General features: G+C 39.4%; 3 protein-coding genes across 9 annotated transcripts; 1 reads left to right on the forward strand and 2 right to left on the reverse strand.

Moving 5' to 3' along the window:
* Positions 1-8718: 8718 nt before the first annotated feature.
* On the reverse strand, positions 8719-110684 carry PRCP (prolylcarboxypeptidase). 2 transcript variants are annotated; one of them, XM_003418537.4, is made up of 9 exons: positions 110437-110683; positions 45437-45577; positions 42120-42221; positions 38786-38967; positions 38332-38489; positions 37031-37203; positions 24545-24709; positions 23177-23364; positions 8719-9465 (listed from the first exon to the last, which is right to left on the reverse strand). In XM_003418537.4, the coding sequence occupies exons 1-9, from the start codon at positions 110608-110610 to the stop codon at positions 9237-9239; spliced, it is 1512 nt and encodes a 503-aa protein (XP_003418585.1). In that variant the 5' UTR covers positions 110611-110683; the 3' UTR covers positions 8719-9236. The 2 variants fall into 2 exon arrangements, with proteins under 2 accessions (XP_003418585.1, XP_064144838.1); XM_064288768.1 differs by lacking the exon at positions 42120-42221 and having other exon boundaries at positions 110437-110684.
* A 56-nt stretch (positions 110685-110740) lies between these two features.
* DDIAS (DNA damage induced apoptosis suppressor) lies at positions 110741-138155 on the forward strand. Of its 6 annotated transcripts, none has more exons than XM_064288765.1 (7): positions 110741-112161; positions 115563-115723; positions 117513-117583; positions 121841-121962; positions 131680-131841; positions 132773-132890; positions 135305-138155. In XM_064288765.1, the coding sequence occupies exons 4-7, from the start codon at positions 121850-121852 to the stop codon at positions 137843-137845; spliced, it is 2934 nt and encodes a 977-aa protein (XP_064144835.1). In that variant the 5' UTR covers positions 110741-112161; positions 115563-115723; positions 117513-117583; positions 121841-121849; the 3' UTR covers positions 137846-138155. The 6 variants fall into 6 exon arrangements, with proteins under 6 accessions (XP_064144835.1, XP_010596479.1, XP_064144836.1 ...); XM_010598177.3 differs by having other exon boundaries at positions 121834-121962; positions 135305-138154; XM_064288766.1 differs by lacking the exon at positions 131680-131841 and having other exon boundaries at positions 121834-121962.
* A 1583-nt stretch (positions 138156-139738) lies between these two features.
* RAB30 (RAB30, member RAS oncogene family) lies at positions 139739-240260 on the reverse strand. The gene is made up of 5 exons (XM_010598180.3): positions 239848-240260; positions 168901-169001; positions 165719-165802; positions 159633-159816; positions 139739-156624 (listed from the first exon to the last, which is right to left on the reverse strand). Exons 2-5 carry the CDS (start codon positions 168991-168993, stop codon positions 156374-156376), a joined length of 612 nt encoding a protein of 203 aa, XP_010596482.1. The 5' UTR covers positions 168994-169001; positions 239848-240260; the 3' UTR covers positions 139739-156373.
* Positions 240261-288358: the final 48098 nt, after the last annotated feature.

Raw genomic sequence — 288358 nt, forward strand, 5'->3', positions numbered from 1 at the left:
CGGCTGGTGGATTCAAATGTAGAGCTGCCCCACAGGGTTTCCAAGGAGCAGCTGGTAGATTCGAACTGCCGACCTTTTTTTGGTTAGCAGCCAAGCTCCTAACAACTGTGCTCACCCCACCACTAATCACAAACGGCTTCTAGTTCCTCTCTGCACAAAATGCTTTTTTAGCCAATGTGCTTTTACCTGTGCTGTTCCCTCTGCCTGGAAAGCCCTTCTTCCTCTGTATAGCTGGCAAACTTCCTAGTGTGTTTTGAAACTCGGCTGTTATCACCTTTTCTGGGAAGTCTTCCTTGGCTTGGGATACAGCACAGCAAAATGGGTAAGATACACTGTAAAGACAGACCTGGGATTCTAATGTGACCTAACACTTAAGCTGTGATACTTTGAAGTTACTTAATTGATCTGTCTGAGCCTCAGCTTCTTCATCTGTGAAATGGGATGATCATTGCTCCTACCTCACAGGGCTGTGGGATTGAATGAGGAATGAATTTAAAGCAATTGGCTCCACTCCTGGCAAATAGTAAGCACCACATAAGGCTTAAGGAGCCCTGGTGGTACAACGGTTAAGCGCTCAGCTGCAACCTAAGAAAGGTTGATGGTCCAAACCCACCCAGCAGCTCCACGGGAGAAAGATATGGCAATCTGCTCCTGTAAAGGTTACAGCCTAGAAAACCCTACGCGACAGTTCTACTCTGTCACTTGGGGTTGGCTATGAGTCAGAATCAACTCAGTGGCATGCAACAACAAATGTAAGGTGTAGCTATTATTATAAAGGACCCCAACTTAGAATTAATAGCTTCGCATGTACATTTTTCAAACTGTATTTTATGTGTCTGCCTTCCCTACTAATTGTGACCACCTTAAGGGCCAAAGACTTACTCATATCTGTATCCTCAGAAAAGTGCATAATGCCCAGCATATGGTAAGTAGTCAATATTTTGTTAAGTTGAATTACATGTCTACAGAAGAAAAGTGGAACATTCTTGAAAGAACATGAATCAAAAACACTTTAAATAAAGTAAAATAAAAGTGTATAACATGTTATGTGATGATGTTCTGATTGGCTGTGGCACTTTCTCATTTATATTCATTTTCACTTTGATTCTGATAATGAATTTATGTGGCAGGCATTATTAGCTTTAAGTTTATGAATGAGACAACAGAGGCTCGGAGGGATATGGTTTTGGCCCAAAGCCACAGAGCAAGTTTCAGGACTCAAACCTAAATCACTTTTCTTCCTTCTTACACGTTCTCTGCCCAAGAAAACAAAAGAAGGAGTAGCTAAGCCACTCTTCACACTCAGCTTTAAAATTTTTATTTAAAGTTTTAAACTTCCACAAAGTCATGTGCCATCCAGCACCCAATGAAAGCAGGTGCCAGAACTGAGCCTTCTGCTGAGATGCATTCCTTCTGGCGGCCTCTGAAGCCCTCGTTTCTCCGGATGCCCCCGAGAAAGCAAGCCATGTGCTATACATTTTACCTTCAACATTTGGAGGAAATACTTGTTTTCTCTCAGTGCTTTAGGCTCCTCCAGACTTTTCCTGTGCTTTTGTGCAGCTGAGAAGGTGAAGCGTAAGGGTATCAAAAGCTGCAAACAGTCCCTAACTCTGGAGACGAGGCATTTACTAGAAGAAAGAACGGACCAATGGCTTCCCAGAGCATTGTTCAGCCACATTAGAGAAAGGATTAAGCAGATACATTCAGCTATTCTAACAGATTTTCTTTAAGCCTTGAATACGCCTCTCACACTCACTCAGATAATCACATTAGTTTTGTCATTAAAGGATCCCTTTTATAGAAAGTACCTAAACCGCTTAAACCACCCAGAGAGGTTGCATACATTATCAAACACCAAGACAAACAAAAGGGATTTTCTGTTCCACATCTCAGTTTTCCCTATTCCTCACAAACTTCGGGAAATAGAGGTGGAAACGATTTTGCAAATGGTCAGTGGCAGGACAGTAACTCTCAATCCTGCCTTCCCTCAGTACTCCCTCTGCAAGTGGAACTGGGAAGACTGGAAAACTCCTTCAGCACTGGGGCTGGCAGAAAACAGAAGCGAAGATCGAGCTGAAGACAGGAAGCAAAGAGGGAGTAGAAAGTGATAATGTGTGCCCCTTTGCTAAATTGCATTTGGAACCAGGAAGAGGAGAAAAAACACAGAATTTGCAATCAGACAGCAGCCACTTACTAGATCTGTGGTCATAGTTGGGGGTAGGAGAGAGTCACTGAATTTTTTTTTGCCAAAAGTTTCCCTCTATAAAATGGAAATAATACCTACCTTACCTCCTGCCCAGTGTTACTGAGAAGTTCAAATGTGACAAGGCAGAGAGAAGAGTTCTGAGGTCTATAAAACACAGTACAAGCAATAGAAGGGAGGCTTCCTTTGCTCTTTTTATAACCTCCGTAATGACAGGAGCTATCTATGTCTGTTTCGCTCACATGATTGGTGCCTGACTCCTGGCAAAGAGTTACTGCTCCTTAAAGTCTTCCTCAAACCTTCAGGATGAATTCATCACTTCTGCTTTCATGCTCTCACAACATCCTGCACACAACACAAATAGCCCAATGTATTTAATCATCTGATTTTGTGACCATCTTTCTTCATTAACCTTGAGAACAACAACTGGATTTCGCTTTAAATTCTTACTACCTAACAGGCCTGACATTCAACAAATGTTTGCATGAGCACATAATAAATGAACAAACAATGCAAAGAACTGAGGTTATTTAGCCCAGGGGAGGGTATTCAAGGAGTAAATTTAGAATCACTCTCCAAAATAAAGGTTATTAAATTTTAGAGAAGAAAGTGTCTGCACTAAACATTGTGCTATTGTACAGTTTAGAGGAGGAAGGGTAAGGCTAATGAATGAAAGGAATTAACATTCAGGTTTTCATCTCCTTTGCAGGGTAAAACTTGAGGAAAGGGCCTTAAATTACGATAGAGGAGATTTAGGTTAGACCAGGGTTTCTCAGTGTTGACACTAATGACATTTGGGGCCAGATAATTCTTTGTCATGGGGGGACGGGGGACTGTCCTGTGCATTGTAGGATGCTTAGCATCATCCTTGGTCTCCACCCATTAGGTGGCGGTAGCACCCCTCCCCACCCTGAACCAGCAGTGAAAAGCAAAATTGTCTTCAAACCAAAAAACCAAACCCATTGCCATGGAGTCAATTCTGACTCATAGCGACCCTGTAGGACAGAGCAGAACTGCTCCATAGGATTTCCACGGAGCAGCTGGTGGATTCAAACTTGCCGACCTTTGGGTTAGCAGCCGAGCTAAACTGTCGTCAGGTACCACCAAATGTTCCCTGGGGGAGGAAATTATCCCAAGTTGAAAGCCACCGGTTTGGACGTAAAGAGTAAATTCCTGAGGGTGAGGGTTTCACAGCATGAGAAACGGAAACAAAAGAAACGGTAGAACTCTAACCATAAGTTTCTTAAAGATAAAGCAGGTGGCTATTTTACCAGTTTACTTTATATCTTCTGTCCTGAAGGCAGATGGATAGATCAAATGAACCGATATCACGGTAACATATGAAATGCCTTCTGTCAACCACAACAGAGGCTTCCGAAACACATATTTGTTGTTGAGAGGAACAAGTCATTTATCATATCATCTGGTTTCTTCCACTTACTGCACTTATTTAAGGGGCATTTGTTGTATAACCTCAGTGTCACAGCACTTTAAATTTCACCTGAGCAAAAAGTTTTATTTAGAGTTTAATATCTTAGATATATTGATTGAAGATTTTCTGTAAACCTTTCTTTGGCTATGTACCTTCAGGAGTTAAGAAACAAAGAAAAACCATGAAAAATCACTCTTCCAAAGCCACACAGGAAGTTTGGTTAACAGAGGCAAACATATCTGTGGTGGAAAGAAGACCTAGTTCCTAGTCTTGGCTCTGCTTTCACACAGCTGGGTGAACTACAGTTGGTCCCATAGCAGGGTCATGGTATATTCAGGTGTCCGAGCTTGTTTTGTTTTGTTTTTTTTTCTTTAAACTACTTAATTTGTGCCACAAAGCTTCATTCCTTCTCCCTGTTCAATTATCCGAGCTTGTTTTGTTTTGTTTTTTTTCTTTAAACTACTTAATTTGTGCCACAAAGCTTCATTCCTTCTCCCTGTTCAATTATCTACTAAGGCATTTTAACTAGCCAAGGAATGTTTCTCTGGCAAAATTCTGGCTGAGAGTACCCCTCCATATACTGTAAAATCTATTTCTAGATTAAGCCAGATCAGCAAGGAACTATGTATCTGTAGTATATTTTATTGGTTTGTTATAGAATTATTTTTATACTTTGGTATGATGACTTTCACCTATACTGAAGGATCATGTAAGATGAAACACAATGAAACTCAGCAATATATGTAGAGAATTTGAAGATCTCCTTCATTACATTTTTGCCTTTTGTGAAGTTCATTCAGGAAGTTCCTGCCTGGGTTTCCCTCGATTGATTGGTCTGTTTTTATCCATGCACAGTGTGAAGTGTTTAACCTACTTTGTTTTTCCTTTTTGCAGATGCCTCTAGAAAGCTAAAGCTTCAGAAAATACATAGAATTTCCCAGCACGCGTTTGGCAGAACACTAATTCCTCAAACATTCCATGAAAAAAAGGATTCTGGGATCAAGTAAGTTTGGGAAATGTCACATTCTTGGTGTTTCACAATGCACATGGTATACTAATGGTGTGGGAGATTCCGCAGGGAAGATAATCTGTTTAACTTTGTTTTAACCATGTCAGACTTTTTGGACCCTGGTACCTCTTTTTTATGTAACAGCTATTAACTTCTGGCATTACTAGCATTATATGAAACCTGCCTGATAAAAGCTGCTTTATGGTTTGCATGCTTAGATCCATTTTATATCACTACCCCTTTTAAATCTCTCTGTGCAACTTATGCTGTTTCTAAGTACATCTTTAAGGCACCTGAAACCCTTTCAGGACCAGGTGAGATAAAAATAAATAAATGAGTAATAAACATGTTGATCTTGGGCAAATAATTTTCACACTCCAGGCCTGAGTTTCTTACATATTAAACACACACACACAAACATACACAGCCAAATAGCCCTAAGATTGCTTTCCAGCTCTGCTATTGCAAACTTCTATCCTCCCATCCCCATTATTAAAGGTAGCAAATCTACTGGAACCAGCACCTGCCTCAACCCTTTGCACTGAAAAGTAGCTCCAGTGAAATCCATCCACTTGAATGGCTTGGTTTCTGGTCAGTGTTCTGTTCTCACCTAACATCAAGGCAGAGTTACATTCAGCCCCTTGACAACACATGCCAGGCTGATGGACTGGCAGAGAAAAGCAGGGGCACATGCAGTTGAAGTGAGGGCAAATTGGAAAGTCCAAGTTCTAGAGGTACTCACTACTAGGAAATCCCCTTTCCAAGATCAAGGGAAGACATGGGCAGGAGGTCTCATGAGTACATCAGTGAGCTGTGAAAGGCTCTTGATTATAGAGAAGAGATGAATAGAAGTCCTGCCCTTTCCACCCTGAACTGTATCCATTCAACACAAATTTATGGAAAGCCTCTTCAGAACTAGCTGCCAGGCCCTGTGCTAGATGCTGTATTACTAGGAGGACTAAGACACAGTCCCTGTCCTTGGAGAGCTTCATCTTCCTAAAAAGAGGATGAGAGACATTTAGCAAAGTATTACAATTTAGCTATGTGTACTAAATTGGAGGAGCCCTGGTGCAGTGGTTAAAGTGCTTGGCTGCTAACCAAAAAGTCAGCTGTTCAAACTCACTAGCTGCTCCATGAGAGAAAGACATGGCAGTCTGCTTCCATAAAGATTTACAGCCTTGGAAACCCTATGTGGCAGTTCTACTCTGTCCGATAGGGTTGCTATGAATCAGAATTGACATGACAGCAGTAGTTTGGTTTGGGTGGGCACTAAACTGGAGGTGGTCAGGCACTTTTTAAGAGAAGAACAAGACAGACAAGTCCCACTGTTATGGATTTAATCGTGTCCCCCCAAAATATGTACTGAAGTCGTGACCCCCGTACCAGTGGATGTGATCCTGTTTGGAAATAGTTTATGTTAATGAGGTCATAGCAGTGTAGGGTGGGTCCTAAACCTAATCACTTCTGAGTTATAAAAAAGAACAGACTAAATAGAGAGAGAGAGACAGGGTGAAGACAGTTAACAAGAAACACCAAGGAATGCCACAGAAATCCTGGGGCTACTGATACGGAAGTAGCTCCAGGAGCCAATGTCCTGATTTGGATTTGACTTCTAGCCTCCCCAACTCTGAGACAATAAATTCCTGTTCTTTAAAGGTACCTACTTATCAGGTATGAGGTAAACTAAAGGAACATGTCCTTTCTGAAGCAATTCAAATTCAGAATTTCACAGAGTGTGATTCCCCTAGTACCAACTGGGAAGTTGTTAGAAATGCAACTTTCCTGGCTACACCCCAAGACTGTTAGAAACTCTGGGGTGGAGCTCAACAATCTGCGTTGCAACAAGCCTTTCAGGTAATTCCGATGCACATTTCAAACATTGCTGGCCAAACATAAATACCTAAGAACCAAAACTAACCCACAGGCTAGGCTAACAACTGGTGACCTCTATTCAAAGTAGCAATCTTGACTTTTAATAACTTTCCAGATCCTAGGTCTGATCTCTGATGATTTCTAATTACCCAAGTCCTGGAGCCATTCCTGCGTGCTTTCATTAAATTCCTTCTTTTGTTTAAGCAGAGCCCTGGTGGTGCAGTGGTTAAAGAGCTCAGCTGCTAACCAAAAGGTCAGCAGTTGAAATCTACCAGCCAGTCTTTGGAAACTCTGCCAGGCAGTTCCACTCTGTCCTATAGGGTCGCTATGAGTCAAAATTGACTTGACGGCAACAGGTTTTGGTTTTGCTTAAGCTGGTTTGATGGAGTTTTGTTGCTTAAATCCAGACAGTACTTAACATACACCAATAAAGTAAAGAGAAACCTAGATGGAAAGATCAAGATCCAAGCCCTGGTTCTGCCAAAAATGAACTGTGACTGTGAGGCATTGGACAAGTCCCTCCTCTCTGGGCAACAATTCCATCATCTACAAAATGATGGGGTTGGACTGTGAGGGGTCGTCATACTCTAATATGCTAGCCTGGACATTGATTCTTTTGAATCTCTTGGCTCTACAGATTCCCCTAAAGAAAAAAAAAGAAAAATTTTTTTTCTTTTTTTTTTTTTTTTAAGATCCCTAAATTTCTTTAGTTCTGACTTCAGGCAGTTAAGTAACAAAAAAGGGGGGTGGGGGTGGAAAGACAACTCTCTATGCCTCTCTTTCCTTGTATTTTAAAAGCACCATGGAGGGCTGCTTTAAATAATAAGGCTCATTTGATGTTCCAATTCTTTTTCAACTTAAAATTAGATTTTAGCATATTATAATTAGGCTAACTTTAGTTAGAGCTGCTGTCGGCAATGAAATGTACACAGAAACATGTGCATGAGGACCAAATTATGTCTGCAAGAAAATATAAGTATTTTGCCATTTTTTCCTTCACAAATATGCAACTCATCCGAACAATCAATATTAAATGAAATGACAAAGCATTTTCAAGATTTTAAGCAAATAAAAGGTTTAAGGAAAATACCCTAAATTAAACAGGAAGAATATCCTCTATGAAGCCCATAAACACTGCATTATATAACTTCTTAGTTGACAAAGAATAAAACTAGTTTTGTTTTGACTCTTAAGTTCTCACCCCAGCAAACTGTCCTGTGATGCTAAAATGAAAATACTAACCAAAGGCTTTGGTGGACAACTCATTACAGTGAGAACTGAAGGCTTCCAAAACAAGACAAAAGATTTTCCTGTCTCTCCCAGAACCTATGAAAAATAAGGAAAATATTGCAGTCTCCCACCCAAGAATAAACACAGTATCTGCATTTAAAAAAAAAAAAAAGGAAGATTGAGCTCAAGGTACAGTTTTTTTAAAAAAACAGAAAATGTTCCCAAGGCAGAGGAAGAAAAAAACTTACTGAGAGAAAATAAAAAGAAGCAAGGGGGAAGAAATCTTTCAACAGAGTAGAAACTGTTAGTCTCTGTGTCCTTGAAAGGTTTTGATCCAACCCTATTTGTTATCCTAGAAAGGCTCTTCTGAAGAAAGGTTTCAGTGTAAGAGCTGCCTGAAAGAAGCCAAACCCTTGGAAATAGGAATGGCTCAGCCATTTATTAATGTCAAATATGCTGCCTGCATGAATTACTCAGCTTGTCTCTTTGGAAGTCATACAGAAAAGCGCTTGTGCACCTGCGTCTTAGTGTCCTGACGTTTCTGGCTTTAATGACAGCAGCAACAACTACCAAAAAAAAAAATTAAATAAATAAAACAAAATGCTCAACATAACTACATTCTACCTCCTAAATAGTTGATTTGACCATTTTTAAAAGCTTCTAACTGAAGTATCATTGGTGACCACAGCATGTAAAAGCTTGCTTAGACGTAAAGTGAAAGGCAAAACTGAGTCATTTTCCTAAACTGGCACAATTTAACCAAATTATCACAAAACTGAACCTAGAAACAAAGAGAATTGGAGCAGAAAAAGGCCAGATCTCTCCCTGGCAGCACCACAGTGGCAAATATCCCAGAACCAAGAAAAGCTGCCAAGTGGAAGAGAAGAAATTAAAGGGCTTTCCAAAAACAGCCAAGCAGTGTACACAGCATTCCCAATAGCTGGAGTAAGCTTTAAAAACAACACACAGGTATAAGGTCCAGCCTTATTCTTTATTTACGGCACAAAGTCAATAAATCAAGTACAAAAGGAATGGCTCCCATTTCCTGGATTGGCATCAGACATCCTACCAGCTGCAATTACATCATTTTTATCTATCTTCTTTTTTTTCTCTTTTGGGGGTAGGGGGTGGGGAGTGACAAATGGACCCAAAGAGACTTCAGCCTCCAAACCAAGCAATCACTGCTTGCAGAGAAACAAAGGAATTGACTCTCCTTCTTGTCAAAGGCAGTCAGGATTCTGCTCCAGTTATTAAGGTTCCTTATGTGTGTGAGCTGTCACAAAGAGATTCTTCCTGAGGTGGTGCAAAGATGGCGAGGACCTGGGAAATCAGACTAATGGGAAGGCTGCTCTCACCACCATCACCCTCTCTTCTATCTCAATCTTCCCTTCATCAAATCTAATGATAAAAGAGGGGGAAAATTACATGTAGAAAATCAAAGGGAACAGGAATGTGGGTGGAGTAAACATAAAAGAAGAAACTGAAAAAGATCAAAAGTTGTTCAGTACTGCTTTTCCTTGACGGGTATAGAAATCACTGATCCACTGCTTCATGTATCTAACTTCCAAGGAGCGGGCTAACAGTACAGTTTTGGGATCTAAGGCATTGCTGGCTCGGAGATCTAAATGATGGGCACCATCTGGGATGTTGATCGCAACCAAAGTGTCTGTGATGTTCTTGGTTACTCCACCTCCTGACCATGGGTCTAGTTCACCATTGCTGCAAGAGAGGGGAGAAAAGGTTGTTACTTTTTCATATGCACAGTCAGATAAGATAGGAGAAACCTACTATATGTACAACACCTACAATTATAAGCTTATAACCTGAGGGATTTGATTTGAGGATCTAATCTGTGGTATACAAAGGTGCTTCCCACTGGAGTTGGACAATATTTCTGCAGCCAGGTGTAAGAAATAGAATCAGAGAAGATTAAAGGTGGTGCTCCATGAATCAACCTTGATTGTACTGGGACTTGGAATTTAGAAGCCTGAATTCCAGTGCCAGCTTCATCACTTAATAGCTATGTGGCTTTAGGCAAATTACCTAACTTAGTTTCCTCATCTGTAAAACTGAGATAATAAGGCCTAGTTCATAAGGCTATTGTAAGGACTAAACCAATTGGTACATGTGGAAGTATTTAATAAGCACAAGTGCCAGCTACAATTAATGCTGGTTTCCTTCTTTCTTAGGACCCAATCACCAAAGTGATTTAAGAACAACAACAACACACAAACAAAAACCCACATCTGAAAGTGCTAATCATCTCTTAGCTCTTAAAAAAACAAAAACAAAAAAAACCTGAAGTCACCTTTAAACGAAGTAACAGTAAAGCCCAGAGAGTAAAGATTGTCACCCTTGTGTACTGAGTTAAAAAAAATTTTAAGACCAAAGGGTCAACAGCTATTTTAAAACATAGACGAGAAGGTGTGGGGGTGGGGTGGGGGGGGGAGATTAAGTAAATGGAAGTGAAACAACTAGAACAAAAATAACGAGAATGTTGACAAACGTGAAGAATGTAACCAAAATAACTGATCTTTTCGTCTAGAAACTGTGAAATGGGAGTGGTTTTGCTGTGTATATTTTCACCAAATATAAAAGTAAATAAAAAAATCAATGAGATCTACACTGTTCAGAATGTAGTAATTAAAAAAAGGCAGTGTTTTTGTGTGTGTATGTGTGTATGTATATATACACATACATACATAATATATACACACATATATATATAATACTTCCCTCTCAGTACAGCTCTTTAGGAAATAGGGTGGTAGAACTGGGGGAAAAAAAAACAACCATGGATCTGGACTCACAAAATTTGGGCCTTACTCAAAGATCTTCATTTTGCATTAGCTTTACAGTTAAGGAAATGCTACTAGGTTATGAGTCTTAGCTGGTTCACACAATACATTTCAGAATGAAACAGGCTGTTTAGTTTAGCTGAGTAAAAAAATGATACAACCACAGACAGCATCCCCCATATTATTTCTTAACAGTTTTATTGATATATAATTCACCTACCACAAATTTTCCCATTTAAAGTATGCAATTCAATGGTTTTTAGTATATTTAGAGTTGTCCAACCACCACTACAATCAATTTTAGAACATTTCATCACCCCAAAAAGAAATCTCATACAATTAGCAGTCACTCCCCATTCCATCCCACTCATCCCTGCCCCCTACTCAGCCCCAACCACTAACCTGTCTTTACAGACATTTCATATAAATTAAATTATATAATATATGGTCTTCCGCAACTAGCTTTTTTCACTTAGCGTAATGTTTTCAAGGTTCATCCATATTATAGTATGTATCAGTAGTCATTCCCTTTTATTGTCAAATAATACTCGATCGCATGAGCATGAGTTTTAGGATTAGACAGAGGTAAACAAATCATAAAAATAGCTGTGAAAGCATTTCTCATAAAAATTTAGTCTGAAAACTCATGCAGTCAACTTTGTCTAGGCAAATGTACAAATTACATGAGAAAACACTACGCACATTAAGTATATGTGTGTTTAAAATACAACTTTAAATTCCGTTTCATTGTTACTGCTCTTCTGTTAAAAAAAAAAAAGAAAAAAATCAATTCAATTGCAACTTAATAACATCATCCTTGAAAAAAAAATTCGCTCCAAAAAGTGTTTTTGTTTTTGTTTTGTTTTGTTAAGAAAAGGGAAAACTCCCATGCAAAACAGTAGTCTCAGTTTTCAACTGCAAGTAAATTTTTAAAGTAAACTATACACAGGGTTGGATTCTTTAAGTGAACAAAACGCTTTTATCATTATTCCAATTTAACAGGCCCAGCCCAGATAGGAAACTCTCCATTATTTGCAAAACAAAAAAGCAATCCCAACAGCCACATAATAAGCAAACTGCATTTGATTTAAAAGGTCATCTGAATCAGCCTAGTGGCTTAGCAACAGTGTTTGGAGTTGCTGAGAGACCCAAGATGCACATGGACTTGAATTTCTTGGTCCTAGACATTTGAAAGCTAACCCAGTCATTGGGAAGTTTACAAAAAAAAAAAAAAAAAAATCACTTGCTTTCATGAGAGAATTTAGATGCCTGGGTAAAATTCCCGATAGCGAGTCTCACATAATTGCTGGCAACAATTAACTGGCCTGAGAAATTACGTTAAACTAACCAGCTCCTCAGTGATTCCTTTTTGTACTTACGTTTACATAACTGAAAATGACCATTGATAAGGTAATTTCTTACCATTGTGGTCAAAAAAAAAAAAAAAAATTATTTGCTGAAATGGAACTATTACCAGTTACTATTTTTTTCAGCCCTCGTTCATTCAACAAATGTTTACAAGGTGCCTACTGTGTGCCAGGCACCATTTGGGCACAAGGGATTCAGCAGCAAACAAAGCAAACAAAATCCCTGCCCTCCTGGTGTACACTTTCATGATAATCTATTCACTCCTTGAAATAATTCTGTTAAGTAGTCATTATTATTTCCAATTTACACAAATTGGCAACTTGCCCAAAGCCATGCAGCTAAATCGGTAAAGAATCAGAAGTGTACCCAAGACTCCAAAGCAGCAAATCACTAATCCAACAATTACAGACTGCACTTCCCAGTCAGAAAGCCAGCCACACTTGGATCTGTATGAGCCGAACTAAGGAGAGAAGCCTACACATACTTTTCACATGGTTCCCTGGACATTTTCTTATTCATCAACCAGAGACGTTTTTTTAGCTGGTAGCCATGAAGTGTACCCAACACCCAGGGCTGCTCCTATACTCTGGGAATGTGTTTTCTTCAGAAAAGCAGGAAAACTTAGAATTTTTAAATAACAATATTTTTTACATTGGATTTTTCACACCTAGCATCCTGTAGAAAAATATTTGTTTTCGAAAGTAGACTTGCCACTGCAGAAAGATAAATCAGCATCTTCACATAGTCTTACACTTTGGATTTCATCCCCATCCTTATCAACACATACATTTATTGAACATCTATTATGTGACAGTCATTGTGGCAGGTGCTAAAGGCACTGAGGTGATTAAGACAAACTTCCTGCCATTGAGAAGTTCACAATCTCATGGGGAAGACAGAAACACAACAAGATAATTTCCACAGTGTGATAAGTGGTATTTACGGGCACGGCACGAGGGGAGCACAGATGGGGATGGGGGTAGGTGGGAAGGGTGGCCTAACCTCCCAGTAGGGGTCAGGGAAGGCTTCCTGGAGAGGGCCTGACTCTTAAAAGATGAGCTAATTAAGAGGAAAAGGGCGAAAGAGAGAGGGAAAGGGCATTCAGGGACAAATACACAGTTCCTTGTGGCTGTACAAGGCAGAGAGTATACCTCCATTTATTCATTCAACAAATATTTATTAAGTATATAAGTACGTGCCAGGTCTGGGCTAAGTGCTTTACTGGGTTAACTCTTTCATACCTCACAACAACTCTATGGAATGAGGGTTGGTATTATGTTCATTTTACAGAAGATAAAACTGGGCATCAAAGAGATTAAGTAAATTCATTGAAGACAGCTCATTCCACCTTTGCACAGTTGTTAGGAAGCCCTTTCTTATCTGAGGTAAAGGCCCACTTCCTGTAGTTTCCACCTACTGCCTCCAGTTCTATCCCCCCAACTTTTCCTACAAAATCTGTCCTCTCCTACAATGATGATACCGATGATGACAATGACAACAACGATTGTTATTTGACAGCCTGAGGAAAATACTACAGAGGGCAAATGGACAACAAAAATACTTATCTGTAATAGCTAAATCCAATTAAGAAAAAAAAAAAGGCAACATATGTGACCAAAATTCATATAGTAACTCTTCATATGAGGATTTAAAGACTCCATTTAACAATTCAACCTGAACTTCAGCTTCATAGAGTTAAAGTAAGGAAAAAATGAGCTTAAACTGTCAGAATGTAGAAAATCTGTATCAATCCTACATGGAGATAAGCTTCTGAAGAAAAACAAGAAATTGACAAAGCGCTTCCTCCTGTGCAGGAACAAAGATGAGCCTGGAGACCCAAAGGCTGGAACTTAAGCCTTTCTCAGCCTTCTCAATGCTTTCATGTTTTCTGGATTCCAAACACCCTAATTTGGCACCATTTCTTTAAATACCCTAATTAGTGCTTTATCAATTTCTTGTTTTTTTCTTATTGGTGCCACATCTTTCTCCCACAAAACAGCTGGTGTGTGCAAGTCCCAGCCTTTTGGTTGGCAGCTGGACACTTGGCAGCTGCACCACCAGGGTGCCCATTCAGGAAATTTTCTCACAAAAACCAGAATACAAAATTTAAAGTAAAAAGAGATAACAAAATGGCCCAAGTCCAATGAAAAATAGTAATAGAAATAAAATCACAAGAGAAGAAAGACCAATCAAAAGCAAACATGAAAAGGAGGCAATTTCTCTGATGGAAACCAGACTTACATAAAAAATTGATAGTTTTCAGGATATGGTGCTAAATATGTTTAAAGAAAGCAAAAAGCACACCAAAAACAAACTAGTAAAGATCAACAAACAAATGGAAGAACAAATAAGAGACTAAACAAGGAAATCGAAAACATAAAAACAAAAACAAAGAGAACTACTGTAACTAAAGAATAAAGTAACTGAAATTTAAAAAGCAAGAGAAACATTCAACAATAGAGCCAAACAGACATAAGACAGGATAAATGAACTAGAAGACAATATAACTGAACTTATCAAGTCTCACGAGAAAAGAACAAAGAAAATCTTACAAACTCAAAAGGAAATATGGGATTCGATTAAGAAATATAACATTAGAATTACTGGAATCCCAGAGTACCATGACAACAATAAAAGCATAGAAACAATTTTCCAAGATGTAATCAGAGAGAATTTCCCAGACCTGAACAGAAAGCAAAGCCTTCAAATACGGGAAGCGACATGAACCCCAATCAGAACAGACATAAAAAGATCAACTCCATGCCGTACACTAATAAAATTCTTGAAAACCAAAGACAAGGACAGAATTCTGAAAGCAGCAAGAGAAAAACACAATATACCAAGGGTCTTTCTTAAGAAATCACTGTGAATTTCTCCCTAGAAACTCTAGAGGCCAGAAGACAACGGAGTGATATATATAAAATACTAAATGAAAACAACTGTCAAACAAGAATTTTTTTACCCAGCAAAAGTGTCATTCAAAAATGAGAGGAAAATAAAAAGCTAGAAATAGAACTACCATATGACCCAGCAATCCCACTCCTAGAGAAATAAGAGCCTTTACACGAACAGATATATGCACACCCATGTTTATTGCAGCACTGTTTACAACAGCAAAAGGATGGAATCAACCTAGATGCCCATAGATGGATGAATGGATCAATAAATTATGGTACATTTACACAATGGAATACTATACATCGATAAAGAACAATGATGAATATGTGAAACATTTCATAACATGGAGGAACCAGGAAGGCATTATGCTGAGTGAAATTAGCTGCAAAAGGACAAATATTGTATAAGACCACTATTATAAGATCTTGAGAAATAGTTTAAACTGAGAAGAGCACTCTCTTTTGTGGTTACGAGAGGGGGGAGGGAGGGAGGGTGGGAGAGGGGTATTTACTAAATAGATAGTAGACAAGAACTACTTTGGGTGAAGGGAAGGATAACACTCAACACTGTGGAGGTCAGCACAACTGGACTAAACCAAAGCAAAGCAGTCTCCTGAATAAACTGAATGCTTCGAAGGTCAGTGAAGCAGGGGCAGGGGTTTGGGGACTATGGTTTCAGGGGACATCTAAGTCAATTGGCATAATAAAATCTACTAAGAAAACATTCTGCATCCCACTTTGAAGAGTGGTGTCTGGGGCCTTAAATGCTAGCAAGCGGCTATCTAAGATGCATCAATGAGTCTCAACCTGCCAGGATCAAAGGAGAATGAAGAACACCAAGAATACAAGATAATAACAAGCCCAAGAGACAGAAAGGGCTACATGAACCAGAGACTACATCATCCTGAGAACAGAAGAACTAGATGGCATCCGGCCACAGCCGAGGACTGCCCTGACAGGGAACACAACAGAGAGCCCCTGAGGGAGCAGGAGAACAGTGGGATGCAGACACCAAATTCTCATAAAAAGATCAGACTTAATGGTCTGGCTGAGACTGGAAGGACCCTGGTGATCAAGGCCCCCAGACCTTCTGTTGGCCCACTACAGAAACCATTCCCAAAGCCAGCTCGTCAGACATGGATGGGACTGGACAGCGGGTTGGAGAGGGATTCTGGTGAGGTGTGAGCTACTTGGTTCGGGTGGACACATGAGACAATGTTGGCATGTCCTGCCTGGAGGGGAGATGCGAGGGTAGAGGGACTTAGAAGCTGGCAAAATGGTCACGAAAAGAGAGAGTGGAAGGAGGGAGCAGGCTGTCTCATGGGGGGGGAAGTAATTGGGAGTATGTAGCAAGTTGTGTATGGGTTTTTGTGTGACATACTACTGACTTGATTTGTAAACTTTCACTTAAAGCACAATAAAAACTATTTTTAAAAAAATGAGAGGAAAGTCAAGACATTCTCAAAGAAACAGAAACTCTAGAAATTTGCCAGATTTGCAATTATCACTCAAGGGAGTACTCCAAATGGAAAAGCAAGAGCATTAAATAAATACTTCCATCTATATACAGGAAAAATAAATAGATATAAATAGCAAATAACAGAGAGAGAGAGAGAACTTCAAAAAGCACAACAACATGGGCAATCATAAGGACTAAGTATACGACATTTTCAGGGAATAAACTCAATAATTAAATTCTGCAAACAATATATCAAGTTTACAAAAAATAAGCACAAAGTAAACATGGAATATAGGTTGTATATTGATGTTAATGGAGACATACCAACAGAAATGGGGGAGAGAGGAGCACATCAGTAATAGATTTATTATGTTAAGGCTGTACATTAACTGCTGTTCATATGTTAAAAACTGTTGCAATTGTAAGTTGTGTAATGCAATATATGTGGTGACCATTAAGAAATCACCAAGAAAACGATCAGAAGAAAACAAAAAGGTGCATCACAAGGAAGCAGCCAAATACAAAAACAGAAAATTCAGAATAAAAAAAAAGATACAAAACATCAAAAAGCAAATGGCAAAATAAGTGAGGTAGACACTTTGTTTTCGGTAATAACCTAAATGTGAATGGTCTAAATGCCCCATAAAAACCACAATCCATTCTTATGCTGCCTATAAGAAACACTCCTTAGACGTAAGTCCACAAACAGACTGAAAATAAAGGAATGAAGAAATATATTCCATGTAACCAGTTAACAAAAAAGAGCAGGGAAGGCCATGCTGATGTCAGATAAAATAGACTTTAAATCAAAATCTCTTACAAGAGATAAGAAAGGACATTACATAATAAGCAAAGGGTCAATCCAGCAAGAAGACGTAACAATTTAAAGATATATGCATCTAACAGATGTGCACCAAAACAGAGGAAACAAATACTGGCTAATATAAAAGAAGAAACAGACAACTCCACAGTAATAGTAGGAGACTTTTAACACACCACTTTCAATTATAAGCAGAACATCTAAAAAGAAGATCACTAATGGCACTGAGAACTTAAATAAAACCATAAGCTGTTTGGGCTTAATGGGCATACATAGATCACTCCACCTAGCATCAGTAAAACACACATTCTCCTCCAACACACATGCATCATTTTCCAGAACAGATCATGTGCTAGGACACAAAACAAGTCTCAACAAATTTAAAAAGAATGAAATCAAACAAAGCATCTTCTCTGACTATAATGGTATGAAGCTAGAAATCAAAAACAGAAAAATAAGGAAAAAACACATACCTATATGGAAACTAAATAATACACTATTTTAAAAAAGTAGGTCACAGAAGAAACCAAAAGTGAAAATAAAAAATTCCTAGAATCAAATGAAAATGAAAACCTAACATATCAAAACCTTTGGGACACTCAGAGAGAAATTCACACCAATAAATGTCTACATTTAAAAAAAAGAAAGATCTGAAATCATTAACTTAAACCAACAACTTGAACAAACTGAAAAGGAAGAACAAAAGACACCAAACGCTACCAGAAAAAAAGGACATAATAAAGATCAGGGCAGAAATAAAAGAAATAGAAAACAGAAATAGTAATACTCAACAAAACCAGAAGCTGATTCTTTGAAAACACTGATAAAACAAACCAACCACTGGCTAGAATGAGAAAAGAAAAAAAAACAGAAGAAGCAAATAACCAAATTAAGAAATGAAATTGGTGACATTATAACCGATCTAACAGAGATAAAGATCATAACTGATTACTATGAAAAAATGTACTCCAACAAATTTGAAAACCTAAATTAAAAAGACAAATTCTTTGAAACACATTATCTACTCAACCTAATGCAAACAAATAAAAAAAAAAAAAACAGAGGTAGAAAATTTAAGCATATCCATTACAAAAGAAGAGATTGAAGATGTCATCAAAAAAACTGCCAAAAACAACAACAAAAGATAGCCAGGACCAAACGACAACACTGGAGCATTCTATCAAACATTCAGAGAAGAGTTGATGCCAATCCTACCCAATCTCTTCAAAAACACACAAGAGGTGGGAACACTACTGAACACTTCTATGAAGCCAGCATAACCCTGATACCTAAACCAGGCAAAGACACACACACACACAAATTACAAATCAATATCTCTTAAGAACATAGAGACAAAAGTTTTCAACAAAATTCTAGTCAACAGACTTCACTAACATATCAAAAAAACATATACCATGATCAAGTGGAATGCATACCAGGATTACAAAGTAGTTCAACATTAGAAAATTAATCAATGCAATCTACCACATAAATAAAACAAAGGAAAAGAACCATATGATCATATCAATTGATGCAGAAAAGGCATTCAATAAAATTCAATACCCTTCTTGATGAACACTCTCAGCAAAATAGGGATAGAAAGGAATTGTCTCAATATAATTACGGTCGTATATGCAAAACAACAGCCAACATCATACTCAACAGAGAAAGGCTGAGAGCCTTTCCTTTGAGAATGGTTACGACACCAGAATGCCTACTATCACTACTCTTACTCAACATTGTACTGGAAGTCCTAGTCAAAGCAATAAGAAGAGAAAGAGAAATAAAGGTATCCAAATTGGAAAGGAAGAAATAAAACTATCTCTATTTGCACATGACATGATCCTATGCATAGAAGGTCCTAAAGATTCCAAAAGAAACTTCTTGAACTAACAGAAGAATTTAGCAATGTTGCTGGGTATAAGATCAACACAAAAATCAGTTGAGTTCCTCTACACTAACAAAGACTACTGTGAAAAAGAAATCAAGAAACCCATACCATTTGCAATAGCCCCAAATCAATAAAATACCTAGAAATTAACCTAACCAGGGACATAAACAAAAATGGAAAGAACCTGTGCTCATAGATTAGAAGATTTAATATAGTTAAAATGTCAATTCTACCTAAAGCAATCTACAGATATAATGCAATCCTGATACAAATCCCAACAACATTCTTTACTGAAATGGAAAAACTAATGACTAACTTCATATGGAAAGGAAAGAAACCCTGAACAGCCAAAGCAATATTGAAGAAAAAGAACAAAGCAGAAGGCCTTACACTCCCCCATATAAAAATACACTATACAGCCACTGTAATCAAAACAGCCTGGTCTTGGTTCAACGATAGACACATAGACTAGTGGAAAAGAACTGAGAACGCAGAATTAAACCCAGACAACTAATTTTTGACAAGGGGTCAAAGTTCATTCAGTGGGGCAGAAACAGTCTCTTCAATAAACGGTGCTGTCAAAACTGGATATCCACCTGCAGACAAATGAAACAGGACCCACACCTCACACCACACACAAAAATTAAAACAGATCAAAGACCTACATGTTAAAACTAAAATTCCTGGAAGAAAACATAAAGAGAAAATCATGGGACATAATCTTTTGAAAAAATAGGATAACTAACAACAAATGCATGAATAAAAGAAGACAAAATAGAGAAACAGAACCTCATAAAAATTAAAAACTTATGCTCAACCCAAAACTTTATTACAGGGCTTCAAACTCATTCTTTTCAGTTCGACCCCCTGATTCAGCATATCTGGGGTGGAAATGCAATTTTTCAGCAGGCTGTCGAACTGAAAAGAACCAGTTTTAAGCCCTGCTTTTTAACGAGTACATAGACAACCTACAGACTGGGAAAAAAAATCTTTGAAAAGTAGTCATCTGATAAGGGTCTAATCTCTAAAGTCTATAGAAAACTACAACAATTCAACAACAAAAAAAATAAACAACTAAGTCACAAACTAGACAAAGGACATGAACAGAGCCTTCCCCAAGGAGGACATCCAAGCAGCCAACAAACATACGAAAAGATGTTCATGATCATTAGCCATTACAGAGATGCAAATCAAAACTACAATGAGATACCATCTTATCCCTGGCTGCAATGGCACTGATTTAAAAAAAAAAAAAAAAGCACCAGATAACAACAAATGTTGGTGAGGATGTGGGAAGACTGGGACCCTTATCCGTTGCTGGTGGGACAGTAAAGTGGTACAACCACTATGGAAAACAATATGGTGCTTTCTCAAAAAACTAGAAATAGAACTATCCTATGATCCAGCAATCAATCCCACTCCTAGGTATATACCCCAGAGGACTAAAAATAATGACACAAATGGACATATGCACAGCTATGTTCATTGCTGCTTTATTTGCAATAGCAAATAAATGGAAACAATGAAGTACCCATCAACGGAGGACTGGATAAGTGAATTGTGGTACATACATACAATGGAAAACTGTGCAACTGTAAAAAAAAATGATGGGTCCATGAAACATATTATTACATGGATGGACCTAGAGGACATAATGCTAAGTAAAATAAATCAAGTATGTAAGGACAAATATTGTATGAGCCTTCTTTTATAAGAAGACAAGAATAGATATACAGACAGAGACCAAAGTTCATTGGTGGTTAATGGGGGGAGGGAGGGAGGGGAAAGTATGCTTTAGATCTTAATAGACTTTTTTTTTTTTTTGGTGATGGGAAAAGTGGCCTCAAATGTGAATGCAGTAAGCACAGCACAACCAAAGTAAAAAAGAGTGAGCACAAATGGATGGGTATATGCATACTGGTATATGCGACAGCACTGGGTTTTTTTTTTTTTACATGGGTAGGTACAGGTGTGTACATAGGTGAAAACACACAGGAGTACCTATAGGTATGAGTAAACCAAATATGTGGTACAGACAAATATATTCATTGAAGACACCAATATGGATACTCCACAGATATAACCAAACACCTTTCCAGATTAGTTTTCTGGGTTTGAAAGCTTAGGACCATAGTATCATGGAACAACTTAATCAACTGGCATAACCAAAAAACCAAAAACCAAACCTGTTAACTGTCAGGTCAATTCCGACTCATAGTGACCCTACAGACATAACATGGTTCACAAAATTCATGATCTACATCCTATCAAATTGAGTGGCATCTGAGGTCTTAAAAGCTGGTGAGCAGCCACCATCTAAGACACAACTACAGGTCTCTACTCACCAGGAGCAAAACAATAAGAAGGTAACCAAAAGCTCAGAGAAGAAACAAGTCTACAGAGCTACAGCCTCAGCTACCCTGAGACCAGAAGGACTGGATGATTTGGTAACTGGCTACCCCGACTGACTGTGCTGACCAGGATCACAAAAGATGGTCTCAGGTAAAATGGGAGAAAAAAGTGGAGTGGAACTCAAATTCTTACACACAAAAAAAGGCCAGACAAACTAGAACAGTAGAGAACTGAATCGCCCTGAGACACTCTTTAAACCTAGAACTGAGCCTATCCTCAAAGATCACCTTTTAGGGAAATAACAGAGTGGCATACAAAATAAAGAATATTACCCATAAGGTTAGTACTCTACTTAAAAACCATCAGTGTGAGACCAAAAGGTCAAAAATTACTCGAAAGCAAAGATGAGAAGATAAGGGAGCAGGGAAACTAGAGTACTGGAAATGGAACAAACAGAACACATTAAAAAGAATGTTGGCACATTGTGATAAATGTAACTAATGTCTCTGAACAATTCCTGTGAAAATTGTCAAATGGGAACCTACCTTGCTGTGTAAACTTTCACCAAAAACTCAATAAATTATTTAAAAAAAAAAAAAAGGAAGGAAAATACATGAGCCCAATAAAACAGGCTCTTTTGCAAAGTAGGCCAGTGCCAGCCCCTAAACCCAGAGAGTGTTCCTCAAGCCTAAAAGCTACTAGCCATGTCCCAAAAGCTAAATCTGACTTTTGTTTAAAAGGACTTGAAAAAGAATGACATTTCCAACTTAAAACAGGTAGTCCCCAACTCACAACATATTCGAGTTACGACAAACTGTGCTTAAGACCATTCGTTTCTTTGTTTTTTAACATCTTATGGTTAGTAATATATACTACATACAGTGTTAATATACATCTGTAAGTTTATACATAATGTTTCCAACTCCCAAAGACAAATAAAGATTGAATTTATGAAGATATTGACAATAGAAGGTAACAATAATTAAAACAAAAAATGAGGTATTCAACTTAACATCAGAACCGGCTTATGATGGAGTCACTGGAACATGACTCTGTTGTAGGTCGGGGACTATGTATAATAGCTCTGGGTTAAGGGATATGTATGAGTATCTCTGCTATTTCCATCTAGATCTGGGGAGATTTTTTTTTACTGACTGATTGCTATCTTAATAGCTGATGACTTAACGTTAAACTAAAACACGGAAATTTTGAAGCCATAATCGAACATACCTAGAGTCTACTCAGTTAATTTGAACCAATATCAAATGTTTCACTTCTTAAGAAGTAGTGTAACATACAAGAACAAACCTGGGTTTTGGAGTCAGGCGGGCCAAGACTGAAATCTGGCTTTATCGCTTAGTGACTCAAACAAAGCTGGATGAGCTTTGGCAAGTTAACCTTCAGTTTCCTCCCCACTAAAAAAGGGACACAACATCTACTTCACAGGGTTGTTGTGAGGATTCAGTTAGGTAATTTATGTAAAGCACCTCTTACAGTACTTGGAACAGAACCAATCAGGCACGTCAAAAGTGTTTCTTGAATATAGTTTTATTATCATTAACAATAATAGTAGCAATAATAAGACAAATTGTGAAAACAGACAATGCTTCATTTTGTGCCACAGAGGTTTCTATTTTGTTTCGTCTTATGTTTGTTTTTAAGCCTTTAAGCACCTTGGTAAGAGAGTATAAAATCTCTTGTAAGCACCCTCTCTCTTTCAAGGAGCAGGAAAATGTGATAGGTTCTGCTGTTGTATTGTCCAGAATTTTTCTGGTTCTATTATCTCAGCTATTCTACAAATGTCCCCATCAACCAAGGTTCCTCTTTGGACCAACAAAAACTCACCTGAAAATAATGTTCCTATGGGAACTGATGTTTTTGCCTCCATACAGAGTAGTGATCCAAAAGGGCCTTGGTCTCACACCCCACTCTTTAAAACAGTCATCAGACAATTCCTCCAAGTCCCATGAGCGAGGCTCAAACATGTCATCGACACCATTAGTACAAAAGGGCATGATTATTTCCGTGCATGCCTGAAAAAGCAAACCAGGAGAGGATCAAAAAATAAAATGAGACACACACACAAAAAAAACAAAACCAAACCCGTTGCCATCAAGTCGATTCCGACTCATAGTGACCCTATAGGATAGAGTAGAACTGCCCCATAGGGTTTCCAAGGAGCGACTGGTGGATTCGAACTGCTAGCCTTTTTGGTTAGTAGTCAAACGCATAACCACTGGTGCCACCTGGGATCCAAAATGAGGCACCCAAAAAAACCAAACCAAACCCACTGCTGCTGAGTCAATTCTGACTCATAGCAACCCTATAGGACAGAGTAGAACTGCCCCATAGAGTTTCCAAGGGGCGCCTGGCAGATTCAAACTGCTGACTTCTTGGTTAGTAGCCATAGCACTTAACCACTATGCCACCAGGGCTTCTGAATGAGACAAAATAAGGCACAGGGAGGTTAAATATTGTCTAAATCCATACAGCTATTTAGTAGCACCAAGTTTTGAACTCAGGCAGTCTGGCTTCAAAACCCCTGCCTATGCCAAGCAACCTCTCCTTATTCACAGAAAAGTTTGGCTAAAAAGTCATAGAAGTTAGGACTATACATTCATTCTTTGTAAACTGTTTTCTTTCACACCTACTATCACACCTAACTCTCCAAACAAATCTGGAAGGGAATTATTATTACATTTTTTTGCAAATAACTTATGCTGCTTTGATATAGCGGCATCTACGAAAATACCTCGTGTGCGGAGGGAGCGGTTGGCAAACAAATGTAGAAGGCGCATTATTTGCATAAAATTATGGTATTAGTTACATTATAGTAAGGATCAGAGGCTCAGAAAGAGTAAAGTTTGACTTCTTTTATGTGTCCATAAAATGCTTCCTTTATAGCACTTACCAAGATCTATAATATTAGTTTAGTTATCTATTTTTCTCACCAGGCTGTATTTGATGGTGAGACCATGTCTTTTTTATCTTTGGAGCCCAACACATAGTAAGCACTCAATATACATCTGGTGATGATTACTAAATACATAAATTAATGAACGAATGAGGAAACTTTTCCATGGTCTCACAGTGTAAGATGATGAAGCCCAGATTTGGACACAGGTTAGGTGACAAAATTTTGTGTACTTTCTGTTACAGCACAACTGTATTAGTGAAAAGGAAGTTCCACTTGGGAAAACTATACACACTTACCTGATAGCTCCAACCCAAGGATCCCAGACTGCTAGTGGCTGTCTCTGAGATATTCAAGCATTTCACCTGGCCTGAATAATTGTAATATACGTTCAGAGCTTGGAAAAGATTCTGTACCAGCAGTTGATCAGATACCTTGGGATCTTTGAAATACTGGCATACTACCTGCCAGAGACGTAAAAGGGAGAACAGTCAGAATATTAATACAAAAATACAGTTTAATACAACAAACAAACAAAAATCTGATCTTGATTTGATGACAAAACATTTCTTTTCCTTAAGCATTTAACTATATTGCTTGACAATTTCTATCTCTTGAGAATGACTCCCTTCATAAACTAATAGAACTCCTAAATGACTCCCAGGCTACAGAAATAAATCAGTCTTTTTTGCACGGTATGCAGGTATGCAAAGTCCTCCCTGTCTTCCACTCTAGCTTCATCTCCTGCAGCATTTGTGCCAGTCTAGCAAAACCACCCCCCAGCACACCAAGCTCTTTACCTCCTCTTTGCCTTTGCTCACCCTGACATGCCCCCTTCCCACCCTCCAACTCTACTAATATCTGGGAAATACCAACTTATTTTTCACAACACTCAGCTCAAGTATCACCTCCTCTCCGAGGCCTTCCTTACCAATGTCCCCAAGATGGGAAGAACAAATCACTACCTTCTTTGTGCCTCCACTCTACCCTCCCTGTGCCTAGTTCTGTGAGAGTTCCTGTGTAGTAAAGAATTTGGCTGGCCTCTGTCCCAGTGCTGCACTGCACTCATTTGATTCCAGAATGTCTCCCTCAGCACTTAGCAAGGTATCTGACAACTACATGTTTGCTGAATGAACGACTAAATTTTTATGAAAATACAAAATTTACCAAATTTCTTATGGCAAAACTACACCAAGTTCCAACATCTGTGGTGTCATAAGAAATATATCAGGCAACTTCCCAGTTCCCAAATATTCTAATCCCAGCTTATAGTAAATGCCTGAAATTCTAGAACTGAAAATCACAGGCAATAGAATCATAGCTGAAAAATAAAACAGCAACAACAATGCCTACTCAGCCACTGCTGTCAAGTCGATTCCGACTCATAGCGACCCTACAGGACAGAGTAGAACTGCCCCATAGAGTTTCCATTAACAGATATTAATTATTGAGCCCTGGGTTTACAACCATTATGTGACTTGATTCTCCAACAACCCTATAAGATCTGTTATCACCTGCTATTTTATCTAGAAACTGAGACTTAGGTTAAATCACTTTATTCAAGGTCATCCAATTAGTTAAGTGGTAGGACTCCGATTTAAACCCAGGTCTCTCTGGTTATAAAACATACATCTTATCCTTTATGTTACACAGCTAAGGAAGTATCCCCTTGAAAAACTGCAAATAGTCCTATGGGAAGAATAACACTATTAAGCCATCTTGTATTAACATCTTAACATGAATTCAGTAACCCAGTCCTTTCCCATTTCAAATGGAAAAGACATATACCATGGGCAAGTTCTGAGAAAAAAAGAGACTAGTCCAGGGAAGAAGGAGGTCCAGATACCCCACCTCAGGGCAGAGACTCCAGGCAGCAGAAAGTATCGACAGGCCTGGGCTAAGGACGTGCTCCCAGTCAGGAAAGGACACCACTAAGAAAGGAAAAGAGCAGCTAGGAGCAAACCCGGCCCCTCATCACAGCTCTGCCTAGGACCAGCTTCCAGCAACACCTTCCTGAGAAAAACGAAACTTGAAAACAGAGAAAAAATGGATCATAGGGAAAATTCAAGGTCTTTCCCCAAACATATTCTGCACAATAACACTTCTAAAAAAAAATAGGGAATGTTAATTAGTACTTTGTGGGGGGGGAGAAAAAAGGTTTCATAGTCAAAATAATCTTAGGAGATGTTGAGTTGGCAAATGTGAATAGTTTTCTTGACTGCAGGTTGTCTCTGAGCCTTTAACATCTTAACTGCAATGTGACTTTCCAAAAGGAAGATATAAGTTTTTGGAAATGCTGAGTGTGAGAAAGTCAGAAATTAAGATGTTCAGGTGGCTGGGTATACCTTTAAAAAGTAACTGTGAAGTCACAAGAACGAAGTATACCAGAGTTTGTTGTCATTGTGTTAGGTGCCATCAAATCGATTTTCGACCACGGTGTCCTCACATAACAGGTAACAGAGTAGGACTGCCCCATAGGATTTTTTAGGTTGTAATCTTTATGAGAACAGATCGCCAAGCCTTTCTCTTGCAGAGCTACTGGGTAGGTTTGAACAGCCAACCTTTCAGTTAGTAGCCGAGTGCCTAACCTTTGAACCACCTGGGCTCCTAAACAAGGGCTTAGGATGTACATGAAGAAAGAGAACTGAGTTCAACTGAGAGCTTCACAAACTTAGCAAGCCTGAAGCAACAAAGGCATGCAAATTGAAGAAAAAAGGAAAACAGTGTTTCACTATTCTGAAAACGCTCAATTATTCACTGCAAGTCAAAAAATTCCTAATTGTTGTAGAGCACTTTTAACAGAAAATATTCCTAAGAAATATGTCAATCAAAAATACTCAAGAAAATACAAAAATCAAGACTCAACCATAGACTTCATTACATTAGTGCAACAGTTGATCAGCATTCTTCCCGGAATCTGGCCACCGATAGTGGGCTCAGCTCTTTCAAAATGCAGCACAGATGACAGAGCAGACACACAGAATGCAGAGAGGAGCACCCTGTTCAAGCACAGCACGGTAGATGCGGCGGGATGACAAACTGAGCCAGGCAGGGGGGACGGGGGCACCCACAGACAACACCAAAGGGTCTAAAACTTTGGAAAAGAACAGTGGCAAGTGAGTGTGACTCACATGCTGGCACCGGATCCCCCTCTCAGAGCTAGAACACTGGGCCTCTGTCAGGCAAAGAAAAGGAGTCCGCGTGAATAGCCATCTCTGCAAACAGCAGTTACTGTCACTGCCTAAAAGATACAAGCATGGCTGGGGACTGGCACCGGCTGATAATACTTGGGTTTCAGCAGCTCCAGTTACACGGGGAGGACATCACGGTCCGAAACTTCAGCTCTGCTGACAGAAATACCAGGCCCCAGTTAAGGGCAATGCTGGGCCCACTGTCCTCTGTGGGATCAGATCACCCTTGGAGCCCCGAGTCTAGTTTCATATCCTTTAAAAAGGACACTGACCAGCCTGAGAAAACCCAGAGGAGAGCAATCTGGATGGAAGTTGAGAAATACCGGAAGCAACCCTACAGCTGGTCATTTGGATCATTTCCAAACTTTCACCATTACAAATAAGGCTACAATAAACAGGGCTCTATTGTTTTCTTGAGATAAAGTCATAAACTACTGATTCAAAGCAAATAAACATTTCTAAGACTTTTGCTACATCCTGTCAAACTGCCTTATAGAAAGTACCAATTTATAATTCCATCAGTGCATTAGATTAGAAAGCCTGAAAACTATCACTTAAAAAATTTTTTTGCAAACTATTTGCAAATTTACTATTGGAATTTTGTTATTTTAGGTGGATCTAAACTTCCATTCTAACTCAAAGATTCTGTAATTCAAAGCATCATCCTCTAGCACAAAAAACACAATTTCTACATATCTCTATGCATGTCCTTAGCAATTTGGGTAACAGAGTGAGCACAGTTAAAAAAAATATACACTGAATTCAGACTAGCAAGACCTCAGCATTATTCCCATGCTTATTCAAAGACTATCGTAATTCAAAAGAAAATTCTAACATACTTTTATTAAAGATCTGTAAGACGTATAAAATTTATATAAATATTGAGTTGAACCATATAATATTGCCATCTTTATAGGTCAAATCCCCACACGTCTGTCAGTTTGTCGTACTGGGGTGGCTTGCGTGTTGCTGTGATGCTGGAAGCTATGCCACCGGTATTTCAAATACCAGCAGGATTACCCATGGTGGACAGGTTTCAGCAGAGCTTCCACACTAAGACAGACTAGGAAGAAGGGTCTGGTGGTCTACTTCTGAAAATATTAGCCACTGAAAACCTTATGAATAGCAGCAAAACTTTGTCTGACATAGTGCCGGAGGATAAGCCCCTCAGCTTAGAAGGCACTCGAAATACCACTGAGGAAAAGCTGCCTCTTCAAAGTAGAGCTGACCTTAATGACATGGATGGAGTCAAGCTTTCATGACCTTCATTTGCTGATGTGGCATGGTTCAAAATAATCAGAACGTGGGATGTATGATGCATGAATCTAGGAAAATTAGAAGTCGTCAAAATGAAATGAAACTCATAAATATCGATATCCTAGGCATTAGTGAGCTGAAATGGATTGGTATTGGCCATTTTGAATCAGACAATCATATGGTCTACTATGCCGGGAATGACAAACTGAACAGGAATGGCATTGCATTAATCATCAAAAAGAACATTTCAAGATCTATCCTGACGTACAACATTGTCAGTGATAGGATAATACCCATATGCCTACAAGAAAGGCCAGTATACCACTATTATTCAAATTTACACAACAACCACTAATACAAAAGATGAGAAAATTGAAGATTTTTACCATCTTCTGCACTCTGGAGTTGATTAAACATGCAATCAAGATGCACTGATAATTACTGGTGATTGGCATGTAAAAGTTGGAAACAAAGAAGAAGGAACATAAGTTGGAAAATGTGGCCTTGGTGATAGAAATGACACCAGAGATGGCATGAGACAAAATCAAAATCAACAACTTCTTCATTGTAAATACATTTTTCACCAATATAAATGGCAACTATAAATGTGGACCTCGCCAGGTGGAATACACAGGAATCAAACTGACTATATTTGTGGAAGGAGACGATGGAAAAGCTCGGTATCATCAGTCAAACAAGGCTAGGGGCCAACTGTGGACCAGACCATCTATTGCTCATATGCAAGTTCAAGTTGATGCTGAAGGAAATTAAAACAAGTCCACAAGAGCCAAAGTATGACCTTGAACATATTCCACTTCAATTTAGAGACCATCTCAGAAATAGGTCTGACTCATTAAACAATAATGACTGAAGAAGACCAGACAAGTTGTGGAATGACATCAAAGATACCAGACACAAAGAAAGCAAAATATCATTAAAAAGACAGGAAAGAAAGAAAGATCAAAATGGATGTCAGAAGAGACCCTAAGGCACACCAGCCCTGGGACAAGGACTAGAGGCAGGAGGGGACAAGAAAGCCGGTAATAGGGAACCTAAGGTTGAGAAGGGAGAGTGTTGACATGTCGTGGGGTGGAAATCGATGTCATAAAACAATATGTATACTGTTTAACAAGAAACTAGTTTGTTTTGTAAACCTTCATCTAAAGTACAATAAAAATAAACAAATGAAGAGTTCTTATAAAGGAAAAAAAAAAAGAAGAATAGACCCTAAAACTTACTCTTGAACACAGAGCAACTAAAGCAAATGGAAGAAATGATGAAGTAAAAGCTGAACAGAAGGTTTCGAAGGGTAGTTCAAAAAGACAAAGTAGAGCATTATAATGAGATGTGCACAAACCTGGTGTTAGAAAACCAAAAGGGAAGAATGTGCTTGGCATTTCTCAAGCTGAAAGAACTGAAGAAAAAATTCAAGCCTCGAGTTACAATACTGAAGAATTCTACAGGGAAAATACTAAATGACGTAGGAAGCATCAAAAGAAGATGGAAGGAATACAAAGAGTCACTGTACCAAGAAGAATTGGTCAACATTCAACCACTTCAGGAGGTTGCATATAATCAAGAACCCATGGTACTGAAGGGAAAAAGTCCAAGCTGCACTGAAGGCATTGGCAAAAAACAAGGCTCCAGGAACTAACGGAATAAAAATTGAGATGTTTCAACAAATGGATACAGCACTGGAAGCACTCGTTCATCTATGCCAAGAAATCTGGAAGACAGTTACCTGCCCAGCTGACTGGAAGAGGTCTCTATTTGTACCCATTCCAGAGAAAGGTGATCCAACAGAATGTAGAAATTCTCAAACAATATCATTAGTATCATATGCAAGTAAAATTTTGTTGAAGAACATTCAAAAGTTGTTGCAGTAGTATACTGACAGGGATCTGCCAGAAATTCAAGCTGGATTCAGAAGACACGGAACCAGGGATACCACTGCTGATGTTAGATGGATCCTGGCTGAAAGCAGAGAATACCAGAAAAAAGTTTACCTGTGTCTTATGACCATGCAAGGCATTCGACTGTGTGGATCATAACAAATTCTGGATAACATTGTGAAAAATGGAAACTCCAGAACACTTTATTGTGCTCATGTGGAATCTGTACGTAGATCAAGAGGCAGTCCTTCGAACAGAGCAAGGGGTTACTGCCTGGTTTAAAATCAGAAAAAGTGTATGTCAGGGTTGTATCCTTTCACCATACTTATTCAATCTGTATTCTGAGCAAATAATCAGAGAACTGGACTATATGAAGAAGAATGCGGCATCAGGATTAGAGGAAGACTAATTAGCAACCTGCATTATGCAGATGACACAATATGGCTTGCTGAAAGTGAAGGGAACTTGAAGCACTTATTGAGGAAGATCAAAGACTAGAGCCTTCAGTATGGATTACACCTTAACATAAACAAAAATCCTCACAACTGGACCAAAAAAACAACATCATGGTAAATGGAGAAAAGACTGAAGCTGTCAAGGATTTCATTTTACTTGGATCCACAATCAATGCCCATGGAAGCAGGAGTCAAGAAATCAAATGACACATTGCATTGGGCAAATCTGCTGCAAAAGACCTCTTCAAAGTGTTAAAAAGCAAAGATGTCACTTTAAGGACTAAGGTGCACCTGACCCAAGCCATGGTGTTTTTAATTGCCTCATATGCATGTGAAAGCTGGACAATGAACAGGGAAGACTGAAGAATTGATGCCTTTGAATTATGGTACTGGTGAAGAATACTTAATATACCATGGACTGCCAGAAGAATGAACAAATCTGTCTTGGAAGAACTACTGCCAGAAGCAAGGATGGCAAGGCTTCCTCTCACATACTTTGGGCATGCTATCAGGAGGGACCAGTTCCTGGAGAAGGACATCATGCTTGGTAAAGTAGAGGGTCAATGAAAAAGAGGAAGGCCTTCAACGAGATGGACTAACACAGTGACTGCAACAATGGGCTCACACATAACAATTGCAAGGATGGTGCAGGACCAGGCAGTGTTTTGTTCTGTTACACCCAGGGTTACTATGAGTTGGAACCAACTCAAAGGCACCTAACAACAACAACACAAGTCAAATAGAGTAAAAGATCAGCAATTTTAGTTCAACCTTATGCTCACTTCAGGCTAACCCTTTCAACTTGCAGATGTTATCTACTTGATGAGGTCAAGCCTGTGGCCTGTAGATTGCTGACTTAGGGGCTGTGATCTAATCAGAGAACAAGGAAAGAGTCTGACAACTACCTTCTTCCAAAATACTCAACAGTCAGGTAGCCCCTGCTCTGTACTTTCTATTTATTTTGCTGGCACCAGAAATAGGCATACCATTCCTACTTATGCCATAAATGCACTGATATGGGGGCAGCTGGAGCTGCTGAGGCTCCTAGTACAACTACTGAATGCTCCTTGAAGCCAGGTACTTTCTCGACAACAACTTAGGAAGTGACATATAATGAGCATTCCCCTTTCACAGAGGAGAAAACAAGCTCAGGGAGGTTTGGCTACAGATACTCAATTAAAAAATTGTGAATATAAGTTCTGAACCCAGACTTTGACCACGGAGCCCTGATTTAAAAATCTGCCTCCTTGATATTATAATAACAACAATAATGATCATTAGCGACCCTACAGGACAGTGTAGAACTGCCCCATAGTTTCCAAGAAGCACCTGGCGGATTCGAACTGCCAACCCTTTGGTTAGCAGCCGTAGCACTTAACCACTACGCCACCAGGGTTTCTGCAATAATGATTATATAACAATTAGCATTAATACAGCACTTACTGTACAACAACCAAACCAAACCTGTTGCTGTCATAAGTTGATTCCCACTCAGAACAACACTATTAGGACAGAGTAGAACTACTCCATAGGGTTTCCAAGGAGCAGCTGGTGAATTGGAACTGCTGACCTTTTGGTTAGCAGCCTTAGGTCTTAAGCACTGTGCGACCAGGGCTCCTACTGTACACCAAAAAAAAAATGAAACCCATTGCTGTCCTGTGGATTCTGACTCATAGCAAACAAGTCCTATTAAATCCTCTTAGCAACTCCTAACAACCATTACAATTAGTACTATCTCCAATTTTGCAGATGAGAAAACTAAGGCACAGAGAGGTTAAGGAACTTGTCCAAAGCCCCAGATGGGAAAAGTGGCAGAGCTGGGATTCAAATGCAGTCTGATTCTGGAGCTTGCATTCATAACCTCTAGACTACACAAACCCAACTTTGCAAGTTATACTATAAGAGAAATGCAACACAATGAGTACTTAAATATACCTACAGTTTCATGCTAAATTTTTTAAACAAATGCTTTTTGATTCTTAGATTGCCTTTATAATTTCTAAGTTTATTTGTTTTAGGTAAAAACTTGGAAGGGATTCTGCAGCAATATAAAATTACAAAAACTTTTTAATTAACAACAGGAGAAAAAACTGTAAGACAGTAGAGTAATATAAGGCTCAAGAATGAACATTAAAAATGTACAGACTTCATTCACCTTCCACTTCCCAGAACTAAGGTGAAGATTCAGGAAAAATTTAAAAAGAGCATTATAAGTTCACTTTAATAATTCTGGTTTTAAAATGTGTACACATAGTGGAGCAAAGAGAATATTTCAGCCTTAGTACCAAGCTAATCAGCTCTGTACCCAAATATTTAGATTCTGCCCTTTGACCCCAAGTACACCAGAGAAAGTAAAGATAATGATTTGTTTAAAAGCTTTAAGTGTCTCTGTCTCTGCCAATAAGCATTTGAATAAGAGAATGAAAAAGAACGGGGCAAAAAATGTTTTAAAAGAGGAAGAAAAGAAAATAAGTTTAAAAAAAAAAAGACCAATCTCCTCTCAGTGAGTATGGTCCATCCACATTAGAGAAAGGATTAAGCAGATACATTCAGCTTTTCTAACAGATTTTCTTTCTCTAAGGCTTCAATACCCCTCTCACACTCACTCAGATAATCACATTAGTTTTGTCATTAAAAGCTCCCTTTTCACAGAATGCACCTAACCCGCTTAAACCACCCAGAGAGGTCGAATACATTATCAAACACCAAGACAAACGGAAGAGATTTTCCATTTTATGTCTTATTATTTCACTGTATCTATCTGCATGCTCAGAAGGCTAAGCTAAAAGATTTGGTGAGTTATCAGCTAAAAAATTATTCCAAAATAAACAAACTACAGTATCCTTTAAAGCTGCTCTTTCAGCTGAGAAATCCAGATTTGAAAGAGTTTTTATGCTGACAGAACAGTCAGATGACAGAGGGGTTTTCTATTTTCCTTTTCTCTTCTTCCTTGTATTCTATCAGCCAAGTCCATGATTATTTCTGCATGAATGTTGCAGCTTCTGTTAACAGTAAACAAAAGCAAATGGAGTCTCAGTGTGCAAAGTCCAAAGGCAAATTAAAAAGAACGATACTTGAGTTGACATGGAAAATGGCATTTAGTCGCTGCCTATGTATCCTCAGAATTGTACATGGTCCAGTCAGAATTGGAATTCACCTGCTTTTTTTCATAACCCAACTGCAACATATTATCTCACCATCCTAAAGCCTGAGTCACAGGCTCAGAAAAGGACGGCTGTTTGTCAGCCCTTTAAAAAGGAGGAAGTGTATCAGAGGGAGGAGGAGTCCTGGTTAAATGGAACTATCCAAGTGAAAGAGCGGTCCCCAACTGGGTAGTGTTCCAGGGATTAGTGGGTTGGGAGAACAGAGAGGGGGTCAAGAAAGGAGAAACAGAATGAACAGTGAAAGAAAGTGATCCAAAGCTAAAAGTTTGCAAGGAAGACATTAGTGGAAAAATTCTGAAAATCAGACGGTTAACTAAAGGATAAAATTGGAACTAGACAGAGGCAATAGAAGTTTCTCAAGCAAGAGGCAAAGAGTGGAGATTACTTCTGGTGAGGTGGAGGCAGGAATAGAATCATGAGTGTATCACAAGTGGTGAAGAATTCCTTAATATGTTAAGAGAAAGGATAAAGTCTACAAGAAATAACTGAAGAAAGCGAAAAGAACCAGTTCTGGATAAAAGAAATAAGAGGTGACTGTGGGACAAAAGAGTTCAGCTGCTAACCAAAAAGGTCAGCAGTTCGAATCTACCAGCTGCTCCTTTGAAACCCTATGGGGCAGTTCTGCTCTGTCCTATAGGGTTGCTATCAGTTGGAATCAACTCATCAGCAATGAGTTTTTGGTTTGGTGGGACAAAGACACTATGTTATCTTGCCTTGAAGATAAGCTTTTGAAATGAATATATGTAAAAGATAAAAGAAGGATTGTGCTAAATCAAAAACAGATGACAAAATATTTGAGGTATACCCCACTGGCTTGGAGTGATTATTCAGGACGGAAATTTTATTTATTTAGAGAGAGTATTTATTTACACTTAAGACTCAACAGCAAAATATCTCAAGAGGAACTTGAAGAACTGGGGAGGAAACTATAGATTGCTCACTGTTCCAAATCACGATAAACCAATTAACCCTAAAAAGCTGTATACCTCTGAATCTTTTTCTAGATCAGGGAGTGGCAAACTACAGCCCCAGGCCAAATCCAGGCCACTGCCTGTTTTTATAAAGACAGCATTATTGAAACGCTGCCCCAATCATGTGTTTATGTGGTGTCCATGGCTGCTTTCACATTACAGCTGCAGAGCGACAGAGACTACTGGCCCACAAAGCCTAAAATATTTATTACCTAGCCCTTTACAGAAAAAGTTTGCCAATGCCTGTTCTAAATAATAAGGGAATTCACCATCTGACAACTCATTTGCTCCCTAAATGGGAATAAAGATGCAAATATAATTCTCACTTTGTACACAGCTAGCCCCAGTAAAACCCAGTGCCGACACAGCTAGAGCACAGACTTAAATCTGATAGGTGTCACATTGTGAGAGATGACCTACCCAAATCATCTGTCAAGTCTCCTCCTAATCCAGTGGAAGATCATAGGCTCTGGGAAATGGCAGACCCAAGTACAAATCCCATTTCCACCATGTCTTAGTTGAGCTTAATTTCCCTTCTGTAAAATTGAGATTATACCTTTCTTCCCCCACAGTATTTTTATTAGGAATAAATGAGGTCACATATATGAAAGTGCTTTGTGAATAATAAAATAGAAGGATAAGGCATTATTAGCACATAGACATTTAAGGAGACTAATTGGTTTAGATTTAGGGTCTCTCCATTATTTTGACTCAGATTTTCTTAACATGAGAGAAGTCTGCTCTTTTTAAGAATTTTCTTTGGATCAATTTAATTCAATATACACTTTTTCCAGTCTGCTATGTACAAGACACTCACAGGTCATTCTCCTTTTTAGATGAAGAAAAATTACTCTAATGACAAATAGACTTGTTCCATTTGGTTACAAAGTTTCTAACAAGGTGTGCATTTAATAGTTCAAAAAAAAAAAAGGGACAGTTAAATTAAAAGTGCTCTTGTAACCTAGCTCTTGTATTACTAATTCTATTTTCATTTCTAGCACCCATGCAGTGCCAGTTACATTCTCTAAACTTATTAACCATCACTTGATCAGACTTTTGTGTTTTAAAGCTAAAAGGAACGTTCTCTCCAAAGGAGCACTTCTAAAAAGCATATACAATAAGGCATTTTCACATGAAAACAACCTTAAAATGTATAGTTCTTTGTACTTTCCAGAGTACTTTCATATCTAAAATTATGTTTGATCCTCACCACAACCCTATCAGGTATGTAAGTATTGTTAAACTATTCCACAGAGGAAGACTCTGAGGCTCATGGAAGAAGAGCACCTTGTCCAAAATCATACAGCTAGCTGGTAAGTGGCAGTTGTGGACCCCCACCTTCAGAATGCAAGTTGGTACTCTTTCCACTCCACCGTCCTATGTGGGGATCACTCTTCCACATTGTGCGTAGCACTTCGGATGCTTTAGCAGTTGACTAAATCACATGACTACGATAACTGCTGCCGTTTACTAAGCACTGGCATGTACTGGCATAACTCTGGGTGTTTTACATATACCTCCAAGAGTAAATAAATTACGCATGCATAGGACATGGCACATAAACATAGTATTATATGTCATTAATAGCAACTATAATTCTTATTTCTAATCTATAAAAAACAACTCTGTAATTTAAGCATTTTATCTCAAGTTTTCAAATGAGGAAACTGAGAAAAGTTAGGTAAATACCCAAAGATGCAAAATTAGAAAATGGCAAAGCCCAGGGTCCCAGCCCAAGTTTGACTAACTCCAAAGCCCCCATGCCCGGGCCTTTCTCTGATGCTAAAAGCAGAGAATGCACATGAAAAAAATGAGAAGTGTGTTATAAAAAAAGATGAAAAGGGCTTCATGTTACCTTAATAGGCCAAGCAGGCAAAGGCTGTAAAAAGTTACACTCGTAAGGGTAGTCCACCATTGCCAGGTTCACCCAGGTTTCAGAGATCCAGTCTTTCAACATTCGGAAGTCCTGAAAATCTGTCAGTGGGCTGCATAAGTGAAGGGCCTCAGAAAGCCACTGCAAACCACTGCCTGAGAACAGAATCACATTGTTGGAATATACTTCTTCTAAAAAGTCCTAGTCAACAGAGGGCATTATAGACCATTTATTCTTCACTTGGCATTTCAGAAAAGTCAGTCTTCCATTTGTCCAAGATGCTTCTTCAATATTTGGTAAAATATTATTCGAGCAACTGGATAATCTCACAATAGACGAGTCAGGGATCTTACCAGAGTTAGTATTCTGAATTATTCCTCGTTTTGTTGAGATACTATTTTCAATTATAATTAAAAAAAAATACATATGGGTACCCAGAATATATAAAGAATTGATACAATCAATAAGCTAGAGGCAAACAACACTATTTTTTAAAATGGGCCAAATTAATATATGAAAAAGTATTCAACTTCATTAGTAATCAGGCAAATGCAAATTTAAAGCATAATATCATACCACTACATACCTGCCCAGGTGAAAGATGTGGTAGTTTGCTTCTACAAAGATTACAGCCTTGGAACTCTATGGGACAGTTCTGTTCTGTCCTACAGAGTCGTTATGAGTCGGAATTGACTCAATGGCAAAGGGTTAGACATGTATGAACACATTTATAGTAGCACTATGAATAGTGGCCAAAACCTGACACAGCTGCAATGCTACAGAATGGACAGTAGAAATAAACTCAGTATGTTCATTTCATGGAACACTATAGCAGTGACAATGCATAAACTAAAACTAAATAAAACAAATGGATGAATCTTAACAAATATAGTATTGACCAAAAGATGGCAGACACAAAATATATATACAACATGATTTTAATTACCAAAAAATTCAACAACAGGCAAAATTAATCTATGTTTCTAGAAGTGAGGACAGTGATGAGTCTGGCAGATGTGGAGGGAGTGACTGGAAAGGGCGCGAGAGGATCTCTGAGATGCCGGTATGCTTGCTCTCTCTTGACCTGGATACTAGTTACACTACGTATTCGCTTTGTAAAAATTCATCAAGCTGTACCTTCTGATATTTGTACTTTTCTGTATGCATGTTATACTTGAATAAAAGCTTACTTAAAATGTAAGAAGTGTTGAATTTAAGAAGTGAAAAGTAAGAAACCAGGAAAAAAAAAAAAACACAATTCTGCCCTCCTAACTAAAACTTACTTGTAGTTGCAAGTCGATTAATGACATTCCAGGATCTCCGGATGCTCTCTGAACAATTTGGGCCACTTTTCTTAAAATCTCTAGTTACGATCTCCATAAATATACCACAAGGTACCAAATCTTCAAACTGCCAGATAGGAGCAGAGGCTGCAAGAGCGCTAAATGGTAAGGAAAACAAGGAAGGAGAAAAGCAAAAAAAATTGTAACTCACCTAATTCAAGTTTTAAAATTGAAACTGAGATTGAAAAAACTGGTGATAAAAATCACATACCTACTGTCCTATAGGGTCACTATGAGTCGGAATCGACTCAGTGGCACTGGGTTTTTTTTATTGATGAGATAGAAACTAGAAATTTCAGTACAATATAACGGAAAATGTTTTACCTGAAATGAATATCTAAGTTTGTTTTGACAATCATTAAGAAGTGCTCATGTCCAACATAAACACACTTACCCAACCACTAAATGAGGATATTTCATCCTGAACCACGCTGCAAGCATGCCACCGTAAGAGCCCCCTACTGCAATGACAGGTTGATTTTCAGCTCCTGGGATTGTTTGTTTCAAGTGTTTGATTAACTTGGCAAAATCAGCCAGAGCTTGTTCTGATGTCAGAAAATTCAAGTGTCTGGAATCCTAAAGAAAAATAACAAAGAACATGGGTATAAGCGTGCACATAATAGCAGCTTAGCATAGCATGGATCCAGGAAAGAGCCAGAGTCAGATAAGCTTTTCTCCAAATAGAATTTCCAGGCAATGGAGCTGATACGTCCAGTCAAAGCAGTAGCAGTGTCGATTTAAACAGCTCATGAAAAGATGGTTTTAAGTTTAAGAACATAATGTATCTTGCATTCAAATATAATTTCTACTAAATGGTATTTACTAAAGACCTTGTTGAGGCTATAGAAACAAATAACATGTAACAGCAATGTGATATAGTGAAAAAAATCCAAACTAAATAGAACAACTGTTATATCATGCTCTTATTTCAGATCTTGATACATTTAAAATGGCTAATAGATATGCAGAGGTAAACTAAATCCTGCGGAAAACTGAGGTAAGGATTCAGTAAAAATAACTCATCCTATATTATCCAAAAGATTACGTATTACATCTGCCATACCAACAATGTGAAACAAACTAGCCTGCTTGACAAAATCAGCTATGAGATTGGGGGGAAAAAACCACACAGAGCAACTATTTTCAGGCATAGGCTGTCAGGTAGCTTAAAACATTGATTCCTGAGGGAAGGGAAACTCCCAAAATAAGTTCCATGACCATCTAGCTCTCTGCCTAGGGCAATTACCAAGTAGAACTCAAACACTGACCTCCTGAGCAGAAAAAGGCTAACGAGCTGTTTTTAAAATAAGTCCACAAACTCTTGACACTCCTCCCATCAAAGGGTGAAACCTAATTCTCTTCCCTTTGAACTTAGGCTGGACTTAGTGCCTTGGTTCTAACAAACAAAACATGGCAGAAGTGCTAGTGTGTGACTTCCAAAATTAGGTCATAAAAAAGCATTGTAGCTTCCATCTTGTTCTCCTGGTCTGCCAACTTTGAGGAAGCTAGTCATGGGAACACTCAAGTAGGTCTTTAGAGAAGCCCAGGAGGAGAGGAACTGAGGCCTGTTGCCAACATCAGGTATTAATTAGTCACTCACATGAGTGAGCCACCTTCAAAGTGGATCCTCCAACCCCAATCAAGCCTTCAGATGACTGCAGTGCCGGCCAACATTTTAACCTCATGAGACCCTCTGAGACAGAACCATTCAGTTATCCTACTCCTAATACCTGATCCACAGAAGCTATGAGGTAGTAAACGGTTTTTGCTGTTTTAAGCCACTAAATTTTGAGATAATTTGCTATGCTGCAGTAGATAAGTAATAGTAATACAGCTATCCGCCAATATTAGGCTATCCTCTGTTTGACCTTTATGCTTTAGTCTCACCACTGTTTGACTCCTTTCATCATTTGGCATATTCCTAATCACAGTTCCATCTTACCTCTTTTCTATGTATGTCACCTACTCACTTAGCCTACCCCTTATCAAAAATACGTGCTTTCTGACTTCTTACCCCCTTTCTCACTGTCTGTCACTATTCTTTACTCCCAGTTTTCATGGCACTACATACAGTTGAAGGAGCCCTGGTGATACAATGGTTAAGCTCTTGGCTGATAACCTAAAGGTCAGTGGTTGAAAACCACCAGCCACTCCGTGACAGAAAAGACCTGGTGATCTGTTCGCATAAAGATTTCAGCCTAGGAAACCTTATAGGGCAGTTCTACTCTGTCCTATAGGGTTGTTTGGAGTAGGAATCCACTTGATAGCATACAGCAACATGTACAGTTGAGAGCAATTTTTTTTTCCAATCCTCACATAATATTTGTAATATCTCTCATGCTACTGACAAATTCTGTGAGCATAAGAAGGGAAAGAAGCATATCAAAGAGACTCCTTAGCTCCATTTTGCTAATAGAATATGAATTCCAAGGACCTAGGAAGGGAGTTGGAAACCCTGGTGGTGTAGTGGTTTAAGTGCTACGGCTGCTAACCAAAAGGTCAGCAGTTCGAATCCACCAGGCGCTCATTGGAAACTCTATGGGGCAGTTCTATCCTGTCCTATAGGGTTGCTATGAGTCGGAATCGACTCGATGGCACTGGGTTTTGGTAGGAGGGGAGTTATGTTCCTATCTGCAAGAAGCTCCTTCTCAATGGCTTCAGGACCTATCAACTCCCTAATCAGATATTCATGCAAGATAATAAACTAAAGGATAGAATTTCCTATGAAGCCTACCAAAATATCAGCAAATTGTTCTGCTTTCTATTTGTAACACAAGGACACGTTTTATTTATTTTAGTTATAAGCCTATGAGAACAAAAATAAAAGCTGCTTTGAAAATAGGCAGCCTAGAAAATGATTGGCCCAAGTTCTTCCAGCTTAGAATTTCCCAAAAGCATGGCATGTGTATGCCGGTGGTATGCAAGATGATATCAGGTAAGACAACAGCATTTTCAATTTAATACTTATCATTTTACTTTCATGTAAATTAGAAAAAATAACTAGCACATAAAGCCCTTGATTTTAACCAATTTCATTGCTTAAAATAATGCTAAGCTTGAAAAGTGAGTTGTTTAAAGAAAAACATTAATAACAATACAGGTGGCAAACTGATATAGCCAGAATCACAAGGGAAGCACGTGAGTGACTCAGTGAAGGAAGAAGTTTCCTAGTTCATTAGGTGCAGAGTCTGCAGCCGAGGCCAGAGCTCCTTGTGAGAAAGTAAAGGCCAGAGGGAATGCAAGTGACCAGCTGGCCTCAAAGAATCATAGAGATTTTCTGTCCTTATTTTATTGATTATATTTTCTTGAAAATATCTTGTGAAACAAATATTTGAGTACTCATTATATATTTCCAGTGGTAGACACAATAATTTAAGTGTATAATTTATGAAACAGAATCTTTTACTGACATTTTCAAAACAATAAAAAGTTCCCTGCACTGTTTCTACAGCCATGGATTAAGACTTACCTGGCTAAGTCTAGCCTTATCACACTGAGTTAAGAAGTGATTTATATTAGAAATGATAATAATAGAGCCAAAAAAAAAAAAAAAAACCCTCAATCTGTTCAAATTCCATATAAGGGTAAAAGATTAAGCACAACTTACTAAGAGTTCAAGCAGAACAAGTTAAAGCTATCATTTCTTTCTCATAGTGGGGAATGTAATTAGAAAATGTCCTATATCTAAAAAAAAGCTTGTAAACTTAAAAAAATAAAAGTATACTTACCTTGAATGAGTTAGCACCAAAGGGGAGGGACTCTCCATAGTATCGGTGTTCAGCAAACACCAACATAGCTTTCAGTTCCTCAGCCACATCCCACATGAACCCCTAGCAAGATTTCACAAATTCACAGGATAAAATCAAGATGTGAACAAGGTCACTGAACCCTTTTTTTTGCAAACCATATGAAATGGATGTTAAACCAGACCAAAAAGGGGTCTCTAGGAAATTGTGCAATTTATGTTTGTTCTACAGATAAATGATATAATACCTATTTCATTGTTGCACATCCAATTGCATAATGTATTAGAGTGAAACAATTAAAAATAAGCCTAGGCTGCTCATCTATCAGTTACTCCATTTCTCCTTATCCTAACATGAAAGCCCTAGAATCAACATTTTGTCTAAAAAGTCCTCAAATTTTCATCAAGTTGTACTCTGTGCCAAATATTATAGGCAATAGCTGAGGATATCCAGGTTATCCTTCTACTCATAGGCATTTACAACATAAAAGAGAAAACAGCACAAATAAACACACTAGACTCTCTTATGCGGACTTATACTTTTTTTGCTAAATAGCAGCTAACAATAAATAGCTAATATTAATTGAGTGTTTACACTGTGTCAGGCCCTGTTCTAAGCACTTTACATGTATTCTTTTAATTATTACAACAATCTTAGAGATAGGCACTTTGATTATGCCTCTGTATTGTGTACCTACAGCTTGTCATTAATCAATCACTGCATTTTTTCACTTACTTCAGCTGTGGCCTCAGAATTCTCCACAAGCATTCTAGGCAGTCAACATCGATTAGACTTAAATTTAGCACAAGGAGCCCTGGTTGCTCAGTGGCGCACTGGTTAAGTGCTCAACTGTTAACCAAAAGTTCAGCAGTTCACCCTCCCTACCCTCCTTGCTTCACAGGAGAAGAACGTGGCAGTCTGCTTCCATAAAGATTTACAGCCTTGGAAACCCTATGGGGCAGTTCTACTCTGTCCTACGGGGTCACTAGAAGTCTGAAACGACTCAATGGTAGCAGGTTGTTTTTTTTGTTGTTTTTTTTTTTTAATTTAGCACAGGACATTAAACCTATTTGCCATTCCTAGTACCGTTGTTGTTTCTTGTCCTCATAAACAAACGAACAGTTAGGAGATCCGTATGCATGTGAGGATGGAGAATTTAACCTGATGTCTATAATGGTTTCGATAACCACACTTTCTCTCTTAAGGACCTACTCACTCACTGCCATTTGTCTACAGACCCTCTAACACCAGCTCAAGCAACCCCTCCTCTGCCTGGCTCACCTGATCACTCCCTGCATCTATTTCAGGAATATCTTTATTTAAAAAAAAAAAAAAATCCATGTAATATATTAACATTTAACATTATGTGCCAGCACTGTACCAAGTTCTTCTTTTATTTATTTAGTCTTCATAACTCTATGAACTAAATGTTATTATACCCATTTAACAAATGAAAAAACTGAGACACAGAAAACAAGCAAATAGCTACATTATTTTTTACGCTCACAAACACAGTCATTCGGGCAACATCCCCAGTTCCCTAAGATTAGAATTCAGAAACCCCGATGGCAGAACGGGATGTAGCAGGCATAGCCAGATGTAGGTAAAGCACCAGCTTCCTGCACGCAGCACATGTGTCTCATATCTCCTGTATACAAAGCAATGGTGCTGCCAGGCTGCGCTGCCAGGCTGTGCTAAGTGTATAACATGGTGTTTGCACAATGTCCAAATCACATAATGTCCTATTTCACAGAATACATCATGGATATTAAGCAACACATGACTGTGTAGGAAAGCTGGTAGAACAGGAAAGATAAATTAAAACATAGCTACAACTTTACCTTTGCCCACTCCTATGTGATTTGTCAAACTTGTATTTTTTTTCTTCTTATTTTGCATTTTCATTTTATTCATTCATCTACCTAATAAATATTTATTGAGTATCTACTATATGCCTAGTGTAGTCCTGGACTCTGAATACAACACTAAACAAACACACACAAATCCATGCCCTTATGTAGTTTTATAGGCCAGAAACAAAATAATTAAGTAAATAAATGGAATGTTAGGTGATATGTGCTATGGAGAAAAATAAAGCATAAGAAGAAGACAGGGAATATAAGGGCTCAATTTTGAATATGGCATTCAGGGAAGAAATTAAAAATATATACTTTTCATAGAAAATTTAGAAAACACAAATGAGCAAAAATAACCTAATAAAATAATCCATAACATTTTGGTATGTCTTGTTCCAGTCTTTTCTTATACAGATAGAAAGAAGACTTGTTTGATGGTGATGTTTTATGTTTTGTTCTGTTTTTACAAAATTGGGATCCTACCATGCCACTATCAACATCAATTGGGACGGTAGGATCCCAATTTTGTAAAAACAAAACAAAAATGCATTTGTAGTGTATTTTTTTTTAATCTTACTATATATCGTGACCATCTTTCCATGCCACTAAGCCCTGGTGGTGCAGTGGTTAAGAATTCAGCTGCTAACCGAAAGGTCACCAGTTCAAATCCACCAGCCACTCCTTGGAAACCCTGTGGGGCAGCTCTACTCTGTCCTATAAAACCCAACAGGGTCCCTATAAATCGGAATTGACTCGATGGCAATGGACTCTTTTTTTGTTTGTTTGTTTATTAATATGTCCTTCTATAGCAATGTTTTCTAGGTAGGAGGAATAAAGAGGCTCTATCGAGTCCCATGGAAAACATTCCTGAGCCCACCCGACCCCTAATGAAGTGAGAATCTTAGTGCAGAATGCAAGTAGCCAAAAGTAGTGTGTAAAACGTGCTGCTGATAATTCTAATTTGTACAAGCTTCTCCCTCCTTTAAATAGCTCCTCATTCAACTTTGTGAACCCTTATTGTAAATTAATGGAAGTATTTCATTGTATGACTGGACCTTAATATATTTAACCACTCCCAAGTCATGAGGAATTTATAAATAGCTTTGTCATACCCCTTCTATTTCCCCACAGCCTCATTCACTCCAGAAATTAGCTAGGGTTTTCTTAAATCTTTTAAAATTTGATTGTCTAAAAATGCTATTTCATTATTTTAATTTATAACGCTTTAAGGTTACATATGCAGGTTCATTGGACATCTGTATTTTTTTATGAATGGCTTATTATTTTTTTTCTGTTACTAGTGTGTTTATCTTTTTTATATGAAGAATTTTACAATTAAGTACAGTAATGCTTGGCCATATACACTATAAACCTTTCTTTTTCAGTTTATCATACTAAAAGGCAAATTTTTTCAGCAGAGGAATTTCACAAATTTGCACATACCGTATTATTGCAAAACCAGATAATGTCCCCTTCATTACCAGTGTAGAAAAGTATTGATCCACCATCTTTCTTCCAGTATTTATCGGCTATTAGGTACCGCTGTTTAAAAGTTTTATTAATGTCAAATCCAAAATGATCAACCTATGATAAAAACGAAACAAAAAGACATTAAGAAAAGTAATTAAATGAAATCAACATAAAGTAATTAAATCAATTCTTCCATCAAAATTAATCTATCCTACAAAAATAATCTCAAAAAATTTTAAAATTTCATTTGGTTTTGTTGTTAGGGGTAGTAGTGATATTGTTATTTTGAAATTATTTTATTTATATTTTAAGATAAAGTAAACAAGTAATCATGTTTTTATTATTGGTGATCAAGATTTTCACTGTGAGAGAAAAGGTACAATGATAATATCAAAGTAGCTATTTTAAAATACAATAATGTTAAAATTGGAAACCCTAGTGGCACAGTGGTTAAGAGCTACACTGCTGGCCAAAAGGTCAGCAGTTTGAATCCACCAGGCATTCCCTGGAAACCCTATGGGGCAGTTCTACTCTGTCCTTTTGGGTCACTGTGAGTCAGAATCAACTAGATGGCAACAGGTGTTTTTTTTTTTTTTTGTCTTTTTTTTAATGTTAAAATTAAATTGGAAATAACAAAGATATCCTTTGTATTTGAATTTTTATCATCCAGATGTCCAACATCAAAATTCAAGAACTAAAAAGAACACTGAAAATACTGTCACCTCAGCCAGTAACAACAGAAATTCCAAGTGCCAGCATTTTGGTGTCTAATACCCACTAAAAGGAACCAGGGCTTGTAAGTGAAGTGGCTGACTGACATGTGGGATAAAGAAGCTACAAGATGCTGTGCTAGGAAGCAAGGAATTGCTCAATCATTAATGGAATTACATCTAACAGACTTAGGAGCCAACTTCAAGGGACTATCACTGGCTAGTTTTTAACAATTTTGAACATAAAAAAGAATAATGATTGCAGTTGATTGAAACACTCAATTCATGAAAATCCATTACCTAATTATATCAAAGAAAAGCAAGAAAAAAATTAATTTGCCAACATTTAAGGTAGTTATTTTATTAAGCCAAGTCCTTACTTTGAAAGTCAGGAATAAAAAGGCGAAGACCTCCCAACTTGGGTTTCCAATGAAACTATTTCAGGGTACTAGGTCTCAGTTGATTAGGAAGAGCTCTGTTTAATAGAATGTGAGCTAATGAATGCAGAAAAAATGACAGAGCTAGAAAAATGACAGCTTGGCAATGCCTAATGAAGTTACTGATTTGGGCAAGAATTATTAACTGGTGTTAAAAGTATTAGGAGAATGGATAATAGGGAAACGGATACTCATATGGTAGCTAAGTAATACAGATATTCTATAAAATACATAATACTCTCTTGTCACAAAGGGAAAATATAACTTTACAGTGGAAGGCTCAGGGTGTCATCACATCATCTAGTGACCACTAATGGTGGAGCAGGCAGGGATTAGGTACCTATCTCCTCGTGTGGTACACGAAGCATACATCATGTGCAACTATTCTTGCCAAAAGTGTTCAACTTGTATCTAATTCAATCTGTAGATCTAATGTCTTGTTTCTAGGAAATACAGAAGGTAGAAGCATAAGTTAAAGACACTTACTCTAAAGAAGCCATCAGACAAATCCAAAGGCAGCCTATTACACAAGACGATGGCATGGTGATGTCATGAAAAAGGGTTATTTTAGATTAAATCAATCTTAAGGAACATAGTAACCAGATGAAATGCACGATCCTGGATTGGATCCTGGTTTGAACAAATAAGCCTTAAGTGACAATTGGGTTATTTAGGGACAACTGGGCTAATTTGAATACGGATTGGGTATTAGATGATACTAAACACTTATTGTTAATTTTGTTAGGTGTGATCATGTTATTTTGGCTACATAAGAAAACATTTTTTAATTTTACGGCTGTACACTGAGCAATTTTGAGATAGAATGTCATCCTGTCTGTAATTTACTTGGAAACAGTTCAGCATGAAAAAGTAAAGCTAAGGGTAATGGAAATTTTTGGAAACAGTCGTGATGACTGCATATCATGATGAACATAATTAATGTCACTGAACTGCACATGTAAAAAAATGTTGAAATGGCTAATGTTTTGTTACATATACACTTACCACAATAAAAAGATAAAGTAGAGTGAATTTAAAAGAAGAAACATTTAATCTATATGAAAAGAGACAAAACACAGAAGATAGTGAGACTTTGCAAGGCAAGCTAATAAACATGTCAAAAAAATAAAAATCACGCAATAATTTTAAGCCTAAATTGAACTTTAAACATACATATATATATTTTAGATTTTTACCCTCTCCTTAATAAACTCGCTATTTAAAACATAATTATCAAATCTGGCGACACAGTAAGATTCATGTACAACTATCTGAACTTATAGAGTTACCCTCACAGCTCTGGCCCCACTGAGCCTTTAGGGTCTTGGGGGCTGAATTCCCCAGCGCTTTGGAGGGACAGGAGTGAGAATGCAGTGTCTGGTCTGGAGCCAACACAGGCTGACCCAGTGCTGCGCCAGGCTCTCAGGGCAGGTGTTGGTTCTGCCAACAGTGGTTCTCCTTGTGAAGGCTGCAGACCAGCAGCATTAGTATCACCTGAGAACTTGTCAGAAATGCAAATTCTCTGACTTCTTCCAAGACCTACCGAATCAGAAACTGGGGGGGTGGGGGGGTGGAGCCCCGTAATCTGCGTTTTAACAAGCCCTCCAGATGATTCTGATGAATGACTAAAGCTGGAGAACCACTGAGTTAGTATATGCCCTCAAATGAGACATAAACCTGCTGTTCTTTCCCTTTAATGGTGTGAGCATCTCACCATGCTGAGTAAGGCTCTGATGTTTAAAGATTTAAATTACCACCAAATGTGGTACCCAAATAAAATCAAACTGTATCATTTGAAGCTCAATAGAAGAAACCACTGTTTCAACTAAGGGGAAAGACTGGCTGCGTGGTACTTAGTGAAAGGAGGTACAAGGGTCTTTAACAAGGTGTTGTCCTGTGGGATTCTACCAGCGATTTTCACCTTACCTACTGACATTAAAGCCTAGCCTCCCTGTAAAATGAAATATTGCTGTAACCTTTAAAAGCAGCCCACACGTCTGGGGTCTTAAACGCTAGCAAGCGGCCATCTAAGATGCATCAATGAGTTTCAACCCACCTGGATCAAAGGAGAATGAAGAACAACAAGGTCACAAGGTAATTATGAGCCCAAGAGACAGAAAGGGCCACATAAACCAGAGACTACATCATCCTGAGACCAGAAGAACTAGATGGTGCCCGGCCACAACCGATGACTGCCCTGACAGGGAGCACAACAGAGAACCCCTGAGGGAGCAGGAGAACAGTGAGATGCAGACCCCAAATTCTCATAAAAAGACCAGACTTAATGGTCTGAGACTGGAAGGACCCCAGTGGTCGTGGCCCCTAGACCTTCTGTTGCCCCAGGACAGGAACCATTCCAGAAGCCAACTCTTCAGACATGGATTGGACTGGACAATGGGTTGGAGAGAGATGCTGATGAGGAGTGAGCTACTTGTATCAGGTGGACACTTGAGACTATGTTGGCATCTCCTGTCTGGAGGGAAGATGGGAGGGCAGAGGGGGTTAGAAACTGGCAAAATGGTCACGAAAGGAGAGACTGGAAGGAGGGAGCAGGCTGACTCTTTAGGGGGAGAGTAAATGGGAGTATGTAGTAAGGTGTATATAAGTTTATATGTTAGAGACTGACTTGATTTGTAAACTTTCACTTAAAGCACAATAAAAATTATTTTAAAAAAAAGCAGCCCACAGAGAAAAACTTCCAATAATTCTGTCTAAAGGTTTCAAATTTGAAAATATGGGTATGTATATGTAAGGGCCAGCAGTGGTTCAGTGGTAGAATTCTTGCCTTCCAAGCGGGAGACCCAGTTTCAATTACCAGCCGATGAACCTTAAGAGAAGCCAGCACTCGTCTGTCAGTGGAGGCTTGGGTGTTGCTATCATGCTGAACAGGTTTCAGTGGAGCTTCCAGACTAATACAGGGTAGGAAAAATGGGCCTGGTGATCTACTTCCAACAAATAAGCCATTGAAAATCCTATGGATCACAACAGTCCAATTACATTGTATATGAGATCACCAAGAGTAAGAGGCCAACTTGACAGCTGCTAACAACAATAATTTGTACATGTAGGACTCCCTGGATGGTGCAAATGATTAAAGTGCTCAGTTACTAACCAAAAGGCTGGAGGTTTGAGCCTATCCTAAGGCACTTAGAAGAAAGGCCTAGAGATCTACTTCTGAAAAAGTGGACATTGAAAACCCTGTGAAGCACTTGCTCTACTTTGACATGCATAAGGTAGCCATGAGTGAAAGTCAACTCAATGGCATTTTTTTTTTTTTTTTTTTTGGTGGTGGTGTTTAAGCAAAAACAAAACCCATTGCCAACAAGTCAGTTCCAACTCACAGTGACCCTATAAGAAAGAGTAGAACTGCCTCACAGGGTTTCCAAGGAGCAGTTGGTGGATTCAAACTGCTGGCCTTTTGGTTAGCAGCTGAGCTCTTAAGCACTGTACCACCAGGATTCCACTGAGTACTTAAAATACCACCAGGGTTCCATGGAGTACTTAGAGGGAATAAATGAGGTAGAGGGAGATGATGAAGCTCTTTACAGAATTACAGGAAGAATCCTTAGCATGTCAAAATATCCTGTCTTCTGAGTGCTTCACATAAATATCGAACAGCTGGAAACATACAGTGAGCTATCCTTTCTGAAACAGTAATTTCTAAATTTACGTGGCTCCTTCTCATCATCAAGGATGTCAACTTTTGGCTATATAACTAGACCGCTTCCAAAGCTAATGGCCAGGTTAGTTCACTGGGAGCAGGGTGCCCTCTGCTGTTGAAAACTGGGTTCGACAGACCACTTCCGTATCTGTGCTCCTGAATAGAGATTTTATAAATCACAAAATGAAAAGGCAACAGGGGCCTCAGAAACCATTTGATCTGTGTTGTAGAAATGAAGAAAAAGGGGTCAGAGAGGTCAAGTGACTTGGCCAAGGTCACAAGTCAGGCAGAGCTGGGACTTTTAATTATTTTTGAAGTTTGGTTTATCGAAACAACGAAAATAAATAATAGTATTGTAAAAGCAACACAAGCGTGTCCTCAAAAAGGAAACACACCTCTGGTGACACACAGCAGTTCCTTCCAGAATGTCCGGGAAATTTCAAGAGATGCTCCATCCCTCCACCTTGTGGAGGAGAAATGGATTCATGAGAACCAGTAGGTGAGTAAGAACAAAGAACAACCTTTAAACAAAGTTTATTGTGACAAAAATAATTAAACTTTAAAACTGCTCAAGAATAAAGTTCATACTCAGAAAAGCTTATTATATTGTATCTGTTGGATACAGTTTTTGTGTGTCGTCGTTGGTGGGAGGGGGGCAGATAACACAGAGTACCTACTATGTGCTTGGCAGGGGGCTGGTGCTTTACACAGATCACCTCATCATCCTGCCAGTCACCCTCTGGGGTCACTTTCCTTATACCAGTCTTATAGGAAGGGATACTCTGATGCTCAGAGGTCAGGTAACTTGCCCAAAGTAAGATAGCTAATAAGTAGAAAGCAACTTAACCCCTACTCAGTCCTGTCTCTCTTCACTACATCACACTACATTCGACAGATAGGACTGACCCCAAACTTCAACCTTTGGTAGGGGATACTAGAGTATCTTTCTACAAAATCTGCAAAATGAAGTCAGCGGAGGCTTGCATGTTGCTATGATGTTGAATAGGTTTCAGCAGAGCTTCCAGGCTAACGCAGAGTAAGAAGAAAGGCCTGGCAATCTACTTCCAAAAAATTAGTCAGTGAAAACCTGTGGATCACAATGGTCCAGTCCCGTTGTACATGGGGTCACCGTGAGTCAGCAGCTGACTCGACAGCAGCTACCAACGACAATTTACTAATAGTTACACTGCTGGATACAGGACACCTAAAACATTTCAGCAAATCAAGAAATAACATGAACTGTCAAACGGCAGGTCAGTGTTTCTTCAGAGGAAGACTCTGACACCATCTGTAGGCTAAACAGCTCTGGGACAGCACCACCATGTGATCGATAACCTGCGATGGCTTCTGCAAGCTCTGTACCACTAGAATTACCTGACCACAGCTTAAGCTCCCAAATTAGGAGATAAGGTGCCACAGATTATTAAATATGGACATAAATTTTAGGGGATGTTACACCATCAGAGGGCGCTGTTGTATAAGTAGTAAAGTGGAAGAGCCCCCGTAAGTTTTAAGTAATAGATTCATAAAATTTTAGGGCAAGAAAGGAACTTATATACTAAGGCCAATCTCTTAAATGACGAAAAATGAAGAAATTGAGATTCAGAGAAGTCAATTATGTAAAACTTTTCTTTTTAAAATAATTTAAACATGGTAACCATTACCTTTTTTTTTTTTTTTCTTTTTCTTTTTTAGTCACCCTTCTTTTTAAAATAAAGGTTACAAATTTATGCTGTTAGAAGCCAAGATACTGGTTACACTCACAGGGTAGAAACAATTCTAAATGACATTGAAGGGTTTCTGGAGTTGGGATAGTGCATTTTTCTATACATACCATCGTGAGATAATAATAGATTTTTTAACATTTTTTAAAATTTCGTATGTTTTATTTTATAGTATACATGTGATGCTTACATTTTGATTTCACTATACAGTCATATGTAAATTATATTGTGCTAAATCATATCTGTTAAATTTTTTATTCATTAAGAAATATTTATGGAGTCCTTATTAAGTGGCAGGCAATGAGGAAAGAGAACTGACAAGGAGACAATTCCATCTCAAGAAGTTCTATATCTAATAGAAATGATAGACATGCTACTAAACAATCACACTACCGTGTGGCTAAGTTCTACATACAACGTGCCATGGAAGCTCAAAAAGTAAGTTACTATCCCTGACTAAGGGAACCATGGAAGACTTCACAGAGGAGTGAAATCGGAGTTGACTCTAGAAGCCTACCTACAACTTTCTGAGGTACAGAAGAGCATTTCAAGCAAAGGGAAAAAAAAAAAAAACATGTGCAAAGCTATGATGAACTGCGCAGAGCAAGGTACACTCAGGAACTGTTGTTTTTGTGGCAGAAGATACAGAGCTTTTGAGGGGAAAAGATAGATGAAATTAGATACATCGGCTGGTCCCAGATTTAGACATGGAAATCTTCCTAATAAAGAGAAATCCAGCTGAAATCCAAGATTGCTGCTCTAAACCAACAGTGAATGAAATAGGTCCACTAAAAATAGGCTTCACAAAGGCAGGGGCTTTTGTCTGTTTTATTCACTGCTAAATTCCCAGTAACTAATACAGTACCTGGCACATAGTAGAAACCCAATACGTATATAATGAACGAATGAATAAATGCACACATGCATCCTGGCTCTGCCATTGATAAGAAGCCACATCCAACATAGCTGCATAGAGCAGTGTGACCTGAAGCACTGAGAATGGACAGCAAAGTTCCCAAGAAGATAGAAGCTTCTGCAAGTTTGTTTATCGCATGGGTCTGTTACTGGCTTTGGAAATCTTGGTGGCGTAGTAAAGAGGTATGGCTGCTAACCAAAAGGCTGGCAGCTCAAATCCACCAGGCGCTCCTTGGAAACCCTATGGGGCAGTTCAACTTGGTCCTATAGGGTCGCTTTGAATCGGAATCGACGCGACCGCAATGGGTTTAGTTTTGGTTTGGTTACTGGCTTTGGAAAGAGAGCACCGTAGTTGGGTGTGCCTTTTGCCCAGTGATGCATCGTGCACCTAAGGGAGAATTCAAGCCTGAAATTTAAGATCAAATTACAACAGTTCAGTCTTACACAGGTTGCCAAGGAAGTAGGAGCTACATATCCTCTGCAATGGGAGAAACAGAGATAAATAACTACAAATAATACAGATAGAAGACCTAACATATATTTAGGTAACATATTTTACCTAAAAGATAATCTGACCTTGTCATAGTATTGTAGTGAAGATTTTACAACTAGAAATGACTTCAAAGCTGTGGCTCTCAACCAGCACACAATTATTTAACCTGAATAACATCTTCCTATAAAATGGATATAATGCTCATTCGGCAGCATGCTGGTGTATGGTGAACCTAAATATGCTGCAAAATGTTGACTTGATCAATGTATGAACTGCAACTTTCCAATAACAGAGTTTTATATAAGAAGGAAGAAATTTGGGAGGTAATATGCTGAGGGAAAGAAGTAACTAGATGGGATATTTGAGGCTATGGGGGTGGGTGGTGTGTGTGATAAAGACAGGTCCTGAGAAGAAACGAGAGAATGGGGTCAACAGCACAGATGGAAGAATTTGACTTGCACAAAAAGAAGAAACCCTCGTCCAATGGGAGATGGCTGCAGGCAGAAGGAGTTGAATTTCTAAATGGAAAGGAAGAAAACTGATGGGGCTCTAGCTAAAGTGCCTTAATTTTTTAATCAATGAAGGGGGGGTAAACTTGTCTGTTAAAGAGAGAACAAAAAGAACACGAAAGGCAACGATTTGGAGATAGAGGTAAAAGTCTATCACAGAAGAAGGATCTGGTGCCTAGACCTCCACACAGTCCCTGAGATTGGAAACTGTGAATTTGCAGGCTGACAACCTACCCTGTTGTGAATTTTCTTTAGCCACAGCCCAGGGTAGGAACAGAGAAGTTTAACGGGTGGATGAAACTAGGATGGGAATTTCATAAAGGCTGGGACAGAAAGACAGTAAGAGTCGAGGTCATCCCTGATCTCCATGCAACCATGAATACCCAGAGCCTAACAGGTTCTTCTCCACCACACACAAATAATGCCATAATCTGCTCGCTGACTTGTGAGACAATTTAAACTGTATTATATTTATTGTATTTTTTTAAAATAATGTTTATTGTGCTTTAAGTGAAAGTTTACAAATCAAGTCAGTCTCTCACACACAAACTTATATACACCTTACTACATACTCCCATTTACTCTCCCCCTGATGAGTCAGCCCGCTCCCTCCTTCCAGTCTCTCCTTTACTCACTGTTTTCCAGTTCTAACCTTCTCTACCCTCCCATCTCCCCTCCAGAGAGGAGATGCCAACACAGTCTCAAGTGTACACCTGATACAAGTAGCTCACTCCTCATCAGCATCTCTCTCCAACCCATTGTCCAGTCCCTTCCATGTCTGATGAGTTGTCTTCGGGAATGGTTCCTATCCTGGGCCAACAGAAGGGTTGGGGACCATGACCGCCGGGATTCCTCTAGTCTCAGTCCGACCATTAAGTCCGGTCTTTTTATGAGAATTTGGGGTCTGCATCCCACTGATCTCCTCCTCCCTCAGGGGTTCTCTGTTGTGCTCCCTGTCAGGGCAGTCATCGGTTGTGGCGGGGCACCATCTAGTTCTTCTGGTCTCAGGATGATGTAAGTCTCTAGTTCATGTTGCGCTTTCTGTCTCTTGGGCTCATAATTATCTTGTGACCTTGTTGTTCTTCATTCTCCTTTGATCCAGGTGGGTTGATACCAATTGATGCATCTTAGATGGCCACTTGTTAGCATTTAAGACCCCAGACGCCACACTTCAAAGTGGGATGCAGAATGTTTTTTAGTAGAATTTATTTTGCCAATTGACTTAGATATCCCCTGAAGCCATAGCCCCCAAACCCCCGCCCTTGCTCCACTGGCCTTCGAAGCATTCAGTTTATCCCGGAAACTTCTTTGCTTTTGGTCCACTCCAGCTGAGCTGACCTTCCCTGTATTGAGTATTGTCCTTCCCTTCACCTAAAGTAGCTCTTATCTACTATCTAATCAGTAAATAACCCTCTCCCACCCTCCCTCCCTCCCCCTTCTTGTAACCACAAAAGAATGTGTTCTTCTCAGTTTATACTATTTCTCAAGATCTTATAATAGTGGTCTTATACAATATTTGTCCTTTTATATCTGACTAATTTCACTCAGCATAATGCCTTCCAAGTTCCTCCATGTTATGAAATGTTTCTTAGATTCATCACTGTTCTTTATCGATGCGTAGTATTCCATTGTGTGAATATACCACAATTTATTTATCCATTCATTCGTTGATGGACTCCTTGGTTGCTTCCAGCTTTTTGCTACTGTAAGCAGTGCTGCAATAAACATGGGTGTGCATATATCTGTTCATGTAAAGGCTCTTATTTCTCTAGGATATATTCCAAGGAGTGGGATTTCTGGGTTGTATGGTAGTTCTATTTCTAACTTCTTAAGAAAACGCCAGATAGATTTCCAAAGTGGTTGTACCATTTGACATTCCCACTAGCAGTGTATAAGAGTTCCAATCTCTCCACAGTCTCTCCAACATTCATTATTTTGTGTTTTTTGGATTAATGCCAGCCTTGTTGGAGTGAGATGGAATCTCATCGTAGTTTTAATTTGAATTTCTCTAATGGCTGATGATCAAGAGCATTTTCTCATGTATCTGTTAGCCTCCTGAATATCTTTTTTAGTGAATTGCGTGTTCATATCCTTTGGCCAATTTCTAATTGGGTTGTTTGTCTTTTTCTGGTTCAGTTTTAACAGCATCATATAGATTTTAGAGATCAGGCTCTGGTCGGAGATGTCATAGCTGAAAACTTTTTCCCAGTCTGTAGGTGGTCTTATTACTCTTTTGATGAAGTCTTTAGATGAGCATAGGTGTTTGATTTTTAGGAGCTCCCAGTTATCTGGTTTTTCTTCGTCATTTTTGGTAATGTTTTGTATTCTGTTTATGCCTTGTATTAGGGCTCCTAACATTGTCCCTATTTTTTCTTCCATGATCTTTATCGTTTTAATCTTTATGTTTAGGTCTTTGATCCACTTGGAGTTAGTTTTTGTGCATGGTGTGAGGTATGGGTCCTGTTTCATTTTTTTGCAAATGGATATCCAGTTATGCCAGCACCATTTGTTAAAAAGACTATCTTTTCCCCAATTAACTGACACTGGGCCTTTGTCAAATATCAGCTGCTCATATGTGGATGGATTTATATCTGGGTTCTCAATTCTGTTCCATTGGTCTATATGCCTGCTGTTGTACCAGTACCAGGCTGTTTTGACTACTGTGGCTGTATAATATGTTCTAAAATCAGGTAGAGTGAGGCCTCCCACTTTCTTCTTCTGTTTCAGTAATGCTTTACTTATCCAGGGCTTCTTTCCCTTCCATATGAAGTTGGTGATTTGTTTCTCCAACACATTAAAAAATGTCATTGGAATTTGGCTCGGAAGAGCATTGTATGTATAGACGGCTTTTGGTAGAATAGACATTTTTACTATGTTGAGTCTTCCTATCCATGAGCAAGGTATGTTTTTCCACTTATGTAGGTCCCTTTTAGTTTCTTGCGCTAGTACTTTGTAGTTTTCTTTCTATAGGTGTTTTACATCTTTGGTAAGATTTATTCCTAAGTATTTTATCTTCTTGGGGGCTACTGTGCATGGTATTGATTTGGTGATTTCCTTTTTGATGTTCTTTTTGTTGATGTAGAGGAATCCAAGTGATTTTTGTATGCTTATCTTGTAACCTGAAACTCTGCCGAACTCTTCTATTAGTTTCAGTAGTTTTCTGGAGGATTCCTTAGGGTTTTCTCTGTATATGATCATGTCATCTGCAAATAGAGATAATTTTACTTCTTCCTTGCCAATCCGGATACCCTTTATTTCTTTGTCTAGACAATTGCTCTGGCTAGAACCTCCAGCACAATGTTGAATAAGAGCAGTGATAAAGGGCATCCTTGTCTGGTTCCCGTTCTCAAGGGAAATGCTTTCAAGCTCTCTCCATTTAGAATGATGTTGGCTGTTGGTTTGTATAGATGCCCTTTATTATGTTGAGGAATTTTCCTTCAATTCCTATTTTGCTAAGAGTTTTTATCATGAATCGGTGTTGGACTTTGTCAAATGCCTTTTCTGCATCAATTAACAAGATCATGTGGTTTTTGTCTTTTGTTTTATTTATATGGCGGATAACATTAATGGTTTTTCTAATATTGAACCAACCTTGCATACCTGGTATAAATCCCTCTTGGTCATGGTGGATTATTTTTTTGATGTGTTGTTGAATTCTATTGGCTAGAATTTTGTTGAGGATTTTTGCATCTATGTTCATGAGGGATATAGGTCTGTAATTTTCTTTTTTTGTGGTGTCTTTACCTGGTTTTGGTATCAGGGATATGGCGGCTTCATAGAATGAGTTAGGTAGTATTCCATCATTTTCTATGCTTTGAAATACCTTTAGTAAAAAAAAAAAATTTTTTTTTGGTAGGAGTGGTGTTAACTCTTCTCTGAAAGTTTGGTAGAACTCTGCAGTGAAGCCGTCCGGGCCAGGGCTTTTTTTTGTTGGGAGTTTTTTGATTACCTTTTCAATCTCTTTTTTTGTTATGGGTCTATTTAGTTGTTCTACTTCTGATTGTGTTAGTTTAGGTAGGTAGTGTTCTTCTAAGAATTCATCCATTTCTTCTAGGTTTGCAAATTTGTTAGACTACAATTTTCCATAATAATCTGGTATGATTCTTTTAATTTCAGTTGGGTCTGTTGTGACATGGCCCATCTCATTTCTTATTCGGGTTATTTGTTTCCTTTCCTGTATTTCTTTAGTCACTCTGGCCAATGGTTTATCAATTTTGTTAATTTTTTCAAAGAACCAGCTTTTGGCTTTGTTAATTCTTTCAATTGTTTTTCTGTTCTCTAATTCATTTAGTTCAGCTCTAATTTTTCTTATTTCTTTTTTTCTGGTGCCTGATGGATTATTTTGTTGCTCGCTTTCTATTTGTTCAAGTCGTAGGGACAGTTCTCTGATTTTGCTCTTTCTTCTTTATGTGTGCATTTATTGATATAAATTGACCTCTGAGCACTGCTTTTGCTGTGTCCCACAGGTTTTGATAGGAAGTGTTTTCATTCTCGTTACATTCTATGAATTTCTTTATTCCCTCCTTAATGTCTTCTATAACCCAGTCTTTTTTGAGCAGGATATTGTTCAGTTTCCAAGTATTTGATTTCTTTTCCCTGATTTTTCTGTTATTGATTTCCACTTTTTGTGGTGTGAGAAGATGCTTTGTAATATTTCGATGTTTTGGATTCTGCAAAGGTTTGTTTTATGACCTAATATGTGATCTATTCTAGAGAATGTTCCATGTGCACTAGAAAAAAAAGTATACATTGCAGCTGTTGGGTGGAGTGTTCTATATAGGCCTATGAGGTCAAGTTGGTTGATTGTAGCAATTAGATCTTCTGTGTCTCTATTGAGCTTCTACTGGAAGTCCTATCCTTCTCCCAAAGTGGTGTGTTGAAGTCTCCTACTATAATTGTGGAGGTGTCTATCTCACTTTTCAGTTCTGTTAAAGTTTGTTTTATGTATCTTGCAGCCCTGTCACTGGGTGCATAAATATTTAATATGGTTATACCATCCTGGTAAATTGTCCCTTTAATCATTACGTACTGTCCTTCTTTATCCTTTGTTGTGGATTTAACTTTAAAGTCTATTTTGTCAGAAATTAATATTGCCACTCCTGCTCTTTTTTGATTGTTTGCTTGATATATTTTTTCCATTCTTTGAGTTTTAGTTTGTTTGTGTCTCTAAGTCTAAGGTGTGTCTCTTGTAGGCAGCATAGAGACGGGTCATGTTTCTTTATCCAGTTTGAGACTCTCTGTCTCTTTATTTGTGCATTTAGTCCATTTACATTCAGTGAAATTATAGATGACTTTAGTGCTGTCATTTCGATGCCTTTTTCTGTGTGTTGTTGACAATTTCATTTTTCCACTTACTTTTTTGAGACCTTTTTCTTGTAAATTGTGTGTTCCTCATTTTCATAGTAGTTGAATTTATGTTTGCTGAGTCGTTATGTTTTTCTTTGTTTTCACTTTGAATTATGCACTTGTTAAACCTCTTTGTGGTTACCTTAATATTTACCCTTATTTTTCTAAGTAAAAACCTAACTTGTACCATCCTATATCACCTTGTTTTCCCCTCCATATGGAAGATCTATGCCTCCTGTATTTAGTCTCTCTTTTTGAGTATTGTGATCTTTTACATAATGACTTCAATGATTCCCTGTTTTGAGCACTTTTTTCTTTTTAAAATTAATCTTAATTTGTTTTTGTGATTTCCGTATTTGAGTTGATATCAGGATGTTCTCTTCTGTGACCTTGTGTTGTGTTGGTATCTGATATTATTGATTTTCTGACCAAACAATTTCCTTTAGTATTTCTTGTAGCTTTGGTTTGGTTTTTGCAAATTCTCTAAGCTTGTGTTTATCTGTAAATGTTTTAATTTCACTTTCATATTTGAGAGAGAGTTTTGCTGGATATATGATCCTTGGCTGGCAGTTTTTCTCCTTCAGTGCTCTATATATGTCATCCCATTGCCTTCTTGACTGCATGGTTTCTGCTGACTAGTCTGAACTTATTGATTCTCCTTTGTAGGAGACTTTTCTTTTATCCCTGGCTGCTTTTAAAATTTTCTCTTTATCTTTGGTTTTAGCAAGTTTGATGATAATATATCTTGGTGATTTTCTTTTTGGATCAATCTTATATGGGGTTCGATGAGCATCTTGGATAGATATCCTTTCGTCTTTCATGATGCCAGGGAAGTTTTCTGTGAACAGATCTCGAACTATTCTCTCTGTATTTTCTGTTATCCCTCCCTGTTCTGGGACTCCAATCACATGCAAGTTATTCTTCTTGATAGAGTCCCACATGATTCTTAGGGTTTCTTCATTTTTTTAATTCTTTTATCTGATTTTTCTTCAACTATATTGGTGTCAATTGCCTTATCCTCCAACTCCCCCACTCTGCATTCCAATTGCTTGATTCTGCTCCTCTGGCTTCCTATTGAGTTGTCTAATTCTGTAATTTTACTGTTAATCTTTTGGATTTCTGAATGCTCTCTCTCTATGGATTCTTGCAGCTTATTAATTTTTCCACTAGGTTTTTGAATAATCTTTTTGATTTCTTCAACTGCTTTATCAGTGTGTTCCTTGGCTTTTTCTGTAGATTGCCTTATTTCACTTCTGAGGTCATCCCTGATGTCCTGAAGCATTCTGTAAATTAGTTTTTTATATCCTGCATCTGGCAATTCCAGGATTGTATCTTCATTTGGGAAAGATTTTGATTCTTTAATTTGGGGAGTTGTAGAAGCAATCATGGTCTGCTTTTTTATGTGGTTTGATATCAACTGCTGTCTCCAAGCCATCTATAAGATATTGTAATGATTTAGTTTCTATTTGCTCACTGAGTCTTATCTTGTTTTGTGTTCTTTCAATATACGCAGATGGGCTACCAGATTGTGCTGTCTTGATTGCTGTAGCCTTTGAATCACTTATGTCCTATTACCAGCTGGTTTGGGCTGTTACCAGATATATAAGCCTAAGAGTCCATTCACTATTCTTGAATAGAATCACCTTAGGTGTTCTGATTTGGGTCATCAAGTGTGTGGTGTAGACTGTCACCTATTCACTTAGAGGAGTAGTCGTGATAGTTGTGTGCACCAGATTCTAGTAGCTGCAGGGGTCACACTCCACGGGGGACAGGATGCTGACAGCCTTCCCCCAAGTGCCAGTGAGGTAGGTGTGTCTCTATTCCTAAAGCACTTTGGTGGGTGGGTACTGCAGCTGTACCTTAGGCACCCAATGCATGTGCCTCTAAAGATTGGTAGGTATCAGTATCCTCAGACCCCTTTGGCAGGTGGCTAGGTGGTTTGGGTGAAGCTTCAGCCCTCAGTTCCCCGTTGTGGGTCAGTAAGGGCTCTGTTTAATAGGTAGAGATATCAGACCTGGAAAACTTGTCTTTCCAGTGATCCTCTAAAACACTTACAGTCAGTTCTCTATCAGAATTGCCTTTGCATTATAATAGCCACCTTCTTCCCTGTAGGGATGAAAGGCAGACACTGTGGATCTCATATGCTTGGCTGGAGCTGGTTCTGTATTTTTATTCCAATTTAGGGAAGTCAGGGAAGGATTTTTCCTGGGTTTTTAGCAGCTGCTTCTCTCAGGCCAGGAGAATGGGTTAGGAAAAGAAAAAAAAAAAAAAATGGCAGAGCACTTCACTCCCTGGCCCAGGAAATTCCAATGTTAATGAAGCCACCTGGGGCAGGTAGGTGAGGGACCAGTTAGATAGGAGAGAGTAGCACCCAGCAATATAGACAAAGTTACTTATCTTGCTTAGTGAGGGCTGTTTATCTGAGATTCCCGGGGGGAGGGGCATGTAGCCTGTGTGTGCTAGCTGGGTCGAGATTGCCCCTAAGGGTCAGGCCCGCATCCCATGCTTGTGCTGTCTCAGAAGCCCGGGTCAGCTCCTCTGCTCCCAGTCCAAAGCCCAGCGCCAAGGTTCCCCTGTTGGGACGCCGCACTCCAGGCTCCAAAACCAGTTGCTGCCTCCCGGTGACTTCTCCTCCTGTCGGCCGCGTTGTTGCGCTACCTGTATGCACTGGCTGGGCTTCCCCCGAGGCCACTTCAGGGGGCTAGGGCTGCGTCTCATGTTTGCACCGTCTCAGGAAGCCATTCTCAGCTCCCCTGTGCCCAGTCCAAAGCCCGGCGCCAAGGTTTTCTGACTGGGACGCTGGCTCCAGGCTCCAAAACCAGTCGCTCCTTCCCCATGGTTGCTCATTCTCTCATTAGCTGCATCAATGTGCAGCCTTCTTGCGCTGGCTGATTCTCTACCAAGGTTACCCCAGGGGGCTAGGGGTTAGGGCTGTGTCCTGTGCCTGTCCCGCCTCTGCAAGCCACAATCAGCCCCACCACTGGGCACCAGGGAACCTTGAGGGCTCAAGACTGTGGAGAGGGATGCCAGTTCCAGAGGCGGTCGCTGCTTCAGGGCGCAGCTTTTCGCTCCCCTGTCACTCAAGTCAACTCTTTAGATCTGTGTTTGATGGTCAGGGTTCGTAGACTGTCATGTATGTGATCGATTCACTTGTTTTTCTGAGTCTTTGTTGCAAGAGGGATCCGAGGTAGCTTCTACCTAGTCAGCCATCTTGGCCCCCGATTTATTGCATTTTAAGGAATGAAAAATCTTGCCAGAACTCACATACACAATATGTAAGCATTTCATGGTTATCTTACTAAAAAATTATACAACTCTGCATACTATGAACAAAGCTTTCCAAGATTACATTCTCCAGTTTTGTTAAACATAAGATGATACATAGCTAATGTTTTCTTCCTTTGTGCTATATTGCTCTGAATGCTTCTGCACATGCAAAATAGTCTCCTGATACCACTGTTACAATCATATACTATGCCAGAACTTCTGGGAGGTGGAGGCTGGTAGCTGTATAATATAAAAGGATAAAGACACCCCCGTCACACACGCACCCCATTCCTCAAGAGTCAAAACTATGGTTCTCGCACATAGGAGTACAGACCTGTGATGTCTTCAGCTTTCAGTCTTATCTTTCATACATACAATCCCTCCTCTGAAGGGACAGTTTCCCCAAAGAGGGCTGTATGACTTCTCAAATCTCTCCTCCAACTGAACAACTCCAGTTCTTACTGTTTTCCATATGACAATATTTCCAAAATCTTCATAACCTTGCTCACATCATAGTTCAATTAACGTTCCCTCTTGTGGATGGTATGCCCAGAATTGAGTACAATGGATGAAGTGTGGTCTCATGAAGTATCTCACTCACCACTGCCCCAGAATAAGTAACTGGTGAGTACAATTATAGATGCAGTTCCACCAATGCAGCCTACTTTAAAATGAGAGTCAGGAAGCCCTCTCCAGGGAAGGATCTGACATTGGAGCTGAGACCTGAAGGATGTCAAAAAGCAGATAAGGACAATAATCAAAACAGCCTGGTACTGGAATAATGATAGACATATAGACTAATGTAATGGAAATGAAAGTCCAGAAATATACCCACACATCTATGTTCAACTGATTTTTGAAAGGGTGCAAAGTCTATTCAATGGAGAGTCTCTTCAACAAATGGTGCTGGGAAAATTAGATCTCCACATGCAGAAAAATGAAACAGGATCCATACCTCACACCATACACAAAAACAAATTCAAAATGGATTAAGGACCTAAATATGCAAACTAAAACCACAAAATTCTTAGAGCAAGCAGGGACAATGCTGTCAGGCCTAGCTTTCAACAATGGATTATCTGATATAATAACAAAAGCACAAACAACAAACGACAAAATAAATAAACAGGACCTCATAAAAATTAAAAGCTTTTGTTCACCAAAAGATTTTACCAAAAAAGTGAAAAGACAAGCTAACAACTGGGAGAATATTTTCGGAAACCATATATCCAACAAGAATCTAATAATCAAAATATACATAAAAACTTTGACAACTTAACAGCAAAAAGACAAATAACCCAATAATAAAATGGACAAAGGACTTGAATAGGTATTTCACCAAAAAGGACATTCAAAATGGCCACCAAACACACGAAAAGATGCTCGAGAGAGGCAAATCAAAACCACAATAAGATCCCATTTCATTCCTATTAGGATGGTTAAGATTAAAAAAAAAAACAGAACAGAAAATAACAAATGTTGGTGAGCATATGGGGAAATTGGAACCCTTATCCATTGTGGTAGGAATGCAAAATGGTACAGTTGTTGTGGAAAACAGTTTGGCGGTTCCTTAAAAAACTAAAAATAGAACTACCATAAAAATAGAACTACCATATGACCCAGCAATTCCACTCCTAGGTATATACCCAAAAGACTTGAAAGTAGAGACTCAAAAAGAGACTTGTACGCCAATGTTCATTGCAGCACTATTCACAACAGCCAAAAGGTGGACACAACCTAAATGCTCATCAATAGATGAATGGATAAACAAAATGTGGTACATATATACAATGCCAATAGGAGAAATGAAGTCTTGATACACGCTACAGTATGGATAAAGCTTGAAGACATTATGACTCACTTATACAAAAAGACAAAAAAAGGCAAATACGTAGAGACCAAAATTTATTAGTGGTTACCAGGGCCAGGAGGGAGGGGAATAAGAGGAGTTAACAGTTATGGAAAAAATGCATTGATTAAGGGTAGAGTTGCACAGTTGATTATTGTAATTGCTGTAAGTGTACACCTGTAAAAAGTTGAATTGGCAAAAGTTGTGTGATAGATATATTTACAACGACAAAAAAAAGAGAGACAGAGTAGGTGCTGCGGCTGCTTACGTATAACCAAACACCTCATGAGATTTGGCTCCTTCGTTTGGATATTTAGGGTCATGACTTCATGGGACATCCCAGTTAATTGGCCTAATAACATGTTTAGTGCTTCTATTCTAACTCCTTGTTTGATGTGTAGTGCCTGTGGTCTTAAAAGCTTGCCAAGTGGCCATCCAAGACAGAACAATTGATCTCTATTCACCTGGAGCAACAGAGGAAGAACAAGAGTCAGGAACAGGAGGATATGGAATGTGTGGCTAAAAGCCTCCATGAACAACTATCTCCTTTGCCATGAGACCAGAAGAACTGAATGGTACCTGGCTACCATTACCGAACATTTTGATCAAAAATTCCATAGAAGAATCCTGATCAAAAAGGGGTAAAATACAGAATAGAATTTCAAATTCTCATGGACTCCAGACTTTTCAGAGGCATGGATGGTGGACGAACCCCTGAAAATACTGCCCTGAGATAATCTTTAAACTTTAAACCAAAAATATCCTCTGAAGTCGTCTTAAAATCAGACAAAAGTTTAGCTTAACTAGTAAAAAGAAAAAAGGTATGCCTTGAGCATTATTGCTGTTTTAAGAACTATCAATATGGGATCAAATCAACAATAACAGCTCAAAGATTAGATAGGAGCCTTAGAGTGCAGTAAGTTTATGTTAATGAGAAGAACAGCTCAGAAAAGGAGGGCGAGAATGGTTGCACAACTCAAAGAATGTAATCAATATCACTAAATTGTAGAAACTGTTGAATTGGTGTATTTTTTCTGTGTATATTCTCAACAACAATAAAATTTAGGGGGAAAAAAAAAAGAGCAGACAGGAAGAACTCTAGGAAGAAAGAACAGAAAATACAAAGGCCCAGATGCCAGAAAAGGCTTGGGACGTGTTGTAGAAATAGAAAGGAGAACAGAATGTCTGGAGCATGGTGAATAAAGAAGGTGGTATGGGATGAGGCTGAGAGGGAGGTAAGTGCCAGTTAGGCCATGCTAAGGAGTTGGAATTTAATTTTAAGGGAAATAGGAAGCCTTCGAACATTTTAAGACTTGTTCTGATTTATGTTTTAAAGAGATCATTCTGGCTGTTTTGTGGAGGACGACCCAAAGGAGAAAAAAAAAAAGAAGGGGGATAAGGTAAATAGAAAACTATCAAATGGTCCAGGGGAGAGATGATGGAAAGAAGAATAAGCCAGTCTGTTTTCAATTGCTACCTATATACTCAGGCCTAATAACATTCACTTTCTAAAATGCATGACATCAGTAGTAGTCATAAAACAGAAATCAATAACAAGCAGTCTTTTGAACAGTCGTAACCATCACTATCGCCCTTTAATAAATGCTTCTGTACTGACCTTGATCGTGGACATTCTAAACAGTAAGCTGTTGTTAGTTATCATGGAATTGCCTTCGACCCATGGCATCCTGCATCATCCTCACAACTGTTGGTGTGTTTGACCCCCGTGTTGCAGCTATTGTGTTAATCCATCTCACAGAGGGTTTTCCTTGTTTTGTTAACCCTCTACTTTACCAAGTATGGTGTCTGTCTTGATTACCTAGTGCTGCTATAACAGAAATACCATGAATGGATGACTTTAACAAAGAGAAATTTATTCTCTCACAGTCTAGGAGGTTAGAAGTCCAAATTCAGTTGCCACCTCCAGGGGAAGGCTTTCTCTCTGTCGGCTCTGGGGGAAGTTTCTTGTCATCAGTTTTCCCTGGTGGAGGAGCTTCTGAGCACATGGACTCTGGGTTCAAAGGGTGTGCTTTGTGGTGTATGAGGTCCTTCTGTCTCTCTGCTTGCTCCTCTCTTTCATATCTCAAAAGAGATTGATTAAGACACAACCTAATCTTATAGATTGAGCCCTTCCTCATTAACATAACTGCCTCTAACCCTGCCTCATTAACATCATAGAGGTAGGATTTATAATACAGAGGAAAATCACATCAGATCACAAAATGGTGGACAACCACACACTACTGGGAATCATGGCCTAGCCAAGTGGACACACATTTTTGGGAGACACAATTCAATCCATAAGTGTCCTTTTCCAGTGACTGGTCTTTCCTCATTATGTGTCCAAAGTAAGCAGGACAAAGTCTCGCCATCCTTGCTTTTAAGAAACATTCTGGCTGTACTTCCTCCAAAGCTGATTTGTCCATTCTTCTGGCAGTCCATGGTATATTCAAAATTCTTTGCCAACACTACAATTCGAATGCGTCCATTCTTCTTTGATCTTCCTTTTTCACTGTCCAGCTTTCAGATGCATATAAGGCAATTGAAAACATCACGGCTGGGGTCAGGTACACTTTAGTAGTCGAAGTGACATCTTTGCTTTTTAACACCTTTAAGAGTTCTTTTGCAGATTCTTCTCAATGCAATATGTCATTTTATTTCTTGACTGCTGCTTCCATGGACATTAATTGTTGGTTCAAGTAGAATGAAATTCTTGACAACTTCAATTTCTTCACCATTTGTCATGATATTGTTTATAGGTTCAGTTGTGAGGATTTTTATTTTATGTTCAGGTGTAATCCATAGGGAAGGCTGTTAAGTTTGACTTTCATCAGTAAGTGCTTCAAGTAGACTGCATTTTCAACAAGCAAGGTAGTGTTATCTACATATCGCAGGTTGTTTGAGTCTTCCCCATGTCCTGATGTCTCATTCTTCATATAGTCCAGCTTCTTGAATTATTTGTTCAGCATACAGATTGAATAAGGTGAAAGGATACAACCCTATCGCACTTTTTTTCAGATTTTAAACTTGATAGTCCAATGGTTAGAGCACTGGTCTTGCAAGTTTGACACTCGCTGGGGCCTCTCTGTACTTCCTGTTTCTTTGAGCCCCGATGGCACAGTGGTTAAGAGCTTGGCTGCTAACCAAAAGGTTGGCAGTTCGAATCTACCAGCTGCACCGCGGAAACCCTACGGGGCAGTTCTACTCTGTCCTATAAGGTCGCTATGAGTCAGAATCAGCTCAATGGCAATAGGTTTGGTTTTTTTGGTTTAGCATTTCCTTGTTCTGTTCAAACGATTGCCTCTTGATCTATATACAAATTCCACATGAGCACAATTAATCATTCTGGAATTCCCATTTTTCATAAGTACCCATAATTAGTAATGATCCACACAGCTGAATGCCTTTGCATAGTCAATAAAACACAAGTAAACATCTTTCTGGTATTGTCTGATTTCAGACAAGATCCATGTGACATCAGCAATGATATCCTTTGTTCCACATCCTCTTCTGAATCCAGCTTGAACATTTGGCAGTTCCCCTCTCAATGTACAGCTGCAGCCATTTTTGAATTATCTTCAGCAAAAGCTTGCTAACAGGCGAGATTAGTGACATTGTTCAATGATTTCCACTTTTTGTTTTATCATCTTTCTTTGGAAAGGGCATGAATACAGTTCTCTTCATTTGTTTGGCCAGGTAGCTGCTGTCCAAATTTCTTGCCATAGATGAGTAAGCCCTTCTGGTGTTGCATCCATTTGTTGAAGCATCTCAATCGATATTCCATCAATTCATGAGTTTTGTTTCTCCCGAATGTCTTCAATGCAGCTTGAATTTCTTCCTTCAGTATCATAGGTTCTTGATCATACGTTACCTCCTGAAATGGCTGGACACAGGGACAAGTACCCAATAAGCAAGGCGCACATATGCTTATTTGTGCTTACTTACTAATCTGTAGTGCACAATTTAACCTGTTTTTCACCACCTCAAAGCCAGTGCATACCTTGCTTACTGGTTAATCTGCCCTTACTTGACCGTCAACCAATTCTTTTTGGTATAGTGACTCTGTGTATTCCTTTCATCTTCTTTTGATGCTTCCTGTGTCATTCAATTTTTTTGCCCATAGAATCCTTCGTATTGTAACTCGAGGCTTGAATTTTCTCTTCAGCTCTCTCAGCTTGAGAAACACCAATCATGGTCTTTTTTGGTTTTCCAACTCCAGGTCTTTGCACATTTCATTATAATACTAGTAAGAGCCCTACTAAATTAGTGAGATAATTTCAAAGTCATCAGCTCCCCCCTAGCACTTAACAGAAGTTAACAAAGTAGATTCTATTTTACCTTTTTCCTCCAAAACTATTTAAAGAAAGTTATATTCTAATGACCCTCAAATTTGAGATTTTTCCCTGTTCCAACCTGAGACAAAAGACAACAGGGGCCACACTTCTGATTGCTACTGAAACCAGGAGCAGATTATCCAATAGGCAAGGTAAGCATGGTGCTTACCTTGCTTACCAGGTCATCTGTAGTGAACAATTTCACATTTTTTCACCATATCAAAGATTCTGCTTCTAGGTGTGGCTGGCATCTGTCTCTCTCCCAACCCCATTGCACCTTCCTACAGAATCAAAGCCTCTTTTCAAATTTACAATCCCTGACAGGGACAGATTACTTTCACCACACTGAAACCCATGTGGAATTGGTCACTGTAGATTAGTAAATAACTACAAGTAAGCCTGTGCTTACCTTGCTTACTGAGTCATCTGCCCCTGACTAAAACAATAACAAAATATCCTCCCCAGACTTCGTGGGAAAATTTTTCTGACTCTGATGAATTAATAAAAACTATACTTCTTAATAAAAAAAGTAGTACATATGAGCATGACACTACAACACAATGCCAACAAAATACCTCCTCTTCTATGGGGTATCTTCTGAGAATCACAATGTGAGAACCACTGAAACCGAAAACCCACAATATTTTCTTTTTAGAGATTGCTTTAAAATGAATTGTTTTTATTACAATGAATCATACACTTTTTAAAGGCTCTTAAAACTCTGAAAAATAAACTTTATGAAATCCCCACATGATTAAAAAAAGGAAGCAACTGAAGTAACTGCCTAAGCTTTTTCCTCCCGAGGAATTCCAAAATCAAGTTTTCAGTCCTGATTTCACTGTAAAATGACCTCTACAGACTTTTTATCATCATCTTAAAAATACACTCCACAGGCCATTCAATGTTTCACACATTCATCCGGTCTGAATGATAATGGCACTGTAAAAAAGATAAAGGAAGGGAAGAGGATATCCTCAGCTTAAACCAAAGAGCTCAGAACAATGACGGCAAGTTCAAACGCGACCAAGTCGCTTCCTTTGATTACTTTCAGGTGGTTTTGCCACAGCGTCACCACTTTATATAACTGCCCAGAGCTAATAGGGTGTACAGAGACATGATAGTTGGTGGTTATATTCATTCCTTCATTCATTTAACAAGTATTTCTTGAGTGCCTACCACGGCGTAAGTGCTAGACATTTAACAGTGAATATGGTCACTGCCCTCACAGTGCTTATAGTCTAGTGATAGAACCAGACAACAAACAAGGAAACATACAAATAAATGCTTAAAAACTATCACGGTGCAGGTTTTATTCTGATAGGAACAGAACAGTCCTAATTTCAGTAGGCTGGTCAGAGAAGGAATCTCGGAGCAGGTGAGAGTTAATTAAGCCTTTAACCACCACAGTCTTCTAGTTAAGTATGTCAACTGTGTAAGAAAATTTCATGGTTCTATTAAATGCTACTTGCCACACGAAGCATTTCTTGTCCTCCCTGCCTTCTTTGTGCTTCTGTGATCATTTTAACTCTATTATAGTGTTTTTCAAATATACTCTTGCACTGTAGTTATATATATATATATGATTTAGTATAGCAGATGCTATACCAATATAAACTCCAAGGCTTGAAGGAATCCTGTATGTCATGGATTGAATTGTATCCCCCCCAAAATATGTGTCAACTTCGTTAGGCCATGATTACCAGTATTGTGTGGTTGTGCTCCATTTTGTGATTATAATTTTATTTTAAAAGGATTCGGGTGAGATTGTAACACCACCCTTACCCAGGTCACATCTCTGATCCAATGTAAAGGGAGTTTTCCTGGGGTGGGGCCTGTACCACCTTTTATCTCTAAAGAGATAAACAGGAAAAGGAAGCAAGAGAGAGTTGGGGACCTCATGCCACCAAGAAACCCACACCAGGAGCAGAGCAAGTGCTTTGGGCCCAGGGTCCCTACACCTGAGAAGCTCCTCCACCAGGGGAAGATCGAGGACAAGGACCTTCCTCCAGAGCCGACAGAAAGAAAGCATTCCCCTGGAGTTTGGACTTGTAAACTACTAGACTGAGAGAAAATAAATTTCTTTGTTAAAGCCATCCACTTGTGGTATTTCTGTTATGGTAGCACTAGATGACTAAGACATTATATAATAAAAATTAGAATTTATTGATCAGCAATGTGTATCAGTCCCACCTGCCCCTATGAATAACATAAAACCCCACTGCCATCGAGTCGATTCCAACTCACAGCGACCCTATAGGGCAGAGTAGAACTGCCCCCATAGGGCTTCCAAGGAGTGCCTGGTGGATTCGAACCACCGACCTTTTGGTTAGCAGCCAACCTCTCAACCACTACACCACCAGGGTTTCCATGAACAATGTAAGGGCTGCAGAAGAGCTATATGTATATTATGTCATTTGTTCTTCACAAGACCCCTATGAAGTGAACAGCCTGCATTTTTCCCCACCACACCATGGTAACTGTTGTTAGGTGCCATCAAGTCGGTTCCAACTCATAGCAACCCTATGTATCACAGAACGAAACACTGCCCAGTCCTGAGCCATCCTTACAATCATTATGCTTGAGCCCATTGTTGCAGTCACCGTGTCAATCCATCTCATTGAGGGTCTTCCTCTTTTCCACTGACCCTGTATTTTACCCAGCATGATGTCCTACTCCAGGGACTGATCACTTCTGACAACATGTCCAAAGTAGGTAAGGTGCAGTCTCACCATCCTTGCTTCTAAGGAGCATTCTGGTTGTACTTCTTCCAAGATGGATTTGTTCATTCTTTTGGCAGCCCACAGTATATTCAATATTCTTCGCCAACACCACAATTCAAAGGTGTCAATTTTTCTTTGGTTTTCTTTATTTGTTGCCCAGCTTTCACATGCATATGATGCGACTGAAAATACCATGGCTTGGGTCAGGTGCACCTTAGTCTTCAATGTGACATCTTTGCTTTTTAACACTTTACAGAGATCTTTTGCCTAGTGGAATGTATCTTTTGATTTCTTGACTGCTGCTTCCACGGGTGTTGATTATGGAATCAAGTAAAATGAAATCCTTGAAAACTTCCATCTTTTCTCCATTTATCATGATGTGGCTTATTGGTTCAGTTGTGAGGACTTTTGTTTTCTTTACGTTGAGGTGTAATCCATCCTGAAGGCTGTGGTCTTTGATCTTCATACCATACTGCCTACCCATTTCTTGTTCATGTCTATACCCCCATAGCACAAAGCACATTGCTCACAGGGCTTGCTCCGTCAATGACGAGCTGAATTGAGTACAAGAAGTGGGAAGTGGGATGTGACACCAGAAGACTAAATGTCCTAACTGGACTGAGGGTCTGCTCGTTAACTCTGCTCTGGGCCCTTGGGGCCAGAGCTAGACTCTGTTATCATTCTGTCAGAAATGTGTTAGCCTGAACATATGTGAACAGATCCTCAAGTTATCAAGTTAAAATCCACCTCAACCTTGAAAGGCTAGAAGAGTGGTAAACACACAGACAATTATGATTAATATTGATCTTCCTTAGCAAGGACAAGACCCTTTCATTCCCCCCACCATTCCCTCAATGCCTATTATGTGTCCCTGGCTGCACTACATACAAGGATAAAAAGTGCAATCTTTGTCCTCAAGGAGGCCACAGTCTAGTGGAAGGGACAAATAAGCAAAGAAGCCACTTCTATGCAAGAAATACATGTTATGAATGTGGGTAAGTGAGGGGTATCTGTTGTGGCAGTGAAGAGGAGATGCACCCAGTGATACACGGGACTACCAAACCTGAAAAACCAAACCTGTTGCCGTTGAGTTGATTCTGATTCATAGCGATCCCACAGGACAAAGTAGAACTGCCCCATAGGGTTTCCAAGGAGCGACTGGTGGATTCAAACTGCCAGCCTTTTGGTTAGCAGCTGACCTCTTAGCCACTGCACTACCAGGGCTCCACAGTGAAGGCAAACTCAGAGCTGCTGATAATGCCCATCTTGGGGCCCTGCCCAAATCTTTTCCAATCTTATCTCCTACCAATTGTCCCTCTCCTGATTGGTATTTCAGAAATCCTATGGACATAATATGCTTTCTCAAGTCTCCAAGTTTTCGAACATGAATGTCTTGGTTATCCAATGTGCTGCCATAACAGAAATACCACAAGTGAATGGCTTTAACAAAGAGAAATTTATTTTCTCACAGTCTAGTAGGTTACAAGTCCAAATTCAGGGCACTGACTCCGGGGGAAGGATTTCCCTCTCTGTAGGCTCTGGAGGAAGGTCCTTGTCCTCAACCTTTCCCTGGTCGAGGAGCTTCTCAGGCGCAGGGACCCCATGTCCTTTACACGGTCTGCTCCTGGCACTACTTTTTTGGTGGTATGAGGTCCTCAACTCTCTGCTTGCTTCCCTTTCCTTTTCTCTCAAGAGATAAAAGGTGGTACAGGCCACACCCCAGGGAAACTCCTTTTACTTTGGTTCAGGGAGGTGACCTGAGTAAGGGTGGTGTTACAATCCTACCTTAATCCTCTCAACATAAAAATATCACAAAATGCAGGACAGCCACAGAATACTGGGAATTGATGCACACATTTGGGGGGAACATAATTCAATCCATGACATTCCACCTTTGGCCCCCCAAAAAATCACTTTCTCGCAACATGCAAAACATATTTATCCTATCATATCACCCAAAAACAAACAAAAAACCCATTGCTGTCAAGCCGATTCTGACTCATAGCAACCGTATACGACAAAGCAGAACTGCCCCACACAGTTTCCAAGGAGCACCTGGTGGATTCGAACTGCTGACATTTTGATTAGCAGCCGAACTCTTAACCACTACACCACCAGGGTTTCCCCATCATATCACAGGAAGTCTTAATTCCAAGTCCAAAATCCAAAAACTCTTCATCTGTGAAATCCAGAATACAAGTATCCGCTTCCAAAGGTACAATGGCAGAACAAGTACACGCTAGACATTTCCATTACAAATGGGAGAAACTGAAGGGGAAGAAGGCATTAACAGGCACCAAGCAAGTCAGCAGAACACATTACATTAGCCCTTGTTGTTATTGTTGTTAGGGGCCGTCGAGTCGGTTTCAACTCATAGCAACCCTATGCACAAGAGAACGAAACACTGCCTGGTCCTGCGCCATCTTTACAATTGTTGTTATGCTTGAGCTCATTGTTGCAGCCACTCTGTCAATCCACCTCGTTGAGGGGCTTCCTCTTTTCCGCTGACCCTGTAGTCTGCCAAGCATGATGTCCTTCTCCAGGGACTGATCCCTCTTGACGACATGTCCAAAGTATGTAAGATGCAGTCTCGCCATCCTTGCTTCTAACAAGCATTCTGGTTGTACTTCTTCTAAGACAGATTTGTTAGTTCTTTTGGCAGTCCATGGTATACACAATATTCTTCGCCAACACCACAATTCAAAGGAGTCAACTCTTCTTCGGTCTGCCATTTTCATTGTACAGCTTTCACATGCATATGATGCGATTGAAAATACCATGGCTTGGGTCAGGCGCACCTTAGTCTTCAGGTGAAATCTTTGCTCTTCAACACCTTGAAGAGGTCCTTTGCAGCAGATTTACCCAATGCAATACGTCTTTTGATTTCTTGACTGCTGCTTCCATGGCTGTTGATTGTGGATCCAAGTAAAATGAAATCCTTGACAACTTCAATCTTTTCTCCATTTATCATGATGTTGCTCCCTGGTCCAGTTGTGAGGATTTTTGTTTTCTTTATGTTGAGGTGCAATCCATACTGAAGGCTGTGGTCGTTGATCTTCACTAGTGCTTCAAGTCCTCTTCACTTTCAGCAAGCAAGGTTGTGTCATCTGCATAATGCAGGTTGTTAATGAGTCTTCTCCAATCCTGATGCCCCGTTCTTCTTCATATACTCCAGCTTCTGGGATTATTTGTTCAGCATACAGATTAAATAGGTATGGTGAAAGAATACAACCCTGAAGCACACCTTTCCTGACTTTAAACCAATCAGTACCCCCTTGTTCTGTCCGAACAACTGCCTCTTGATCTATGTAAAGGTTCCTCATGAGCACAATTAAGTGTTCTGGAATTCCCATTCTTCGCAATGTTATCCATAGTTTGTTATGATCCACACAGTCAAATGTTTTTGCATAATCAATAAAACACAGGTAAACACCCTTCTGGTATTCTTTGCTTTCAGCCAGGATCCATCTGACATCAGCAATGATATCCCTGGTTCCACGTCCTCTTCTGAAACAGGCCTGGATATCTGGCAGTTCCCTGTCGATATAGTGCTGCAGCCATTTTTGAATGATCTTCAGCAGAATTTTGCTTCCATGTGATATTAATGATATTGTTCTATCATTTCCACATTCGGTTGGATCACCTTTCTTGGGAATAGGCATAAATATGGATCTCTTCCAATCAGTTGGCCAGGAAGCTGTCTTCCATATTTCTTGGCATAGATGAGTGAGCACCTCAGCACTGCATCTGTTTGCCGAAACATCTCAACTGATATTCCATCAATTCCTGAAGCCTTGTTTTTCAACAATGCCTTCAGAGCAGCTTGGACTTCTTCCTTCAGTACCATCAGTTCCTGTTCATATGCCACCTCTTGAAATGGTTGAATATCGACTAATTCTTTTTGGTATAATGACTCTGTGTATTCCTTCCATCTTCTTTTGATGCTTCCTGAATCATTTAATATTTTCCCCATGGAATCCTTCACTATTGCAACTCGAGGCTTGAATTTTTTCTGCAGTTCTTTCAGCTTGAGTAACGCCGAGTGTGTTCTTCCCTTTTGGTTTTCCATCTCCAACTCTTTGTACATGTCATTATAATACTTTACTTTGTCTTCTTGAGAGGCCCTTTGAAATCTTCTGTTCAGTTCTTTTACTTCATCAATTCTTCCTTTTGCTTTAGCAGCTCGACGCTCAAGAGCAAGTTTCAGAGTCTCCTCTGATACCCACCTTGGTCTTTTCTTTCTTTCCTGTCTTTTCAGTGACCTCTTGCTTTCTTCATGGATGATGTCCTTGATATCATTCCACAACTCGTCTGGTCTTCGGTCACTAGTGTTCAATGCATCAGGATGGTCTCTAAATTCAGGTGGGATATACTCAAGGTCATATTTTGGCTCTCGTGGACTTGCTCTGATTTTCTTCAGTTTCAGCCTGAACTTGCATATGAGCAATTGACAGTCTGTTCCACAGTCGGCCCCTCACCTTGTTCAGACTGATGATATTGAGTTTTCCATCGTCTCTTTCCACAGGTGTAGTCAGTTTGATTTCTGTGTGTTCCATCTGGTGAGGTCCATGTGTATAGTCGCTGTTTATGTTGGTGAAAGAAGATATTTGCAATGAAGAAGTTGTTGGTCTTGCAAAATTCTATCATTCGATCTCCAGCTTCGTTTCTATCACCAAGGTCATATTTTCCAACTACTGATCCTTCTTCTTTGTTCCCAACTTTCACATTCCAATCACCAGTAATTATCAATGCATCTTGATTGAATGTACGATCAATTTCAGACTGCAGTAGCTGATAAAAATCTTCTGTTTCTTCATCTTTGGCCCTAGCGGTTGGTGTGTAAATTTGAATAATTGTTGTATTAACTGGTCTTCCTTGTAGGCGTACGGATATTATCCTATCGCTGACAGCATTGTGCTTCAGGATAGGTCTTGAAACATTCTTTTTGACGATGAATGCAACAACATTCCTCTTCTAGTTCTCATTCCCAGCATAGAAGACTATATGATTGTCAGATTCAAAATGGCCAATCCCAGTCCATTTCAATTCACTAATGCCTAGGAAATCAATGTTTATGCATTCCATTTCATTTTTGACGATTTCCAATTTTCCTAGATTCATACTTAGTACGTTCCAGGTTCCGATTATTAATGGATGTTTGCAGCTGTTTCTTCTCATGTTGAGTCGTGCCACATCAGCAAATGAAGGTCCCGAAAGCTTTACTCCATCCACATGGAGTTACTCCAACTCTACTTTTTTTGTAAAACTAATATATAATCATATTAGAGAATTTCGGAAATACAGGAAAGTATGAAAGAGAATTACAATTAAACGTAATTTTCCAGTCTCTGGTCTTCCCTGTGTGCCTGTCTTTATTGAGTGCCTTCAAAGGTAGAATCACGTAGGGCAGAGGTGGCCAAACTACACTCCACTGGCCAAAGCCAGCCCACCACTTTTGTTTTTTTGTTTTTAATAATTTTTATTGCGCTTTAAGTGAAAGCTTACAAATCAAGTCAGTCTCTCACATATAAGCTTATATACACCTTACTACATACTCCCATTTACTCTCCCCCTAATGAGTCAACCCGCTCTCTCCTTCCACTCTCTCCTTTCCTGACTGTTTTGCCAGTTTCTAACCCTCTCTACCCTCCCATATCCCCTCCAGACAAGAGATGCCAATACAGTCTCAAGTGTCCATGTGATACAAGTAGCCCACTCTTCATCAGCATCTCTCTCCAACCCATTGTCCAGTCCCTTCCATGTCTGATGAGCTGTCTTCGGGATTGGTTCCTATCCTGGGCCAACAGAAGGTTTGGGGACCATGACCACCAGGATTCTTCTAGTCTAAGTGAGACCATTAAGTCTGGTCTTTTTATGAGAATTTCAGGTCTGCATCTCACTGTTCTCCTGCTCCCTCAGGGGTTCTCTGTTGTGCTCCCTGTCAGGGCAGTCATCAGTTGTGGCCGGGCACCACCTACTTCTTCTGGTCTAAAGATGATGTAAGTCTCTACTTCCATGTGGCCCTTTCTGTCTCTTGGGCTCATAGTTATCGTGTGACCTTGTTGTTCTTCATTCTCCTTTGATCCAGGTGGGTTGACACCAATTGATGCATCTTAGATGGCCACTTGTTAGCATTTAAGGCCCCAGATGCCACACTTCAAAGTGGGAGGCAGAATGTTTTCATAATAGAATTTAATTTCCCAATTGACTTAGAAGTCCCCTTAAGCCACAGTCCCCAAACCCCTGCCCTTGCTCCGCTGACCTTCGAAGCATTCATTTCATCCCGGAAACTTCCTTCCTTTTGGTCGAGTCCAGTTGAGCTGACCTTCCCTGTATTGAGTATTGTCCTTCCCTTCACCTAAAGTAGCTCTTATCTACTATCTAATCAGTAAATAACCCCCTCCGACCCCCCTCCTTCCCCCCTCTCATAACCACAAAAGATTGTGTTCTTCTCAGTTTATACTATTTCTCAAAATCTTATAATAGTTGCCTTATACAATATTTGTCCTTTTGCATCTGAATAATTTCACTCAGCATAATGCTTTCCAGGTTCCTCCATGTTATGAAATGTTTCACAGATTCTCGTCACTGTTCTTTATTGATGCATTGTATTCCATTCTGTGAATATACCATAATTTATTTAATCATTCATCCATTGAGGGACACTTTGGTTGCTTCCAGCTTTTTGCTATTGTAAACAGTGCTGCAATAAACATGGATGTACATATATATGTTCATGTAAAGGCTCTTATTTCTCTAGGGTATATTCCGAGGAGTGGGATTTCTAGGTTGTATGGTAGTTCTATTTCTAACTTTTTAAGAAAACGCCAGATAGATTTCCAAAGTGGTTGTACCATTTTACATTCCCACCAGCAGTGTATAAGAGTTCCAATCTCTCCGCAGCCTCTCCAACATTTCTTATTTTGTGTTTTTTAGATTAATGCCAGCCTTGTTGGCGTGAGATGGAATCTCATCGTAGTTTTAATTTGCATTTCTCTAATGGCTAATGATTGAGAGCATTTTCCCTTGTATCTGTTAGCTGCCTGAATATCTTCCTTAGTGAAGGGTGTGTTCATATCCTTTGCCCACTTTTTGATTGGGTTGTTTGTCTTTTTGTGGTTGAGTTTTGACAGAATCATATACATTTTAGAGATCAGGCGCTGGTTGGAGATGTCATAGCTGAAAAGTTTTTCCCAATCTGTAGGTGGTCTTTTTACTCTTTTGGTGAAGTCTTTAGATGAGCATAGGTGTTTGATTTTTTAGGAGCTCCCAGTTATTTGGTTTCTCTTTGTCATTTTTAGTAATGTTTTCTATTCTGTTTATGCCTTGTATTAGGACTCCTAACATTGTCCCTATTTTTTCTTCCATGATCTTTATCGTTTTAATCTTTATGTTTAGGTCTTTGATCCATTTGGAGCTAGTTTTTCTGCATGGTGTGAGGTATGGGTCCTGTTTCATTTTTTTGCAAATGGATATCCAGTTATGCCAGCACCATTTGTTAAAAAGACTATCTTTTCCCCCACTTAACTGACACTGGGCCTTTGTCAAATATCAGCTGCTCATACGTGGATGGATTTATATCTGGGTTCTCAATTCTATTTCATTGGTCTATGTGCCTGCTGTTGTACCAGTACCAGACTGTTTTGACTACTGTGGCTGTATAATATGTTCTAAAATCAGGTAGAGTGAGGCCTCCCACTTTCTTCTTCTGTTTCAGTAATGCTTTACTTATCCAGGGCTTCTTTCCCTTCCATATGAAGTTGGTGATTTGTTTCTCCAACACATATAAAAATGTCATTGGAATTTGGATCAGAAATGCATTGTATGTATAGATGGCTTTTGGTAGAATTGACATTTTTACTATGTTAAGTTTTCCTATCCATGAGCAAGGTATGTTTTTCCACTTATGCAGGTCCCTTTTAGTTTCTTGCACTAGTACTTTGTAGTTTTCTTTCTATAGGTGTTTTACATCTTTGGTAAGATTTATTCCTAAGTATTTTATCTTCTTGGGGGCTACTGTGAATGGTACTGATTTGGTGATTTCCTCTCCAATGTTCTTTTTGTTGATGTAGAGGAATCCAAGAGATTTTTGTATGTTTATCTTATAACCTGAAACTCTGCCGAACTCTTCCATTAGTTTCAGTAGTTTTCTGGAGGATTCCTTAGGGTTTTCTGTGTATAAGATCATGTCATCTGCAAATAGAAATAATTTTACTTGTTCCTTGCTAATCCAAATGCCCTTTATTTCTTTGTCTGGCCTAATTGCTCTGGCTAGGACCTCTAGCACAATGTTGAATAACGGCGGTGATAAACGGCATCCTTGTCTGGTTCCCATTCTCAAGGGAAATGCTTTCAGGCTCTCTCCATTTAGAATGATGTTGGCTGTTGGCTTTGTATAGATGCCCTTTATTATGTTGAGGAATTTTCCTTCAGTTCCTATTTTGCTGAGAGTTTTTATCATGAATGGGTGTTGGACTTTGTCAAATGCCTTTTCTGCATCAATTGATAAGATCATGTGGCTTTTGTCTTTTGTTTTATTTATATGGTGGATTACATTAATGGTTTTTCTAATATTGAACCAACCTTGCATACCTGGTATAAATCCCTCTTGGTCATGGTGGATTATTTTTTGATGTGTTGTTGAATTCGATTGGCTAGAATTTTGTTGAGGATTTTTGCATCTATGTTCATGAGGGATATAGGTCTGTAATTTTCTTTTTTTGTGGTATCTTTACCTGGTTTTGGTATCAGGGATATGGTGGCTTCACAGAATGAGTTAGGTAGTATTCCATCATTTTCTATGCTTTGAAATGCCTTTAGTAGTAGTGGTGTTAACTCCTCTCTGAAAGTTTGGTAGAACTCTGCAGTGAAGCCGTCCAGGTCAGGGCTTTTTTTTTGTTGGGAGTTTTTTGATTACCTTTTCAATCTCTTTTTTTGTTATGGGTCTATTTAGTTGTTCTACTTCTGATTGTGTTAGTTTAGGTTGGTAGTGTTCTTCTAGGAATTCATCCATTTCTTCTAGGTTTGCAAATTTGTTAGACTACAATTTTCCATAATAATCTGATATGATTCTTTTAATTTCAGTTGGGTCTGCTGTGATATGGCCCATCTCATTTCTTATTCGGGGTATTTGTTCCTTTCCTGTATTTCTTTAGTCACTCTGGCCAATGGTTTATCAATTTTGTTAATTTTTTCAAAGGACCAACTTTTGGCTTTGTTAATTCTTTCAATTGTTTTTCTGTTCTCTAATTCATTTAGTTCAGCTCTAATTTTTCTTATTTCTTTTCTTCTGGTGCCTGATGGATTTTTTTGTTGCTCGCTTTCTATTCCTTCAAGTTGTAGGGACAGTTCTCTGATTTTGGCTCTTTCTTCTTTGTGTGTGTGTGCATTTATTGATATAAATTGACCTCTGAGCACTGCTTTTGCTGTGTCCCACAGGTTTTGATAGGAAATGTTTTCATTCTCGTTGCATTCTATGAATTTCTTTATTCCCTCCTTAATATCTTCTATAACCCAGTCTTTCTGAGCAGGGTATTTTTCAGTTTCCATGTCTTTGATTTCTTTTCCCTGATTTTTCTGTTATTGATTTCCACTTTTATGGCCTTGTGGTGTGAGAAGATGCTTTGTAATATTTTGATGTTTTGGATTCTGCAAAGGTTTGTTTTATGACCTAATATTCTAGAGAATGTTCCATGTGCACTAGAAAAAAAAGTATACATTGCAGCTGTTGGGTGGAGTGTTCTATATAGGCCTATGAGGTCAAGTTGGTTGATTGTAGCAATTAGGTCTTCTGTGTCTCTATTGAGCTTCTTACTGGAAGTCCTATCCTTCTCCCAAAGTGGTGTGTTGAAGTCTCCTACTATAATTGTGGAGGTGTCTATCTCACTTTTCAGTTCTGTTAAAGTTTGTTTTATGTATCTTGCAGCCCTGTCATTGGGTGCATAAATATTTAATATGGTTATACTGTCCTGGTAAATTGTCCCTTTAATCATTATGTAGTGTCCTTCTTTATCCTTTGTGGTGGATTTAACTTTAAAGTCTATTTTGACAGAAATTAATATTGCTACTCTTGGTCTTTTTTGATTGTTGTTTGCTTGATATATTTTTTTCCATCCTTTGAATTTTAGTTTGTGTCTCTAAGTCTAAGGTGTGTCTCTTGTAGGCAGCATATAGACAGATCGTGTTTCTTTATCCAGTCTGAGACTCTCTGTCTCTTTATTTGTGCATTTAGTCTATTTACATTCAGCGTAATTATAGATTAGTATGTGTTTAGTGTTGTCATTTTGATGCCTTTTTATGTGTGTTGTTGTCAATTTCATTTTTCCACTTACTTTTTTGTGCTGAGATGTTTTTCTTTGTAAATTGTGTGCTCCTCATTTTCATAGTAGTTGAATTTATGTTTGCTGAGTCACTATGTTTTTCTTGGTTTTTATTTTGAGTTATGGAATTGTTAGACCTTTTTGTGGTTACCTTAATATTTACCCTATTTTTCTAAGTAAAAACCTAACTTGTATTGTCCTATATCACCTTGTTTCCCTCTCCATACGGCAGTTCTATGCCTACTGCACTTAGTCCCTCTATTTGAGTATTGTGATCTTTTACATAATGACTTCAATGATTCCCTGTTTTGAGTACTTTTTTCTTTTTAAAATTAATCTTAATTTGTTTTTGTGATTTCCCTATTTGAGTTGATATCAGGATGTTCTCTTCTGTGACCTAGTGTTGTGTTGGTATCTGATATTATTGATTTTCTGACCAAACAATTTCCTTTAGTATTTCTTGTAGCTTTGGTTTGGTTTTTGCAAATTCTCTAAGCTTGTGTTTATCTGTAAATGTTTTAATTTCACCTTCATATTTGAAAGAGAGTTTTGCTGGATATATGATCCTTGGCTGGCAGTTTTTCTTCTTCAGTGCTCTATATATGTCATCCCATTGCCTTCTTGACTGCATGGTTTCTGCTGACTAGTCTGAACTTATTCTTACTGATTCTCCTTTGTAAGAGACCTTTCTTTTATCCTTATCCCTGGCTCCTTTTAAGATTTTCTCTTTATCTTTGGTTTTAGCAAGTTTGATGATAATATATCTTGGTGATTTTCTTTTTGGATCAATCTTATATGGGGTTCGATGAGCATCTTGGATAGATATTCTTTCGTCTTTCATGATGCCAGGGAAGTTTTCTGTGAACAGATCTTCAACTATTCTCTCTGTATTTTCTGTTATCCCTCCCTGTTCTGGGACTCCAATCACATGCAAGTTATTCTTCTTGATAGAGTCCCACATGATTCTTAGGGTTTCTTCATTTTTTTAATTCTTTTATCTGATTTTTCTTCAACTATATTGGTGTCAATTGCCTTATCCTCCAACTCCCCCACTCTGCATTCCAATTGCTTGATTCTACTCCTCTGGCTTCCTATTGAGTTGTCTAATTCTGTAATTTTACTGTTAATCTTTTGGATTTCTGAATGCTCTCTCTCTATGGATTCTTGCAGCTTATTAATTTTTCCACTAGGTTTTTGAATAATCTTTTTGATTTCTTCAACTGCTTTATCAGTGTGTTCCTTGGCTTTTTCTGTAGATTGCCTTATTTCACTTCTGAGGTCATCCCTGATATCTTGAAGCATTCTGTAAATTACTTTTATATATCCTGCATCTGGCAATTCCAGGATTGTATCTTCATTTGGGAAAGATTTTGATTCTTTAATTTGGGGAGTTGTAGAAGCAATCATGGTCTGCTTTTTTATGTGGTTTGATATCAACTGCTGTCTCCAAGCCATCTATAAGATATTGTAATGATTTAATTTCTATTTGCTCACTGAGTCTTATCTTGTTTTGTGTTCTTTCAGTATATGCAGATGGGCTACCAGATTGCGCTGTCTTGATTATTGTAGCCTTTGAATCACTTATGTCCTATTACCAGCTGGTTTGGGCTGTTACCAGATATATAAGCCTAAGAGTCCATTCACTATTCTTGAATAGAATCACCTTAGGTGTTTTGATTTTGGGTCACCAAGTGTGTGGTGTAGACTGTCACCTATTCACTTAGAGGAGTAGTCGTGATAGTTGTGTGCACCAGATTCTAGTAGCTGCAGGGGTACACTCCGGGGGGGCAGGATGCTGACAGCCTTCCCCCAAGTGCCAGTGAGGTAGGTGTGTCTCTATTCCTAAAGCACTTTGGTGGGTGGGTACTGCAGCTGTACCTTAGGCAGCCAGTGCATGTACCTCTACAGACTGGTAGGTGTCACTATCCTCAGACCCCTATGGCAGGAGACTAGGTGGTTTGGGTGGAGCTTCAGCCCTCAGTTCCCCGTTGTGGGTCAGTGAGGGCTCTGTTTAATAGGTAGAGATATCAGACCTGGGAAACTTGTCTTTCCAGTGATCCCCTAAAACACTTACAGTCAGATCTCTATCAGAATTGCCTTTGCAATATAATAGCCACCTTGTTCCATGTAGGGATGAAAGCCCAAGACTGTGGATCTCATATGCTTGGCTGGAGCTGGTTCTGTATTTTTAGTCCATTTTCAGGAAGTCAGGTAAGGATTTTTAGGCCTGGATTTTTTGTAGCTGCTTCTCTCAGGCCAGGAGAATGGGTTAGGAAAAGACAAAAACAAAAAAACAAAAAACTGCAGAGCACTTCACTCCCTGGCCCAGGAAATTCCAATGTTAATGAAGCCACCTGGGAAGGGGAGGGGAGGGATCAGATAGATAGGAGAGAGTAGCACCCAGGAATATAGGCAAAGTTACTTATCTTGCTTGGTGATGACTGTTTTATCTGAGATTCCCAAGGGGTGTGTAGCCTGTGTGCATTGGCCGGGTAGAGATTGCCCCCCGAAGGTCAGGCCTGCATCCCGTGCTTGTGCTGTCTCAGAAGCCATGGTCAGTTCCTCTGCTCCCAATCCAAAGCCCAGCGCCAAGGTTCCCCGGCTGGGACGCCGCACTCCAGGCTTCAAAACCAGTCGCTGCCTCCTGGTGACTTCTCCTCCTGTCAGCCGTGTTGCTGCACTGCCTGTGTGCACTAGCTGGGCTTCCCCCGAGGTCACTTCTGGGGGTTAGGGCTGCATCCCATCTTTGCGCTGTCTCAAGATGCCGTGCTCAACTTCCCTGTGCCTAGTCCAAAGCCCAGCGCCAAGGTTTTCTGACTGGAATGCTGGCTCCAGGCTCCGAAAACAGTCACTGCTTCCCCGTGTTTGCTCGTTCTCTCATTAGCCGCATCAGTGTGCAGCCTGCTCGCGCTGGCTGAGTCTCTGTCACTCAGGTCAACTCTTTAGATCTGTGTTTGATGGTCAGGGTTCGTAGATTGTCATGTATGTGATCGATTCACTTGTTTTTCCGAGTCTTTGTTGCAAGAGAGATCCGAGGTAGCTTCTACCTAGTCAGCCATCTTGGCCCTGCCTCCCCTCGACTCTACTTTGAGGCGGCAGCTCTTTCCCAGCCATCTTTTGAGTGTCTTCCAACCTGGGGGGCTCATCTTCTGGCACTATATCAGACAATGTTCCGCTGCTATTCATAAGGTTTTCACTGGCTAATGCTTTTCAGAAGTAGGCTGCCAGGTCCTTCTTCCTAGTCTCTAAGCTCAGCTGAAACCTGTCCTCCATGGGTAACCCTGCTGGTATCTGAATACTACTGGCATAGCTTCCAGCATCACAGCAACACACAAGCCCCCACAGTACAACAAACTGACAGACACGTGGGGGACATTAGCCCTTAAAGCTTTGAAAATAATCCCCTTTTCTCTGAGACAATTTACACAATGGCCCTGCCCTCCAGACTCTAGGTATTGGCCACATTGTCTGGACTCTAAGTGGAGGCCCCTGGCCCTGGGCTTCAGCTCCGCCTTCCAGGCCCATCCACACCATTCTCCTAGTCCATCTGAGTGGAAACTCCTTAGAAACACCAGAGGCCATGGCTCCACCCTCTGAAACCCCTGAGGTCATAGCCATACTTTTTGAGACTGAGGCAGCTCAGCTTCCTGTGTTCCTTGTCTCTTCGGCTTCTGTTTCCTGGTTTCTTGGCCTCTCGGCTCCTCGGGCCTCATATCGGTATCTGCCCTGCTGGGGCAAGTGTTCCAAAGTTCTGTAGCTCCACAGATAAGTGCCCAGAGGCACCCCATTCTGCCAGGAAGCCTCCTGCGCACAGCCACTCAGCTCTCTGGCTCTGTGGGTGGGCTCCAGCACCATCTAGCACTGGCTGGTTCTGCTGCTGTTGGTTCTCTGCTGTTGCGGCTTCTTTGCTGCTGCAGGTTCTCTTCTGCGCTGGTCCTTTGCCACTATCACAAGTCTATCCATTCACAGTTTCAAAACCGCTTCTACATTTTAGGTATCTGTCAGGAACCCCAATGATGTAGTGGTTAAGTACTACAGCTGCTAACCAAGAGGTCGGCAGTTCGAATCCTCCAGGCACTCCTTGGAAACTGTATGGGGGCAGTTCTACTCTGTCCCATAGGGTCACTATAAATCAGAACTGACTCAACGGCAGTGGGTTTGGTTTTTTTTTGGTTTTGGTTAGAGCAGTACCCCACTCTCTCGGTACCAAATTCAGTCTTAGTCATCTAGTGCTGCCATAACAGATATACCACAAGTGGATGGCTTTAACAAAGAGAAATTTATTCTCTCACAGTCTAGTAGGTTACAAGTTCAAATTCAGGATGTTGGCTCCAGGGGAAGGATTTCTCTTTCTCTGTAGGCTCTGGAGAAAGGTCCTTGTCTTCAATCTCCTCCTGGTCAAGGAGCTTCTCAGGCACAGGGACCCCATGTCTAAAGGGCGCATTCTGTTCCTGGTGCTGCTTTTTTGGTGGTATGAGGTCCTCAACTCTCTGCTTGCTTCCCTTTCCTTCTATCTCTTGAGAGATGAAAGGTGGTACAGGCCATACCCCAGGGAAACTCCTTTTACCTTGGATCAGGGAGAAGACCTGAGTAAGGGTGGTGTTACAATCCCACTCTAATCCTCTCAACCTAAAATTGCAATCACAAAATGGAGGACAACCACAGAATACTGGGAACCATAGCCCAGACAAATTGATACACACATTTTTAGGGGGACATAATTCAATCCATGATAATGATTTTCCTTCTGCCTAGAATAAATACCCTCTTTCCTCACATCGATCACTCAAGCAGTATCTCCTCTGTAAAGCTTTCTAGGAAAATCCTAGGCCCCAAGGATAGTGCCCCTTCCCCTGATTCTACAGCAGCCTCCAGCACAGCTGTCACCACACTATGCCGTCATTGTTTTAGAGGGTGACTCAGTGCCATGGAAAGAGCCCAGCTTTGTAGCCTGACAGTCCTGAGCTGAGATGTTAATTGTGCCAATTACCAGCCAGATGACTTCTAGCAAATTTTTTCACTTTTCTGAACCTCAGTAACCTCATCTGTAAAAGGAGTTAATAATGTCTTCCTTACAAGGTTGTACAATTTCAAGGTAGTGTGTGTACAAGTTCCTGCTCACAGTATAGGCTCAAAATTTGTTGAAGTAATTATTGCAAATACTTCCCCTGAGGAAAGAATTGCCATCAATAATTTCATCTGTGGTATTAAAAATAAAAAACAAAAAAAAAGCATGGAATTATATTACAACCATATGGATATTTTCACAGCATTTGGCATGTGACCTTGGAGAACCTAAACGGCAGTTGGGGGAGTTTTAAACTCCAGCACAATTCTGTCCTTATTAAGGCAGTAAAAATAACGTAAGGTCGCCTTTAAATAAAGAATCTTCGATAAGGGAAAAGAACTGTCACATAGAATACAACCAAGAAAAGTTTTACCTCAAAGGCTCATTTCATTACCATAAAAAAAAAATGGAAAACAAACAGCATATTCTGAGGGAAATTATTCAAGGGTCAAAATTATAGTTTGCTACCACCACTACTTACAACAGAATGTCCCTTCCCTTTATGATTCTAATCCTTGCAGCCTACAATTAGAGGATAATGACAACTATTTGTAAATGACAGTGTTTTCATTCCATAGCCTAGGACCTCTTAGCACTTCCCATTTTTAAAATAGTCTTTTTTGGTCATTCCCAAGATGAATAAGTGCTTAAGAGGTGAATCTTCCTCCTTCTGATATCCAGCTGTTTTGCTCTGTTTAAAAACACAATCCAAGTCAGAAAACCTCAAAAACAGCCCTGCTGTTATGCAAGCACATAAACAAGGAGAAGGAAAACAAGATAGTGAACAAATAAAAGCTAAGGAAAACAAGAGGAGGAAATAAACGTGTATTCCTTCCACCTCCCCGTGCAAAAAAAATCACTCTGAAAGAAATGATTTGAAAGAAATATACAGGAAAGTAGGCTCAAACTGGGGAGAATCTGTAAGGCTCTGCTAAGAGACACCCAAGTCCCTTCTCCCCAAAACAGAATCATCATTCTTCCTACAACAGCATATAGTTTTCACCATGCAACTGTCCCTCCTCTGAACTCTCATGGGATATACCTCTTTGGCAATATATTACACGTGTCCTTCCATGCCTTACCTCTCCACGATGGGAGAAACACTCATCTATGTAAGGCCCAGAGACTCTCGATAAGAAAAAAAAAAAAAAGTGTATTTCAAAATGGAGGTTGTGATCCATGAGTGGGTTATGAAATCAATTTTGTGGGTCATGGTCAGCATTTTTCTTTAAAAAACTGCATGCTATCCAGCCACTAAGCTACACAATTGCATATTATTCAGCAACAAAGCTACAGAATTTGAAGTTCTTTTTATAAAGAAATTTTAAAAATCTAAGTGGCCTGAACCATTATGCCCCCGTGGGTGAATTAATTCTAGGGCATGCGTGCTCTCTACTTGAGGGACAACTACCTGTTATATTACATTCTAAGACGTAATTACAGTTCGGACAACAAAAGCAATCTCATAAAGTAGAGCAGAGTTAAAAACCAAATGAATGCTACAGACAGTAAGTACTATGGGAGCCCGGGGAAAGGACAGCTATGCTGGGCTGGGTCTGTCGAAGGTGGCTTCCCTTTAGAGGTGAGGTTTAAGCAGGGCCCAGTAAGAAGTCTATTAGAAGAGAGAAGAGGAGAAAAAAATATTGTGTAGGCTGCTTGGACTGAATCTGAAGGAGCAGAGGAACTGAACAGACTATTGTCATAGTTTAACCAGGAATTACATAGGCCTGTTTCAAGGTGGTTATCTTGGGGATGTACAGGAAAGAGCAGAAACTTGGAAGGAATCATGGAAAGGTCTTGGTGATTGATTGGATTTTGGTGTGGAGGTGAAGGTGAGAGAATTGGATGACTCCTAAGTTTTCCATCCTAGGTGGACAGGAAGAGAGTGTTATTATTAACAGAAATGTGAAAAAAATCAGAGGAATTTTAGAGTCTTAAGTAACAACATTAATGTTGTTGTTAGGTGCTTTCAAGTCAATTCCACTCATAGCGACTCTATGTGACAAAACAGAACTGCCGCATAGGGTTTTCTTGGCTGTAATCTTTACGGAAGCAGGTCACCAGGTCTTTCTACTACAGAGCTGCTGGGTGAGTTCAAACCACCAACCTTTCGGTTAGCAGCCGAGCTCCTAACCATTTGCACCACCAAGGCTCCTTTAACAACATTAATATATGCTATAAAAGTTTAACTTCTTTTAGACACCTATACCTCTGAACCGCAGAGAGATATCCTTCACACGAAAGATGCTAAACAGTATAAGCAGCGTCCTATTCTTGTTTACTACCTGGGAGAACGAGGGTTGATACTCAACAAGTTTTTAAACTATTGGAATGCTTCCACTCACCAGCTGGCAAATAACTGTCTAAGCACCTTGAGAGACGGCACAATGGAGATAGTAGTCAATTACCCAGCCCGAGGAAGAGAAGCAAAGCAGTCCCATAAAGCTTCACAGGGAAGGTGATGTAAGACCTGAGCAGTGAAAGAAGAACAGGAGTTTACCAGGCAGAGAAGAAAGACAACCCATTCCGAGCAAAGAGATACCCACACTGTGTAAGCCACATACCAACATGCTGTGTACAAAACAAGGAGCCAACCAATCTGTAGCACCTGGCACATAACGTCAATAAAAAAATTAGAGGTTTTTTTCTAGCAGATTTAATTCTTTGATTATGCCTTAAAAAGCAGTCAAGATATCCTGAGAGGCAAAGGTCAGTCAGTTTGGAATTTAAAAAAAGAAGCACATGGAATCCATAATATCAACTAGAGTTACCTGCACTTGTCTGATGTGTAAGCAGAGAAGTGGGAAGCATGGTAAATGAATTGGAAAAGTGAAACAGGAGCAATAGAACACAGAAATCTCCCACTACTTTTCCAACTAACAGAGAAGAGTTTCCTGAAGGATGACATCTTTGAACAACAGAAGGGAAAAAATAACAACTATCCCAGAAGGGTCTTGCAATGGTTTAAGTTGGAAAATATATGTGCAAGTACCTGGCAATGGCCTACAGAAAGTGAAGGCTTGATATGGCCATGTACTCTGAAGGTCAAAGAAGGATCTACAGAATAAATATCTGCAGAAGGAACAAGAGGAAAGAGTAAACGTATGTGTGTATTTGGCTGGGGTGGAGAGTGGGACGGAGAAAAAGTCTACAAATAAATGACTATCAATTCAAATTAATAAGAGAATTTACCAATGTTATAGAACCCTGGGAAGTCCTTCCAAAAATTTTTAAAGACCATGACCTGTATTTTTTGGAAAGTAGCCCCCGTGGCATCACAGCCAACATCTGTTTCACCATGTGATACTCACATTCGTCAGAGACAGACCAAAACACTAGCTGTACACTAGTAACAGCAACTGGCTCTTCTGTAACTTGCCTAATATAGGATATTTGCATTTAATATTTGTGATACCACAGAACAGGACACACACACAGAGTCATTCCTTCAGCTCAGTGCCACATTTACAGAGTTTGGTGCTCTGGCAGGCATCCCAGATCCACTGATGAGTGAGACATAAAGTTGCTGTCCTTGAAGAGCTTAAAGAGCAGTGCTCAGTAAATATGAATTTCCTTCTCTTTCAAAGGGTAGTTTGTTTTTTTTAGAAATTAAACTACATAAAACGGCAAACAATGAATCTGTTTTAGTCTGCACTGGCAGCATTGATCATTGTCATTTAAAATCAATTGTTCAAGAGAAAGGAAGCATCCCACGCCAAGGAGGAGGGAGTCATCATCACTGCTTTTTGAAATTGTTGTGTAAGCTGCTCCCTCAAAGGAAGAGGCCATCAATGCTCAGGAAGTGACAGGGGTTTCCGACAGGGTTTTCCGACAGTGTCTGCAGCATGACCCATGGTTCAAAATGCATAAAAATAAAAATTCACTGACAAATGATAACAAGTACTTCCTCACTTTCCTATCTGCTGAATCAGAGCCATTGTTTGGGTTGTAGTTTCTTGTTTAAATTAGGTTATTAAATCACAGTGATGCTGGCCAAGCATGCTAGTCATAACCCATCAGGAAAACCTGTCAAAAACATCAATCCTGTAGTCAAGGCTTAAATACACACACACACACACAAACACACATACTTTTGCACTAACAAAACCTAATCAGTACTAAAGGGATTTTTTTTTTAACTTGGGGTTGTTTTTTTTTTTTCCTTCCTTCTGAAAATTATAAATATCCTGTGATGTAGTAGAAAGAGGAGGGAATTTGAAGTCTGATTTGAGTTTGAGTGCCAACTCTGCCAACTATTAGCTATTTGAACTTCAACAAGTTACCTCATATCTCTGGGCCTGTTTTCTCATATGTACAATAAAATAAATAAATAACACCTATCCCTGAGAGGTCTCAATTTAAACTGAATGATACATACACAAGTGCCCAGCAAGGGCCTGCAGAAAGTGAGGGCTTTATATATATTATTATGTATTAGCACGCATCTTGCAAGTCCAAAGCCACTGTCAAACATACACACACATATACAACAATGTATGTTATCAATGTTTGATGCTGCCACTTTAGAGGAGGAAATTATAATAAAAAACTTTAGCAATTTGTTCTGAGTGTTCATTAACAAAACCATGGGCTTGCCAAGTGAAACTTAAGAAAATAAAAAACTTTTGCTGCCACCATGGAACCAATGAAAGCAACAGGGCAGTGACTTGGTCAGTGATAGCCACTTACACACCAAATATGATGTGGCCTAGTAAAGCTTCTGCTTAATATGCTTTTGATTTTGACTTTCTGTCCAGTTATCAATCACCAGTGCTGTGATATAGGTAATATACCTGTAGTACACAATTATCGCTGTATAAATTGAGAAGCGCACAAATATATATACCGCACAAATAAAACATGACAGCTTTGGATACTTCCCTTAGAAAGAATACTTCTAAGTAATCTATGATACTATTTTTATCACTTCATATGTTTAAGATTCTAAATCCAGCCCTCAAGGGACTCTTTAATTCCTCTTAGGTGGCAGAATAATATAATTACAAACAAAGTCCAGGATTCTCATATAAGCGGTGACAGGAGACTAGCTTAAATTTTCAGTCTAACATTCTTTAAAATTATTACACATTATTAAACAGAAGAATGAACAATTATTCTAAACATCATGTCTAAAGATGAGAGCTGTAACCAGCCTTTGAAAGAAAACAAAATACCTAGGTAAGGGTATTCACTAATCCAGAGGCTGGTAGGTTTTCAAAAGCAGAGTGCCAAACAGGTAACACCTGTCTCTTTTCGTTACTGAGCAGGAGGGGGCATAAAAGGACCTTTCCACGTAGAGTGGAAGACGAATGTATGGCAGTGACAAGCCCATGTAGCATAGATAGGGGACATTTACATTAACTCTTTATTAACTTACTGCAAACCAAATTTTATACACAGACTGTTGGGAAAGCTTAAAATGGAGAATTGTCTAACGGAATTAGGGTAAACTGTACTAAGCATCAAGCTTAAGGGGGCAATATTCTGTAGTAGGGATCTCACTCCTGCCTCACCAATTTAGTCTCATCCTTTATTCTCTTGGATTGTACCTTTTTGCGATGGTCAATGGAGTTCCCTTAACATTCTCCGTTCTATGACTATCTCATAGTCCATTTTATTATGTCATAGTCTAAAATACATGATAGCTCATTTTAGCTTAGTCCCTTTCTCTGATAGGGGTTAAGTCCCCTTCTCTGGTAGGGGTCAAGTTGGAAGAATCCCTATATTTGTTTTTGGATGATGTCATTATGGTATAAGTCTATCTTTGCTATAATAGATTCCAACGGACATTGGAGAGGTCTATATTATACTGAGCAGGTCTCGTGGGAGTTGCTGAGTCAAGGATTTAGATGGGTACTTTTCAAGTGGCTGGTACGAAATATTACAGCATGTCAAGAGCTCATGAGAGCACCAGATAAGGCCCCCAAAGATAGACTCAACAGTTTATCCTTTCAACCTTGAAAATAGCCCAACCTGCTAATTATGAGATGTAAGTTGATAGTGTGATGGAGTTTAAGGGTGGAGGAGGAAAGAATGAAAAAGGAGATTGGGAATGGCCATGAAATGTGGTGAGGGATTTGGGGAAGCTTAGTTCTGAGATTTGAGCATTGCCTATTCCATGATACCAACAACATCATGTCAACGAAGATTCCCAGGATGAAAGCCAGATGGGTCTCTGCCTTGACTGTGTTACCTCAAGAGGCTACTGCTGCTGAGAGGATATCTTGGTAACATTAGTGCAGGCCTTGCTTAGAACAGCCTCTTTAATTCACCCCACTTCTCATACTTTGGAATCAAACATTCCAAGAGGACAAAATGTTACAATCACTTCCGAAAAATATCTGGCAATTTCTCATAAAACTAAACAAATTTCTACCTTGTGACCCAGCAATCCTACTCCTAGGTATTTATTCAAGTGAAACAAAGTATATGTCCACAAAAAGACTTGTAAAAAATGTTCATAGTTGCCAAAAACATGAAACAGCCCAGGTGTTCATCAACAGGAAAATGGAGAATTGTGGTATATTTACAGAATGAGTTACCGCGCAGAAAAGAGTTCACATAGGAGGTTTGAACTACTATCGTTGGAAAGGGCTGCTTACAACGCTGGTCCTTGGCTGACGTCTGGGAACTTGGATTTTGGGAGAGTTCCCACTACTCTAACTGATGAGAGAGGCTCACTATGCCTAAACTATTTATAAAAACCATGTGGCTTATGCTGAACACTGATTTTCCTTCTGGCAGTCTGGAATTCTGGTGCACGCTAGGCAGAGGATGCCTACATAACCAGCCTCCACTAAAACCCTGGGCACTGAGTCTCTAATGGGCTTCCCTGGTAGATAACATTTCTTACATGTTGTCATAACTCGTTGCTGAGGGAATTAAGTGTGTCCTGTATGACTCCACTGAGAGAGGGCCCTTGGAAGCTTGTGCTTAGCTTCCCCCGGGCTTTGCCCCATGTGCTTTTTCCCTTTGCTGACTATGCTTCTGTCATGGATTGAATTGTGTCCCCCCAAAATATCTGTGAACTTGGCTAGGTCATGATACTCAGTATTCCATTGTCATCCGATGTGATTTCCCTATGTGTTGTAAATCCTATCACTACGATATAATGAGATGGATTACTGGCAGTTATACTGATGAGATCTACAAGATTAGATAGTGTCTTAAGCTAATCTCCTTTGAGGCATGGGGGGCCTCATACCACCAAGAACGCAGTGCCGGGAACAGAGCACATCCTTTAAACCGGAGGTTCCTACACTAAGATGCTCCCAGACCAAGGGAAGACTGATGGCAAGGACCTTCTTCCAGGGATGACAGAGAGAGAAAGCTTTTCCCTGGAGCTGGCGCCTTGAATTTGGGCTTGTAACCTACTAGAATGTGAGATAATAAATTTCTCTTTGTTAAAGCCATCCACTTGTGGTATTTCTGTTGTGGCAGCACTAGATGACCAAGACAGCTTTGTATCCTTTCACCGTAATAAATCATGGTCGTGTGCACAACCATATGATGAGGCCTGTGAGTCTTCCTAGTGAATCATTAAACCTGGGGGTAATCTTGGGAACCCCTAACACAATTACTATTGAGGAATAAAAAGGAACAACACTCACATAAGCTACAAAGTAGATGGCTCTTGCAAACATTATACTAAGTGAAAGAAACTTTATATGACAGCACGTACAGGTAGTCCCCAACTTACGATGGGTTTCTTTTCCGATGACTCCCTTATAAATCAGTTCCGACGTAAGTCAAATACCTCTCTTTTTTTTTCGGTTTTCACTATCATTGCCTTTTATTATCAGTACCTTTATAAATCTGATCTTTGAACATCTGAGAATAATAACATCAGCAAATTATGCACTGCAACGCTGTATGTAGTACATACTACTAATGATAAAATGTATAACAACAACAAAAAATCCAGAGAGTCATCATGTTCGGTTCGTTGTGACTTGAATACCTTATAAACTGGGGGCTACCCGTAGTAAATTCCACTTATCTGAGGCATTTAGAAGAGGCAAAACTAATCTATGGGGAAAATAATCAAAATACTGATTGCCAGGGGAGGTGGGGACTGAATGGAAAGGAGCATGGTAATCACACAATACTGGGAATCATTGACACACATTTTTGGAGGGAACACAAAATTGCAGGAACTTTCTAGGAATATTCTTTATATCCTGAGAGGGGTATGGATTACATACCAAAAAAACCCATTGCCGTTGAGTCAGTTCTGACTCTCAGGGACCCTATAGGACACAGTAGAACTGCCCCATAGGGCTTCCAAGGAGCACCTGGTGGATTCGAACTGCCAACCTTTTGGTTAACAGCTGTAGCTCTTAACCGCTATGCCACCAGGGTTTCCATGGATTACATAGGTATATATGCATTTGTCGAAAATCATGAAATGACACACTTAAGATTTGTGCACTTCACTGTATGTAAATTTTACTTCAAAAAAAAAAAGAAAGAAACCTTAAACAAATATTGAACTCCAGTTAATACCACACATTTAGGGCGAAGTGACTGATCTCCAAAATTTAGTTTGAAATGCTTCCAGAAAAATAAGATGGATGGGTGGATGGATAGAGGGATGGATAAACAGAAAGTTATATGAAAGGCAAATACAGCAAAGTGTTCATTGTAGAATCCAGGTGATAGTATATGGATATTCACTGTACACTTCTTTCAACTTTTCTGTATGTTGGAACAGTTTCAAAATACAATAAAGCTCAGGGTGGGGATACACGGGGTGAGGGATGGGGAGAGTGCCCATCCCAGGGCATGGACCATGCTCCAAGCTTCAGATTAGCTGCGTCAAAAGTTTTTATAACTCCTTACAAAGCAACTATAAGTACCTAAGCTTAGTTATCATTCCTATGAACAACAAATAAATACAACAGAAAGCATACAGACCTGAGAGCTAGAAGAACTGGTTCTAGTCTCCACTTTACCACTATTTATGTGACCTCTGGTTCTTTAACCTCTCTGGCTCTCACTTTTCCAACTGTAAAGATAGAGTTAGACTAAATGTTCTACAATATCCCTTCTAGTTTTCAAATTTGTGATTCAAACTATCAAGTTTCACAGTCTGCTGCTAATATAGGTCATATTTAAAGTTCTTCTTTCCATAACACATAGCCAAAGTCAGAAGAAACAAAGTTCTGTATCATTGAAACCCCCATTGGTTTTTCTGCTCTCAAAATTACCCAACCTGGTATTAGGAGAATTGAATTTCCTCCTAATTCCCCAATTTTATTACTTTCTAATCTAGATCCCCTTAATAAATAAATGTAACTTCTACAACTATATATCAGGCCATGAATTATAAAACCTTCAGTCTATTCCGGAAATACAGCCAGTAGTGAGGCAACATAGTGTAAGGGCTCTAATGTCAACAGAGCTGGGTTTAAATCTTGGCTGTATTGTTTATCAGCTATAAGATCATGGCTAAATTACTTCACCTTCGAGCGCTTTATTCCTCTAAAAACAAGAATAGTACCTCTCTGCAGAGTGAAAGATAATCACAGTGGTCACTTATGCAGAGCCTGTAACGTGACACATGCAGAACCACAATGCCCTGGTCAACAAAGCAGTGCTCTGACCCACACCAGTCAACACCAAGTTATGTTCTTAAAGTCAGTGAAAGCTGCAAAGAAGGAATACCTACACGATGCACGTGTAAATCGAAGTAGGGACAATACCAGCTTCACAGTGCTGAGAACCCACCTCTAGCCACATTTTTCCTTACCCACCAAGTTCCAGTCTTTCTGGCCTTTTAGGTCCTCCAACATGGCCTGCTTTTTCCCAACTTAGGATCTTGTACATGATATACACTCTCCCTAAAGAGAAATCTCTATTAGTTTCTTAGGGCTGCCATAACAAAGTACCACAAACTGGGTACCTCATAATTATGGAGGCTAGAAGCCTGAAATCAAGGTGTCAGCAGGGCCATGTTCCCTTCAAAGGCTCTAGGGAAGAATTTATTCTTGTCTCTACTAGCTTTCCAGTGCTTAGCGGCAATCCTTCGGGTTCCTTGGCTTGAGGACTCATAATTCCAATCTCTTCCTCTGTCATCAGGTGGCGTTTTCCCCTATGTATCTGTGTCTCCAAATTTCTCTCTTCATATAAGGACACTCATCATTGGATTAGGCCCCACCCTAATCTACCGTGACCTCATCCTAACTTGATTACATTTGCAAAGATCCTATTCCAATGGTTCCAGGTGACCATAAATTTTAGGGGGATGCTATTCAACTCAGTATATTTTTCACTACCTTCTCTTGGCTAACTCTTATTCATCCTTCTGGTCTCTACTTTAATACCACTGCCACCTAAAGCTCCAGACTTAGGATACCATTGCAGATCCCATAACATCTTGCATTTCTTTGAAACACACAACGTACCTGTAAATACTTGTCACTGTCTTCTTTCCCACTGAACTGTAAGCTTTGCTTACAACTTATCCCCAGCCAGGGACAGATTACTCAATAAGCAAGGTACGCACAGGCTTCATTGTGCTTACTTACTAATCTGTAGTGAACAATTTCACCTGGTTTTCACCATATCAACCCAGGAGAAATTGTTCACTACAGATTAGTAAGTAAGCACAATGAAGCCTGTGCATACCTTACTGTAAGCCAGTGCATACCGTGCTTCCTGGTTAGTCCGCCCCTGTCCCCAGCTATTCAAACAGGTTATGGCACATACGATGAGTTCAATAAACGTTTGTTGAATGAACATAGGATTGTACTGCTTCAATATGTGAATGTTAGATAACACGATCGTATCTACCACAACAGAAGTGATGCTTCATCCTACCATATTGCAGGCCTGGCTGCTCAGAGAAGGTAGCTAAGAAAATCTGACTTTAACAAGGCTGCCGTTTCCTAACCCATGTGGGCAATCTTCACAACATAACAGCAAGAGAGATAACGTCATGGGCTTGAAACCTTGTGGGCCTGGCAGTCACAGCCGCTTTTTCTCTTCAGTCTCAGCATCACAGGACAGCTTGGAACTGACGTGTACATAATAAAAAGAAAGGGTTTACAAATATACATAGTTGACTCGTGTTTGCAAATAAATGCCAAAATTATAAAAAGTTACTGCCTGCATTTTAGCTCTCTACTAAGTATGAGTGGCACACAGCTATCCCAGAAGCAGGCTTTCCCCTTAAACGAAACAAAGAAAACAAAACAGGACCTGTTGCATTCCCTGCCATGACCCTATCTCTGTAGATGTGCTGGAGAAAGATGTATATTGACCAGTACAGATGATCAGCTGCAGCTGCCTGACCACCAAAAGGAGAGAACAAGAACAATTAGGCCTGTTTTTATTTGTCTGATATTGAACCTTGCTCCCCAAAAGGATATGACAGCGTTAGGAACTAAGTTTCCACATTCCTCACCCCAACACACACGTGTATTTTCCACAATATAGCCTTCCTTACCTCAATGTGTAGGGAGGTGGGAAAAGGGGGAGGGAAAAAATACAGATTACAATTCAATAAACATTTATGAAGACAGTACTCTACATTAAACAATGTGTGTGTGCGATGGAGGACTATGGACATTTACAAGACAGAGTTCCTCCTTTAAAAGGGTAATAAAACAAAGGTATGACAAATTATAACACAGGACTAGAGTCAGACACATGCCATGAGAGGAAGTACAAAGCAAGCTCTGACCTACTGCATACTCTCTGGGGAAGTAAAAAATGGTTCATGGAGGAGGTACAGTTTGGGATGTGCCTTTAAGATGGACGGGATTGATAAAGGAAGGAGGGGCTTTGGGAGGGAGACATTCCAGGCAAAGGGAACAATGTGGGCTAAGGCACAGAGACAGGAAAGGAATGGGCATGTGTGGAGAATAGATTAGCAAGCTGAAAAGATGAGATGGGGCCAGAGAATGGAAGGCCTTGAATACTCCAGAACTTTGTTCTTAATAAAGCACACAATAAGGAGTCAATACAGGATTCAAGCAGGAGAGTGATATAACTGGGTAAGAGGGTATTTCGTGTGACAACCTATGGGGCTGCAGCAGGGGGGGAACTACAGGAAGCAAGAAGGACCAGTAAAGAGACTTATCTAGTAGTCCTGCCAGGCTGTGATAGGAACTGCAACATGGGCATGGGTCATACAAGTAAAAATGACAGATACATTCCGAGATAGAATCAACTCAACTTGGTAATTACAAGGAGTAGGGAAGAAAGAGGATGGCACAAGACTGGCAGTGTTTCCTTCTGTTGTGCATAGGGTTGCTATGAGTCGGAACCTACTTGACGGCAGCTAACAACTGGGAAGAAAGAAGAGTCAAGAATAACTGTGACACTTCAAGTTTTAGGGACTTTGTACTTTCTGCTCCTATTCGAGTCAAATGTCCCTTCCTCAAAGAGACCTTCCCGACATAAAGCCTCTCCCATCCACTGTACCCCATATTTACACACATATCACACTGGTTACTTCCTTCATAGCAACGATTACAATCTCTAATTATCTTATTTAAAGTTGGTTTATTACCTATTTCTTTCCAAACCAGAAAATAAGCTCCACATGAGCAGTTCATCTGTTCTTTCCAGAACCACACCTGGCACATACACAGACCCTCCACAAATATTTTTATTAATGATAATAATGCCACCAGGATAAAAATGGATGCAAATCATCATCTGAGCAGGTGACTCTGGTTTCAGAACTACAGAGCTTCCAAGCAGAAACATCGGGAGACAGACTGGAGTAGTGATTAAAACACACCATCAGTTCAAAAAAATGATTATACAACAAACAAACAACCCAGTTAAAAAATGGGCAAAAAATTTGAATAGACATTTCTCCAAAGAAGATAGACAAATGGCTAATAAGCACATGAAAGAACATTCAATATCACTAGTCATTAGGGAAATGCAAATCAGAGCCACAATGAGGTATCACTTCATACCCACTATGATAGCCATCACCCAAAAAAAGAAAAATAACAAGTTTTGCTGAAGACGTGAAAAAATTGGAACCCTTGCCTGTTGCTAGTGCAAATGTAAAATGGTTCAACTGCTGTAGAACGCAGCTTGGTGGTTCCTCAAAAAGTTAACCATAGAATTACCATAAAACCCAAAAAGTCCACTCCTAGGTATATGCCCTAAAGAACTGAAAACAGGTACTCAAAAAAAGTCCACCAACAGATGAACGAATAAGCAAATTGTGATACAGCCATACAGTGAAATATTATTCAGTCATAAAAGGAATGAAAGACTGATATATGCTACAACATGGATAAACCTTGAAAACATTATGCTAAGTGAAAGAGGCCAGACACAAAAGGTAACACATTGTATAATCCATTTATATGAAATGTCTACAATAGGCAAATCTGTAGTGATTAAAAGCTACAGCTGCTAACGAAAAGGTTGGCAGTTCACATCCACCAGGCGCTCCTTGGAAACCATATGGGGCAGTTCTATTCTGTCCCACAGGGTCCCTACGAGTCAGAATCGACTCTATGGCAACAGGTTTAGGTTTGGTTTGGGGGCTAGGAGAAGGGGAGAGTGAGAAGAAACTGTCTAATGGGTACATGGTTTTATTTTGGAATGATGGAAATGTTTTGGAACAAGACAGAGGTGGTGGTCTCACAACATTGTAAATGTACTAGATGCCGCTGAATTGTTCAATTTAATACGGTTAATTTTATGTTATGTGAATTTCACCACAATAAAAAATTTTAATTGATTGCAAATTTTTTTAAGTATGTAAAAAAGCCTAGCATAATGACTAGGCCAGAGTATATAATCAACGTATTCACTCATTTGCTGTTCATAAACAATAATTAGGGCTTTTCTTAAATTATGAACCAAAAAGAAAACATTTTTATAAATCCTGCTGTCACATACATAGTCTCTAAATAGGTAATAAAAAATATCAGTGCAGAATGGTCCTTTTTGATGAACAATTATCCAGCAACTTACCAAACCAGACTTTAAATGTTTTTTCTTTATATAAATCTCTATACCAATGTTGTTTCTATTTATTGAAACAAAAGCTATGAAAAACAATTATTTTAATCACTAAATGACAGTATGAATAAATAAATTCTTTTATCATATGTTTCAATGTTTATATTCATCAGGTCAGTAAACTATTTATGATAATGGCAAATTGAGGAAGAGACTATTAAATAGACCAGCTTCATTTCAAGAATATGTTTTGACACAATCTATCAGTTGCAGCCATATGAATGCCAAGCCACTACAAATTTGTTTCATCAGTGCTTTTCCATGTCTTTCAGATATAAATTTGAGTAGGTACAATTGGAATGGTCAACAAACACAATGTGAAGTCCTCCAAGATGTAATCATCTCTGACTCCCAGGACCTCACCCAGTGTCTGATATATAAAAGGTATTGGACTAACACTGAATAGGTGGGTGGATAAGGAGCCCTGGTGGTGCAGTGGTTAGAACCCACCAGCCACTCCACAGGAGAAAGATGTGGCAGTCTGCTTCCGTAAAGATTTAAAGCCTTCAAAACCCTATGGGGCAGCTCTACTCTGTCCTATAAGACCACTATGAGTTGCAATCAACTTCACAGCTGTGGGTTTCATTTTGGTTTGGTAGGTGGGTGGATGGGTGGATAAGTAACTAAGTATGGTAGTCATCAGCGCTGTTTCTCCTTCTAGGCACTACAGAGTTCCCCTACTCCCTTGTGGTTGGGTACAGCCATGTAACCAGTTCTGACAATGAATAATGAGAGGAAGTGATATAACTTATTTCCAGGCTGGAAGCATTTAAACACTGGTACAAAAACCCTCCTTGTCCATTTTCCACTGCTACAGTGTTTGTAAAAGCATATGTTGAGAGGATACCTCCACTGGGCCTTTCATCTTTGAATAAATGTGATGACCAGAGCTCCCTGCTCCTCTCATTGGACATTAAAGTATGAGTCAAATTTTTGTGGGGTTAAATCATTGAAACTTTGGAGTTTTGCTACAGCAGCATAACCTAGCCTATCCTGACTAGTACAACAAACAAGGTAATGACATTCATTGTAGCAGTAAAAATTTATCAGAGTTTATTTTCAGTAGAACAAAAACAGATAAGCAGCATACCTTGAACATGTAACTTAACCTCTCTGTATGACAGTTCTCTCACTTACAAAGTGGGATAATAACAGTATCTACCTCATAGGGCAGTTGTAGGAATTAAGCAACAGAATATTAAGTGCTTAGCATAGAACCTAAGGCATATGAAATTTTCACTAAATGGTAGCAATTATTATCATGATGATGATGATCATTATTATTGATGCATTTAGACACCTATGCCTGCATATTTCATTTTCTTTTCCACCTCTTATTCCTAGTTCATTTTAACTCACGGTCAATTTTTTTCAATTCAAACCATCTTTATTGAGAGCTCATGTAGGAGGCACCATGCAAGGCACTGGGAATGAAGACAAATAAGATAAGACTTACATATTCAAGATCTTTTCCTTACCTATGGTTCTTCTTTCTTGTCCAACCCACTGAAAACAAAGCAAACTTTAAAATCATAAACATAAATACAATGCTTTATGCTATAAATACTGTGTCAATGGTAAAGCTAATTCTTAATTTCAAAAACACTTCACATGTTTCTGTGTCTTATTCAAAGTCAAGATGGAAAAATTGGCTAGATCCAATTCACTGAAGGCAGTTAACAGTAGACATAATACAGAGCCTATGCCCTTGTGCCTACTACCCCTAATGCAATGCAATGTAGACAGAGCACTCAGGAAACAGAATTACAGATGCATCAGAGATCAACAGATCCAATCTTTTTATCTTACAAATTAGTAGACTGAAATCTGGAGAGTCAGGCAACTTACCCCAGGTCGTGAACTGAGTTAGAGGCAGAGCTGATCCTAGAACCCAAAGCTTCAAAATGTGTTAAGTACTTAAACCCCCTAAAGCACAAAGTCCCCACAATCTGCTGACAGAAGGATATAAACAAGACAGTGCAAAACGTAAAATTAATTTTTACTGAAATTGTATTTTAGCATTAACCATGGTAACAGAGGCTGGTAAAATACTGAAAACTCAGCAATCAGAAAGTGTTAGATTTATAACACTATTATCAAGAAGAGAAGGTACTTGCAAAAATCTAAAAGGATACAATTCTTATATTTTTCCCCTCCACATTTTACCAAAACTCAAAGTATCATAGAAAAAAAAAAAAGAAATAGCTTCAAAGGCCTCTCTTTATGTATCAGAATCCTGTGCAAAAGAAAATGACTTCAAGTAAGGAAAAAAAAAAGTAAACGCCTCTGCCACAGCCTGCAAAATTATATCCCACTGACAGAAAAAAACACGTATGTATTATTTACGTAACAGAAAAAAGTCCACACAGATTTTTATGTTTTCCAGAGTAATATACCATGGACTACCAGAAGAACAAACAAATCTGCCTTAGAAGAAGTACAACCAGAATGCTCCTCAGAAGTGAGGATGGCAAAACTTTGTCTCATGTACTTTGGACTTGTTATCAGTAGGGACCCGTCCCTGGAGAAGGACATCATGCCTATAAAGTAGAGGGTCAGTGACAAGGAGGAAGACGCTCAATGAGATGGATTGTCACAGTGGCTACAACAATGGGCTCAAGCACAGCAATGACTGTGAGGATGGCGCAGGACCAGGCAGCGTTTCATTCTGTTGTACATACATGGTCACTATGAGTCGGAACCAACTCAATGGCACCTAACAACAGTAACAACAGATTATTTTAGGTATGGTTAGAAATGACTTAAATATTTTTTCTGAGTTAAAAGGGGGTAAATTAAAGTCATATACATTAAGAAACTGTAAGATAAAATAAAATTAATATTTATCATTTATTGTTTATTAAGTAATACACATTATGCTAAGTAAGCACTTTATACATACCACATTTCACAACAAATCTGTGAGATGATAATCATCCCCATTTTACTGATGATGAAATGGAGGCTCAGAAAGGTTAAGTAACTTGTCTGAAGTTACACAGGTAGTAGCAAAAACAGGATTCTGTCCCAAACCTGTTTGTCTCTAAAGGCTGTGCTCTTCACTACTATCGTATTCAAGCTCTAAGACCAAATCAAGTTCCTGATCCTCCAGAATCCAGATCGAGGTCAATTCGTCATATCTAAGCAGTGAACTACATGGTCTCTAAGACCCCTTCCAACAATGATTCTACGTTGCTGGAAATAGAACTCAGTTCAGAATTCACATATTTGTGAGAGCATACCCGAGGCCTCAGAGGAAAGCCATCAATAAGTAAACCGCTAATAAATGGAGAAGTTGAAAAAGAATAAAAACATGAGGAGGTGGAACAGCCGTAGGTCCTTCCAAGAGGCCCAACCACAACTACTTTCATCAGGGCAACTGTGACAAAAGTGGAAAAGGAAATAAAAGCTAAGAAATTTCCTGAATACAACCAAACACTTTGAGGGCCAGAGTAGCAGGGGTGGGGGCCTGGGGACCATGGTTTCAGGGGACATCTAGGTCAACTGGCATAACAAAGTATATTAAGAAAATGTTCTGCATCCCACTTTGGTGAGTGGTGTCTGGCATCCTAAAAGCTAGCAAGTGGCAATCTAAGATGCATCAGTTGGTCTCAACCCACCTGGAGCAAAGAAGAATGAAGAACACCAAAGACACAAGGAAAATATGAGCCCAAGAGAAAGAAAGGGCCACATAAACCAGAGACTCCATTAACCTGAGACCGGAAGATCTAGATGGTGCCTGTCTACCACCAATGACTGCCCTGAACAATGGTACAGGAGAAAAGTGGGATGCAGACCTCAAATTCTAGTAAAAAGACCAGCCTTAATGGTCTGACTCAGACTGGATGGGCTCCAGAGATCATGGTCCCCAGGCTCTCTGTTAGCCCAAGACTAAAACATTCCTGAAGCCAACTCTTCAGACAAAGATTAGACTGGACTGTAAGACATAAAATGATATTGGTGAGGCGTGTGCTTCTTAGCTCAAGTAGACATGTGAGATTCTGTGGGTTGCTACTGTCTGGAGGTGAGATGAGAAGGCAGACAGAGACAGGAGCAGGTTGAACGGACACGGGAAATACAGGGTAGAGAGAAGGAGTGTGCTGTCACATTGTAGGGAGAGCAACTAGGGTCATATAACAATGTGTGCCTAAGTGTGTGTATGAGAGACTGACTTGAATTGTAAACTTTCACTTAAACCACAATAAAAAAGTTCCTTTTCAGCTGTCTGAATTTGTTTCATTTGTTATTTTAAGGATGGAGTGGGGAAAAAAAAAGTGGAAAAGGGGAAACTAGAATAGGAATTGAAAGCAGAACTGAAAATCTCACAGCAGACAAGGAAGTAGCTGTGGGAAGCCTCTTGCAGGAGTCAGAGGCCACAAGCTGAGTTAACAAAACAGGGCCAAGGTGCAGAGTTCTAACATAAGCATTAATCAGTAATTGAAAGGAATAGTTGGGAACAGATGACTGACCACTAGCTTCTAGAAGAGGCATTATCACAACTGCCATGTGTTTGGATTAATCTGAAATGTGTAACCACTGTGTAGAGAACATGGTTTTACAGTAGAGAGAGGAAGAAACTACCAGCATTTACTCTATTAATTTCCTTAAGTTCCTACCATATTCCAGGCACTGTGAATGTGCTTTCATTTGTTACCATATTTAACCTTCAAAACAACCTTGGTAGATACTGCTCCCTACTTTACCACTGAGAAAAATGGTGGTCTGGAAAGAACCATGTTTCTTCCCCACTACATCACACAGTAAAATACCCTCGGGACTTACCTTCTCACCTGAAAAGGGAGACAAGGGACAGGGAACGAAATGTAGTGAAACACTGTAACTACGTTCCATGCATCCCAGGGAGCCCTTTACAACAATGGCATCACACATGTACCCACAGCCTCAATGTATCCAAGTGATATGCTATCTTTTCTCTCGTCTCCTGATTCTGTTAGCCCCAACTAAAAAATCTATGGACCAGAAAATGGCAACTAATATAACTATTATTAGGCAATAAATATATACATGGAAATTTTTCTCAAAAAAAAAGAAAACTCAATTGGAAAGAAAAAAAAATATCCCTACCAAATCAACATTTGAGGAAGAAGGAAGAAAAATAACTTGTGAAGAATGGAAAGAAAAGAAACAAAAAATTAGGATAGTGAATGGACTCACAGGTTCATATACCTGGTAACAGCTCAAACCAGCTGGTAATAGGATATAAGTGATTCAAAGTCTCCAACAATCAAGTTAGTGCACTCTAGTAGCCCATCTGGGCGTACTGAAACAAAACAAGAAGAAAAGACTGAGTGAGCAAATATAAAATAAATCATTACAATAACTTATAGATGGCTCGGAGACAGCAGTCGATATCAAATCACATAAAGAAGTAGACCATGATTGCTTCTACAAACCCCCAGATCAAAGAATCAAGACCTTTCCCAGATGAAGACATATTCCTGGAATTGCCAGATGTAGAATATAAAAAACTAATATACAGAATGCTTCAAGACATCAGGGATGAACTTAGGAATGAAATAAGGCAATGTACAGAAAAAGCCAAGGAACACACAGATAAAGCAGTTGAAGAAATCAAAAAGATTATTCGAGAACATAGTGAAAAATTTGATAAGCTGCAAGAATCCATAGAGAGACAGCATTCAGAAATTCAAAAGATTAACAATAAAATTATAGAATTTGACAACTCAATAGGAAGTCAGAGAAGCAGAACTGAGGAACTGTAATGCAGAATTGGGGAGATGGAGGATGAGACAGTTGGCACCAATATATTTCAAGAAAAATCAGATAAAAGAATTTAAAAAAATGAAGAAACCCTAAGACTCATGTGGGACTCTATCAGAAAGAATAAATTGCGTGTGATTGGAATTCCAGAACAGGGAGGGATAACACAAAATACAGAAAGAGTGGAGAACAGTTGTTGGCAGAAAACTTCCCTGGCATTATGAAAGATAAAAGGATATCTATCCAAGATGCTCATCGAACCCCATACAAGATAGATCCCAAAAGAAAATCACCAAGACACATTATCATCAAACTTGCCAAAACCAAAAATAAAGAGAAAATTTTAAGAGCAGCCAGGGATATGTGAAAAGTCACCTACAAAGGAAAATCACTAAGAATAAGTTCAGACTACTCGGCAGAAACCATGCAGGCAAGAAGGCAATTGGATGACATATATAGAGCTCTGAAGGAGAAAAATTGCCAGCCAAGAATCATACATCCAGCAAAACTCCCTCTCGAATATGAAGGTGAAATATGAAGTCATTTACAGATAAACGCAAGCGCAGAGAATTTGCTAAAACCAAACCAAAGCTACAAGAATTACTAAAGGAAATTCTTTGGTCAGAACTTCAATGATATCAGACATCAACACAACACGAGGATGCAGAACAGAACATCCTGATATCAACTCAGATAGGGAAATCACAAAAACAAAATAAGATTAATTTTTAAAAAAAGCCCAAAATAGGGAATCATTGATGTCATTATGTAAAAGATTACAATAATCAATAAAGAGGGACTAAATACAGGAGGCATAGATCTTCCACATGGAGAGGAAATCAAGGCGATATAGAGAGATACAAGTTAGGTTTTTACTTAGAAAAATAGGGGTAAATATTAAGGTAACCACAAAGAGAACTAACAATTCCATACTTCAAAATAAAAACCAAGATAAACATAACGACTCAGCAAAAATAAATTCAACTCCAGTGAAAATGAAGAACACACAATTTACAAAGAAACAAAAAATGACTTGTGTCAATCAAATAATAGTAGCCTTTGCTTTGTTTAGGTTTCCTTTGGATAGTTATTCACTCACTCTCTCAACACTTTACATATTCACTGACTCTCTCAACAAACTTTACAATTTTTATGGTCTCAGGTAGGTATTGGAGACTACTATCTAGCTGGACGGACAAAAAACAAAATAGTAAGTGTGCAGGTAAAAAAAGACCAACTAAATTGTCCTAAAGAAGTCCAGAAGGCTTCACAGAAGAGGTGACATTTGAGCTGGGAATAGAAGTATGAGTTTAACAAGTAGAGAAGAGGAATAGCATTCCAGGCAGAATTTCTGCTACAGTAAAATTCACTTGGGTCTGTGTTCTATGTTGCTAAAAATGTATGTGTATGGAGGTGGAGAGGGGGATTTGTGGGAGGATATGAAGCTGGAAAGGTTAGCTAGGGTCATGTGGTAAGGAACAATGGATTCCATGCCAAGAGGTTTGGCCTTATCCTACAAGCAATCAGTTAAGAAAGAGTTGTAAGCAGGGAAAGGAAACGGCCATGGGCCAAGGCTTTTTACCAAGACCACTCAGGGAGACCGTGGGCATATGATCACAGCTAGGATTAGCTCAGTCAGTCAAACATAACTACAGATAAAGATCATCATAAAACTTGACAAAAACTAAACTTCAAACAAAAACCAAGTCTTACCAAGTTTACGTTAAAATCACGTGCTCTAACTAAAAAAAAAATTAAAGTTGAATTTACACAGCCCCAACTAAAAATCTATGGTCCAGAAAATGGCAACTAATATAACTATTATTAGACAATAAATACATGTGTGGAAATTTTTCTCTAAAAAAAAAAAAAAGAAAGAAAACTCCCTTGGAACTGATGTAACGAAAATTATTATTACAGTAGTAAATACATACGTGGAATCTGTATCCTAAAATATAAGGATGTTTGTCCTAAATATAAACCACAGGACCAAAGATAGCTGAAAAAAGACAAATAGATTTTGCAAATTACCAAAACAGAGAAAGAACTGGCCTTAACATATATTTCTAAAGAGTGAAGTGGCTAAGAAAAGAACTTACAACGAACGGATATAAGTTAGGAACTAACAGATCGTTCAACCCCTTCTACAGTTCTATTCCTCGTTTTCTTGCTGATAGTTCTTTCTCATCATTCCCAAAGGGATTTTACAAATTCTTTAGTCAAATAGTTTTCCAATTTTCCTTTAGCAATGAAACCCTGAAGATATACAGATAAAACAGATAAAGCAGAGTGCTCTGGTTGAAAAGGGTCAGGGAAGGTGGGAGTGCTCGAGCACCCTAACCTGGCCTCCACTTTGGCCTTCACCCACTATCCCTCTACCACAGCTCCCCAAAAAGCCCTTAATTTTCTCCAGTAAAGTATGAAACACGCTGGTCCTAGTCCAAATGTTTCAATTTATAAATACAGAAATTGCAGCCAGGAGAGTTAAGTGAGTTAACTGAGGAAAGGACCTCCATTTCCTGGTGCCTCTACTAAAGTTAAAACACTTTCTCTTGCTCATAAACTCTAATTCAAACAGCTGTGTTAAAAATGGTTCCTTATAAGCTATTCAGGAAGTACATGCCATCCCTCTACCCCAAATTTCCAATCGAAATTCACATAGGGCAGTAACCATGCATTTAATAAGTGCCTACTCAAGGCCAGTACTTTGCTACCCAACCCAGTGCCATCAGTACTTTGCTAGGAATGTGTTATTTGCTCTTATTTTAACCATCGCCACAATCCAGATCAAGAAACTGGGCTCAGAGAGATATTATAACCTGCACAAGGTCACACAGCTAGCAGGGTGGAGTTCCGGTCTGTCTGACTCCTAAATATAAGCTTTAGACACTCTCACTATTTCTAATCCCAACCTTTTCCAGATCTCTGCCTATGTCTACACAGGCTCCCAGAAATGCAGAGCTGTAAGGAACTGTCATTTACACAGTACCTACTTTCACATCCAGGCTTGGTGGGAAATACCCAATCTTGCTAACCACCTCAGCATCAAGCCTACCTTAAACCTCTAAACTCAATGTTCAGAGCCAAAGAGACACTAACCCCCCCTACCCTCACTACCACCACCAAATCTTTACATATACCTACCACATCCTTTACAAGCATGGGTTTCATATTTTCAGTCATTCAGAGAATGGGAAAGGTCAAATACTCTTAATAAAAGGGCTACAGAACCAACTTTGAGGCGAGCATGAGATGGAAGGCTGACATTTTAGGTTGGATAAAAAAAAAGGCTGGCATTTTAGATTGGATAGATATTAGATATTATCTAACAGGTAAAGTTTATTAGAACTTGTATTTGGGGATGCCTAGGGACAAAAGATGACTGTCACCGTGGAGTTGGGGCCATTGTTGGCATTATGTAATTTGAATGGGGCGAAGGGGTCAAGAGGGTTTGGACTGGGGCGTCTTTGGGGAGCAAGGAGAGTTGAAGTGACAGTCACGGCCAATTACAGAAGAGCCTGAATCAAGAGTGTGGAGTCAGGGACTGTATTAAATTACTGGTAATGGGAGGAGAGATTTTAAACAGAACTGGGACTAGGAGCCACCCTCTGGAAAGTGTGTGCCAATGGCCTGACAGGTCCCAGGCATTCCAAAAAAAAAAAAAAAACCAAACCCTCCCAGGCGTTAGGGGGTCTGAATTTCGGCGTGCAGGCTAGGGCGGGGGTTAGGAGGCAGAATTTGGGAAGTCCGGAGATGTGTTGGTGCCAGGGCTGTACCTGGCTCGGGTCCGGGCGGTTGGACCCAGGGCAGCGAAGCTCCAACTACCACCCGCCCACACACACACACCCCCGCACCCCTCGCCCTTCCCGACCGCTCACCTTCTGTTTGAAGTAGAGAATCGAGTAGTTCCTGGCTACAGAGGGGCGGGATGTGGGTCTGGTTGGCAAGTGCAGGCGGCCGAGGTACCTTAGGGCCGGCGATCGGGAAATGGCGGCCCCGGGCGCCAGGAGTGGCAAGAGCAGAAACAGAAGCAGGAGGGAGAAGACCCCCATGGCTCAGGCTGGCGGCTGCTGTGCGGGTGGAAGAGCCGGAGGGAGGCGAGCAGACTCGCGCCGCCTGAGCCCAGCCCTGCCCGAAGCTCCGCCCGCTGCGGCCCGGCTCCTCCCCCAGGAAACCCAAAGCCACTCTGCCCCACAGTGCCGCCGACTTAACCCAGGTCACCCCACTCACGCAGCCCCAGGCCCCGAAGGCACCGCCTCCACTCTACACTTCTCCGGTGTCATCCTCTTTTCAGAGCTCACCTTCATTGCTGCCAGCCAGCAAGTCTGCTTCTACCACCCTAGGGGTACCTCCTACTTCCCTGCCACATCCTACCATCTTTACCTACATCTCGCACCAAACCCACGTCTCGGCCAGGTCAGCCCATATATCCGCCTCACCGCCAAAGCCTGCCCTAGTCGCCTCAGTTCTATTGCCACACTCCTACCCTCCGCAAACCTCACGTAATGGTAATAGCTGCCGTGACAACTCTCGATCGTTCACTACATGTAGCCATTGTATCACTAGGCAGGATGGCACACACATATCTCATCTAATTCAGTCACCACAGCAATCTTGTGCGCCCTGTACGATTGTTATTCCCATTTACGCTGTTGTTAAGTGCCCTTGAGTTGGTTCCGACTCATAGGGACCTATGTAGAACAGAAGGAGACACTGCAGGTCGTGTGCCATCCTCACAATCCTTGCTACGTTTGAGTCCGCTGTTACAGCCACTGTGTCAATCCATCTCCTTAACGGTCTTCCTCTTTTTCTTTGATCCTCTAGTTTACCACGCAATTCCGATTTATAAAGAAAGGAAATTAAAGTTAGGAGAAGTGCGGTGACTCGCACTGGGTCACTCCGGTAACGAGAAGTAGAGCCTGACTTTGCAGGCCGCTTGGTCTGGCTCCCAAAACTGGGCTGCTTCCACCCCACCTCCATGCCATTCCCTATGGTATGCGGTTCTTGAATCACCCCCGGCCCAAGTCGCCCCGGAATCCTGCTGGCTCTTAGTCCCTTCATACAGGTTACGCCCCTTTTCTTCTCCAGGCTCCGCGTAGCTGGCTCCAGTCCCCGCATCCTTCCCTCTCTCCCCCCGAACCGAGCTATTCCTCTCAGACAGCGCCCCCTTTCGCCTTCACGATTCCGCCAGCTCTCCACTCAGCTTCCACTCCCCATTCCAAGCACGCCGCCGCCCCAGTCTGCTCCCACCCCTCCTTGGGCTCCCCTACGCCCAGCTGGCGCAGCGCTACCCTAACATCAACCTTACAGACTGCACCATTGCTCCACCCGTCAGGGAAACACACTCCCCCAGCCACTCTCCCTTCCCCCAGCTTAACAAAAATGGTCTCTCCCAAGTCCTCGCAGGATATCGTCGCTAACTCAAAACGCCCGCAGCGCCTACTTCTGATTGGTTCTGAAGTGCCACGCCAAAGGCCACTTCCGGCGGAAGAGGAGGCGGGAGATTCGATTGGAAGGCGTCTAGCGAGCAGCTGAGAGCCGGTTGCTTCTGTTTGGGGCGGACCTGAGGGTCGCTTTGGCTGGGTCCCATTCCAGTGCCCCAGGTGAGGAGCTGGGAGAAGAGGTTTTGGGGGACCTCAAGGGTTGGAAACCCCTAACGAGGTCTTTAACGTCGGTGTGAATGAGACTCAGGGCCCTGCCCTTTATGTTACTGTATTTTTGAGGACTGTCTCCTTCTTAAAAGGGCACCCGTGCGGGTTGAAGAAATAAAAAGATTAACCATTTTATTTTAGGCACTGTTGTTGCCATCGCTCACCGAACGTTTACTCAACACTTATTGGAGCCCTGGCGGCATGGTGGTTAAGAGATCGGCTATTAAACAAAAGGCTAGCAGTTCGAATCCACCAGGCGCTCCTTAAAAACTCTGTGGGGCAGTTCTACTTTGTCCTATGAGTCAGAATCGACTGGACGGCAGTCGGTTTGGGTGTTGGTTTTTTTTTTTTTTTTACTGTGCCATCGTAGTAGACACGGAACGAGCGTCCAGAACCGTAAATGAGATGCGCAGACACGTTTCCAGCTGGCTACTGTGCGGAGTACTATCTGCTGAAAAGGGGTCTTTTACAAACTGCTTTGGTGGCCCAGAGGGAAAAGTGGTTAAGTGAGCAGTGGGCTCAAACCAGAAACTTTAAAGCTTTCTAGATTTTTTTCCTCCTCATCGCCTACATTCAGCCAGTCGTATCAGCCTCTTGAGTATTTAAAATCCATATACTTGTCGCCACTTTTACTGTCGTTACTTTAGTTCAACATCGTGACTGCTGCATAGCTGGGACAGTAATCTCCCACTGGTTCTCATTTCTTAGGTCTTGTTCTTTCCAATCCAGTCTTCACATGGCTAGGCTGATAAAAGTGTAAATCTGACTAGGACACTCCCTACGTAAAACCTTTTAGTCCCTCCTGTTTGCTGTCAGGTTTAAGTCAAAACGCCTTAACAAGGTGAACAGGCCCTTTCTTGTCTGTCCTTTGCCTGTCTCATCAGCTTTGTTTTCCATCAGTCTAGCCGTGGCCTCCAGCCATACACAATGTCTTTTGAGTCCCTCAGATAAACCATCCTTCCTCTCACCTCCAGACCCATCCCCACTCCCAGCCTAACCAATTCTTACTCATTCCTTAGGTCTGCTTACAAAGTCTTTCAGGTTAAGAAGCCTTTCTTTACCCTGCAAGATTGGGTCACACAGCACCCAGTACCTATTTATTCATTTAGTTTTTAAGTACCTGTCGCCTCTGTGCCAGGAACTAGGTACTAGGAATACATTGGTGAACAAGATAGGCAGATTTCTGTCCTAACGGAACTTACCTTTTATGGATGGACTTAAGAAGAAGAATAACGGGGGATTTACTTGAGTTAGGTTGGTGTGGGAAGGCCTCTTTGAGGAGTTGATGTTAAAATTGAGACCTAAAATATGAGAATGATCCAGCCATTCAGGAGAGGAATGTACATTCCAAACAGAGTGAAAAGAATGTGCAAAGGCCCTGAGTCAGGAAAGAGCTAGGCATCTTAGTGTTCGAGAATCTAAGAAAAGACCAGAGACTCTGGGACATACTTAAAGAAGACAATTGTATAACATGAGTCTGGAGAGATACCCCAGGTGGTGCAGTTGGGAGGCTAATGGAGCAGCATAAACAGGAGATGACGGTGATCTGAATTAAGGTGGTGGTAGAATATATGAGGGGTGGGGAGTAAATGAGTTGCCAGATATGGAAATAGACTCAGGACTTACTGTTGGGTGTGATGTGGGATGAGAGGGGAAGGAAGAAATTAAGGATGACTCCTAAGTATTTGGCCTGAGTTACTGGTTAGACATTAGTGTTATTTACTGAGATAGAGAAAATTGAAGGGAAAGAGTTTTGGGAGGAAATTAAGAACCTTTATTTAATAGGTTTTTCACCTATTAAAACTGCAGATGTCTATGAGACAGGCAGTTGGGATATTCAAATCTGGAGCTGAGGATAGAGGTCAGGCAGGGCCCAAGAGATAAATTTAGAAATCACCAGTCTAAAAGGATATTTAAAGTCATGGTAATTAATGATTGAGATCTCTTAGGGAGATAATGTGAAAAAGAAGTGGCTTAGGGGAGGAAAAAACAATAAAGGAGCCTGAGAAAGACCAGCCAGTGAGGTAGGAGAAGAGTGTCTCTTCATAGCAGTTTATTGCTATTGCCTGTTTAGTAGTCTGTCTTTCTCATAAAGCTGTAAGCCCCTTGAAGGTAGTAGAATCAGTGTTTTATTCCCTATTCTATCCCCAGTGCCTGACATAGTATGTACTCCAATATTTCTTTCTGAATTGTTGAGATGTTAAACTGTGGAGGAGTCTGGGTGAGAGCTGATACGGGTCTGACCAGCTGCAAAGACTATGGGAAAGAAAAGAACACATCTCAAAGACACTTCTGGAGGTAGAATCAAGATTTAAGATAGGTTAAAGCGCTAGGCTGCTAACTGAAAGGTGGATGGATAGTTTGAACCCACCAGCCGCTCTACAGGAGAAAGATACGCCAGTCTACTTCCGTAAGGATTTAGAGCCTTGGAAACCCTATTGGAAAGTTCTGCTCTGTCCTGTGGGATTGCACAACAGCAGTGGTTTTGTGGTAAGACCTGCTTTCAGGGCAGAACATACAAAAATGCCTGAACCCTTAGTACCTCTCCTATTACACAATGTTAATAGCTTTGTATCACGTCATTGATAGTTGTACATTGTCTATCTTAGCCAGTAAATTATAAACTTCTTGAACACAAGAGCCAGTTTTTTTCTTTCTCTGTCATTGTGTTTACTTCCCCATCCCTAGCACAGTAATTTACATGTCATAAATGCTGGTAGATGATAGAGTAAATGAACAAACTGTGTGTTGTACTCACTAAGATTTTCCTGGGTACTGTTTTCAAAGTGTTTTTCATCAGTATTTCTCCTCTCATTTTAGGTTTTTTCTCTTCGCTTTTTATTTAACTCCCTGTTTATAGGATTTTTATATTAATGTCAGTAAATTATTTCTTAAATACCTGTTATGACTGCCTTTAGAAAAATTAGAGTATGCACCCTTACAGGAGACCATTAGATAGTGTTAAGAAGACAATTCAAACAGCCACTCTTTCCGTAGCTGAGACCTCTTGGCCTATATAATATGAAATAGGAAATCTGAGAGCAACAAGTGACAAAGAGTTTCTTGTAAGGTAAGGCAAGAACAGTTTTGGGATACATGAAGAAAGAGAAAAAAGTTAGTTTTACCTACTTTTCCTTATGTCATTAGAACTGGAGACTAGTTTTTTAAAGGAGGAATTTCATCTTTTGGCTACAGATTTGGGAGAAAAAAAAAAAATGCAAACAGTTTCTTAAGCCAGAATCTTGAATGTACAGTTACAAAGACTGGTGTACTACTAATGAGAAGCCATGAGTTCCAGACCTGACTCCACCTGCCTTGTGACCCTTAGCATTTAATGTCTCTGACTGTCTCAGGTAATGACGTAAAGCATTTGGAGAACTGTAAACCAGTGAAGAAATTAAGACCTACCTAGACTTGATTTGAGTAAATCAGACTAATAATGGAAAAGTACTTTGAGAACTGTAAAGCATTAAAAAGAAATTATGAACCCAGCTGGATTACAAGCTTCTTTAAGGTAGGACTCACATCTTACACGTCTCTATCGTCTCTTTATCCTCTAGCCACTGCTATCCCTAAATGTCAATTCACACAAATACTTAACTGAATTTTTTTCTCCATGATCCAGCATTTAATAAGAATTATTCCAGAGTTTCGAATCTAACCCAAAAGAAAAATAAAAGCCCCTTTTGGTGTCTGTGCATGCATGGGCATGCTTTTTGTACTTGGAGTCTATTAACGTACCTTATAAGAACTTGCTAATGAGGGAATCAAACTGAAAGGTCATCAGATAATGAATTAGAACAAAGAACTGCAAAGTCATTTGTAAGAGACGGAAGTGCTCTTGGGCTTTAGGATTTAACTATAATGAGATTACTCACAAATGTTTTTCACCATCAAATTTCAAATTATTTCCAGTCCCAAATGCTAGGCCAGTGGTTTTCAAATATGGGCAACATAAGCATTACCTGGGAACTTGTTAGAAATGCAAATCCTTGAGCCCTCATCCCAGACCTACTGAGTTAAATTCTGGAGTTGGAGCCCAGCAATCTGTGTTTTATCAAGCTCTCTGGGTCATTTTGATGCACACTAAAGTTTGAGAAACACTTGGCTGCTATGAAAATGGGATGCAAGGGGTTGTAATCAATGAGCATTGACAAAACCATCTCTAGAATGAGAAAAGGTGCATCAGACTATATTAGCCTGGTTTCACTAAATATTTGCCCCTTCTTAAAGGAACTTTCTGTTTATAATTTGGCTTAACATATAGTTATACACCGCCCCCCCCCCCCAAAAAAAAAGAATGTAGGCGTCTGATATGTCCGTTTCCTGTGACAGGTAATTTTTCATGGTAAATTAGTAAGTAGAGCATCTTTGGATTATGGTTCGCTCCCTTGTAGCTTGATTAGAAAGTATTCCAAAGTATTTCATGATGAATTAAAAATCTGCACGACAGTGTGCCCTCCTGGACCCAACATACTTTAATAAATATAAGTCTTTGAGCACCTTCATTCCTGGATATCACCTCAGCAGACTCTGGGCCTTCAAAACAAAGGCCACCTGAAGCCATAAATAGTCCCCATCAACCTACCTAACACACTTTTCTCCATCTCTCTCCATCCTTAACCTCTTTATTTCTGCTTCTACGTGTGAGAGATTGAGAGGAACCTAGATTTTCTTTGTTATTACCAAGTTCCCTACCAAGTATTTTCATCACATTTATTGATTTTTATAATTATTAAGGTAATACATTTAAAAAATACTTAAGATACGTAAAGGAAATAAAAATCACTTTTAATCCCACCATTCTGAGAGAAAATGTATTTTTAAAAAAAGATTATATATTTTTCTAACTAGCCTCCTCTTCCTCTCCACCCTCTGCCCCAAGGTAAAACTAGATCATTGCTTGTTATCTTTTCTCTTGGTATTATGTACCTTTCCTTGATAGAATTTAACACAATTGCAGTTAAATTTTTTGTGTGGTTATCTGTTTATTATCTGTCTCAGAAAAAAATCTAGTGACTAGATTGGAACCTTGTTTGTTTTGCCCATCACTTATATCGCCAACACCTGACATTTAGCAGCTGCACAATAAATAACTGAGGAATAAGTAAATGTATTGAGCTTTTTAAGTTGCAATGTTGTCTTCTGACTGTGATGGAGCTGAAAGAAATTTAATATCACCATCCTTCCCAATAAAATTGAGAAGAAGAAAGATTCCAAAAGTGCTACATATGAAATTGTTCCCAAGTCTATTATCATGTTTCCTAACATTGATATTTACTCATTTCTGATTCTTTTTTCAGTTATTCATCAAACATGAACTCACCATACTATGAGTCAAGCAACAGAGAAAAAGAAAGACAAAACAAACTAGGTGAGAAGTATCATGAAGGAAATGCTCTAAAAACAATAAAGGGAATAACTAACAGTGACTGGCTGGAAAGATCTTACTGCATTTTTTTCCACGAAAACACAAATAGTAAAAATAGTTTATGGATCTTTTTCATTTCAGTTCTCAAATTTCCTAGTAAGTTATATAGTTTTTTAGGCATGCTTATTTGATCCACTAGAGGGCAATAAAACCTTAAAGACGATTTAACCAACCTTCCTTTAAAACTAGCAATTAATACTTGCACAGTAAATTTAGAAATTAATCAAAGTTTTTCTGCTTAGTTTTTCATATATTGATGAGTTGTCTGCCCAATTAGAAAGTTTATTTTATTTTATTTTTTTAATTTTTATTGTGCTATAAGTGACAGTTTACAAATGAAGCCAGTCTCTCATACAAAAATTGATATACACCTTGCTATATACTCCTAATTGCTCTCCCTCTAATGAGACAGCACACTCCTTCCCTCCACTCTCTCTTTTCATGTCCATTCCACCAGCTTCTGACCCCCTCTGCCCTCTCATCTCCCCTCCAGACAGGAGATGCCAACATAGTCTCAAGTGTCTACTTGATCCAAGAAGCTCACTCTTCACCAGCATCTTTTTCTATTCCATTGCCCAGTCCAATCCCTGTCTGAAGAGTTGGCTTTGGGAATGGTTCCTATCTTGGGCCAACAAAAGGTCTGGGGGCCATGACCACCGGAGTCCTTCTAGTCTTAGTCAGACCATTAAGTCTGGTCTTTTTACAAGAACTTGGGGTCTGCATCCCACTGCTCTCCTGCTCCCTCAGGGGCTCTCTGTTTTGTTCCCTATCAGGGCAGTCATCGGTGCCTAGCTGGGCACCATTTATTTTATTTTTAATTGTTTTCCCCCACAATACTAGCACAGCATCCTAGTCTTGGTACCTATTTAATCCATGTCCTAACATTTAAGTTTGATAACAATTGTGTAAAGAATATGCTTTGATGAGTGTCTGTATAGTGGAGGTAGTATGTAAATTTCTACCTAAGAGCTTTAAGAAAGATAGTTTCTTCTGACAGTATGACCACAGTTAAGGAAAAAATTGGCAGTGAGGATAAAACATAGATAATGATTAAAATAAGAAACTATAAATGAAAATACTCTGCACTCTAATGTATATACAAACATAAGATTATTTTAGTATTTGGTAAAATTGTGTTTTATATTTAATACTGTGTGATAGAACTATGGCTTAGGAAACGGAAAGCTGAAAATCAGGAAGGAAGTTAAGAGCCGAAGTTCAGATTGACAGTAATTGAACTTGGTACTAGGGATATAAAGAGATGATCCTTCTGAGCTGTTACTCTGGTTCTGGAAAAATGCATGTTAAACATAAATTTGATGTAGTGAGTGATAAGTAAAAAAATAGGATCACTTAACCTGGGAAAGCTTCCTGGAGAAGAAGACCCCTGAGAATAATGTAAAGAAGAGTATGCATTATCCAGGAGAATGAAAGAGCATTTTAGACAAAGGGAAGAGTGAAAGAAGCAAACACACAGAAATGTGAAATGTATTGTTGGGGGGTAGGAGGTGGACAGGGAGCCCAGTTCAGATTGCTTTTTATGTACTATTTAACATAAATTTAAAAACAAAAGAGAACTTGTTTCTGTAGAGTTGATTCAGATTCTTAAAGAACTAGAGGACAGAGTAGAACTGCCCTGTAGGGTTTCCAAGGAGTGGCTGTGGATCTGAACTGCCAACTTTGGGCTGGCAGCTGAGCTCTTAACCACTGCTGCCACCAGGGCTCTACCATGGATTACTAGAGCCTAAAGAGCAAGCAAGAGTCAAGAGAAAGGGCAATTGGAAGAATGGAACCAAATAGAAAATAAACAAAGAAATAATAAGACTGTAAAATAAGATTCAGTTGTAGAAGATATAGAAACAAGCATCAAAATTGAAATGCGAGCCATGTAAAGCAAAATTGGCGAAAGTCAATTTTTCATTGTGGGAGAATTTTACATTGATTATTGAAACAAAGTTCACTGACTCATTTTCTTTGTTGTAGAATATGTACAAAATTCTTTTGTAGAAAATGTGGTATATAGGCCCCCGCATCCACTAAAAATTTTATAATCCTGTTCATCTCATTCCATTAAAATGGTATATGCCCCTTTTGCATTCAATTGTTAATATTACAGTCGCATTTAAAAAGAAGTTACATCATGGATAGCTGAGACACACAGACGCACACACATATGTATTTATATAACTCACATATCCCATTCAAACGTATGAGTAAGCAGAGGAGAGGGCAGCACAGATCATCAGTGTTTAGGTCCCGCACGTGCCTTAACCTGGCCCTGTATTTAAGTAGCAGAAAAGCGGCCAACATGGCTGCAGTGTAGTGATTAAGGGAGAGGGTGATACAAGGTGAGATCAGGGAGGTTGGCAAGGGCTAGAACACATAAGGCCTCATAGTCCTTTGTAAGGAGTTGAGGCTTCATTTTAAATAGCGGGATTTTAAGCGGATAAAACACAACATTTTCAAGAGGGAGCTTTGCTCTGTTTTATCTCCCCTAGCTCACAGGTATGTATTCTCCCATGTTTTACCCCACCCCAAAGTGGATTTTAGAGGGAACATGCCTTTGCTGACATACATTCCATCATTTGTTGCATTTGCAAGGAAGTTGAGGTTAGTAGTGCTAATAATGGCAGTCTTCTGTGACCCTTCTTCCTGCCTTCCCCTTGTATCCTATATTACCTACTCCACCTTCTCCTTAGAGATCACTCTGGCCTAGGGTGACAACCATGTATACCTAAGCCTCCACAAAACAAGAATAGCAAGAAAAATTAGGCAGGATTAGCCTTTTCTATGCATATAGATCAGTAGCTTATGTAGATTATTTTATCTTTCATCTTTGCAAGTTTCTGTCTTATTGCCTTAGGTAGCAGGATTTTATTTTTACAGAAATGTTATTTTGATTGAGGGGCAGGTTAGTATCACTTTAAGATCTGTCTTCAGTAGTCACCATATTTCTATAACTGATCATCCTTATAAAGAGCTGTACCTAAAAGATTCTGTTATCATTTTTAAACTGGTGACTTTCACTTTGTCAGAATTTAATGATCCTGGTTTCAGAAGCAGTTCGATCTACTTCCAGAAATTGAGAGATTTTGCCATGTGTTTGCAAATGAATGTCTATTAGTATATTTTTTTCTTGAGTGTACCAAAACCAAAACCAAACCTGTTGCTGTCAAGTTGATCCTGACTCATAGCAACCCTGTAGACCCTATGGGACAGAGTAGAACTGCCCCATAGGGTTTCCAAGAAGTAGCTGATGGATTTGAACTGCAGACCTTTTGGTTAAACAGCTGAACTCTCAACCACTGTGCCACCAGGGCTCCTGAACATGTACCCATTACCATTGAGTCGATTCCGACTCATAACGACCCTAAAGGACAAAGTAGAACTGCCCCATAGAGTTTCCAAGGAGCACCTGGTGGATTTGAACTGCTGACCTTTTGGTTAGCAGCCATAGCCCTTAACTACTTTGCCACCAGGGTTTCCCTGAACATGTATGGAGACCTTTATTTCAGAACGTTTATTTTATACTATACAAAAGCCAATCGATAATTTTTTTCTGGTAAACAAAGCAACATTTGAGTTTTTAAAGGGAAAGTGTAAAAGAAAAGATTATTGCTATTTTATTGATTTACTTCTCTGATGTGTTTTATACAAGGATCTTAAAACACTTTAAGCTCTCCTTTGACCTTTTAACATTTTACCTTTTCTGTTTACAAAGCTTGAATTGCCTTTTTTTTCTCTTCAAGTTATGTAAAAATCTGCACACTAAAAACTAACAAAGTGATTTTCAGCTAAAAACTTTTTTCCACCAATTTAGGCTCTTTCAAAGATTAAGCTCATGTAATTTCCTTCCTATTAATGGTAAAAACAAGTTCTGGACAGCTCTTGTAAAGGTGTGGAGAAGCTAAGTGACATCTTTCCTGAATTACTGGAATGGAGCATTTAATCAGAAACAGAATATTTGCTTGAGCCTCTCTGTTAAATCTTATTTTCATTCTATTAATACTTTTAATTAAGCAGAAAAAGAAAATTAATCTTCTAATATATTGACACGTCTACCTTCACTTTGAAAGTAAAGCAAAAGAAATCTGTTGGCTTTGTAGTGGAGGTTAATTGATTTTCCTAAGAAATGAACATGTACTTACAATTAAAGATTTGTTATTCACCCTAACGGGTATTTTGTTTTCTAGGCCACAGTGTGAACATATGAATAGGAGAAGAAAATTTCTTCTTGCCTCTGTACTTGCCCTCCAGAATTCGAGTTTTATATATCCATCGTGTCAAAAGTGCTTCTCTCGGATAATCCTAGGCTCCAAAAGGTAAAAGTAAAACCTATAAGCATGGGAGAGGAAATATAAGTGTACGTTGTAGATTTCCTATGGCTCAAAGGCAAGTAAGGATTAAACTCACTATACCAGGACACAAGATTCTCGCAGGGTTGGGTTCTTCTGTTGTACCAGAATTCATTTGGCTGATAATCCTCTATTACAGAGGGAAGTTTCAAGTTATCTCTTTGCTAACTACCTGCCTCAGTGAATAAAAAATAGCTTCTCAGAGAATAAGTTCCGTTTGTGTGCAAAACTTTAGCTCATTTCTGGAATATCCCTGGGAATATTGTAGGGGTGGGTGGCTGTGCATGATTCTCAGATTCTTAAAAGGGACTGTTTTTAGTGATCTCTCTATCACGCAGTTCTTGGCATGTATTACTTTTCTGTGGTGCCCAAATGCAGGGCAAGTATACCTGGGGAGCCTAAGATCCTTCTCTGATCTTCACGGAGTAGAACAAGACCCGTTGTCGTTGAGTCGACTCTGACTAATAGCGACCTTATTGGATAGAGTAGAACTGCTTCATAGGGTTTCCAAGGAATGCCTGGTGGATTCGAACTGCCGACTTTTTGGTTAGTAGCCGTAGCTCTTAACCACTACGCCACCAGGGTTTCCTCATAGAGTAGAAGTCAGAGGTTAAGATTAGAGTCCCTCAAGAATACTTTCTCTCCGCCTGAAGGGAAGTCAAGTCTTAGGTTCTCGTACCTACATATGGATACCTAGTAAGTACCTTAGAATAGTGTGCCAGCAAATATTCTTAACTAGTCCTTTTGTCTAGTTAGCATTGAATGGCGAGAGATTGTCATTTCTAAACTGCTAGACTATAAGTCATCCCTTCAGTAGTTACCACTCTTCCTTTATTAAGCCATCTTCTCAAGTAAGCTCTCAGGGTAATACCCTGTTTGTGTTCATCAATAAATCCTCACCATTTAGCCTACAGCGTAATTCATAGAAAATACTCAACAAAGGTTTGTTGACTGAGTGAATAAATGACAGTATGATAGTGTCTAGGTTGTCTTAGGTCTGGAATTAGTTTCACTCATTTTTGAGTTCCTACTGATTGGAAAACACTAAAACCTGTTAACTTTTGAGCAGGATTCATTTCTTATGGTATAGTGGAAAGATTTCAAGCTTCAGAGAACATAACATGGTTGGATATAGGCATTGGCACTTATTGTATGACCTCAGGCAAGATATTTAACTTCTGTGCATCCAATTACCAATTGCTGTTGAGTTGATTCTGACTCATGATGACCCCATGTGTGTCAGAATAGAGCTGTGCTCCATGGGGTTCTCAGTCGCTGATTTTTCAGAAGTAGATTTCCAGGCCTTTCTTCTGAGTTACTTCTAAGTAGATTCAACCTGCAGCCTTTCAGTTAGCAGCCAAATGCATTAACTGTTTGCACTACCCAGGAACTCTATCAGTTAAATTACTCATGTGTATTCTGGGATAATAATGTAAATAATGTGAGGTAATTGTAAAATTAGAGATAATTCACAGAAATCACCTAATATGTGACATATAATAGAATTCCCAAAGTGATAGCTGTGATTATTGGAATCCTTAGGTGGCGGAGGTGGTTTTAAACCTTTGACTGCTAGCAGAAAGGTTGGTGGTTCACACACCCAAAAATGGCTTGGAAGGCAGGTCTAGCAGTCTGCTTCCAAAAGGTCACAGCTTTGAAAACTCTATGGAGCAGAGCAGTTCTACCCTGAGCACATGGGGTCACCATGAGTCAGAGACAACTCAACAGAAACTAACAACAACAACAAGAAGATATTATTACTACAAATCTATTGTAGGTATCGGGTATCTACTGCAATATATCATGGTGATTGAAAGCATAATTCTCTGGAGCCAGACTACCTAGGTTCAAATCTCAACCCTGTCACCTATAGCTGTGTGACCTAAGACAAGTCACTAAAATTATCTGAGCCTCAGTAGAAAGGGGAAAGTAATAATACCTGCCTCATAGAAATGTAAGGATTAAATGAGTTAATATATGTGATGTACTTAGAACATAGTGTGATACATAATCAGTAATATAAGTATTAAATATTATTCTTAAAACTGATTTTTTCCACAAGTTATTTCTTTTCAAGATAATCTGCAACAAAAATTTAGTTTGAACAGTAATGTGTCTGGTCTGATAATAATAGGTAGCACGAAGGAGTGTTTATTATGTGCTTTATATCTTTTAATATAATCACCCCCATGAGGTGGATGGTATGTTAGACCAGCCTTCAAAGGAGGAGACTGAGCTTGGAAAACTTAAGTGACTTGCCCCAAACCACACAGCCAAGCAGTGAATGACAGAAACATATTCAAGCCCAAATAACCTGACTACTGTCTATTTGCATAATAACTATATTACCTCCAAATTAGCAGTAGAATTTGTACCCAGAATGACATCTGGAAAGGAGGACCTGGAATGGACCATTTAGGAACATAAAATCCACAACACTTGGTCCTTCCCTATGGAAACGTTCCACAGAAATACACGTAGTCTGTTTTCTGCATATATCACATTGATAATTCCACCAAAAAGTCTGTTCCCGTTTTTTCTGGCACTTTTCGAATATTGTTTCTGTTTTCCTTTTTCTTATATGGATTCGTTTGTAAGCAACAAAGGAAACAGAAAGTCCTCACTTTCATTTCCTTTTATACCACAGCAAGGAAGTTCCCTGGGTAGCACACATGGTTAAGTGTTCAACTACTAACCAAAAGGTTGGTGATTCAAGCCCACCCCACCCCAGAGGCGCCTTGGAAGACAGGCCTGGCAGTGTGCTTCCAAAGGGTCACAGCCTTGAAAACCCTGTGGAGCTGTTCTTCTCAGCGCACATGGGTCACCATGAGTCAGAATCAACTTGACAGCAACTACCACCACCAACGATAACATAGCATAGCAAGTTCATGAGAGAGGAGTTTCACACTCTAGCCTTGGCAGAGGATCTTAGAGACAGTGAAGAGCAAAAAGACTGCTCTCTAAAGATTTTCCTTGAGCCCCAAATCCTTAGTGACAACAGCCATAATAGGTGTTTTGTATTTTATGGGGTTAACTTTTTTTTTTTTATATAAACTCCAAGTGAGACATGTTTATAGATTGGAGCAGTGGTGGTTTGCAAGCCATATTCTGCAGAGCCTTAGGGCTCTATGGTAGTGCCTCTGGAGGGAGGCAGGGACTAGGGCAGTAGGTAGGGCTCTGGGGCCCCCACCTTAGTTTCAACAAGAGTAGTTCATTCTCGTCTTTTTATATTAGGACCGTAAGTTAGATTTCTTTTGAAGAAGGGTTCTGTGTGGTACAGATCAAAAGAAAGAGCAATATTTTTAAAAGTTTGATCCTCCATAGGAGATTATTATATGCATTTTCAATAAATTGTGTATGTGTGTTTTGGGTTTTTAGCAGGTATGTCTGTATGTATATATATGCTTTATGTGTGTATGTGTATATATATGTTTTTTTTTTATATATACACATAAACATAGATTCTCACAAAAATAATTATGAACAAGGGAGGGGACTTATTTATCCAGCTAAGCTCTCCATCCTTCCCAAACACATGCAAATTGCCCTTCTGGGGGACCACCATAAGACCCTTGGCCCCTTTAGCCCAGAAATCTGACACTAAGAACTTTCTTTTTCTGTCTTAAAATGGGAATCATAACTCAGAGCCTGTCTACCTATCCTCTTCCCCATTACTCCAACCACCCAAAAAGTTTGTATCATTTACTTAAGTCATATTGAATTTAACACGTTGTTGTTAGGTGCTGTCAAGTCAATTCCAACTCATAGCGACCCTATGTACAACAGGTTGAAACACTGCCCGGTGCTGCATTGTCCTCACAATTGCTGCTATGCTTGAGCCCATTGTTGCAGCCACTGTGTCAGTCCATCTTGTTGAAGGTCTTCCTCTTTTTCGCTGACCCTCTACTTTACAGTCATGATGTCTTTCTCCGGGGACTGGTCCCTCCTGATAATATGTCCAAAGTATATGAGACCTAGTCTTACCATCCTTGCTTGTAAGGAGCATTCTGGCTGTACTCCGTCCAAGACAGACTTGTTCATTCCTTTGGCAGTCCGTAGTATATTCAGTATTCTTCATCGACATCACAATTCAAAGGCGTCTATTCCTTTCCCGTCTTCCTTATTCATTGTCCAATTTTCACATATATATTAGGTGATCGAAAGCACCATGGCTTGAGTCAGGCTCACCTTAGTCCTCAAGGTGACATCTTTGCTTTTCAGCACTTTAAAGAGGTCTTTTGTAGCTGATTTCCCAGTGCAATGCGTCTTTTGATTTTTTGACTGCTGCTTCCATGGGTGTTGATTGTGTATCCAAGTAAAATGAAACCCTTGACAGCCTCAGTCTTTTCTCCGTTTATCATGATGCTGCTTATTGGTCCAGTTGTGAGGATTTTTGTGTTTTTTTTTATGTTGAGGTGTAATCCATTCTGAAGGCTGTGGTCTTTGATCTTCATTAGTAAGTGCTTCAAGTCCTCTTCACTTTCAGGAAGCAAGATTGTGTCATCTGCGTAACACAGGTTTAATGGGTCTTCCTCCAGTCCTGATGCTCCATTCCTCTTCACATAGTCCAGTTTCTCAGATTATTTGCTCAGCATACAGATTGAATAGGTATGGTGAAAGGATATAGCCCTGACGCACACCTTTCCTGTCTTTAAACCGTGTGGTATCCCCTTGTTCTGTTTGAATGACTGCCTCTTGATCCACGTACAGATTTCTCATGAGCACAGTTAAGTGTTATCCATAACTTATTATGATCCACACAGTCAAATGCCTTAGCATGGTCAATAAAACACAGGTAAACATCTTTCTGGTGTTCTCCGCTTTCAGCCAGGATCCACCTGACATCAGCAGTGATATCCCTGGTTCCACATCCTCTTCTAAATCCAGCTTGAATTTCTGGCAGTTCCTTGTCAATTCACTGCTGCAGCTACTTTTGAATGATCTTCGGCAAAATTTTGCTTGCATGTGATATTAATGACATTGTTCAATAATTTCCACATTCAGTTGTATCATCTTTCTTGGGAATAGGGATAAATATGGATCTCTTCCAGCTGGTTGGCCAGAGAGTTTTCTTCCAAATTTCTTGGCGTATGTAAGTAAGCACTTCCAGTGCTGTGTCTGTTGAAACATCTCAACTGGTATTCCGTCAATTCCCGGAGCCTTGTTTTTCGCCAGTGCCTTAAGTGCAGCTTAGACTTCTTCCTTCAGCACCATTGGTTCCTAATCATATGTTACCTCCTGAAATGGTTGAACGTCAACCAATTCTTTTTGGTATAGTGACTCTGTGTATTCCTTCCCTCTTCTTTTGATGCTTCCTGTGTTGTTTAATATTTTCCCCATAGAATCCTTCAGCATTGCAACTCGAGGCTTGAATTTTTTCTTCAGTTCTTTGAGCTTGAGAAATGCCAAGCGTGTTCTCTTTTGGTTTTCTATCTCCAAGTCTTTGCACATGTCATCATAATACTTTACTTTGTGTTCTCGAGCCGCCCTTTGAAATCTTCTGTTCATTTCTTCTACTTCATCGTTTCTTCCTTTTGCTTTAGCTACTCTACACTCAGGAGCAAGTGTCAGAGTCTCTTCTGTCATCCATTTAGGTCTTTTCTTTCTCGTCTGTCTTTTTAATGACCTCTTGGTTTCTTCATGTGTGATGTCCTTGATGTCATTCCACAACTCATCTGGTCTTTGGTCATTAGCATTCAACGTGTCTAATCTCTTCTTGAGATGGTCTCTAGATTCAGGTGGGATATACTCACGGTCATACTTTGGCTCCCATGGACTTGTTCTGATTTTCTCCTGTTTCAACTTGAACTTGCATATGAGCGATTGATGGTCTTATCTACAGTCGGCCCCTAGCCTTGTTCTGACTGATGATATTGAGCTTTTCCATCATCTCTTTCCACAGATGTAGTCTATTTGATTCCTGTGTATTCCATCTGGCGAGGTCCACGTGTATAGTCACTGTTTGTGTTGGTGAAAAAAGGCATTTGCAATAAAGAAGTCGTTGGTCTTGCTAAATTCAATCGAGATCTCCAGCATTGTTTCTATTACCAAGGCCATATTTTCCAACTAACGATCCTTCTTGTTTCCAGCTTTCGCATTCCAATCACTAGTAATTATCAGTGCATCCTGAATGCATGTTCGATCAATTTCAGACAGCAGAAGCTGGTGAAAATTTTCAATTTCATCATCTTTGGCCTTAATGTTTGGTGCATAAATTTGAATAATAGTCATATTAACTGGCCTTCCTTGTAGGCATATGGATATTATCCTGTCACTGACAGCATTGTACTTAAGGATAGATCTTGAGATGGCCTTTTTGACAATGAATGCAACACCATTCGTCTTCAAGTTGTGATTCCCAGCATAGTAGACTATATGATTGTCCTATTCAGAATGACCAATAACAGTTCATTTCAGCTTATTAATGCCTAGGATATAGATGTTTATGCATTCCATTTCATTTTTGATGATTTCCAATTCTCCTAGATTCATACTTCATACATTCCAGTTTCTGATTATTAATGGATGTTTGCAGCTGTTTCTTCTTATTTTGGGTCGTGCCACATCAGCAAATGAAGGTTCCAAAAGCTTGACTCCATCTACATCATTAAGGTTGACTCTACTTTGAGGAGGCAGCTCCTCCCCGGTCGTATTTTGAGTGCCTTCCAACCTGAGGAGCTCATGAGGCACTATAGCAGACAATCTTCTGCTGCTGTTGTAAGGTTTTCACTGGCTAATTCTTTTCAGAAGTAGACTGCCGGGTTCTTCTTCCTAGTGTGCCTTAGTCTGGAAGCTCAGCCAAAACCTGTCTCCCATGGGTGACCCTGCTGGTATTTGAATACCAGTGCCATAGCTTCCAGCACCACAGCAACACACAAGCCCCCACAGTACGACAAACTGACAGATACTACTTTATTTGCAAGGTAGCTCATTATTGTCTATATTGTTCTGTATAGTTATCATAAGAAGTTATACAGGAAATAACTGGGAGTCCAAAGCCTTGGATTTGGGTCTTCTCCTTTTTGGGGGAAAGTGGTAAGGAGAGGCCTTAGAAATACATTTTTAAAAATATTTTTCGTTACATTTTACAAAAGTAAAGCAATGCCACTATCTTCTCACTAATTCTTTTTTGTCTTTAAAAACATAGTTATTTTTCATAAAAATAGGTTTCCTACATGAGCCATGCAATGGATTTATCCTTTTTAATGAATTATTTTTTTTAATTTCTGTTTTAACTTCTAACATAGATGATATTAGAAATATAGGTCAGTATTACTCATATAAACAAAAGCTTGGTGTTCTCAATAATTTTTAAGAGTATGAAGTGTCCTGAAACCAAAAAGCTTGAGAACTGCTATTCTGTATTGACATTTTAGAAATAAGGGTTACCTCTAGAAGTTAAATCAACAGAATATGACATGGGTCCCCATTTGATGCAAATTCTTGGATAAACATAGAAGAAAATGTTGTCAATACCCTGGCTTCTGTAAGCATTGTCTAAGGACCAGTAACCTCAGCATCACCTGGCTTGTTAGAAACATGAAATCTTTGGCCTCAACCCAGAGCTACTGAATCACAAAATCTTCACTTTAACAAGATAATGTATGGATATTACAGTTCGAGAAACTCTGATCTATGTTATACCGCATTTCAATCCAGCCTTATTCCCAATAAGATTAAAGGAAACTCAGTAAATAACTTCAGAATACATATTCACTATATATGAATTCATTATATGTAGTTTAGCGTGTATAGATTAATACTAAGAGACTTCCTTTTTGTTAGGCTATTGCCAATAGTCTTTATTTGCAAGATAGTTCGTTATTATCCATATTGTTCTTATAGTTACTATAAGAAGTTATGCAGGAAATAACTAGGAGCCCAAAGCCTTGAATTTGGGTCATAAATTCACTAGCTTTGTTACCTTGGACAAAAACTCACCCCAATTTGGTAACAATTGTAATACTTTTCTTGTTTACCTGTCAGAAATGTTATGAAAAAGGAATATGAAATAATGTATGTGAAAGAAAACATTTGTAAATTACAAAACACTTTGAATGCATATAAATTATTCTAAGATTTGCTAGAAATTTTACATCAGACCTTAATACACAACCTTTAAGAAAGTTTTGATATATATTTAAACATTTAGTTTATTAGATTTCATTAGAGCCTGGTACTATTTGAGGTTTTATCCTCTAGTAAGTTGCCTCACTTTATTCTGTGGCCAGACTACAACATAAACTCCATCAGATTTGAGTGAGAACGTATGAATGGATTAGTATAGATCCATCTACAACATGGCAAAAAAATAAATAGTAGAGATCTAATTATGATGATTCAGTAACATACGAAGAACGAGACTAACCTTTGTTTAGTCACCTTTGATGCTGTGGAGTTTTAGGCTCCCCCTAGTGGCTCTCTGGCAGCAATCAAATTTATACAACTCCTTTAACTTTTTTTAGTATTTTCATTTTGCCACTCTTTTTTTTTCTACAGCAGGTCATTAGTTCTAGTATTATCTATTTCCAAAAGATGTATTAAGGCATCAGTTTGCTAAACTAAGAACATGAAAAATGGATATCAAACTGATAAAACATTGCAAACAGCTAGAAGAACACTAAGTAGAAGTAACAGCAATCATCATGCTATTTAATTGTGAGGGGGAAGCAGACTAACACTCACTAGTTTGTCAGGTCTTTACTAGATTCTTTATTTACTTTATCTCATTGTATCTTTCTTCAACTCTGGATTTTACAGATGAGGAAATCAAGGCTTAAGGAATTAAGTAACTATCCCAAGGCTGAACAGCTAGTGCCTGACCGTGAAGATACAGCTGGCATGTGCTTTTTGATTAGAAAGCCTTTGCCCATAACGATTTATTGCCTTAAAAACAAGCTAAATTTGCATGATTTTTTAATCTACTTTTTGTAATCTGATAAATTCTCATATTCCAATGAATTAAAGTTTTTCTTATAATGGTGAGAAAAATTCAATTAGATACTTTGAGTATAAATATTAAATATTTCAAGATTATTCGTTACTCTCTTAATAGACATAGTTCTCTTAACAGAAGATAACTATTGCCATCGAGTTGATCCCGACTCATAGCGACCATACAGGAAAGAGTAGAAGTGCCCCATAGGGTTTCCAAGGCGTAATCTTTACAGAAGCAGACTGCCACATCGTTCTTCCGTGATACATCTGGTGGGTTTGAACCGCTGACATTTCAGTTATTAGCAGCCAGGCACCACCATCGCATCACCAGTGTTCCTTTAACAGAAGATACACATTAAATTTGAGATCATTTTGATGTGGTCCTTACTTTGTAAACTTAGGTTGCCCTTTGCCCCCAGATCATAATCTGCCTCAGTTCATTGATGATGCCTCTTTCTCTCACACACAGGGTTTTCCTTCAGTTTTTTGTTTTTGTTTTTGTTTTCTTAAATCAATTTGGTACGTGTTATTTAATTAAAGCAGTATTTATTTAATTAAATCAGTAGAGCCAATAGGGCAGCTCAAAAGATGTTGATCTGAAATAGTTTAATAAGAAGGTAAGTTATATAGGTACATTTGTACATACAATATTATTTTAATTTTTACTTTACTTTTTTCGGTTTGGTTTTCATCATATGAAAAATTTTTTACTGAATTGCACTGTTTTCTATTCCCCACTTTTTCCAGGTCTCATTGTCCAAAATGTGGCTCTGTTGGCAAAGTTGAAAATGCCAGTTACAGATATAAACTTTCCTTAAAAGTTGCAGAATCAAACAAATGGTTTGGCATTACTGTATTTGGGAGCTGTTTAGATACATTTTTTGGTCTTACTGCCACTGGTTTGCACAGGTAGGAATATTTAAAGCACCTTTCTTCCTAGCTACTCCTTTAGTATGTCAACAGGATTTGAAGATAAGTGGTTGTAAGGTAATATGCATTTCGTAAAAAAGATGCTCAGTCGACCTCAGATCGTCAGTTTTTTCAAAGATAATCAAGTGGGAGCTTTTTATTTCCTGAGTGCATATTGTGGTGATATCAAACCAGGACCTTTTTATTCAGGCCAACTAAGCTATACTTAAAATATTGACTTAAATTACAAAAAGAAAGTGAAATCATTTCAGATTGAAGGTTTATCCAAATTCGAGGTTAGCATTCAAGTGGCTAAGGTCCCTTGAGGCAGAAGAAGCTATTTGAGAGAATGATTTGCGTAACAGAAATTGAAATTTTGTCATTTCGTTCCTTTGTGTTTCAACTTTATGTGCATGCTTTGACCTATTAAGATGTCCGAGAATGTAAGAATATATGTGAACAATTGAAACATTTCCTCCCCATCAGTCTTCTACCTCTTCCCATAATCACTTGGCAGAAGAAATCTATGCCCATGTCCTTCTGGTTAAGGGCAAACCGAGGTTCCAGCAGGGGGACCACAGCCAGGATTGGCAAGAACAAGGAGAAACTTCCCTCTGTTTTGAGGAGAGGGGCTAGAGGGCCCACTGCTATTCCCATTGCCACTTTTATTTTTCTCTAGAATATTTAAAATTGCTGGGCCTAGTTATTAGGCACATGTCTACCTTATTCACACTTAATCAACTGTTTTTGTTTTTCTAGGCTATGGGGAGTTAGAGGGAACAAAATGCTTATCTTTTGAAATCACTTTTTTCTCTATATGTAAAACAAAAGGTTCATGCTACATTTTCAAACTAATTGTCTTTCTGATTTTATGGCAGGTTAGAATTTCAAAGTTTATCTTTTCACATATTTTACTTTCTTTCCAATCAAGGTACATTGAAGATCCTAATGAAATTCCAGAAACACTGGACAGTGATACAACTCAGAACCTATTAACTAAAGCAGCTGAGACTTGCTTTGTTGGACAAAGCTTTATTTTTGGAGTGACGGTAATTGAGACTAGCTTTCTTTTTCGTATTCTGTTAACATTTCCACTGTAATGAAATGATTTGAATTTTCTAAATAGTTCTTAGGCGTTATATAAACGTAAAGCCTGGGAAAACACTTTAAACTGTATAAAAATAGCCTATATGTGATCTGTTAAAACACCATGTGTGTCAACTTCCCCTTTTAAGAGTCAGAAGACCCTAGTTTAGGTAATGCTTTCAAAAAATCAGAATTTATTATAAATTTGAAAATCTTAAACTTATTGTTTTGATATTTGATACTTATTTTACCCTCCAAATTTTGTTCAAGCTGTGTAGTAAAACGTTAATCAACTCTCCACCTTTTTAATCCTATTATCTATAAAAAGAATAGAAGGAGGGAACTAACAATGAAAACAATGTATGTGAGTATTGATAAGAACTCTAAGAATAGGTTAAGAAGGATGGTCTTAATTATAAAAGTCGCTTCAGAAGTTAAAAGATTGTACTAACTCTGAAGGATTGCTCACTTATTCTTTTTGTCAAATACTTACTGAATACCTACTGTGTATAGGTATTGTGCCTACAAAATAGATATGTTGCCTATTAGTAATGGAATTTTTTGTTGTTGTTGTTTAACTTTTAAGAAATGGGATTTTAGCTTTCATTCTGAATGAAGGTCTATCAATTTGACTTCATGAAATTTCTTTGAGCCTTAGGATTCAGTCCTTTTTGGAAGAAACCTTACAATTGATTTAGTCATTTTCAGAATATAGTATTTTCACTCTGCGTATGAGAAAACAAATTCAGAGAGACTAAAAACAAATTCAGAGAGGCTAGGTCACACAGCTAGTGAATGGCAAAAGCCAAGATGAAAAATTAGGGCTTCTAGTTGATTCCTAGTTAAGAATTTTTTTTTTAATTCTAACTCTAATTCTACATTAAACAATGTGTACATATTTTAACACTTATAAAAGTGATTTTAGACTTACACATTAGGAAAAATTACATCGTAGTTTAAAAATAAAAGTTAAAATGTAGACCTTTAATAGGCAGGGCCACTTTTAGAGTTCTAGTGGCTAAGATCTCTTGAGGTGGAAGAATTGCCCCATCCACCAGTCAACTGAATCCAGATTAGATGGATTAAATCAAATTACCTTTTCTCTCCTGGGGTTCTGCAAGAAAATTAAACCACACAGAAAATGATTTTAGGAACTGTTTTCTCAATTCTCCCAGGAAATGGTACATAGCTAGTACTACTGTAGATGCATAGGAGAAAAGTTGGTTTGTTCTTTACAATAGATGTCTTAAGGCATTAGGGCTTGAAAAGGCCTGAAGAATGTTAACATCAGAGTTCTTTGGAGCCAAAGCCTCACTGGGAGAAGTAAATTAACTCAGACCTGTGGAAGCAGACAAAGAAGTTAGCCATAAAATAGACTACAAAGCTGTATCAACCCTTTGGGGTTGGTATAGTTTGTTATCTTGGTATCAGAAACCTTTTCTCTGAAATTCTGAATATATTTATGCTATTTATATTTCTGGAACCATTTTCTGTCTCATTTATGCTAAAAAGGAACAAATGAAGTTTTTGACCACAGTGGAACAGGGTTTTAAAAAGGGAAATAAAAGACTCCACAACTGAACAGTGAGAAAAACCCAAAAGGAAGGTGAAACTGAGAGCTTTATTTTGTTAAAACCTTAGAAGATTCTTTAAAAATAAATAAATAAATAAAGGAAGACATTCCCTTAAAACTCAAGAGTTTCTGGAAGCTAACAAGAAGTATAGCTACCATTTATTCAGCAACTAGTATTTACTAAGAACTGCACAGCTTTCCATATGTTATTGCGAACACAATTTTTATCCTTATTTTACCAATAAGAAAGTTAAGGCATTTTCGTCTTTATTTTATAAATGGGAAAACTGAGGTTCAGAGCAGTTAAATAACTTGTCTAAACTCCCAACCCTAGTAAATGCTTGAACCAGAATTTGAAGACAGTCTCTTTACTCCAAAGTTTACATTCTGTTACTCATGCTACTCTGCCTGTAACACTGGAATTGTTAGGTGCCCTTGAGGCAATTTCAACTTACAGTGACCCCCATATGACAAAGTAGAACTGCCCCGTAGGGCTTTCTAGGCTGTAATCTTTATGAGAGCAGAAAGCCAGGTCTTTCCCCCTCAGAGCTGCTGTGAACCACCAACCTTTGAGTTAGCAGCCAAGCACTTAACCATTACACCACCAGGGCTCCTTGCCACTGATACTGAAGGAATTGAAATTAGGGAGGATGAGGGATGGAAAATTATAATTGCTCTTCTTTAACCTTGACATCCCTGTTTCACATTTGAGTCAACGAAGAAATTTTTGTTCTCATTTAAATGCATTTACTTCTTGCACAGAATTTTGAAAACCAAGGTTCATATTCCAATAACTTCTTACAGCAACGCCCTGACTGCAAGAGAGAAGTTAAAGCACTAGTGGCTTCCCAGATTGTTCTGCCAGACCCACGTGTTGCCGGCTTCACTGTCATTGACTACTTCCGTCAGCTTCTGCAGCCTTCCAACTTAGGGAAACTTCGTCATGGCTCCCAGGCAAATAGCTGTGTACTTGCTTTAGGTCACTCAGATAGTGATCTCAGCAGTATATGTGGCTCTGACAGTAGTTCTTATTCTTTTAAGTCCCATGGCAGAGAAAATTTTTCAAGATTCTGGCAGTCATCACTTGAACTCATTTCCATTGTTTCAGAACCAACAGGTGATGATGATCTTTCACCTTCAGAACAAAGCAAGGCCAATGGTGCTCTTCACCAGAACAGAAAGTATATTTCCTTTACAGAGGTCACTAGTTCCAGTAGTTACCATGATCCCATTCAGAGTTCATGTGGTTTTGTCTTACATGTGGATAAAAAGAGTAAAGCAGAAAAGTCGGGTGAAGAACTTGGCTTGCAAGCTAATCAGCTAAGTGTGGTTTGCAGCAGTCATCACGAAGTTGGAGTTACTGACTGTAGCTTACTCTCTTTGAAAATACAAGAGCCCCGTGAGCCAAGCAATACAAAGTCCTTCCACAATATGGTGGAAATCAAAAATACGTATTCCCAACCTGAGCTAACATGGCGCCACCATCACAGTGCAAATGCCCCTTCTAGTCTCCAAGAGAGAGCCACGTGTTGTTCACCTTCATCGCTGGGGCTTGGAGAGGTAGCTGGTGGTTCCCAGGATTGTGACCCTGAGAAGTGGGATGATCTACCATTCTCTGAAAGCCTCAACAAATTTCTGGCAGCTATCGAAAGTGAGATTGCTATAACTGAGACAGATGCCAGTAGTAGGAAATATTATCTAGATCATGACATTGACAAATTACGTGCAGACCACAGCCAGTTATCTGTAACTCCCCAGAGAACTACTGGAGCCCTACATACACCACCTCTAGCTTTGAGATCATCGCAAACAACAGTCAAATCAAACTCGAGCAAAGATAACTGCCCTTTCAAGTATGAAGCAAATCCAAGTCCGAGCACTCAAAAGGAGTCACAACCAGATAACATAGCAGAGACCATCTCTCTAAGTGCTAATGGAAGAGATATTCCTGATTATGTTCTATCAAATGCTTATCTGTCAGCTTTGTTTTCATCTTCAAAAGATTTTGGAACAACAGTTACTCTTAAGAAGACCACCAGAATCCAACCACATACGGCCAAAATTTCACCTAGGCCCAATACATCAGAGAGTAACCATTCTTTTCTCAACATCAAGTATATTAATGGAGAAAAATCACTTTCAGAAGTGAGTGAAAAGTTGACAAATTTGTGTTCTAGGAAGTGTAATGTTTCTGATCTTTACAGCTTAGAAAAGAAGCAATATTATAGGTGGCCAAAGAACCAAGATGACAGTTTTACAATTTGCAGGCAACTTACATATCCTTTAGAACCTTTTTGCAGTAGTCCAAATACAAGTACAAATACATTGAAAGAAATGCCTTATGGACATAGCAGTAATAACATAATACAGAGATATTCTACTGGCCATGAAGGAAGCTACAATGCTTCTGCTGATCTCTTTGATGTCAGTGCTAAAGAAATGGACGTTGCAACAGAAATTACAAAAAAATCACAGGATATTCCGTTATACTCAGAAAAGTCTTTGGTAGAAAGTCATCCTTCAGAATCTGATTTTTCACTGAGATCACTTTCTGAAAACTCAAGCCAGTCATCACAGAAATTAGCCTTGCAAAGCATACCTGCCTCTATGTATCCAAGACCATGTTCTTCTCCCCCTCATTTTCAGTCAGATTCAGAATATGATTTTGAAGATAGCCAAGACTTTGTTCCGTATTCACAGTCAACTCCAGTTGCAACATACCACCAAACAAGAATTCATGGAATGATAGGAGCTTTTGAAAAAGTACCTGCCTTTTATTCGGATCTTGATGCTAACTGTAAAAATACAAGGATTTCCTCTGAAATTGACACGCAACAAGCTACCCCAAATGGTCCACACAATAAAAAAACACACATCCAGAGAGCCAAAAGTTCTGTTCCATCTGGTGTTACACAGCCAGTGGTTTCGAACCACTGTCCTATCGCTGAGTACCTTGAGACTGATATTGATGAATGCATTCCACCTACCACAAAAAAAGAATTTTTTTTAGATAATCTTCAATTCCAAACCATGAATGTAAGAAAGCGCCTTGCTGCCTGTTACTCCCCTGATCAGAAAGAGTTACTAAGAAAGAAACCGAGACATGTTAAACAGAGAATGGATAAATGTTTAATTAAGAAGGAGTTCAAGAATAAGCTTACAGCAATAGTTAGAAAGCAGAGAACTCCTAAATATAACTGTGATCATTCAGGCTGGGTTTCCAGAAAGTCAGTTATTGAACTTGGCTCACGTTCAAAAGTCAAATGTTGCCTTCCATTTTCAGAAAATTGGCCACCATCAGTGCCTGAAACTAACTGCGCTTGGTCACCTGAATTGTTTTCATAAAAAAGTCACCTGAATCCAATTACTAAACTTCTTAAAATTATTCTGTATGACTGACTGTTCCATAGGTACCAAAATCCTGTGTGGTATTGTGGCCAGCCAGACCTTCTTTTCAGCTGCTGATCTTTGAAGAGTCAATAAACATTTATTTATTGAGCACATATTTATGTGACAAACTCTGTTAGATTCTGTCATTTATTAAAAATAGTAAGCAAATTGTTTATTGATTTCCAGGGTGTTTACATAGTGCTGTGCTAGGTTTAAGATGGCTATGCCCTCAAGAAGCTCACACTCTAATAAATGATGTCACATCATCATTACCATTTAGCTCTGATACAGTCCCGTGAAATAGATATTTTTATCCCCTTAGCCTCTACTTCCTTGTTTGTAAAAAGAAATAATACCTCTTAGGGCTCCTGTGAGAATTAAATAAGGTAATGTCTGTGAACATGATAACCCATTGCCATCGAGTCGATTCCAACTCAGCGACCCTACAGGACAGAGTAGAACTGCCCCATAGGATTTCCAGTGAGTGGCTGGTGGATTCAAACTGCCGACCTTTTGGTTAGCAGGCGAGCTCTTAACCACTGCGCTACCAGGGCTCTGTGAACATGATACTGCCATCAAAATCAGTGTTCTTTCCATACCGCCACAACTGCCAGGGCCAGAATTTTGTTTTACTTCCATCTATCCCTTTCCTGAATACCATTTTTGATGTTTTGGTTTTTTCTATGGCTGCAATACCCAGCTCCAACTCCTTGCCTCTACCGTGACCTTTCCCCATGTGTTTATTAAAATTGAAGCATTCTTTTTCTGACCCTTTGCACATCCCCCACCCCAACCCCAAGTATTTTTTGAAAGGATTCCTTATCACTGATACATTGTTCATGGGAATGTAGTTGGTACAAATTCTGTAGGAGACAATTTGTATTATCTATGACAATTTTAAATCCATGTTCCCTTTTAGCAGCAATCCCACTTCTAGGAATTTATCCCACAAGTATATATATGTAAAGAAATATATAAGGAAGATATTCCATACGGCATTGTTGGCAGTTGCAAGATAATGAAACAAATATTCATCAATATGCACATGATGCTTTATATGTATATAATATTCATGGAATGATACACTGAAGAAATGGTGAAAAAAGTAAAGTGCAGATCAAGGTATATGGTATATTTAAAGGGTTCACACACAAGAGTCCTTAGGTGGTGCAAACAAAGCACTCACCTACTAGCCAAAGCACTGTTTTTTTTTTTTTTTCTGGGTACCAGCCAAAAGGTTGATTTGAACCTACCCGGAGGTGCCTCAGAAGACAGGCCTGGTGATCTGCTGCCTAATCGTTACAGCCTTAAAAACCCTATGGAGCTGTGGAGCAGGTCTAGTCTGCACGCATGTGGTCACCATGAGTTGGACAGCAACTAACACAAAAAATAATACACACACATACATATATATAACTCATGAATTTATAATGATATTTTTAAAACTAGTCACTGTCAGAGAATGATAGAGAACAAACTTATCTTGAAAACTTAGAAATAAGGTGAAAGAAGCATGTATCTTGCTCTTATGTGGGTAACCACAGAGATGAGGGTAATTCTCTATAAAAATATTCCAACTCATTTTTTTAATAGTAGGAATGGAGTATTACCATTTTACAACCCTAAGTGAATAATGGATGTGCTCAATGAGTATCAATGGCTGCTAACATTCCAAAAAGGTACATATTTCCCGATGAAAGAACATACCATTTTCTCTGGTCTTGCCAAAGGGATCAAACCTGAGACTGATCATGCCTCTGCATCCAGCTGTCAATTTACAAAATGTACAACGGACAGAAGAACATGCTGACCTGCACCATAAAAATGTAATCAGCAACACCCAGACTGGGAAACTGCAGGTCAGACAGCTCATGTTCTTCAATAGATGATTATTGTAAAAAGAAAGGGATGGAGGAGGAACCTGTACAATAAAATAAGGGACGTGAAGTTTTATAAGATTGGGCAGAACTAAACTCCAGTCCCTTGAGATGCACACTTGAGTGCATCACTGTCTTGATTACTATGAAAGTAAGGATAGTATATTATTTTGAGGAGGAAGGATTCTCGGGTGGTTGGCAAGGTTATATTTCTTGACCCAAATACAAAGGCGGTTTACCTTATAATAGTTCATTGATACATTCGTTTTGTATATTCCATGTTTCTATATAGAATATTCATGGTTTAGTTTTTATTGAAAAAATTTTTAAAAAGTATGAATTGTAGGAAAGAAGCAAAAAGCACTAACATGTTAAATATCTCTCACTCTCATTGGGCTGGCCCTCTTAGATATTTTACATACTTTGTCATTTATTCCTCACAAGTATCCTATGAGAATTGAAGGGGATACTATCCCTATAAACTTTATAAACTGAGTTTGCAGTGATTGGGTAACTCACTCAAGGCCAGATCCACGTTGCTAATAAGTGGCAGAGCAAAAGCTCTTGACTTTTCCAGTGTGTTGCACTGCCTCTCATGAGGCTAAGGGCCAATGCTGCATGAGTGCCCATCTCTCAGGTTAGGCCTTTCTCTGTGCAACTTCACCTCTTGAATAATTTAAGGTCAAACATAGGTATTCTGCAGTGTTTCTTTGGGTCCATCACTTGCTTTTTTCAGCCTAAAGTAATTTGAGATGTGATTAGAGAAAACTAACCTATTAAAATCCTACCTTTCCCCTAAATTCAGTCTGTTCCTGTGGTTCTGTTTAGGTGCCAAACAAACTCATGACCACTTGGCCCATTTCCCCTCCTCACAGTTCCTTCACTGGCTGAAACATTTTCTGCTGACTAACTAGAGACACCAGCTCTGCCAGAAGCCAAGTGTTTGTCGATCCCCTGTCTGCCTGAGTGGGAAATGGTAACTCATGACATTGCAAAACCCAGTGCTGATTAGCCTTTTCATATTTCATAAACAGCAACTACAAGAGTGCAGAGCCTGAGTTGGTGGACATGACAGCACCTGCAATCAGATCTAGTGTTGTTTACACCAGCTATTGATTATGACTCCAGTAATTGGTATTATCTAAGATGGGTAAAAACAGGCCAAAAACTAGCAGTGGCTGAAGAAGCATTTACCTACTCTTTGAAGATCTAAAATTAGCTTCACCCAAATGGCCTGTCTCAGGGCTTGCAGGTGGGCCGGTACCAGCTGAAGAGATTATTTGAAAGCATTTGGACAAGTGTGAATTTGAAAAAGTTGACTGGGCGTGATTAAATTAGCTAGAGTCAATATGGAGACAGTATGTTACAACTCTCCTCCGTTGATCTCAGGGTATTGCTTATATAATATGGGGGAAGTAGATGTGGTGATTCTGCTCTTAAACCTGTAACTCTGAGTAGTCAATCAGTCTGGTTAACTAGACGCCAATGGCCTGTTAGATGATACCTTTTTTTTTTTAATGGACTTCTTTCAGAGCAGCTTTAGGCTTACAGAATAATTGTGCAGAAAGTACAGAGTTCCTCTATAATCCCCAACCGCTGCATACTGTTGCTATTATTGACATCTTGCATTCCTGTGGAGTATGTGATACCATTGATTAACCAATATTGATACATTGTTATTAACTATAGTCCATAGTTTAGGGTTCACAATTTGTGTTGTACAGTCCTATAGGTTTTCACAAATACATAATTAAGATGACTCATCTTTTATTTCACATATGTATGTAACATTACCACTTTCTGCATACCTATTTGTACCAGACGCTATGGCACTTTTCCAGTATTATTTCATTTACTTCTCAGAATAACCGTGTGTAGTAGGTAATATTAGCTCAATTCTTTTATAGAAGAGGAAAACGGAGGCACAAACATAGCAACGAGTTGCCTCTTGTTCAGGGCCACAACTAGTATATGATAGATCTAAAAACTAGGGTTCAAGTATTTTATATACAAAACTATACTGTTCCTACAAAAGCAAAGGTAGAGATTATGACAAAACCCCTATTTTATTCAGGGTAGCAATATGTCCTGTTAAAAGGCTATCTTTCCCAGCTTCCTTGCAGGTCAAGCTCTGGCCAGAGAGATACAAGTAGAAGTGTTGCATGGAACTTCCAAGAAGTCTCCTTAAAATGAGTGAATCAGGCCCTTTTCCTGTCTCCTCCCTCCCTCCTCCCTGCTGCTGAGACTGGGATATGATGGCTAGGGCTCTGGCAGTCATCTTGGACCGTTAGGTCATCTTGTAAATAGAAGCCAGATGTGAGAAAGAGCCGAGGTCACTGACGGCACACTGAAACCAAAATATCAGTTCCAGGCTGCCAATCTCTAGATTTCTTTTACGTGAGAAAAAAGAAATCCCTGTCTTCTTTTCTTGGTTTTTTAAAAATATATACAGCCGAATAATCCTAACTAATATGCCACGTTTATAAGTATTTCACCAACATTTTGCCTTGCACAGTTTTCTAGAGCCAAATATTTCTGTTGTTAACACCCACTGATTGGTAAAGCAGCCATCTGTGACTTCAACTTGTTAGCATTATTTAAAATACCAACCAAACAAAAAAAAACACCCCAAAGAGAATGGATCTAATGCTTGTTGTATGCCTCCTGTATGTCGAGCACTTAAGTGTGTTATCTTCTAACTTCCTCGCTATGTCCTCGTATGGCTAGGTGCCCATTAAACCAAACCAATCCAGTTATCTACGAGTCGATTCCAACTCATGGTGACCCCATGTGTGTTGGAGTAGAACCATGCTCAGTAGGGTTTTCAATGGCTGGTTTTTCAGAAGTAGATCATCAGGCCTTTCTTTCATGGTGCTTCTGGTAGATGCAAACCTCCTAAGCTTTCAGTTAACAAATACATTCACCGTTTACACAACCCAGGGACTCCTGAGTGCCCATAGTCCCTGCATTCCCTCCTGCTAATGTGTCAGAAATGTCTGTGGACCTTAAGGTCAATCCTTCCGCTTGTGAACTCAGGGATATTACTCCAGATACTGCCTCCCTCCTTCCTGAATCATGAATCACTTCATGGTCATTCCTTTCGGAATAATATATCCAGCCTTAAAAACAAAATTTTTGGCCTCACGTTCCTCTCAACATCCTTTTAACAGCAAAGACTCCTTAAAAGAGTTTATGCCATAGTCGTTGTCTCCATTTCCTCTCCTCCAATTCTCTTGAACCCACTCAAGACGTTTCTTCATCTTCATCACTCTGCTAAAATAGCTCTTTTCAGGGTCACCAGTGATCTTCATATTGTTAAGTCCATGATTAACTCTTTTTTTTTTTTTAAAGGGGAGTGGGGCCATAGTTAATTCTTAGTCTTTATCTTTCTTGATAGATTAGCAGCATTTGACACAGTTGATCACAGCTTCTGTGAACTAACTTTCTTCACTAGGCTTTCAGAACATCACCCTCTTGGTTTATCACTCTCTTGGTTTTCTTTCTGTTTCACGGACTATACCTTCTAGCTTCCTTGCTGATTCTTTCTTATCCTTGACTAAAGGTTGGAGTGCCTCACAGTTCAGTCCTCAGACCTCTTCTCCACTTATACTCACTTCTTTGGTGATGTCAAAAAGTTTCATAACTTTTCAAAACCATCTATGTGCTATCAACTCCCAAATTTTTACCTCCAGCCTTGATCGTTTCCCAAACTTCAGGCACATATATGCAACTTCCAACTCAACATCTCTATTTGGATATCCAGTAGACACCTTAAATTCAGTATGTCCTAAACCAAACTCCTGATCACCCCTTGCCCCCAATCTGCCCTTCCCAAAGTGTGCTCCAAGAAGGTAAATGTCAATACAATCTACCAGTTGCTTAAGCCAAAAACCTCACAGTCATCCTTGACTCCTTTCTGCATATCTAAAACATGAACAAGAACTGTAGGCTCTACCCTCAAAATGTATCCAGAATCTATACTTTATTAAAGATTTATTTTTAAATGTTTAGATATGATAATGATTTTGTGGTTATGTTTTTTTTTTAACCCTTACGTTTTAATGGTACATAAAGAAATATTTGTGGAGGAAATTATTTTGATGTGTGAGCCTTGCTTCAAAATAATATAGGATGGGGGAAATGGATAGGGATATAGATGGAATAAGATTGGCCATGAGTTGATTATTTTTGAAGGGGTAGACAGATTCATTTACTATTCTGTCTACTTTTATCTGCTTGAAATTTTCTGTAAGTTAAATAAACTATAGCTAGAATATAAGCACTTCTCACAATCTTCACACACTATGTGGACCAAGTCACCTGACTTATAGCATTAGTCTCCCTAAATGGTCTCCCTTTTTCCGCCTTTGCCCTTTTATAATCTGTCCTCAACACAGCAGCAAAGTGATCCCGTTTATATATGTGAGATCACTCTTCTACTCAAAACCCTCCAACGGCGTCCATCCCACTGTAAGTAAAAACCAAAGGACCTTGGTTTCCTTGCAATGGCCTCCAGAACCCAATGATCTATACTGTTGCCCCCATCAAACCTCATTTTCCACCGCATTCATTCATTTTATTTTAGCCGTACTAGAACCCTTGCTGTTCTGGGACCACCAAGAATTCTTTCACCTTAACTAAGGTCTTTGCACATTCTATCCTAGAACACTGTTCACTAGGATATGCACACAATTCCCTTCCTTACTTCCTTCAGGTCTGTTTTCAAATGACACATTAACAATGAGGCCTTTCTTTGACCATTCCATATAAAATAGCAACACTCCACCATCACTGCCTCTCCCTTGCCCTGCTTTATTTTCTCCATAGTAATTATGACCACCTGACATACTGTGTATTTATTTTCTACCACTCCCATGCTATGATGTAAATTACATGAAAGTAAGTTTTTCTGTTTTGTTCACTGCTGTTTCCAGGTGCCAGAACACTACTTGGCACGTAGTAGGTGCTTGATAAATAAACGAAGTCAAGCATTAAGATCCTCATTTTATAAATGAGGAAATTCAGGTAAAAAGAGATTAAGTAACTTGCATAAAGTGATACAGATACTTGGACTTTGCCTAGAATGCTTTCCATGATCTAAGCATATTCTTCATTTTCTTTCAAAACCTGTACACTTTCCACTCCAGCTGTTTAAAGTACTTCATAGGATTATGAAAATTAAATATGAATATGAGCATCAGTTAGCTTTGTAAACTGTTAGGCTTCATACAGTTTTTAGTTTTGTTTTGACCTTTCTAAGGTCAAAAATGGGAAGACTATTTCTCCGAGTTTATCTTGATCTAGATGTGAAAATACAGCTATTCTCTTGGAAGACTTAAGAAATCTGAGGTATAAAAATTTAGATAAACCAAAAACCAAACCCACTGCTGTCGAGTCGATTCTGACTCATAGTGACCCTGTAGAACAGAGTAGAACTGCCCCATAGAGTTTCCAAGGAGCGCCTGGTGGATTCGAACTGCCAACCTCTTAGTTAGCAGCTGTAGCACTTAACCACTACCACACCAGGTATCTTATATTACTAACATGTGGTTTCCTCCAAGTAATGTAAATAAGATATTTCAGTTCCTGAAATGTACTTTAGTTCTTGAAATATTCAGATGTGAACACCTGGCCAAAAGCACAACCACATGATTGTGGTTTAAATATAACTCCAGGTTTCATCCCTTGGCTGCAGATGTGTTTTAGGGTATATAGTTGGCATACATCAGGTATAGCCTACCAGTTGCCAGACGTGGCATAATGGAGTCAACTAATGATAATGATAATGATCCTCTAATAAGTACAGTGACCTAAAAATGTAGACAGCTGGGAATAAACCACATTTAATACCTTCCAGTAATCTGTAATCGTATGCACTTGAATTGGCATTTTAAAATTCTGTGCAAGTTTGTGATTTGTCCCATTTAACCAAATTTAACCAAGCACGTTTAACCAACGTGCAAGATTAAATAACTTGTCCAAATTCCCTTAATGGGAAAAGCAAACAGAAGGAAAAAACGTCAGAGACAAGCTTTACTTTTTCTTCCAGCTACTGGTTTTTCCCCTCCCCACAGGCTTGGCTGCTTGCAACTTACTACATCATATTAGAACTATATGAAATTGCCAATACTTGACTGTTTTTGACCCACAAAACTGCAATTTCATGTGGTTGAAACTAATATTAATAGTGGATCACTTAAAACCACAAAATTTATAAATTCAGAGATATCTGTAAACACATCCTTTTAATGAAGGTGCTAAAATAGCAAAATTAAGTTTCACACCATCTGCAGAGAAATTGTCATTGGACAATAACATAGTAAATGATTCTATAAAGCTCAGTACTTTATAAATGCTAAATGATAATAACAGATAAGGTTACAGATTGTCTATAGTCAGTTAACTAAGAACACTATGCCATCAACTCTAAAGGCATAGGTTTGATCCCCTTGTCACCCTGTTAACTCTATCCTCCATGACCCACTGTACTTGTTCTTAATCCAAGACACTTGTCTGTTAAATGTATGTCCCAAGACAGAGAAAGGCAAGGATTGGAGTGGGGATGGATCTTAAGAAAAGGTGCAAATTTATGATGCTTACAGTGGGGGTACCCGAAACCTGTTGCCATCAAGTCAATTTCGACTCATAGGGACCCTATAGGACAGAGTAGAACTGTCCCATAGAGTTTCCAAGGAGCACCTGGTGGATTCAAACTGCTAACCTTTTCATTAGCAGCCATAGCACTTAACCGCTATGCCACCAAGGTTTCCACACAGTGCGGTGTTGGGGTCATCTAAAAGCAGATTCCTGCACCTGCCCTGTATGCTCGATATACTATGGTGAATAAATGAATAGGTGAATGAATGAGTGCCTTACCAGTGATGAGTAAGTAGTTTCATCCTAAATATGAAAGATAATGTAAGTTATATCTCTAAAGAATATAGAACTATGGAATGTTTTTTAGCTGGAAGGGAATGTAATCATATCTAACCCAGTATACATACTTTGTAGTTGGGGAAATTAAGGCTTGAAATCAAATGTCAAAATCACACAACTTCTCAGTGTCAGAACTGGGACTAGAATTTATAATTCCTGGTTCTCAGTATAGTATTTCTTTCAGTATATCATAGGATGAAACATCTTTCTCACCAGTAGAAATAATAAGCAGATAATTTTCACATCCCAAATATAACAGGTCTTATTTAGTGCTATAACTGGAGGAGGCCTTAAAGATTATCTAATCTTGCCTCTTATTTTGAAAAGGAGAAGACTGTGGTGCAACGTGTTAGATGACTTGGCCAAGCTAGCCAACTGAAAAATCAACGTTCCAACTCAAGTCTCCAGATGCCCAAATCCAGAGCACATTCCACATCACACTGAAAGGCAGTTAGTGTAGTTAAACATTATTTGATTTTTACATGCTTTGATGGCAATGATCCTCCAAAATATGGGCAACAGGAAGTGTTTATTTCTGTACAAGTACATGGGAAAGCAATTTTCATTTAGCTTTTTAAAAAATTGTTACAAATTTTAAAAATACATTCATCCTTTGCACACAAAATACATTATTTTTGCTTTTACTCTCAGTATGAATTATGGACAGTTAGGTGGTTTGATGATTTGACTATCTTTTTTCAAGAAGGAAAATTCAAACTTGAAAAGATCGTCAACATATTAAAGAAATTATATATTAAAAATGATCCTTTATTGAATCCTAAAAAATTGAGTAAGAAGTCCTCTCCAGCATGATTTGTAGTTGTCCTTTGAAACAGTGCAGAGGACTTTAGAAATTCTGGATGTGATGACAACCCAATTTCTGAAGACTGAAGCAGTTTTTGTAAAATTGATTATTATATCTAAAAGACAGGCTTACAAAAAATTCTTAAGGACATATTGGGGAATTAGCCATTATTTAGCGGTCACCTAATTGATTGGTTTAAGATTATAAATTACATTCTCCAAGTATGATTTTAAGAGATTTTACTCAAATGAACCGAAGTTACTTGATTTGTTATAGAATTCCTTTTGAGAGAGATGTGAAAACATATGTCCACACAAAAATTTCTACACCAGTGTTCAAAGCAGCATTGTTCACTATAGCCAAAAGGAGATACAACTCAAATGTTCACCAAGTGATGAATGGATAAATAAAATGTGGCATGTCCATGCAATACAATATTATCCAGCCATAAAATTATATAAAGTACTGATTCATGCTGCGACATGGGTGAACCTTGATAACATTATGCTAAGTGAAAAAAGCCAGACACAAAAGGCTGCATATTGTATGATTCCATTTATATGAAATGTCCAGAACAGGCAAATCTATAGAGACAGTAAATTAATGGTTGCCAGTCATCTTCATGATTGCTAATGGGTTTCGGGTTTCTTTTGGATGAAGAAAGTGTTCTGGAATTAGTGGTCATGGTTGTACATCATTATGAATGCTATAAAAGCTAGTGAATTAAACACTTTAAAAGCGCCAATTGTATAGTATGTGAATTATATCTTAATAAAGAGAGAGAGAGAGATGCAACTTCATTAAAAACTATTTTGTTCAGGTTCCTCTCCTCCTCCCCTCTTATTTAATGTTGATTGAATTCTTCATACAATCACCATTCCACAGAATGTTTTCAGCTAATTGAGTTCAGGTCATCATTGGCTATATTTCTAACAGGCTTTTCGTTAAGCAAAAAAAAAAAAAGCACAAAGCATAATACAGTGTACTATTAATATTTACATATTAATATTTAAAACCAAGTGTAATGCTTGTGTTGAAGGTGATGGTTAGATTTTATATACTAATGTATTCAGATTTTACTGAGAGCCTATACTTAAAACCCATAGCCAAATATTAAGAGTAAGTTCATAAGACTTGATGATTAACATCTTTGTTAAAACTACACATATGTTAAAGAACCATGTTTTGATGGAAAGAGCAGGGGGGTAGTAGGGGATCAGGAATTCTCTAAGTTCATAAAACAGCTTCTCTAAATATTATAACCAGCGGCTGAGAAGATCTCCAGAATTTTATATTTTGCATTTTATTCCATCCCTATACTAAAGCATGCATAAAAATGTGTAGAACAGTATATATATGGAGTACACTTTCTTCCTTTAAATTACAAAAAAAAATCCTTATTAACCCTTTATTATCTGAAAATTCGAGCAGAGTTCTTTTGCTGAAAGCAGCAATTTTCTCATGCACTAATCCAATATATTTGTGTAGCTCCTTTATATACCTGTCAAGGAGCTCCAATCATCTGGTATGTCTAGAAGACACTTCAGTGAGTAGAAATCAGAAGACAGCATTCCAGTCATTTGAAATGTTCTCTAACAGGGACATGAAAGCCTCAACACATCATAAAGGGATAAGAGGATTTTTTAAAAAATATTTTAATACATCAGTTGACATTCATTGTCAAATAGTCTACAAGAAATCTCCGCTAGCATTCTGCAATTATATAGGACAAGAGAATTTTATTCCTAATGATTACATTCCACAAAACAATATGTTTAGCAGCTGCTTTTCAAAGGGGTTGTCAAGTTTTACTATTGTTATTTAATCCAGGCATAATTGTGTAACCTTAAACAAAAGCCGTGCACCATTCAACTAGTGATAAATTGTCCTAACACAACAGATTTTTACCTTTATTAGGCAAAAACTTATTTGGTACTATAATTTTTATTTTAGAGCTTAGTGCACATGTAGTCAGGGAAAGAAACCCTGCTCATTTGAGTTTTGGTAATGTCATACATGAAATTAAATGCTAAAAGCAGATCAAAAATGAGATCCATGACTCCATTTTTTCCCTCCAGGAGAAACCATACCACACCCCAGTATAGTTCTTCAGAAGCACACTTTGTCATCAATAATAGTTATAATTATTGTTATAACTATGTTATAACTAAAGAGGAAAAATACATGTATAACAGAAGAATTAACAGTAAGAGTATGGTCTGAATTTGATACTAGTAAGAAGCTAAGGGCTAGTAAGTATCGATCCTGACAATCACCATCATAACAATGAGCTTTTTTCTGTCATTTAAAAAAAAAAAATGAGGCAAAAAGAATAATAAATGATAAAAGTGGCCACTTAAAAAGAACATAGGGATCATCTCATTGTTCTTCCCACAGAGAATGGGATGAAGAGGAAGGAGGTTTAAATTGTACTGTGAGGTATTTGAGTTCTAAGAGTAAATTTCCTGATGTGATGATGAGTTTACAACCCTAGAATTGCCTATCAGGAGCAAGAATACCTTTCCTGAAGTATGTTAAAAAAAAAAAAAAAAATGGAGGATGTCTCTGGTGTACAGTAGTGCTGAAATGCAGAATAATGGATGAAGTAAGTGGCTTCCTTTTAAGGCACCCTTTCAGAAACAGAGCTCTTTTATTTGAAGCCAGCAAGGAAGGGTTCTTTGTTTTGTTCCTGCATGACCTATAGTTGTATCAGACCATCCAAAGTATGTTCTTAAGGAGAAAATAACTAATATTTGACTGCTGTTTATCAAGACTATACTTTCAATTTATCTCATTTAATTTTCACAGTAATCCTGATAGGTATTGAGTCCATCTCATAGATGGAAAAACTAGTGCTCAAGGAGATTGTGCTTTGCGTAAGAGTCATGGCTAATTAGTGCCAGTACTAGGACTCCTCACACCTAACCTAGTGTTCTCCCTTCTGTACCATGACACCTCCCTTTATCATTTGCTGAAGTATCAAAGCTACCACACACCAAGTATTCTATCAGGAACTAGAACACAGCATCTGCAAAAATTCTGCTTTAACTCAGTGGGAAAGTAAAATTTTGACTCATATGTATCAGGAAGTTAATCAAAGAATTGGTGGGCATGCCTGTCCGTTTTCCCATTCTTGTCTATAATATTCTTTGGATTCCAGCAGACGTGGCTGTGGCAGCATGGTTGTCCAACTTCCACTTTTGCCCCTTTTGAATATATGCCAAATAAAACTTTCTTTTTGCTTTTAAAAAAAAAAGAATCGGTGGCTAGCTTTTGTGCTCTGACCTCTCATCCAAAGGATTCAAAGAAAGTTTCTTGCCCTACTGATGCAAGACCAATGACATTTTTTAAAAGAGCAATGAAGAACTATATATCAGCCTACCAAGTGTGCAAACTATTTATCAGATGGAATAATTAGGGTGATAGGCTTTATTAGCAAAATTAACTTATAGTTACTTCTGATTTTCAAATCAAGGATCTGTGTTCATTACTTTTTATATGAAGCAATTTGATTTCAGTTCTTTTAAAAATATTTTCAGATCATGTTTTCTCAAGAGACTCAAACCAACTAACCAAATATTTTCCAAAATAGGTCTTGAGGGTTGCTTTATGCCAGTGACCCACCAGCCCATCTCTCATGGGAGCTGCAAAACGTCATGTTGGTATTTTCATGAGATCTTTAACTGAAGATTCTGCTCTGCTAAAAAGACCTACCCTGAAATCCCGAAGAAAAAAAAGATACCCATTATTCACTAAACAGCATAGCCTAAGTTTGGCAATGATTAATGAACAATTTCTGTGGTTTTATGTAACTAAAGTTTTTGAGTACATTCTTAATTCAAAAGCCAGTTTGTGATTTTAACAGGACATCAATGAATGGACTGACAAAGCAATCTCTGCACAGGGTATAATGGCATGTTTGACCTTACATGTAAACTTCTCTTTGGATGCTGGGATGCACTTTGCCCAGGGCTTTGAACCATTCCATTCCAGTTCAAATCCCTGCTGAGAATTTGTATCTCCACCCCAGATATACTGAATCAGAATCTACAGTTTAACAAGATCCCCAGGTGATTCTTATGTATAATAAATTTTGAGTACCACTGCTCTACTGGTGGTTATCAGAATTGGTCCCTAATCAGCAGCAATTAGCATCACCTGGAAATTTGTTGGAAACATTTTCAGCAGGGGTGCAATCTGGAACAAACAGGCTCAAAGTCCTGCTTTTGGCAAAAGCAAAGCCTTTTATAAAAAAAAAAATCATTAGCTATGGGTCAATAAATATTTACCTGAATGTGTCATAAGGGACAAAGTACTGCAACATACGATTGATTTTAAGTTTATAAATCATCTAGTTCAACCCTCAACCAGTGCTTGGATCCTCTCCACATCATCTTTGCCAAGTGCTGATCTAGCCTCTGCTTGAAAACCAATGACAGAGAACATATCATCTGAGGCAGCCCCTTCCATTGTGGACCAGCTTTCTGAGACAGTTTTTCCTGACATGGGACCCAAATCTGTAGTCCTATAACCTCTATCCTGTGGGCTTTTGGATTATAAAGTTTTACAAATAGCAGCTCATCAAATATTTGAGCACTAATTGCATTCCTTTCTCTTTCTCAGGTTAAATCTTCCAAAGTCCCTCAAGTACCCTGTAAATGTCTTAAACTCCTTCACCATTTTGCTTATGCCTCAGTTTGTCTTTAATTTTAAAGTATGACTCAGGAAAGGAAATGAGGTGCCATCTCCCTTGTTCTAGCATCACTTTACTAGTTGAAGGGATGATAATTTCTTAATTCAGTATGTTTCTACCCAGCATGCAGGCAGCTTTTCTTGCAAGCACAAATGGGTTCATGTTACAAAAATAAAATCCAAAAAGAAGAAAGAAAACCAGCCCTCCTTTATCCCAAAATCAGGGTGAAACCAGAGTTTGTGGAATATCTGTCTAAAGAATGAGCGGCAAAGGTTTTTTTCACTGCTTTTAATTTTCAAGTTAAGTCTCAAAAGTATTATAATAGTCTCATTAAAAATAACATCTGTCAGGAACATGGTTGATGAAATTAAAAAAAAAAAAAAATGGCAAAACCCAGAAGAGCTCTTCCAGAGGCTAATAGAGCAGTGATCCTTATGTATTTATGACTATGACATATACAGAGTTTCGGAGGGTAAAGAAATAGAAAGTATCTTTGAAGCCATTGGTTTGATATGTGAAAAAAAAAAGAAACCATTTTTTGATTATAATAAAATAATATTCATGTGACTTGGTTTATAAAAAAAAGATATTTTTACTTTAGTCAGAGACCAGTTCAAAAGCACTTGCAACTGGTATTTATTCAGAACAATTCATTAACAGAAACTTGATTTTGGCCTTGGAAAAATTATTGGAATAGCTTAACGGGTAAAGGAAGTGAATCATTCCACTGCGGGGGTCACCAGTGTCCTCCAAAGGCATATATATTCCTGAACAGAAGAAAGAAGAATCCAGTTCTCTGTTAAATTTCCCTCTTCCTTCCAATAAATCTGAATTGCTTAAAATAAGTAATCCTAATACAAATAGCTTATTTTGGTCAGTGGCTTCTACCTCCTTTCTTACCAAACTCTAAATCAGAGCTGTAAAAGTAGTCAAATCCATTCATTTGATTTTCACTTTTGGTTATTTTTTGCCACTTTACTCAGAAAGAGATGCTAACATGTCTAAAACACAAGGAAGATGAAAGGCCAGGAAAAGCCAATGGCCTAACCAAAGTAATTCACAGAAAGGATAATTGGCCCTGTATAATTAAAACTAAGAGTTAATACAATCCAACAAATTTAATAAAAGCATACTAAAAAATAAAAAACCTTGCATAGGCAATGGAGAAAATATAAGATCCTTTGAGGACAGTCTATACAAAGCCATAATAAAATATTAATATCAGGAAAGTATATGACTCCATAACATGAATGCCTTTTCATTGGAAATTGAAAAAAGTTCTGCCATATATTTAATAACATTATTTAAAAGGAAAAAAGATCGTACCAAAAATGGAAGAAATGGACTCTTGGAGTCAGACCAAGCCAAACTAAATTATGAAGCAGCAGCTCTTTTTTCACCCACCATTAATGGGAATTAATTTTTATCTAAAGTAGGCTCATCTTGGCAAATACTCCCATATCAATGAGAACTATTAGGCAAACCAATATGCTTAGGTCCTGGCCTGAGCTAAGATGACTACATTTAATTTAGTGTCCTTCCTCAAGTTCTACTTGAAGGAATTTCTATTTAACCAGAAAAGCTCCTCTTAGCACTAAGTCGTTTATTAGCATTTATTGAATATGTACAATATTACCAGGGACTGTTCTCAAGCTTGGGATACGTCAATAAAAAAATGTCCGTAAGGCCTAATGTGGAGTTCACACAACTAAAGAACAAAAAGAAACAAAGCCCCACATTCTCACGTGTCTCTGCTGGTTGGCTACGGATAGATGACTATAAGCAGAAGGGCTGGGAGGAGTAACAGGGAGGCAAGGTGCCAAGATCAGAGCTTTCTAATCCCCTTCTGATCCTGGTCAAGCAAGGGTAGATAGAAGAGGCTAAGCCCTAATCAAACCAAACCCAGTGCCACTGAGTCGATTCCGACTCATAGCGGCTAAGCCCTAGGGAATGAGAATTTCAGAATACAAGTGTGGCCGTAGAAGCTATTATTTTACAACTAAATTTGTCCAATCTAACAAATTTTCTCCACATTTGCAAAGCAACTTCATTCTCAACATTTGAGTCATGCTATGCTTAGAGCAATGAATATTTGCTGTAAATGAAAGGTAACAAATCTAAACATAGGGGCGTCTCCTACAGTTTAAAAAGTTCTTCTGTCCACCTTTATCAGCTTATTTTCTGAATTCTTTTAGTTACCGACTTACTGAAAAAGATGGGGTGGGAAAGGCAATGATTATTATAAATTATTTTGGTTAGTTTTTATTAAAATTTTTTTTCTTTCCTATGGAGACAGATTCTAAAATAAAACAATTCAAACTCTGGGATCCTCTTCTCTTACCCAAAGACAAACACAGTGAGGCCAACCAAAAGTATCAGTCCCTTAAACGATGTGTATAATACCCATGTGCAAGAGACTGGTAACTCTGAAACGTGCTGCAGAAATGCCAGAGTGTTTTATCGATATCGTATCTCTACATGACTCGTTTCTTTAAAGTTAAATCGCTTTCAAACATTAACACATCAGGACTGAGATTGTCACCATCTACAGCAACAGTGGAATTACATATCATACCCTTAATCCATCACTCTTCCCTCAGGAATGCCAAGCAGCAAACTACAGAAACATCTGACAGCATCAACAACATACAGGTTTAATTATTTTCCCAATTTGCATTTAAATCAGTGAACAAATTGGAAGGTATCAAAATTTGGCACTGAAAAAATAGTAACATATTCAGCAACGTCTTCCATTTTGAGTCCTGTTTGAAAATTGGCAAAGTAAAGGCATATATACCTCCATTTGAATTGGAGATTTATAATAACACATGCATATAAGGAAGGAAGATGAGAAGGAAGAGCAGAAGGAAAGAGGGCAGGAGAAAATGAAGAGAAAGTAGAGAAAGAAAACAGAAAAGAATGTATGGTCATGAGTCTGAAAGTAACATTACTACATGAAGGAGGTGACAAATGACGGTTCAGCCTGCTTCCACAAGCAGAATATTTCTGAGGAGATCACTGAATATACAAAATGGTTTGTGAGATTTTTCATCTGTTGCTATTCTTACTTAACATCATATTAAAACATCTACAAAATTCTAAGCCTTGGTCTGTCCAAGATGGATAGTACCAGGAAATAAAAGATGTGACCTGCTATTAAGGACTGTGCTCTGCTTGGAACCCTGCACTGCAGTCCATACAACCACAGTAGTTTGGTCGGATCTGGCCTGTTTTCTCATACTACTCAGTGTCTTAGGGCTAATATTTCATATTAGAATAGCATCAGCCATTCATTTTTTTCTTTTTTTAAACTTTTTCATTTACTTAAAAGTCATGAAAGATGAGAGAATACAGAAAGAAAATAGTAGATATCTGGAGGGAAGCATGAAAGAAAAAGTATTCCCTTTTCAAACAAATCCACCCTAAAAAATGTAGTAATGAGTGCCAATTTGTGGACTTCCCCCCCCCTTTTTTTTTATTTCTACATAGTACATTTAAGGACATCGATGTACTAAAACGTTTGGTCTGTGAAATAGCGGAACCATTAGCACCAAAAGGAGTCATGGGGCTTGTATATATTAACAATGATTGTTGCTATTGGTCATGGGTAAAGGTTTCATTTCATTTTTACATCCCAAAGTTCTTGAAAGTGCCTGTGGACAAGAGAAATAACACTTTTTAAAATCTCCATGGGGTCATCAACACACACCACAGAGGAAGTACTTGGCCTTCCCAGTTTTGGTTTATCTGGTAAATGAGAAAACCAGGGCCCCCAGAGATTACCACTGAAGCCCTAAAGAATAGCCCCCACGTGCACCCACTGGTGTGCAGGAGGGATTTCTACAGTACATTTCCCCTTGGACTGTGTTCAGGAATGCGCTTTTACTTGCTTTTTTAAAAAATAAAAGCAACATGCTCTGCAGATCATGGAGCACCTAGTGCAATTTTTGCTTTGCTCCAACTCCAGACTGCAAAAGGGTGAAACCATTTTATGTTCTGCTAATGCTGACCTGTGGACAAGGCCCTTGGCCTGCCATGCTTTGTAAGCTCAGCAGCCCACAGGAGTCAGAAGGTCCGAGAGCAGGAGCCACAGTCATCGCCAGATCTCCCCAGCAATTGGTGGCCCATCAGGGCAGCTGCTGATTCCTTTTTCCTCTCCTTGCCTCAGCCTTTTAGTTGAAATTACAACAAGTCAAATAGCTGATGCTTTTCCCTTCTCCAGGTACGGGTGAAGATACATTGTTCACAAGTGTGTTCTGCCTGGCTTCACTGATGAGTCGGCATGCTAAGTCAAGGAAGAGTTTCTCCACATTATCAGATTCCTTGGCTGATGTCTCCAGGTAATACATGTCCTGAGCCTCTGAGAATTCTTCAGCTCTCTGCTGAGAAACCTCTCTCCTTTCAGCCAGATCAATCTTGTTGCCTGTAACAGTGATAAAGGAATCATCATTTGCCTTTTTGCAGCCTCAGAAGCATCAAAATTCAGCTCCAGATCTGAAGTCAAACCAGACAGATGGGCGAGTAAACCAAAGCAAATGTGATTGTGATTACTGGAATGTTTATTTTAAAATACCAGTGCTGTTTGTAATAGCAAAGAACTGGAAGCAATCCAAATGCCCATCAGTTGAAGACTGACTAAATAAACTATAGTACATCCACACAGTGGGGTTCTTTGCCAATGTCTAAAGCAATGAAGACTATCTCTCTATATTGCCGTGGAAGTATATATCGTATATATAGGATATATCAAGCGACAAAAGCAAAGTAGAAAAAAGTATATATAATATCCAAATGTCTGTCTAAAAAAGAGGGAAGACTATAAGTATATATATATATATTTTTTTTTTAAATGGGAGAATAAACCAAAATCTTAATTTAAAAAGTAATGGTTACTTGTGAAAACAACAGGGCTGAGCCAATAGGAATAGAGACTAGATCTCTTTAAATGTACTTTGCTTTGTAGATTTGACTTGAGAACCTTGTAAATGTTTTACATTTAGCTATACAACTATATATATATATATATATATATATATATATATGGTAACAATTACATAATCAATACAAAATTCAATTTTAAAACCAATCCCTAAAAATTGAAAGCAAAATTAAACAAATGAACATATGTATCACATTACCGGTATAACCACACAAAACCAAAACACCAAACCTGTTGCCACTAAGTCAGTTCCAACTCTTGACCCCATATGTTACAGAGCAGAACTGCTCCATAGAATTTTTTTGGCTATAATCTTTATGGAAGCAGATCACCAGGCCTTTCTTCTGTGGTGCCACTGGGTGAGTTCAAACTGCCAACCTTTAGGTTAGTAGTCGAATGCAAACAGTTTGCGCCACCCAGGGACCTTGCATCACCACACTATTTCAAGTGATTTTAAGATACAGTGATTTAACTATTCATCTCTACTAGTCTATACTCTAAGAACAAAAAGGATTGAAGGAAAATATCTTGAGTTGTTTCAGTAATCATCTTATTGGCGGTAGTGCTGGTATTGTTATTCTGAGGCTGCTATATGTGTATTGTGGGATAAAGCAAGTGAGTAATTACACTGGTGTCACTGGGAACATGAAGTATGGGGAACAAGGAAATACGGCTGTAAGATTAATAAGATTAAGTAAAATCCCTGCAGTCCTGATCATAAATGGAAGTATCACTGTAAATAATTCATGGTGTATTTTATCTTAAGTTTTTTTTCTACTTCTCTTACCCTCGAAACCTTACAAAGGTGATATGTCAGCTGTGTTACTTGCCAACATTGCTTATGGTAAAAATGACCCCTGACTGGTAAATAACATCTGGCCTGGAAATTCTATGTATAAGTTATAAATACCTAATGGAAAGTCATAACTTTGGGCTTCCCTGAATGTGATGACTCTTCACCTGAAAAGACCCTGGAAGTTATGCCTATAGAGTTGTTATAAGAGATATTGGCTCCTTTGGGGCATTGAGTCTTCTAGGCCAGGCAGGTCCTGCATTTGCCTCTAGTGAGCCTTATTTCCTCACATCTGAGCTGTCAGGGGTAGGGGAGAAAGGTGAAGGGGCAGAGCGCTCCTGGAAAGCTATGTGGACTACTATAGGAGATTACTTTTACTTAAGAGGAATGCTTAATGCTGTCCTGCTGGCAAGCAGTGCTTCCTGTCCTATATCCTTCTAAGTGAAGGTGATACCAAGTATAGCCTATGGTAGTCTTATGAGTCAGAATGGTTAGTAGAGGCTAATAATACAACCCTATCATGAATGCTGCATAATTCATCACACACACACACATACACACAAGTTCTGTCCACTGAAATCAATGACTAACCCAGTAGCAAAGAGCACTCCTAGCACTTAGATTGTAGCCTCTAAATAGTACTTCCGATCTAAAAGAAACAACTCTTCTTGGAGAAATAGCTAAGTCCAGATCTGTGCAGGAAATGCATAAGATGTGCCTATAAATGCTTGTCATACCAGAAAGCAAAAAATTTTTGAAATTCCTGGGATCTTGTCAAAAGGACTCAGAAGTCAATGTGAAGAAGCTCCAACTGTTGTTAAACCTGAACAACTGGAGCAACAATAATAATAATTGCAAGGGACTAAACTACATCAAAAATATTTAAATCCGTACGTTCATAATGATATTCAAAATACAAAACTCCAGTGGTTACTTTTGAAAGATATGAGGGTACCAACTCATTACCTTGAAATCTGGTGAGTAAAAAGAATCAAGCATTTTTCCTGCCTTATGAGAACTGCACCTCAGGATACCTAACAGTGCCTATGAAGCATTTTTGTTAACACTTCCATTACCACTAGAGGAGTTTTTAGTGATCTGGTCCATTTCACTGCAATTCCATTTTTAATGGATATATTTGTCACCAAAGAAAATCATGGTTGTTTTTTGCTTTTGTTGTTCCACCCCTATAAACAGAGGTCCTATTCTCCTTCTACAAGATAAAACAAATTGCAGCATTTCCCTTAGGGGATTCTTTCTGAAATCAGCATATATGTAAAAAGGGAAAAAATTAACCAAAGTCTGTTTTTCAGGCAATAAACAATTGCTTCAATAATGAATTTTACATCAACTTAAGAGATAAATTTTAGTTGTAGACGAACAGCTTCCATGATCTCGTAATCAGATTTTTTAAATGTTTAGCAGTTCACATAACTTTCATGAAGAGTCCAAATTCTTCCTAGAGCCTGCATTGATAGAAAAATCAATCACCAAGTACTTTCTACTCTAGTTTTCTAAATTATCATCATGGGATAGAGCCTATTTCATTTTCTCTTCAATTGCAGAAGAACTGAAAGTTAACTGCATGAATTATAGATCTATAGACTATATCCTTGGAAAATACCAAGGCACAAGCCTAGTGTGATTAAAAGTTCTGATGCCCACAAATCAGTTTCCCACCTCATTAGGCCTTACTTACCCACTAGCACAGTGATGACCTTGTTGCTGGCATATTGTTCTATTTCTCGCAGCCACTCAGGAAGGCAACGGAAGGACTCCTCACAGGTTATGTCATAGGTGAGGATCAAGGCATTGGCGCTTCGGTAATAACTCTGGGTAATGGATCGAAATCTCTCTTGACCTGCTGTGTCCCAGATCTGTAGCTATAAAGGCATAAAAGAAGGATCAGGTCAGAGAAGCAGAAAAGAAGGAAAGCGTTGCCTTGCTTTAGTTTGTGATTGGGAAGACCTTCACTTACATGATTATTTTCTGTCATGAAAAAAATCACTTATAATGTTTTTTTCTTAATTTGTTGGATGCTCCTGGGTAGGGAGAGAGGTTTGTTTTGTTTTTTGGTTGTTTTTTTTTTTTTCTTTGTTAGAGTATTTAAGAGTTTCCCCTTTATTCTTAAAAAAAGAAAAACTTATCATTTATTATGTACCAAGCTCTACTCCGAGTATTTTATATGTATTAACTCACTTAGCCCTCAAATAACCACATAAAAACCAAACTAGTTGCCATCAAGTCCATTCTGACTCATGGTGACCCCGTGTGTGTCAGAGTAGCACTGTGCCCCATAAGGTTTTCAATGGCTGATTTTCGGAAGTAGATCACCAGGCCTTTCTTCCAAGGTGCCTCCGGGAGGAATAGAACCTCCAACCTTTTGGTTAGCAGCCAAGTACATTAACTGATTGTGCCACCCAGGGTCTTCAATAACCACATACTATTGTATACCAAATCCACACCTGAAGAAACTGAGGCACAGAGAGATTAAGTAACTTTCTCAGAGTCTCACACCCAGTATATCCCAGAGCCAGCTGAACCCAGGCATTCTGGCCCCAGAGTCTATGCTCTTCACCATGATGCCATATTACAAAAGTTGGCATACAAGGCAAACTATCATTCTGTCACTGCTGGCATTTCATTCAGCAACCACAGAGGGGAGAAATCCAACCTTGCCACCTTTCCAGTTCACAATTCAAACGAACATATTGAGGTATTATCTTTGTTAATGAAATCGGGGCAATACCACGGCAGACAAAGGAAATAATTCTTCACCACTTTTAAGCCTTAGGCAAATTACTTAATCTCTCTGGGCTTCCGTCCTTGCTTTACAAAATGGAGTTAATAATAGGCAACCTGCTGAAAGTTCACATTTTCTGAAGTCTTTCACCAGTCCTAAGACCTAATATATGATAGTTCTAATAACAGTGAAAAAGGTAGAATACTTTCTACTCCTTCCTGAAATTCTCTGCACAGAGTAGAAGACTACTGAAAGAGAACTATTCCCAGAGACAACACTGGTGCAGGTACATCAGAAGATCTTGAGGAACAGCATCAACATCAACAATAATGATAATCTTCTCTTTTAACTGCATACATTTTACAGATCACAAGGTACATTCACCCCATAGATACAACATCACTTCCTCAAGGAAGGCCTACCAGAGCCTTCAGATTTGGCCAGGGGCCCCATTCCCCCTCCTCCCCATATCCTTTCCTGCAACACACCTTATGATTCTCCCTCGTGGCACCTAACATATCTGAATCATTTATTTGTAATCATTTACTTAACAGCTGTCTTCCCCACTAGAGCGAAAGCTTCACGAGGGGCAAATCACGGTATATTTACTCACAGTTTTAGTAGAGTTTTATCTCCTTGCTATATAGAGTGCCTGGCAAACAGAAGATGCTCAACTATTTATTGATAGTCTCATTTAATCCTTACACTAACCAAGTGAGGTTATGCCTCCCCTTCATTAATGGGAAATGGTCATTCATGAAGCTGAGACTCAAGTGTCTGCATCCCAGGTGAAGACTCATTCCATACCACCATGCTGCTTTTGCCACCAGAGACTAATTTAAATATACAACTGCATCCAAAGAGCATGAATCAGTTGGTGTCACTCTCTCCCCATGCCAGTTTAGCTGAAGAGACTGGTGAGTGACTGGTAGTCCCTGCCACGGATCAGCAGCACACAGGCTCTCCTTTGATTTGAACTCACAGCTGGTCTTTGATGATATACATGAAAGTTTGCATATGCTGAAGACTACCATACAAGTGTTATGGCCCTTTTGCTGGGACAATGCAATTTCTATTCTCTGCCTCAAATCTAGGGACATGGTTTTCCTCTGCCATGATGGGTCTCAGAACAACAGGCTATTGTTTCAGACTGAGCCACTAAAAATACTTGTGGTTGGATTTAAAGACTGTCAGTCATTAGAAATCAGTACGCCCTCATGACTGGCACATCTTGAGAACAGCTTTAAGGGTGAAAACACTGTAATATTGTCTAGAATAGTGGTTTTCTGGCCTTGCCAAGATATATGCTGCTTTCTCATAGAGGGCTGCCTGTTTCTTGATTCTTGAGGATATTCACATTTCACTCACTACTTTTATCCCTAAACTTGGCTTCACCATTTTCTCCACAATTCATTTGCTCCTTTCAGTACTTATGGCACATTAATATATGCAGGGTACTTTGCTAGGCACAGGGAGAATACAAAGATGAATAAAACATGATCTCCAACCGCAAAGAGCTCATAGTGAATAGGGAGACAAACACATAGTTAGTTAACCATAGTACAATATGAGATGTTCTACTAAAGAGGCATGAGCAGGAGCAAGTGTCTCCCAGTGGTAGTCTCAAGCCCAGCAATATGTTCTCAATACTGCAGCCATGAGCTTTCTAACCCACGTTTCTAACTCTCACCTCCAACATGGGCTTACACTATTTGTTTACTCTTTCCTTTGCCCACTGCTTACATCTCCATTGCCTCACTGCCACAAAAATGTATTACAATCATTGGTTTACTTGTCTGTCTCCTTACAAGACTGAGTTCTTTGAGGGCAAGGGCTGTCTCTTACTTAACCTTATATATCCAGTGCCTTCCTAACACAGTACAGCTTCGTGTTGGACACATTTGAATGAATGAGTAACTGAATAAACAACAGACTGTGAAATCACAAAGGAGGGATTAATTCTGCTTAAAGATTAATAGGCTATTAAAAAAGATTTCCCAGATAAGATGCTATTTGAGCTAGACCGTAAGTGCCTAGAGGGCAAGGATGCTTTACCTAACACAGTGTTTGGCACAAAGGATCTATTACAACACAGGCTAGATAGATGAGTGGATAGACAGATGGCTGAATGAACATATATATAAATACATGTACATACTTTCCTAACTCTCCCATCTCTGCAACATAGACCTGGTTGGAGAGAAATAAAGCAAATCATCTATTTCTATTATAATTAATCTCCTAAGGTTAAAATGCTTTAAACTGAGGTTAGAGCCTTACTTATTACTCATTACTTTACCATAGACTAAAAAAAGCAAAATCAATAGATAGGAGAAAATTGTATAAATTTTTTAATTATATTTTCTACCCAAGGTTACTTGCATGATTCAGACCACTTTAAGACAAGGGCCTTTTCCTTCACTTTGCCTGTATTGATTTGCCACTGAGGCTTAATAGATCCAAGAGCCTTTTTAATACCTTTGATTCCCTGTCTTCAATCCTAGGAGCCATCCTAGAGAGAAGATGCTGTAGGAGAGGCTGAGAGAGGGTGATGAGAAGTCAGGAGAGAGACTTGGGTTCTACTCCTGGACTTGCCTTTCGCCACTTGAGCGATCCTGCTGCGTAAGCCACCTGTGGCTTCCCTTTCCCATTGACTTTATCAGGCTCTGAGAAGGCCTGCAAACTGCTAGCAAAAAGACACTTAAACATCATTAAGAAGAGATATTCAGTAAATGTTAAAGAACAAGGACAAGAATATGTCTTAGTGAAGCCTGGACAACTCTGTCCTACTAAAAGATGGAGATGTTATTCCCCATATATCAGAGTATTAATGAGGCCCTTGGATTAATATGGTTGAAAAAGGTCATTCTGTATCTTGATTTTATATGTTGGACTAGAAAGAATCACAGAAAAATTGAGTTGGACTTGATTAGGGAAATTAACCAACTCTCACTTTTTATAGATGAAAGTCCAGGGGCCAAAAGAGGTGATAGGGCCAGGAATTGCTCTATGAATACAACTCTTTTGAGGAGTCTGTGATCTGGTGGTAGAGTAAGACTTTATAAAGAGATGAATTTTAGCAGGGTATAATAAGCACTTAAAATTAAGTTTATCATAAACAGAAAGTGGAATAAATGGAATACCTAAGCCTGGGGAGCCACGAAAGAAAAATAAGCGTATTTTTTTAGGGTGGGGAGCATATCTTATTCACCTTTATTCGTGCCTGGCACATAGTAAGAAAAAAAAAAAAACCCTTGCCATCGAATTGATTTTGATTCATGGCAACCATATGACAGAGTAGAACTGCCCCATAGGATTTCCAAGGAACGGCTGCTGATCTTTTGGTTAACAGCCAAACATTCCACTGTGCCACCAGGGCTCCCTAGCACATAGTACCATACCATACCCGTTGCCATAGAGTGGATTCCACCTCATAGCAACCCTAGAGGTCAGAGAAGAACTGCCCAATAGGGTTTCCAAGGAGCGCCAGGCGGATTCAAACTGCCAACCTTTTGGTTAGCAGCCAAACTCTTAACCACTACGCCACCAGGGTTTCCTGGCAAATGAATGAATCCATAAATGGGCAATGGGGTTATACATATATATGTATATAAATGGGAAACTCAAACATCTAGAATTAAAATGCCAATAGTTATCTTTAACTACTGAAAAAAGTAGTTATCTTAACTCCTTGAATTGGCAACAACCTCCCCTCTGCTGGAACAATAGAAGTTACAAAAGGCTGTTCCTGCGAATGCCTCTTCAGTGCACACTCCTACCTCTTCCTATCCCTATACCCTGGCTCCTTCTCCCCACCCTGACACTATTTTTCTGAGCTTTCTGGTTGGCATTTTCATGGAGTACACACTTTGCATTTGCCTTCCAGCACCCCCAGCTCTCCATTCGCTATCGTATTGGGTATGGATGTCTCTGGAGTAAGGAACTATGTTGAAAAGTTAGGGCTGGAACTCAGGAACTTCATCCTAAAGACTTCTCTGTGGCAGTAAGTGTCTACTAAAAGCTACAAAAGCATCATGGAGCTTCTCTGTCCTATCCAAGGCATTCGAAGGAAGGCGTACAGGTACACATGGGAGGAAGATGCAAATGACATGGACTCAAACTTGGGATGCTTAGGTTGGGATCTAGTTGGAATTCTGATGCCATAATTTGCATTGTGCTGCTGATGCCAGGGTCATCACTTCTTACTGTGGGATTCGGAGAGCTCCAAAAGATCTGACAGTGGAATTCCAAAAACTCTGAGGGGCAGGTAGAACACAGTGCTACAGATCAATATCTTTACCTTCCTTCCATGTAATTTAGTCTCTCTTCACATTGCTTTCCATCACCTTTGTCCTTACTTGTTCCAAGGTGTTGGGCCTATTTTGCCTTCATTCTCATCTTCTCTCATGGCAAGGGAGAACTTAGGGGAGCAGTGCAGTATACTGGCTGGCAAAACGAACACAAATCCTGGCTATATCACTTCCTAACTGTGGAGCCATGGATAAGTGAATTATGTAACCTCTCTTAAGCCTGTAAAATAAGAATAAAACCAACTGCCATGCTGGGTTTATAGTAAGGATTAAGTTAAATACAATAGCACCTAGCAGAGGGACTAACATAGCAGTTACTCAATGAGAACTATCTCCTTCCTCCCATTATGGATATACCATACTTCTAGGTACCAAACCATCCAGAAGACACAGGGGGTGAGGTCACGGATCCTTTCCTGGACTGCTCATTTAGTATCTCTCCCTTGCTAGAGGTAGGGGTACAGTGAGAGACAGGGTGATTCTAGTAAATGACTTAATATGACTGACTGACCCATAATGAAATGTAATCAGTATGGGGCTGTTGAAATCATCTGCAATCCCTTCCTGCCCCCATAAAGGGACTAGAAGAACTCTGGAAATAAGCTGGCATGACTGAGTACATTAGTTTCAATGTGGGTTTCAGTTAGGAGATTTAAAAAATGTTAAGAAAACACTACTTCCTAAACTCTCACATAGCACAAAGAAAACCTTATTAAACATTTGGCATCTTACCTTTACTTTTTCACCATTAATCTCCACTGTCTTAATCATAAAATCAACTCCAATTGTGGCTCCTTGACCTGGGGGGAAAAGACCCTAAAGAAGAAATAATAGAAAATAACAGTTAAGCAAATCCTGCAATTAAATGAAATTTTCCCCCCTCCTCACCCATCACCAGGCCCTTCCTCACCCATCACCGGGCTCAGCAATACTGGTAGAAAAGAGAACTCTGGTTAGTGTCATAGGAGCCCTGTTTAATTTAACTTTGTATGTATGTTTTATGGGGAGGAGAGAGGAGGAAGAAATACCAAAAGAGGGAGAAGAAAGAGAAAACGGGAGAAAGAAAGGCAGAATAAGAGGGTGAAAGGAAGGAACTGGGAGAAGGGAGGGCAAGGCTCTGATTTTAAAGGATGAAACAGAAAATCAAACACAAGGATCAGATTGAGGAACATGGAGCCACAGGGATAAGGTCAGGATTGTTACGGTTAGGGGTAAAACGGATAGTTGCTCTAGAAGAAGCAAAATCAAGGGAGTACAAAGCTTAAAACTGGTTACCAGTTTGGTGCATGGCTAGTCATAGGGGTGGAAAACCAACATGAAGAAACAAACAAGAACTCAGCATGAAAAACACGAACGTGACAATGAAGCTGTGCAGTGTATAATACACACACAATTACGTGAGTTCAGGGCCAATAACACTAAGAAGAAAATCTAAGAAAATAAAGTAATTCAGGGAGACAGTATGGTAGAAATGGAGCTAAATAAGGAGGCAGCAGCCTTAGGATGTCTGTGTGACCTCAGGCAAACCAGTCCACCTCTCTGGGCCTAAGAATTATGCTCTTAAACTAGGAGGAAATGATATTTGTAAGAAAATGAGGCAATGAGTAGATCTCTGAATTACCCTCCAAATCAAAGGTTTTCAAATCTAATGTGTATGAGGCTTCTGTAAGCACTTTAAAACCAAAACAACTTTACCTCAAGCTGGAAGCTTAACCAGAACAACAGAATTTTAGCAAAATTACATGTATAAAGTAATTTACTATTACATAATATTTCCTGTAAGCCTGCAGAAGGGATTGGAAGTAGGAAGAAATTCTAACAAGAAGAATTCTTTCCTAGTTTCCTTTCCCTCATCCTTTGCATTCCAGAACTTCTAGAAACTAAAGTAAAATGGAGTTTATTAGCTCTGGCAGCTAAAATTGGGGTATCTTTTACTAAATCCTCCTAACAAGAGGGTTCTTTAATTAAGTTTGAACTTAAAAGGCTGAGCTTCAAACCGACAGAAAATGTTCCATTGCATGTTTGCAAAAAGATATAAACGTTCCTAACTTTACACACAAATATTGAATCAATTTCCCTCTATTTTGGCTTCGCTCAATCACAAGCCTGCCAACTTTAAGTTGATAGCTCCAGCTGTTTTGCAGTCTATCAAATACAAAAAAAACAAAGCCTTCCCAATGTTTCCTCTGCCATTTTGTTCCTCAACCATCACAACTCAAAAACAGCTGAATGCAATTCATTTTAACTGCCCGCTAAATAAGCAAAATAAGCACAATCCTGTATATAAAGCAACTTTTGGAGGAGCTGAGGGGCTAGGAGGTGTAAAAAGTAGACAGAAAAGAAAAATAAGAAATGGGTGATCTGCATGTTAGTAAATTTAGTTTTCAAAAATGAAAGCATTTTTGCCTTCAATGACAAGGTTTATGCTTTTAAAGTCCAGATTCCTATGGTCTCAGAGGTTAGAACATGCAGGAGATAAAAATTATCAGGCTGAGAATCAGCAGATCTGGGTTCTAACCCTGGCCCTACCACTAACATGAAGTGAAATCCTAAGCAAGTCATTCAGTCTTTCTAGACCTGAATTTTTCATCGGCAAAATGAGAAGAGTGGACTGAATAATCTCTAAGGAATCTTTCAGTAATAAGATAAGGCCAAGGGAACTTCTGATAAAGGGACTAAAAGCTCAGGGTATCTGCAGTCTTGTCCTCCTGTGAAAAGCAGAAAAGATTACTTATGTTAGGTGGAAGTAAAATCAGTTGGAATTTCTAATATAACTCCATGGCGGTTGACTGAGCCCAGGTGCCTGTTAGCTTTTTACTTTTAATTTCACTAGGCCAAGGCTTGAAAAAAAGCACGGGTTCTATTCTGTGCTCACTTATGATGCGAAAAACCCTGACATTTCTAAAGGTGACTCTCTGCCCTAGAGCTGTTTGTGTATCCAATCTGCCTCTCCGGTTTTCCATAGAACAGACTGTCAGAGCTGAAGGGGCCTTGGAGATTGTCTGGCCCCTCATGTGCGGCAGGGAGGCTCAGGAAAGGGTGGTAATTCACCCAGGCTCACATGACAAGCCAGGGGCAGAGCCAGGACTAGCGCCTGTGTCTGGACTCTCTAGTCAGTGTTCTTTCCCCAGCACCAGCTTGCCCTTTGCCTTAGATAGAGAAGCTGGTTGCAACTTTTCCCAACAACTACTTCATGAAAATGCAAGATGCATGCATGATGATCTTGACAAGGGCACCGTTCATATTTTTTTTAGGGAAAAATACAGAAGAAGATCAACTTCAGAATAATTTCTTACTCATTTTTTAATATAATCTCTGGCAGTGATTCTCAAACACGCAACACCAAAGAGAGCTTTGTACTTAGGTCATGTGATAAGGACTCAACCCAGAGGAAACATCCAATTCAGTTTAGATAATTCTTCACTGTTCCCATCTCATTCATAGTTAATAAACTTAGAAAATCAGCATATTTAGATCTAAACAAAAATGATTCACTCAGTTACCTGGGAGGATGTGAAGGGGAATAGGCAGAGAGCTTGATCAGTTAAATGTATATTTGAGTTTTTAAAAAATTAATGTTTAGGTTCAGTTTGATGTCCAGATTCATTTGCTACCACCTTTAGATTACTATTAACTAATAATCTATTTTTGATACTGCACACTGAAAGCAAAACCACCCGCCCTTTTCATTCGAGGAAGCAACAAGAGGTGTTAAGGGTTGGTGGTGGCCCACAGAGCCCTGATCCCTTGAGGTGGTATAAAAATGCTAGTGTAGACTACAAAGCTGATACACCTTTAAAAGAATGTGTTACGAACTTGTAGCCAAGACACTGGCACTGGGACCATCCCATCAGATTTCCCTAACCCCACAGCCTAAACTGAGAAATCCAACCTTGGTTTCCAGGTCCCCTTACCTGAGTGAATCGTCGGACTAGACACGTCTTCCCCACACCAGCATTGCCAATTAAAACAATTTTGAACAGGAAATCATAATCTTCCATACTCATTTACACAGCTGCAAGGTAAACACAGGTAAGAGTGTGATGGACTTGGTAGGACTTACCCACAGAGCTCAAGCTACACCGTGTTGTTCCCAGCCCCGTTTCTTGGGAACAATAAGTCTGATTCATTTGACTCATTTGAAGAGCAATTTAATGCTCCCCTCTGATGATCATGCCAGCAAAAGAGTAGTAGAGATGTCTGATCACAAGCAGACTTTATTCTTTCCCAGTTACCTCATGTCACAGAAAGTAGATAACACAGATGTCCTGTCACCTAGTAACCTTTATTCTTCCAAGTAGTCAGCTCACAGGTCGCTTATGTGATAAGATCTGTTTTCTTTAGCATGGAAAGGGTATTACAAATCTATGTGCAGACTAGCTGGGGGTGCAAAGAAGCAGGGACAAAGGAGAGCCTTCCAAAGCTTAAATGTAGTTTATGGGCTGTATGTGCCTCTGGGAAGGAATGCTAGTGACCAGGAGACTGAGTCATAGGATGGACCTGTAAAGGGCTCTTTCAGTCTCCTGCAGATCCTAGGGATCTTGGGGTCTTACCCGTGGGAGCTGTAGCCATCTCTCCTTTCTACCACCACCCCATTCCTGCCTCCCAAAGTGCCTGATTTTTCATCCTTATGAGATTTGGTATATGACACTTCCTCTGCCTGGGCTAGCCTACCTCCCACTCTTTCTGTGCCATGAAGTCCTTCAACACCAAATATAAGTATCTCTTTCTTTCTGAGTATTTCCCTGATCTTCCTCAAATAAAATTAAGCATTTCTCCTTTCACCATTACTCTGTTCTAAAACTTCACTTGCTATATACAAAAATTATTTGTTCAAATGTAAGCCTCATCCACGAGGAAAGGGACTATATCTTTCAACTTTATTTCCTTAGCCCCTGCAACAGAATCACACTTGGTAAATACCCACTCTACAGAATGAATGAATGAATGGGCATAAGCATAAGCCTTAGTGTCTCCAGTTGTGCTAAAAATAATAATATCTGCTCTATCTATTTCAAAACAGTGTTGTGAAGATTAAAAATAACAACAAAAAAACAAACAAAAAAAAACCACTGTACAAAAAAGTCTTAGTACCCTTAAAGTCTTATCCTGGTGAAGGCAGTTATTATTTATCCATACCTTTTTTTTTTTTTTTTTATAGTACAGTGCTAAGTACCAGAGTCAGCACAGAGACAAGATAGTCTGCCCTTGAGACCAACATGTGAAAAGTTAAATAACAAGAAAAAAGCTAAATAACAGTCCAATCCAACAGTGGAGCTCATTTCATAAAGCATGCAGAACAAGTCTAGTGGACTCTACAGGGAGAAGAAATGGACAACCAGTGAGCCCATGAGGGAAAAGGTGCTTGGGAAAGGAATAGAAGCCGCAAGTTCACTCCTACTAACAGATCTCAAGCCTGAATGGCTGCAGGGTTGCATGGCAGAGAGGAGAGCCACTGTACTAAAAACTGTCTTGAAGCTAGGGAAGTACATTTCCTCTGTACAAAGGTGATTTCTATACGGGCTTCAGCTGAACTTTGGAAAGATGACTGACAACCAAGCCAACATGCAGGTAGTAGCTCACAGGGTTCCATCTCAGCTCACCGAGGCCATGAAGGAAAAACATTTTCTCTGTACAAGAATCTAGGTCCACATGCAGTAGTTGCACTTGTCACATACTATACTTGACACTTTATGTATATTTCCATTTGTCTTCACAAACCTATAAAGCTGGTATTTATTAATATATTACCTATTTTACAGGTAAGTAAGCTGAACCTTCAGGGAAATTAAAAGGGTGGCCCAAAGTTATAAAGCTACGAACAAGACCTTAAAGTTCAATAGGCATATGGTGTCATCAAAAGAACTCTAGCTTTGGAGTTAGAAAGACCTAGGTTGAAATCCTGGTTGTACTACCTTCTAAGTGTGTGCCTTTGGGCAAATTACAAGCTTTCTGAGCCTCAACTTCTCATTGACAAAATGGGGCTAATAACACCTATGTCCCAGAGTTGTGGTGCTTGAAGGAAGTAAGGAAAACCCCTAAGGACTGTACCTGGCTCTTAGCCACTCAAACTCCTTAACATGACTCACAAGATTTTCCATGATCTGGCTCCTGCCTTCATCACCAACCTCATCTCTCACCATGCTCCTCATTCCCCACACTCTAGGCTCACTGGATTTCTTCTGTTCCCTAAACACCACATGATTCCTTTTCTCCTCAGACCTTCACATACACTGTTTCTTCTGCCCAAAACATGGAATACAACTCCTCTCCCCAACCCCAGCCCAGCTAACTTTTGCTCAGCTTTTACTTTTACTTTATATTTCAGCTTAACATCACTTCCTCTAGTACACGTCTATGACCTGTGAAGGAGGCTGGGCTTATGCACTCTATGCTCTCCCAAAAGAATGCCCTCTCCTCTCCTCTAAGAATACTCACCATGATTTACTATAATTCATTATATCTGTTTTATACCTTAACCCCTTAGCACCTCAGCCCTACACACACATATACACGCATGCGTGTGCACCACACACTCCTGACTAGGAGAGCAAGGAAGATCTAAATTATTAATACATGTAATCCTCACAACAATTCTATGAGGTGGACACTATTAGCATCCTTACTTGACAGGTGGGGATTCTGACACACAAGAGAAGTAAGAAGTTATGAAGGTGCTCATAGTGCCCTGAGAAGACTTTTGAAACTCTGAAGAACCCACATCCCCAGGCACCCCCTTCCACAAGACAACAGGAAAAAAAAAAGTCATGAAGGTCCTATACCTAGTAACTGATGGAGGAGCCAGGATTCAAACCCAGACAGCCTGGCTCCGGCATCTGTCCTTGAACCACTTCCCTGTATTGTCTTTCACAACTCTAGGCTCACAGTAGGGCACAAGAAAGATCTGATTAATTGAATGATGAAGGGCAAGCACTCAGTAAATGTGATTTCCCTTTTCTCCTCTGGTTTCAAATCCAAAACGCTTTTCTACCACCTTGCAGTAGTTTAAATAAAAATCAAAGTCAAATTCCTGATAAAACCTGAGGGACACAGCACGTCAGTTATAACCCAATAAAGCTGTTAGAAGTGAACCCAAACCTCAGGAATAGGCACAAGGATAACAGGAATGAGCTGAGGGCTCTGTGGACCACACGTGGACCATGAATGTCTAGTTGACCAGTAAGAAACGGTGAGCACAAGGACTGGCCCATATTCTTCTTCTGTGATTAAAATGTGTGATACACGTATTTCTCTATTTCAGCAGAGGTCAAAGAAAAAAAGCAGAGAATCCAAAGAAGAACGTCCAAAAATGAAGACCTGTAAAACAGGGCTCCTAAGAAAAAGTTAATGGGGCCCAAATTATACGCCTTAAAGCAAAAATGAAACCAACTCATGGTGACCCTAGTTGTTACCGAGTAGAACTACACTCTACTGGGTTTTCAAGGTTGTGACCTTTCGAAAACATCACCAGGCCTTTCTCTGAGGCACCTCTGGGTGGGTTTGAACTGCCAACCTTATGTTCAGTAGTATAATGCTTAACCATTTGCACCACCCACGGGCTCTCAAGAAAGGTGAGACACTTGGTCATAGTCAGCATTGTTTTACATGGTTACACCTGGGGCAAGCACAGGATAAAAATTAAGGCCCCTCCCCTTTCTATAAGAAATTAACGCTCTGTTAAGCGTTTTTTAAATGAGCCCCTGGAAAATAGAGTTTGTTCTCTTTAAAAGTGCAGGCCGTCTATGGCTAAAGCTAGTCTATAAAACCAAGGTTACCTGCTGTGGCTACTGTCCTGTTTCTAACAGAAAACATATTATTGAATGAAAAGCTCACAAGATTCTGGGGAACTGTGCTTTGAGGAAGCCCTTTGGTCTGGCCCCAAATTAACAGCCCAGGCATCACCAATCACTATGTCATGAGATTAGCATGGGGTGGGGGGAACCTATTTAGAGGCAGGCTGACTAGTTACACCCAGCCTTTGTGTGTTTTAACAACAAAAGGAAGACCTTATCTGAGGAGCAAACATGTCACAAGCATATGCTACTGGCTGAGCACTATTCTAAACCCCACTGACATCGAGTAGATTCCAACTCATACAGACCCTACGGGACAGAGCAGAACAGCTCCATAGCGTTTCCAAGGCTGTAAGCTTTTTTTTTGTTTGTTTTTAATTGTACTTCAGATGAAGGTTTACAGAACAAACTAGCTTCTCATTAAGCAGTTAGTACACATATTGTTTTGTGACTTTGGTTACCAACCCCAGAACATATCAACACTCTCCCTTCTCTACCTTGGGTTCCCTATTACCAGCTTTTCTGTCCCCTCCCGCCTTCTAGTCCTTGCCCCTGGGCTGGTGCGCACCTTTAGTCTTGTTTTGTTTTATGGGCCTGTCTAATCTTTGGCTGAAGGGTAACGTCAGGGATGACTTCATTACTGAGCTAAAAGGGTGTCCAGGGACCATACTCTCAGTTTCTTCAGTCTCTGTGAGGCCAATAAGTCTGGTCTTTTTTTGTGAGTTAGAATTTTGTTCTATGTTTTTCTCCAGCTCTGTCTGGGACCCTCTGTTGTGATCCCTGCCAGGGCAGTCAGTGGTGGTAGCCAGGAACCATCTAGTTGTACTGGACTCCATCTGATGGAGGCTGTGGTAGATGTGGTCCCTTAGTCCTTTGGACTAATTTTTCCCTTGTGTCTTTAGTTTTTCTTCATTCTCTCTTGGCTCCCAACTGGATGAAACCAGTGGAGTATCTTAGATGGCTGCTCACAGGCTTTTAAGACCCCAGATGCTACTGACCAAACTAGAATGTAGAACATTTTCTTTATAAACTATGTGATGCCAATTGAGCTAGATATTCCCTGAGACCATGGTCCCCACAACCAAGGCTGTAATCCTTATGAAAACAGACAACCACATCTTTCTCCTACGGAGCTGCTGGTATGTTGAAAGTACCAATTTTTTGGTTAGCAGTCAAGTACTTAGCCACTACCCCACCAGGGCTCCTTAGCCGTATTCTAGGGGTTTTATATTCTATTACCATTAACAATAATAATAGCTGACACCAGTATTACAGATTACTCAGTATGCAAGTTAAGCACATGGGGTGAAACCCATGTGAAATTGTTCACTACAGATTAGTAAGTAAGCACAAGTAAACCTGTGCTTACCTTGCTTACTGGGTAATCTGCCCCCGTCAGGGATTATAAATTTGAAAAGAGGTTTGACTCTGTAGGAGGTGCTGTGGGGTTGGGAGAGAGACAGACGCCAGCCATACTTAGAAGCAGAATCTTTGGTGTGGTGAAAAAACGTGAAATTGTTCACCACAGATGATCTGGTAAACAAGGTAAACTCTAAACTTACCTTGCCTATTGGATAATCTGCCCCTGGCTGACACTTATCCACTGCTTATTATGTGCCAAGTACTCTTCTACATGTATGATGTTGCTGTTGTTGTTAGGTGCTGTCGAGTCAGTTCTGACTCATGCGACCCTATGTATAACTGCCTGGTCCCATACCATCCTCGCAATCGTTGCTGTGTCTGAGCCCACTGATGCGGCTCCTATGTCAGTCCATCTCATTGAAGATCTTCCTCTTTTTCTCTGACCCTCTACTTTACCAAGCATGATGTCCTTCTCCAGGAACTGGTCCCTCCAGATAACATGTTCAAAGTATGTGAGACAAAGTCTCGCCATTCTCCTTTCTAAGGAGTATTCCGGCTGTAATTCTTCCAAGATAGATTTGTTCATTCTTTTGGCCATTAATCCTCAAAACAATCCTATGTTATCATCCCTGGTTTACAGAAAAAAGAAACCGAGGCACAGAGAGGTTATCCTAAAGTCACACAGCTAGTTAGTTTCAGAGCCAGGATTCAATCCCACATCTGACTCCAAAGCTCAGCACCTTCTAAAACAGGATGTTGGCCCTCTTCCTTGTAGTGTTACTTCATCTGTCATGAGGGCTGGAGTCTGAGTTGAATAGAACCCAGGCCCCTTGTAACTGCTGTGTTCTAGAATCCCCCTGCTCTGGAAGCAGCACACCCACATTGATGGGCCACACGCTAATCCCAGAAAATACACGCACTTCTCCTCACTGAGCCCAGGTCTACATTAGGAGCTGGACCTAGGACATTTGACCCTTTTCCCTGCATACCACCCCAACAATTCATTCGTCATTCATCCGTGTAACTAAGTACTAGGCATGGGAGATACAATCAGGAACACTACTCAGATGAACAAACCTATGGCAAAATCCCAAATATCATAATTACCACAACACTCTAAATAATACGTGCATGCATCCAAGCTGAGCATAAGATTCAAAAGGAGAGGGGGGAGGAGGAAAAGAAAAAAATTAATTAAAAAAAAAGATACAGGAAACGTGATCTAGTATGAAAGTTTAAAAAAAAAATTTCTAAGCAATGTGATTTTGGCAATATACACCATTTTTCAAAATGACTTTATTTTTTTAAAAAACCAAACTATATTCGCTGGTTTGTTCTCCCCCTTGCCTTTGTGACACAAATGATTAAGCGCTCAACTACTAGCACAAAGGTTGGCAGTTCAAACTCCCCCAGAGTTGCCTCAGAAGATAGCCTGGTGATCTGCTTCCAAAAGGTCACAGCCTTGAGACCCTATAAAGCAGTTTCACTCTGCGCACGTGGGGTCACCATGAGTCACAGTTGACTCGAAAGCAACTGACAACAACTGATCGGTTTAACAAAGTAGAGGCTTCTGGTGAACAGAGGCCAAATCCTTTCCCATCACCACCTCCCACCTCCCACCTACCCCCAAAATGATATTTTAGGGACTTGTCCTTGTTCAAAATCTGTGTCTTGGGAAGGCCCCTTCCCATGACAGCATGTGTCCTCATTCACTCATACCAAAGAGGCAGACTGGGTCATGAAACCAAGAGCCCCAAGTCTATTAAAGAGCTGTATAGGTTTCCTTATCCAAAAATGGGGATATAATAAAATCTTTACACTGAGTTGCTGAAGAGTCAAATAATATATGGAACATGCGTATTTAAAAATATAATAATTGAATTTTTTTTTAAACCCTTCTCACAAGAGCCATATATGTTGATTGCAGAAAATACAAACAAAAAGGAGAAGAAAATCACCTATAATCCCTTTACCCACCCGTACCTCATGGGGATAATTACAATTAACATTTTGGTATACAACCTTCGATATTTTATAATTTTTTTAAAGAAAAATGGCATCATAGAAATGAAATAGAAGTTTGTTTTTGTTTTATATAGTGCGATATTTTTCCAAAACCCAAAATCAGAACTCACGGTCTGCAAACAGGATCAATTAGAGAAGCTCAGCACTCACTGCTGTAACATTTGTTCCTTCGACTCTGAACACTCCTCTGAGGGACTTGAGTGGGGAAGGGAGATGAGCTTCACAGTGACATAACTTCGAGAAATACTAAATACTACAACTCAATCTTGGAGATTTAAACAGCTCTGAACATTCCAACAAGGAAGAAAACTGGCTACCTCTGTTTAACCCAGGACATACCAAACATAATTTTAACTGAGAATGCTTTTCTCTTATAACATTTTTAACATCTCTCGCTACCAGGGCTCCTTGAAATTAATGCTGCAAATAATAGTTTAAAACATCTGAAATCGACAGTCACACTCGCGCACTCACACGCACGCTCCAGCCCACCAGCCTCCTCTCGCAGCGGGACCGCCGAAATGGCGGCTCTCAAACTCCTCTCTTTCGGGCTACGGCTCCGCGCCTCCGCCCGTGGATCCGGAAGCGCCTGGTCCAAGGGATATGTTTGCTACTTTTCAACCACCACTTGTCGTCATACTAAATTTTATTCAGATCCAGTGGAAGCTATAAAAGACATCCCTGATGGTGCGACGATATTGGTTGGTGGTTTTGGGCTATGTGGAATTCCAGAGAACCTTATAGGAGCTTTACTAAAGACGGGAGTAAAAGGGCTAACTGCAGTCAGCAACAACGCAGGGCAGGATATGCCAACATGGTCTCAAGTGTCCACCTGATCCAAGAAGCTCCCTCCTCGCCAGCATCCCTCTCCAGCCCATTGTCCAGCCCAATCCATGTCTGAAGAGTTGGCTTCGGGAATGGTTCCTGTCCTGGGCCAGCAGAAGGTCTGGGGGCCATGACCACCGAGGTCCTTCTAGTCTCAGTCAGACCATTAAGTCTGGTGTTTTTGTGAGAATTTGGGGTCTGCATCCCACTACTCTCCTGCTGCCTCAGGGGTTCTCTGTTGTGTTCTCTGTCGGGGCAGTCATAGGTTGTGGCCGGGCATCATCTGGTCCTTCTGGTCTCAGGATGATGTAGGCGCTGGTTCATGTGGCCCTTTCTGTCTCTTGGGCTCGTAGTTACCTTGTGTCCTTGGTGTTCTTCATTCTCCTTTGATCTAGGTGGGTTGAGACCAATTGATGCATCTTAGGTGGCTGCTTGCAGACTTGCATAATTTTATATCTCTTTAACTTGATATGCTTTTATTTTTCTAAATCTAAAATTTATTGTCAAAATTAGAATATATATTTTCAAATTGAATATTACATTTTAAAATTTGGTGGTATCTTGAATGTTGTATGTTGTTACAGATCATAGCTAGCCCATATACTGCCACTCAAATTCACAGTAATGGCATCATTAGCTCTTTGTTCATAAAGCAACATGGAAATTAAGTTGAAATCTGTTTCATGTTCTTTCCAAAGATTATGCCATTATTGTTGTGCTGTCGAATTACCTCTGCCTCATGGCAACCTAATATATAACAGAATAAAATGTTGTCTGGCTTCAAAAAAAAAAAAATCTGAAATCAGGGCTGCCCAGGTAGGGTTGCCAGACAGAGCCAAAACAAACAAACAACCAAAAAAATAAACCCAGGATGCCCAGTTAAATTTGCATTTTGAATAAACAACATATAATGCTTTATATAAGTATGTCCCAAATATTATATGGGACACATGAATAATTTTTCTCTATAAGTATGTTCCAAATATTACATGGGATATATTTATACTAAAAAAAGTATTCATTGCTTATCTGAAATTCAAATTTAACTGAGTGTCTTATATTTTATCTGACAACCCTACCCAGGGAAAATTTGAGTAGTCAGGTCACAGTAGAAACAGAGGCCCTAAGCACACTATACCCATCCAGAAGCTGTGAAGGAAGTTGGGCAGAACATGAGAAACAAGATATTGCTACTAAATCCAAAATAATCAAACAGAGAGAAAAAAGGGTGAAGAGTAAAATTTCCAGAAGGCATTACTGGGCTGGAGCTCTTTAGAATCTGGGCCAGACTCCAGGGACCAGGTTCAGATTGCCATATGGGGCTGTGCAGGCAAGTCTCTCTCTCCTCAATGATCCCAGGGCATTGTGGACTTCCTCCAAGTACATCTCTGTGTCTGCCTGGTAGAGGAGGCTGTGTTCTCCACGTCTAAGGGCAAAGACTGTGTCTCAACAAGACACTCATCTCTGCACATCCCACTGCTGTGTCAATACATATACACTGAATTTAAAGCACTTGATCATGTTTCACTCTAACAAGGTCCTGTCTCAGGAAGCTCATTATTGCTTAATTACTAGGAGGCAATTACTAAACATTACCATAATCAACTGCTGCAAGCTCACTTGCTTTACCTCAACTGCTAATTTCATGTTATTACAAGTTAATTATTGTCCTTGCCATAGATGTCAAACACCCACCGGTGCCATGACTGCTCATTCGCCAGGCCATACATAACGCCAATGTTTTTATATGACCCTTTACAGCTTACAAAATGCTTTCACACACGTGATCTAATCTGAACCTCCCAACAATCTCTTAAACTGGTTCTTATCATTCATTATGCAGGTGAGGAAACCGAAGTTTTAGGTGATGAACTGACTGGCTCAACCTAAATCACACACTACTGAGCGGCAAGATGACCTCTGCATCCTGACCATCTACAATGTCTACCCTTTGCCGGAACACACTATGTTTTCTCAGGCTCCTGGGTATTTGGACAATGATTAGGATACTTCCTATGTGCCAGAAACTGTTCTAAATGCTTTCCATATATAGTCTTATTTATCTTTTCAGCAGCCCCATTAGGTGGATATTATTGTTATTCCCATTTCAAAGATGAAGAAATCGAGGTTCAGAGAGATTAATTAATTTATGCAAAATCACACAGCTAATGAGTAAAAGTGCCAGGATTTAAAACTTAGATCTTTCTGGAAAAAATCTTAAAGTCAGAGCTCTACCTCACTCCTTATACTAAAATAAATTCCAGTAGATTCAAGATTTGAATCTAAAACAAAAGCATAAAAGTACTAGAAGAAAAGATGATATACACAAAATCTTAAAGTGAGGAAGGCTTTCTAGCCCTTAAAATCAAGGACATAAAATAAAAAGATTGAGAAATTTGACAATTTTTTTTTTTAATTCTTCATGGTAAAACAATAAAAATGAAGAACTGCTTAAAATATCTGCAATATATATAACTAAGGGCTCATTTCCTTAAATGCATAGTTATATAAATTAATAAGAAAAATCCAATAAGCCAATAGAAAAAAAAAAAGGCAAAGGATATCAGTAGATGGTTCATAAGGAAGGAAATAAAAATAGCACTCATAAAAGGAAATGATCAGCATCACTCATAAGAGGACTGTGAATTCAAACGCTAACGAGAGGCCATTTTTCATCTCAGATCAGCAAAGTTCACTGTGCACTGAGAGAGTACGGAGAAATGGGGCACTGGTAGGCTAGTGGTGTGAGGTAAATCAGTGTGACCTCTGTGATGGGCAATATTGATTTAAACTAAAAATGCTATTACAAACCCTCTGACCCAGCAATTCCACTTCTAAGAATCTGTCCTACGTTTATACTCTCACGTGTGTACAAAGAGAGACACATGTAGTAGGATATTCATTACAACATTGTTTGTAATAAGCAAACATGAAAAAGCCTAAAAGCCCAGCAGCAGGAAATGGTTGTACAGATTATGGCATCCATATATCAATGTACCACATAGCCTGCTATAGGCATCTGCAAGATGCATTAAGTAAAAACAGCAAGGGGCACAATGGTGTATATAGCATGGAAGAGGGGAGGGGAGGGCATATGTGTGCCCCAGAAGACGGGCCTAGAGATCTGCTTCTGAAAGGTCACAGCCTTGAAAACCCTATGCAGCAGTTCTTCTCTGCACACTTGGGTTCTCCATGAGTCAGAATTGACTCAATGCAACTAACAACAACAACATCATATAATTATATGTCCATATATAAATAAAATATTTCTGGAAGGATACAGCCCTTGGTAAGGCTGTAGCATCTAGCTCGTTCTAGGAAAGAAGATAACCTCCAACTCTTAAATTATAATTTGCCCTTCCATTCGGTCACTATAATAGCACTTGAAAGGCAAGACGGTTTTCCTAAAACAGTGAAAGAGGCCCTGGTAAAAAAATTTGTTTTGGGTACTTTGTTTCTGTCTGTCTGTCTTCCTGTTTGTGTGCCCTGTTGCATCCCTTCATGTGACCGGGATCCCAGAAGGAAATGTCCCACCTCTGGAGTAGCTTTTCCCAGTTCATAGTCTGTATCATTAATTTCCCTGTTTCTCTGTTAAACCACGTCTCAGCACAGCAAGACTGCACACAGTGAATTCATCCTTTCAGACCAACTTCCCCCAAAACCAAGTATCCATCATATGACAGCCAAAACCAGTGGATCAAAATAGCTCATTTGTGTCACTAATGAAGAGAAAGCTCTCGAACTTGTGTATCTCGTACTACAGCTTAGGATACATGCTACAGCACTCTGACAGAATCTTCCTAAGGAAGCAGGAAGAGCCAGTCCTTTTCTCCCCATTTTACAGAGACAGAAATTAAAACCCAGAAAGTGACTTGCCCCAGGCCACACAACATGTAAGCCACAGAGCCAGAAGAGCACACGCAGGTCCCCTGACCATAAGTCAGAGCTGCTGCTACAATAAAAAAAGTCTGCAAGTATAAATCCCTGCTGGGCAAGGCCAAGTGTATAACCACCAGGGGCAGCTGGCCTAGACCTATGGACTGAGGGTGGGGCAAGGAGGAGGGAGCTCAAAACCAGCCCTTAGGAGTATTTTTTAAAATACATTTTAAAAAAAGGCAGGTCTGAAATCTCTAGGATATTATTTTTACTAGCTTTGGCGTACTAGACATCTAAGAAAAATGAAAATTAGTCCTTGAAATAGCATTTCATTAACATTAAACAAAGCTAATGTCTAAATCATTTTAAATAGTAGTGTTATTTCACTTTCCTTAGTAAGAGAGCTACTCGCACTGAGCATCAGTGCAGTGAGCACAGTGTGGCTCTCCACACACAGGTGAGAGAGAAGGGAGGAGGCTGCTGCTTAGGACCCACTTGGACCCACACTCAGTTAACTCCCCAGGCAGAACTAATTTGTTTTGTACCACAGCACCTGGGAGCAGGTGTTTGACAAAAGTCTTGGATGCGCCTAGAGATACTGGCACCTTACTTCCTAGGAAGGAAAAAGATACCCTTCCCACTCATTAATCCCTTTACAAGATGAGGAGCTTCTGTCTGCAAAACATGTCTGTTGAACTGATCTAAAAAAGGCCTTTCCATAGCCAACTTGCTGTTTCTGTCTTCTACACAAGCAGCCAAGCCTCCTCTGTTGTTCTCCCCCAACAGTAAGCAATACCAACTGCAAAGAGCTCCAAGGCTTAGTCCCTCTGCCCTCCCCCTTGTGTTCTCTAAATCAGGGATTGCGTCTAACCTTTCCTCTGCAGAAGCTTTCTTGTGCCTGTTTGACTGAACCGGAAGGGTCTCCTTATCAGCATCTTCAGTCTCCTCTCCCAAGCTAAGCACACAAAGCAGACTGGCCAGGCAACCAGAGGTCAGGGCCACAGCCCAGAACCGGGCTACAAAATGTTACCCCTGATCGTTCTCCACCTCAGGGACCCGAAGCCTCCCAAGGACAGAGGTGTCTCCTTCCCTGCTGGGCCCTTCCCTCAGCTGTTTAAACAGATTCCCACCTCACTGAAAGCAGAAGTAAAAAGGAAGCATCTCTACCTTCTGGAACCCAAATGGATATGGACAAAATATAGAAATTCTCAGTTTGCCATCGTTGGCCCAAGTCTCTCTCACAAGAAAAATGACTGTTTGTCTAGAGCCTACTACGTGTTAGGTGCTTTACCTACATTGTCTCACTTAATCCTTGAACAGCCTATTGGGCAGGATTTCTTAGTCACCATTACTGTCAAAAAATTTTTACATCTACAGAGCACCTCTGCATCCTGGCAAATTCCTATGTGGAAGATAGGGTTGAAATTTTCCTTCAAAACTGCCCCCCACCTTAAACACATACACATACACACAGCATGCCATAAGCCATCTGTTACCAAGGCCTGCAGATTTTTGTCAGAAATGTAGCTGGAATCCCCCCTCTGCTCTATCTTCTTTCCTACCACACCAACCTGGTTCAAGTCCTCTACAGTTTTCTAACCAATCTCTCTGTGGCCAATCTACCATTGTTTTTCTAAAAGTATCGATTTTTACAGGGATTTATTTGTTAATAAACCAAGGAAGACACAAAGAGTAACATGCTCAGGGACCAAAGAGCGGAGGGATCCAAACTTCTTCCAAAATAAATAGATAAATAAATGGCCACTGGTGTTAACCTAGTGGTGGCAGGAACAGCATCTAAACATTGACAGATGAAGTATAAGTGGCACTATTTTCCTCAATACAAAGTTTTCAATATTCATCAAAAGCCCTAAAAATGTCCATCTAGAAATTTTGATTGAGAATTTCCTAAGGAATTATTCCAAGATAAGCAAAAAATTTTATTCACATGAAAATTCATTCCAGTATTATTTAGAATAAAAAATACCAAACACATTGCAATGAGTTGATTCCAACTCATAGCGACCCTATAGGACAGAGTAGAGCTGACCCACAGAGTTTCCAAGGAGCGCCTGGTGGATTCGAACTGATGACCTTTTGGTTGGCAGCTGTAGCACTTAACCACTCTGCCAGCAGGGTTTCCCTAATACAGCCCCAAAATGGAAGGAGGGGTACAATCTAAACAAGCAACAGTAGAGAAGTGGTTATACTTTTGCAGTGCCACATGATGTAACATTATGAAATACATACTTGGAAGGAAATAGATTTTAAAAGTGCTTACCTCTGGGTGGTGGGATTATGGATAGTTTACTTTCTACTTTATACATTTCTATCTTTTCTAAATTTTCTTCAATGAACATGACTTGTTTAGAAATAATACATATTATTAAAATATCATAGGGGTCAATACTACTGATTAAAGTTTGGGATAGGTACTGTAAAAATGGTGTGGCGGCAGTATCTGACTTCCTCCAACCCCACAAGGGGGAAGGAAAACCAAGGTCAACAGCACAAGGCTGTTGGGCTGACCTACCACAAAGTAGAGGTCAGACAAGCCTCCTCTCTCCACCATCTTTACCAACTCTGACACCAGCCATACCTCCCACAGCACTCTCTACTTCTCTGCTGGCCTGGATAATTCATTGCAATGGTCACACAGAACTCACAGACCATACTCATAATTATGGGGTTTATTAGGGAAGTAACAGTTACAGTTCAGGCTCAGGAACACTCAAGGATACAGTTCTTCCAACAGGACAGTCTGTTCCCAACCATGCTTGCAGGCATGCCTCTCCCTGGCCCTAGGCCTCTGCCCAAAGGCACTCAGCTTTCTCTCTCCCTGGGCTGGGAAGCCTACCACACTGTCTTCTGCTACCAGGTCTCTACTGCTGGGTCTCTCCTGCCACTGCTTCTCACTGTCTTCAAAGTTACAGCTCTCTTTCTCCCTCTGTCTCCTGCTTCCAGAAGCTTCTCGGTGCAGGGATCCCGGGTCCAAAGGATGCGCTCTTGGCTCCTGGCTGTTCTTCCTTGGTGGTAGGATCTTCCTCTCTGCTCTGGAATTGGCTCTCTTTTAAGGGCAAAACTGACCAATCCCCTTGGTGGGCCACAATTACCCTATCACAAAGTCCTGCCCAATCATCTGGTTGGGAGTTACAAGACCATGGCTAGAAAGGCCACACACAAAAGAAATTAATCACACCACAGGTACACTCATATGCACCTACTGGCTATCTTTATTCAACAGACTCCTTTGGAAAACAGGATCTCACTTGATACAAAGCAAAAGCCATGACAGAGTTCAAACTCTCATGCAGTGAACTCACCACTGGGAATTCACTTTAAGGAAAGAATTCAATAAACTCAAAATGCTAAATTAACAAAAATACTCATTACATCTTATCTAAAAGAGTAAAGAATTGGAACAGTCCAAGTGTCCAAAGGAGGACAGTTTAGTATAGAATGTGAACACCATGGAATGCAGGACAGTCAATAGAAATTCCAGTTATGAAAACTATGTAGAAATATGAAATAATGTTGGCAATAGGCTGTACAGTGAAAAGAATGCATAAAGCTGCACTTGTCAGGGCTGCAGCTATGAAAAATAAGCGTGTCTGTGAACAAGGTCATTTCAAAAGTACAAATGTGTTAAGAGTATGGGATTACAGGGAGTTTTTTTTTTTTAATTTTGTCTGCTTTTCGAAGTTTTTAACATTTCACTCAGACATAGACACATATTTTAAAATTTGGAAAACAGAGGAAAGGAAACATAAATTACCAATAGCAACTCAATCATTGTCAGCATTTTGATATATTCCTCCCAGTCTCTTTTTCCTGTGCACTGGGTGGTTCGGTTTTGTTTTCATCATTGTTGTAATCATGTCAACGTTTTCTAATCATTTCAATTTTTAAAAACTAAAGAATACACGAACTATAAGAGAACACAGTAGTAGGTTTTTCCAAGCACTATCAAGAGAATTAATACAATGTCTGTTTGTAAGCAAAAAAACAGCACTATTGCACTATTATAACAAAATAGATTTATCAAAGTCCTCACATGGGAACAGAGACAAATCTGCAAGACCACCAGCACAGGACCATTCAGCCTATTTCAGTAGTCACAAGCCAAGAGCATGGAGAATACTATGTTACTTAAGTGCAGTTGTAAATTAGGCGAAATTTTACCAGACTTGAGAACAGAAAGATACAGTAATGTAATAAGCTTTCAGATCAGAAGAAGCTTGAAGGGAACAAATCCAATTGCTTATCAGGCCCAGAAAACTTAACCTCCTGTATATCTCTGGGGTCCTTATTCTCCCCACTGTCCACCCGCTTCCACCTACATTGAGACCAACCTCTCTCACCTAGGCAGTAGCCCTGTTCTGCCTCCTCTCCCTGCCTTCTTCCCACTTCCCCACTTGTATGCAGTCTGTCCTCCACTCTGCTGCCAGAGTGCAGCACAGGTCATCGCACACGGGCCTATCTTACATCCAGGCCACTACAGATTCTGCCACAGAGAAACAGGGACAAGAAAAACACCATCTAAGCAATGCACAGGCTTTGCCGGTCCATTAAATGAGTGTTAGCCCTGGAGGCAGAGGGAGCGGGATGGCAGAGCCTGCTGTCACCATGAGGAGCTCGCTTATTATAATCTGCTCACTGTAGGAGTGTGATGCTTTTGTGCTTTTCAAATAACACGGTCTCTCAACACAAACCAACTACTACATCTATTACACCCAGTGTCTACCAAAGACTCTGCCCTCTGTTAGTGGAGCAAACCTCACTCAGCTCACTGAGATGCCTTTAAGGGGAACTGTAACTGCATTTTTTGCCTTAGTGCTTTTAAAACCTAACTCCTATATAGGGTCGCTATGAGTCGGAACCAACTCGACAGCAGTGGGTTATACAAGAGGCAATGTGACTCCGCTACAGTCTTTCCAAAGAACTAATCTGATCTTGTCGTTCTCTCACTTCCACCTCCACCAAATCACACCACAGGTACACTCATATGCACCTACTGGCTATCTTTATTCAACAGACTCCTTTGGAAAACAGGATCTCACTTGATACAAAGCAAAAGCCATGACAGAGTTCAAACTCTCATGCAGTGAACTCACCACTGGGAATTCACTTTAAGGAAAGAATTCAATAAACTCAAAATGCTAAATTAACAAAAATACTTATTACATCTTACCTAAAAGAATAAAGAATTGGAACACTTTCCAAAGAACTAATCTGATCTTGTCGTTCTCTCACTTCCATCTCAGTGGCTCTCGTCTGCCTACACAAGGCTGTCTGTGAGAGGGCAGACGGTACGGTGTTAAAGAGTAACAGCATTTGGGCCAAACTACCTGAGTCTGAATCCTGCCTCTTCCCTTTGTGAGTTGGATGACTATGAGTAAATTTCCTATCCTCTCAGCACCTATGTTTCCTTATTTGTAAGTAGGGATAATAACAGTATTTATTATCATAGGGTTATTGTGTGGATTAAAGGAATTAATGCAATAAAGCACTAAGATGAGAGCCTGGCACAGAGGAATTACTCAACAAATGTTAGCTGCTGCTACTACTGTTGTTATTGTTGGAATAATGTTCAAATTTCCTAGCAGGCCATCCATGACCTAGCCCCTGCTCATCTCTCTGGCTTTGCTTTTATGACCCATGTGTTACCACCACCACTATGATCACACCAAAACCAAACCACGACCCATGTGTTACCCCCACCACTATGATCACAACAAAACCAAACCCGTTGCCGTCAAGTCGATTTTGACTCATAGCGACCCTATAAGATAGGGTAGAATTGCTCCATAGAGTTTCCAAGGAGCACCTGGGGATTTGAACTGCCAAACCTTTTGGTTACCAGCCGTAGCACTTAACCAGTATACCACCAGGGTTTCATATGATCACACAGCCATGCCAAATTCCCAAGTTCTGAGCCTGAGACACATTCACCCCTCTATGCCTTTACTCTGCCCTCCTCTCCTTGTTGGCTGATGAACAACCACATCTCTCTGAAACCTCCCCACCCACCACCCCATGGGAACTGGCCACACCCTCCTTATGCCTCCTCTGTGCTCTGCAGAGACCTCCTCCATACTTTATTAAACTCACTGGTTTATGTAGCCTGCTTCCCCCACCAGACCTCAAGGACAGAGATCCCTATGAATTCCTATCTGTATCCCCACTTCCTGGCACTCCAAAAAAAAAAAAAAAAAAACCCATTGCTGTCGAGTCGATTCCAACTCATAGTGACCCTATAGGACAGAGTAGAACTGCCCCATAGTTTCCAAGGAGTGCCTCGTGGATTTGAACTGCCGACCTTTTGGTTAGCAGCTGTAGCTCTTAACCATTATGCCACCAGGGTTTCTGCCTGGAACTCAGCAGACCTTAAAAAACCCAGTGCCGTCAAGTCGATTCCGACTCATAGCGACCCTATAGGACTGAGTAGAACTGCCCCCGTAGAGTTTCCAAGGAGCGCCTCACAGATTTGAACCGCTGACCCTTTGGTTAGCAGCCATAGCATTTAACCACTATACCACCAGGGTTTCCCAGTAGACCTTATATAAAAAACCTAGTGCCGTCGAGTCGATAGACCTTATATAAGTATTTATTAAATAAATGCAAAAGGAAAGGTGATAGGAGCACACAAATCTGCAAACACTTTTCAGAGAACGTAAACATCAGGATGGGGAAATCAAACCCCAAAACACTTTGATCCTAAGGTGAGTTAATTGGCAAGGATCATAAACCAAAGAGAGGATTTATTTCCCAAGAGAAAGCCAAACCCTGGTATAAATGCAGTATCTCTGTGTGTAAGGGGGATGGGTATAGAACTGACATTAATAATGGCTCTAAACTAGTTCTCAGTCCTTGGAGAAGTACATCATGCTCGGGAAAGTACAGAGTCAGTGGAAAAGAGGAACACCCTCAGCGATGTGGATTGACAGTGGCTGCAACAATGAGCTCAAGCATAACAACAACTGTAAGGATGGCACAGGACCAGGCAGTGATTCGTTCTGTTGTGCACAGGGTCACTATCAGAACCGACTCGAGGGCACCTAACAACAACAAAAAAACTAGTTGGTGTTGGTGCTTCATTGAATAGTGCTTTTAAAAACTTCTGAAGAAATATAGAGTCACAGCTGATTGAGAAGTACCTTCTACCTTGCCCAGAGTGCACATCATTTAAACATAAAGTACTGCAGGGGACCCAGACTGCAGGAAAGAAAGAAAACTAATCTTTGTTGAATGCCTATGATGAATCAGGCACTTAAAAAACCAATACGGTTTCCATTTATTAAACACAGTGTGCTGGGCACAGAGCTATTGCTTTACATGCATTATCACATCAGACTGTACAAATCATCAACAACTCTGATACATAAGTGTTAGCCTCCCCATTTTACAGAGGAGAAAATATATGCACTCATCCCATATATTTGTACTGAGCATCTACAATGTGCAAGTCACTGTTGCAGAAGCAGGGGATACAGCAATGAACAAACAGACAAGGTCCCACCCTCACAGAGCATACACTCCAGGCCAGGTGGACAATAGAGCAATACATAGAAAAGTGGGCAAATACATAAATGAACAAGAAAAACATCACATACAGACAAGTGCTAGTAGAGAATTAAAATGAGGGGGAGGGACAGAAAGTGCCTAAATAGCTATTTTAGATTGGGTGGTCATGGAAGGCCTCCCTAAAAAAAAAAAGAAAGTTTTTTTTTTTTAAGAGGAGGCTTGAATAAGAAAGAGCCAGGCACATGAAGATTGGAAGAAAAGCATTTCAAGGTGAGCCAACAGCTAGAGCAAAGGCCCTAAAGTGAGAATAAGCTTGATATATCCAAACCTGTAACCCGCTGCCATACGATAACCAAGGAACCAAAAAAGTACAGTGAGGCTGCGGGCATGGCCGATGGAAAGAAGGCTAAGAGAATGACATGGGACAGGCCACAGAGACCTTGGAAAATGAGGGCAAGGAGTGTGGATTTCATTCTGAGTGTAATGGGAAGCCATCTGAAGGATTTTCAGGAATGTGACACAACCTAGTAACATTTTTAAAAGATTTCTCTGATGCCCATAATGGTGAGTAGAAGCAAGGAGACCAGGTAGGAAGCTATTTCAAGTAGTCTAGGTCAGAAAAGATGGTGGATTAAATTAGGGTAGTAGTAGAGAAGATGGTGGATTAGACTAAGGTGGAGACGGAAAAAAGGAACTAAATTTGGAAAAGTTTTTTGGAGGTAGAGAAAATAGGGCTTGCTGAAGGATTGAATGAAGATGGGGAAGGAAAAAAGAAATCAAAAGTTATACCTGGATTTTTTCACTTTAGTGCTTATGTGCATAGCGGCACCAATTGCTAAGGTGGGAAAGACTAAGGGAAGAGCAAGTTTGGGCTGCAGGCTGAATCAAGAGTTCTGTTTTGGCCAAGTTAAGTTTAAAATACCTCTTAGCTATCTATATGGACAGAGTATGGAGTTCCAGAGAGAGCTCGGGAGACAGAGACACAAATTTGAGGGTATTAGCAAATGGATACGTTTTGGATTGAACTGGGTCCCCCCAAAATACGTGTTGGAGTCCTAACCCTTATACCTGTGGATGTAATCTAATCTCAAGTAATGTAATCACCTCCCACAATAAATCTAATATAACGTAACAAATCAGTTGAAGTCATACCAGTGTAGGGTGTGTCCTAAACCCAATCACTTCTGAGTTATACGAAGAACAGCATAGACATGGAGACAAGTACACACATACTGGGGAAGACAGATGCCGTGTGAGAATTGCCAAGGACCAAGGAGCAATGCCCTGGCTACCAACAAGGAAGAAATCAACACGGCTAAGACTCTGATTTGGACTTTCAGCCTCCAGAACTATGGAAAAATAAATTACTGTTCTTTAAAGCCACCCATATGTATTTATGTTACAGCAGCACTAGGAAACTAAGACAGGATGTTATTTAAAGTCATTAGGTTAAAAGAGGATTATATATATTAAAAAAAAAAACCAAACCCATTGCCGTCGAGTCAATTCTGACTCATAGGGACCTTACAGGTCAAAGCAAAACTGCCCCACAGAGTTTCCAAGGAGCGCCTGGTGGATTTGAACTGCTGACCTTTTGGTTAGAAGCCGTAGCACTTAAACACTATGCCATCAGGGTTTCCATAGGGGATAAATAAATAGAAAAGAGAAGGGGGACATTGCAGAGCCTGGGGAACACCACCATTTGGAGGTAGAGGAGAGATTTAAAAAGGGCCCAGAGAGGTAGGAGAGACCAAGGAACACTGAGTGTCAAAGAAAACAGCGATCAATCGTGTCAAATGCTACTGAGGGAGTAAGTACGGTTAAAACAAAGAAATGGCCTTAGGTTTGGCAACATGAAGGTCACTGACTGATGCAGACAAGAGTAGTTTCAGCGCAGTAACAGGAAGAGATTAAATTTAGTGAGGGAAAGAAGTCGAGCCATAATTATGGACAACTTTTAAGTTTTACTGAGAAAAGGAACAGAGACATTAGGAGATGGCCAAAAGGGGATATACTGATGAAAGATTTTTAAGTTACAAAAAATGAATTTATCTCGCAATATTTAAGAGATGGAAACCCTGGTGGCGTAGTGGTTAAGAGCTACAGCTGCTAACCAAAAGGTCTGCAGTTTGAATCCATCAGGTGCTCCTTGGAAATCCTATGGGGCAGTTCTGCTATGTCCTATAGGGTCACTACAAAATTAAAAAAGGTTTTAGGGTTTTTTTTGGTTTGTTTGTTTTAAGATGAATTCCAGAGTACGTTTATTTGCAACTGAGAATGATCCAGTAGGGAGATTATTCTGAAGCCATTATTTACTGATGGCAGAGAGAGGGGATATAATCGCAGGATCAAAGATCTATAAGACTTAACTTTAATGAAGTTAAATACTGTGACCTAATGAATTTTTCATAAACATACATTATCATGGGGTTGCTTAAGGTGGGCTACACCTGCCTCTGTATTATTCTTTTTATGAGAAGCTAAAAAGTTTTCCAGAAATCTAATTAATCTTCCCAGCATGTTCTATTTGGCAACTCCAATTTATATAGACAGTAAAACAGAGCTCAGATAGGGGCAGACCGGAATGCCTGTTAATGAAAGAAGCGAGTTGCATTTTAAGCACGAAACTTGACTGTTGTAGTTGACTCCTCTCTGCTCCTTAACTTCTGTCTGCTGATTTTATCTGCTGAATATACATATATCAAATCAGTCCCATCCTCCTCTCCCCCTCTTACTACTGCCCTGGGTCAGACCTCATCATCTCTCACCTACGCTAAGTACCCCAACGGATCACCCTGTCCAGCTCAGATTCATTCTCCACACCTCCACCTGGGTATGTACCCAAAACATACATCTGGACAGCTTGCTCTTCTGCTGAAAGCCCTACAATGGCTTCCCACGATTTTTAAAATGAAGTCCAAAGTCCTCAACCTGTTTATAATTCTCTCCAAACTACTCTAGCCTCATTTCTCACCTACCTCACATTTCATATTCCAGCAGCAACGTATTATCCTCATGGTATTGCTCATCCCCATGATTTTGTTCTTTCAGTTGCTGCAAACCGGAATGCCCTTCTTCCAGTCGCTATATTCTTATTCTGCCCATGCTCAGGTAACAGTCACCTCCTGGAAGCCTTCCTGGACTTGGCATCTTCCATACACACCCACATACACAGGTTAACCAGTTGCTGCCAACTCCAGCTCATGGCTCCCCCATATGTGTCACAGTAGAATTGTGACACAATTCCTAGGGTTTGTGTCACAAACTCGTAGGGTTTTCAATGGCTGAATTTTGAAAAGTAAAGCACCAGGCCTTTCTACCTCTGGGTGGACTTGAACCACCGACATTTCAGTTAGCAGCCAAGTGCATTAACCATTTGCACTACTCAGGGACTCCAATACACAAATTAGGTCCTCTCACTGGGCTCTCCCATAATACCCTGCATACGGTGTAACCACTGCAGTTACTCCATTGTTTAAAATTATCTTCTACAGGACTATCTACCCCATAAAATGAGGTCTCTTTAAGAAATAGGCACGGGTTTTATTCATTTTTACATCCCCAACACAGTGCCTCGCATATACAGGTGCTTACTTCCCCTTTCTGATGCTCCATTTCCTCATTTGTGAAATAAGAAAACTATCACCTACGTATTAAGTTAAAATATGTAAAGCTTACCACGTACAACCTGCCTTCGGTGCATGTGATTTATATTCTCAGTTTCTTCTGCTTTTGCTTTCCTATGCCTTCCCTGTGTCCTCCCTATGAGCCCCTGCCCAAGCCACATCCCTGAGCAGAATGTCTCAAGCTCCAGACCTGTCTCAGGCTCCCCCATTCCAGTGCCCTCTGGACTCTGCTCTCTTGAGGATGACTCAGCTAATGAGCCAATGCAGAAGTGCAAACATTTCCTGAGCACCTTTGTGCAAGGAATGTCCTAGATGCAGTGGGAAGCAATACAAAATGTACAAGGAACTTATGATCTACTGGGGGGTTGGAGGGAGGTGAAGAGACAATTAGGCTAATGAAGGCAGTATAATTAAAAGAAGGAAAAGGTTAGGATGAACCCCTGAAACTGCTGCCCTGAGATAATCTTTAAACAAATCAAAAATATCTCCTGAAGACTTCTTAAAACCAAGCAATAGTTTAGCTTAAAACTAGTAAAGAATACCTGCCTAGAGTGCTGTGCTCTTTTAAGAACTAGCTATATGGGATCAAAATGAAAACAGCAACTAGAAAATCAGATGGGAAGTTTAGGGGGCAGTGAGTTTATGTTAATGGGGGAGGGACAATTCCAAAAAGGAGGATGAGACTGGTTGCACAACTCGAAGATGTAATCGATGTCACTGAATTGTATGTGTAGAAATTGTTGAATTGGTGTATGTTTTGCTGTGTACATTCTCAGCAACAACACAAAAAATAAAATGTAAAAAAAAAAAAAAGAAGGAAAAGGTTATATATCCCTGAGGGGAGACAGGAAAGCTTTGGAGGAAAGTAGCATTTGAAATGGACCTCAAAGGATGGATCTGGGCTGATGGACTGTTTCCTGAGTTGTGTGTGTCACAAAACGCAACGGTGAAATGCCCCTGCTCCTCAGACAAAAAGTAAAGTCAATTTCGGAAATGCTGCCCACTATATACCCCTCTATGAGTCGGAATTGACATACCCCTCTAGAAGGTTCACAATGCTCATTAGCAAAAAGTGCTTTCTGAGAAAACTTGAAGTAGGGACCCTGTGTAACTTTGTTTAATTCAGCATCCCAAATTTGTTTGACCACCAGTTCCCTTTTTCTTTCCCCCTGGAGAATATCTGCACTATCCTGGGGAACATACTTTAAGAAACAACAGGTTAAATGTTACCCTTTTAAAGTTTACATATTTGCACTTTAACAGACCTCTCATAAATAATGCCTAGACACGAGATTTTTTTTTTTAACAACGTAACAGCAATTTTTGAAATTCACCTGACATATTGAAGCAATGAGAGACACTGCAGAACTAAATCACTATCAAGATGGAACAAATTCGCTCCTTCTCTGGTGTGAAGCGTAGTGTAGATGTGAGCCTTGCTATCAAGGGAAGGAAACAAAGCATCTCTGACTGAGTTCTTTCCTTCTTTGATAGGATGTTTACATTCATATAGCCTCCTGCCCTCCCTCTCCAACTTCCTGACTGTGTAAATAAACACTAGGCTTGAAAGAAAAGGGAACAACGTTGCATAACAATAAACTGCCAAGGCGTGTTTTGCTCTTTACTATTTAACAAGAAATCCTGCTTGTAAAAAGCAAGAAAGAAACGGGCATCTTATGCTTTTCTGTCCCCACCTCTGGAAGTGCAGTGCTGAATTATCCAGCCTGTGAGTTCACAAGTGTTTACTGGGAGCTAGGCATTGTGCTTATAACACAAAGAAAAATAAGACAGTCTTACAAGTTCTACTTCACAGGCCAGTCTGGAAGACAGGCAGGTAAATGAACTGCAATGCAGCTAGCAAAGTGCAGGCAAATAATGCCATAATAAGAGGTGAGTACGAGATGCCAGGGAGGCACAAAATCACGGACTTCCTAACTTAAGGTCAAAAAAAAAAAATTTTTTTTTTTAAAGAGGCATAAAAAAGGTATATGAAAACAAGGAGATTGCTCATAGTCCTTGAAAGCTTAAAAAGGAGTTTTTCAGGTAGATGGATGGGTGGATGGGTGGATACATAGATAACAGGCAAACAAGTAAACAGAGTTATGGGGTTGAATAGGGTAGGGTAAAAAACAAAACAAAACCTGTTCCCGTCGAGTCAATTCCAACTCATAGCAACCCTACAGGACAGAGGGTAGGGTAGAAGAGGGCAAAAAAGAGGGGGGTCAGGGATAAGCGGCCAATCTTCTGAAGCAGATAACATACTGAACTATTACATCTCAACTCCCAAGCCCTTTAAAAATCCAGTAAAATGTTTTCTTCTCAATAACAAAACCCAACAAACACAAGGAAAGACAAGAGAATAATATAAACAAGCAGTTACTCACTTAGAAGACTCAAGAAATTTAAATCCTAAACTAGATGCAGGGAAAGCTGAGAATCAACTGATTTAACCCACAGAATCCTTCAAATTAAGACACAGGAACTGACAGTAACTTGAACTTTTAGAGCAGGGTATATGACGCTAAAATAAAGAAGATATGAGTAAAAGCAGATTGAAAAGAACTTAACTCCTTAGATGCCTCCTCCTTACTGACAGAACTCTGGGGCTTATCTCTGGAGGAGATAAAACAGAGATGATGTCTAGTATTTGTTTAAAAATATCGGGGGGTACAGATGAAACAAAAACGGCCACGAGTTGATCACTGGTGAACATGGGTGATAGGTACCTGGGAGTTCATTATACTATCCACTCCACTTTTGTAAATCTGAAATTTTCTGTAATAAAAAATAGAAGTGTCTGTAGCCTAGGGCTACCCAGCACAGTTAAAGGGGAAACATACCAAAGACAGGGCACTAGGTCTACTGAAAGAGTACAAAGATACCCATATTCCTCTCTTCTTGACTCCCAAGACATTGTTGAACAAACGTGTTCAAGATGATCATATCAACATCCCACTGTCGTTAAACCCTCTTTTGTGTTGTTGTTCCAAATATTTTAAATATTTGTTTATAAAATTTTCAGAACCTCGTTCTCCAAAGGGGAGTGAAAGACTTCAAGAGAGTCTGGTGAATACAACCAAAAGAAAATCTGGTGACATCAGAGGCACCCAACAAACAGACCACCCAAAAAACCCTACAATGGGACTCAGAGCTAATGCTCTCCACCCTACATGCATAGTTTCCTGACAGCTCTTTAAAAAAAAAAAATTTTTTATTGAGATATAATTCACATACAATTCACACATTTAAAGTACACAATTCAATTGTTTGCAGTATCTTCACCAAGTTGCACAACCATCACCACAGCCTAATTTTAGAACATTTTGTCATCCCGAAAATAAATCCCATACCCATTAGCATCACTCCTCATTCTCCCTTCTCCCCAACTCCAGGCAATTACTAATCTGCTTTCTTTCTCTATTAAAAAAAACCAAACCCACTGCTGTTGAACTGATTCTGGTTCATAGCGACAATATTGGGCAGAGAAAAACTGCCCCATACTGTTTCCAAGGAGCAGCTGGTGGATCTGAACTGCTGGCCTTTTTGGTTAGCTCACCATAGCTCTTAACAACTGTGCCACCAGGGCTCCTTCTGTCTCTTAAAGATTTGTTTATTCTTAATATTTCATATGAATGGAATTATACATTACATGGTCTTTTGTGACTGGCTTCTTTCACTTAACCATAAAGTTTTCAAGGTCTTAACAGCTTTTTTTATCCCCTGCTTGTAATCAGGAACAACACAGCAAATATCACATTCAAAGTGACATCTTAGGAAAGCCTCTAATGAAGATACAGACCACAGCAAACATACACACACACAAAAAGCAACTTGAAGGAAACAGATACTATGTAGGAGGAAAATCCCATTAATATTCTCAGAAAAATTAAACTGCACCCATGAAACAAAAATAGGATACTATAAAAAGGAAATACTAAAGAACAAAGGAGCTCTGAGAAATTCACACTATAATAGCAGAAATTAAAAACTCAGTTAAAGGATTGGAAGCTAAAGTTGAGGAAACCTTCTAGAGAGTAAAACAAAAAGGCCAAGACATAGAAAATAGGAGAAAGAAGTTAAGAATATTTTAAAGAACCAATACAGGCAGTCCAAGATCTAAATAAGAGAAATTCCCCAAAAAGAGAGAAATTCATAACAAAATAATCCAATAACATTTCTAAGAACTGAAGACTGCAAGTTGCTGGGTTGAAAGAGCCCAGCACACCAAGCACATCATTGCACAATTTCAGAAAACTAGGACAAACAGAAGACTCTACAAGCTTCCAGAAAGGAGAAAAACAAGCAGGTTACATACAAAGAATCAGAAACCAAAAGGCTTTCAATTTCTCTACAGCAATAATAAAAACAAGAAGAAAATGGAATAATACCTTTGAAATTCTGGAAAAAAAAAAAAGTGATTTCTAACTTAGAATTCAATACCTAGCCAAACTATCAGTCAAGTATGAGAACAAAGATATTTTCAGGTATACAAAGATCACAGAAATTCATATCCCATGCACCTTTTCTTAAGAAGGTCCTAGAGGTGTCCTTTGCCAAGTGGTACACAAAAAGCAGAGGATCTAGTAGAGACTGGGAAAAAAAGCCCCCATAATGACTACCAGACTTAGAAGCTAATTAGGCTGCAGAAGTATAACTCAAGGGACAAACGTGTTGAAGATGGTCATCACCAACATCTCTTCTATGATTATACCCTCATTTGTGTTGTCATTCCAAATATTTTAAATGTTTGTTTATAAAATTTCAGACATCCTCAAAAATAGACCCCTTATACCCATCACCCAGTTTTGACATTATTGAGACTTTGACACATTAGCCTACTTTTAATTTGTTGAAATATTTTACAACAAATTCCATATCACATCATTTCACCCCTACATACTTCAGAACCCATCTCTACATTATCCATTTTCTTATATTATAATACTATTATTAAACCCCCATTTTCCTAATAAATCAAAGCTACAGAGGCTTGATTAGACTTAGGGCCAAATTTTAGGTAAGAATATTCCATAGGTGGTACTGTATACTCTCTTCTTAACCTGACAATAAATGCATAGGCAAGGCTGGTACCAGATTATTTTTTGACTCTACTTGTCTTGACCAGTTGCTGATGCAGTATCTGTTCATCCCCTCCATGTTATCTGCCTGGGTTGGCTGATAGCATTCACTTCGTCTGTCAAAAGACTGTTGCTTTGACTCACTCCCTGAGAGCTGAAGATAGGTCATAGAGAGCTTAGAAGTAGAAAAGACAGAACAAGAACAGCCCACTCTCTGTGACCATATTCCTACCAGATGTCCAATATCTGGCCCACACAACTGTCAGATATCCCAATAGTGATGAGCTTTATATTTCCCAGAGTTCATTCATAACTTTGCCCACTGACTTCTGCATTTGGGCCTTTTGTAACTCTCAGGGAAGCTAAAGCCAGACTATGACCCAAAGTCCTTATCAGCTTATGTTTAGATCTAATAAGGATAATGTTACCCTTTTTCTTATATCACTTGCTAGGTTTGTGTGCTTGCTTCTTTGTTTTTAAAAACTAAACAATATATATTTTAGAGAAACATACATTGTTGGTAAAATCATAAAGAAAAGCAAGGGAATGCTCAACGTAATAGTCAGGATAATCATTACCTCTGGGGAGGGGGTAGGGGAACATGATCAGGGAGGGGTACATAAGCAGCTTCTAAGGGTTCTTCTTGATGAACTAGATGGCGCATATACAGATTTCATTTATTATTTCTCTTTATACTGTAAATATATATTTTAAACACTCTTTAGTATGTGTGATGTTTCACGTTAATTTATGTTTCAAGTGGAAGCAGTCCACTTGTGGTTAAAACTCAGGATTTGCAGAACAAAAGGAGAAAAGACTAGAAATGGAGTTTATTATGAGAGCAAATGGGAGCCTCCGTGGTGCTCTTTTGGGGGTGTCATCAGGGGACATTGGTACCCAAGATCAGTTAAAATGGCCTTCTCACAATCTATCCATCAAGAACAAGAGTTATCAAGAGGAGAACTACCTGACATCTTAAACCTCTCACTGGGAGGTATAATAATAATATGGTTCTGATATATTTTTCCAGGAGTTCTAGCTTACCCTAGGGAACATGTTCGACTCAAATCCTTAAGTGACAAAAAGCTGAGAAGGATGCAGAATAAATGTTTTAGATGACAGAATTAGAATATATCTTGGTAAGCTGGAGTAATAGGTCAAATCTAGCCCAATTTATAACAACAGCTACCATTTACTGGGAACACATAATATGCCAAGAGCTTTACATAATTTATCTCACTTAATCCTTACAACCACACTGTGAAGCTAAAGCTCAAGGAAAGTAACTTGCCCAAAGTCACAAAGCAAGTCCACAGCCAAGTCACAATTTGAACTTAGGTCTTCAGCTCAAATTTCAATCTCAAGAGAGATTCCTTCAACTACCAGAAATTAAAATGTTAAAACTGAATCCTCTTTACTCTAATTCAGCCTATCACCGTCACAGAACTGTCACTCCGACCCCCATGCCCTTGGACTCCTAGGAGTATCAGCACCTCTAAGAAATGATCAGACAGGCTGATTTCATTGAAGTGATGCTTGGGGACTCTCTGACAGCTGCCAGGAAACTTCTGTCTGCTCTGAAGAGCAAATCCGCCCTCAAGAGCAAGCTGCTGTTCCTAGCTCAGCTATGTCTGCCTCCCTATCGGTATCTAAGACTTCGTAAAACTTGAAATCTGCAGTTGTGGATGGGGGTCTCTTATCACAAACATTGCCAAGCAAGACTCCTTACTTAGCCAGGCTGTTCCCCACCTTCAATTTTCTCTGGACCTCAGGGCCGTTGTGATTTGATGGGTGTGTGTATTTGAGAGAATAGCACAACCAGCCCCAGTGCAAAGTCATATCCACTGGAGCGAACCCGAAAGACAGCCAGAGAATTTTAATGAAAACCAGAAAAACCCTGCCCGCTAAGCCCAACTGCAGCTCAGGCCTGGCAGCCCTCCCCCTGCAGCTAAGAATCCCTGAGCCAGCTTCTACCCAAAGAGCAGGGAGGAAAATCCATTTTACATTCAGCAAAGCCTTTCAAAGTAGCCACATTTCAGGGTCATTTAGGTGAGAGGCAAGGCACATGCTAGCTGCAACGGGACTCAGAAACCCCGAGAAGCACGGGGTGTGGTGGCAGCAAGTCTGAGCCAACAGATTATGAAACAGTCATAAAAAAAAAAAAGCTTCGCTCCTTCTGCCAAAACTGTCTGCGCACAGCTGCATACAAGGCTAGTGAGGAATCTTAACAAGCTTAAAGGGAACGTATTTCAGACACTCCAGAAGCAAAGGGGGAAGAGATGAGTATTTGAGCCCTTAACTACATGTCAGGCACTCTGATTTCATTTCACCTTCCCTACTACAAGATGCGTGCTGTAAATTGCGTGTAACAGATAAGAGTACTGACTCAGAAAAGTTAAATAACTTACCCAAGGCACACAGCTGGCAATTGGGAGGACCAAGATTCAGAGTTTAGTAGGGTTGAGGTTCATCAGAAATAACAAACTCAAAATCTTGACCTGTCCTGCCTAATAAGAAGAATGATCATTTACTGAATATTTACCATGTGCCTAGCACTGAGCTAAGATTTTTGCACGTACTTTTTATATCATCTATTTCCCCACAGCAACCAGATAAGATAAGGGTCATTATTATCCCCATTTTAAGAAGAGTAAACCAAGGTTTGGAGGTTAAGTAACTTGTCCAACTTCATGATATCAGCAGAATTTGAACCCAGAGCTATCTAACTTAAGAGCCTCCACCTTAAAACACTTACTCTAATAGCCAACAGAGGAAAACCACCTAAACTATCATGTCAAGCAAGCAAGTCGCATGGAGTCCTCTGCTTCGCGTCCCAGCAGTCAATCCATGTTCTATCCTGACCTTTCAATTCCTTTCAGCACTTCTCAGTGAGGGCACAGAATCACTGACTCTGTGAAGTGGAACAGCTATGTTTGTACCTTCCCACGCACTGAGAGCTCTGTTGACACTGCATGTGTGCAGGAGAAGGCTACAACTACGATCCAGACTCTCCCATGAGTATAGAAGCAGACAGTTCCTTTTTGAAGGCTCTGCTCCACAGTTCCACACAACCTCACAGCAGTCCCCTCAACAGCTCACCAGCCCACTTTGTATTCATAGGAGGAGACCACACGCCTCCTCTTAGAGCAACTGTGATTTCCCAAGGGAGACAACTGTCTAGACAGAGCATCCCAATCCATCTTGATGAAAGATGGGCTGCACCCTGTCAGGTTTCGTTGTTGGGAGCTGTGTTCAGCACCCCAGTGAAGGCTCTGGGCTTGGCACCCTCTGGGTTATCAGGCTGAGCATTGCTCAGTGCAACAGCTGATACCCTTGGTTAGACTTTTCCTCCCTGCCAAGCCAGCACAGCCTCAGCAAGTGTTACCTGAAGGGGGACATAGGCATCTATGACCTAGGCTTATAGGTCACGAACACATATGCACACCACTCAAACTGTTCCATAAGTCAGGCTGAAGCTTGATAGAAATCTTCTACCCATGTTCAGCATTAAGAACAAGGCTTTGAGGTAGACTGAACACCTACCATGTCCCAGGCACAGTCACAGTCAATATCTTAGTTAATCTTCAGGATATTCTGTGAGGTAGCTAGGATGCTATTATACAGTTAAGGCAACTAAATTCCAGAGGTAACATAATTTGCCCAAAGTCACACAGTAAGTGGCAAGGCTCAAATTCTAACCCACTCCTTTCATTCAATCAGTTATGAGTCCATTCATTTATTCCTCAGACATTTATTGAGGGCCTTCTGTAAGCCAACTACTGTGCCACTTGTAGAGGATACAACTGTTGACGTGAAAGCTCAGGTCCAGTCACCAAAGAACTTACGTCCTTATGAGGGTAGAAGGCAATGCAGATCGGAAAGATAATTACAGGACGACGAGACTAGGTCTGCCACCTTAGATGAGTGACCGGGAAGGCCTCTGAGGAAGTGTCATTTAAGCTGAGTACTGAAAGATGAGAATATTCCAGCCATTTTACAAAGCTAGCAAAAGAAGAGCACAAGCAAGGGAAATAACAAGAGCAAAAGCCCGGCTGCAGGAAAAGGCCTGGCAGGTCTGAGGAGCATAAAGGAGACCAGGGACAAATTGCTTAGTGAACAAAGGAGAAAAAAGAATGTTTGAGATGAAATAGGGACTTGTGGGAGGAGTCCTGGGGCACAGTAGTTAAGAGCTCTGTTGCAAACCAAAAGGTCAGCAGTTCAAATCCACCAGCCTCACCCTGGAAACCCTACGGGGCAGTTCTACTCTGTGTTAAAGGGTCATGATGAGTGGGAATCATCTCCATGGCAACAGGATTTGGTTTTAAGGGTGTTGTGGATCACAGAGAGTTTGGATTTTGCCCTAAGGGCAGTGGGGACTCAAAGCAGGGTTTTAATCAGGGGAGTGACATGACCTGATTTGTACTTTAAAAAGATAATTCTGGTTGCTGTGTGGAGGAAGAAGCATAGAGAGGGGGCAAGAAGAGAAACAGGAAGCCCAGTGAGGAAACCAGGGGATAGATGATGGTGCCTTGGACCAGGGTGGTGGTAGTGGAGATGGATTTTATATTTGGAGATAAGGACTGAAAAGACTTGCTGATGGATTGTATGTGAGCGGTGAAGGGAACAAAATCCTAGGTATCTATCTAGGTTGAACAACTGGTAGATGGTGGTACCATGTACCATGTCAATCCTCATTATTCGTGGATTCCCTATTTGCAAATTGGCCTACTTACTAAAATTTATTTGTAACCCCAAAATCAATAAGAGAGTGCATTCACAATCTTTTGTAAATCTGCAAGACATGCACATACACAAAACTGCAAAAATTTGAATTGCCCGACCACTCGTTCCCATCAGAGGCTGAAAAAGGCAGGTTTATTATTCATTAATTTAGGGTTTCCAGAGACTTTATAGAGTGTAACTACCACAAATAACATGAATCAACTGTATTAAGGTGAGAAAGACTAGAGGAGAAGCAAAATGCCCATGAGAGAGCCATGCTTTTTCTTCTAGATCACAATAAGAAAAGTAGACCCAATTGTGTTTGTTCAGACAATGCTGTGAGTTAAAAGTCCTGAAGCTATTTAGCGTGGTGAAGATACGCTATTCGGGGGTGAAGCTAGAAAGCAAACTATAACCATCTAAAAGACAGCCATAGGAAATAGGGATTTGACTTACTTCATATGGCCATCACTGCCAATCTGGGAGCATCGGGCAAAAGCAAATGTAAGAAACAAATTTAGTTTGATGTAAGCAAGCACTGTCTAGTAGTTAGAGCTGTAGATAGTAGAAGGAGCTGCCTGAGAGATATGACTTTCCTGTCATTGGAAGTGTTAAAGAATAAACCAGATAACCCCTCAGCTAAAAGATTACAGAAGGAATTCAGTAATCAGATGGGCTACCTAAAATCCTTCTAAACCCAAAAATTCTGTGGTTCTAGGATAAAATATTTATTCACCTGACCTTTAGGACTGGAGTTTCCCCAACAGCGCAGAACTTCCCCAAGATGCCCTACCTATTAAAACAAAGAAGCAAATGATAACTATATTAACTTATTTCAGTGACTATAAAGTGACTCCTGGTTCACTTTTATGTGTCATAAAAGATGCTAAAAGTCTTTTTGGTATAAGTGAAAGACACGAACTATGGAATCAGATAGCTCTTGTAATTTCTTAGCTCTATGACTTCTGGCAGGTTAGTTAAATCCTCTGAGTCTCAGTTTCTTTATTTGAAAAATGTGAAAAATAATACCTAACTCAGGATGTTTGCTGTGAAGACCAAAGCCCAGTGGCTGACACATTATAGTAAAAATAATAATGGTTGCTAACATTCATTGAGCCTATTTTTTTAGGCATGTACTATTTTTTTTTTTACTATATGCTCAATGTGTACTTTTTTTTAATCTAATCTTCTAACAACCCTGGAGGTAGACATTATTATTATCCCTATTTTTAGAATTAGGAAACAAATTTCTAAAGGTGAAGTAATTTATCCAAGGGTCGTATAACTAGTAATTGCCCACATTAGAAAAAAAACAAATATTCAACAAAAGTTGAAAAACAAACTGAAAAAAAAAAAAAAACATGTTTTTTAGATAATTTGAGGGAAAACATGTAACTCACTACAGAATTTAACAAGCGATTCAATTCACTGACTAGGCATTTAGTAAATATTTGTTGAACATATAAATAAAAAATTGAATGAACGAATGATTCCAGCAAACATTCATTGAGTTTCTACCAAACACTGCATTAAGAAACTAGGGTTACAAAAAATTTGCATCAATTTACTTGAGATTTGGCATTAAAACTACAATCGTCAAACTGCAGATAAATTGCCATCATATTGACCCAGAGTTCATGGAAAAGGTATTAAGAAATACATCCACACACAGACCAGGAGAAGCCAGAATTACTATTGTCCTTTCCTTGGGAAGTCAAAGCTGTTAGAGGAGTGCTCAGAGCAGTAGATAAAGAACCAAGCATGCACAATAAATGGAAGCTGAGGAAGGAGACAGTCTCAAAGAAAAGATGAGTAAGACTTCCATAGGAAGCAGAAATCTAAGAGAACAAAAGAGTAAAAAGGCTGATTTAGTAACTAGGAGTTTGCTGCTAAACTTTAGCAGAATTGTAAGGAAAGAAACCAAGTTTCAAAAGGCAATCAGATGAACAGATTAAAGAGAAAGAGAAGGCAGTCTTTCAAGAAGTTTGGCAATAAAAAGGGAGGAGGAGAACAATAGCCTGATGAGGAAAAGCAGACGGACCTTTCGTAAGTGTATAAGATCAGGAGTAGGAGCCAAAGGAAAGGAAAAGCTGAAGACAAAAGAGAGATGGAGGAGATTCCAGAATAAAATAGGAGGACCGAACCCCAAGAAGTCAAAAGGGGACAGGATAGAATGCACAAGGGGCAAGGTTTCCCTTGGGAAAGAAGAGGTCACTTTTTACTCTGAGACAGGAACGAAGGAAGAGAGACTCTGATATAGGGACATTATGAAAAGTTACTTTGAATTAAGCCTGGTAAATACAGAGTGATCAAGTTGGATAACACCAGCTTGAGCTGAAAGTGATATTGATTTTCTTGGGCCACTCATAAACTGATATTGAAAAGGACAACCATCATTTGGACATATGTCCTATGCAGCTAAAAATCAGACCTACTGGGATGTTGGTTATGCTGTAGTTCTTCATCTGAGTGCTGGTTACCAGCAGTGTGTCAGTTTAGAAATTCATCAAGATGTACACTTATAAAATGTGCAACTTTCTGTATGTATATTATACGTCAATAAAAAGTTTTTTATAAACCTAGCATTAACTTAGAATCATTACTCTTCCAATAATTGTTCAGTTTTTAAAGAGTAGCTAGACCTCAAGAAAACTCTACATTCCTTCAGACAGGTAACATTCCTTACTATTCTTTCAGATTTACCATAGAACCAAACCCAAGACTACATATACAGTAGGTACCTAATAAAGATATGTTGATGTGATTAGAACTTTAGCACCAAATGTCTAGACAAGAAACAGAACCATTATGACTGTAAAATCTAGCAGACCCCTACCTTAATCAAGTGATTATAATTAGCTTCACCAATAATGGGACAAATTAACTTATGTCTCCTGTTGTGATAGAACAGGAAGTATACAACATCAGCTATGTAGAATTCTTGCCAAAAATGTTAATCTGCATATAATCATGAAGAAATAATTAGACAAATTCAGAGTGTAAGACAATCTTAAGAAAACAGGCCTGGCATCTTAAAAATGATCAATGTCATAAGCACACAGAAAAAAGGAGGGGAAATTGTTCTAGATTAAAAGAGACTAAAGACGCCATGCACACCCTATGGGCAGTCCCTACTGTGTCCTATAAGGTCGCTATGAGTTGGAATCGGTTGGGCGGCAATGGGTTTTTAAAGACACATGACAACTAAATTTAATGTGTAATACTTGACTGAATCCTAGATTTAAAAAAAATTATGTTATTAACATCATTAGTAGTATTATTTGGACAATAAAGATATGATAGAATTTGCAAAAGTAGCCACAATTTTTTTTGCATCTCTGTATCCACACCCTGGGCAATATTATTTTGCAGCTTCTCCCATCAAGAGGAGCTTGTGACTTGCTTTGGCCAGAAGAATGCAACATAAGTGAAGCTGTGCCAGTTCCAATGGTTCTACACTCTTTCCCTCTCCCCATCTCTGCTTCTACTCTTTCCTTCCCCTCCTTTTACCAAACCAGCCCATATGCCTATGCCTTGTGAATAAGCCAAGCCTAGGCTAGCCTACTGGGGGATGAAAGACCCCAAGAAGAAGCCATCCAAACTGAGACGAACTTAGACCAGCCTCTGGTCTATCCCGCAGCTAACTGCAGATGTATAAGCAAGCCCAACTGAGATCAGTTAAGTCTGATCTACACTAGAAGAACTACCCAGTTGACCCACAGACATGTGAACAATAAATGGTGGCTGCTTTAAGCCACTATGTTTTGGTATGGTTTGTTACACACCAAAATTAACTGTGCCAAGGCAAAATTTAAAAATAGATTGTATAGAATGTAACCAGTGACCAAATGGTACGTGTAGAAACTGTTGAGTCGGTGTATGTTTTGCTGTGTATATTCTCAACAACAAAAACAAAATAAGTAAAATTTTAAAAAATAGACTGTATATTAAATAATATTATAGGAAAAAAAACTCATTGCCTTCTAATCGATGCCAACTCAGCGACTCTATAGAACAGAATAGAACTGCACATGCAGTTCCAAGGCTGTAATCTTTACGGAAGCAGACTGTCACATCTTCCTTCCAATGAGCAGCTGGTGGGTGTGAACCGCCAACCTGTCAGTTAGTAGCTGAGTGCTTAGCCACTGCACCACCAGGCTCCTTAATATTATAGAATCAATGTTAAATTTCTAGAGTATGATAATGGTATTATGATTATGTAGAAAACTGAACTGTACTTAAATATATCATTCAGAGAACATGGTGACGCTGAATATTTACACTGTAACACAGAAAGCCACCATGGAGTGAACAGATCCATCACATCCCTTTTTGACACACATCCCCCTTCTCACCGGAGGCAACTACTACTGCTGTTGAATGGGTGGGGGAGCAGACACAGGCTGCAGTAAACCAAGAGCACACTCTGGTACAGTTAAAAGGAAAACTTTATTGACAGTTAAGAACTGTTTAAAGGGAAATATTTTAAAATTTAAAGATAGCTATTAACAGCAAGAAGCCCTGGTGGCATAGTGCCGAAAGGTTGGTGGTTCGAACCTACCAGCCACTCTGAGGGAGAAATATGTGGCAGTCTTTTTTTTTTTTTTTTTTTTTTACTCCTGTAAAGATTACAGCCTTGGAAACCCTACTCTGTACAATAGGGTCACTATGAGTCAGAATCAACTCGACAGCAATGGGTTTGATTTTGGGGGGATTTTTTTTTATTAATGGCAAGCAATCATCAAGTGAGGTTTTCTCCCTGATAAAATCAGAAAAAAAAAAAAAATGTGGTGGGTTGGAGGGGACTTGGAAAGAGAAAAGCTTTGGCAAGAAACATGGGCAGGTCTTTGAATTATTTTATGTTGAAAGACAGATATTCATGTGTTTCTCTACTTTAAAGGATTTCTCAAACTTGTACAAATGACGAGGGTATCTTGTATTGCATTTCTTCCCCTTGAAAATCCCTCAAGAGTCTTATAAACAGAGCCTAAATCCGTTTTTTCACAACCCAATGAAAGCCTCCTTTATTTAATTTGGATTTCCCCCCAAGTGGTATGTAGCAATTATTAATGCTGTGTATTGACTTCTATGAACAAACCCACGGGCCTAGGTTCAAAGGATATAGCTTTCTGAGCTGAAATTCAAGGACCTCGCCTTTGCTGTACTATACAGAGAAACTTTACTTACAATGAAGGGTAAGCAAAGCTCACACAGTTCTTTATATAAAAAACAGCAATCTAGGTAGAGAGATTTTTTTTGGAACGATTTCTACAAATCTGTAAAAATGTCTTTTGACTTCACAAAACTCCAGTAGAGCAATCCCATACATTACCATTGTCAGGTGAGAAAAACATTCAACTTATATAAGAAAAGAAACATCGTAAGGTGCTATACATGAATCTGCTGTTCTCTTCTGTCAGAACTGAAAAACTAATGCAGCAAAGACATTTGTTTCAGGCATTATTTGACTGAAAGCCAAATCCATGCCCCATTTTTCTTACAAAACTCCTCAGTTCTCTAGCTAACAAACACCAGGATGCTTCCAAATATAATTTAAACCACAACTTTAAATTAAAATGATCATGCAAAGAGAAGGTACCAAATACAGAGAGAATCTTCTAGTTGCCTCCACAAACTTCACTGGATTCAGAAAAACCAACCAGGCTATCACGTTTTCGAAGGACCTTTAATGTTCAAAGAGAATTCTACTGTGCTCATTAATTCTCAAAACTGTTCAGTGGCACTGTAAAGACAGCTGGAGAACAAGAAGCTTTCCAGACCCAAATCTGCATATTAGCATATGTGTCTGGTTAAGGGGCTAGATATCAGTAGACCTGGGATGGGTCTGGCTTAGCCACTGTGTTCCCATTCCCTCATTACTAGACATGTGGATTGCTTAACGGATTGATGGACTGATTCACTGATTACTTCATTCTGCAATCCTTGAAGACTGCTGTGATTAGTGTTTTCTGTAAATTAGATTTGACAGTGGGAACTGCCTTAACTGAATTAAGACACCTAACTACAATGGGGCTGACTGGACCCCATGGTAGTAGAGGCCAAGTGGTGGCACTCAATCAACAAAGACAAGGTAGGCGTGGTTATAGTGATGTACACTGGAGTCAAAGCAGTAATAAGAATAGTCTGACTCATATGGACTTATGGTGTTGGCTACTTAATCATGGTGTCCCTAGGAGTGAATAGATAGGAAATTTACTAAATATTTACTTGATCTATACAAACTGATGAATTCTAGTTCAGGTGAACACCAGTGTAACTCGAATTGCCAGAACAGAGAGTCACAGTCCCTCAAATCAATTCCCATACTGGAGTTAGTTTAAAGACCCACAACCCCTTGAATGAAGGGGAGAATGGGTCCCCTTGAGGAAGGACTCCAATACACAGCCAAAAATTTATACTGTTAATTTCTCTCCCAGCTTCCCTAAAGGGATCTACGGGCTTTTATGAGAGTGACTGTTCCTTGGGGAAAAGGAAATAATCAGACTTTTCAGGGATTACTGGATACTGGCTTTGAACTGACATCAATTCCAGGAGACCCAAAACATCACTGTAGCCCACCAGTCAGAGTGGGGGCATATGGAGGTCAGGTTATTAATGAAGTCTTGGCTCATGTCTGTCTCAAAGTAGGTCCAGTGGGTCCCCGAACCCATCCTGTAGTGATTTCCCCAGTTCCAGAATGCATAATTAGAGTAGATATACTCAGCAACTGGTAGAACCCCCACTTTGGATCCCTGACAAATGGAGTGAGGGCTATTATAGTAGGAAAAGCTAAGTAGAAGCCATTAGAACTGCCCCTACCATCTTAAACGCTAGCAAGTGGCCATCTAAGATGCATTAATTGGTCTCAACCCATCTGGAGCAAAGGAGAATGAAGAACACCAAAGATACAAGGCAATTATGAGCCCAAGAGACAGAAAGGGCCACATAAACCAGAGATTACATCAGCCTGAGTCCAAAACTAGATTGTTGCCGGCTACAACTGATAATTGCCCTGACAGGGAACACAACAGAGAATCCCTGAGGGGGCAGGAGAGCAGTGGGATGTAAACCTCAAATTCTCGTAAAAAGACCAGACTTTATGGTCTGACTGAGACTGGAAGGGCCCTGGAGGTCACGGGCCCTGGACCTTCTGTTGGCCCAAGACTGGAACCATTCCTAAAGCCAACTCTTCAGACAGGGATTGGACTAGACTGTAAGTTTTTTTTTTTTATATAAGACAGAAAATGATACTGGTGAGGAGTGAGTTTCTTGGCTCAAGTAGACACATGAGACTATGTGGCCGGCTCCTGTCTGGAGGGGAGATGAGAAGGCAGAGGGGGAGATCAGTTGGCTGAATGGACACGGGGAATACAGGGTGAAGAGGAGTATGCTGTCTCATTAGGGAGACAGCAGCTAAGAGTACATAGCAAAGTATATGTAAGTTTTTGTATGAGACTGACTTGATATATAACCTTTCACTTAAAGCACAATTAAAAAAAAAAATGTAAAGAACTGCCCCTACCTAGGAAAATAGTAAACCAAAAGCAATACCACATTTCTGGACGGAGTGCACAGATTACTGCCACCATCAAGGACTTGAAGGATTCAGGAGTGGTGATTCCCACCACACCCACATTCAACTCACCTATTTCACCTATGCAAAAAAACAGATGGATCTTGGAGAAAGAACGACAGTAGATTATTGAAAACATAACCAGGTAGTGACTTCATTGCAGCTGCTGTTCCAGATGTAGTTTCATTGCTTTAGTAAATTAATACATCTCCTGGTAGCTGGTACACAGTTATAGATCTGGCTAATGCTTTTTTCTCCATACCTGTTTCGAATGACCATCAGAAGCAGTTTGCCTTCAGCTGGCAAAGCCAGCAATACACTTTTAGTTGTCTACTTCAGAACTACATCAACTCTCCAGCCCTATGTCATAATTTAGTCTGCAGAGAACTTGATTGCCTTTCCCTTCCACAAGACGTCACACTGGCCCATTACATTGATGACATTATGCTGACTGGACCTAGTAAGGAAGAAGTATTAATGACTCTGGACTTATTGGTAAGACATTTGCATGCTAGAGGGTGAGAAATTAATCCCACAAAAATTCAGGCACCTTCCACCTCAGTGAAATTTCTAGGGGTCCAGTGGTGTGGGGCATGTTAAGATATTCCCTCTAAAGTGAAGGATAAGTTATTGCATCCGGCTCCTCTCACAACTAAAAAGGAGACACAATGCCTAATGGGCCTCTTTGGATTTTAGAGGCAACATATTCATCACTTGGGTGTGCTAGTTGGGCCTGTTTATCAAGTGACTCAAAAAGCTACTAGTTTTGAGTGAGGCCCATAACAAGAGAAGGCTCTGCAACAGGTTGAGGCTACCGTGCAAGCTGCTGTGCCACTTAGGCCATAGGATCTGGCTGATCCAATGGTGCTTGAAGTGTCAGTGGCAGATACAGAAGCTGTTTGGAGTCTTTGGCAGGCCCTTCTTGGTGTATCACAGCACAGACCCTTAGGATTTTTGAGCAAAGCACTGCCATCCTCTGCAGATAACTACTCTCTTGAGAAACAGCTTTTGGCTTGTTACTGGGCCTTAGTAGAGAATGAACGCTTAACCAGAGGACACCAAGTCATCATGTGGCCTGAGCTGCCCATCATGAACTGGGTGTTGTCTGACTCACAGAGTCATAAAGCTAGACGTGCACAACAGCACTCCATCATTAAATGGGGGTGTATATATGAGATCAGGCCCGAGCAGGACCTAAAGGCACAAGTAAGTTGCATGAGAAAGCAGTCCAAATGCCCATGGTCTCCACTCCTATCACATTACCTTCCATCTCCCAGTCTGCCCCTATGGCCTCATGGGGAGTTCCTTATGACTGGTTGACTGAAGAAGAGAAAACTCGTGCCTGGTTTATGGGTGGTTCTGCGTGTTATGCAGGCACCACTCAAAAGTGGACAGCAGCAGCACTACGGCCCCTTTCTGGGACCTCATACCCTCAAGAAAGTAGTGCCAGGAGAAGAGCATGTCCTTTGGACCCCGGGTCCCAATGCTGAGAAGCTTCTAGTCCAGGGGAAGACTGATGACAAGGACCTTCCTCCAGAGCCGACAGAGAGAGAAAGCCTTCCCCTGGAGCTGACACCCTGAATTTGGACTTCTAGCCTACTAGACTGAGAGAATAAACTTCTGTTTGTTGAAGCCATCCACTTGTGGTATTTCTTTTATAGCAGCGCTAGATAACTGAAACATTTATTGAGCAAATTCTACATGCCAAGCCCAGAATGGGAATACAAAGATGAAGGAGACATGGCCCCTGCCCACAGAGAGCTCACAAGTGACTGGAGAAGCATAGTTCAAGCCCAGGTCCATGACCACTTAATCAAGTTGGAGTAAAGGGCTCTGAGAAGGTAGGGCATGGTTAAATACTTGAGCCTAGGCTTGAATCCTGACTCCATCACTTATTGGCTGGATGACCTTGGAAAAATTTTAATGTAACCTTGCCAAGCTTAGCTTCCTCTACTGTAATAGGGATAGTAATTGTACCTACCACATAGGGTTCTATCAGAATCAAATGGGATAATGTATACTACTATACATAAGTCACAGAGAATTCAATAAATGTTGCCTATGATTATTGTTCTTCATTGTTATCTGGGTGGCTATACTACATATCTTTTAAAGTCCTTTGAAACTCTGAGAGTTTATGAGTTTGCTGAGTAAGTAACTTAACATCTGTAGGCCTCAGAATCTTTTGTTAAATGGAAAGGTATAGCTGAGTGATCTCTAAGATCTCTTCCAGCTCTAGAATACTAAAAGGCTCTGGCTGATTCTATGATTTCGTATGTGGCTCAGGACCAATGCTCAGATAAACTGGTACAACAAATTGTTGTTATTAGTTGCCATCGAGTCAAATCCAACTTATGGCGACTCCATGTGTACAGAGTAGAACTGCTCCATAGGGTTTTCAAGGCTTTGACTTTTTCAGAGGCAGATCACCAGGCTTGTCTTCCCAGTTACCTCTGGCTGAGTTCAAACTGCCAACTTTTTGGGTAGGAGTCGAGGCTTAACCATTTGCACCACCCAGGGACTCCCTTGGTGCAATAAAGCAACTATCATCTTCCTCTGGTGGCTGTCTGGATCTTTTTTCACTCTAGTTCCTTTAACCTCATTATTCATACATGGGATGTGAACAAGGTATCAGCCCTAAAGAGAGAAACAAGCAGAGGAAGCCAGGCCTCTGTCCTATTCCTCTAGGCTGGGCAGTGTCTTCCAAAGCACAATGAGGAAGGTGCAATAAATGAATGGATTCATTCATTTATCCACTCAAGCAGCCCACTTATTGAGGGAGGAGGGCCTTCCTGTGTTCTCACAGCACCTGCTGTTGTTGTTGTTGTTAGTTACCATCAAATTGACCTCTGACTCGTGGTAACTCCAAGCACAATGAAATGAAACGCTTCCCAGTCTGGCACCATCTCCATAACTGGCTGTGGATTGGACCATTTGATCCATAGGATTTTCATTAGCTGATTTTCAGAAGTAGATCGCCAGGCCTTTCTTCCCAGCCTATCTTAGTCTAGTAGCATCACTGAAACCTGTTCGGCATCACAGCAACACACAAGTGTCCACTGACAGATGAGTGGTGGCTGTGCATGAGGTACACTGGTCAGCAATCAAACCTGGGTCTCCGGCATGGAAGGCAAGAATTCTACCGTGAACCAAAACTGTCATCTATGGCACCCACTACTTACCTCATAATCCACTTTCCACATTACCATCTTATCTGCCTGCCTCAACAACTAAGGTAATTGAGAGCTGGGGCTTTGTTGTGCTTAACTTTGCATCCTGAATTCCAAACATAGTGCCTAGTATGTGGTAAGCACCCAATGACTTAATAATGGTTTCATTTTTCCCTTAGGAGCAAAGCTGCACATTTGTAAAATGATTGGGCAATTTTAGGCATTGGCCTGAACCTCTGGGGGTCCTTTACTAAGGGTCACCAATCCAATTGTGCCAAGAACTAGCTGTGTGACCTTGGGAGAGTTATCTCACCTTTGGCCTTCAGTTTATACATTGGTAAATGAGGGATACGGATTAGATCAGGTATCAGCAAACTGGCTCACGAACCAATCCAGCCTGTGGCCTGTTTTTGTACACCCCTGCTTTAGAATGATTTTTATATTTTTAAATGGTTGTTTATATATATATATATATATATATATATATATATATGCATGAGACCTTATGTGATTCATAAAGTCTAAAATATTTACTTTCTGGCTCTTTATAGAAAAAGCTTGCTGGCTCCTGGGTTAGATTATCTCTAAGACCCCTTCAAACCTAATATTTTAACATTCTAATTCTGCTAGGTTTCCCTGAACAGTTTGATTCTGGCTCCTCACAGAGTTTTCCCAAGTCTGAAACAGTACCTGAGGCACAGCAGAAGCTCAATTGCTATTTGTATAATTGAATAAATGGAATCTGTAGCAGCAACCCTAAGAACTAAATCCCCCACCAAGAGGGTAAGTCAGGTCAATGTGTATCAAATGGCCATGTAATAAATGCCCCAGGATGTAAGAGCCACAACAAGGTGAATACGCAGCTTTACTGGCCCCTCTGATGACAGCAGCTCCAGTAAAGGCCCCGAGCTCAGATAACCAGGATTAAGACTCACCTCTTGTTTCACCAAATAGAAAATACATTTAGCCACCTCTTGAACAAACCCCTTGGGCAAATTATAAAGCTATCTAGCAGTAGCTATCGGAAACACAGATCATCTGAACAGACAATCTTAATAGCCAAGATCCAAGAGAATAAATCCCATCCACAATAAGGTACATAAAAAAACTTAGCTCACAACTTTGTTTCTCTTTCCTCCTATTGTTAAGAATATATAATATCAAAACAAGGAATTCAAACATTTCTGTCAGGGCAACAAGCCAAGGAAAGCCTAGAATATATGATCCTATTAACACTAATGGAAGTTAGAGCAAGGTAAAAGAAAATAAAACTCCCTGCCTTGACACTCACTGCACATACTTTTCCAAAACAAACAGCCAGCAATTATTCTTTTAATGTTCCTACTCTGTACACCTATAAATCACCCGGGCATAAACCTTCTGCTGATTGCAAAGGATGAGTTATCCTTCTTCCTTCCTTCATCTCTTCCTCCTTCCCTCCCTTCTCTTTCTTTCTTTCTCCTGTCCTTTGCTCTTCCTCTTTCTGTATGTTTACAAGGAGTTCTCCCCCTGAAAAGAGATCTCCCACCATCACTCACTCAAGTATCTCCATTTACAAATAGTGTGCACCCCAACCATATACTTCATTGTCAGACTGCTGCTTAGACATCACACTGTCGATGTAGGGATTCTCTACCTTCTCTCCTGTTCCTCTGAAGAGGAGCTTTCTCTGACTAGAGAGAAGACCACCTGTCTCCAAAAGGACCCCAGTGCCCAATGATCAGGTAGATTCACAAGTCCCACTCTCCCAGCAGGCACTGTGCTTCAGCCACATTGGCCTGGGAGGTTAAAAAAAAAAAAAAAAAAAACCCTGCATATCTCAGTAGTTAATTCCAGGCTCTTTATCAACCAGAGGAGAGAAGAATAGTTTAAATTTGGATTCTGTTCCTGATTCATAGGTAAGCTTTACAGGCAGACTCTAGCCGTCTACTAATCTCTGTATGAAGCTCAAAAAAAAAAAAAAAAATTCCTTACTTCTCAGAGTCTTATTGTTGTTTTTGTGTGTTTTTTAACCAATAAAAATGGGCTCAACCTTAGATGGCATCCTTGCTTGAGAGATGATGATCGAGCACTCGGGTTATATTACCTAAACTCTGGGACACTCTAAGGAAAGGTCCAGCAATGCACTGTTCCCTCATCCCAGGTCCAAACAGCCTCACCCACATTTTCTCCAAATTCCATCACTGTAATTCCCAGCACTGCCCTGGCTGCCTGCACTCAGCCCTTTTTGGCTGCTCCTGCTCTTCTCTCCGCTGGAGCATGTGACCCAGCACATCCACTAAAAAAAACACTAGGGACCAAAATATAATCACACAGCTAAAAAGGATCCTTGGAAAGAGTCTAGGTTATTAATGTACAGAAACGCAGAGTGCCTCCATAATAAGATAAATCTAATATCTACTCTCTTTGTCTCTATAAAAGGTAACACAGACTATTCATTAATGTTTGCACCAAGGAAAGAGACCTACATGTGTGTTTTCCAATGTGAACAGTTAGGAAGTATGAGGTTATTCAAACAAGCTTTGGGAAACACTTTGACCTGCTGCTTAGTCATTATCAGGTATCTAGGGAAATAACTGCATGCTAATAATCAAAATAGACCATTGCTTACTCTTTTAATGGTATACAATCAATCATCTTCACAGTAAGCATGGTACAACCAGCCTCATTCCTCAAAGCTGAATTGACCATTCCCCCTACATTGGGGGCCCCCATTAAGGACTTTAATAACAGGAATTGTGATTCTCTGTTTACTCATTTGTTTATAAGACTGTCTCCACACACTCCACTGCCCCTACTATCGCAGGTTATAAGTTCCTTGAGGACACGGATCCCATCATACTCCTTCCTGAACCCTCAGTGCCCAACAGGCTACCTGCCATATAGCAGGTGCTTTTTGTAACAAGAGGATGGAAAAGGGAGAGAGGAAAAACTGAAAATGGGAGAGGCAGTAAGCATTAAGAGGACAGAGGCTGAATCTATCTTATTCGTTGTTATCTAGCCTGTAAATATTTTTTGAATTACTGAATGGACTAAGGAAACAAAATGAGGAGTGGTACCGATGCATGAAAGTACAGAGCTTTGTTTTGGAGTAATGAATGCCATCTTTCACCAATTCTAAAAACATTTTTTCTTACATTTTGATAGCTTGGAAATTAGGATGCATTTTATAATGGATGGCATCTTAGTACTGTGTCATAGTTTATTTGGAAACTTATTTTTTCTTTCTTTCCCAGTGGCACATAAAATAATGCTACATGTTAAAAATGATGGTGTCTTAGACTCAGTGAAATACAATAACAGGATATGGCTATGGTAAGAAAGGTTGGAAAGATGACTGTAAAATTGCACTGAAATTTCTACAAGGGTAGAAACAAAAAAGAGAGGTTAGTGGATGGCAAATGGTTGGTTGACTATTTATCTTGAATGATTCCCCCTTCTCTAAGAGCAGTCAAAATGGAGTTCCTAATAGCCACATCTATGCTAAATGGTCATACTTTCCTGGCCACTGCAGATTGATCAAGAAGTGGTCACATGATCCAAACTAGGCCAATCATTACTCCTCCAGATTTTTCACGTGGAACCAGTGGAAAGCTAGGTCAGCCTTTCTCTGGTGGTAGGAAGAGTAAATTTTAGAGTCCAGAACCAATCAGTTGTTATGTTCCCTGCCATGCAGGAGAGAAGGAAAGGCAAGAGAGAATCTCGACAGCATTTGAGTCCCTGTGTGGCTCAAACTTGCTAGATGCTCACCAAACCCAATTTCTTTTTCTTCCTGGGCAAAAAGGCCATATATCCCAGTCTCCTTTACCATTAAATGAGGACATGGACTGAATTCTAGTCAATGCAGTGGGGACCAAGGAAGAAAAAAAAAAACCAAACCCATTGCCGTAGAGTCGATTCCGACTCATTGCAACCCTGTAGGACGCAGTATAACTGATCCATAGGGCTTCCAAAGAGTGGCTGCTATTATTTCAACTGCCAGCCTTTTTGGTTAGCAGCTGAGCTCTTAACCACTGTGCCACCAGGGCTCCAGAATGAAGACAGAAGTGATGTAAGTGACTTCTAGACCTGGTCCACGAAAAGCTCCCATATGAGATACTTCATTCCTTCTCCACCTGCAGCTTTAAAAAGAGAGGATTCCAAGAACCTAGAGTAGAATGGAGCCACGAGATGGGAGTCTAGATCCCTGGAGCACAAGAGGCAGCCTAACTAGGAACAATTATGTTGCACTGTTGTATGAACAAGAAATAAACTTGGTTTGTGTCAGGGTCAAAATCTGGGGGTTGTTAGAGCAATTACCTGCTATAATACTTTCTGGTTTCAGATGTCCTTGGGGCCCAGCTTTACCCATTCTTCCCGTGGTTATATGAAATACCTCACGGTATCCTCCCTATAAATTCCTTTTTTTTTTAGTTTGAGTTAGGTTTCCTTCATTTCAAAGAGTTCCGACTACCATAATCCAGGAAGAATGAACAGCAATCATTTCAAGTAGCAAGAAAAATGGAGCAAGTAATAATTCTCAAGGGCCTAGGGAACACCTATAACACTTCTCAGAACAGGGTAATAATTCCAACAATACACAAAAAGACACTTTTCAGTTCCAAGGGCTTCTAGCCTTAAACTTACAAACTACTTACAATGAGAAATACTCTCCCATTTTCATTCCATTCCCAGAAGCATTTATGAAATTATAACAGCCCTGCCTTAGAGTTTACCTACTAAGATACCATTGGTAATTGTCAACTATTCAGAATCCAAGCAAGCAAGAATAACCTCAATTATCGTATGTAGCCAGCTCTGATGTCCTGGAATTTATTGGGAAATTGATCCACATGCATCTCCAAGATGCATGGGGTAAATAGTTCTGAACACAAATATACAACCTTGACCAGAGACTTCCGAAGATGAATACTCAAGAATCACCTAAGCTTCTGGGAGGATTTTTAAGACTATAAATGAGAAGATTACAACAATAAACAGGAGAAGGCCAGGAATCCTTCCTTGGTCAATCAACAGGTTAGCAGTAGCTGGACGCCAGTGATGACAGAGGATGCATCCTGCTCACTTTCCAGAAATGTCTCTCATTTTGCCAAATTCAGACTACAACAACAAGCACTGACATCTGTAATACATTTTACAAGTTTGTTATAAAGCACTTTTAACAGAACTGACCTTGAGAACAACAGTATGAAGCTGATGTTATCATTCCTTCATTCACAGCTAAGAAAACAGGCTCAGAGAGGTCAAGTGTTCACAGGCCCAGGATTTGTGAGAGCCAAGGCTTGAGTTCAATTTCCTGATCCTAGATCCTCTATTTCGTTGTCACCCAAACTATGGAATACAAGAGCAGAAAAACAGGCCCGACTAGAGGAAACTTTTCCCCTCTGCCATAAGTCATCAACCCATGCTGAAGGTTAGTTTTCTAAATTTCATGCAGCCATATATGGGAACTTTCCGGGGGGTTAAAGGGCCTGGGATAGATGCCTGGACTGCCTCCAAAGCCATCTGGGAAATGCTCCCTGACCAGACACCACAGTTCATGCCCACAGGGAGGCCTTGAGAGAGAAGGAGCCCAAGGCAGGGGATTTGGAGTGCTGATACTTCCATGTGGAAAGAGCTCTTATAGTTAGTTCTTGGCCTCTGAGAACGAGGCAAAAGGTCTCTCACGGCTCCAAAGACAAAATCTAGGGCAAATGAGCTGGAAGTTATCCTTTGTGGTGGAGGAAGGGGTGAGAATCAACCAAATAAACTTAGCTGGCCTGAATTAGCACCTTCTCATGATTTTTATGAGCCACCATTAAGAGACGAATTGCCAAGATCAAACATTCATACACTTGGTAAAGACGAAAAAGGGAAAAAATATATACATAGTGTTTCAGTAAAAGCCAATTATCCCTAGGAGCTGGTGATCTACCACCTCAAAAGGAAGACAGCAGAAATTAGAAAAGCTGTCATTCGGGGTGTTAGAACATTTGAAGGGCTGGGCTCTCCTGCCTATCATTATTTTCTGAGACTCCAGGAATGAAAGGGAGGGCTTGGGCCCCAGTCCAGTTCTTCTAGGTATAGAAAGTCTAGGATCCTATAGAAGCACAGAGTAGTGGAAGGGGCAAAGGCTTTGATTCTGACAAGCCTGGGTTTGAGCCACTGCTCAGTCTCTTATTAACTATGACCTTTATAAAGTCACAACCTCTTGGAGCCTCAGTTTCTATATCTGTAAAAACCCCTACCTTTTAGGAATGTGAGGAGGATAAAATAAGGTTATGAATGTAAAGGGCATAGCATAGTGCCTGACACATAGTAGGTGCTCAATAAGTGTTAATTCCTAACTTCTCCCTCTCCATTCCCACCTCAATTCCTTCATCAGTCCTTAGTCATCTTGAGAGAATCACTGATCTTGGGTAAGATCTCAGATATTGGGTAACATCTCAGATATTTCACTTGCTTATTTAAAACAACAATTGGTGACTTTAGTTGTAAACATCTCAGATAACTCTGGGCCCTTACGTCTCTTACTAGTCTACTCCATGGTTCTCAAATCCGTCTTCCCCCTTTCTTAAAAATTTTAACCTCATGGCTTCTCTTTAACCTTACAGCCTTTCTCCAATCTGAAAGAAAATTCAGACCTTACAGATGTTTGGCATATAACTGTGATTAACTGTTGAATTTGACTAAATTTTCCACAAGGCTTAAAATAAAAAGGAGTTATAAGCTGGCCACAGCTTTACTAAATTTAATAAATATGAAGTATACTTTGATCATAGGGACAATAGGAAGGATGAGGTTCTTGCAGTCTTCTTCATTATCTCCCTGGTCTTTGGGGTCATCTTCTCTAGACATCCTCTTATCCAAGACTAGGTCATGTGCCCCTCTCTCCTCTCCTCTATGCTTCAAGAGTCCCCTGTATATACCACTACCAGAATGATGACCATGCTGTACTTTAATTGACTCTTTCATAGTTCCTTTACTAGCCTACCATCTCCCTAAAGGCAAAAACAGTATTCTGACATATTGCCAGTACCCACCTAGCACAGTTCCTAGAATATAATAGATAATAAATTAATGTTTGATGAATGAATAGGGTTTTTAGATCTGGGAAAAACTTTAAAAACAATTTGGTCTTATACAAGGCCTTCATTTCACAGATAAGGAAGCTGAGCCTCAGAGACGTAAGATAAACTCAGCTAAGGTACCTTTAAATGCAGCAGGAAGACAACAAAGTGGTAGCGGTCACACGCCATCTTTGACTATGGTTCAATGGCAGACAGTGTAGCTTACGAGGACACAGCATGTGATGTGCAGGTGAAGTCCTGCTTCTACCACTTACCAGTCTTGTGACTTTGGGCAACTTACTTCATCTCTTTGAGTCACAATTTCTGCATCTGTTAACTGAGGCTATTAATAACTCCAGAGTTGTTGGTGATATTAACTCTGCCAACATACATAAAGGACCCAGCATAGCACCATGTACTAAATAAATGTTTACTTGAATGAATCATGAATGAGTCCCTGTCCTACATACCACAGCTTCATGGACCCTGGTTTAGACTTCACATTTTAGTCTCTACCACATGGTGGGTGACTGGGGACACCCATAATTACAGAACCATGTACTTAGACATTTGTTCTTTGTTCCATTGGAATTTAAGGCTGCACCAAGTAGACTTTATAACTTTGCTCACTGTTCCCTTCACCTGGATTGCCCTTCCTACCTTTTACATTGCCATACAAATCTTACCCATCTTCCATGGTCCAACCAGATCCACCCTACCTAGGAAGCCATCTCTAATCCCTATGACTTGAAGCCATCCCCATCCATCATATTTGATCAGCCTTTCCTTGTCTCTCTGATTATTTTCTACCACGTAGTAGAGGGGTGTATCTGTTTTATCTCTCCTACTCAAGTGTGAACTCCTTAATGGTAAGGATTGGGTCTCAATCAACTCTATAGTTCTTAAGGCACCTGACACACGATGGGCACTCAATAAATACCTAGCAAATAAACAAGACAGGACTCAGCTCAAAGATAAAGTGAAAAGTAACCTTCCACACAAAATTGCAAAATGGCAGTATTACACAGAAGAAAAGCACCGGCTTTGCAGTAAAACAGTTCAGATTTCTGGACCTGGATCTGCCTTTTACTAGTCAGATGATCTTAGACATGTTACTTAAGCTCTCATAGCTCCAGTTTCCTCATGTGGTTTTTGCAACAATTACATGATATAACATGGAAAATAGCACAGTGATTGGTACATCATAACCACTCAAAATATGTTTGCCAATATTATTTATTATAAAGTCATATAATAAAAGCAACTGCACATACAAACATGCCCTTTGGTTTCCTGGCCATGATAACTTTGAAAACAAAGGGTGTGTGGGACCCTGAGACCAAACAATCTATGGCAGGTATTAGTTCAAATAGAACAGTCCCACAGCAAAAACAATGAATCTAGACAAGTATCAATGAATTTGGAATCCCAAGACACATAGTTGCAGCTCCAGGAGCTAGAAATATCGTCACTTCACAGGAACAGACTTAAATGTTATACCAAAGATCTTCTCACTCCGCAAAGCAGCCTCCAAAATCTCATAAATGAGGATTCCTCCAGAGTTTGTTTTTGGTGCCTGAGCTAAATCCATTTTGAATTTAATCATTTATATTTTGGAACATTTAGCAAAAAAGACAAAAGAAATAAATAGATCTTTCTTTATTACTATTTCAGACAGAAGTATTTACTTCAATCTTTGTTCTCAAAGTGAATTCAGCTCCCCACCCCCAGTTCCTACAGAACGTGAATTCCCTTTGAGGTTTCTGCCTGAATTTTCCAGCCCAGAAACATTCTTTCCAAAGTTAGCTCTTAGAAAGTAGAGTTTTTGGAGGAAATACCTATTCAAGTTTCTTCTTTCTGTCAAAACAATTAACATTCAACTTAAAATGGCTCTCTGACAATAAACTGGAGACCTGGGTGTGTGGACTGGGGAGAGGGAAGGAAAGAAAAGAGTACATAAGAAGACACCCAAACTCTAGTACTGGCCCAGTACAGCCGAAAGGAAAAGTGACCATAACCCCTAGCTTTGCTAGGACGACCATGCCTTCATGTAAATTTAACCCTGCACTGTAAATTTAATACTACAGATGATTTGTGTCTTAGTCATCTAGTACTACTATAACAGAAATGCCACAAATGGATGGCTTTAACAAACAGAAGTTTATTCTCTCAGTCTAGTAGGCTATAAATTCGAATTCAGGGCGCCAGCTCCAGGGGAAGCCTTTCTCTCTCTGTTGGCGCTGGGGGAGGTCCCTGTTATCAATCTTCTCCTCAAAGGAACCCCAGGTCCAAAGGACACACTATTCTCCTGGTGCTGCTTTCTTGGTGGTCTGAGGTCCCCATATCTCTCTGCTCGCTTATCTCTTCACATTTCAAAAGAGATTGGCTCAAGGCACAATCCAATCTTGTAGATTGAGTCCTGTCTCATTAACATGACTGCCGTTAATCCCATCTCATCAACATCATACAGACAGGATTTACAACACATAGGAAAATCACATCAGATGACAAACTGGTAGACAATCACACAATCATGGGAATCATGGCCTAGACAAATTGATATACATAATTTTGGGGTACACAATTCAATCCATGATAATTTGTTAAATGGATAGCTAAATGTGACTTGATGTGTATGCCTTTGTAAGACTTCACAATTAAATGAATTTATAAATAAGGTGGGAAATTCCTTGTCAGACCATGTGCCCCAATTTGGGTTCAGAACAATATGGTCACCATATGCCATGTGTCAATTTTAATTTGGATCCCAAAAAATGGCTAAGAGCCTACTGCCTTGTCCAGCCCAGAACACTCACATGTACTTCAAGGCCAGCCACATGATGTGCATCATGCTAAGCACTTCTCTCTCTCAATCACACACACACACAGTCTCATTTAATCCTCACAACAACCCTATGCTATAAGTATTGCCATCTCCCCCCACCATCTTTTTACCTTTTTATTTTGAATTAACTTGAAAGCTACAAAAGAGCTGCAAGAACATTACTAAGAATTTACATACACCCTTCACCCAAATTCCCCAAATGTTATTATTTTACCACATTTGCTTTATCATCCTCCACATATAGATACCACTTTACTCCTAAATGCTCAGTATTTCTTAAAAAACAAAGATATGCACTTACATTTCCACATAACAATTAACAAAATCAGGAAATTAATACTGATATGATACTATTATCTAATCTCAACCCTTATTCAAATTTTACCAGTTGTCCAAATAATATCCTTTATGGCAAAAGAAAAAAATTTTCTCTGGTCCAAAGTTCAGTTTAGGATCAGGCATTGCATTTAATTTTTATGTGTCTTTGTTGGTGCTACCAGCTGCTGTCAAGTGAGCCCTCGACTCATGGCGATCCCATGCACAACAGAATGAAACACTGCCCAGCCCTGTACCATTGTGATCCATAGGGTTTTCACTGGCTAGTTTTTAGGAGCAGATTGCCAGGCCTTTCTTCCTAGTCGGAAATCCTGGTGGCGCAGTAGTTAAGGGCTACGGCTGCTAACCAAGAGGCTGGCAGTTTGAATCCGCCATTGGCTCCCTGGAAACTTTATGGGGCAATTCTACTCTGTCCTATAGGATCGCTCTGATTTGGAATTGACTCGACAGCAGTGGGGTTTTTCTTCCTTGTCTGGACACCCCGCTGAAACCTGTTCAGCATCATAGCAACACACTATACACAAGCCGACACTGACAAATGGGTGATGCTTGCACATGAGGTGCACTGGCCAGGAATCGCATCCAGGTCTCCCATGTAAAAGGCAAGAATTCTACCACTGAACCACCTCATTTATGTGTCTTTAGTATTCCTTAATTTAGAATAGTTTCTCAGTTTTTTTTTCATGACCTTGACACTTTTGAAGAATACAATTCATTTATTTTGTGGAATGTTATTCAATCTGGGTTTCTCTTATGTTTCCTCATGATTAGATTCAAGTTGTGCATCTTGGGCAGGCGTACCACAGAAGCAATGCTGTGTTCTTCTCAGAAGATCCAAAGCCAAAACACCGAATCTGTTGCCCTTGAGTCAATTCTAACTCATAGCGACCCTATCGGCCCTGTAAAGACAATACATGATGTCAGTGTGTCCTATCACTGGTGATGTTAACTGTGATCACTTACAGTGGCATCTGCCACATCCTCAACAGTAAAGTTACCATTTTCCCCTTTGTAATTAATAAGTGTCTTGTCAAGAGATACTTTGAGATTAGGCATCCCTTTTAAAAAATGAGAAATGTGAGGGTCAGAAAAAATTGTGACTTGCCCAAGATCACAGAGTTTGAAAATGCCAGAATACAAATTCAAACTCCAGTTTGTAGGCTCCCATAACCGAGATCCTTCTAAAGCATTTGAATGCTTCTTAGACTAGTTACTGATGGCTAAAGCAGCTTTGTTTAATGCCCTCACCAGCCCTATTTGGGATGCCAGCATGAGAACGTCATGGCCACACAGCCCTCGTAATTCCTCTGGTCTAAATAACTAACATGGTCCTAGCCGTTCTGTCTCCAGAGGGTGCTTCTACAGTGCAAGAAATTCTGAAACCAACACTTCCAGCCCTGCATCCGTTTGTTGAAACATCTCAGCTGGTATTCCATCACCTCCCGGAGCCTTCTTTTTCACCAGTGCCTTCAGTGCAGCTTGGATCTCTTCCTTCAGTACTGTTGGTTCCTGATTGTATGCTACCTCTTGAAATGGCTGAACGTTGACGAATTGTTTTTGGTATGGTGACTCTGTGAATTCTTTCCATCTTGTTTTGATGCTTCCTACATTGTTTAATATTTTCCCCATAGAATCCTTCAAAATTGCAACTCAAGGATTGAATTTTTTCTTCAGTTCTTTCAGCTTGAGAAATGCCAAGTGTGTTCTTCCCTCTTGTCTTTCCATCTCCAGGTCTTTGCACATGTCATTATACTACTTTGTCTTCTCGAGCTGCACTGGTTTGAAGCCCCAGGTAGAGGAGAGGGGAAAGGAGTGGGCTGAGAGGGATGATGAGGGAATGGGTACAGGGTTTCTTTTGGGGCTGATGAAAATGTTTTAAAAGTGCTGTGGTGATGACTGCACAATTCTGTGTACATGCTACAAACAATTGAACATATACTTTTAACAGGTAAGTCGTGTGCTATGTGAATTATACCTCAATGCAGCTGTTAAAGGAAACCCTGATGGCGTAGTGGTTAAGAGCTACGGCTGCTAACCAAACGAGCAGTAGTTTGAGTCTACCAGGTGCTCCCTGGAAGCCCTATGGGGAAGTTCTACTCTGTCCTATAGGGTCGCTATGAGTCGGAATTGACTCGATGGTAATGGGTTTCTTCAACAGCTGTTTAAAAAAAAAAAAAGCAATGTGATATAAAAAATAAATCTTGAGAAATCTCACTCCACCCACACACACATTACCTACTCTTACCACCCTCTACCAGTAGCCACTTTTATTAATTGCTTTTATATCCTTCCAGGATTTCTTTGTGCCAATTCAAATATATTTTCTTATCCTCCTCACACCCGCCTCCCGTCACATTGACCACTTCTTTCCCAAAATATACATTTTTGCACCTTCCTTCTTCCACTTAATATATCCTGGAGATCTTTCTATATCAATGCTTTGAGAACTTCCTAGTTCTTGTTTGAGTTTCATGGTTTTCCATTGTGTAAACGTATCCAATTATTTAACCAGTCTTTACTGATGCAAACTTAAGGCTGCATCTAGTCATTTGCTATTAGCAACAATGATGCAATGATTATGCTCTTTTTAAATTGGTTTCAGCAGAGGAAATTCTGTCCCTGGACAGCCAGGAGACAGTGTGGAGTACAGGAACCGCTAGGAGTTATTCAGAACTGGGTTTACAGCCTGGCACCTCTTAAAAAAACAAAACTCATTGCGGAGTCGATTCTGACTCATAGTGACCCTGTAGGACAGAGTAGAACTGCCCCATAGATTTCCAAGGCTATAATCCTTACAGAAGCAGACTACCACATCTTTCTCCAGTGGAACAGGTTCAAATCACAGACCTTTAGGTTGGCAGTTGAGTGCTTAACTACTGTGTCACTGGGGCTTCTTCCCTGGCACCTCTGCTAACTAGCAATGCTACCCGGGGAAAGTTACTTGTATTTTCTAAGCCTTAGTTTCTTCACTAAAATGGGCAAAATCTCACCTACTTTACAAGTTTGCTTTTAGGGTTAAATAAGACAGGCTCCCACTGGCCAAATTTGGGACAACTGGAGTATCTAAAGGCATAAGGTTGGTAATAGATTATAAAACATTGGGAGGAAAGAAAAATCCACGTGTCCAAGTAATATTAAAAAAGGGAGAGGCGGAGATAAGAAAAAGGTAATCTATCAGAAAAACACCATTAATAAATACAAAAGGGAAGAGAGAATTAGAAAATCATCTTTTTACAACCACCAGTTGACTTAGGCCAGGAATATTAAGAGATGTTAAAAACCACTGGATGAAAGTTGTTAAGGAACAGGCTACTCAAATAATCTCAGAGTATCAAGCCACAGATAATTGTATTAATTACAAAGGGAAAAGAGCTGCTTTACAACAAAGAAATCTGGTGAATGCCACCTCAACCAAACCACCAAACCTCACATCACCAGTGACGTTACAAGCTGACAGTGTGTGTCTCTTCACGTGACGCAAGGGAAGGAGCTCAACACCACCTAAGGAGAGTTTTGTTTTTTTTTTAATTTAGAATTTTTGTTTTATTTATTATTTTTATTGGGATAAGTATACATGTATATACAACAAAACATTTGCCATTTCAACATTTTTTACAATTCATTGACATTAATTACATTCATCATGTTGTGCAACCATCACTACTGCCTATGGGGAATTCCTCCCACAAATGTTTACCCTGAATCAGGCAAATCCAATTTATAGTCTACAAGAGAACTGACTTGGAATCCTCAAAAATTTCAATGTCAAAAAGACCAAGAAAGGCAGAGGTACTATGCTACGTTAAAGGAAACTAAAGAGACACAACGACCTTGATTAGATACCGGTTCAAAAAAAAATTTTTAATAGTTATAAAGGATATTGGAACTAGGGAAATTTGAAAAATATTATTGTTTCAGTGTAATGCTGTTGTGGTTACATGGGAGAATGTCCTTGTTCTTAGGAGATACATGCTTAAGTACTTGGAGATAAAATGTTGTGATGTCTACAACTCATTTTCAAATGGCTTAGCAAAAAAAAAGCGCAAATGAATCTAGATGAAGAGTGTATGGGATGTGAATTCATGGTACTATTCTTGTAATTTTTCTGTAGGTCTGGAATTTTTCAAAATTAATCGGTGGAAAAATCAAATAAAGCATGTAAATGCCCTGGCACCCAGTAGATGCTATGACAGTTCACATTATGTCTTCAGTTAGTCAACAGGTGTACAGAAAACTCAGCTCCCTATTCCTGGATTTATAGTAGGCAGCAGGAACTATATACAAGCAGATGCCACCAGCCCTGCCCTCAGGAAGCTTATACTTTCCCTGAAAAGGGAAGGCAAAGAAGGGAAGCAACGGGAGAAGCAGTGTGGTTTGGTTTCAGAAAATCCACTCAGGTTTAAATCTGACTCTAGGACTTTTTTTAGTTAAGTAACTTAAAAAAAAAAACACAAGTTACTTGACCTTACTAAGAACTGTTTCTTCATATATATATAAAAATGGAGCTAATACCTATTACCTAAAATTGAGGTAAGAGCCCTGGTAGTGCAGTGGTTAAAGCACTCAGCTGCCAACAGAAAGGTCTGCAGTTCAAACCCACCAGCCACTCCAAGGGAGAAAGAGGTGTCAGTCTGTTTCTTTAAAGATTTACATACAGCCTTGGAAACCCTATGGGGCAGGTCTACTCTGTCCTACAGTGTTGCTATTAGTCAGAATCAACTCAAAGGAGTGGGTTTGGGTTTTTTTTTTTGAAAACTGAGATAATAAGGCAACATACTCAACACACATTGTAGAGCATTTTTTATTGAAGACACTCACTAAAAGACGTTAAATTCCTGGAATAGAGGTAGGCAAGAGGGAAAGCTCCTCGATGGCTCCACCTTTGTTTCCATATCAGAACACTGGGCACAGGATCTTGTATCTAGCTTATGCTCACAAAGCTTTGGTTGAAGAAGTAACAATAAGACATTATGAGACAGAATGCCTAAAAAAATCTTTCAGGCTACAAAACCCATTGCCACTGAGTTGATTCCGAATCATAGCGACCCTAAAGGACAGAGTAGAACTGCCCCATAGAGTTTCCAAGGAGCACCTGGTGGATTTGAACTGCCAGCGTTTTGGTTGGCAGCTGTAGCACTTAACCGCTATGCCACCAGGGTTTCCTTTCAGGCTACAAAGGAAAGATTATTATAAGCTGGCTCAGTCAGGGACAGCAGCACTGTAACAACAGCCCCTTATACGTGTACGGAGGTTTTGACCCTCACCATAAGCCCTATTTTAGAGATGAAGAAACTGAGGCTTAAAAAGATAAGTTGCCCGTAGTAGCACACAGCTCAAATCTGGGTCTACTCCACCCAGGCACAATGATTAAAAGAGCAAAAAACTCCTGGCTCCGGATCCTTACAATCCCTTTCCCAGAGTTCCTGGGCGGGAACGATCAGTCACTGATGGCAACTCCTAAGTTTATACCTGCTCTTCCACAGAAAAATGACAAAAATTTCTCCTAGGAACACTGCATCTATTGAAATTCAGAAAGATGGTCAGGTCTTTTAACCACCTATTTCAGATATTTAAAAATTGGAGGTAAGTGAGATATTTAAATTCTCCTGTCCAAAAAGGAAGTGAGCAGAAGAGGTTATTTTCATCTCAAGGTTGATAATGTCCACATTTTAGTGAAGTTAACCATACCTCAAAAGTAAAACTTTTCTGTGGAATTTTCTGGGGAAAACTCTTGGCTGATTCATTGTTTCACTTTTTAAACATTATGCAGTGTTGCAGGCAGGGACAGGTTATTTTATGTCTTTTTTCCAGAGGTTTCCTCATTATTTACACATCAACCCGTATAATGGCCACCACAAAAACCAGCAGGAACTCTGTGATTCCATTTTTGCCCACTCTCCACACCTTCCCTATCTTAGAGAATTTAACCCAACTGACTAATGGTGTTGCCAAGGTATGTAGAAATGACACTCACACACTGTCAAGAAGAATTTAAATTAGGGGAAATTATTTATGCCCTTTGGTCCAGTATTTCCAATCCTAGAAATGTATCCTACATTCCTATGTGTTCATCACAAAAGGATGCATATACAAATGCTCACTGCAGGGCAGTTTCCAACAGCCGTTAAAATGGATAAGTTAGAGCAATGTGTAAAGACATGGGAGAAATGCTCAAAACATATATTAAGTAAAAAAAAGCAAGCTGCAGAATAATATGTTAGCATATTATGGGAAAAATGATAGATGAATACACATCAAACTCTCATTAGTCAATTATCTTTGTGGGATGGAATTAAGGGAGACTTTTACTATGTAGGAAACCCTGGTGGCGTAGTGATTAAGAGCTACGGCTGCTAACCCAAAGGTCAGCAGTTCGAATCTACCAGGCACTCCTTGGAAACCCTGCGGGGTAGTTCTACTCCACCCTATAGTGTCACTGTGAGTCAGAATTGACCCTATGGCAATGGTTTGTTTCCTCCCCGCCCCCCCCCGCCCACTATGTAGTTCATTGTGTATTTCTGTAATGAATTTTGATCTATCTTATTTCTAGAATCAAAAATAAAATTAAGATATATATTGATGTGCTACTAGAAAGAGAAGATACCTGGGGTAGGACAGAGTCCCCCAGGGTCTGAGGTACACTGATCAGTTCTTTCCCCTTCACTTTGGAAAGAGCTAATGCTCCATTTGTATCACCAACTCTAGTCATGTCAAGGATAGAGTGCCAGCTGTAGAAGTTTGCATTCTCATAGGATGATAGCATTGTTTTGGGAAAGAACATAGAAGGTCATTTACAATATACCTGACAAATGGTGCTGCAGCCCCAGCCTGATTAAATATTGCAGTGACCAAGAAAATCACTGCCTCTGAAGCAGTCCTTGATGTCTTCTAGCTTTTCAGCAACATTCCCTAAGATCACATTCAGGAACAGCAACTGAACTGTTTACTCCAGTATCCGCAACATGCCAGGCTGAATGGATGGAATCGTTATCACATCCAAGAAACTTAACATTGTTATTTAGTATCTAATAAGCAGCTCCCATGAAAATTTTCCCAATTGTTCCCAAAATGTCCTTTAGAGCTCTCTCTCTCTCTCTTTTTTTTTAAGTCCAGGATTTGATCAATGATCACATGCTGCATTTGGTTGTCAAATCTCTTCGATCACCTTTAATCTAGATCAGTCCCCCTACTTTTTGTTTTGTTTGTCTTTCATAACACTGAAATTTTCAAAGACCCCAGGCCCGCTGTTTTTCATTGTGTACCACAGTCTGGATTTGTCTGATCGTTTCCTCATGATTAGATTCAGGTTAACTATTTCAGGCAAGAATGTATATTGGTGATGTTGCCTACTTCCCATTGTATCAGATTGTCTTGTCACACTAAGTTATTTTTTTCCTCTTTTTGTCAGTATGAGTACTAAGCAAGCATTACTTAGTAAATACAATGTTAAAACAATAAATAAATATAACCTTAAAAATATCTATTATCAATTAATCTTTGACAAGGGTGCTAAGTTCATTTGATGGGGAAAGAAGAGCCTCTTCAATAAATGGTGCTGGGAAAACTGGATTTCCACATGTAGAAAAATGAAACAGGATCCATGCCTCACATCATATACAAAAACAAATTCGAAGTGGATTAAGAACCTAAATATGCAAACTAAAACCATAAAATTCTTAGAAGAAAAAACGGGCAATGCTGCCAGGCCTAGCTTTTAACAATGGGTTATCTAACATAATAACAAAAGCACAAACGGCAAAGGACAAAATAAATAACTGGGACCTCATAAAAATTTAAAACTTTTGTTTATCAAAAGACTTGACCAAAAAAGTGTAATCCAATGAAGGTGGGTCCTGCCCAGTACAACCCCTCAAGTCAATTGAGAAACACCAGGCCTTTTAAGAAAGACAAAGTGGACTTTATTGCAAGAGGGTCAGGCAAGGAACTCAGACTAAGTCTCAAATCAAGCTCCCTGAGGTTGGGGATTTAAGGTAGTTATAGGGTGGGTTTTATAGGGTTCAGGATAGGGAACTTACGCATAATTTACGAAGTTTCTGTGAATAGGTGGGCAATTTCAGGAGCTAATTAACATGTATGCAGGTACAGTGGAGAGAGTAGTATGGTGGCGGGGGATGTGTGTTTTTGGGGGGTATGACGCATGAAATTTATCGAAGGACAGTTTCGTGGCTTATGGTTCATGACCTGGGCGGGGGAGTGGCAGTGGGTGGTGAAGTGGCCTTGAGCAGAGGAGCAGTAAGACAACCTTGGGTTGTTAACATAGAATGCCTTATCAGGAACTCACAGAGCTTGGATGTGATGGGAGGAGGGAGAACAGTTCAACCCTGTTGGTTACAAAAGTGAAAAGACAAGCTACCAAATGGTTGAATATTATACATCTGACAGGAATCTAATAACCAGAATATATATAAAACTTTGGCAACAAGAAAAAGACAAATAACTCAATCATAAAACAGGCAATGGACTTGAACAGACATTTCACCAAAAAGGGACATTCAAATTGCCACCAAACACATGAAAAGATGTTCAGCATAATTAGCCATCAGAGAAATGCAAATCAAAACCACAACGGGATACCAGTTCACTCCCACTAGGTTAGGAGGATAAAAAAAAACAGAAAACAACAAATGCTGGCCAGGATGTGGGGAAATTAGAACCCTTACCCATTGTTGGTGGGAATGCAAAATGTTATAGCCGTCATGGAAAACAGTGTAGCAGTTTCTAAAAAAACTGAAATAGAACTACCAAATGCCCCAGCAACTCCGCACCTGAGTGTATTTGCACTCCAAAAGACTTGGAGACAGAGACTCAAACAGAAACTTGTACACCAATGTTCATTGTGGCACTATGCACAATAGCCAAAAGGCAGAAACAACCTAAATGCCCATCAACAGATAAATGGATAAACATACATACAATGGAATATTACTCAGCCAGGAGGAGAAACGAAGTCTTGACACATGCTACAATATGAATGGGGAGGGAGAAAAAGGGGAGGGGCATTAACAGTGACAGAAATATTGTGTTGATTAAGGTTTTTTTTTTTTTAAGGTTAGGGTTGCACAGCCGATTATCATAATTGCTGTCAATAAATTGTACACCTGTGAAAAGTTAAATTGGCATAAGTTTTGTGATAGACACATTTATAACAACGACAAAAAAAAAAAAAAAAGAAGAGCTGCTGAGGCTGATTATGTACAACTGAAAACTTCATGGGATTTGGTTTCCTGGTTTGCGGGTTCAGGGTCATGGTTTTGTGGATATCCAGTGAACTGACCTAATGTTTAGTGGCTCTATTCTACCTCCTAGTTCAATGTATAGTGCCCGGGGTCTTAAAAGCTTGCAAGCAGGCATCCAAGGCACAACAATTGGCTTCTATTCACCTGGAACAACAGAGGAAGAAGGAGAGTCAGGAAAATGAGGAGGAAATGGAATGTGTGGCTAATAGTCTCCATGAACAACTGCCTCCTTTGCCATAAGAACAGAAAAACTAGATGGTACCCTGCTACCATTACTGAACATTTTGATCAAGGACTCCATAGAAGAATTCTGATCAGAAAGGGTAAAATGCAGAAAAGAATTCCAAATTCTCATGGACTCCTGACTTACTGGAGCCATGAAGGTTGGATGAATCCCTGAAACTATTGCCCTCAGATAATCTTTAAACCTTAAACCAAAAAGATCCCCTGAAGTCTTCTTAAAACCAAACAATAGCTAAGCTTAACTAGTAAAAAAGGTCTGCCCTGAGCATTGCTCTCTTTTGAGAAATACATGGGATCAAATTGACAACAGCAACTCAAAAGATTAGCTAGGAACCTTAAAAAACCTTAAAAAAAAAAAAACCTTAGGGGGCAGTAAATTTATGTTAATGGGGGAGGAACGACTCAGAAAAGAAGGGTGAGAACGGCTACACAACTCATAGAATGTAATCAATGTCACTAAATGGTACATACAGAAACTGTTGAATTGGTATATGTTTTGCTGTGTATAATCTCAATAACAACAAAATAAATAAAATTTTATATATATCGATGGCACTGGGTATATAAATACGTACATATATATATAAAAAATTTATATATATATATAAAAAATACACACATATAAACGGCTATCATGAGCACCAGCCACACTAGGCATAGTGCCAGGCATTTATAATAAAAAAAATACACTATCTTATTTAAATCTTACAAAGAAACAGAGATTCAAAGAGGTTAATTAACTTGCCCAAGGATACACACTTTGTGATAGAAGATACAAACCCTTTTCTGAGAAAATAGTGTGCGTGCACATGTGAACTCCATCTCTCTCTCACACACACAATTTAGCATATAATCTCAGATGTTCATAGTCTCCCTGAGTACCCTCCAAGGACAAGAACCCCTAATTTAAGCTAATCTTTAGGAGGCCTATGCAGTTTTCAAGGAATTCCTATGGAAAAGAAAATGAAGACAAATGATCTGTAATTCATATAGAATTCCTCCATATTTGGAAATGTTCTTATTTAGGGATGGGCCAATTTAGGGCAATAGTCCTCTAAATTATTATAACATTCTGGAATTTTCTTTTTTTTTTAACTACTCTGCAACAAAACTAAAATATACACAGTTTTTTAATGAAGCTAAATGTATTCTTTTAATTCTAAAATTATACTCCTCCTATGGTTTTTGGTGTTAAATGTCCTTTATTTTATGAGCTGAAAGTGAGAAGAGACACTTTAAAAATATCCCTACTTTAGAAAAATAACTATTGTCAATAGCTCCCCCCATTTTATTTTACTTTTTGTAATTTTACTCCTCTGTAATATTAAAAAGTCTCAAAACCATTGCTTCAGGGAACTCTACAGAGTTAGAATTATTTTTGAGAAGCTAACCAGAATAAAGGAAGTTCAACCCAAAAAGAAACCAGATCTGAAATATTTCTGAATTTCCCTAAAATCACCCACAAGATATCTAAAAGGCTGCAGGTCTCAGAAATGCATTTTAAAGGATGTGTTAAAAGCATTTGACATTTGCATTACTAACTGCCCTCTTCCAAAGTGTTGATATTACCTGTTTTTGAATGAGTCCTTGGTGACTTAGGTTAGTTCACTCAGACAACAAACATTCATGGAGTCTCTAATTTGTGCAAGGCATTCTATCAGGTGCCTGGGAACACAGTCTGGAGAGCTCCTTTGACCTTCACATCTCAGGTCAAATGTTTCTTACCAGTTGGTGGACCCCCGCCCCCACCCCAGGAAGAATGAATGTTCCCTGGGACTGTGCTCTCCCAGCAATGTACGTGTGTCTCTCTGTATGTGATTATTTGTTTGTTTGTCTCCTAAATGCATGATTCTATAAGGATCAGCACAAAGCTGTTTCCTGTGAGATGGAGGTTAAAGATGTCCCAAATGTCCAGCTTTTCCAAATTGCTGTACTACTCTATCATCTCCAACATCAACTACTCCTCCTCCCCTCAGTACTCTCCCTCCCGTCCTTGGGTTCTGTAATTGACCGCAACGTCTCATGGAATGCATGAACTGTATCCAGGAAATGGCTCACACGGTTGTGGATGCTAGCAGGTCCCAAATCTGTGGGTCAGGCATAGGCTTCTCCCAACCCATGTGGCTGCAGAGGCTGATGAATCCAAACCGGCAGGTCAGACCACAGGCTCTGGCTCACCAGGCTAAGGAAGCTGGCAAATTGGGTCAGACAATGGGCTGGTGGCTCACAGGGTTGTGGAGGTCAGTGAATCCAAGAATCAGCAAGTTAGATGGCAGGCTGCTGGTTCAAGTCCCAAGAACCAGAGGTTAGACAACCACAAACCAGACACAGAATCCACATGCAGAGAGAGAGAGAGCCCTGCCAGGGCACCCATATGTATACTTTGGATGCAGGCCACACCCCAGGAAAGGGCATAACTTGAGTAAGGGTGGGACTTGAGTCATGCCCTCCTGCAAGGCTGTGACTCAAGATACACCCCACACCAATCCTGCCTCATTAACATGTACAGGTTAGGATTCACAACACATAAAATGGAGGGCAACCATACAATAGTAGGAATCATAGCCTAGACAAGTTGACACATAATCCCAACCATCAGAGGTTCCACATACCTTATTTGCATGTTGTTGTTGTGTGCCGTTGAGTCGATTCCAACTCATAGAAACCCTATAAGACAGAATAGAACTGCCCTATAGGGTTTCCAAGGAGCAGCTGGTTAATTTGAACTGCTGACCTTTTGGTTAGCAGCCAAGCTCTTAACCACTGCACCACTAGAGCTCCATTTGCAAAGTTCCACTCAGTCATTGTGTGTGAGTCACAAAGACCATGGCTAGAAGGGCCATATTAAGTAATTCATTGCACCACATCTCCCTTACCCGAACAAATTCCTCCAAAGCAGACACTATCTTATTCGGTGTTGTATCTTTAGCACAGAGCCTACCACATAGCTGAGAGATCGGTAGAAATTTGTGTAATAAATGAATTTTACAGATGAGAAAACAGAAGCTTAGAGAGAATGTGACATGTCCAACATCATACAGCTAATAAATAAGCAGTACAGGTCTTAAAAAGCCTCATTCAGAATATTTTTCTACTCTACCATGCTGCATCAACACTGGTTCCCTTCCCATGTTCTCCTTTTCTGTAAATGGCATCACCAGTTGCTCCAGCCAAAAGTTTAAGTCATCATTGGTTCTTTTTCTCCCTGTTCCCACATCCAATCAATCAACAAATCTTACCAACTTTAATTCTCAAATTTAATATCTCTCCAATCTCTTCACTTTTCTCCAAGCCCTCTAACACCACCCTAGATCCGAACCACCTTCACCCCTCACCTAGACTACAATAATAACTTACTACTTGGTCTCCACACATTCACTTTGGCCAGTTCCCTCTTCTAGTTCCTTCTCCACTTAGCAGACAGAATGATGTTGTGTTTATTATAGTTAAAAAATATATATATTTACATATTACAACGTGTGAAAGCTGGAACCTGTGTAAGGTGGAAATCTGTCAGAGAAGGAAAACTCAAATATTTTCCACTAATAAAGAGTGACAGAAAAGTGGCAAGACTGTACCCTGTCAAAGGTGGAAAACCTGTGAGATCCAGAAAAACAAGGCAGTCCTGTCAAGTTCTAGCTCTCACAGGTTTCGCTGCATAAACAAAACAAATTTTTACATGCACAATTCAGTGACATGGATTATGTTCATCATGTTGTACAACTACAGAGTGAGGTTTTTATTTTTATCCAAATATTCGGAAACCCTGGTGGCGTAGTAGTTAAGTGCTACAGCTGCTAACCAAAGGATCGGCAGTTCAAATCTGCCAGGCACTCCTTGGAAACTCTATGGGGCAGTTCTACTCTGTCCTATAGGGCCGCTATGAGTCGGAATCGACTCGACGGCACTGGGCTTGTTTTTTTTTGTTTTTATCCAAATATACCATTCATCCAGCTAATTAAAGTCCCACTGCCCTTAGGATAAAGACCAAAATTCACCTGTGGCTTAGAAAGCTGCCCACTCTCCAGCCTCTGCCCACATCTCTAGCCCCATTCTTACTTACTCTGGCCTTTCTCCCCTTGCTCTGCCCCCATATACTGACTGACCTCTTTTCAAATCCTCATTCTAACATGCCTTTGTACCTTTGAACCTGTAGTTCCCTTTGCCTAAACCCCTTCTTGTCCTCTCTAAGCATCTTCCACCACATCTTGAATGACTCCTACTCATTCTTGAAGTTTCAGTTGAAATGTCACTTCCTACAGGAGAACTTCCCTGATTCCTCCAGACAAGGGGAGAGCCCCATGTTAGTACTCCCTTTCCACCTTGTAGTACATCCCCTTTTGTGAGTAGCATCATCAAACACTTCATTAATCAGTTGTTCAAGATTATCTTCCCTACTAGAATATAAGCTCCCTGAGGGCAAGGAAAGTGTCTTTTCACTGATGTATCCACAGTGATTACCATATAGTAAACAGTTGGTGTAGAGTCCTTTCTGACTCATGGCAACCCCATGTGTGTCAGAAAAGAAATGTGCTCCATAGGGTTTTCAATGGCTGATTTTTCAGAGCAGATCAACAGGCCTTTCTTCCGCGGTGTCTCTGGATATAATCAAACCTCCAACCTTTCAGTTAGCAAGCAAGTATGCTAATTGTTTGTACCACCCAGAGGCTCCTAGCACACAGTAGTTACTCAATTAATATTTATTGTGAAAGTGATAGGATGGGGCCAGAATATACACAGCTATCACATCAGGCCAGGTAAACCATGGGGCAAGGATCCTATACCTTTGCAAATATGTAAACTGAGGCAGAAAGAAATGCATGGTTATCCAAGGTCACAGAAACAGCAGTGACAGGGCCAAATCTGGCCCTCTATTCAGCTCCTAAAACATTAAAAACCCTGAGTGGGTGAGAGAACATTTCAGAAGAAGAAAAACAGAAATACAAAGGTATTGAGAAAGAGGTCTAGGAGGACAGCTTCTGAATCTGTCTGTCACACCAATTGCCCCCAGATGAACAGTGGTTAGACTTCCCATGTGTAGAGAAGCACTGCTGTGAAAAAAACAAACATAACCACCACCGCACCCTTCTCCTTAAGAGATGGGTATAAAATGACAAAGTTCTTTCCTTTACAAAGAAGAAGAAACGACAGGAGGGAAAAGTATCCCCCTAAGTATCTTCAAAAAACAAATGGGCAGTTTGGACACCTGTATCTCTCCTCAGCAATGGACAGGGAACAGGAAGGGGGGTGGGAATGGGGGTGGAAAGAGCCTTCTCACCACTCACTGGAGCATGGATAAGAAAAAAAAAAATGTATTAAATGAGGCAGAAGCCATTTGAAGACGGCTTATTCTTTGGGAATTCATGTAAAGCATTTAAAAATCTTGACAACCCATTGGCAGTTAATTCAGGGGCCAGTGAGAGAAAAAGTGGCATGAGCTCAATTACAACATTTATTGTTCACATGCTGCTGGGGCCAAATTATGTTTGCCACAGAAACGATGAACCAGGCCAAAGGGTCAGGCCCATTGCCACTAATCCTGCCGAGCACTGACTGCAAGAAAAAGAAAAGGCAAAGCCTCTTCAGAGGGGACTCTGTAGAATAAATAGTCTCATGGTGTACACCCACCCTGAGTTCCTGGGTGAGGTGGGAAAGAGGTGGGGAGGTGTTCAGAAATTGGAAAGAGACTCAGAGAAAGAGATGTGATATACAGATGGCAAGGGGGAGATGAAACAGAAAGGAAAAATGAGAATTGCAAATGGAGAGACAGGGAAAGAAACAGAGGAAACGTCAAGAGGCATAGAGGTAAGGGGAAAGATAAGTAGAAGGGAGAAGGGAAGGTCACTCAAAGAGCAGGGAGTGAGCAGAAGAAAGAAGTAGGGAGAGGCAAAGGCAGAGACAGTCCTTTCGCAAATCCAAAAGCTGCCCACTCCATCCCAATAAATCATCCTACTACAAAGCCCATACAATGGACTGTCCTTTGCATTCTGGCAGACCAAAAAAAAAACAAACCCATTACTGTCGAGTTGAATTCTAACTCATAGGGACCTTATAGAGCTGCCCCCACAGAGTTTTCCAAGACTGTAAATCTTTCCAGAAGCAGACTGCCCTGTCTTTCTCCCGCTTGCATTCCGTAGCTAGCAGCATTTAACGAAGTATCACTCAGCTGCAACTCTGGAATCCTAAGGGTCTGAATTTAAAATGAACAAAATTGCTTCAGCAGCAAAAGACAGTCCACAGTGACTTTCCCCCACTGTCCGACTAGGCTAGGAAAAGGCTTAGCATTTTAGAGTTAAGCATAGAATTCTCTGGCATTTCTGCTTCTTTTGACATTCCAAAAGGGGGTGTGATTGACCCCAGGTCCATTCATTTCCAAGGCTGTAGATCTCTTAGCTAAGACTGGCTCCATCTGTTCTGGAGCCAGCCAGCTGTTTGTCTTAAACTAACATATTTATTGTACTAATCATCCCTGCAACTCTTACGAGAGTCAACATCATACAATTCAGAATGCCTTCTGTTAAATGCGTCAGTGTGGTTAAAAGACAAAACAAACAAAAAACAAAACAAACCCACTACTATGCTCTTTGGTTTCCCTCGCCAGGGTCACTCTTCCGTGAGCACCTTTCAATACTGGCAAATGAAGGTTAAGGGCACTTCTAACTTTATCTCTAACCTGTTCAAATGAACCTGGGTTTCCCTAATCGATCCTTTCTCCATACTGTTACTTGTGACTGGGACTGTGCCTCAGGAAAAACGGCAGCTCATTGTGGTACCATTGTCAGTGGCAAGTCGCCTTTTGCAGTGTAATTTAAAACACTGGCAAAAGCACCAATCTGTCGGATTCACTTCGAAACAATCCTGAGATCCTGCAATCGGGAGACGGGAAAATACTTAACAAAAATGCTGCCTCTAGCAGCCTAACAGAACCTTCCTCAGACATGTGAAATGTTTCTGACTGGAGCGGAGTGCACCATTAAAGGACACTGTCACCTCAAATCAGTAGAAAAAGCTAGGCAAACGACACAGACCCACACTCATAAAATAAGCCCCACAAAACTTAACCTACTCAGAAGAAGCACTCTAGTCTTAAAAATAGAGTGTGCTCGCCCAAGCGACACAGAAATGCTCTAAAGTAGTGTGACCACATTAAATCACTGTCTCCATTTCATTTCTCCCCACGCATCACCCCTTTCCACTCAAACCTCAGCACTCGGACCGTACGTGACAGGACTGCAGCCCCCCATCTCAGCCTTCCTCTGATTTTTCAAGAGCACTTCCCAACATCCTGCTCAGCCCAGCCCCCCTCTCCCAGTCTCAAAAAGGCTGAGGGGAGTTGCGACTAGGGGAATTGGCAGGCACTCGTCGTCCGGCAGGGGAAGGTTGCTGGAGTTGTTCTTTGCAGTCACCCAAATTGCACAGAGCTTTTTTTCCCTCAGCAGCGCCTACAAGCACCACAACCTCCAATCCCTTCCACCCCACCTTACCAAAAGAAAGGCTTGAGAACTAAGCGGGATGAATAACTTGGTAGAACCATTTGAAAAAATCACTTCTACTCACCTGGTTTGGGATCTTTCTCCCCACCCCAGGCATAAACAGAAGTGATGTGCGAATGACTCACGCACGCAAGGGAAGGTGTTGCGATGTCCTAAATCCAAGGGCTGGAGCCAGTTCCTGCCCTGGTGCTGCTGCTACTCTTAGCTCAGCTGGAGCGATCAGCAATCGCAAGCCCAGCAGCAACAGCAGCAGCAGCAGCAGCAGAGCAGCAGGGGGGGTGGATAGATCTTAGCACAATGAATGCAGTGGGGTTTTTGCAATGACATCATCCTTCTGTCCAAAAGGCCCCCAATAGCCATGCTCAGGGGCGGTGCATTCTGGGAATTGTAGTCTTCTTAGAGCTTGGCGGGACACAGAGACTATCCCCAGAACTACAATGCCCAAAATGCGCCAAGGTCGGACGCGCCCTGAGCCAGCGAAGGGGACTCGGCCGCCATATTAGGAGTGCTGGGACGATTCACCGGAGCCGCACTGAGGTTTTAGGGAACGCGGGAACCAGGTGGTGGTATGGCGGGAACCAGGTGATGGTATGGTGGGAACGGTGAGATGGAGGATGAGTCTATAAGAAAGCTTAGGGTACGAACCTCCGAACCTAGGAGCTGGGGGTGGCGGCCGCTCTGGGGGTTGATGGAGGGTGAGTCCGAAGCCGGCGTCGCAGCCTCTTGGGCCAAATGGGCTTCGGCCTCACGGTCGGGTGGGGTTGCATACCGCCCTGAGCCTCTTTCTCTATTTTATAACTGTTTGAGGAAGTCGGTTTATTTCTGGGATTGGAGCATCATTTCGACTGACTAACGGAACCGTCGAGGCCGTTAGTGTCTTTGTGGGGTTGTGAGGACCTCGGGCGGCGACCTTCGTCTTTTCGTCCGAGAAGCAGGCAGCCTACTGCGGAATCGAGATATCTTTTCCCAATTGTATTTTTTCTCTTCACGACATTTATTCTCCCTCTCCTCAAGGTTCCGAATCTTCCCTGTGATTTTTTTCGTATAAGAACTGTTTGCAAACGGGTCCAGAGAAATCGATGTTGGAAGGTAGCCATGCTGGAAAGGGACGAAGCTTTCGCTCTGCAGTTAAGGAAAGATAAGGAGAGGCCTAAAGAGTTAACACACACGGTTTAAAACGGCGTCTTCATACCCGCCAGCGAAAGCAGGGAGTTGTAGAAAGGGGAGATGAGATTCTTGATGATAGGTGGACCGGTGACTGGCGATCGGTGCCGGAGTAACGCTGATTCTTGGATAAACCTAGAGTGTGTGCTAAATTACTGCTGAGACCAGATAGGTGGGCAGTGCTTTGGGATGAATCTCCAGTTTACTTTAAATTATATTTAGTGTTGAGTTTGTGGTACTTCAAATATATGATTGCCATAGGGACTGATTTTTTTAACTAACTGAAACCAAAGTTACTGATCCTTAAACTATTTTTCCCGGTACCTCAAACCAAACTGTTTTTTTTTCCCAATTGTGTTGCTAATACGATACTGTGTTTTTCTTCTTTTTCAGAGTCTGTCTACACTATGGAAAAATGGGAAATTTTTTCTCCTGAGTGTGTCTGAAGGGTTAAAAATGCTGATACTCACTGTGCTGTTCTTTCCCCCTTCCCTTTTGCACTTTATTCTGAAAACAAAATTACTAACCACTTATTTTTCATCATCAGTGAAGGTATGCACTTCAACTCTGTTAGGAGTTAATAAAATTGCAGTGATAAATAGATTCTGATCCTTTTATCAAAGGATGACTAGACAGTGATGAGGAAAAAAAAAGTCTTAAATGTCTGTCAGCTGTATGCAGATGGTAACTTCAAAAACAATTTTATGAAGAATTATGTCATATTTCTTGGAACAAGTTACAGTATGAGTGGTTTTGTTTCATTTTAAAGCAAAGGCAGTATGTGTTCATGTCATTTATCAATGAATACAACAATGGAAAAGGCTCATAAAATATTTCTTATCAAAAAGAACCTTGCAGGTAATGGTGGTAAGTATAGGAAAAGGAACAAAATGTTTTCTGTTTTCTTTCTGATTTTTGATTTAAAATTAAATTTTAAACATAAGAGATAAAATAGACTCCACAGATTTACATTTCAGCTTAGTTTCAAACTTGTTATTTTTTTTAAGGGGTAGTGTTTCAGAAGTGTTCTTGCATTTTGTGTTATACAAACTTGCGAATCTTACTCATTTTATAAACTGTTCCTTTATAGAAGCAGTAACCTCAGAGTTACAGTGGAAGACAAATTTGTTTCAGAGGGGGCAGCAAGAGATTGCTCGTAACTCTTGTGTGCAAGAAGTGAGATCTGTATAATACAGTGATTGCCAGAATTTGTCATGTGTTTAGGCGATTGGAAGTTTTTCAGCCTTACATCCAATGAACATCTAACCATAATGAAATGAAACAGATCTATTTAATATCTGAGAAAAGACTCCTTGATTTATTCCTTATCTTTTAAAAAAGGCCTGCACTACTCATTAATCATTTCATTTACAAAATTAATATTTGAGAAGTTGCTAATGCCAGCTTGTGAGAGAATGAGCTCAGTGTCCCAGAGAGAGATGAGGAAAACTTTGTAAAAGTGAAACTAAAAATGCCTTGGGGAGATAAAACAACCTATATTCTTTCATCTCTCAAAATACAAAAATAATTTGTATTATAATTAATACGTAGCTCATTAAAGAGTATGGAGTCAGTTGCTTTTACAGCAAGAGATTTTTCAGCAGGGGTAATCATCAGGATCACTTACAGAACTCTAGAAATAGATAGCTGTTACCCACCCCATTCCCATTTAATTATTGGTTGCAACTGGGTATTGTGTATTTTTTTAAAGTACAGGTAAGTCTATAAGGTTTGGGTGGAGTAGTCCATTACATGTTATATTTGTGATTTTGTAGTGTGTCATACTAGTAATAACAAAAGTTTTGGCAAAGATTTTAGGTTTCTGTTATATGGGGTTTGTTTAGTACAGTTTTTCTTCTACCATACTAATGCATACATGCTTTCTGTTCTCCATGAGTGAACTGAAAATGAGTAGATGAGTTCACCTGGAGCTCAGTTTACATTTACACTTGACAGTTGAGGAATGGGGGTTGGGGAATCTATCCTAGACTTAAAAGTATCATGATACCCTGGATATTTCTTAGAGTGAGACTTTAGTACTAAGAAAACCTGATTACGGAACACTTAATCAGCAAGAAGTCCCTGGGTGGTACAAACACTGGGCTGCTAACACAAAGGTTGGAAGTTCAAGTCTACCCCGAGGCACTTAGGAAGAAAGACCTGGCAATCTGTGTCTGAAAAATCACCAGTCGAAAACCCTATGGAATACATTTCTGTTCTGACACATGGGGTTCCATGAGTCAGAGTCAACTTGATGCAGTTTTTTTTTTTTTTTTTTGAGAACATATGCTAAATCCACACTTTCTACATGTACAATTTAGTGACATTGATTACATTCTTCAAGTTGTATAACCGTCCTCACCCTTTTCTGAGTAGTTCCTTACCTGTTAACAAACTCACTGTCCTCTAAGATTCCTGCCATGATCTTTTGAGTTGCTGTTGTCAGTTTGATCTCATATTTAAAAAAAAATAAAACCAAACCCATTGCCATCAAGTCAATCCGCCAACCTTATCAACCCTATAGGAAGGACAGAGTAGAACTGCCCCATAGGGTTTCCAAGATGCAGCTGGTAGATTTGAACTGCCAGTCTTTTGGTTAGCAGCGAAACTTTTAACCACTGCTCCACCAGGACTGCTGATCCTGTATAGATAGAACTGTAAAGAGCATAATGCTGAAGGCAGGCACTTTTTCACTAATTAAGCTTAACTCTCAATTTGATTTTAAAAAGACTTCAGGGGATGTTTAAGGTTTAATGATTGTCTCAGGGCAGTAATTTCAGGGTTTCATCGAACCTCCAGAAGATGTAACTTAACTATTAACAGCTCCATGCTATGATAAAATGTATAATAAAGCTGCTCAGATATTTAAAAGTATATAGAAAGAAGTAACAAGGTATTATATTTTTTTAGAATTCTCTGAAAATAGTCTTTTTAATTTACTATGTCTCCGTGAAAGAATTTTCCTCAAGACCTCTTTGTTGGTGAATCTGATTTTTAATAACTCCTTTCCTTGCTCTAAATCCCTAAATTTTTTTTAAAAATTGGTGTTAGCTTAGTATTCTTGGTACTTGGGTGTAATAGACTATCTTAAGTCATATAGATCTTTTAGAGCCAAGAACAGAATCTTATAAATCATTTAACCCATGTTTTACAGGTGAAGAAATGGGCAAAGTGAGACAAAGGACTTTGCCTGTGGTCACACCACATGCTAGTGGCATGGGACTAGAGCCTAGCTCTGTTGCCTGTTCAATGTCTTTAATGTTACAACAAGCTTTCTGTTTCTCTTTATTTAAGTCTTAGATTTTGTTTTGTTGTTGTTGTTGTTTTTGCCTTCATAATACCCTAGGATTTTATATTCTTGTATAATAAATTTAGCTCAGTATGTAGTTGATTTTAATGGTGGAATCGCTGGCAATTTTTAAAATAGTGGTGCACATAAAACATGCATTATATTTTAGTTAATGTTTCAACCCAGAAATTTACATTTCTCTATAATAGAGTAAACAGTTGCCTCTTGAGTTTGAGCTTCACATATTTTAGAGTGGTGTTAATAAACTGTTATTCAAGATGGCTTCATACAAGTATTTAATATTCAAGGCTTCCTCTTTAAGGAAATGGACTAGTTAAGTGACTTGATATCACACAGGTAATATCTCACATATTCCTTTTCCCATCAAGTACGCTGTCATACAATCTTACTAACAGTTTACCTCTTCCAAAGTAAAACTAAAGCTGTATGAAGTGTTTTTCAGGCATATCAGTAATCCTGAGGTGAATCAAAGGTAGAAAACCATGGCTGCATCCTATTATTTTGCCGTTGTAAATGTAGGTGAGTGTTTTCTAGGGAGTCAGTATAGTTTTAGGTTTCTGGAGACACAATTTGTCCTGTGGTCACTTTTTAAGTTGCTACATTTCTTAATAATAGTGTTAAAATGAAATCGTTAATCAAGGTTTACTTGAAGATGGGTTGGTAGCACTATAGAGAATGGAGTATAATTTAGTAGTTTGAGGGCCACTGGGATTAGTCTTTTCATTAATAATTACACACCTTGGCTTGCTCTGTAGGTCCTTACTGCAAACTATTCCAAGTTTTTGACAAAGGTAAAGTCCTAGATGTAAATGCAGGCCAGTAGAGTCTGTGGCTGTCCAGTGATGAAGTTCATGCCAATGGTTAGTGTTGGAGAACTTGCCTTGGAGACAGGCCTCATTAGATGGAGTTTCTTAATGCAGTTTAGACTTTAAAAGGTTTCTTGTTTGGTGCTTGTGCTACTAACTGGCTCTGCCACTGTAGTCACATCATTTTGCTTCTCTGCATCAGTATCATTTAAAAAAAAAAAAAAAACCGTTGCCGTCAAGTAGATTCCAACTCATGGCAATCCTTTAGGACAGGGTAGGACTGCTCCATAGAGTTTCCAAGGAGCACCCGGTGGATTCAAACCGCTGACCTTTTGGTTAGCAGCAGTAGCACTTAATCACTACATCGCCAGGGTTTCCATTTAGAAAGTTACAATGCGCTAGGGTTTCTTTTTGGTCTGAATTCCTTGACTTAATAAATTTGTGTGGGGTCTGTATGTTCAATATATGCTATAACATTCTTTTGTCCATAACTGCTGAAGAATAAGGATGGAACCCAAGAGAACAAGCATTTGAAATTAAAATAGTACCAGGATTCAAACACTTAATAGGCCTAGCCCACTTCTTGGAGGAATGAGGCACTCTTGGAGATGGGATGTGAAGACTGACTTTAGTGTTTTGGAGACCGTAATTAATTCATATCAGGGACTGGGATTTCCGTTCTTTCAGTTTTCCATTTTAAATGACTCGCTCAACGTCACATTAGCCAGTAAGCAAACCATGGGCCTAGCTTGTGTTTACTTATTGTGCACAATGTCACGTTTGTATCATCTGAAAAACAGGTGAAATTGTGCACTGCAGATTAGTAAGTAAACACAAGCCTGTGTATACTTTGCTTATTGGGTAATCCATCCCTACTTAGTATCACAAAACTTAGCAAAATTCTAAGCCCCAGTAGTAGTAGTAGCCTCACTAGGGGTGTAAAACCCATGTAAAAGCATTTAGCAGAGGGATTGGTATATGGTAAGTGTATCTTAATTATCTAGTACCCTGAGGGCAATGATAACCTCAAAGGTACTATTTCAACAAAATCTGTAAATCAAACTTGGATGGCAAGTTCTTGTCAGAATACAACTGCATTATTTGATACAGTAGGAAAGGATAGCGATCTTTTCCACCCTATACCACGTGAAGAATGACATTCTTGTTACTAAGGTGTAGTACCTGAGGTGGCTGAAGTCCCTCCCTCCCTCCCCCCGAAGTTTGCATATCAGTGAGAAATTCTGCCCTTGTAGCTTAAGAAACCCTGCAGTTGACTATGCAAATCAGGCCCCCTCTTCATTGAGAACCACTGTCATTGATACTGTAGATGAAAATGTTAATGATGTTCTAAATTATGGGAGGGATGGCGGTTAGAGAAGTGTTTCATACCTCGTTCTAAAATAATATTCCAAGCGATGAAGTTTGAGAAAATAGCTTTCTGTTGTCTGCCTTTGAGTACCCCTCTTCCAAAGTAGAATCAATTTTCTTAGCTGCCTCAGAAATGAAATGCCACCAACCAACAGTATACATTTTTGTAAATTGACACAGATGAGTATGTCACACAGTTCGACACTTGAGCTTTTCTCTAGGGAAATTTTTTCATTTCCAACAGTAAGAGGAAACTAACCCTTCAAATTTTAAACATTTTTACTTTTGAGTTGTCAGTACACAGGGAACTAAAAGTCCCAACTGTTGTGTTTGTAACAAGTTATAATTTTGGCTGCTGGATTTAATATGTCAGTAAAGATGAATACAGTAATCAGGACTTGAGAATCCATTAGTTCTATGTTAATGGATGCTTAATCGGAAAAGTGAGTTTATCCTATGGGTTTTTTTCCTCAGTTTTTAACAGGATTGGATACTTACAGTGGCACTAGAAAACTGCAAAAGTATTGAGGGTGAACTTTAAATGTACTCATGAATATAGTCACTTAAGGCTATTCAAACTGCGGAGATGCTCATTTGTAAGCAATTATTTAGGCAGTTATTCTTAATTTGATGTAGAATTTTTGTGGGTGCAATCTGTACTTGAAGTTGCTGAGAAGGTTAATTTTTAGTGAGCTGTGTCTTCAGACATTTCAGGGAGCATTTGTCGCAGTCCTCTTGACATCTAACCCCTGATCTGATGAATTTAACACAGAGGTCCTTATCGCATAAGGGGCTTGTTTGAGCTCCTGTACCAGTAAGGGTAAAATTCAATAACTAATCCTGGATGTAATCTAGTGATAATGTATATTAAGACTTTGAGCCAAAATAAAGCTTAGCTTTCCTCTATTCTTCCCCACCAGACTTGTTAGGTGCCATCGAGTCGGTTCCCACTCATAGCGACCCTTTGTACCACAGAACGAAACACTACCTGGTCATGCACCATGCTCACAGTTGTTATGCTTGAGCCCATTGTTGCAGCCACTGTGTCAGTCCATCTTGTTGAGGGCCTTCCTCTTTTCTGTCAACCCTGTACTTTGCCAAGCATGATGTCCTTCTCCAGGGACTGATCCCTCCTGACAACATGTCCAAAGTATGTAAGATGCAGCCTCGCCATCCTTCTAAGGAGTGTTCTGGTTGTATTGCCATTAGTAGTGTTAGGTGCCGTCGAGTTGGTTCCGACTCATAGCGACCCTATACACAACAGGATGAAACACTGCTCGGTCCTGCGCCATCCTCACAATCGTTCTTATGCTTGAGCTTGTTGCAGCCACTGTGTCCATCCATCTCGTTGAGGGTCTTCCTCTTTTCCGCTGACCCTGTACTCTGCCAAGCATGATGTCCTTCTCTAGGGACTGATCCCTCCTGACAACATGTCCAAAGTATGTAAGGCACAGTCTCTCCATCCGTGCCTCTAAGGAGCATTCTGGCAGCACTTCTGCCAAGACAGATTTGTTCCATTCTTTTGGCGGTCCGTGGTATATTCAATGTTCTTTGCCAACACCACAATTCAGAGGCATCAACTCTTGGGTCTTCCTTATTGTCCAGCTTTCACATGCATATGATGTGATTGAAAATAGCATGGCTTGGGTCAGGCGTATCTTAGTCCTCAGGGTGACATCTCTGCTCTTCAACACTTTGAAGAGGTCCTTTGCAGCAGATTTGCCCAATGCAGTGTGTCTTGATTTGACTGCCGCTTCCATGGCTGTTGATTGTGCATCCAAGTAAAATGAAATCCTTGACAACTTCAATCTTTTCTCTGTTTATCATGATGTTGCTCATTGGTCCAGTTGTGAGGATTTTTGTTTTCTTTATGTTGAGGTGTAATCCATACTGAAGGCTGTGGTCTTTGATCTGCATTCGTAAGTGCTTCAAGTCCTCTTCACTTTCAGCAAGCAAGGTTGTGTCGTCTGCATAACGTGGGTTGTTAATGAGTCTTTCTCCAATCTTAATGCCCCGTTCTTCATATAGTCCAGCCTCTCATATTATTTGTTCAGCATACAGATTAAATAGGTATAGTGAAAGAATACAACCCTGACGCACACCTTTCCTGACTTTAAGCCAATCAGTATCCCCTTGTTCTGTCCGAATAACTGCTTCTTGATCCATGTAAAGGTTCCTCATGAGCACAATTAAGTGTTCTGGGATTCCCCACAGTCAAATGCCTTTGCATAGTCAATAAAACACAGGTAAACATCCTTCTGGTATTCTCTGCTTTCAGCAAGGATCCATCTGACATCAGCAATAATATCTCTGGTTCCACGTCCTCTTCTGAAACCATTCCGAATTTCTGGCAGTTCCCTGTCAATATACTGCCGCAGCTGTTTTTGAATCATCTTCAGCAAAATTTTGCTTGTGTGTGATATTAACGATATTGTATAATTTATGCATTCGGTTGGATCACCGAATTGGGATTAGGCATAAATATGGATCTCTTCCAGTCAGTTGGCCAGGAAGCTGTCTTCCATATTTCTTGACATAGACAAGTGAGCACTTCCAGCGCTGCATCTGTTTGTTGCAACATCTCCATTGATATTCCATCAATTCCTGGAGCCTTGTTTTTCGCCAGTGCCTTCAGAAAAAAAAAAAAAGAGCAGCTTGTAATTCTTCAGTACCATTAGTTCCTGAGCATATGCCACCTCTTGAAATGGTTGAGTATCGACTAATTCTTTTTGGTATAATGAGTCTGTGTATACACAGAGCCATTAGTGTAGTATTGATTAAATGGGGTTCTTTATAGTTTCTTCAGTTGTCCCCATCAGACTGGAAAGTGTTTATTTTCTTGCTTCAATATCAGCAGATGTAGATCTATTGTGAATGTTTTGATTGCTTTGTATTCAAGACAAAAACAAGTTTTAAAATATGTGGAAGTAAATTGCTTTTTGTTTTTGCCTTAAAGTGTTGTGTTGAAATATGCTATTGAAAATAACATTGATATAGTAGAACACTTTACAGCTACAATACTGTAACTAAATAAGATGTTACATAACTGTAATACAAGTGACCCATGTTGAGTCGAAATCAGTTTGACAGCAGTAAGCTTATGCTGTTAAATGGAATACTGACAACTAGAGTGGCACAACACTCTGTCTTAGCAGTTGAGAAATGTAGTAAACGTTGTTACTTTTAATAATTAACTGTTTACATTTGTTTTTGCATTTAATTGATAATCTTAATGAAAAAAATCTCTTATTTCAACCCTTTATTTACTGTGTATATCTCTAATGTCGAGCATTATGCTTCTGCTTGAGTTTTGGTCCCTGGCTGGTATTGTGCAGTATTCATGTTTGTGTGTTTTTCTAAACTTGTTAGCTTCTTTGTTTCTTAATGCTTCTAAGACAGTTCTTGAGCAATTTCCTATTGCTTTTCAACTGGTGGTGTATTTCCTTGAGATGGGTTGTTGGGTTTTCTTATTTTCCAGAGAAATATTCTCTCCATTTTCATCTTTCTTATTTTTAGATCCTGGTTAGCATTAGTTGCATTTCTCAGTTGCTAGGTGGAAAATCTAAGAATTAATGAAGTGCTGAGGAGAAATCATATTCCAGGGGTTTGAGGAGTGAATGAATGAGAAGTGGGGAAAGAAGTTGGAGTTGCGTGTAGATAACTACTTTTAAGAAGTTGGTGAAGGAAGCAAGAAATACGGGTTAGTAAAGAGCATGTAGGATTGAAAGGATTTATTTGAAGTGGAGGAGAGGAATAAGTACATTTAAATCCCCCTACTTAGAAGCCAAAATCACATTCTACCTTAGGGCATAATGTAATCTGGGTACTAAGTCTGATCATTTTCCAAAGGAATCTGAGAACACTTAAACTTCAAACCTGCCCTGAAATCAGGCAAGGGGATCTGGGGGGAGAAGAGGTATATCTCTGAAGTGCTCTTGTACTTTTTCCTGCATAATACTCTGCTTTTCATTTGATTATTTTTCTTTCCTATATTTTTGATTTTTCAGTTCTTCCCGTCTTGTGGCTTCCTATTTAACCAAACTTGTTTTGTAAAAATAGTGCATTTTTATGACTCCTACAAGAAAAAATGAGAGCTGTGTTGGTGGTTCAGTGGTAGAATTCTCACCTTCCATACAGGAGACCAGAATTTGATTCCTGGCCAGCACACCTCATGCACAGCCACCACCTGTGAGACCATGGAGGTTTACGTGTTGCTATGATGCTGAACAGGTTTCTGCAGAGCATACAGACTAAGATTAGGAAGAAAGGCCTGGCAATCTATGCCTGAAAGTCAGCCAGTGAAAACCCTATGGATCACAGCAGTCTGATCCCAATGTACATGGGGCACTATGAGTTGAGGGACAGCTAGATGGCAGCTAACAGCAACATTCCAAAAAGTATAGCATAACAATGACCATAAGTCTCAGCTTTTGGGAAATAACATGGTTCTAAAATGGAAACCCTGGTGGCGTAGTGGTTAAGTGCTATGGCTGCTAACCAAAGGGTCGGCAATTCGAATCCACTAGGCGCTTCTTGGAAACTATGGGACAGTTCTACTCTGTCCTATAGGGTCGCTATGAGTTGGAATCGACTCAACGGCACTGGGTTTGGTTTAGTTTTTTTAAAAGGTATGGTTTGGGCTTTACACCTTTGTCATTAATAGTTCCTAGCCAAACCTACATGGGATCCTCAAAACCATTGTTAGAGAAAACAGTTCTTAGTTGAACCAGAGGGTTAGACTTGAACAAGTTTTGTCTTTTTTTGCCCAGCTATGTTTATCAATAAGGGGAAAAGAAACCTGAGATGCTTGAATTCATCAGACTACTTATGTGAAGATAATACGATTAAATGTAGAAATCTAGAGATAAACACAAGGCAACATAAAAGCTTAGGGCAAAAAAAGGCCTCCACAAAATGGGAAATCCAGTTTTCACACAGGTGCTAAATTTTCTGTTTCCCGAAATCATTCTCATCCCATTACCCAATAATTTAAATGAGCTGCTCCCTCCCCCTAGATTTAACTGGCAGAATAAATAGAAGGGAGCAGCTAAGACAGAGAAGAGTTCAATATAATAAAATGTATCAAAGGAAGTTCGTTATTACTAGATCCTGGCACTGTAACTCATTATGTCCAAATGTGATTTAATAAGCTCTCATGAGATACAGACCAGAAGGGATATCCTGAGGTATTCCCAAGAAAAGACAAAATATGGCTGCCAGTCAAATTGTTCTCTGCTATAAGTTAACACATTTTGAGCCACGATGCATAGTGTAAGACTTCATATATACAGAGTCACTCCCCAAATGTTAAAAATTTAGGCCAAAATTTGATTTCGCATCTAACTATTCATGGAAAATATAAGACTTTCCAGGAATCTACTATGTAAGCCGTTTCAAGGGTGGGAGAGGCATGAAAATAATACAACTTAACGGTAATTTCTTATTGCCATAGGCCCAAAGTTATACTAGATTCAAAGAGCTGTATGACACCTTGTTTATTGCTAAATTTATGTTAATTATATATACCTGCCCAATAGCCTGAGCTAAGGGATAAACTTCATATTGGCTGTTTATGTGCCTGAAGCTATTCTGTTTTTCAGCGAGGCAAGTAGAAACTCAAAAGCTTTGTATGGCCTGTTGTACTGTGGGATAACCTTAAAAATCTAGTGTATCTTGGTACTTTGGTAAAGTCCGCTCAAGATACATTTAACAATTTGCAGTTAACTGGAAATTAATTCCTCTGATAACACTAGCAGGGACATGCTGGTTAAATATTTGTGTATTAGTTGAGGTCAAAATAGAACTACGCCTACTCCTTATTTATCAACATGGTTAGATTCTAAAGACCAAGGCATTAAGTGAAAATGGAGAATGACCACATTACATAACTGCTAAATTACATCATTATGTCATGGCCAAACGACTGGGAGTTATGTTGACACTAACCATCACAGCCAGTGTTACTTTCACCTCCGCATCTGTTACTGCCAGACGTAAGTCACTAATACACGAAATAGACTTTTTACTATTGTCATAAATGTGAAATGTTGGATAACAATATAGTCGATAAGTGAGGAGTAGGTGTACAGTCTCTGCCACACTATTCCTACTATTTTATGTTACAGTGGATAAATCCATTTGTGATTGTAACCACATGCTCATGGGAAGTTGGTTTAATCCTTAAGATTTCAGGCTGTAGCAGTAGGTCTGGGTTTGAATCGCAACACTACATGTCTTTGGGCATATCCATCATTCTGACACTTTAAAAATGTGTGCCTACTGCAAGTTATCCTAAGAATTAAGAAAATATATGGAAAAAACTTAACACTGCTCGCTCAAAAGGCAGTGTAGTGCCATGGCTTGGAACATAGACTCTGGAGCCAGATAACCTGGGTTAAAGTAATTTATTTCTACCAGTTACTGTGTTGCCTTCCAGTAAATTATTTATGACTCACTTTCATCAGTGGAGATAATAACCTTCCTCATAGGATTGCTGTAAAAAGAATGACTATGTAAAGCACTATCACATGTGAGATCACTTTTTATTTGAAGCAAAAAACTTTCTGCAGTAACCATAGATTAGGAATTACAGAGAATAAATACATACATTCTTAATATTTTTATCATAAAGTATCATTTTCTCTGCTTTTGGTATAAATGTTTCCTCAGTTTTAACTGTTTATAAAAACCTAGCTTAGTAAATGATGCTCTATATACTATGTAAATACATATACAATAAAACCTTTGAAAGCTGGAAACTAAGGCAGAAACCAGTCAGAGAAGGAAAACACAAATATTTTCCACTAAAACAAGCGATAGAAAAATGGTAAGACTGCATCCTGTCGAAGGTGGAAAACTTGGCAAGACCCAGAAAAACAAGGCAGTCCCACAGAGTTCTAGCTCACAGGTTTTTCTCTGTATAATATATAATAACAGGACTTACAATTAACAGTTTTAAAGATTGAGATAAAAGGATTTTCTAATACAAGACTGCACGGTTTAGTCAACAAAGATCTGAAGTGAGTTCAAGCCGTGTGGCTCACTTGGATAAAGTTAGAGCTGTAAGAACTCCAAAGACATAGGTAAATGGAAAAAAACTGCCTTGGAGTCAGGCCTGGGTCCTAGGTTCCCGCTCTCATAATAATTAGTTTAGGCAAATTAATTTTTTGAATCGGGTTCTTCATCTGTATAATAAGGTTCATTTAAATACAGCCCCAAATACATAGCTGGTTTTCTGTAATGTTAGGTCTGTAGTGTTGTCTACAGGCTTCCAACATCTGAATCTCTTAGGGTACAAATTTGGGAGTCCCAATTTAGATACGCTGCTTAAAAATACGAGAATCTGCATATTTAATAAGACCAGCAGGTGATTTCTCTCTGCCTAATTCAAGCACTGATGTTATTTGAAAGCGCCAAAGTAACATAACTCAGAAAAGTTAGATATAGGCCCTGTCTTGGTTTTTGTGTACTCTTACTCTTTTTCCCATGTGCTCCAGTACTTTTCATTTTTGCTATAGTTCCAAGATACAGACCCCGAATATTTTTTTAAATGTTTCCAGTGTACATAGATATTCGGTGAAAACTACAGTCCAACCAGATAAACTTATATTGAAAGATGTATAATGAACTTATTTCAGGGAAATGAATTTTAAATTATATAACCTGTTCCATATCTTCATCTAAAGCATTTGGTAACAATTTTTTGGATGAAAAATCCTATAGTAGACATCCAAGGTAGCAATACTTTGGAGAGACAGTTTCAACCAACTCTAAATCTTGTTTCTTTCATTCCACCTTACATATTGAGTAAGTACTAAGTACAAGGCACTGGAGGTACAAACATGAGTATGGCTCACTTAAATAGAGTTCTTTGTGTGTCGTGGGCCACTTTGTTAATCTAGTTAAATCTACGGACTTCTTTAAGGAGTCTTGGTGGTACAGAGGTTAAGTGCTTGGCTGCCTACCCAAAGGTTGGTGCCTAGAACCTACCAGCCACTCTGTGAGAGAAAGATGTGACAATCTGCTGTAAAGGTTTTTTTGTTTGTTTTTTTGTTTTTTAATCCAAACCCATAGCCTCTGAGTCAATTCTGACTCAGTTACCCTATAGGACAGGGTAGAACTCTACAGTTTCTAAGGTGGGTTTGAACTGCTGACCTTTGAGTTAGCAGCTGAGTACTTAACCACTGTGCCATGAGGGTTTCTCCCTTTAAAGATTATAACCTTGCAAACCCTAAGGTCCAGTTCTCTGTCCTGTGGGGTTGCTATGAGACAGAATCAACTGGACAGCACATAACATGGACCTCTTTAAAAAAAAATTTTGGGGGTTACAAAGGAAACAACTGGAATAGTTATCCAAAAATTTTTATGTGCTTTACTAACACAAGATTTAGCAGTGGCTCTAATGACTATTCACAGTGATGAGTAAAAACATTTTAAGCTATCTGTGACAATCATAATGTGATATGAAAATATCAGAGTTCAACCATAACAAAGTTACAGATACTGCTAATACTACTGTGATATGTTGCCTCCATTTACATTTTATTAGAGGTTATTGAAAATGAAGATGTAGTTTTTTCCTATCCAAGTTCGTGGACCCCCTGAATTCTATCCATGAGTCTGAGATTAACTTTTTAATGATAGAAATTTTTTTCACCACTGTATCTAAGGCTTGATAAGCTCTTTAGAGAACTAGACACTGAAAAAAATTGTGGTGCCTTACCCCCATAAAATCAAAATATTTACAACATAAATTTAAGGAAGTTCTCATTTTTCTATTGGTGAAGACTAAAATACTTTTTAGAAAATACTAAATTCCCTCCCTTTGTTTCATTTGGGGGAGACCTGTTTTGCTGATGTCTCAAGAATGAATTTAGTATCCACATTTATATTTACTACATGTAAGTCATAGAGTACAATGGTAGAACAGATGAATGAACTTTTCCCACAAGGAGTTAACAATTTGAAAGAACATTAAGTTCATCAAAGTAGAGCATGAAACATATAATACTATAATAGGACTAAGTGCTCTATTTGCTATATAGTAACAGATTGGAGGGGTAATATGTAACCCAAGTAATGCCCACCGTAGATAGAATTAAAGATTAGGGCTAGCATCTTCAAATGGTCCCACTAGAATATAAACTCCATAGGGAGGATTTTTGTGTTTCTGATGTATTCTAAAAGCCTAAGAATGTGCCTGCCACACAACTAATTTAACCTCACCCGATCAGCTTCAAACCTATAACACATATTTTCCAAAATACTGCTCAGATAGCAACATTAACCTGCCTCCAGTTGTGGAAATTAAAAGTACATCTTCTTCCCTACTAGACTATTCAATAGATGAATGAAGAGGAGCTATTTTCTCAACAGAAAACTAACAAGTTAGTATTGTCATAAGTGTGTTTAGCTACTGTTTTTATTGGACAGTATTTCAGAATAGGAATTACCTCCATTTTAAAGTTAAGGTGCAAATCTGCTTACGGTCACCCATTCACAAGTAGAGAAATTGGGAATAAAATCCAGTTCTGGTAGAATTTAACCACTACACAAGATACTGCTACTTATCTTTTCGGGGAAACAAACAGTGTAGTGAATATCCCAGACCTAAGTATCTTGATTCTCTGCACAAAAGCAAACTGCCATTTAGCCAAGATTACGAATGTGGTCTCTTTTACCAAAGAGATGTAAGAACCATGTGAAAGTAAGACTAGATGACAAAATGAAAGTTCTATGACTACTTAAAACATATCTTTAAAAGTGTTTGTTTAAATTGTATAACATTTTTATAGCCTTTAGCTTGTAGCTGTAGTTTATGCTACAATAATCTCTGTTTTGCCTTCACAGCATAATTGACATCTTTTCTACTTTGTTAGTTGCAGTCAGTTCCAACTCATGGTGACCCCATGTGTACAAAGTAAAACTGCTCCTTTACGCTCCAAGAAAAACATTTCAACATTTCTGGGTTTGCGTTGGTCATTTACAGCTGTTGATCTGTTTTCACACTGCTGGTTTAGAAGGCAATAAAGTAGTTCAGACTAGCATCATTGTTTAGAATAAGAAAATACTGATGAAATTTCCAGAAATTTTTCCTGAGCCTCTTCCATCACCCCAAATTTGAAGTAATCATTCCTTTCTCGGAATTCCCTTATCACTTTCTACTCTTACAGCAATTATTACATTCAACTTTGAGTAGCTCTTTCCTCTACTGGACCTTGAATTAGGGTAAACTATTTTTTTTTATGGCTCATCTCTGGATCAATAGCACCTACACTCAGTTTTTTGCACATACTAGGAGTTGTGAAAGTGTTAGTGAAATAAAGGTGTTCCATCACTGAAATTCATCGTTCTGTTGGGGAGAGAGCTCTCGTTTGGAGAGCTAGGCTCTTATCCACTGAAATCCCTGTCTGAAATAGTACTGTGGCAAAATGCTTCATTTAAGGGTGAATTAAAAAGTCAACAGGCACTCCAGTGTTCAGAGACATGGTACACCACCACCACCTGTTGCCGTCAAGTCGTTTCTGACTTGTAGCAGCCGTATAGGATGGAGTAGAACTGCCCCATAGGGTTTCCAAGGAGCGGCCGGTGGATTCGGACTGCAGACCTTTTGATTAACAGCCAGGCTCTTAACTACTGCACCACCAGGCCTCCAGAGACATGACAGTATCTCTAAATACTAAAGAATTCTACTAAATAGTTCTCAAACACTTGGAACCATTTCATGCTTGCAAGAAGACAATTATTCTTTATGTTTTTTTGGCTGGTTTTCCTTTGTACGTGCCATATTGGCCATCTATTTTAGAGTTTGCTACACATTTATTTTTCAGTGATAGTTAAGAAGATTTATTTTTTATGTTATTGCTTTAATATAGCCATTGATTAATATTTACTGATTAGGTGGGGACTTTTTATGTGTCCAAATTTAGATTAGCATATTTCTCACCTGCCCCAAAAGAATGAGTTAATATTTGAACCAATACTGAAGAATTTTGTGTTAAGACAACTTATTTAGATGTCCATACCTTCTGAGTTTTCTGGGGCAAACCCAATTTCAACTATCCTGACCTAGTATCACACGTTGTATCAGATGATGTGTTCTGATTTGGAGTTCAGAAAATAAGGTCTTCATAAACAGACTGGAAAGGGAAAGACCACTGGATTAGGAACCCCATTGTATAGATGACGTATAGAGATGTTGGGAACCCTGGTGGCATAGTGGTTAAGAGCTACAGCTGCTAACCAAAAGGTCAGCAGTTCACATCCACCAGGCGCTCCTTGGGAACTCTATGGGTCAGTTCTACTCTGTCCTGTAGGGTCGCTATGAGTCAGAATTGACTCAACGACAGTGGGTTTGGGTTTTTTTTGTTTGTTTTATGGAGATGTTAAGAAGTATTACCCTGAAATTACATAGTTGGTTAATGTTTAATCTATAAACAAGGTCTCTAGAATCACAGTGCAAGTTCTATTATGGCTTATTTCCTGTAGTAAATGCATCATAAGCCATGATTCTGCAACTTAGTGCTCTTGTTTCTATTCCTGTCACATTTCCTTAAAAAGGGAAGGAATAGAGCAGGGTCATCCCATTGTGATGCAATGGACTTACGGAATAAAGTTTATGATCAAAACTCATTCTTCTAAAAAAAAATTTCCAAATTAATGTGGATATTATCTCCTTGCTACTTTGGTGCAGCCCCAAGTTCTTGAAAAAATTATAAACTATATTTACCTAATCAGTAAATATTAATCAATGGCTGTATTAAAGCAATAACATAAAAAATCTTAACTACCACTGAAAAGCAAATATATAGCAAACTCTAAAATAGATGTCCAATATGGCATGTACAAAGGAAAACCAGCCAAAAAAACAAAGAATAATTGTCTTCTTGCAAACATTAATGGTTCCAAGTGTTTAAGAACTATTTAGTACGTTTGATTTTAGAACTTAACTTTAAAAATATATTTACCTTTGCTTTTTAAAATAATGAAATATTGCTTTATATTCACATAGTTCCTTCCAACTGAACATCTCTCAAAAAAAAAAGTCTGCCATCAAGTTGGCTCCAACTCATGGCGACCTCATGTGTGTCAGAGTAGAACTGAGCTCCATAGGGTTTTCAATGGCTGCTTTTTGGAAGTCGATCTGCAGTTCTTTCTTCTGAGACTCCTCTGGGTGGACTCCAACCTCTAACTTTTTGGTTAGCAGCCAAGTGCATTAGCCATTTTCACCACCCAGGAACTCAGAAATCCCCAAAGCCTTAGTAGATAAAAATAAATAGAGCCCTTGTTCCAAAGAGAGGTTGTTAGGTCCCATCAGGTTGGTTCCGACTCACAGCAACCCTATGTAAAACAGAACGAAACACTACCCGGTCCTAGAGCACCCTCACAATTGTTGCTATGTTTGAGCCCATTGTTGCAGCCACTGTGTCAATCCATCTTGTTGAGAGTCTTCCTCTTCTTTGCCGACCCACTATCAAGCATGATGTCCTTCTACAGGGACCGGTACCTCCTGATAACATATCCAAAGTTTGTGAGACGGAAGTCTCACCATCCTCGCTTCTAAGGAGAACTCTGACTGTACTTCTTCCAAGACAGACTTGTTTGTGCTTCTGGCATTCCATGGTATACTCAATATTCTCTTCCCCAAAGAGAGTGGGTAGGGGAATTAACCCAAACTTGCTGTAAAATCTCCCCCCATCCAAGTATAAGTATTGGCTAATTGCTTGGACACTCTTCCCTCAAGGAGAAGATAGTACTGGTGATTTGCTGTTAAAGAAGACTCATGGCTAGAAAGAGCACAAAGGCAGCCTATAAGACACCTACATGTCCATTCCCAAAATAACACCCTTTAGCTCTTCCACACATACATAAAATCAGAAATATTAAGTTAAATAGAACTTTGTTTACAGTTGAGGAAACTGGGTAATAGGGAAGCAAAGCCTGGCCTGACTTGTACTGACGTGAAGCCATTTTTGGGCTTTACCTATCCAACTTAGGTATTATTCATTTCATTGCAGAAATATTGTTTGCTCACAGTGTGCTGCCCTAGTCTTTCCTGGCAATATTATCTATTATACGGTATATGCATCCTGCTGCCATTCTAAACTCCAAAAAATTCTGAATTCTGGATCATATCTAATCCCAAGGGACCGTGGACCTGTAGTTATTTTCCTTCCAGAACCGTCATCTAGGTGATTTGGGGCTTAGAAGCATAAACACAGTGACCATATATCCTAGACTTTGCAGATAATTTAAATTATCCTTTTTAATTTAAAGACCATACGCAGGCTACATTACCTAATTAATGTGTTTTGAAAATAAGTATCAAGTTCTTTTCATGAATAAACTCTCTAAAATTTATTACTTGCTCTTGAAAAGGTTGAAATACTTACTAATTGTAGGCTTATGGAGAGAGTCGGAAAACCACCTTTAAGATTCATGATGCTTCCCCCAAATTGGTTACAATGTCTAAGAAGCAACTTGATTCTACTTTTTAACTCTCCTTTCCTTTTAGTACAAAGCTGGAAGTCACTAATTTATAAATCAGTAAACTGCCTTTGGCAGCCAAATGTTCTTACAAGTAGGTAGTACACTGACTTATGATTTTTTCTGCCTAAAACAGAATTGTTTAATGGGTAAATAAGTTGTCAAATTATAAGACTTTGAGGAATTGCTTAGTGCTTTAAGTAATAATTGACTTAGATTATCCCTTCTTACCTGATCCTTTTGTGATAGATTCTGCATCTGTCAAGTGGACAATAGCACATTTCTTGGTAAAATCCTACCTGGCCCCTATAAGAGATTGAATTGGATCCCCAATGCACCAGACTAGTCCATGAAAAAGACAGAGAAGACCATAATATTTGAGCTTTAGAATCTGATTTTTTTTTCTCACTGTGCTTTAAGTGCAAGTTTACAATTCAAGTCAGTTTCTCATACAAAAACTTATGCACACATTGTTATGTGACCCTAGTTGCTCTCTCTATAATGTGACAGCACACTCCTTCTCTTCACCCTGTATTTCCCATGACCATTCAACCAGCTCCTGTCCCCCTCTGCCTCCTCATCTCGCCTCCAGACAGGAGCTGCCACATAGTCTCCTGTGTCTACTTGAGCTAACCAGTATCATTTATGTCTTATAGTCCAGTCTAATCTTTGAAGAGTTGGCTTCGGGAATAGTTTTAGTTTTGGGCTAACAAAGAGTCCAGGGACCATGACCTCTGGGGTCCCTCCAGTCTCAGACCATTAAGTCTGGTCTTTTTACTAGAATTTGAGGTCTGCATCCTACTTTTCTCCTGCTGCAATAAGGATTGTTGCATTCCTTGTCAGGGCAGTCATTGGTGGTAGCTGGGCACCATCTAGTTCTTCCAGTCTCAGGCTGATGGAGCCTGCCCTTTCTGTCTCTTGGGCTCATATTTTCCTTGTGTCTTTGGTGTTCTTCAATCTCCTTTGCTCCATTTGGGTTGAGACCAATTGATGCATCTTAGATGGGAACTTGCTAGATTTTAAGACCCTAGACACCACTTGCCAAAGTGAGATGCAGAATGTTTTCTTTATACACTTTGTTATGCCAATTGATTTAGATGTTCCCTGAAACCGTGGTCCCCAGACCCCCGCCCCTGCTACTCTGTTCCTTGAAGTATTTGGTTGTATTCAGGAAAATTCTTAGCTTTTGGTTTAGTCCATTTGTGCTGACTTCCCCTGTATTGTGTGATGTCCTTCCTTTCATCTAAAATAATTCTTGTCTACTATCTAATTAGTGACTACCCCATCCCTTCTTTCCCACCCTCGTAACAATCAAAGAATGCTTTCTTCTGTGTTTAAACCTTCTCTTGAGTTCTTCTGAGAGTGGTCTCATACAATATTTGTCCTTTTGCAACTGACTGATTTCACTCAGCATAATGCTGTCTAGATTCCTCCATGTTATGTTTCATGGATTCATTGTTGTAGAACCTGATTCTTTAAGATAAAAGATTCCAAGAAGATACTGTTTTGTCAAAGGCAATTCCAACCCCAATTTCTTAAATTAAAAAAAAAAAACCCTCTACAATTAGTGAGGTAGAGAATTTTTAGATAGACTACATTCGTTTTGTCTATTTATTTGTCACCCAGCAACGTTTTCTTTCACTAGCCACATCTCCATGAAAACACATAAAAAGTTCTCCTATTAAGCACCATAACACTAATGTTCATAATAAATAAACACAGATACATGGCTCCCATACTTGGCCCACACTTAATTTTTCCCTATCCTTTCCCCTCTTTCATCTACCCACTTAAGTTTGTGGAATCCATTTCCATAGAGTTGATTCTGACTCATCGTGACCCTATAGGACAGAGTAGAACTGCCTCATAGGGCTTCCAAGGCTGTAAATTTTTACAGAAGCAGACTGCCACATCTTTCTCCCATGGAGAAAGAGCCAAACGCTTTAACCATTTAGCCACCAAACCAAAAAACCAAACCTATTGCCATCGAGTTGATTCCAACTTATAGTGATCCTATAGGACAGAGTAGAACTGCCCCATAGAGTTTCCAAGGGGTGCCTGGTGGATTCGATCTGCTGACCTTTTGGTTAGCCCCTATAGCACTTAACGACTGCACTACCAGGGTTTCTTAAAGTTTGTGTACTGTGAACTATATTGAGAGTACATGACCACTAAATTTTAAGTTCCTTTGAGATCAGGAGATATGCCATATTTATTTTCACATTTCCTTCTGTGCCTAAAACAAAGCTTTTATTTCTTCAGCAAATATTTATTGAGTGTCCACTAGGTGTCAGGTAATATACTAGGTGGATTCTGGTGATAAAAAGATAAACATTTCCTTGGGACAGTCTTATAGAGGGAAGGTGAGAAGGTAGATATGTAAGTCAAAGAAGCTGCAGTAAAAAAAAAAAAGTATGATAAATATGTAATGGCAATAAAATGCCAGAATGATTAGTTTTATGCTTGGTAAGTATTCAATATCAGTTAAATGGGTTGAATGGGTATACTGGCATTAGTGACATTTTAACTGAGGAAGCACTGTGAACTGTATAGAAATTGCATAAGACATACCAGTAATATAAGTATGAAAAGGGGGATACTTGATTCTGGATAAGCTATCAAACAGGGTGTATTTGCATCTGAGCTCTGGAGTTAACTCTGTAACCCTCAAAACTGATCACCCTTTTGCAACTGTTCACCTGTCTTTATGCAGTCCAGTTTCTTTGGCTGTAGCCCCACTAGCATGTTAACATTTTAGTGTCAGTGTTAATTCTCACTAATCTTCCCCAGCCCTCACTCCTAATTTTCCCTTTTTTTTTCGTTTGCCCTAATCAATGCCGAATTTAACCTTGAACAGATTTCCTGGGTTAAGAGGACTAAAAAGCCTTTTTTTCCAAAACTATCTCCTTAATAAGCCTTCCTCAGTGACTAAAGTTCCACCATTAGAATTCATTCTTTGTAAGACTAGTGTTGAGGTTACCTCTGGGCGGGAGTACTGAGGAATAGCAATGGGTTATGGAATTACTTTTTTCCCCTTTAAAAAGATATTTTTGTTCTATCATCCCTCAACACTTCCTCCTAGTGCCCCTTTTATAATTTTTTGTAGTTAAAAATTTTATGTTTCAAAAATTTGTTTGGATGTTTGATGTACATTTCTTATTCAAAAATTATGTCTTTAGGGGTTAAGAGGAAACCCTGGTGGCATAGTGGTTAAGCGCTACAGCTGCTAACCAAAGGGTCGGCAGTTCGAATCCGCCAGGTGCTCCTTGGAAACTCTATGGGGCAGCTCTACTCTGTCCTATAGGGTCGCTATGAGTCGGAATCGACTCGACGGCACTGGTTTTGGTTTTTTTTTTTTTTTTTTGGTTAAGGGTTAAGATGGTGCCTGTTCTAATAAACTACTGTAAAAATATAGATAGCCAAAGAGTAGCTAAACCGTTATATCATTATTACTAACATCTTAGTTTGTGTTCAGACTGTTTGTTGAAAAGAATTAGTAAGAAGAATAAGTAAGGGGTGTGTGGTGTATTTAGTGTATGTGTTGGGTTAGATAGAAGTTGGGGGCAAAAGAATGGGGGACGATTAGATTCTGATAATAGAGCAATGTGAGTGGAAGGATAGATATGGGCAGTGTGTCCTGAATATTATAAGGACTGCTCGTGGTAGGGGCACAAAAAAAAGGAATAATGAGCCCTAAAGAGAGGTGGCTTTCGTGTAAAGATTGATCTATCTTTATTTGGAACTGCAGGCCTGGACTTCAGTGCTGATTCTGCCAGTAACTTATTTTTGAAAAGTCACTCCCCTTGCTGAGCCTCAATGGGATCATCTGTAAAGTAATAAGGTTGGACTAAGCCTATTTTAAGGTCCATTTCTGCTTCAGTGTTCTCCCACTAGTGGCAGACCCCCTTCCCTTTTTTTTTTTTTTTTTGGATAATCTGTAGGTGGAAAGAATCAACTTCTAGCAAGCATTATTGTCCCTTAAAATCTCTTAAAATTTCACACAGTTTGAAATTAGGAGATATAGAGCAAAGTTAAAACTGATCTGAATAGGGATATAGCTCTCTGATCCTCAGTCTTATTTGTAGAATGTCTGTATGTACTCTGAGGTTGCTTGTAATTCTCACATTTTATGAGTCTGTGAAACCTTTTAAAACTCACCAGTGTTCCAGAGTTCCGTCTATTCTTACTTCCTCTGAGCTATTGTTCTTCCGATTTCATTTTCTGCTTATTTTTAGTATCCACCATTCATTACCTTTTGTATGCTAAAATTTTAATGTCCATTATCTTCATTCTTGACATCAGCTTTTAAAGTAGATAATTATTTCCCTTTATAAATGTGAAAATTAATTAAGGTTTAGGGAAATTGAGTATTTTGCCCAAGGTCCGTAGTAAGTAAGTACCCAAAAAACCCACTGCCGTCAAGTCGATTCCGACTCACAGCGACCCTATAGGACAGAGTAGAACTGCCTCCATAGAGTTTCCAAGGAGCGCCTGGCGGTAGGGGGAAAAATTTGTCTCTAGTTTCATCTGACTCCAAAAAAGAACCTTGTGCTTTTATCTGGATTTCCAGATTGTTTTCTGTTGTTACTGCTATTGCAACTGTTGTTATTGTTTTTTAGATCGGGGATTTGGTCCGTATTATCTAAGGACTTATAATTCTGCCATCCTGTATAGGTGGATGGATCTAGGAAGATCACACCATGCCTCCTGCCCCTATCCTGGATAACATATTTCAACAAGATCTCATTTAGATGAATGTTAAAAGTAGCACTAAAAGAAGGCAAAAGGAAGTAAAAGTGGCTTTAAATTGTAAGTGAAAGGGAAAGAACTAACACTTGAGTGCCTACTTTGTGCAAGGAACTTTATACTTTGCAGCTTTAAGTCATTGAGATAAGCAGATAGGTAGAGAGGGTCACAGTGGAAGCCTACTTGTCTTGATTAAAAAAAAAGGAAAAAAGTTGTTTTGTGCCATAAACCATTAGAACTGGAGTATTTGTTTTACATTTCACTCTCACTTGGAAACTCTGATGGTGTACTGGTTACGAGCTATGGCTGCTAACCAAAAGGTCGGCAGTTTAGTGATCCTTGGAAGCCTAATGGGGCAGTTCTACTCTGTCCTATAGGGTTGCTATGAGTTGAAATCGGTTCAATGGTAATAGGTTTGGTTTTTCTTTTTTTTCTTTGATCAGGCTCACCAAGGGCAAGAACAGCATAGTGCCCCTGCATAGTAAGTGTTCAGTGGATATTTGTTGAATAAATAAGGATTTTTCTCATGCTCTAGTATACTGGTTCTTAATATTTTGGGCACATTGCCATGTAAGAATGTTATAAAAGCTATGGACCCATTCCCTAGAAAAATGCTATATCTGTTCAAAACCCAAAATTTTAGAGTTTATAGCCCTTCTGAAATCCATTTGTGTACCCTAAGTTAAGAAATCAGCCCTGGAAACATCTCTGACTATTTAGGTAGACTAAAAGCATAGGAATATCCCTTCTATTAACTTATAGTGCTGCTGTCTTTAATAGGTCCTTTCTAGATTTGGGAAAATTGTACCATGACTCCTGGACCACTAACTAATGATCGTATTCAGTTATGGACAAAAATTATATCCAGCTTGCTTTTAGGTTCATTAATATGTGTTTCAACCAAAATACCAGCATCCTTTGCTTTTTCTGTGTCATCCTTTTTTACTTTCTTTTACTTCTTAAATGAAAACATTGACTATAGACTTCAAAGGCTTCCCCTGACTTACAGCTGATTTTCCTCACTCAGGCTCTCATCAACTAAGCAAGCCCTCGTCCAGTTCCTAGCACTGTGCTGCAGTCTGGCTGCCTCCCACCTCAGAATTGTTTTACCTGTTTTTATTTTGCCACCTCACGCTGAAACCATACTCCAGTGCCTTCACCATCAAAATGTGGCCTAATTCTAACATACAGTACTTTATAATGAAAACAAAAATGTTATAACGTGAAAAAGAGAGCACCTGCCCAAGATACACCACCCTTATGAAACTACCAGCCTATTTTCTCTGCCCAGTGACCACCCCTCCTACCCACAATCCCAATATTAGCAAATATTAGCAAATATTTTTCCTATCCTTGTTCATTAGTATGTACTTTTGCTCGGAGATGACCACCCTATGCACAACTATTTTTGGAGCATCCAATTGTGGACCAGTGGTTACTTTCACTGTAAAGTTTTAAGAACCACTTCAAGAGGCAAATCATCTTGGGAGCCTCCCTCTCCCCAAAATATAGTTTCCCTCATCTCAACTCAGAGTATTTTGGATTATCTTTGATTTAGTATTGTTAGGGTCCACAATCCCTTAAAATGGAACCCATGGGGTCAACTGTGTTCCAGAATTGAGAGTTTTTCAGATTCTAAGAAGATAGTAAGTACCTACACCTTGTTTCGTAATACCCCCCTAGCAGGTTTGAAGCAACATCTCTAATGAAACAAAAATTTTGCAACTAAATATATGAATAGTCATACTAGATGATGTTTTAATAGCAAAATAGCCTCAGGCCAGTTCATGTCAGTTCCAAACTGGTTATGAAGATGAATATAGTTTTTACAACTTTTTGGATTTTGAAATTGTGGATATGGATATGGATTTGAGGTTGTATAGTTAGTTCTTCACTTATATGTACCTAGGATGTTACTTCCCCCACTTCACACAAAAGGAAACAGCCAAGTCCCTCTCCCTGTCCTCATTACCCTTAACATTTTATATACATTATTATTATTATTCAGGATTTTATTTATTTAATTAATTTGTGTTGTTGTTTTGGAGAATATATACAGCAGAACATATACCAATTCCACAATTTCTGCATGTACAATTCAGTGACATTGATTACATTCTTCAAGTTGTGCGACCATTCTCAGCCTGCTTTTCTGAATTGTTCCTCCACCATTAACATAAACTCATTGTTCCCTGGCTTTCTTATCTAATCTTTTCAGTCGTTGTCAATTTAGCCTGATATAGGTAGTTCTAAAAAAGCATACCACTCAAGGCAGACATTCTTTACTAATAAGCTAAACTATTGTTTGGTTTAAAGAAGACTTCAGGAGATATTTTTTATTTAAAGTTTAAAGATAATCTCAGGGCAATAGTTTCAGGGGTTCATCCAGCCTCCATGGTTCCAGAAAGTCTGAATTCCATGAGGATTTGAAATTCATTTTCCCCTTTTGGTTAGGATTCTACTCTAAAATTTTTAATCAAAATGTCCCGTAATAATAGCCAGGCACCATCCTGTTCTTTTGGCTGTATACCTGTAAAAAGCTGAATTGGCAAAAGTTGTGTTACAGATAGATTTACAACAACAAAGCACAGCTGCTGAAGTTGTTTATGTACAACCAAACACCTTATGGGATTTGGTTTCTTGGTTGAGGTTTAGGGTCATGGTTTCATGGGACATCCTAGTTAATTTGCGTAATACTCTGTTTAGTGCTTCTGTTCTACCTCCAGTTTGTTGCATAGTGTCCAGGGTCTTAAAAGCCAGTAAACAACCATCCAGGGTAAAACAATTGGTCTCTTTTTTCCTGGAGCACAGAGGAAGAAAGAGAGTCAGTAATAGGAGGAGGAAATGGAATGTGTGGCTAATTGCCTCCATGAAAAACCACCTCATTTGCCATGACACCACACTTTATCATTTTTAGGTGTTTGAAGTAGGGATTATGTGATTACAGATGATGAAATTAGAGTTTGTTCCAGAATTTATCTCAAGTGAGCAATTGGCTTATCTCTGGCTTTTTTTTTTCACCCCATTCAGAAACTCACCTACAACTCTGTTAAGCCAGTGTCATCTGTGAAATTTTATCTGAATAGAGAAAGATGTTGAAAAATGAAAGATATGAATGGCACTTAAAACAAATGTTCTAAATAATTCCAAACATGGCATGAGAACTACCCTGTAAAGTTGTGAGGGTCAAATTAGTTAAAGGGAAACAAAGTGCCAAGTACAAGATACAGTTTTCTAAATACCAGTCAGTCCCTTTCCTTGCTATAGAATCTTCAGTGCCTAGTAAGTCTAATCAGAAAAGCTATCTGGATGCTTACCTAATTTCCAATAGTGCTTTCCCTTTTATACATGAATAGCAAGACTGCATCTCAGACTTGTGATGGAAGAAACTCAAGTTGTTTACTATTATTGTTATTGAAGTGGGAAACAGAGGGATTTTGTTGATCAAATGGATTCAGATTTTGAATACTTGCTTTGTGCCAAGAGATTTTTTGTTCAAATTATATAAGCTTCCTGGATGGAAAATGATAGAATCTCCATTTTTCACTTGTCCCAGGCTACACAGTTACAGCTAACATTTGAGTGCTTACTGTAAGCAAAGGCACTGTTCAGAGTGTATTATATGCATTTCATTTGCATGTTTATCATTTCATCATTATAATAACTGTAAAATACTGTTTTTCTGGTCATCCCTAATTTATCAGTAGGGCCCTGGTGGCTCAGTGATTTAAGAGCTCAGACTGCTAACCCAAAGGTTGGCAGTTCAAATCCACCAGCCTATCTTTGGAAACTGTATGGGCAGTTCTACTCTGTCCTATAGGGTTGCTATGAGTTGGAATCAACTTGATGGCAGTGGGTTAATTTTTCAATAAGTTTAAAGAGATTAGACAGACAATTTGCCCAACAATACTGCAAAGTTGACTACAAACCCTAGCTAATTCAACTCCAAGATCTGTGCTCCATCTCAATACACTACCAAAGCTTCTGGTGTTAATTATCATTAATCATCATTGTCATTTATGAAGTAAATGTGGCTGTGGGGGATGAAAGTGGGAGTGTCTGTGAGGGAGGGATTTAGGAGAAGTCATTGGGCCATTTCTGAGACATGTGGTGGCGTCCCCTACAAACACGGTTTTTGTGATGAAATCAGGTTGGAAGGACGAGAGAGGTTAAGGAAGGTAGAGGTGGAGTGGTTGGGCCTGCTCAGGAACTGATTATATCTGAGCCTCTGGCCCTTTGCCTGCCAGCTGAGTCAGAGCTGGCTGATGAGCCAAATCCTGGGCAGGTTAATCTCATGGGCTGTGTACTTCAAAGGATCTGATTCCTGGCACTGATACACACATTTCTTTTCAGAAGGCACAGTCTCATGGGGGAGGGAACAGGATGGTCTCCATAAAGTCTTTGTGAAAGGTCCAGGCAGGGTTTGCTCTAAATCCAAGTACACACAACTTGTTACGGGTTTGGTAATAAAAACCACAAGACCAGCCCTGATTAGGGCTGAGATTGAGTATTTATGCTTTAAGTATTTTGCAATAAAACACAACAGTTAAGAACATGGGTTGTAGAAACCCATAGACCTGGTTTCAATCTTGGCTTCACCATTGAACTGTAGATAAGTTACTAGAACTCCAGTTTCCCTATGTGTGAAATGGGGATTATAGTAATACCAATGGTCATTGTGGGGTAAAATCAAGGTCATATTTTGGCTCTTATGGACTTGTTTTAATTTTCTTCAGATTCAACTTGAAATTACCTATGAACAATTGATAGTCTGTTCCATAGTTGACCCCAGCCTTGTTCTGACTGATGATGTTGAGCTTTTCTATTGTGTCTTTCCACAGATGTAGTCAGTGTGATTCCTGTGCATTCCATCTGGTGAGGTCCACATGTGTAGTCACCATTTATGTTGGTGAAAAAAGGTATTTGCAGTGAAGAAGTCATTGGTCTTGCAAAATTCTATCATGCACTCTCTGGTGTCCTTTCTATCACCAAGGCCATATTTTCCAACTACTGTTCCTTCTTCTTTGCTTCCGTCTTTTGCATTCCAATCACCAGTAATTATCAATGCATCTTGATTGCATGTTTGATAATAATCATATGAACTGGTATTCCTTGTAAGCATATTGGTATTATCCTAGCACAACATTGTACTTAAGGATAGATCTTGATATGTTCTTTTTGAGGGTGAATGCAAGGCCGTTTCTCTTCAATTTGTCATTCCCAGCATAGTATACCATGTGATTGTCTGATTCAAAATGGCCCATACCAGTTCATTTCAGCTCACTAATACATAGGAAATCGATGTTTAGGCGTTCCATTTAATTTTTGATGACTTCAAATTTTCCTAGATTCATACTTTGTACATTCCACCTTCCAATTATTAATTGATGTTTACAGCTATTTCTTCTCATTTTGAGTCATGCCACATCAGCAAATGAAGGTCCCGAAAGCTTGACTCCATCCACGTCATTAAGGTTGACCCTACTTTGAGAAGGCAGCTCTCCTGCAGTCATCTTTTGAGTGCCTTCCAACCAGAGGGGCTCATTTTCTAACACTATATCAGTGTTTCACTGCTATTCATAAGGTTTCTTCTAGCTAATTTTTCTAGAAGTAGGCTGGCCGATCCTTCTTACTAGCCTGTCTTAGTCTGGAAGCTCAGCTGAAACCTGTCCACCATGGGTAACCCTGCTGGCATTTGAAGTACCTGTGGCATAGCTTCCAGCATGGCAGGAACACACAAGGCCTCATAGGAGGACAAACTGACAGACGTGCAGGGAAAAAATGGAGATACCACTCCTAAGTACCTCATGCTCTGTGGCCTGCTAAATCATTTCAAGACATCCCTCTAAATTTATAAAAACAGGTAACAGATATGAACACATTTTTTATGTTGTACTTCTTCTAGGTTGATGAGATTTTCTCTTGAATATTTAAATCCAAAAGGTTAAGGAAACAATTGATTATTAACCTGTATATAATTAATTGTTTCCTTTACTGTAAAAAAATTTCTAGATATTACTTAGCTAGTGCCATATTTTTAGCTTGAGCAATTGAATTCTTGTCATTTGGATTACCCTTGGTCATTGAATGATCTTTTGTCAGTTTCTAAACTAGAAAATATCACTGTGATTTCCCCTTTTCTCTTTCATGCTTATTTACAAAATTGATCCCTATGGAATTGCATGGACAGTTATTTAGGCCTTGGCTTCAGGTTTTCTCTTTAATGCAGATGAATTATTTCTTGATGACTTTGGTGAATCAGAATATCAGCACAGCCTCCTAAGACTGATTGCTTCTATCATCTTAGTATGTCCCTCCCCTAAATCCTATGTTTTTGAAACATTCAGGAGCTGAGGGATTGGTTTTGAAGTCTTGATAAATGTTGATAGAAGCTCTGTGGCTTAAGGAAGCAAACGGTCTTTGTGTTCAGATAAACCTGACTTCAGTTGTATGTGACCTTGGTCAGTTATTCAACCTCTTAGGAGTCACAAGTAAAATGGAGATGGTAAAACCCACACCACAAGGTTGATACCAATATCAAAGGAATATAGAGGCTAATTTCACTTTTGAACATGGACATAAAAGTCATAAAATATTAGCAAACCAAATCCAACAAAGTATGAAAATTATATATCCTAACAAAGTTGTATTTCTACCAGAAATACAAGCTTGTTTTAACATTTTTTAAAAATTAAAAAAATGTAATCTACACCTTAATTGATTCATGGGATGAATACATATGATCATTTCAATAGATGCAGAAAAGTTTTAAATAAAATTCAACATTCATTCATAAGAACAAAACTCTTGGCAGATTGGAGATAGAAGAGAGCTTTTTTTATATTTTGTATTTTTTAAATTGTACTTTTGATGAAAGTTTACAGAGCAAATTAGTTTTTCTTTAAACAATTAATATACATATTATCTTGTGACATTGGTTACCAAACCCACAACATGTTAATACTTTCCCCTTCTCAACCTTGGGTTCCCTTACCAGCTTTCCTGTCCCCTTCTACCTTCTCATCCTTGCCCCTGAGCTAGTGTGCTCATTTAGTCTTGTTTTGTTTTATGGACCTGTCTAATCTTTGGCTAAAGGGTGAATCTTAGGAGTGACTTCAGTACCGAGTTAAAAGGGTGCCCGGCATACTCTGGAGGTTTCTCCAGTCTTTGTCAGACCAGTAAGTCTGGTCTTTTTTTGTGAGTTTTAATTTTATTCTTTTTCTCCAGCTCTGTCCCTCTATTGTGATCCTTGTCAGAGCAGTGAGTGGTGGTAGCTGGGCACATCTAGCTGTGTGGACTCAGTCTGCTGGAGATTGTGGTAGTTGTGGTCCATTAGTCCTTTGGACTAATCTTTCCGTTGTGTCTTTGATTTTCTTTACTCTCCCTTGTTCCATTCAGGGTGAGACCAGTGGAGTATCTTAGATGGCCACTCACAAGCATTTATTAAGACCCCAGACACTACTCACCAAAGTAGGATGTAGAACATTTTCTTTATAAACTATGTTAGGCCAATTGAGCCAGATGTCGCCTGAGACCATGATCCCCAGGCCTTAGTCCAGTAATTCGGTGCCTCAGGGAATCTGGATGAGTCTACAAAGCTTCCATGACTTTGCTTTGGTCAAGTTGTGCTGACTTCCCCAGTATTGTGTACTGTCTTACCCTTCACCAAAGTTACTACTTACCTATTGTCCAGTTACTGTTTTTCCCTCCCTACCTCTCCCCTCTCTAGTAACCATCAAAGATTGTTTCTCTCTGTGTGTAAAACTTTCACACAGTTTTATAGTAGTGATCTCATACAGTATTCGTCCTTTTGTGATTGACTTATCACTAAGCTTAATGCCCTCCAGGTTCATCCATGTTGTGAGATGTTTCACATTGTCATCATTGTTCTTTATTGTTGCCTAGTATTCAAGTGTGTATATGTACCATAGTTTGTTTATCCATTCCTCTGTTAATGGGCACTTAGGTTGTTTCCATCTTTTTGCTATTGTGAATAATGCTGCAATGAAGATGGGTGTGCATATGTCTCTTTGTGTGATGGCTCTTATTTCTTTAGGGTATAGTCCTAGGATGAGAGAACTTTTTAAACTAATAAAGGGTATCTATAAAAAAACGAAGAACTTATAGCTAGGGAAGCAAAGAGATCCATATTTGTGCTCATTCCAAAAAAAGATAATTCAACAGAATGCAGAAGTTATCAAACAATATTAATGTCATATGCAAGTATAATTTTGCTGAAGATAATTCAAAAATGGTTGAATTACATCGACGGGACTGCCAGAAATTCAAGATTCAGAAGAGAATGTGGAACAAGAGATATCTTGCTGATGTCAGATGGATCTTGGCTAAAAGCAGAGAATACCAGAAAGATGTTTACCTGTGTTTTATTGTATATGCAAAAATATTTGTGCAGATCATAACAAATTATGGATAACATCATGAAGAATGGGAATTCCAGAACAGTTGATTGTGCTCATGAGGAAACTGTACATAGATCAAGAGGCAGTCATTCAAACAGAACAAGGGGATACTAAAAAAAAAAAATGTGTGTGTCAGTGTTGTGTCCTTTCACCATAATTATTCAAACCATATGCTAAGCAAACAATCCGAGAAGCTGGACTATATGAAGAACAACAGGGCATCAGGATTGGAGAGAGACTCATTAACAACCTGTTATATGCAGATGTCCAACATTGCTTGCTGAAAGTGAAGAGGACTTGAAGCACTTACTGATGAATATCAAAAACTACAGCCTTCAGTATGGATTATACCTCAATGTTAAGAAAACAAAAATCCTCACAACTGGACCAATAAGCAACATCATGATAAATGGAGAAAATATTGACATTGTCCAGGATTTCATTTTACTTATCCACAATCAATACCCACAGAAGCATCAGTTAAGAAATCAAACAACACATTGCATTGGGCAAATTTGCTGCAAAAGACCTCTTTAAAGTGTTCAAAAGCAAAGATGTCACCTTCAGAACTCAGGTACACTTGGCCTGAACCTTGGTATTTTCAGTCGCCTCATATGCCTGCAAAAGCTGGACAATGAATAAGGAAGATCAAAGAAGAATTGATGCCTTTAAATTATGATGTTGGTGAAGGATATTGAATACACCGTGGACTTCCAGAAGAACAAATCTATTGAAAGAAGTATTACCAGAATCCTCCTTAGAATGGAGGATTGCAAGACCTGGTCTTACATACTTAGAACAGGTTATCAGGAGTGACCAGTTCTTGGAGAAGGACATCATGCTTGGTAAAGTAGAGGGTCAGCAAAAAAGAGGAAGGCTCTCAATAAGATAGACTAACACAGTGGCTGCAACAATGGGCTCAAACATAGCAAAGATTATGAGAATGGCACAGGGTCGGGCAGTGTTTCATTCTGTTCTACATAGGGTCACTGTAAGTCAGAGCAGACTCAATGGCACCTAACAATAATACTATGGTTATTGTGGGAATCCCTGGGTGGTGTAAACACTTGACATGCTCAGCTGCTAACCAAAAGGTTGGAGGTTAGAGTTCACCCAGAGGCACCTTGGAAGTAAAGCCTGGCAGTCTACCTCAAAAAAAATCAGCCACTGAAAACCTTATAGAGTACAGTTTCACTCTCTGACACACGTGGGATGGCTATGCATTGGAATCGACTTGACAATGGCAGCTGGTTTCTATGGTTATTATGAGGATTAAGCTACAATGAGTATAAAACATATACCACAGTACTTGAAACCTAGCTAGTAAATGCTCTTGAAATGTCAGGCATTATTACTGAATAAAAACTTATATTTTATAAGAGGATCTCAGGGCTTAAGCCAGAGGCCAGAGAAATTAATGGATTTGTCATTCTTTCACTTAACAGACATTCAAAAGCCATTTATTGTTGTGTTGGGTGGGAGGATTGGAGAAAGCAGCAATAACTTTTACTGAATACCTAAAACAAGCCAAATATATTTTTTGGAAAAATCTCATTTAATGTTTATGACAACCCTAGAAATATTTTCCCACTTCATAGATGAGATCCTAGACTGAAACAGTTTTAGTCACACGCCCAAAATTATATAATCAGCACTGCATGACTGCAGGGGCCCTGATGGCACTGTGGTTAAGCATTCAGCTGCTAACCAAAAGGTTGGCAGTTTGATTTTACCAGCTGTTCCTTGGAAACCCTATGGGGCAGTTCTACTCTGTCCTATAGGGTTGCTGTAGGAATTGACTGGAAGGCAATGAGTTTTTTTTTTTTTAATTTGGTTTAATCTGATGCCAAATAGGATAACCTTTATCATGCCCTCCCCACCCCACCCCACCCCACCACAACTGGACCATGTTATTCATCAGGCAGAGAGACAAATAATCAAGTATCTAAATTCAAAGTGCTGTAATGGAGGTTTGTACCAGGTGCTTGGAAGCACATAGCAGAGAAGGGTGAACTCTGGGGAGTGAGAGTAAGGGTAATCTCTTTCACAGGAATAAATGCTAACAGCAGGCTTCAGGCAGGAATAAGACAAAGCACTTTTACTGGCAGAGTGGGATTAATAGAGGCCTTTCTGGGCTTCTTCAAGTCACACTAAAAGAGAGAAGTTAGAGGGAGACCTTTCTGGGATTCCTCAAGTCAATGAGTGAGTGCCTTTTAGATCTAGCATTACAGTTGCAGCAAGTTTTCTAGTTGCAGACAAAAAAACTGTCTCCAGGGAGACCAGATTATGTTCTTTACTGAGCTAAAATGGTGGAGGTTATATATATAAATGATGTCTGTCTGCACAGAGTCATCTATACCTTCTTGGGCTTTGGAGCCAAACCTAATAACAATAGTAACTAACTGCTGCTGCATGATCTTTAGATACTAGTCACTGCTGTGTGCACAGGCCAAAACTCGTGACTGGAGAGAGGTAGAAAGTCTGTCTAAGTCAGTAATCTTAAGTACACCCAATTTGGGCCTGCACCCCAATACATGTGTATTATTTTATAAATTACATTGTCAAGTGCCTCAGAGAAATACTTTCTGGTTTTTAAGAAAATGGACTTTGTGAGACCACTTAGATTTAATCCCAGGTCTGCCATTTACTAGCCATGCAACTCTGGGAGTGCAACAACCCCTTAGAGCCTGTTTCTCATCTCTGAAATGAGGATGATTAATACTAGTACCTACTTTTTTAAGAAGAGTTTAAGTTAATGATATTGAACCCTCACTATGTGGATAGAAACACGGAGAAACTCTCTACGAGCATTCATTTAATCTTCATAATGTACCAGTGTGGTAGAGTCTAGCTAGTTGTTCACCAAACCATTTTCCTTTTCCTTCTGGGCACACAGAAGGACTATGTTTCCTGGCCTCCCTTGCATTCAGGTGCAGCCACATTGCTGAGCTCTGGCCAGTGAAATGTAGTCAGAAGTGATGAACACCACCTTCAGGCCTGGCTCATGAAACTTTCCCCATAACTCTCCATGCTCTCTTTCTTTCCTCAACTTTCAGAGGACCCAGCAGAACCATTAGGTGTAAAAGTTCTCTCTTCCTCACTACCACCTCCAACCTGCGTTGGACTGGGATGTGCCTTGGACTGCCCATCCAATCCAATGTGTGTGTACATTGAACTGTGGGCTTACTGCGTTAAGTCAATTAGATGTGGAGGTTGTTTGTTACCACAGTTAGCTTACCCTGACTAACACAAGGTTTGATCAGAATCCAGAGAAGGGAGAGATAGATTTTTTACAGTGTCTGGCACATAATGCGGAGCCCTGGTGGCACAGTGGTAAGAACTTGGCTGCTAACCAAAAGCTGCTTCTCTGAATGATCTTATGTCATTTTTTAAACTAGAAAATATCATTGTGTTTACCCCTTTTCTCTTTCATGCTTATTTACAAAATTGATCCCTATGGAATTGCATGAACAGCTATTTAGGTCTTGGCTTCAGATTTTCTCTTCAAATGCAGATGAATTATTTCTTGAAGACTTTGGTAAATCAGAATATCAGCACGGACCCCCAAAACTGATATTCTGGTATCAACCTTAGCATACCCCTCCCCTAAATCCTACATTTTTGAAACATTCAGGAGCTGAGGAATTGGTTTTGAAGACTTGATAAATGTTGATAGAAGCTCTGTGGCTTAAGGAAGCAAACAGATTTTGTGTTCAGACATACCTGACTTCCAGTTTTAGCATAGCCACCAACTAGCTATATGTGACCTTGGTCAGTTATTCAACTTCTTAGGAGTCACAAGTAAAATGGAGATGGTAAAACCCACACCACAAGGTTGATGTAAATAAATGAATATACAGGCTGGTTTCACTTTTCAACATGGATGTAAAAATATCAAAATATTAGCAAACCAAATCCAACAATCTATAAAAATTATATATCCTAACAAAGTTGTATTTCTACCAGAAATACATGTTTGTTTTAACATTTTAAAAAAATAAAAAAATGTAATTTGGTCCTTAATGATGCATATGGTCATTTTAACAGATACAGAATATTTTTAAATGCAATTCAAATCCATTCATTAAAAAAAAAAAAAAAAACCTCTTGACTGATGGGATAGAAGAGAACTTTTTAAACTAATAAAGGTATCTATAAAAAACAAGCAACTATAGCTTAGGAAGCAAAGCTTAATTAAATTGATTAACGAAAAACCGTTGCCTTTGAGTCCATTCTAACTCGTACTGACCTCATAGGACAGACTAGAACTGCCCCATAGGGTTTCCAAGGAGCACCTGGTAGATTCAAACTGCTGACCTTTGTGGTTAACAGCTGAGCTTTTAACCACTAGTAAGTTGATAAGGGGTATATTAAAAAGGCATGTCATTATACTTAATGGTTAAAAAGATGAAAAATTTCCCTTTGACATCAATAGTAAAACATTTATTTACCATTGCCCTGGAGGTTCTAGCCAGATCAGTAAAGCAAGGAAAAAAAAAGTAAAAGGTATTAATGATTGGAAAGGAAAAGCAAGGAAAAAAAAAAGTAAAAGGTATTAATGATTGGAAAATTTTTGAGAAGCTATGTATAAATTATTAGACTTGTTAAGAGTTTAGCACATTTGCTAGATTAAAAAAATTGCATTTTTATATACCAGCCACAAATACTTTTTTAAAAAGTTCAAATATATATATATATATATATATATATATATATATATATATATACACATCTTATAAAAAAATCAAGCAGTTACAAATAAATCTACCAATAGATATGTAATATCTGTAGGGATAAGGCTAAACTTTTATTCAGAGACATTAAAGAAAACATAAATAAAAGGAGATATATGCCATGTTCAGACTCACTGTCTTCTTTATTCCACTTCTTACTGCTTTGGATAGAGTGCTATACCTGGAACCCAGTCCTCGTGCCTCAGAAACCTCCCTACTTCGATTCTTCCCATGAGGGGAATCAGCGAGCTGTAAACAAATGACTGCATGAGAAGGAAGAACTAAAACTACAGAAACAGGTCCTGATGGTCTCAGCACTACTGTGTCCAATCCTGAACACAGGCTCACTCTCACTGCTTCTGATGGCAAGCACTCTACTGGGACTGCATGGTGGGCCCTGACCTTTGAGTATTCTGGGGACGCACACCTCATATCCAAGCAGAAGAAGGGTAGTCAGCATTTTTAGACAGCATTACTCTATCCAAATCACTTTCTCTCTTTTGGCCCATAGTACAACCCCATGGGGAAAGAATTTGTATTATCCTCATTTCATGTCTGAGGAGCCCGAGGCTCCTCAAGGCTAATAGCAGCCAAACACTCATAGTCAGTCATGGAGCTGGGACTCAAAGCTAGGCCTTTTGACACCAAATGTAATGCATTTTCTTCAACAAAGCAACATACTTTTGAGAGCAGCTCCATCCTACCACACTCATCTGGGCAAATGCAGTGTCCTACGGATTCCTAAGTCTTTGATGTGACTGGGCAAACCCTTTCCTGATGTCTCCATTCTCAGACAATTGAGTTTCTGTACAGATTATAGTTTTACATTCTAAGAAGGGAAGGAGAGAGAAAAGAAGGCACTTTATGGTATTTACCTTACAAGTTGGCAGTTGATTTTTTTTAGGCAAGACAAAACCTACCTTTCCTTACCTGAGGAACATGACCCCTGCTTAGTCTTTTGAGGATTAAATAAGATAAAACATGAAGTATGTGCTCAATAAATGCTAGTTATTGTTATTGACACAGTGGCTGCAACAATGGGCTCAAGCATAACAATAGGTCAGAATGGAGCAGGACCAGGCAGTGTTTCATTCTGTGTACATAGTGTCATTATGGGTCAGAACCAACTCAATGACACTTGACAACAACAACATTGTTATTGGCAACAACCGCACCACCAGAAGATAATCCTGCAAGCTTTATTAACAAAGAGCATTCCCCAGACCTGGACAGAAGAGGCACAATACCACCATGACTGCAGCCTCTTTCAGCTAGGTCTTTTGTGCTATTCACAAAGAAATATCCATTCCTGGAAAGTGAGGAGGAGCCCGAGAAGCTAAGTGTTTTTGGTTCTCAACATGTGATTCACAAGGGGAGCCAAAAAGGCTGCATATTCCACATTGTTTAAGACATCTGGTTTGTTCATTTGCTTGTTCTTTTACTTTTTATTCAATAGACCCTTACTGAAGAGCCAGCTACCAAACACTACGCTAGTCAACTGAGAATGGAGAGAAATGTGTCAAAAGATAACATTACAGAGGGAACTGTGTGGCTATTTCCTCAGATTTCACAGCTGTGTGTATGTGGGTACTGTTCTTTTGGAGGAAGGAGGATAGCTACTACGTATGGTAGAAAAAAAAGATGAGCTTTGCCATGAGAGGGATTGGGGCTTGACCCAGGGTGCTGCTTTCTGTGTGAACTCAAATAGATCGTTCACATCTCTAAACCTTCATTTTCTCATGAGTTCAATAGGAATGGTATACTTACCAGGAAGGGCTATTATGAAGATTTAATGAGGTCATTTGAGTGAAGTGCCTGATTTTTGGTGTCTCCTTTTCATGAAAACTATCTGCCCCTCTGCCCCTCTAACTGCTCCAAGTTTTGTTTTTCTCTTTTGTGGTTCGTTTCCTCTTTAAACCTGACCTTAATTTACTGTAATGCCTGCTCTGGTGCACATAACAGAGATAATAAAAATGGGGAAGTAGAGTGTACTTTGCCCTCAACCAGGAAGCCACCCTCCCACTCCTCTCCCCACGTAGCCATCATCGTTTCAGACACAAACTACTGGACCTCAAAGACCAGTCGTCCTTAATTGTCCATAACCAAGCATTTCAGGCCATTTCTGATTAGTATATCAAAAAGAGCCCGTTTGGTGTAGGTGGACTATTCTCGCATTTGTTCTTTATCCCTCAGTAACTGGTCAGACTACTCAGAGGGGAAAAGGAAGCATTCTAAAGGAATGCTGGTGTGTCATTTTTAGGCTCTTGGTGCATCAGGACAAATGCCCTTTGTCCTCCCCTGGATAGTAATGGTACTGGTTCTTTGTGTATATTTGAACCCTGCTCTAAGCACTGAGAAAGTTGCTTTCTCATTTATTTGTTCATTCACTAAATGGACATTTATTGAGCACCTACTATGTACTAGGCCTGTTCTAGATCTTGGGAATATATCAGTGAGAAAGATAAGACAGATAAGACCCCTATCATCATGAAGCTTACATTCTACCAATGTAGACAGACAAAAACACGTCATTGAATAAAAAAGAAAGTTGTGACAGATTCTGAAGGAAATAAACAAGAAAATGTGTGAAAAAGCAATTGACTAGGAAGGAAGGCAATTAGAGATAAGGTGGTCAGATGGGGCCTTTCTGAGGAGGGAATATTAAAGTTGAGACCCCAACAATGAGAAGTGCCAGTTACATGAGGAACTAAGAAAGAACTTTGTTGGCAGAGGGAATGGTAAGTGCAAAGGCCTCTGAGTGAGGGGAGAGCTTGTTATGTTTGGAGAAATGAAAGGAGTATGAAATGAGAATGGAAAGGCTGGCAGAAGACAAACTAAGCAGAGCCTTGTAAGTTGGGAGCATGGATTTTTACTTTAAGTGCAATTCATTCATCATTTAACAAACATTGATTGAGTGACGAATATGTGTCAGGCACTGTTCTAGGCATTGGACATGCTACAATAACACAACAGATAAAAATCTCTCCCTCTCAAAAATTATATTCTAGTGGGGAAGGTAGACAATAAACAAAATAAGTAAAATATATGGTAATTTTAGATAGTGCCAAGGAGAAAATTTTAATCAGCCAAGAAAAGGAGTTAAGTGTAGGGTTGTAATTTAAGATAAGAATAATGAGGAAAAGCCTCACTAGAAAAAATTACATTTAAGTAAAGATTTGAAGTGTCCACGTGCTGTCCAGGGGCAGAACTCTGGGTCATTCCAACATTTAGAGGTCAGGGAAGATAAAGAGGACCAGAAAAGGACAATGAGAAGGAGCATCTAGAAAAACAAGAGAAAAATCAGGCAAGTGTGTCTTGGAAGGTTGACAGTGTTTCAGGGAAGAGAGAGAGGGGGATCAACAGTATAAAATGCTGCTTATGGTACATAAAGATGAGGACTGAGATACTATCGTTGAATTTAACAATGTGGAGGTCATTCATGACCTTGAGAAGAGCAGTTCTGCTGCTGTAGTAGAGGCAAAACCTTGGTACGCTTAGGAGAGGAGAATTGGAAGAGAGGAACTGGAAACCCTCAGTACAGGCAACACTTTCAAGGATTTTTGCCTTAAGGAAAGGAATTGAAAATGGGGCTGTGGACACAGGGTAAGTTGGGTCGAAGTAAGTTTTACCTCCAACTTTTTTTAAATATTGAAACTTAGAGAAAAGTTGAAAACATAGTAAAATATCATTATACCCTTCACCTAGTTGCAGCAATTTTTGACATTTTGCCACAGTTGCTTTCTCTCTACAGAGAGGGACTTTTAAAACATTTTTTCAAATCGTGAAGTATAACACATACATAAAAAAGACCACAAAACAGAAATGTGTAACTTAATGAATAATCACAAAACAAACACCCATATAACGAACACCAATGTCAAGAAATAGCACACTGCAGGCGCTCCTGAAGTCTCCTCATCCACCTCCCTCCACTCAAAAGTGATATTTTATAGTAATAACATTTTGCTTTTCTTTATAGTTTTACCATCTAATAATGAATTTCTGAACACTATAGTTTTTGTCTGTTTTTGAACTTTGTGAAAGGAATAATAGTACAGCAAATGTTCTTTTTTATCTGGTATCTTTTGCTCAGCGTATATTGTTTTGTGTTTATTTTTTCATCATGTAGTATTCTGTTATAAAAATATACCACTATTTGTTTTTTCATTCTACAGTTTATAGTCATGTGGGCTGTTGCAAGTTTTTTTTCTTTTATAAGTCATGCTTTTATGAACATTCTTGTATATGTCTCTTGATGTACATGTGCACACATTTCTATTGGTTATATGCCTAGGAGTAGAATTGCTGGGTCAGAGGCATGTACATATTCAACTTCCATAGCTAAAACCAAAGTTTTCCCCATTGGTTATGCAAATTTACATTCCTGTCAGCGATATATGAGAGCTGATGCTTCATATCCTCACCAACAGTTGGTATTGTCTGTTCTCCTTCTCCTTTATTTTCTCCTTTTAAAATAATTGTAATTTTGGTGGGTTTTGGGTAGTGATATCTCATTGTGATTTTAATTTACATTTCCTGAATACTAATGTTTATTGATCATTTGGAATGCTCTTTTGTGAAGTGCGTGTTTAAGATTTTTACCTGTTCTAAAAATTGAATTTTTGGTCTTTTTCTTAATGGTTTGTATTGATTTCTTACTGATTTGTAGATGAGTATGAGTATGATATGTGTGAGTCCTAGTAGGCTGTATGTGTTGCACATATCTTCTCTCATTCTGTGGCTTGACTTTTCATTTTCTTAATGCTATATTTTGATGGACAGAAGTGCTTCATTTTAATGTAGTCAAATTATTTGTCTTTTCCTGTATTACACATGCTTCTTGGGGTTCTGTTTAGGAACTTTTCATTTACCTTAAGATGCTCTCCTACGTAATAGAAAAGTTACATTGTTCTGCTTTCCGTATTTAGGGCTATAATCCATCTGGAATTTGTGTATTATCTTTCCTTTTTCTCATATCAATATCCAGTGACCCAGCACCATTTATTGAGACTGTACTTGCCTCACTGTTTAGAAGTGCAACCTTTGTTATAAATCAGGGGTTTATATGGTAGTTTGTTTCTGGACTTTGTATTCTATTCCACTGGTTTCTTTTTTATCTTCGCACCATTACCATACTGACTTAATTACTGCAGTTTCACAATAAGCCTTAATATCTGATAGAGCAGTTACTTCTACCTCATTCTTTTTAAAAAGTGTCTTGGCTATTCTTAGTCCTTTCCATAAATTTTAGGATTTATGGTCCTATATACTTTGGTCTTATAAATTTTAGAAATGCTATCTTTTTTTAACATTTCATCTTCTGTTTGTTGTTGGTATACAGAAATGCAACTGATTTGTATTGTATTTTTACCCTTTATCCAGCAACTTTGTTAGAGTGAATTTTTAGTTCTAATAATTTATCTACAGACTCTTTGGATTTTCTTTATATATAGAACCATATCACCTGTGAATAATGACAGTTTATTTCTTCTTCTCGCTCTGAAATTATATCTCCTTTCTCTTAGTGCTTTTAAAATAATGATTAAATCTTTGATCTATCTGGAATTGATTTTTGGTATAAAGTATGGGGTATAGCTCCAAGCTTATTTTTTTCCCAGGTAGATATACTGACTTTTATGTCTTTTATGTCCCTTCTTTAGTCTCTCCTCTGGCTGACTCTGTCCTCTGGTTCTCCTCCCTGAATTCTCTTACAAATAAGCCTGTTCTCTCTTGTGCTGCTCACTCCTCAGTTTAAAAAGACGATTGCAGCCTTTTGGGGTTTCTCATCTTCTCTTCCTTCTTCTGTTTTCTTACCTAATCTGGCATCAAGTTCCCTTTCTATCATGAACTGAATTGTGTTCCCCACAAATATGTGTCAACTTGGCTAGTCCGTGATTCTTAGGATTGTGTGGTTGTCCTGCATTTTGTGATCTGATGTATTTTCCTCCATTTTGTGATGTGTTGTAAATCCTAACCTCTGCATATGGTTATAATTCCATTTGTTATGTTAAAGAAGCAGAATTAGGGTGTATTTTGAGTCAATCTCTTTTGAGATATAAAAGAGTTTAAACAAGCAAATGAGACAAACAGAGTTGGGGAAAGAGAGATGTCAAGCCACATGAAGATCACCCAGGAGCAGAAACTCAAAAAGTCAAGGACCCTCCTCCAGAACCAACAGAGAGAGAAAGCCTTCCCCTAGAGCTAGCACCCTGAATTCAAGCTTCTAGCTTCCGAAACTTGAGAAAATAAATATCTGTTTGTGAAAGCCACCTAGTTGTGGTATTTCTGTTATAGCAGCACTGGATAACTAAGACACTTCCTATCCTGGCTCAAATTTGAGAAACTTGAGACTTCTGTGTTTGTGTTATTTTTCTGAAAAGTTTATCATGTTGTTTATGTACCTTTACTTTATAATGCAATTCTTGGGGAATTGATATTCATTTATTTATAGTTGGATGTTCTCATTCATATTTTTGTTTTTGGCTTAGTATTTACTTAAAAAAAAAAAAACAAAGTTTTTCATTAAGGCCTCAGTACATCAAGTGTATAATTAGCTTTGGGAACAAGAAACTTAAACAGCCATGTAATCAATTACCTTCCTAGGCTCAGCAAATGCTGGCTAGTTACAACAATTAAGGCATTTATCTAATGAAGAGGCTGAGAATAAATGTAATAACACATTACAAGTGTGGAAGGAAGCCACTAAGTTGATGACTATTAAGAGTGAACTATAAATACATTATTTCTCCAAGATAGGCAATGATATAGAGTCTATTTTACAAAATACAGATACTACTAAAATACCCAGTTCTAAGTAATGAGGCTTTTCCCCAAACAGCCCCTTACTCTTCCAAAGTAGTTACATTAATTATGTGTATACAATCCCCATCCTATTTAATGGTCAATAAATTTAATGAAGATGTTATCTTCTTGGTAAGGTACTTTTGTGTAACATTTGTTTATGACTATATATTTACAGTGTCAAAAGTCTTAATACAAATTGACATGTTTTCCCAGAAAAATGAGAGGAGGGAAGGAAAGAGAGTATTTTCTGTGAAGAAAGTGACCCTGGTCAGTTCAGAATGGAGACAGCTGTGAATTATAATGTATTCCTCTGAGAATCATCCCGTTTAAACTAAACTGATCGTATGGTAGCTCAGGGAATAATTCGGTGCTTTGCAAATGCTGTGGGCAATTGGCTTTCTACATGATGAAGGATAATTTTTTTTCTCTCTGAATCTTTTCCTAAGCCTAGGTAACTTGGAATAGTGTAAAGGGCATTGGTTTTGCAGACACATATATTCGACTTTGAATTCTGATATGAATTCTCCTGGGCAGTTCAATAATTTTTTTTTAATATGTTACTTAACTTTCTAATTCTTTTTTTCTCGTATTTAATGGATTATAATATTTTTCTAATAATGTTGCTGTGAAATTGAATGACTACTATATATGTATAATTCCATTCAATTGTCATATATATTAAATATATGTACTTTATATAATGATTGATCTATGGTACATGTATTATATATCAATATATATCTCTATTGATACCTGTATCTATCCATTGATATCTATATTTGTATCTATATCTAATCACCAACATAACCCTTGTACATGCTTAGTAATGTTAAAAAAACCCCAGTGCCATGTGATGATTAGTAATGTTAGGGACCAAATTCTCCATGTGTTCCCTTTCTTTTATTTGTTTTTTTATTGTGGTAATATATCACAAAGAAATTTGCTGTTTCAACCAGTCTTAAGTGTACAGTTCAGTGACATTAATTATATTTGCTATGCTGTGCAACCATCACCACTATCCTTTTCCAAATGTTCCCTTTCTTTTTAATCCATTCATCTGCCTAAATAGCTTCTCTCTCATCTTCATTTCTGACATGTATTGGGTCATCAAGTTTTATTGATTCTGCTTCTGAAATGCTTCACAAGTTGGTTTCATCATCTTCACTCATTCTGGCAATGTCTTAGTTCAGGATACTGTTGTCTCTTGCCTAGATCATTGCAACAACCTTTTAACTAATTCATTGCCCTCCCTCGAATCTTGCCATCCATCCTCTACATTGTCCAGAACTTCTCAAAAAACAGTTCTTATTATGACTCAACCTCTCTTGCCTAAATATTTTTAATGAACAATCTTTATTGGAAGGAATTTATCTCATTCATCTTTGTATCTCTGATGTCAAATAGGTTTTTCCATGTTTACAGTCTCCTATTAGCGCCTTCATTTTCTGTGATGGGATTAGGTTATGGCAAACTTTCTGAACAAAAAGATCTTTAAGTGGCTTTTAAACATATGAAAAAAATGTTAACTTCACTTAAAATAAGAGCCATGACAATTAAAACTAAGTAAGATATTTTTTATCAGTTTGGCAAAGATCACAAAGTTTGATAATTCATTATTTTGGCAAGGGTGTAGGGAAATATTCTCATACAGTGTTTAGAAGAGTGTAAATGGGTACAATTTTTTTGGCAGTTTGAACCCATCAGCCACTCTAAAGAAGAAAGATGTGGCAATCTGTTTCTGTTACAGCCTTGGAAACCCTATGGGACAGTTTTACCCTGTCCTATACAGTTGCTCTGAGCCAGACTACAACCGGTTTGGTTTTTTTTTTTGGTTATTGCTCAAAAGTGATAATACCTTTGATCCAACATTTTCATTTATCCTAAGGAATATTTACACATGCAAAGACATATGTGAAGAATATACATTGCAGCATTGTTATAGCAAAAGAGAGGATTATCGAAATATCTATCAAAAGGGTGATGGTTATATAAATTGCAGTGTATCCAAAAATAATCTACAGAGCTAATTAAAAAGAATGATGCAACCTATATGTAATGATATAGAAAGAGCTCCAAGATAAATTAAAAAGCAAAGTGCACAGCAGTATTTGTAAAATTTTTAAAATATATATGTATAAAAAATTTTTTTTAAATATATGTATATGTATATATACTGTTAATTATATAATCTCTGGGATGACATACACAGGATTGAAGAGAGTGGTTTCTTCTGAAGAGGTGCACTAGGGACAAAGAATTAGGAATCATAGGGAGACTTACAATCTATATCCTTCAGTCCTGTTTGAATTTTTTTCTCCAGATGTGTGTGTTATTTTTAAAAAATAACAGTGAAATATTTAAGCAAATTATGGCAAATAACCTTGATGAGATATGACTCTGGTACTGTGCTTAATCTCAAAACAATTTTATGAGGTGGCATTGTTTATCTCTAACAAAGGTGTAAATTGAGGAATGATGAGATGGAACATCTGACCAACAATATCTTTGGGTCATGAAGAGGAGGGATAGGGATTTGAGCTCTTGCCTACCCGGCACCAGCTCCCTGCACCCTGCCTTAAAGTACCTCATTGTTGTTGTTAGGTATCCTTGAGTCAGTTCCAGCTCATAGTGACCCTATGTATGACAGAACCAAACACTGCCTGATCCTGCACCATCTTCACAATCATTGCTATGTTTGAGCGCATGGTTGCAGCCACTGTGTCAATCCATCTCATTGAGAACTTCATCTTTTTCGCTGACCCTCTACCAAGCATGAAGTCCTTCTCCAGCAAACGGTCCCTCCTGATAGCATACCCAAAGTACATGAGATGAAGACTTGCCATCCTTGCTTCTAAGGAACATCCTGTCTGTACTTCTTTCAAGACAGATTTGTTCACTCTTCTGGCAGTCCATAGTACCTTCAATATTCTTAGCTAATACCATAATTCAAAGGGATCATTCTTCTGTCTTCCTTACTCATTGTCCAGCTTCCACATGCGTACGAGGTGACTGAAAATATCACGGCTTGGGTCAGGTGCACCTTAGTCCTCAAAGTGACATCTTTGTTTTTTTACCTTTAAAGCGGTCTTTTGCAGCAAATTTGCCAAATGCAGTACGTCATTTGATTTCTTGTCCACTGCTTCCATGGATGTTGATTGTGGATCCAAGTAAAATGAAATCCTTGACAATATCAGTATTTTCTCCATTTGTCATAATGTCTTTATTGGTCCAGTTGTGAGGATTTTTGTTTTCTTTGTGTTGAAGTGTAATCCATACTGAAGGTTGTGGTCTTTGATCTTCATCAGTAAGTGCTTCAATTCAAGTCCTCTTCGCTTTCAGGAAGCAAGGTTGTATCATCTGCATATTGTAGGTTGTTATTGAGTCTTCCTCCAGTCCTGGTGCTGTGTTCTTCTTCATATGGTCCAGCTTCTCTGACTATTTGTTCAGCATACAGATTGAATAAGTATGGTGAAAGGGTACAACCCTGAAGCACACCTTTCCTGATTTTAAACTATGCAGTACTCCCTTGTTCTGTTCAAACGATTGCCTTTTGTTCCATGTACAGGTTCCTCATGAGCACAGCTCAATGTTCTGGAATTCCCAGTCTTCGCAATGTTGTCCATAATTTGTTATGATTCACGCTGCTTGGTAAAGTAGAGGGTCAGAGAAAAAGAGGAAGACCCTCAACGAGATGGATTGACACAGTGCCTGCAACAATGGGCTAAAGCATAACAACGAT

Source organism: Loxodonta africana, chromosome 7, assembly GCF_030014295.1.
Source record: "Loxodonta africana isolate mLoxAfr1 chromosome 7, mLoxAfr1.hap2, whole genome shotgun sequence".
NCBI lineage: Eukaryota > Metazoa > Chordata > Mammalia > Proboscidea > Elephantidae > Loxodonta > Loxodonta africana.

Coding starts and splice junctions, on each gene's coding strand:
- DDIAS (XM_064288765.1), top strand. CDS start 121,850: ATGAATAGGAGAAGAAAATTTCTTCTTGCCTCTGTACTTGCCCTCCAG. Junction 121,963..131,679: donor ATAATCCTAGGCTCCAAAAG/GTAAAAGTAAAA, acceptor CACTTTTTCCAG/GTCTCATTGTCCAAAATGTG. Junction 131,842..132,772: donor ACTGCCACTGGTTTGCACAG/GTAGGAATATTT, acceptor TTTCCAATCAAG/GTACATTGAAGATCCTAATG.
- RAB30 (XM_010598180.3), bottom strand. CDS start 168,993: ATGAGTATGGAAGATTATGATTTCCTGTTCAAAATTGTTTTAATTGGC. Junction 165,803..168,900: donor TAGTCCGACGATTCACTCAG/GTAAGGGGACCT, acceptor TTTCTTCTTTAG/GGTCTTTTCCCCCCAGGTCA. Junction 159,817..165,718: donor TTAATGGTGAAAAAGTAAAG/GTAAGATGCCAA, acceptor ATGCCTTTATAG/CTACAGATCTGGGACACAGC.
- PRCP (XM_003418537.4), bottom strand. CDS start 110,610: ATGGGGGTCTTCTCCCTCCTGCTTCTGTTTCTGCTCTTGCCACTCCTG. Junction 45,578..110,436: donor TTCTCTACTTCAAACAGAAG/GTGAGCGGTCGG, acceptor TTTTTATCATAG/GTTGATCATTTTGGATTTGA. Junction 24,710..37,030: donor TGCCTGCTTGGCCTATTAAG/GTAACATGAAGC, acceptor CGTCTCTGGCAG/GTAGTATGCCAGTATTTCAA.